Genomic DNA, 221,768 nt, shown 5'->3' on the forward strand with positions numbered 1-221,768 from the left:
CTGATCATTAAAATGCCAACACAGAAATACCAAAGAAAATAAAACCAAGGAGCACATTTTCCTTTTGGTTCCTTGGGGAAACTAATTTTTCTGAAGAGAAGCGGTATGTTCAGCAAATAGAGATCAATAATTTTATTACCCAGCACACAATTTCCTACACTTTTTTTTCATTTTGCTTACCCCAAACTATTCTGATCACAAGAGGAATCAAAGAAATCAAACAATAGCATTATAACGCTTAATAAACACTGTGCTGCAATCAGTGTGCTCTTGTGTGCACATACTGGTGAGCTTAACTGAACAGATGAGGAACACTCTGCAGTGTGCCATAAACATGCCACTATCAATGACACATGGATAATCTGTTTTCCTCAAGGGAAAGAGATGTGCAGTTTTTGAACAGAAGGTTTCAATCTGACTCTGGTTTGCCATCATTAAACTGAAAATAATGTAATATCCATCACTATTGTGTTTCTGCAATAACAATACTGGATAGTCACTGGATAGTGCCTCATGACACTCTGGCTCCCAGGTTTATCAGGAGCTTCCAGCCAAGTGTTGGGCAAGCCATGTTTTAGCAGCACTGTGTAAACACCAGGTAAATTCAAAGGTAAATGGAGTAAACACAGCTAAATATTTAATACCAACCTGAACAGCATGTTTTCCTAGAGTCATAACCCACCAGTGAATAATAATGACATTATTTCCTTTCCTCTGCTCTGGATGCAGCACACTAAACTCATGCACCCAACATGTGGCACCATCATTCTACATTCCCAATCCCAAACAATCTGCAATCTCACTTGAGGTGGGGCATTTGGGCGTTGCCCTAATTGAGTGCAATGATAATGCACAGGATGACTTTGTCATGTGTTATGTTCCTGTTAAATCTTACTGGAATCTCACCTGGCAATTGATCTAAAATCTCAAACTTTCTGTTGTTCTTGTGCAACTCATCTGTTAGCATGTCTGTACAACAGAGCATGAGTAATTTAAAGTAGGGACCATCCTTGAGATTGAAGGAAATACCCTGTAAACTTGGAGACATGCCATTGCAAAGCTCCAGAGTGTCTGAGATCCAACCCTCTTGATAAATTCACAGCAGAAGTTCTATTAGCACTTTTGCAGTTGCACTCAGGAGTCCATTTTTAGCACATCTAAAAATTAAAATATTTATGACATTAAATTAGCTGAAGGTTTAAAAAAACAAACTCGAAACCCAAAAAAGGAGCAGATTTAAAAAACACATCCAAACTGCCTGAACACTTGGGGTATCATTCAGGGTTTTTTTTGGTAAACAGTTACAAAACATAGTATGACACCACACAAAGTAAATTCCCTTTGTGTGGCATACACAAAGTAAATTTGCTACTGAAAATATTAGTTCTAAATCAATTTCACCCCCAGATAAAATCATATATACAAGGTGTAACCTAAAGGCCTCAAGTTCTCAGATTTCTCAACACAACTTGCTGTAGATGGGCTTTGAATGCTTTGATACCTTTTAGCCTAGGAGAGTAAAAGGTTGTTACCATCCCTGTGTGTGTGAATGTATGAAAACTCATGGTCAAAACAGCACTCACCTCTCAGCTCAAGACTGTCTCTGGTCTCAATAGAGATGGGAATAACACCAGGTGAAGAGAAGATAGAGCATCCTCATCTGTAGCTGTGAGGAGGAACCAGGCAGGAAACTAAAGCAGCTCTGACACAAAGCAGCTCTGACACACAAGCTAGGGGCATGATGCAGCGAGAGCATGTGGGTGCCTGTACCCCACGTGCAGCTTTCAGCACAGCTGTGTGAGGCATCAATGCACAGCTTGGGGCTATTCAGCTGTGGGCAGTGATGGAGGAACCACTGGGACATCATCCCCAAGGGCTGGGAGCTGTTGTTGTTAGGGCTTCCTGATAGTTATAGTAGAAAAACATCTTGTACAAATCAGTTTTGGGAAAAGTAAATCCACATGTGTAAATCAGGTGTGCAGCTGATGGAGACAGGAAGATCCCTCTTGCTTCAGCAGTGCCCTTGACCAGGAAACTCTCTAATCCTGAACTGCACAGAGCAGCCACAGCTAGGATCACTCCTTGTCACAATCACAATCTCCCTGTTTCTCCAGTCAAATTTCTTCATTTTCTCTTCTTTCCCACAACCATGACAGTGCTGCTCAAGTCACACATGTCCCTGTGTGTCCCTCAGTTACGTTTTTTTCCCTTATGTGAGGAGGCAGCTCCTGGGATAAAGGCTTTTGCAGCTTGAGGAGAGTTCTGGCTCCTTTGGCTGTGACAAAAGGGCCAACTGTGCTGTCCATAATGGGGAGAGCTCCATGCCGAGGCAGAACCCCCCCTACAGGGAGACTTGGAAGGACACTGTCTTACCATCTTCAGCTAGGCCAAGGAAGGTTTAGGCTGGCCACTAGGAAATGGTGACTGGAATGGGAATAGACTGCTCTGGGAGGTCCTGGAGCCACAACCCCTGGAAGCGTTTAAGACTGAACATGGCACTTGATTCTATGGTGTAGTTGACTTGGTGATGTTGGGTCACAGGTTGAATTCGATGATCTTAAAAGTCTTTTCCAGCTTAATTTATTCTGTGAGGTGGCACCTGGCCCAGACCTGAGCTGTGGGCTAGTGGGCCCACGGTGACCTAAGGGACACAGCACAGCATGGAATGCCCAGATGCAAGAGCAGAGTCTACGAGGTCCCCGGGAACGCCCCGCTTTTCCCGATCGCGGGACCGGGACTGGGCCCGGGCCCGGGATCGGGATCGGGATCGGGACCGGGATCGGGATCGGGACCGGGATCGGGACCGGGACCGGGACCGGGACCGGGATCGGGATCGAGACCGGGATCGAGACCGGGATCGAGACCGGGATCTCCCTCCCTCACGCCCCGCCCCTCAGCCCCTCAGCCCCTCCCACAGCGCGCAGGCGCGCACCGCTGGCGCCGCCCGGGCACGCGCGTTGCGCAGGCGCGGGGCCGCCCCGGGCCCGGCAGCGGGAGGTTGGAGCGTGTGAGGGGAGCGAGGCGGCGCAGGGCGGTTCTGCAGGGTTCTTTCCTCCTTCACCCCGGCCCTGGGGCTCTGTGCTCCCCGAGGGATCTCCCTTCGCTTCTCAGCGCTTTGGGCTCGGTGCTGTGGCTGCGTTTTTGGGGTGCAGCGCCTCAGAACGAGCTCCATGGGTCTGTGGCCCTGCTTATGGGCTGCCCAGCCTTCTCTGCCGGTGGAAAACTAGCAAGGCAAAAGCTGTATTCAGTGTTACTAGAGCCTTTTGTTGCTGAGACAGTACAAGGAGTGAGTGTCGTTATCTAAAGTAGCTATAAGCTCTGGTAAACTGAGGGCGTAGTTACAGACGTACCCAAAGTGAAAAAGTCAAGTAAGTACTGAAAAGCAAAATTGTCTTTTCCCCTTCTAACTCAAATTTTCTTAACTTGCTGGACAGAATTTCTTGTGTGGTGAACAGCATTACTGCTTGAAAATGCCAAGGATTCTTAGCCTAAGGTACAGGAAAAGGATTTTATGAGTGCAGGAGATCTGTGTGAACGTGCTGCCAAGTAACAGCATTAGCAAACCACTGGAAAAAGTATTTGTTATGGTCATTTGAAAATTGCATCAGACAGTAAAGACAAAGAATCGTAGGATTGTTTGGGTTTTTTAAAGCTATCTTTTAGGCTTGAAGTGATTTTGCTCCTTGAAAAGAGTTATTACATATTTGTGGCATACAGTATACATAAGAACTATGTATTTTTTTTTAGGCTCTTGATTGCAAGAAGAAATAATAGTATTAAACTTCCACTATATATAATGGATGCTGTGGACTTCCTGTTTAATTGATGGATTGCTAAAATACCCAATTAACTAGACTCTTTACTAAGGTCTGGGAGTTTTTAATAGAGTACCATATGTTCAGTTTTGAACAGCTGGGGGGGGAATGTTGATTTCTAAGATAAATGAGGACCCCCAATCCTTTGATATCAAGCCAGGAGGACCAGGGTTGCTGGGCTATTAAGGCTTTGGCATATTGAAGCTTTGGCAGTTTTCATCTGTGAAGAGGAAGCCCCTTGTGCCAGCCCTGTGTTGCCTAGTTCTGGTTTGCAGGATTTTATTCTTGAGAGGCTTCTGTTTCAAAACTCCTAATTGCAATTTGCAGGTGAGTGGAGGTGCAGCTGTCGATTTTCCAGCTGCCTTTTGGTCATTAGTAGGTGGTTCAAAACTGCTAAACAAGGTAAACATGGCCAAATCGATTTGATGTTGGTTCCTGCTGGGAGGTGTGACTTTACCATTTTAATTATGGTGCCTTTCTGAGTGAGCTTGGGATGCTTCCTGTTAATCAAAACTTCCACCTGTGTGAGTAATTACTTCTTTAAGAAGCATCCCCAGAAGGATCAAATGAGACTGGATTATTTTCAGAGACCTGGATACCCAATTGTATTGTTCTATAGAAAAGATTTATTGTTTATACTTGTGGGCAACAAAAATCTTCCTGGCTCTACAGAGCTTTAGGAGCGAGGGGAAAAAGAATATATAAAATGCATAGTAAAAAAACTTCATGGCAGTTAGTAGTGTCACACATCCTCTCAAAGAAAAGCTTTTCACAAAGCAAGATGCTACTTAGCACATGAAACAGTTGTGTAACTTATGCAGATGTCTTTTTTGAACATGCCAATTAGAAAATAAGCCTAAGAATTTCATAATAGAGGTTTTTACTCCTTTCTGCAGCCACATGGCTTGTTGTAATCATGTGACAATAACACCATAATTCATTCTGTCATTTAACAGAGACTGGTATTCATCTTGAGATGGAAGAGTCAGTGCTGGATAAATTGCCATCTTTGTGCAATACTCCAAAGGATGCTGGGGCAGCACCTGCACAGGGGACTAGTTCAGGAAAACAGGTATGAAAACTTACTACTTTTCCAATAATGTGATTCTTCATAGTAACAGAAAAGCTTGTTGAATCATCAAGAAGTCAGAAGTCACTGAAAAAGTGCTTGCTGGAAGGCTAGAGACAGGTACCTTATACCTCTAGCTACAAGGCTGGGCAGTAAGAAATGTCCTGGGTGTACTTTGCTCTGAAAATGCAGATGTTTGCTGTGAATACAAAGTGATGGAGCAACATAACCCAAATGCTATACTAATAATTTTTGCTTGTTTGTTTTAACCTGTTATCTTCAGTGTTCTCAAATCGTAGTTTTCTGGGTTGGTGTGCATACAGGATGACTTTCTGTGACTTCTGCCTGCAGTGGAACAAAGTACAGTGCTTTCAGTTTGTCTGTTCTCCATAGTGCTGAGCTCTGCTTTGGTTTATCCCAGCATTTGAAATGGTGATACTGTCACGCTTAGCATCCAGATCTATGCAGGACAGACCTGTTTTGAAAGTATTCTGTAACTAATCCCTCACTCCTGTATTTTAGGGCATTTCTGTAAACAAAAATGTTAGACACAGATTATAAAAAATAGTTATTTTATAGAAAAAAAAATCTTTTAGATGCTTGTGAAGGATCTCCAAAGCATGAACAGGTCAGAATTACACAAGTATTTCTAATATGCTCTAGAATACAGATGTTTTGTATAAGTTCTACTACAAAAATATAGGATGGCACAGCAGGAAAAATAACCCTTGCCTCCATTAAACTAGAGGGGAAATTGATAGAATAAAATTAGCCAAGTTGAAATATGCCATATTTCTTTTACACAAAGACTAGATGAGTAAGTTTGCCTCAATAGAATACAGGATTTTGTCCAAGACAATGTGGAACTACACCTTTCCATATCTTGCAGCTGTGTGTGCAAATATATGAGAAAGGAACAAGTTAACTATGTTCAAGTTTTTGAAGGCTATACAGAGAATTAGAAAGTCTGGCTTTACAATGATAGTTAAATATATTACATATTCTATGTAAACCATAATGATGGGTAAACAGTTGTTTGAGATTTGATGAAAATTTAAGATTATTCTGACCACCTGGATTTTTTGGGTTTATTTATTTTATTTTTTAGCAAATGAGTGCAGCTCTGAGGGAACGATTAAGGAAAACAAGACGTTCATTTAATGCCAGTTTTACAGTGGCAAAGCGGCTCAAAATAGACACTGAAGAGAAAGACACTGCTGGTGCTGACACAGGGTGCTTGCCAGAGACAAGTACAGACTGCTCCAGATTACAAGCTGGGTCTGAAAACCTGGAAGGAAATGGCACTGGACATACATGTTTCAAAAGTCCTTCACAGGAGAGTGATCCCTGTGGACCAGCAGAGAATTTGAATGTGCTACAGGATGATCTTAGTCAGCAGCAGTCCCTTGAAGAAAAAGCAAAGCTGGTGAAACAAGTGCAAGAGAAGGAAGAACTACTTCGTAGGCTCAAACTGGTGAAGATGTATCGATCCAAGGTGAGGCAACACTCACTGGTTTTTTAGTGTGGTGCTTGTGTATTGCCTCAGTTTAAGGCATTTTATAAGAATATCTGCAGGGTATCAAAACCTCCTTATGTCAGCAGATGATAACTCGCTTTTTCTTTGTCCCAATTTCAGAACAACCTGTCTGAGCTGCAGGCTTTGATAATGAAGTGGAGAAGTAGCACCCAGCTGATGCTGTATGAGCTGCAGTCAGCCTTTTCTGCAGATGGCAGGAAAGTGAGTCTCACTCAGCTCATCGATACTTTTGGGTTAGAAGACCAGTTACTGCACTACAGCAGAACAGAAGAGGATTTTGTAGATGCCTAATCTACAACTGCAGAGCTTTCTTTGCACAGACACAAAAGCAGAAAAGATTGAATACTTCCTGATTATGTCAGAAGTGTTGGTCACACAATGGACTTTATGCTTTGGGGTTAGGAGTTTTTCTCCAGAGATACTTGTAAAGCTGTATACATACATACAGTCGGCACTGTAAAAGGCATTACTTAATGGAAAGAAATCAAACTGGTGATGGTTTGGAGAATCTGGCTTAATGACTTGGTCAGTGCATTTTTATTTAATAAAAATAAAATTAAGTCATAGTTGAATGGGTAGAAAGCAGTCAATTTCTTTATTAGTCTCTGCATGGTTACTTGTATTGAAATAACTGAAATTGTCAATTCTGTTCATGTTCAGATGGGGAAGAGTTCAGTTTGTTTGTAGATACACCCATTTTACAAATGTGTTCCTGGTGCCAGTCAGCCAATGAAGGCTTATGACAGCATTTTGTGAGTTAAGTGAAGATAACTAATTTTGTTGATGTTAATATTCCAGAGCTAAGATGTTCTCACTAGCTGTAACTTCCACTGAGGGAAATGTTGCTTTCAGGTACTAGTCCAGACACTCTCTTCTAGGCTGCTGTCTCTCAAGCATTCTGCCACAGCCTGAGGTAATAGAAGGGAAGGCAAGAAAATTGAAACCAACTTTCTATTCTCCTACTACATCTGAGAGCCAAGGTGTTTTCTCTCTTCAAATAAATAAGAAAAACAAGGCCTTGTTTAATGGGATTGCTTCAAACACAGCCTCATAAAACTGAATAAACCTTGACCATTTCATTTATTCTTCAATAAATGCCTTTTTTAAAAGTTTTGTTGGTTTTTTTTAATTTGAAATTGCTTATTTCCTCATCATGGTCACTTCTGTTTTTTATCTTCCTTAAAACCACTGCTTCTCCAGTATAACAATACATAAATCTTAACTACTTTACAACTCTCCCTGCTAGGAATCTTGTTTTCTTTTTGGTTATACTGTACCTCTTTTGTTTACAGATGCTATATCCTGTTTCCTTAATAATGGAGTAATTTCTTAGACAGCTCAAGAGAAAGAAAACCAAAGATCATACAGAACTTTTTAACCATTGGTAAAGCTCATTAGACTTCAGCCTGTACCTACAGCTTTCTCTTAAGAATACTGATTGTTGCTGTCCAGAGAGAATACAGAACAACCTTTATTGCAAATCAAATTTTGAGTATTAAAGCACTATTTCCCTGCCTTTTTAAGCTTGAACAAAGATGATGGTGCCTAGTGAAGGGGCCAGTTATCTTCTCCAAGGTCCTTGGCACACTTGGAACAATGCTGCTTCTAGGGCAGTTCTGGCAGAAAGACAAAAGGTCTTGTAATAAGTGAGATTAATTGAAATCCTTACAAATCCCAGTTAGAGATGGTAAATCAAAAAAAGAGAGTTGCAGGATCACAACTGAAATAGCTTTTCCTTACAAAGGTAGAATTTTAAGCTAAGGTATCAAAGCTGTTCCTGTTCTCATAATGAAATGGGTTTAGATCTCATGTGAATTTATGAAAGAAAAATTGACACACTGTGGAGCAGGGAAATAAAAAGCAGGGACAATGCCTGAGTAGCTCGGGCTCCAGCAGTAGTTAACTTTATCACAGGTTCTTTATTAACTGCTGTGGAGGGAGCTGGCAGGAGAATACAAAGCCTCTCAATGTAAAGGGGTGGGAGATGCCAGCAGGAGGCCAGATGCTTCCAAACCTGGTATTCCTGTGATTCTGCCTGTGGCAGCAGCCACAGCTCATGCTGGTTGTGGGTGATTATACCTTGATAAGGCACAGCTGCCTTTAGTCAGGACCAAGCATCCCTACATCTCAGAAACCTACACCTGTGCCATCAAAAAGGTAAATTATTATTTCAAATCCACAGACATGAATTGTAGCAGATGCCAATTGATGGATTTATCTTTAAAAGGTTTTACAATTGCATATTGCAAACAATGGACATACATATATACACCTGTTCTTCTTTCAGTCTACAATTTCTTGTATCCTTTGTTTTCTATATGGTTAATATAATAGAACCAGTATAAATAAATCTCATCAACTGAAATATAATGGGGGTAAGAACAGATGTAAAAAATACAAATCAGACAACCATGCATTTTTCAAATGGAAGTTATTTTTCAAGGAATTACAGAAGAAACAATTTGTGGAAAGAAAAGTTCACAGAGAAGAATCAGCTGTCAAAACTCTTTTTCTTAGATAAGGCCATGGTATTATTCATCTGCCTAGACTCTGATTTTTAAACAACCTGGCGTGTTCTTGGTTTCCAAGTTCCAGTTTCTAACTGAAGAATTGTAAGCTGTTTTTCCTGTTCCCTTACAAGGTCCCGTAGATATTTCTGCTTCAGAATCTCTTGGTAACGCTGCCTTGTGTTCTCTTCAGAAATATCCCGTGTGTCTGCAGGAAACAAAGCATTAGTGTTAGCCTGTGCTCATAGGGGATATGTTGTCTATATTTATATGGGACCTGTCCTGGGGTTATTCCAAATTCTGTATAAAATAGGCAAGCATTTTATAAAATGCTCACAGTTGGGCTTAAGAACCTTTATAGCACTGAATAAAGCAAAATATTTTTATTTTAAAAAGGCACTGGGCATGCTTTCTTTAGCTTCTAGCAAGTACCCACTGTTTTGAAAATCTGTTACTGTTTTCCATTAGTGAAAAGATTTCTAGAAGTTTTCCTAAAAGTGAATACTATTCTTAGCTCCACATTACTTCCTCTGTTCTCTTGGAAGGGTGGAAAGAAGCCCATTGAACAGCTCTCAGAAAAAATGAAAGCATGTTGCCTAATGAAGTTATTAATGATTGTAATATTTTGGCTTGAACAGTTTCAGGAAATCAGTCAATTAGCTTTGGTTACAAGAGCCACAAGAGTCTCCAAGTAACTCTTCAGTGACTGTGTTAGGTTTTGGCAGGAAGGACTCTGCTCATTGTGCACAGACTGTGACAGACAGGCATTGCCTCTCAGCTGATGGTGGAGAACAGCACTGTCCAGCCTTGGAGTTAATTTCTGAACATCCTTTGCTTGTGCCTTAAAGTGCATCACTGGACTCACCAGCTGCCTTGAAGATGTGCATCCTTTCTGACACAGACACAAGCATTTCCTTCAGCTGCAGGCTGAGCTCATAGTTCGCTTGCTCTTTTAGACGGATGCACTTCTTCAGCTCTCTGACTTTTTTCTGATGGGTCTTCACATTCTTCTTGTGCAACTGTCCATTTTGAGATGAATGAAACAAATATATGAGGTCATACAAAAACTGTTCAGACAAAGTTATGATGAAAAGCTATAACTTTAAGCACTGTGCTGTAGCTCGATAAACTTTCATGTGTGTTGATTTGACTAGTAGCACATTGTAAGCTTTACTTTGTAAAGTGTCTTTCACACACAGTATCTCAGTTTATGGAGTTCTAATTTAAGGAGCAGCCAAGGAATAAAGAGGTATAGGTCAGGGAGAGAGATATATTAAAGATGAAACTTGAAAGGCAAAGGGAGAAAAGGAAGTCAATGGAATCCATGAGTTAAGGACATGCTCTTGGCTGCTGGGAGCTGCTGAAGCTGATGAATGAGCTGTAAAAGGACAAGATAAATACTAAAGCTTGAAGAGGAAGAGAAAGCTGATGCCAACTAGCACAACTTGGAGAAAATCCAGTGAAATCACTTAAAAACAATGACAGTCATAATTTGAATGGTGAAATACATGAGGTAGCCAGCAAATCAGATTGCTGTATCTTATTCTGAATACAGAGGGGATACTTTGCTGGTGGTCCTGCAGTGAAACATTAAACAGAGAAGACTGAAAGAATGCTTCATTAGAAATGGAAGAGTGACTTATAGGCAGTGCTGTGTAAGAAGTGATTAGCAGATCTTCATTCAGATGTTCAGGATAGGAAAGTATTTAATTCCAGTAACAGAGCAAGTAGATAGGCTTCATCTCTGCAACAATCCATGTATGATGACTGCTTCCAAACACCAGAGAACTGCTGCTGGAGACAGCACAGCTCAAGTTGAGGAAACTATTGAAAGCCAGATGTACATGATATATCTATACCTGCATCTGTATATCTATCTATATCTATATCTATATCTATATCTATATCTATATCTATATCTATATCTATATCTATATCTATATCTATATCTATATCTATATCTATATCTATATCTATATCTATATCTATCTCTGTGTGCTATTATGGATGTATTCCAACAGTCTTTGAGTTAGCATGCCTATAGCAATTGCATTTATTCATTCAAACATCTCTTGCTAATGAAGGCTAGGAGCTGCATTTAAAGTAAGGCTGTGTCTCTCGGATGTGGTGGTTCCCTTGGATTTACCTTATCCATGACTCCAAGGCTCTGCTCCATTCCTGCTATGTACTGAGCCATGTGGGTGTCATAGTTCTGCATGGTTAGGAACTGAAGAAATAAAACCAGAAAGAAATTACCTTATGCCTGTTCATTCTCAACAATTTCACTCTTCTGTAAAGAAAAACATACTATGTGAAACTCAAAAAACTGGAATTCTCCAGTGATAAAGCTTACTAGTGATCATACTTGTAAGGATACACTTGGATGCTGTGTGAGTACTAGACTGTGCAGCTGTTAAAAAGGATGTTATCTATTCTATATTTATAATGAAAACAAGGGCCAAACAAGTATGCTGAGGTTGTCAAAAACGCTAAACTATGCTTTTGCTTGTAATGTAATCTAAACTAACATAGCTGGAGGTATAAGATTGTCATTAGGTAGAGAGTAAAATTATTTTCTGTCTAGTGGCTTCCCAATAATTCTTCCTTCTTTTATTGTTCTATCTGCATAGTAATTGACATATCAGAGAATTTATTGATTTTTTTTCCTTGAGCACACTGTTACTAAAATACCTCTTTATCAAATGACAAATCACAAACCCCATAATGTTTTATGGATCTATAACAGGAATGTTTTATGGACCCATAACAGGCAGTAGACAGGTTCCTGTAGATGTAGATTCATCCTTCCAGAGTTCTGTCCCATCAAAGTGACAGGCAGAATTCTGTAGACTGCTCTAGTTAGAGGAGGAGAAACAGGCAAGACCCAGGAGGGGCTCCTTGTCTACAGGATTAAGCTTCTTTCACTCACTGCTTCATTAACAGCCCTCATTCCAAATGGTCTCAGGTCCTTGCCCACACACATCTAAGCCATCTTTCTTTCCATTCCTGTTGTTGGGATATCTTTTACCTTGTCTTTCCCACTAACCCCATATTTCTAATCAAAAAGTAACATAAGTCTATTCTCTCAGGGCATTTAAATTCTGGTTAAACTGGTAAATGCCTTTACTATGGGCAGTTTAACTCTCTCTGAAAGGTAAGAGTTGTGCTTATCAGTTTAATGAACTGAGCTAACAGCAACTCTGGTGATAAATTTGCCACAAGAATTTTTCAATTCACTCACATCACCTCTTTGGAAAGCTGTTCTGGTGACTGGTGTTAGTTATGAAAGTCCTGTGATTCAGAACAAGCATTTTGTGGAGCAGCAGTACAAATGAAGATTAAGCAAAACATATGTTTTGAATTTTCTTCTAATATTTGGATTGAATTGCAATATTCTTACCTGCTGTCCAACATTTTCCTTTTTCTCTGTGCTTTATAGCTGTCCCCACTGCTGTATCTCCAGTCTGCCCATCCTTCAACATGCCTTACTCCAAACTTTTATGCCACCCACATCATCACTATAAGACCATAAGATTTCCATACACTCTTCTATATTCCATACTGCAATACCCTCAGGCTTTCCCTATAACCTCTCTTCTTCCTCCTTTCTTCTCCCAGTGGCATCCTTGTCTGTGTCCCACAACCTTTTCCTCTTTTTCCTGGCCTGCCAGCTGGGCTTGTTCAAAGTTGTGTAGGTGCTGCCATGCTGGCAGCTGCCCCTTCCTGCCTGCTGGGCATGGAGAACAATTCCCTGTTCTGCTGCTGAGCCAGCAGATGGCAGGGAGAGGGTGGGACTCACTCAGGCTCCGTGTAGAGCAAAGTTACAGTATTTCTGTGCAATACCAGATGGGGGCACCTCAGACCTTCCACTTAAAAAGAACTCTGCTCGATTTAAAAGATCTGTTCATTGTGGCTGCAAAATCCTGATTCCTTATTCAATGCCAGTTTTGAAACATTAAGAGTTAAGGCTAATTTTGCCTTAATTTACATGGTAACATGCCAACGAATTTCATCACTTCTCAATCTCATGAGTAAGACTTCCCTTTGAAAGCTGAATTTTTTGCCCTATGAGGAATCACGTTTCCCTAGTAATAAGAGATTTATGAGGTATAAATATAAACGATCTTTCTTACAGGTATAGGCAGCATAATTTTCTGCAGTTAAAATACAAATCAGAAAAAGCAACTCACTAGCTGGCAATTTTTTGAAATAGGTAGTATTACAATATCCCGAGCCTTCTCTTTCAGATCTTGTATCTGCATTTTCATTTTCTTATGTTCCCATTCCAGCTGTATTATCCCTTTAGAGAAGTCTTTATATTCTACCATGGCAGTAATTTTTTTTTCTCCTTGAGCCTAAAAAAATAGATCAATCTTAATTAACACACTTTACAGATTACAGAATAATTGTTTGCAACAAGATGGGCAAGTTACCAAAGTCATAATTTTAGTCAATTAAACATGTTAAACTGCAGTCTCCTTCCAGACTTTACTCCAGATGGTTATCTTTTAAGGAAGTTTATTCTCTTTTATGCTCTGTGTCAGAGCCTTAGATCATAGAAATAGATGAAGAAAATGACAACTAATCTCTCTCTCTCTCCATCTATCTATCTATCTTATATAAGAATGGAAAGGCATTTTAGGTCTACAAAATACAGGCTTGCTCTGTTTAAGGTATTTTGCAGATGGTACTGAAGGCTTTTTATACAATTATTTATACAGCTAGAATGCCTAAAAAAAGAACATTTCATGAGATATGAAAAACTGTTTTAAGTATCAGCACCAATTTCACCTTACATAAAAAACAGTATTAATTTTTAAATTTAATGTGAGCCACTATTCAAATGCTTCTAAACATGACTGTAAGTTTGCCTCGAGGGAATTTTTGGACCCGTGCCCATGACATTAGCATTTTCTAGTTACAATGTATGTATAAGCGATGGTGTGTCTAAAGACTGTCACCATTTCATTGATCTGAATTGTATTGATCAAACATCAAGAAAGCAGTCTGCACTGCAATCTTTACATCATGAGAAGAGACATTAGAGAATTCTTAATAGCTTCTAGATTACAATTGAGCCTGCTGGTGTGTTGTAATGAATTGAAACTAAATGTCAAACTAGAGAAAAAGCTGAGCCTCTGAAGGACAACACATTTGTTTCGAAAGCTTAAATTTCCTCCAGATAATGTAAATTACCGCAACACTGCAATTCAGTTGTTCAACAACACTCCTCTCAAGGAGAACAGCATCACTGTAGTCTGGGATCCGAGTACTTTCCAATTCCACCTGTCCTTGCTTTAGCAAAAACTGGACAATCACATTCTGCTGAAGCTTCATCTTCTCCTCCTTCAGCCTAAGATGGCAGAAAACAAAAACAGCCCAGTTTATTGATTTCACAGGATTATATAAATCCTCCCATGATTCTCAATGTTTAGATTTATTACAGGTAGGTGATGTTTTCATGTAGGGCTTACTCTTTGACAAACTTTGTCTTCTGTTTGCTGCTAAAGTGACTACAAAATCTGAAATTTACAGTATATTTTATCCATGTAACTTATGGATTCAGTTTAACATACTCTAGCCGATGTTCTGAGGGAAAATGTTATTTCTCAAAAGAAATCTTAATATCAATTGAAAACAGAAGAGGCCTCCAGCCAGGGTCCATTTTCCTGTATATTTTACTTTGGAATTTATTCTTGAATGATAATGAATGTGAAAATTATGTTATATAGATAAAAAAATCAAATATTGCAAGTCCAAGCAGCAATGAAACCTGGATAAAAGAGTGCTGGAGAAGAGACACTAGTGATGGTGTATACTTTTGCTTGTAAGTTTTGGTTCTGTATTAGTGGAGTATTAAATGTCAGCTGAACATAGGAAAAGACACAAAATTACCTAGTGAGTTCTTGGAAAGTGTTCTCTAATTCTGATTTCATCTTCTCATTCTCTTCCACTCTTCTCCGGTGACAGGCCTTCATCTCTCCCAGTGCTAGGACCTTCCATTTCACCTAGGCAAGCAACATTGTGACATTCCCAACTTTTTCAACTTTGTCAGTGTGTCAGGGCAAGCCTCTTCAAGGACAGAAAAGACAGGTTCTTAAGAAGATATCTGTATACATAAATATGCAGCCAGTATTATGAGAATCTCAGTACATCATACAAGACATAAAAGTTATTTGTTCATATATGCATAGTTTATTCATGTGAAGGGAAATCAAATTTGCTTCTCTTTTGGTCAAATTTAATGTATATCTATCTCTGCATAATTCAGATCTATTCATTCATGCTTTTATAATGAACAAATACATCTCCAGAAACACCTTTTGTTAAGAATTGCTCTTTATATTCTGGAAAATTATTGGAATGCATTGGTGCAAATGTAGAATGCTTATGGGAGAGGATGACTTCAACAGATAATGGGAATCAAATACCTTATAGATTTTTGTTATGGATAGAGCAAAATAAAATGATATTTTTTATTTTTAATGAAACCATATAAAGTCACAAGTATTCTGATCAAATCCATTCATATTAATATGCTAATTTCTCCACTAAAGTACTACAGCTAGAACTAGAGAACAGGTTTCCCTGTTATTCTGAATTGAATGTAGCCAGAACAACTTTCAAAGGCCAATGGAGCATACGTACCCTGCACTGGTATTTCACCACTAACTTGACCCTACATGAGAACTCCACTAAAGCTTAAGACTCAAAAATATCAAGAAGTATACATGCAAAATAAAGAATTTTACATACCAGCTCCTCACTCTTAATTTTATTTCGTCTAGCTAAACAAAAACGTTTCCACATAGACAGGTTTAAGCCACTAGGCATGTGCTCAGGACTATCCAGTTCATCCATGGCTTTCATTAAAAGGGAAAGTGCATCTTGGTAATCCTCAGCTGATTCCTTCACATAGGGGTTAGCTGTGTCAAGAAGGGTTTCTTTCCTTGGGGTCCTAGTGCACACACACAGCACAGACAGGATTTACTTTGTATTTTCTCTTGCACAGAAGAAAGTCACAAAAAACTAAGAATGTTTCATACTCTCAATCTCTTGCAAAAAGCAAATAGATAAAACTATAAAAAATACCAATATTGTCTTAGAACCTGATGATTGTTTAGATTGCATTTAAAATGCAGATTTTGTGGAGTGGATAAGGAAATGTATATCCAAAACAGCAACTGTTTGTGTGATAGGAAATTATCTATTGTTAACTATGCAATAAAAAGCAGGCAATATAATCTGGACTATTGGAATAAATATTACTATTTAAACAATGGAGTCAGAGGAGATCTTACTCTGGTCGCTGTTTGTAAAGTTGCAAAAGTTCCTCAAGGAGATCGCCAGATGTATCAGCAAACTGCTTTATAAAATCAAGTTCCAGGCTCTGGGGGTGGGGAAGAAAGCTTTCTTGTTACCACAATATTATTTTTTTTAAAGTATCAACCTACCCATACCATAGAAATACAGGGTAAAATGCTTTTCCAAGTGCTCCCAAACATCACAGGAATCTGCACTATTTCATAAATTCTTCTACGCACACACTGTCCTTTATTTTGCCTCATTTTACTGATCAGTGAGTTTGCCAGAACTCTTTTTACAGAGAAGTACATTCTTCTCATTATGAAGATTAACATTATGAACATTAACTTTTGAACTTATACTTATGAACAACATTAACTTCTGAAACTCCTTGTTTTTCCAAGAGTCTCACCTGGTCTTCATGTAAAGCATCTTTATAGGGGCCCGTGGAAGCCTCAACACCATATTTTGCAGCCAGGATTTTTCTTGCACCCTTGACCTATAGTAAAGCCAAAAGATTTAAGGAATGAAACAGCCAGCAGAAGCAGTGATGAAGCTGACACCTTCTTATTTCTAGAGATAACCTTATGAGCTATTTTAAGTAACCATAAAATGCCTTCTTCAGGGGTCACTTGTAGATACTACTAGAAGATGAAGACCTGTGAAATTAAACTAACCTGCTGCTTAAGAATTTAACAAATTTGTGTAAGAAATTCTTACAAACCTTTTGAAACATTGAATGTAATGACATATGTTGATACCTTTTTTCTATGGGGATTTCTTTGTACTTTCATGTTATCTCAGGTAAGACCAGTCAAAAAATCTCAAATGTTGTTCAGTGGAGATTTCTTAACAATTTCCTCATTATCATGGCAGAGTTCTGCTATGTGTCAGGATACTAAAGTCATGTTTTATAGAGGCTGTTAAATGCTAATTCTCTGCTGGGGTGACAGTTTTGCTGTATCTGACTGTTTCCAGGGACCAAAATTGTACCAATGGGACAATTTAGAAAATGAAGAAAAAAAAGATTTAAAAAATTTGAAAATCATAAGCTGGTGTATACTTGGCCTCAGATGCCTTTAAAACTAATCCAGCCAATTCAGTGGTGGGGACTAGGTGCCTGTTTGGAATCCCTCCCTGCAGCTCACAGCGGGCTGCTGGCAGCTCCAAACACACAGTGCTCTGCAGGACATCTGGAGGACATGTGGAGGCAGCAGTGTATTATCTGTGGACTCATGAACAGCTCCATGAAGACAAAGTGGGCAAATGGGATAATATTGTCCCAAAAGGCAGAACCAACCTGCAGACTACAGTAAGAGACAGTAAGAGACTTGCACTGAAACCCAGACCTACTACTGTACTTTCAGCTTGATACCAGGTACTAAAGAAGATTATATGTAGCAAACAAATAGCAGCATCCCCTTCTGAATGTATGAAGTTTTACCAAAGAGCTCCAGATGAACTGAGCTGAGTACCTATTAAGAAAATCAGAGGTATTTATAATGTATGTCACCTGTACAAATAGAAAAAAAACCAAAACAAACCAATGACCCTGTAAATTTTCAGAAAGTCCTTTATGGCAAGATTTTGGTTTGGAAAGAAGAGACTTCACATGAAACTGTACTGTAAAGATTACATTACTCTTAACAACAGCATTCCAAATGATAACTTACTTTTTCTTTCTTCTTTTTTGTAAGGAAATTATGAAGTCCAGCTTCTCTGGTGTCCAACTCTTCATCCAACAGTAAAGTATAAATGAGATTGAGTATTTTGAGTTCTTCCTGTGAAAGGGTTGCAATAAAAAAAAAAAAGGTAACATTTCTGCTGCACAGAGGCAGACATGAAAAGTTAGTGCTTTTCTGCAATACCTGGTAGATGACCATGTCTGTTTTCAGTTTCTTTTCAGAGAGTTTGCGGACAATCTCATCAAATTTTTGTGTTGTTTCCTTGATGGAAGCTTCAATTTTATTCCATTCATTTCTCAGAAACTGAGGAAGGGAAGGACAAGAGCAGCAATATTACATTTGGAGGAACAAATAATTCTCTCTCTCTCTCTATATATATATATGTGAGATGATGGAGAATGCAGAATATGGAACTGCATAATTCAGTCAAAAGGCCACAGAAATTACTTAGTTTGGAAAGAGAGTTCTACCAGGCTACAAAGTTATTTTGTTCCAATCCCATTTTGAAGAATAAATATAATTGTATTATTTGTGTATGGAATCAGCAACTCTGGGAATGAACATGAAAAACATTTTAGAAATACTAGTAATTTTGTGAAGGAAAGTTATCTTCTTAGGATATCACAACTTTTACAAGTTTTTGCCCATAGTAATTAAGTGGAGACTGCCTAATTCTTTCTAAGGTAGGATTTATTTATTATGCCACATGATCTTTGATGGTCATTTATCTTAGTTTATCCTATTTATTAATATTCATTTTTAGAAGTTTCTTCTGAGAAAGATTGGAAGCTTTGGTCATGAGAACTGTGAACAAACCCATCTTTTCCTCATTTTAATTTACCTGTCTATATTCTTCTTTTCCTTCATTCAGTTCCTTGATATTTTTCTCATATTCTTCAAATATTTTCTTTTCTTCTTCAGTCCAAAGATCCTCAGGTCTAGATAAAAAAGAAGGTGGAGGAATATCCTGGAAATATTGAAGAAAAATATGTTTAAAAAGCAATATTAAGTCTACATCAGCACACTAACAAACTACAGCATGCACTAAATTTAACAAAAGGTATTTCTTAGGAAGGTACAAGCCTTAAGTCAAAATAACATATATATTCTGTTGCTCTAGTGTATATATACATAAAATTACTTCCACCAGTAATTTAAGTGTATATATATATATATATACATATATCATGCTAGACTCACTGGCTTACAGGAATTCACTACTGGATCTTGCAAAATACAAGAATCTGGTACTCAAATATTACTGGCAGTACAAGATACAGCACATTTTCTGTTTCAGAACCCCAAACCTAACTCCATGATAATGTAAACTTCTATGTGGAGTCCTAATTTTCCAAAACAGATCCCTTTCAGAGGAGTCCTTGGGTCTACCCTTTTTCTGTGACATTCCTTCACATCCTTTCATTCCTCTACTGCTGTACAATGTATATTTGGTGAGTTAAATGAAACACAGTGTTTTTCTGTAAGATTACAGCCATGGATGATTGACTCTTGACTCAGCAATATAGTTGTTATAATGGTAATATATTAGATAGATGTACATTAAATAGATGGTGTTCCTATAGTATTCCATTGTGATAGAACAGGTGTTAATAGGTAATTCTACATAGGCAGTAGAATCTTGTGGGGTTTTTTATGTATGCTCTTTTATGGAGTCTATCTGCTCATAATGAAGTTCTACAGTTTTCCAGCTTTCTTCTGTCACTGAGGTTGGAGATATTTGCTGGTTGAATTTCACATTGCCAGAAGAGCCCACAGGTTTCCTAAAGGACATGGCAGAAACACGTCTCACCATTTTCAAAATGTCTTCCCTCCTGATTTCCAGCACTCCACCCATCATGTCATCAAGTGCACGCAGTCTTTCATCGTCCTGGGAAGAACCACAAAAATACTTGAAGGTAAAAGGGAACTGTAGCAATTGCAAGTTTTGGGGATGATAACAGTGTTCACCTCTAGATTATTCAGTGTGTCACTAGCAGGTTGATGCTTTTTGGGCTGTGTGTGAAACATCCCAAAAGTTTCTGTTTTTTCTGGTAAAATACTCATATGCCAAATAACTTACTAAAACTGCCATTGTGGCAGTTTTGGAAACTCCTGGCCAACTCACAAGCTATGATGAAGGAAGATGTAATTGTGCATCTGTTTTGGGGCCAGAACCATCTCAGTTTTCTTCAGGTGCATTTTAAAGCCAGAGGAAAACACTACAGTCTTCTGGTTTGAACCATGGAGAACAGAGGCTGCTGAATCATCAAACACTTATCAAACACAAAGCTCTTTATTGAGGAGTAACATGAATTTAGACATGTATCTAGTTCCCAGCCATCTGATATGGTATTTTAAATTGTCCCTAAGGCACTTGTTTAAAAACTGAGAGTCTAACACTCTACCTTTTCTCCCCCCAGCTGACCTATGTAGTTCTGATTGTAAACAATAATAATAAGGAAAAGGCACATATCACCATTACCTACCATTTTAAATTTATTCTCCCATACTACATTACTGGAGTGTTTCAGTGCTGCATTAATTAAATAAGCCTAAACAGAAACAAGGGCCTGTAAAAGGGACAGTTCTTTAATTACCGTAGCAGCGAGGCGTCTTTCCCTTTCAAGCTTAGCCAGCCTTTCTGCTTGCTCTTTCTCCTCTTGAGTCATGTATTTCTCAGCTTTAATCTGAAGGCAGAAAATGAAGTTCGTATCAGGGTTCTTTTCTCCAAATATGATCACAAGGACTAAGAACCTTTGGAAAAATGCTGGTCCTGGTTTTGGCTGGGATGGAATTAATTTTCTTCCAAGTAGTTGGTGTACAGTGCATCCCACAGCCTGGGGATTGGTATGTTGTTGTTGAGCAATTGCTTTTCATTTGCATCAGTTGTTTTTCTTTGGTTTTATTTCTTTCTCTTTTTATGATTTTCCTCTTAATTATATTTATGATTATGTTTTAATTGCATTGATTACATTATTATTATCATTATTGTAATAATTTTTATAATTTTTCAGTTATGAAACTCTTATCTATGGAAGCAATTCCTGAAAGCCTGGGTTGAATGACAGGAACAAAGAATTTCTATCTAATTTATGGGCATTTTGAAAACTTTTAACAGCAATAAATTACGTTTGTATATATTTTTTCATTTCAGATTGACTTATTAAGGCTTTTCTCCCTAAAAATGAAAGGGAAGAAAATGAGCCAAAAAGATGATTGTATACAGACACATTGCTTGAAGGTTTTTCAGTACTGACACAATGTCTGGAAATGAGAAGAATTAGAGAGCTGGGTTTGAATGGGTGAAATACACAGATGCATTTTTCAGACACCTCTGAATCCTGAACGGTGAGCGCTCGCTCTGGCATCTCATCATCTGTAAGGACTGGCTCCCACAGTTCCACCTGAAGTTCAAGCTGTTCCAAGATTTCTTGGATCTTCAGGTTTCTTTCTTTCACTCGTATTATCTCCTGCTCCTTTTTTTGTACAACTAGGTCAAATTCCTCATTAAAAGCAGTTTTCACTTTGTAAATGATGTCCTGGAATATGGAAAAAGGAAACACCAGTACTGTTCATGTCACATCCATCCACGTTTATTTACTACTCCTCAAGCCATCAGAACCATCAATATGTGTATTTGTGTGTGTGACAAGGAGATAAACTGGTAAACCCTTTTTGTGAAAACTGTAGAGTTCAAGCTTTGTTAAATGGACTTAGGCAGATGAAATTTTTTTTTCCCCTAGAATTTTTTATTCATTTTCTTCCACACTACTTGGCATTTAAGAGTCTAAAAGAAACATGCTGCTGCCAAAGCTAGATAAAAAATTAGGCTTTTTTTGGCTCTTTTCTGCTGAAAGAAGGAGGAGCTTCAAAGAAGAAAACATGTGACCTGTAAATCACAGGTGCAGGGAGGCAGAGCAAATGCAGCCTGCAGTTTCAATAGGCTTTTATGTGATTCTCTGTCATATGTAAGTAAAATATTCCCATTAAACAAACTAACATTGGAAACTGACTTTTTAAGAACCCCTTAGTATATTCTTGTTTTAGCAAAAAGAATTGATCTCAACAAAGAAAGCTTTAAAGAGGGTAAAGCATATGTCTCTCTTCCTGTGTCAATTTACTAAAATGCACCATGAAAAGGATACAGATACCTTGAAACTGGATAACCAATTTCATGAAATCTTGTTTTTCCATACCCAAGCTGGCAAATCCACAGCACTATGTGCATTTATCAGCTTTTGTCTCAGTTACTCAGAGACTGGTGTGAATCTCCATTGTTTGGTGCCAGTATGTCCAAAATCTAACAGTGGCTGTTACTACCAACAGATATAAGAGTGTCATTGCAGTAAGACAGGTTTCAGAAGATATCACCTTCAATAATATCATCTGATTGAGTTTCTGCTCCTTGGTGTACAAGTCACATTGGTGGTATAGGATAGATGTGTTCCCACCATATTGAGAGCTCAGGCTTCCACTTAGGCAGTGAGGTGCACCATCAGCAGCCACTTCTTCTGCTGCCTTCTCTCCTTCTTCCTCTGATAAAGTCTCAGAGTCAACCTCAAGATTTTTCTTCTGAGCCTGCATATCAGAAACATGGCGACTGTGTTAAGTTTGCAAACAATCCAGTGGCACACAGTAAAAAAATTCTAGTGGTTATATTCTCCAATTAAACTCAATGATCAAAATAATACAAGTTGAAAGGATCATATGTGGAATACTGGGTCCATTTGCAGTTTTCCCAGTACAACACTGGCAATACTGAAGCAAGTCCAGTCAAAGGCCACTAATACCAGTAAAGATTTAAAACATTTTACATGTGAGGACAGACTGAGAAAACTGGAATTGTTTACCCTCAGGAAGGAGAAGACTTGGGGGGTTCTTTTTCCTGCAAGGGTTGTCAAACATGAGAAAAGGCAGCCCAGAGGGCTTATGGATTCTTTCACCATGGAGATATTCCAAGCCTCACTGGACACAGTCCTGAGTAAATGCTCCAGGAATGTTGGACTAAATAACTTCCAAAGGGCTCTTCTAACCTCAGCTATTCTGTGATTATTTAAGACTAATCATTTTTTTAAATAACATTTCACCTTTATTTATGTTTTTAAATTTTTTGGCCAACTTCTACAGCAAGAAAATGAAATGCAGGAATGTAACTAGATAAAGAAGTGATAAGATGCCAGCTCAGATCATAATCTGTACCTTAAGAGCAGCTGTTTCAGTCCTCTTTGACTGGAGAGCTTTTTCCAAAGTTTCCAGCTCTTCTTTACTACGTTCCTTCAGTGGATAATTACTCACTTGACAATCCATATGGAAGCACTACTCAAATTTAAAGTAAAAAAAGAAAGCAAAGTAAGACGTTCTTCCGAATGCTTCTGTCAGGTATTTTTCAATACCTGAATGCTAAACAGTTACAGACTTCTTAAAATCAGGAATAAAACTGAGGATCAATTAGTACAGACAATGTATTAAATACTGTTTTAAAAAATAATCTGTGGGTGTGGTCTCTTGATCGATCTTTATCCACAGAATTAAACCAGAACTAGTTTGTTTGGGTTTTTTTGTAAAATGACTTGGTCTTTCACTACCCTTGGGATAATCCAGTATCACCAGTTTGACTCATCTCCCTCTGTGCAAAATAGGCAAAATCAGGGTTAAATTTTGCCTTTACATTCTCTGCAGCAGAAGTCATATGGACTGACAAGAAAAAGAGCATTTACTTCTCCTTTTAGCAGTACTGTGTAAATATATCAAAGAATTAAAGTGTTCCCTATTTGCTTATTAGAACTATTTCCACTTTAGAAGGTAAAATCCACCTGACAAAAATTAACAAAATAAAAGATTTTCTTGAGCCTTGGGAAGAAATAAAGTTTTTCCCACGCCATAAACAAATCAGAAATGTGTTATTTTGTGTCTGTACCATAAGGAATAAATAAACTAGGGCAGAAAATGTCTTAGAAAGCAGAAGTTACCTTAACTGCACGTTCTTTTACACACATGACATCCCAGCATTCATATTTGATTAAATCCTGCAAGTAGCAGCAGGATAAAGTCTCCATCTCAATCTCCTTCCTTGCCTTTCACGACACAGAAGAAAAAAATAACAGGATGTGGTGCAAAATAACAAGATATGGACAATTTGCATTGAGTTACTGAAAGAACACTAACAAATGAAATAAGTTATCAATATTTTATCATCTTAGACTATCACTGCTATCTTCTCCAAAAACTATCTGCATAGTATTGAAGGCATCATTTTCTATGAGAAGAAAATAATTCTAGAACTTTAACAACATGCCCAAGGCTACAGAGTGAGATTTATAGTTTCTGGCATAAAGCATATTCCAATTTGCCTTGTCTGCATCAGCAGTTTCACCTGCTTCAAAAAGTGACTTTAAATACTTTCCTGTTTTCCTGCTTCTCAGCTGTGAACAGCAACTTTGAGATAGTCCTCTGTTATTTACTCATTTTTCTCTTTTCTACTGATAGTTCTAAAATACTCCCCCATTTTGCCATACCCTGGCCACATCTTCTTCAGCCTCTGCTTGTGCTCGTTCCTGATCTTCTAAATCCAGGTTGAACTCCCGGAGCTCGAGTTTCTCAATGTCTGGCACCTGCTCATTTTCATGCATCATTTTCTGAATCTGTTTTTTTTTTGTTTTTTTTTTTTTTTTTTTAATAAAATATAAGGAATAAAAATTAATTTCAATGTGAATGGAGGAAATGCTATTTTTAACACTAAAGAACCTGATATCAGAGAAAATACTTTTAATTACCTGCACTTTTACCTGCCTTAAGGGAAGAAACAGAAGAAAAAGGAGAGGACACTCTTCTATAATGGAAGGTTGTTAGACAGGCAGAAATTAGCTGAGGGGACAGATAGCTCAAGGTATAAGGGTGGTACAAAATCCTCATTTGGAGCAAAGGAAACTGAGAAGCAGGCAGTAGCTCCTGGAAGTTTCAGCATTGGTCCCTGAAGAAACACGTCTCTTTAATACCTGTCTGCTCAGAGTTTATGACAAAAATGTAACTGAGCACTAGAGCTCACAGCCATAAAGGAATTGTTCTTGTAAACAAAACTGGGAAGCTGAGCCATTACCCTTGTAAGAAACTCACAGTTTTACGCAGCTTTTTAATTCCCATTTGCAGCTCTTTCTTCTGGTTAGCAAACCTCTGAGTCTCTTCTCTCATAACCTGACATACAACAAATGCATTGTTGAAAGGCATAAAAAAGGCAAAGGAAAAAGAATACTGAAGTAATCTAAAGGAACATTATCTGTACAGAAAATAAAATGCCAGAGGGATTAATAACTGAAACAGACACAAACCTAATTCAATAGGATGATCCTTAGAATTGCACAAGAGAAAACAGATTTTACAGCCAGGTCACACTGTAAACTGGTTGTATGGCAATAGCACTCTAAAAAAAGAAAATACTAAAGAAAGATGTAATTACAGTGCAATTCTTAAATACACATTGAACTGCATAAAGTCTACTCCCAGAATTTTTTAATCCTTAGATTTTTCATTGTTAAAAATTTTCATTGTTTTCATTTTTCATTGAGCAACCTGCTTGGTTTCTGGAAATAATCTTCTTAACAACTTTTTGACATTTACTACAAAAAGGCTTTTAAGTTTCTAAAAGAACTGAATTTGTCAAGCTTTTTTTTTTCCCCCCCTTGCTTTTCTTTTCTTTTCTTTTCTTTCCTTTCCTTTCCTTTTTTTTTTTTTTTTTTTTTTTTTTTTTTTTTTTTTTTTGTACACTCCTTGTTTAGAAGTGGTCTTCTAGTCTTCAGGTCTTCACAGCTTCTTTTGTGCTAGGCACCTTCTCTGATGTGTTTATAACCTTGACCTAGAATTTCTAAGTCTAGATCACAATAGTTAAAGAAAGGGCCAAGTGTGAGAAAAGCTTTTGAAACTAGATCTCTTTACAGCAAATACTTTGGTACCCCAAGTGACTAAGTGACTTTAAAAACTCTGGCTTTGATTAATGCTTGTTCTGTGAAAGTACCTTCTGCATTTTCTGGCCCATCCATGTCATGTCATCAGCGTTTGTGACGTTTCCATCTTCTTCTGTCACCTGTGCATTAAAAGATTTCAGTGTTGCCTCCTGATGTTTATATTAAGGATATAAACATCTAGCTCAGGTACTTAGAGAGTGAGTGAAAGTAAGAAATGAAAAAACAATTGGACTCCCATTAGAAACATCATAAACTCCACCATCACCAAATTAGAGGGTGTTAAATTTTTGTTGCCTAACCAGTCCCCAAATCTAATCCTGCAAACCCTTGCTATTATGCAAAGACTTTTGACTCAAATAATTGACTGGACTAATCTCTGTAATCACTATTTTGATTGATTTCAATGGAAAAACATACAATTAGTAACACACAATATACAGCAGTAACATCACACTGGGAAGGACACTGGGAATTCACACTGGGAATTAGGACTCCTAATTTCCTCCACATGAGGAGAAACTGACTTTCACAGTTTTCTGTGACTGAGGAAACCAAGTGAAACTGTAGATGTGAATGTCATCTTCACATAAATATCCTATTTCTTTGTTAGTACTCTTCCCCAAATTACTATTTAAGCATATTCAGCCTATTCTCAGGGGTATTCTTCCACTTTAACAAAAGGATCAGTGTATTAAGGACAATTTTTATCATGCACAGTTTTGGGATAATGATAAAACTCTTTTTTCCCCCCATAAAAAAGTAAAAAAGCACATTAGATTTCTTTACTGGAATTGATTTTGATGTGGATTCTGGGTCAAACTTCCATTCTGCCATAGATTTTAAAACAGAGTTTTCATCTGAAGTAGACTTGTTCAGTATATCAAGTAGAGATTGCCAGTAAAGAGCAGCTTCCTCAACTTCAGTTTCCTTTATCTCCCTGGTAAACAGAGAGGGAATGGATGTATTTTTTGTATATTATGGAAAAAACAAAGTAATAAATATCCTTTACAACACAATTATTAAGTTATTTAAGAATGCCTATTCAATATTTTAGTACTGTTTGAGTTCTAGAATTGCACAATTAATTGCACTCTCCAAAGAAGTAAAAATTCTGAAAGATGGATTACCCACATTAGGAATATTGCTCTGACAGTGTCATCTTTAATCTATGCATCTACCTGAACATCTGTTTTCCTACAGAAAAATTGTACTTTCAAGTGTCTCTTACTCCTAATGTCTGCTAAGAGCTCTCTATAGCCACAGTAGAATTCCCAATAAAGCTGTGATGTCTCTTTATCATTGAGTTAAAATAATATCTCAGGAGATTACATCCTTTACATCCCCAGAGAGCCCTTTCCAGAGATGATTTCAGAATGATAAGAAGTACCAGGTAATAATTCTCAGAAGATATTCCTATGTGTTGTGCTTCAATTAGACCCAAAGTATAAGACTTCTCCTGAGCTAGGGAGGCCAGGCTGCCTCTAAGGATGAGAGGAAAGATTTTATTTCTCTCCAATTCTTCTCCTTACTTTAAGACTAAGAAAAAGGAAGTCTAGAATCACAAGTAGATGCACAAATTAATCTATCAGGATATAGGAAATGACACAATCAATATTAGTCTGCCACTTTATACATACTTCCACTTCAGACACACCAGTGCACAATCATTTTCACTGTTAACTAGGATGAAATTGCCATCCAGGGAGAATACCATGGATCTGATTCCCCCTCCTTGGTATGAGTGACAGTGCTTTTGAGCAAGTATATCCTAGAGAAGTCATAGAAGAAGTATCAGAAAATACATTTTTATAATGGAGTACATCTTTAAATTATTTTTATTACTTAAATTTTAAAAACATGTTAATTTTTTTTAATTTTTAGATAAAAGTCAATCCAAAATGGCAATACAAAGTACATAAAATACCAGGGATTTTAAGTATAAAAGGTTTGGCTACACATGGGACAAATTTGAAGCATATTGATTTTGCAGGAGGTAAGAACAGTAGCAAAATGATCTATGCTAAGATTTACTGAAGAAGGAAGTAAGAGATTTGTATGATTGTATACACATTCATTAAAGAAACAATTGTCTTGTATAATGCTATGTCAGTTAATTTTCAACATAAATTTTTCTCAAACACCTTCTATTCAAGTGAGGAAAAGTTTACAGTTAAAGAAAGTAATTTTCACACTTCTGTATCATAAATCAAACAAAGCCTGTGCCCAAATGTCCACCTACCAGAGTAGAAGTATTGTAGATAAACAAAACACCATCCTTGGCTGCTGCTGCCAGCCACTGGCTGTTGGGTGATAAACAGAGCAAACCTGATCCAAACTGTTTGCTAGGAATCTTCTTTAATGGTGAAAATACTGATCGATACTGCAATTTCTGCCAAACAAGCAAAATTTTAGTAGCAGTTTAGATGGTATCTATGCCATTTTGAGAAAATTAATGACAAGTCTGTGGGTTACCACATGCATTGCAGTTTAAACTGTTGTTGGATTACTGAACTGAGGAAGTAGTGCCATTGCTGTGCTGCTAATTTGCTTCTCATCTCTGCAAAAGGGGCTGGATTCAGTATGTTCAAGCCTGAATTTCTTGGCTCAGAATGGATGGGATATGTCAAGGAGGAATGCTGACCTTTATAATTCACCTTTTTAGCTGCCTTGACTCTTAACTCTGGGAGATCTGTGAGCTGCAGAGGGCTGCAGTTCCTCAGCAGGCAGTGACAGTGGCTTCCTGAAGCCCCCACTGCTTCCTTGTGAGGCTGGGCTGGGTTTGTATCTGGGAGTCCTGGGCTGAGGCTGGCTCAGTCCCTTCAGGAGCTGCATGTCCAGGTTACTCAGCAGACTTCACAAACCCACAGCTCCAGCACAGTGGCCACTTGTGAAGTGCCTGCAAGTTGTGTGAATTCTAAGAACCAATATAATAGAACAAAGACTTTACTTTTGCCAGGTTTCTAAGCAACTGGCAAAATACTGAAAGTTGATGGTTGGAGTAGGTATTTTGAGTGGAGAGAGGGCTTCTTTAAGTTAATATCCTGTTATTTTCATCTACAGCCTTTGTTTGCTGTTGTTTAACCACCACCCAAAACAATGCAACTTGAGAGAATTACCTCTTCAGAGAGGCGGTATTGACAGATGAAAGGTGCTCTGGTGCTGTAGCCATACACAGTGTTATCCTTCAGTCTGACTGCTGAGCTCAAAGGGCATTCCAGATCATACTGCTCCCTTTTCAGGCCACTACCTTTGAACATTCCTTGTTCATTCACATACTGATCAGTATCTAAAAGATTGACAAAAGAAAAAGGGAGGAAGAGGCATGACTACCACTAATACAGGTGTTTGTCTATCATGTAGTTATGAAAATTATCCTTATCAAGGAGTCAGCATGATGTGAGTTTTCAGGGAAGAAAATGGAAATTAAGATACTTAGATTTGACACCAGCTCAGTGAGTTGTGCTGATGCAGCACACTACAGTAAAGCAGAGCAATAGCTCTACTGGCTCTAAAGAAGTACTGGAAACAGTTTAACCACAGTGATGTGACTATTGGCATACACTTCTTTACTCTGCTGCTTGAGTATTATGTCAACAGTGCTAATTAGTTTGCATGCAGGTTCATGTCACCATTGCCTTCATCTAGAACTTGTTTTAGGAATCTCTGCCATGAGGAACGCAAAGCCTGGGTGGTATTGGTTAAAGCACTGCAGTTCACATCTTCAGAAGGGCATTTTATTATTTTTAGTTTCCTAATTTAAGCTTTAAAGGAACACTTGAAATTAAGACTGACAAGGCACCTGATATATAACTGAAATGAAGACAATTACTGTAGATCTTAATCAGCTTTGAAAATAAAGCCCCATTTTATATATCTAAAAATAGGCACAACAATAAGTCCAACATTAGTGAATATTTGAAGAAAATACTAATTTTGTTGAAAACTACAAAACTACTTTTTGAAAAGTTTGTAAAATTTAAAACCTTTTAAAAATTACTTGAATAAATACCTTGAAAATCTGACACTAGGCCCTAGAAAATGTTAGTATATATTTCAATTTTTACCTGTTCTGATTGCTGAAGACAGATAAAAAATTTTCAGTTTTGCTTGTTGGAGCTCTGCTTCATTAAGAAGTACCATCACTTCAACTAAGTCATTCTCAAAGTCAGAAATTACAGAAAGATGGAGCACTTCATCTTCCAGCACTGAAGCAAGCAAGGAACATCAATGGAAATTGTTACTGTGGCATGGTAACATGGTTTTTACTAAAATAACCTGTGACACAAAAGGAGATCTCCATTGGGAACACATCTCAGGAGTGCTGCAGGCACTCAGCTCCCTGGGTGCTGGGTGCTGGGAATCCTCAAGCATCAGAACATTATTATTACATTAAATAGTCAAATTTGAATTTACCTCCAGCTTGAATTATAGCACTTTTGAGGCTCTTTGCTGATAACTGCCAGATAAAGCACAGAAAAACCCTCTTCTAACAAACCCTTTAAACAATGAGAACATGATCAACCAAATTACAAAAGTTGTTTAAGGAGATATAATTCTGTTTGATAAAACAATTAAAATTATAAAATATTGTCCTTTATACTTAAAAATATAGTGAATATCAATACACACAGATATTATGTATAAGAACATCATTTTTGGAAAAATAAATTCACAAATTACAATTTTTTTCTGTGAGTTTAAATTAATCATGTTTATTCTTTAGTATAAAGCAGCAAAGCTGACAATTTTAGCAGTCCCCATGTTAAAGATGTCTGTGGTAGAAATTTGTAACAGAGATTTCACACAATGATCATAACCTACAGTTTTTAAGTCCAAATTCTCACAAAGTTCTTTAGTTCTTTGCCATCACTTTTACTTTAGTGCTGGAGCTGTGATCAGTTTGTCATCTAATCAATTCTTTTCCCTGTGACTTATACATACTCTGAAAGAAAGGTAATATTGGTACATTTATTAACTAAAATTACGAAGGGGAAAAAAAAACAACCAGACCCCCCAAAGCAAACAAAAAAAAGCCCCAAAAAGAACTCTGGCCCTTACAAAATAGGTGGGAAGAATATGTTTAGTCCTACAATAAAAAAAGTAGAATGAAGGTGAATTGCTTATCCTGGCTGACAAGTATATTTAAAAACAGAAAGTAAAGAAAAGAAAATGGAATTAATGTTGTCACATGTATTACCTATATATCCCAGAACTTGGAATAATTTTGATGGATGAGCATCTAGAATAAAGATGTGTCCTTCTGTAGCTCTTGCAATGAGGAACTGGCCAATCTGATCATAACTAGGTAAAATGCAAATCCAAGCAGAAATCATTTAAATACAGTCAGTAAAAGGAGTCAAATAGTTTCATCCCCATAACTTGCTGACTTCACTAAGTGCATAAACATAAAACTCAGCTTCTGGGTTTACAGGTATAAGGGCCAGATATAAAGCCCAAAGCTATGAGTGCAGTTTCTAATTGAGTAGCTGGTCAATCTAAAGCTGATCATACTCCACAGCTGTCTGCATTAACAACTTGGTTAAGTCAGAAATTCTTTAACATTCACTTTTTTAGATCTTGATACTATCTTGGAAAAAACCACAACTTTGCATTGATTTAATTTTGAACAAGTTGCTTTCTGCATCTATTTTTAAAGTTCTGTCTTAGGTAGCTGTGAAAAGGGATACATCTGAATCTCAAATAACAGGCAGATTTATATTAAAGTGTAACAGTACAAAATCCATTCTATATTTTGCAAAGTAGAGTAAAATACTCTCAGATTTTTCAATAATTGGGGGGGAAGGGGGAGGGGGAACCAACCAACAAAAAACCCCAACCAAACAAAAAAAGCCTTTTTGATCACTAGAACTAATTACAAGAGAACTGGTAATTTCCAGAACTTTAATGAATAATTAGCAATGGTAACAAAAATCTGCCATATAGAAAGAGATGACCAAAAGGCTTAAACTTAATTTCACAAAGCCTTAAATTTATATTCAGTGAGAAATAACCCTCTAAAGTCAGATACATGGAATTGTGCATAATTACTCCATATGGTGATTTTCAGAAAGGGTCTTATATATCAGTATCTTCTGTGTTCAGCCAAACCTTCTTAAAATACAGATTTATTACATTTCTTGCATATAAATCCTGCTACTACCTCTTGCAAGCAATTCAGAATATGCTGAAAAAACTTAGAACCTATTAAAATATTTTAATTTTTTATTTGTAGAATAAAAATGCCCAATTTTTTTTGTTCAACTAATATCATTACTCAAAAAATAAACTGACAATATCTTTACCCTACTACATACTTACTGCAAAGACACCACTGGAAGTTTGGAAAGAAAAGTTCTGTGAACAACTCGTGGAGCTTCAGCTTTGGTAACATCAAGGAAACAGATTTGACCTATTTGAGTACCTACAGCAACACTGTTGGAGGAGGGACAGCAAGCCATAGAAGTTGCCTAGTTGAGAAGTAGAAGATACTTAACAGTTCAACATTTTTATATGTTATGCTATTTGTTAGTATGCAATTTCCTTTGCTATTTAAAAGTCCCTAAAATTTGAAGAAGAAACCGCAAGTGGTTTATTTAAAAAGCATGTTTTTAACAAAGAAAGTATTTAGAGACATAAGGGAAACTTTATCTATGCTTTGTAGCTACACATCAGAAGTTAATTCTGTTTTTTCCAGAGGAAAAACAACCATTATATCCAATCTGCATATTTTAAGTGAAAGAAGTTTCATCTAAATAAAACAGTTGTGTGTACAGCTGTTAGAGAAAGGGATTTTTTTCTTTACTATGTCAGATTTCAGGGTTTGACTGCATCTTAAATCAGGACAAAGCATTAACAGTTTGAAATACTTTTATCAATTCGATTCTTAAAGCCTGTTTTTCATTATCAGTTAAAGCATTTAGCTTTCATACTTTTGAAACTTTTCTGTTACTCATTAAAAATAAAAAGGAATACCATAAAAAATAAGATAGCTTTTACAAAGATTTGCTTAAAAATGCATCATGAGGACATTTGGCTGAAATGCTTCCTCTGCTTTGTAGTCAAGATAAACACATGACAGGATTAGCTCAAGAAAACATTCTGAAAGATAATCTTTAAATCTCATCCATGGGTTGCTCAAAGACATTACTGAGTTGTCCTCAGCACTCATTGATCCATTTCTGTGGAATATTATGTTATCAACGGAAAAATACAGAAAATTTTAAGTATCAGTCATGATCCAAGCTCCTGGTTACATGTACCTCAATACCAAGGCTTAGCTTGCCAAGGAAAGTTCCATCTTCCAAGGACCAAACTTGTACTTCACCTGAAATTGTTACAGACTGTTGAACAGAGAAAAACAGAGTCAAAAGAGGATGAAAAAACCAAATAGTCTGGAAGTGATTAGTGATCTCCTATAGAATATAGATTCAACTAATTGCTGAGCATAGCAGATTAAGGGTTACTGTTTCACTTGGGATGGTTTAGCTTTTCATTAAATCCAGGTGCTGCAAGGTGCATCTGCTTAAGGAATACTTCCAAAAAATTTTGTGCATTCCTGCAGCTTCAAGCAGAACGAGACAGTTTAGGGCAAAATTTGTTAGCTTGATCAATATTTGCACTCCTGCCATTTTGCCAGCAAGAGAAAAAGTTGCTTATAATTTTATTTGCATAGGAAAGGCCTTGAGGAGAGGTCTCATTTTCTCACATGAAAAATGATGGAGATCAAAACAATACTTGAGTTCTTCCTAAAACCAGGTAATTTTGTAATTCCACAATTACAAGTAGTAAGGCTTATAAGAAGCAAGGCTAAGAGATCACTCAATCTTCACACTACTCATACAAAGTGAGGTAAAATTTATCTCTCCTGTTCTGAACAAAGAGATTCAGCCAACATAATAGACTACGACCTCAGGTTTTCTAGACTGGCTTCCTGAAGAATTCATGACCTATAAATAAACTGGTGACCAAAATACATGTCTTGCAGGAGTAAAAGATAATGAAAAGCAAGGAATTTCTAAGAATGGACAGGCATATGAGTAACACCTTCTTTATCCCAGGATGTTCCTGTGCAGAGGGCTGAAAATATCAGCAGCAATTGTTAGACAACATCAGTTCTCTGAACTGAATCCATCTTTTGCTCAGCTATCTTCCTGAACAATCTAAGTCACACATATCAGCAGCAGAACCAATACAACATAAATTATCCAACCTCCATTCCAAGGCAAGTTCTGACCCTTTCATAGACTATAGCTGAATGAATGCCACTTAATTACTTAATGAGAAGTGTCACAACTGTAGCATATATCAGAAGAATCCTGATTTCTGCAAGGCTTTTCATTTTGTGCCTTAGCAACATACTGGTTACCTGAAAAGAGCCACTATTCTAAATTAGAAATAATACAATTTCTTACCACACAGTAGTTGTGCCCTGGAGTAAGAAAATCAGCTGCCAGAAAACAACTGCTGGATGTGTCCAAGAGTTTGACAGCTTCTCCACTATGAACAGGTCTGTAACTATAGACTGTCCCCTGACAAATAAAGAGAAATAATCCATCACTGGGCTATGAAACTTTTCATTAGAAGCTTTCGAAGGCTTAAAAAAAAATCCCCCCCAATCTTTCTGAGCTTCACTCTTTAAACTTTTATATTTGACTCTAACCTGAGGTAAAAAGTGCCCAGTAAAATTCATCTGAGTTTAGTGGATTATATTAATGTACACTGGCTAAAGATGATGTTAGTTCCTTTTAGAGCACTCCAGGTAATATTTTTTTAGGAAGCTTTGTTTCTCGAACTTGCTTTAATAAAATCATTTAAACACATCCAATTTCATGTTACTCTAGAAATGCATAAATATTCTACACCAACACAAAATTTCATGTCTGTACACCCAAGCTCCACTTTTCTCCCTGTGCAGGGACACATCAGGCCTGGAATTCATGCCCAGTAGATCCATTACTTGGACACATGAGAGTCCCTGAACATGTACTCAGCTGTTGGGAAATCTCAACATTAGGTCAGGTTTATATTATGTTAGATTCATATTCCACCATCTGTAGGAGACAATTGTTCTGTGCTTCATTAAAAGTCTATCCAGTTTTCAGTAAAAACACAGAATGGACTATGTTCACCTCTGATACAATTTGTTGCCTTATGTGATTACATTAAACATTTTGTACTAATGGTATCAGCATATTCATATAGAATCCCAGGAATATCCCATTGCTGTTATCTCAAATGTTGTACCTGGTCAGTGACAAGCAGCAGACTGGTGTAATCAGGAGAAAATATGAGGCTGGATATGGGCTGTGAGATATCAGCACAGATTTTTACCTCATACTGCAGATCTTTGATGTGATAAAAGTTTAAAAAGCCCTCCTGTGCAGAAAAGTACAAATAGATGTGAAGTCTATGTCATTTATACTATCTGACAAACTAAACTGCAAGATCTTCTGAAAATCACTAGAGTAACAGTGTTTAACTGCATCCCATCATCAGTGGTGTCATTTGTCTTTAGTATGTTTAAATCAAAAGTATTCTAAACTGAAATAATAAATCTGTTGAATACGAAGGTGTTCTTTAATACAATTCTTAGTGACAGTCCATGTTTGGTAACAACAGACTCTCTCATTAGATAATACTTTAGATTTCATATTGCTGTTTTTGAGACAGTGTAAGAACTTGTCCCCCACTTAATCAGGAATGTACAATCGCATTGCCAGATTGGGTTAGATATTGAGTTAGATTTTACACAAAATAATTTGGCAATTCTATAGGCCATTTTCTCTCCTTTCCTATTTTTTGTCCATCCTTCTTTTCTGTTCTTCTACAATATTCTTAAATAAAACCAGGATTATCCTTTTTTATTGCTTGAGTACAAAAATGGAATCTTTTGACCCTCTGCTCCCCTGTGTAAAGCCTTAACAAAGTAATATAGTCAACACCAGAGAGCAACTTTATGGTCCTCCAGCCCCTCACTTTTCCCTAACTCCTGTCTTTGCAGTGAACTCTGCAAATATATTCCATTTGAATGTAGATTTCATACACTCAGAGCAAGTTAAAAGCATAAGGATGCCTTACACATCCAGCTGCGTACAGTCCCTCATTACAAAATGCCATGGCAAGTAAAACTGGCTTTTGCAGATCACTTGGTGTGCTACCTGAAAGTACAAAACCAACATAAAACATCAAATTTAATTTATTTCAACAATGTGATGCAACTCTAAATCTGGGATAATTTACCATTTATTTATGAGTAAAAGGATCATACAGTCATTTATATTGGAAGGGATCCTAAAAGTCCTCTAATCCAACCTCCTGGTCAGCACAGAGCTGACTTCAAACTCAGAACCAACTTCAAAATTGGATTATGTTCTTCAAAGTCATATCAGCTAAGATTTGGATATACCCCAAAATGGAAATTCAGTATCTTCTCAGGGCAACTTGTCCCAATGTCTGACTACCTTCACTGTGAAAGAATTTATTTCCTAATATATACCCAGAAAGCCTGTTGATGCAAACTGTGCCCTTTGGTTGTATCTTCTCTGTAACCTTTCATTGGATAGCTAAAGCAATAGTAAAAATCCCTCATTTCTTTTTCTCCAGGCTGAACAAACACAGTTTTATCACACCAAATTTGTATGTCATGTACTAAGACTGTAACAACCTCTGTGGAAATGTGCTGAACTTCATCCCTTCTAGCTTTTTTGTACTGTGGTGCCCAAAACAAAGTGTTTGAGACCAACCCCTAAATCCTAACTCAGATAAATTATGAGTGATTGCAGTTCTAAAGAAATGCTAAAACTAAGCAGTAGGGAACCTCTTCAAGCACCAGTTATTCCAATTTAAATTAGAACAAACAGAATTTTTTCCACTGCCACTGTTTCTCCTGAGGCTTTTAATTTGGCTGTCTCTGAGCACAAAAGCTATTAATCTTTTGTCATGTAAACACACATAAGATTGCCAACAATGTGTCTTACAGGGGCCAGTGTGAGATGAGTTTTTATAACCAGTGGCTTCCAGCTGTATTCATATATTATTACTCCCAGATATCAGCAGTGCTGCTCAAAAATCTATTAGCTTCATAAGAACATGGAAATACCTTTCTTTTTCTGCCCTTCTTTACGAATGTGGGACACCACATCTGCTACTTTCTGCATGAACTCTGCACAAAAGAAAACAATTTATAACATCAACCTTGTTTATAGGTGAATATTGCAATAGAAGTCAGTTGTATTCCAGTCTACTGAACAAAAGGCCAGGTTCAGCACCCTAAATGAGAAATGTGCATTCTTCCTCAATATCTACCATTTCTGCCATCTATGCAACTGAGCAGATACAGCTCTGTTATTCAGCTTACAGCTGTAAAAAGGAGATAACATAGACATGGTGCAAAGAGGGGAGATGCAGATTGATCTTCCTTCTAGTACTAAGTTATGGTATTCTTATTTCTGACAATGATTTTTTTTTTTTTTAGGTACACTTACTAGGAAGATTCAGCCACTCTGAAAACAATGCCTCAGTGAAATGTTGTGGCTGCTTATGATTCTGTTTGCAACCCTGTATCAGGAATTCAGCATGTGCTTAAAGCTGGCCATGCACTTAAGCATGCTGCTAAATAGATACAGATTGCAGTCTGTTCTAAATTAAGCAGAAATTTCAGTATTTTGTTATACAGTTTTAGGACAGGACTCAAAGACAAACACCCAGGCCAAGAAAAAGCCCAAATGGCCAATATTCTTGTTGCCTTCTACTCAACTAACAAAAACAATTCTGGTCACACCTCAGGTTTTTATTTCTTGATGATTTACAACTCCTGATTTGCTAAATTTAAGAGTCTGATAATTTTAAAAAGAGAAATAATGCTGGTTTGTCAGGTTGTTTTAAAAGCAGTCTTTCATTTTGGTGTTAACTGTCAAAACTGAAGTTGGGGTACTTGCTGCAGCTTAAAAAATCATGTACTACATGTAAACAGAAGAAAATAAGATTACCAGGAGATTATCTATTAGCACTAAATCAGTGCTTGTTAGGGAAACAGCTCTATCCTAGGGAGAAGTATATTCCACTCCTTCTAGACCTGACCAAAGTATAAACATCATGTGCACCACAGGACTGACACCTTCCATCCCATGAAAAAATGATGGGGTACAGATTGCCTAAGGAACAATTTTTGTTGGCTGTGTCTCAGCATCATCCATTTAGGAGTCCTCTGAATGGGCACAGAAGGGTAGTGGCATAAAGAAGGTTTGAAATGGGCTTGCCTTGACACGAAACTTTAGTCAGTCATAGCCTGCTAAAAAGACAGGTGGAAATATATATATAGGGCACACAAACCACGTTGGTGAGTTGCAATCAGAGGTTCTCCCATTCCAGAATAAATTAAAACCAGATTTTTTTGTTTGAAGCCAAAATATCTTCTGTTCACTCTCTGTGCTTCATACATTCTGCAGTAAAGCCTGGCAGTGTTTGCAGCCTTGTTTTCATTATAGAATAGTCTATGTAAGGGCTGGCACTAAGGAATGCTATTAAGCCACATTGCTTCAGTTTTGGTTTTGAAGACTCATAAGCCCTCAAAGGTCACTTCTAACTTTACCTAACACAGCAAATGAAGACTATCCAACATTTCATGCAAAACAAAATAAATTATTGGTAATTAACTAATAGTAAAAATAGTACTGCTATTAGTACTACTATTAGTAGCTGGTATAGTAATAGTTTAATGTTAATCAAGTAGGGCTCATTAATAAGATCCTGGAAATACAGTTAATTTAATCAATTTTGATGTATTTAGTTTTGTTTGTTTGTTTGTTTTTTCACAAAGAAAAACGAAAGTCAGTTATTGAGTGTTAAAATCTCAAAAGACATTCTCATATGTTTCTCAACTATTTCTTACCAGGTGGAGCTTTTTCTTGAAGAACAGAAACACTGTATTGCTCAGCATCAATTGCCAAAACAAATCCTTCTTTACAGCCCATGTATATTTCTGAGGCTGCAGTCCAGCAGTGGGCAGTGGGATGCACTGAAGTCTTAATACAATTTCTAGGCTTCAGCATGAAAATAAACAAGTTCAGTCAACAATTGACAAATATCTGTACAAGCTGTTACATACATTTCAAGCTAAGAAAAAAAAAATCATTACCTCATATAGCCTGACATCACATTTAACATCAGAATTATTTTATTCAGTCATCCCTTCACTGAAGCAAGTAACTTGACAAAGAACATTCTCCAAAAAAGTATATGTCTGGAGATAGTGGTGGAGAACTCACTTCTCCCTCTAGAAGCTTGTTTAAATGATTAATTATATTTTCAATTAAAAACTATATATTTTAAAATTTGCTAAATATTTTTAAATTAAATAAATCTGGATTTATTCACCAGCACTTGCATCTGTTGCAATTTTATATCTAGTTTGGAAATCCCTCCAGTATCTTCCCTATCCTCACAAAGACATTAACCCACCATAACAGGGGCATTTCCCAAAATTTTAATGATAGAATTATGATAAAATCCAGCACACTGAGCCCCTAGAGGGTTCTTTAAATGCCAGAAGGGCACTGGAAGCCCCAATTTAAATGGTTACTTATTATGAGCTCACCACAACAAATGCCTTTCAAACTGCTTTTTAGAATATTCTTTCATTTTATAGCCAAAACGTGAACATGTGGTTCTTGCATACCTGCCAGTATTAAAACACATTTTGTTTGAATAGCTTCTTATTGTATAATCCAAATTGCTCTGTAAAACAGCTCTGTCAATCTTTGTGTCATCTGCAAATATGTGCTAGAAATATCCCTGACCTGGACTCCCCATGTGCCTTGAATTTCATTTCGCTAAAATAACTCTCATAAATCTGTCCTCCATAAACCACAAAGAACAGAACTTCCCCAGCAAATATTATTAAAGACAGAGAGGGGCCTGTTCAGATACAACAGTAACAGAGGTCATAAAAATACCATGACACAAAGAACCAGATTAAAGAGAATTCAGGGAGGGGAAGAGGGGGACAAAATACAAGAAAACCTTGGGAGAACATTTGAAAGAGAGGATTCAAAGCACCATGAATGTGTGCAGAAGTGGTGAGAATTACTAAACAATATGATGGGTGAAAAAAAAGGTTCTATAATTCTGTAAAACACCTGCTGTCTCACTTAAAGGTTCTATAAAAAAAGGAAATATAGATGGACTTGTGATGAAAACATAGGACAGAGATTGATAAGTACCTAGATTTCATTATCAAAATATTCCAAGCCCTTGTAATATGGTTCTGGGTAAGTAACTTATATTCAATTTATGCTTACAAAGCATTTTTAGTTTCTCAGGGGAAAAATGTTACAGAAATAAGGTATATTAATATTTACTTTAGAATCAAATATGGCTGACAGTAACGAAATTATAGCAAATAGGGCTTTACATCACCCAGAGAAACATCTAATATAGGCATTTTCACTGATTTTATAAGGCTTGAACATCACAAATCTTTGGGAAGGTTGTAACTGAACTTCTGCAAAACAGAAGCTTTCTGGGTAAACACAATTTCTGCAATGTTCCTTTGTACCTGCTGCCATGACTGTCTTTACATAAAAAAATATGCTAATCCTAGTATGAGATTATGGAAATCCCAAACCAAGTTAATTCTTGGACTGTGCATAGGTACAGCGGTAAAAAAAAAATAAAATAAATAAATAAAAAAAAAAAAGAATGCTGTCTTTTTAAAAATTTCTCTCCCTTTTGAATAGCACCTCATCAGGGACAAAAAAAATCCATGATGGATCCTTGCTACAAAAAGTTTTATAAAAAGACAATGGAATAAAATTGGTGCTAGAGATGAAATGGATTCACATGGGCTTGATTGTCCCACTCTGCTCTGCACTAGTGCTGCCTCACCTTGAATATTGTGAGCAGTTTTGGTCACTGCAATATACTGTTAGAGAGTATCCCAAGAAGAGCTAGGAAGATAGTTAAGGGTCTAGAGGGGGAGTTGTATAAAGAGCAGCTAAAGTCACTTGGTCTTTTCAGCCTGGAGAAGAAGACATAGAGGGAAGACCTCACTGCAGTTACAGCTTCCTTGGGAGGGGAAGAGCAGGGGCAGGCACTGATCTCTGCTCTGTGACCAGTGACAGGACCAGAGAGAATGGCCTGTGTCAGGGAAGGTTTAAGTTGGATATTAGAAAAAGATTCTTCACCAGAGGCTGGTTGGGCACTGGAAGAGGCTCTCCAGGAAGTGTTCACAGCACCAGCCTGACAGAGTTCAAGAAATGTTTGGGCAATGCTGCCAGGCACAGAGTGTGACTCCTGGGGATGGTCCTGTGCAGGGCCAGGAGCTGGACTCAGTGATCTTTGTGGGGCCCTTCCAACCCAGCATATTCTGTGATTCTGTGGTAAAGCACATTTAGAAAACTCTGATCTAGAAAAATCTCATGCAAGGAAGAAAAGGATGGGAAGCTGTAGGATGTCTCCATTCCTTTCCCTCTGCTGCCCCGCTGTGGTTACACTTGGGTACATAACCAGTCTCAGTAGGCAGTTCTGGAGTATGGAACACTGACACACTTCCAAGAAGAAACAAGCAGACTGGTAGTGGGCTTGCTTTTCAGTGCTGGGGTGTTGGAAAGTAGTGCTTAACTTGACAGGACATAAGTATGTGATTTCCCTTCAGTGCCAGGGCTTAGAAGATCTCAAAGTGCTCAGTTTTTCTGCTTGGTTAGAGATGGAGTTTATGTGCACAGGCACGCATGGAGGAGAGAATTAGTGCTGTAAGGCACAGTAAATTCAAGTCCTAAAAAAAATTACTCACCTATCATATCCTGGAGCAAGGTGAAAACATGCCAGAAACAGATTCATTGCCTCCCAGTGTTAAACTATGAGTGTAGAACCTTGCAGTTTAGAACAGAGGAAACAACATACCACCACTACCACAACAAAAGGAACAAGAGCCTGTATTTCTGAAAAAGAATTTGATTTCTAAATAACTTGTTGTTCATTTGACTATTAGAACAGTTTACTCTTACTCCAGAAATATTTCTATGGACAAGGAGAACATAATCACATTGAAGGTGCTAAAAAGAAATCTAGGTTTTTCTGAAGTCAGCTGGGAATGCAAAGACTCCACAGAGATCTCTAGTACACAAATCCAGTATGGCTGAAAGCACAAATTTTTCCATGTGGAATAGTTCATAAGATGGTTCTGCAAGTTCAAGCATAAGAATCTACTACCACTGAACAGAATGTCATCCACTGAAGGACAAATTCTATTGAGTCTCATGGACCTAATACAGGAACTGCTTTTTCTCCAATACCTCTTGTAATTCACTTTACAGAATAAAGAACAAAGTGGGGTTTGTAAAGTTCATCATCTGCACATAACCTAAGAGGCAGTAAGGCAGAAAAAAATGCCAAGGTCCCAGATGAGCATATATTATCTTCACTTTCTATGTCCTAAGTGTTTTCAAGTATGAGCAGTTCACATGTGTTTATAATCAATAAAGGATATTTTTTATAATTCTTGATTGTCCTGAAAACCATAGGAAACCAATTACACAGTTAAAAACCTCTACCATTGTGAAAGCATGAGGCAACTAAAAGAAGATGAGGTCCGGAAAACATAATTTCCTGATTTTATTTTTTGATTCTACTTTGTACACTAATACAGAACTCCCATTGGTCTACTGAGAAGATATAGTATATACTACCAGTGTCATCTTATGCATGCTAGTTTTGGTATCTCACAAGCCACCTAATAGAAATTGATGGTCTTAATCTTAGAAGAGAATCCTAGATTTGCAAATTCTCACTTTTCACACTTCTAGTTGGTAGTCACGTGAAAGCAAATTTCAAACAAAATGAGAACACTTTTGAAGCCTCTAAAAAGAAGCACCTCAAGGGAGGATAAAAAGTAAATAATCAAATACTATTGAGACAAATGGCAAGGTCCAACACTTACAGTGGTATGGGAATGTATTTCAGAAGCAGGGGTTGCTGTCTGCAAAAAGCCTTCAATGTTTCCATAGCTTGAGATATTTTCAAAGTCAAAAAGAAAGCAATCCCAAAGGGAAGTAAGGATATGTGAGGGTTACTATCAGTTTAGCATGGGAATAAGTTTTCAAGTTTTCAGCAGGTCATTTTAGCTTGGGTACAGTTAAATGTTTATACTTCCTCTGGGATGCAGATTAAAACCTCCACTGCACAGATACATGCTAGGACCTATGTCAGACATCTCAACACTATATTGCACTATGCAGCCTTCTCAGTCTAATGGCAAAATGGATTTCAAAAATATTGTTGAGATAAAAAATCCATTTACTGGGTTGTACCTGTTTAATAAGTATTAGAATTATTAATTTATTAACAGTTATTTGTATAGAAAGTATAAAGACTTGGAATAATAAAAAGGAAAACATTCAGTAACTACCACAAAGGTTTCTGCTTCATCTCCTTCCAGTCCAGCAATGGCTGAAATTGGCAAATCAGGGCCATAGTATGGATCATCATTACGAGAAGGTGGGAAAAACAAATCCTCATGAGGACTCATGGCCCCCTGATCATCAGGGAGTTCCAGAGGGCTGTGAAAAGGCAAAAGACACAGTCTGAGGAGAACAAATCTGAATGGTAAATGCTAATACATAATGGGAAGCTATTTTCAAAACAGGCTTTATTTCTGCAAAAGTTATGCAGGAAAGGTGAGTATGCCTATGTATTTACATATGCATTCTGCAATGCCAGAAGTATTTCTTTCAGATCACAAATTAAGGCCTTGTTTATACTTTCATTAGTGTAACTGTGTAAGTGGTAATATGTTGATTACATTAATAGTTAATGAGATTAAACACAGCTGGGAATGGCAGTGTAGCTGCCACATCGAAGCATATGTTTTACATGTCAATGACTCCAACTTAAATGATACATGCTACTTTCATACCAAGTTCAAAAAACATTTTGGCTTAAATAAATTCTAGTTTTGCTGTGCTCAATGAATTGCATTGACGGAGCCATCCTCTCTGGACCTGTAAATTAGTCACAGGAGCTGAAAATCACATTGAAAACTGATACTGCTTTTGGTACAATATGTGATTACAGCAAGGTATTGTTTAACTAGGAAAAAATTGATCCAAATTTGATGGTTTCATAGCTACAGAAGCAATGCTCAATGTAGCCATTTACAGAAAAGCAGTCCAGGCATTATCTTTATTCAGCCACACAGCTTTTGATCAAGGCTGCCAAAGCAGCTGATTAGTATTAGCTTCATGGTGTGCATAATCTGGTCATGTGAGTACTAAGAAACGAAATAATAAATTTAATTTGCTTGATTGACTAGACAGATTTACAGTGGTTGTGATTTAGCAATTACTGACTGCAATTGCTAGGTGAACTAAGTGGGACTAAATCATTTGCAAAGAGATGTGTGTTGCTAGTCTTTGTCATTAAAATACACTTGTAGATGTCGCTGTCAGCCTGAGGGTTGTTCCACTCACTGTCCTGTCAGGTGAAACTCGTCCTTGCTCCTTTCAATTCGCCAGATGGTTACAGAGCTCTCAGCAACAAAACACAGCTGCTGCCAATTCATGGGGTTAAAACTCAGAGAGATTCCTGTTAGCCCTGGCTGAGACTCACTGCACAGGAGGATATTTTCTTGCCAGTTCCTTCATTAAAGAGAATAAAAGAAAATAAAATCCATTAAAACATTGAAGGCAGAGGTCTGGCTGTGATTAAGACTGATGTTCAAGATCCAGTTTGGAAAACAAGTACTTTGTCACTGACAAAAAATTTCTGCTGTCAAACAAGTAAGGTCCTCTTAAGAATGAAAAGGATGTGATTAATAGCCACACATAAAATTATTACTGCTAGAAAATGATTGCAAAACTGACATCTTAGAAACATTATCAGGCATTTCCCTTTGTGAAAAGACCAATGGTCACAAGAAATGGATGTTTTTTTTCATTAGCTCCATCGGTGACTACTAAAATGGGCCAAATTAACTCTTCAGCACCCCAGCCTTGCTTTTCCAATCTGTAACATAATGACTTTAATGCTTGCAGCTGGAATGTGTGATAATGAAGAAACAAACCACATTCAGCCTATGATTATCTAAGGATTAATTATCTAGGTAATACAGTAACTGTGTTGGGAGTGCAGACCTACAAGCTATGGCTGCATTAACCAACTTGGGCACAAGCCAGGGCAGAGTTTGTGTGGGGCTGTTACATGTAGCTAACAGAAGCCTGGGAATCTGTTCTCTGCTGACTTTTCTTTTGTCCAGTATAACCTATTTTATGTTCTCCTCACCTAATTTGCATATTTTTCAATATTCATATTAATATTTGATGGCATTTGCCCTTCTAGGTGCTATCCAAAAACTGATTAACATAATTTGAAGAAAATGGTTAAAACTGTTTCTTATTTTATTGGACAGTCTATCTAACTGTTAATCTAAATAACATTTATAAGTCTAGTATTTGTCATTATTGCTGAGAGGAGAAATCTAAAATGCATACACTGCTGTAAATGGATTCAGTATAATCCCTTAGTCTGGTTGTAATAAATTCACAGAAATCATCACGAAGCAAACAATGGTTAACATTTATAGCATATGCAAAAATTGGGAATTATTCACACATATGCAGTAGACCTCATTAAAATTTCAGGAAGCTATAAACTACAATTCTGACTTTTGAAGTTATCAGCATATCTTGCTTTCTAAAGATCTTTCAGGATGTTCTTGTCTCATACCGACCAGATAACACCAACAGGGTTTTATAGTAGATAATTTACTATTATCTGAAATGATGATGTATCTGAAAAGGAATCTGACATTGTTTCTCTTTTGAACAGAAAAGAATAAATATACTAGGGATACAAAATCTCAGATGAAAGGCAGCTTTTAGTTATCCACAAGCTCTTTATATTTTGAGACTGATATCTTTCAAAACATCTCATACCTCTGATTCCAAACTAGCTGCTTAAAGTACTGGGGCTATGCAATTGCCATAGTCATGACATCTAATGCTCAGCACTGAGATTTCAGACACCTATACACACATATATCTTCAATAAATGCACAAGATAATCCAATCACAAAAATGAAGGTCCTGATTTCACAGTAAATTCACATACCTCTGTTCAAATTATTACACATTGTAAGCTTAATACTCTAATGTAATCATATTTTGTTGCTAAATTCTTTGTGACTGAGGATGGTTTTTATGACAATTACCTGCTGATAGTTGTAACATGCTGATATTGGTTAAAATTGTTTGGCCTTGGAAATTACTACTACTTTAAAGCACTTAAACATTTCTAGGCATTATCTAGAGAAGCCTTTCAGGATGGTGCATTTTTGCTTAAGAGAACAATGAACACATTGGACCACATGTGTTACTTCTGCTGTAGGTGACAAGTGTGTCAGCTGTCAGGCCAGTGAGCCTTTGTTGGTTTCCAGTGTGATACTCACAGGCATCCTTCTTAAACTACTGTCAATGAGCAGAGTTCACAGCAACCATTATTATTCTTCAGAAGGGATAAAGAAGAGGAATCTGTAATAGTATCTACTCTCATTACTGAAATTCTGAAATTCTAAGAGTTTCTGCATCTTCATTTATAATTGTACAGGAAAAGATCATCAGTCAACTGAGACTATATAGACTATTCCTTAGATGTCCTTGCTTGCCTTTCTACTACTCCACCCTCCCCATTTATTTTGAAGTGCTCAGACTCCACTTGTCCCATAAGTCAATGGGAGCTTGCTGGCAATGGAAGCAAGAGCAGAATTGTATTTTACAGTACAATTGAAATATTAAATATTCTACCTTTCTGTATCTGCACTGCATTATATAATATTTCACATCAATGAGTAGAAAATTATGATCTAGCCCAGTGATCCAAGTTAGTGTAATCACTGATCAAAATTATAAGCCAGAACTAAGATCAAGCAAAAGTAATTAAGAGGACCACTGAACAGTCCAGGGGGACAAACCAGTGCAAATCAGCTTTAGAACCCTTTTCCTCTTTTCAGCAGGCAACTTTCTTCCACAAACAGCATGGTGCTCAACTTCCAACAGTGAACAGATAATTAACTGATGCTGGAGGCTCTGGAAGCACTCCAAAAAACAAAATTTGGAAGAAGGTAAAAGATAACTTTGCTACAGCTAACAGCCATTTTGACTGTCATGGTGCTTACTAATATTAGAAAATAAACAGCAATTTTGGTACAGAAAGTTTGCAGACAATGACCAGTCAGGGAAAAAAAAAGAGATGAAGGCAATCAAATGCTCCACATTTGTTAGCTTAATCTATGATAACACAGTAGTCACACAAAAATATTAATTAAATACAAATGGTATTAAGAGAATTTTTTTTTTTTTTTTTACTCTTACCATACTGAAAGAACAAACTCTGGGATTGAAGAGTAACTGGCCAGATATGGGCCTGTAAAACTAAATGCAAGTAAGGTATAGTCCAGCTGAACATCACCTGAAAAGTAAAAATAAAGAATATGGTCTTTGATTGTCCCAGCCTTTTATAGTACTACAGATACTTTTCTCACTTCCTTTATATCCATTTTAACTCTTTAAATATCCTCCAGGCCCTTGATTTCTTTGCTTCACTGCAGATTATTCTTTTGATTTGATCATTAAAATGTTCCCTATGTATCACTGCTTGGAATTTTTTCCATTTCCTTTCCAGCAATACCTTGAAATTGTAAAGCAATTTTCCCCATGTCCCATGAAATCCTTTGAAGTCGTAATTTTATTCATATACATGAAAAAGCAAGTATCATGATCCTTATTTAAATGGCAAGGGAACTGAAACATCAATAGGGTAAGCAACTAAACCAAGGAGAGAAATTACATGAAGTAGGCAAAAACATACAGCAGATCCTGGACTCCAAAGTTTAACTGCAAGAACCCTCATCCCTCACATCCTGGATTTCTCATCTGGCTTTCAGCAGACTGCTTGGGAGTTTACTGCAGTATGATTTTATTGCTTATTCTGACTACATTTTCCTAAAACTAATTCCATTTAACTCCTTTTCTTTTCCTTTTAAATTAGCTTCATTATGTATGGTTATTCCTCCCTAGCTTAAACCTAAATAGAAGTAGTGCAGTGGAAAATTCCTTCCACTGCTTTCCATTAATATCTTCATGAGAGAGGACATGTGACAGGGACAAACAGTCCCTGTTTTCTAAGTCTTATAAAAAAGCCCCACAACTTCAGAAACTGATGATTAAAGTATTGTTTTAATGAAATTATGATGATGAGGGTCACCACATCACTACCTTTTAATTCTGTCAGTTTACTCAGCTCTGGAAAAGTGTAGATGTGTATGAGGGGATTCAGCTTCCGGTCAGAAAAGGCCACCACTTGACTGTTGGCATTTGCTGCAAAGGCTCCCACCTGGCCAGCTGGACACTGCACTGCTCTTGTCTTCTTGGTTTTGATGTCCAGGAAGAGGATGTAATTACCACAAGGGTAGCAGATAGTTTGATTGTTGACAAAAGCCAAGTTCTTGTTTGAGAATCCCTGAACCCAACTGAAAATATAGCAACTGAATGTTAAAAAATTAGTCAGACACATTTCTCAAAATACTCTGCAAAAGGGAGTGTTGTAGCCTAAGTTACACTGGACTGATAATTGGGATTTGTTAGACTCATCCTCATACCAGTGCTGCAAAACAACAATTAAGGTCTGGTATCATGAGTCACTAATTCAGCATTACCAAAAACATACAGTAAATCTTAGCCTGATGGAGCACAAAGACTGGCATAAGAGCATGGAGAGATGCTTTTATTTCTTTCAGTTTTCATTGAAAATAAAGTCAGCCAAGTTCACAGGCTCTGGTTTCATACCCACATATCCCAGGAAATGCTGTAACTTTATTTAAAACGGGTACAATCTATACTTGGGACCCAATTGTGTTTGCTTAAGCTTTCTGCACTTTCATAGTTCATCTCATACACATAAAATAAAAAATATAAAGGTACAATTTCTGCTTATATGAAGCAAACCAGGAGGACTGTTCTGCTTTAAAGACTCCAGTACTTTAACATGGTAAAACTCTGGAATGTAAACAGGATGTGTTACACAAGGACTGAAATAAATTACTGGAGACTCTGTTTATGAACTCACATCATGTCAACAAATTTGTAACTGCTTGCAGATGTTTCTTTTTCAAAAAGAGTGTGGACAAACATCAGTGTCCTCTTACCAAAGGGATTTTCATTTATCACCAAATGAGGATATCAGTTTAGCCTGCTGGTACCATGGCAGGAAAGTTCCAGCATGAGAGATACCCACTGTGTGCAACACTGCTGTTAGCATCCTCTCTTTGAATTATCATTCAGAAACATCCCATCTCTGCTCTTTTGCCAATTCTCTGATTTTGACAGGGAGAGACCTTTGTTCTCTGCAATGACCAGAAGCATTTTTACACTCTTTTCACAAACATAAGTCAGTCATAAAATCAGCTCAGTTGCTGATCCTTTGTACTCTTGAGAAGACGGTACTAAAGCCTCAGCACTCTCATACTTAGGAACATCTTAAAATTACTGGTCTGGAGATAAATATTGTCCAGTAATAACTTCGCATTATCTTTTCTGAGGAGTTTCTGCTCTTGGTTTCTTTTGCTACATAGGAGTCAAGTGGAGCCAGAGCGCAGTGGGAGCACTGACAATGTGCTTGTGGAGATGAACTGAAAGCCATGGCAACAGAGGAGACCTTTCTGCTGATAATGTTTTTCTGGGCCTTCCTTCATACAAGAACAGGTTGTATGGGGTGCCATGGCACATGAGATCTCTCTGAACATGCTTACAGAACTAGCTCTGTGCTTTCCTACAACATTAGGTCTGAATCAGTGCAAACAAAGAATTTCCAACTTCTGTTTGCGGAGGTAAAATGAGATCTAGAAAACGTGTACGCAGGGATAAATGAACGGGGGTGACAGTGCAATTTACCACTTACACATCCAGTAAAGGCCTGAGAGGACAAGACTACAGGCTGCTATATATAAAAGAGATAGATAAGGATAGAGAGATAGAGAGATAGATAAACTTCACTGTGCGAGCGACCACGCACTGGAAAAGGTTTTGTCAGACAGGCTGTGGAGTCTCCCTCACTGGAGCTCTCCCAGAACTGTCTGGATGTAATCCCACGCACCATGCTCTGGGATGACCGTGCCTGAGCAGGGAGGTTGGACCAGAGCCCACTGATGTCCCCTGAACCCGCCCGATTCCGTGATCCTGTCATCCGTGCCCGTGCTTCTCTCCCTCTCCGGCCGCGCTGCCCTGACAGACCCCACAGCGCTGCCTCCCTTCCTCCCCTCTGACCGCCCTGTTCCCGGAGCCGCCGCGGGGTGAGCACAGCGCAGGACCCCGCGCACCACAGCCGGGCTCAGCAGCGTGTGGGGGCTGTGCTGGCCGCCCCCACCTCACTTCCAGCGCGGCCTCCGCACCGCGGGCGGCTCCCCCCGTGCCGGCTCCCCCCTCGCAGGGCTCCTCCGAGCCCGGCCCCGCCGCCATCGCCGCCGCCGCGGGACCCGCGCCCTGGCAACAGCAACGCCGCCGGCCATTGGCCGCGCTCCGAGCACGCAGCTGATTGGCCCGTGCCCCTGCGCCAGCCAATCAATGAGCACGGGCGGGTATTTAACAGCCCGTGAGAGGACGCGGCCTCCCTCACCTGAGGACTGAAGCGTGAGGGGGCTTGTGGGTGCTCTTATTGTTGATTTCTGTCACTGATATCTGTAGCACTTTAACCTGGGCAATCATTGCTGAGTCTAAGAAGCAGGTGCTGAATCAAGTGTAGGAGTGCATCAGCCGTGGGGGAGACACTGTGGGTTCTGTCTCTTGGTCACCCCGTGTCCCTGCACCTGGTCCGCTGCCATCTGCCCGTCTCTTTGCAGGACAGCTGTACCTATTTCCTAATTCTCTTGTGTCTCTCTGAAGTCACCATCCCTAAAGGTATTCAGAAGGGCACTGGATCTGGTGCTGGGTGATGTAGTTTAGGGGTTTAGTTGGACTTAATGATCTTGAATGTCTCTTCCAACCTTGATGATTCTGTAATTCTATAAGCTGCAAAAGTTCTTAGATTGTGTACAATAAAGCTCCTGAAGCTTCTGAGTGAGATGAGAAGTTTTCCTCAGTAAAGTAGAGAAAGTACATCTGCAACCTTTCCCTCTGTACTTGAAGCTTTTAGCTAGTAACACAGTAAGAACCTCCAAGTATTTAAAAAAGAGGAAGGATTGTTATTTACAGTGTGTTGTTTGTGCTGGCTTGCTGTTAGTTCCCTGTACAGTGGCAGTATGCAGTTTTGCAATTCTGCACTCATAGTACATGAGAGCAATGAATGCAGAGTGACATTTCTGTCCAGAGGCAGCAGGACAAGCCCATTCCTCACCTCTTGTCTCCACAGGCACTCTGTGTGCCAGGCAACACCAGCCAAGAATGAGGAAGTGGTTTTATTTTCTTTGGTGCTTCTGAGGGCCTATTGTAGCATGTGGGTCCTGTGATGCTGGTTTGAGTTCCTACATGCCTGTCTCCAGGCTGTGAGCTAGCAGACTGCCTGTGTGTTTTGTAACGGCTAGGAGAAATTTCAAACTAATTTTCTCTATTTTCATGACCCAATATTTTGCTGAATCTTTACTAAGGATAGGTACTTAGAGGAATAAGGACTATGTCCTCTAACACAGTTATTTTTTTGTTTTTTTTTTTTTTTATGGTAGGAGAAATTATTTTGTTGGCAAAGAGCGCCTTATGTACAGGTTCTGTTTGCCTAAGGGCATGGCAGACTTGTGCAACAAATTACCACTCCCTTTCTGTGCTGAACTGCTTAATATATACATAATCACAGTGAGTCAACAAAAATCACGTTCCTCCATTGCAATGGATAGTGGTGTCAACATCATGGTTATGTTACTAGTGACCATCTTGGTGTTTATCTGCAGGTGACATCACCACAGAAAATATTAGTCTGTGATCTGGTGTCTGAGGCCCAACTCCAGTGACAAAACAATGTAGGGCTTGCCTCCTGTGCAAGCACAGATCCACTGATGAGACTGAGAATGCTCTATCAGCTTTGGGGGTTTGGCAGAGGAGTATGCATTGCCAGGAGGGCTGGGATTTTCCCTCCCCTTGGCAAGAACTGTGCCAGCCCACTGGTCCTTACAAATGCACTGTTTCCTATTAATGTACAGTGCCAACCTGAAGATTGGTGTGTGGAGCCATAGGGTAAATCACTTTACCTCTCTGTCAGAGATCAAGTTGGACACTGTGTGAATGTGTGAAAATCTTTAAGAGGAAAGCACGTCCATTTCCATTTTATACTCCAAGGAAATCTGATACAAGGAAGTCCCTGGTGCCCTAATCTCAAGCAAAGAGGGAGCAAAGGGATAAAGAAGGCTTCAATCTTTACGTTGGTTCTTTCTTTTGCCCTTTGCATGCACAAATGCTCCCACAAATATCCTGTTTGCAAAACCAAGCAGGAATCCCTCTTAAACTGCATTAGAAAAAAAAAAAAGATTTAACTTTTGCTACGCCCGCTTGTCTGTTGGGTTACTCTGTCTTCTCGGGGTTTTTATCATGAAGCAGCTGCAGGAGGGAGAAACCCTTCTTGCTACTCTCGAGGTGGGGTTGGATGGGGTTTTGGAGGGTCTTAAGTGATGCAGGAGGAGGCACTGAGGGGAACCTGGTACCTCAGCAGCTGCTGGAGGCACTGCTTACAAGTACACCTGACCCGTGAGCTGGAGTTCGGCCGTGTGTGTCATATTTCCACGGGAATGCCAGTGGTGGTTGTGCAGTTATCTGTAAATGAAGGGAGGGAGAGCATGGAGACCAGCTGAACAGCCTGTCCCAGGTGGCTGGGCAGGGCGGCCAGCTCAGGGAAACACCACCGGGAGAGCTTTTGGGTCAGCACTGCTGCCCAGGAGCGGAGGGAGCTGGGAGGGAGCGGGGCAGGGCGAGAGGCGGGGCGCGCCCGTCCCCCGGCAGGCGGTGCCGGTGCCGCTGCGGAGGGGAACGCGGATCGGAGCCATCGCGGCCAGAAGGGATGTCGGGCGATCAGTCACGCAGCCTGGGCAAGGGTAAGCGGCGGGGGCCGGCCCCCTCCCCGGCTGTGACAACCCCTCTCCTCTCCTTTCCCTCTCATTTCCCTTTCCCTGTCTCCCGCAGGCAGCGCGGCGCCGGGCCCCGTGCCCGCGGGGCAGCTCCGGCTCTACAGCATGCGCTTCTGCCCCTACGCGCAGCGGACGCGCCTGGTTCTCCGCGCCAAAGGCATCAGGTGAGCTCCTCCCGCATCCAGAGCGCGGCCTGGCTTCCTTCCTTCCTTCCCTGAGCTAAACATCCCCGAGCGAGCTGATGGAGAACAGCCTCCGCTCCCTGGTTTGGCTCTAAAGCTTGGATGAGTAGGCTGTGTATGAAATCAGCTGCATAAAGGCCCAAAGTAAAACCCCCTTTTATAATTCTTACCTGTGGTAGCTTGCGCTGAGTAAATGTGAGTAGAGACAGAACATACACTGTTTGTTTTTGATGTGAGCGGCCGTGAGAATTCTGGAAGCTCCGAATATTCAGTGTTTCTGTTGTGTCGCTGCCCAGCAAAACACTCTATTCAGTGAATGACCTTTTCAAAACGGGAAACGTACTGTGTTCTGTAACATTGTCTTGTTCTCATGCTGTAGTAAGTCAGTGAAGTCCAGTGCCGGTGTTTGTTTCTTTTTCAAGATAGCCATGCCATTTCGGCATTGTTGAATGGGGTCTAATGTCTCCCTCAGGTACAAATTCAAATGAACCATCTTTTTTCTGCTTCTACCAAGTCCAAGGCATGTCAATGGTTTGTTAGCCAACACAGGGCTGGGAGTTTATGTTGGGAATGCTAACAAGTCTCTTGATAGTAAGGTGAAAGTTGAGTTAGTTATTTTTATTTTTACATGAGTAATTTTTTTTTTCTTTGGTGAGAGTAGATGCAATAAAACTTCTGGGTCAGTTTAATTCTGTTTTTATTTAATCAGTCTTTGAACTGATTTTTGAGCTGGGAGGTTTGCTGTAGCATAGTGATTTTTCAGGGGTTTTATGTCTACCTAGGTGTGATAGTTGCCTTCTGGTAACTTCTCAGTTATTTTGAAGGTTCAGCTGTGTTTAGCAGACCTTTGGGCTTTGTAGGAATTTTCTGAGGTCACACATATAAATCTGCATATAACTTCTGTTTTTTAAATATAGACATACCTCCCATGTATTTTTTTTTTAATCAATATGTATTTGCCTTTACCTTAAGCACTTGTTCCATATGGGGACATAGGTTGGGGAGATAAGTAGGAAGGATGCTCTGTTGATTTGCTCTTTGATATAAGGTCAGGTTAAGGTTCAGGTGAATTTCTTAGTTAGGGTGTAGCTCATTTGCAATCAACTGCTTCTTTCTTAGACTGTCCCTGAACTCAAATGTGATAAGTGTGCTGAGTTCTAATCTTTGTTTTTAGCCTCGTAGTTGGGTGCTTGTTAAACTAATAAAAGACTTGCATACAGTCTGCAAACAACTCATTGCACGTCAGTGCATGCTTTCTCCAGCAGAGAAAGTATTTCTGTGTCAAAGATTAGTTCTGCAAACAACTTCAAAGAAAGCAAGGGAGTACAGGGGCTTGAGGGTTGAGCCTCTTAAGTACTGAACTGTTGAGGTGACTGCATTTCACCATGGCATGGGTTGGACTGAAGCAGAACTGAGCCTGTCTGGGTCTTGTTACTTTTGCTCTTTTAGCCATGAAGTAATCAACATCAATCTGAAGAACAAACCTGACTGGTACTTTGAGAAGCAGCCCTCTGGGCTGGTTCCTGTTCTGGAGACCAGCAAGGGCCAGCTCATCTGGGAGTCTCCAATCACCTGTGAGTACTTGGATGAAGCATTTCCAGAGAAGAAACTGATGCCTTCAGACCCATATGAGCGAGCCTGGCAGAAGATGCTCTTGGAAGACTTCTCAAAGGTACAGTGTGATCAGAATGGGACTGTGTTTCTGACTTCACCATTACACCAAAAACTGCAGCTGATGTTTCATCCTTTAAGGCAGGTTTTGTGTCTGGGATGAGCATTTAAATAAGCAGAGGGGATATTAGGGGCCTTTTTCTGTGAGCACATACAATCCACTGTGTCTCTAAATTGCTCCCAGAATTATGTGCAAGGATGGATGCAGGAAGGCATCCAAGCAAGTGAAAATTTGTGTCACTGAGGTAGGATTTTGAGCATACTACAAGAGAACAAAAGTTAGCAGACTAAATCAGCTGATGGTATGAAACCTGGGAAGTACCAATTGCTCTATTTTATTTATTCTGATCCTTTCTGTAGGAAGCACTGTGTGAATACAGGGTGTGGGAAGTACCTGACTGAGAGAGACTAAAACCATGGACAAGAGATGGCATGTGGCTCAAAAAGTGGGACTTGTATAGGGAGGCTGGTTTTGGTTCATTTGAGATTGGAGCTGGTTGACTGGAATTAATCTCTCTGTCCTAGCATGTGATTTGAGGAGTCTAGGAAGTGAAAGAAGTCACTTGGATATGAGACAAGAGAGAAACAAAAGATGCAAAGGGATGTCGACAAGAAAGGGAATAAAAGGGAGAATATATTTGCAACAGGCCTTTTTAAACAGACTGAATGGAAAGAGGGAAGAAAGAAAAAGTGCAGATGGGAAACAGTCTTCTTTTCTCTATTCTCTTATTACAAGACTAAAATTCATTACTGTTTGTATTTATTATTCTTGTAGGCTTTTTCATGTCTTTTATGAAGTTTAGATTTTTATCTTTAATGTAACTTTTTAATGTCAGATATCTTAAGATTTAACTTGCATTTAATATCTTAACATCTAAGTTAACATTTTAAGTTTTGAGTGACTAACTTGTATTCTTATAATAGGTACATTAACAACTTTTTACTTTCCTTTGTATAGATAACATCCTTGCTTTTCAAGCATGTTTTGGCAGTTAAAGATGGACAGGACACTACTGCACTGAAAGCAGAGATTGCTGAAAAGTTTGGCAAACTTGAAGAGGTGAGGGTATTTCATGGTAACAAGCATATCGCCAGCCTTTATATGTTCCCTTTTTTCCTTTGATGCTGTGTTCTTTGGAGGTAGATCTCTCATTTGGTTGGGAGTTACAACAAAAAGCAGCATCTCAATTTATTACCCTCAGCCCAGGATGCACAGGGCACCTTTAGAATAAATTTCAAGTAGCAAATCTGAACTTTTATCTAGCTAAACTAAACTTTATCTAATGATAAAGACTCTGTAGACTTGTAGAGATTTTTGAATTCTAGCAGACTGCTGTTGTCTTGGATATCATGTTCTGCTTTAAGTGAAGGAGACCTTTCTGCATGTACTAAGAGCAAGGGCTGAGGAGTCTGAGCTGCTGAAGAGCATCTGAGCTGAAAGCAGTGCAGATACCTTGGTGATGACATAAAATCTTTTTCATTCTAGAACTTACCTTTGGGGGTGGGTGGAATGAGAATGTAATGTGTGCATTGTAGAAATCCAGTCCTGGACCATGTTCTGCTACTGGTGGTGTAATGCAACATCAGTGGAGCTCTAGGAAGTGTCAGGTGGCTTTGGGGCTGTATTAGGCACTTGATAGTCCATGTCACTAATAGTTCTTGGCTAGTCTGAACAGCTGTTGGAATTGTCTTTGTCATGATCCCATTCCTTTAGCAGCTGCAGCCAATGCTTGGGTGGATCAATGAGGAAGAGTTCCTCCAGTATTTCTGTTCTGGTGCAAAGCTGCCAGTAACCTTGTAGTACTTTCCTAGTTCTCCTAACAGTCTGGTGCAGTCTGCTTTCCCATCCCTTGGGCTGCCAAAACACAATTGTTTCCAGGGTAGTCTTGTCCATCTGATCAGACTGAGGCTGGAGGGGTGCAGATGAGTTCCTGGAGGAAGCTATGTATTTCACTTCCCTGAAATACAGATGCATTCAGCATTAAGGAAGGATTAACCTTCTTCCTGCTTGATACTGTGAAATAACTTGCTGTTCCTTCAGTGTCTCTATTTTACTGTTCCCTGAATGATTTTGCAGCTGATGGTCAGCTGTGAATGGAAGCCAGAACAGAGCCATGCAAACTTCCCTCAGTGTATTGCAAGAGAGATTCCAGAGGGGAAGTACTTTAGAACACTTCTGTGTTTCGATTTCTGCTGCCCAGCAGAGGGGACTGTGTTCCCATCTCTGCCCCTGAGCAGCTGCTGGGTGTGTTCTGCCAGACACCTGGGAGCTGAGCCAGCTCCACACCTCCTGAAGGGCTGCTTTAAAATTTCTACTGGATCATGGGAATTATGGACAGGGAATAAATGCCATATGAGTGCATAGGATGGTGTGTGTACAAAAAGACCAAGATTTGTAGGGTCTTCTGAGTTCTACCTTTAGAATACCAAAGGTCTTGAAAATAGAGCCACTAATGAATCTAGAGCCACTAATCTAATGAAAGAAGAGGACGAGGTCTGGAGGGTCCTTAAAGCCTGTTAAACTTGGATGAGCATGGCACTTAAAAATGCATCAGTTATAAATGTAACAGGAGACTTTCTGCATGCCTTGTGGCCCTGCTCTCTGTGCTGAGCTGTGAGGGGGATCTCTTTCTGGTGTAAGTTACACTTGCTTCCTGTTGCCTTTGCACCTGGAATCAAAGGCAGTTTGAGATGTAATGTTAGAAATGTTTCCCTGACACCACTTGGCCTCAACTGCCATGGGAAAAGAGTCCCTGCTAAAATGGTGCTTTGATTTATCAGAATGATGAATTTAGCTGGATTTATTGCTCAAAAAATGCATGTGTACTGCTGTGTTCAATTAATCTGTGCCATTTATGCTTTATGACAGCAAGAAATCACAAACATTCTGAGCTAAACTCCTCTTTGTGCACATGTTGCAGCTTGCAAGTGATTCATATTTTGTGACAGTTTTTAAACCTGTGGAGAAGAGCTGGGCTCCGTTTACGAAGTAGCAGCTGTAGTAATAAGCTTAACTATACTTTCTAGTGTTCTGACTCTGCTAGTACTGTGTGCACAAGAGAAGTATACTGTATCTCCTTTGTTTGCTCACTGATCCCTGGAGTGTGCCTGCCTTCTACTGTGCTCTGGGGTTTTTGTGTGCTGTTCTGCTGCACTTCTCCTTTGGGGGGCAGCTGACATCTCTCACCCTTCACAGGCTCTGTCCAAACGCAACACGGTGTTTTTTGGTGGGGACTCAGTCTCAATGATTGACTACCTGATCTGGCCGTGGTTTGAACGTCTGGAACCATTCCAGCTGAAAGAGTGAGTACTTTGCCTGGCTTCTGGTGTGTTCTGAAGTGCCCCAGCATCAATATTCCAGGTGTACACTGCAGCAGTGGGCCGCTCCTGGGGGCTGCTGAAGAAAGCTTGTATTGTGTTGCAGTTTGGGGGAAGCATCCTGCTCTAAACTGGACATTGTACTGGGACAGAGAAAGTAGTAAAATGGAACTGCTCAAGTTGTTTCCTTGATGCCCTCCAAATTTTCCATTTGCATTACTCAGTCTCTTCCTTTTTCCTGTAGCTCTTTGAATCACACCCCAAAGCTCCAGCGCTGGGTGGAGGCCATGAAGAAGGACCCTGCTGTCAAGGCTACGATAACTGACCCACAGATATACAAAAACTACCTCCAGCTGTATCTGAAGAACAGCCCTGAGGCATGTGATTATGGGCTCTGAGGTGCCTGTAGGAGTGTGAAGTGTTAGTGCTGCTTTTCAGTGTGGGAAGTCAGTGTAATTTGCAATTTCAGGGGCTCTTCTGTGGTTGCATTTCATAATGGGAAATAAATCTGTGCTGAAAAGGCTGAGAAACCTTCTGTGAACTCCACTCCTTCCTGTTGGGGGAAGGATGTGCTGGCTTCAAGCAGGAGAGGGAAAGTCATTGATGGCTGTGAATATGGCATAAAGGAACATGCCTCTAATCAAGAGGTGATGGTCTGTAATCTCTGGCTTCTTTGTAGGCATTGCAGTGGGCAGTCCCTGAAATGATGCTGTTGCCTGATATAAAAATTGTAATACTGGTGTCTTGAAAATGAATAAAATGCAATGTTGCCTTCAAATAGTTTTTCCTTCCTGTTTCTGGGCAGCTGTTAGTCACTGGACTGGTTATACAAAGAGAGAGGAGCAGTGTACTGTAAAGGCTAAAACAAGTAGTGTGGCTTGTGAAGTTGTGATTTCTAGTGCAGACTGGTTGTCTCTTCAGACAGCTCTACTGCCAAAATACTCACTTTGCCTCCCTGCCCACCTACCCCTGCTGCAGTCATGTTTGCAGGAACCATCAGTAAGGGCTTCCAGTTTTGGCTAGATATGCTAGGGGAGAGTGTATGGTTTTAATCCTCTGCCCTTCTGAAACACTGTGTGTTTATTCTAGATCCTAACCTAAAGACTGGAGTAAGGAGTAAAGCTAAGAGAAACAATATCCTGAGCAGAAGGACTTTTATTTTCTGTTCTCAGAATTTAAAGCATTGTTCTGCTTGTCCAGGTATAGGTAAAATTAGAGAATAGAAGTGAAAGGAGTTTAGTCAGAACATTATGCTGGTGATGCCTTGCTACTGGTGAAGGAAAGAGTATGTTGTGTTTCATCAGGTGAGAGGCAGGATCAGAGCTTTTTAGTTGAACATCTTTGAAGCTATTCTGTATGTTAATATAGCAGTGTGGGGACAGGATTATTTGAATCACAAGCAGCCACAGGAAAAAACTTCTTCCTCTCCTGGTTTTTCCTTTTCTCTTTTCCTGTCCCCATCTGTGAGTTATGTTGCTCAGTTCTGTATGTCTGTCAGACCACTAGCATCCCAACTAGCCATAATTCCAGAGAATAAGCACACAGAAAGAAGAAAGGCAAAGCAGCATGTCCAGGGGCTGGGCTGTGGTTCCTGTGGGGCTGAGGTGGTTGTCATGAGAGATCTAGAGTTGTACCTTTTTGCCTCCCATTGCAGTGAGGTGAGGTAGCAAAGCAGAATGTGGTGGTTCATGGATGTCATGGTAATTGAGACACTGGGAGTCTTGGGGCGTTTCTGGAGGAAAAGAAGACTGATCTTTTTCCTGTAACATGTTCTGCCCTGGCTCAGTAACTGAGGTGGTGCATGCTTGTGTAACTTCAAGTGGGAAAGGGATTTGATGAGGAAAAAATGAGCAGGAACTTGGTCTGTCAGCCTGTGACTATTGGAGGGGCTTGTTTATGCTCTTACAAACTTTAATTCAAACTGTGCAGCTTTTCCCCTCCTCTTTATCTTTGTGGCTTTTAAACACATCTGGCACTACTTAGAGAAATAATAATTATGCTGCTGTTCCTTCCAGAATAGTTTTTTAAAGCTTCCAGTTGGGATGTGATGCTACACGTGTTTTGTAGATTGTCAGAGGAAGCTGAGAGCTGTGGAGTGTTGTCAGGATGTGGGTCTAGGCCCTTTCATTAGATGAAAGCAGGCTTTGAGATTTATAAAGCCAATGTCTCTGAAGTAGTGTTGGTGGGATCTCAGTGGCAAACTTCCAAGAATTAACTGCAGAATATTTTGGTTTTATTAGCAGCTTTGTTTTGTGTAGGGCTTGTTAAATGCTGTTAGGATAGTGCTAGAAATGTGTTACAGTTTGCTCCAATGTTATTTGACTGTAATGGGAGATGTGACTTTGGGGAGATCCAGTAATAGGTTAAGAGCAGAGATCAGCATCCAAAAACTGAAATGGCTCCAGCCAGACCATGTTAACCCAGAGACTCTGTTATCTGCACAGAAAAAAATACTCTTCCCATCTTTATTTAGTGGTTCTAGTGTACCATTATAAATCTGCTACTTCAGCAAAAAAAATAAGTAAAATGAAATATTCTGCCTTATAATTTACTATTAAATATCTGTGTTCTAAATCCCAAAGCAGACAGCTGAGGTCTTGAACTCATTACAGCACAGCAAGAAATTCAGGCCTCAGGCAAAGTGTTTTTAATGTGGTAATGAATATGCAATACTGGCCCAGTCTTGAAAGGAAAAGACAAGTTATGTGGATTGGACTGGCTCTCCTTTCAGGATGGATGGGTGTAAAGGAGACATTTGCATTTTCAGTTTTGGTCAACAGAAGAGAAACATGGAAGTCAGTAAGGAAAGGATCAAGCAGATGAACAGCTCTCCCCTTTGGTCAGAGTTCTCCTTAAAACCTTCTGTAGATCAGATTGTACAGTAAGTGTGGTCTTTACTCACCTTCTGCTCCATGTTTTGCCCTTGAAAATTGTTAGTGTTCTTGCTTTAAAAAAAAGAGGGTTCCTTTTTGTTTGTTTTCTGTTATTATGCCACCAAATAAAACTGCTACTACCACAGGTTAAAAAAGATAAATTCAGTGTCAAGAAACAAGGACAGAGCCTGTCTTATGAAAATACTGAGTTTAGTAGCATGATGGATAATAGATATTTCAGGTTAGCAAGGCACTGGGCCTTATTCTGTCCCGCATTTGTAGGATGTCCCTAAATCTTCACTGATGTCCTTGAGATGCTTGGTACCCTCATACAAGATGTGGTCCAGTGTTTGTTCATTATAATTTTAGGATCCCTTGTATTGAAGCTAAGAGAAAGGTGGAAAGGAGCCAAGACAGGAGGAAGGAATGGGGATCCCAGGTTCTCAGATCTGGGAAGTTTTGCTGAGTTTTGGGTGAGTGGGAACCTGGGTGAGTGGGACTGCAGCTATAACAGAAGGCCCTTGCTTGGGGAAATAGTTGAGAAGTTTCTGTCTAGGGAGACATTAAAAGGGCCAGTGGTTCTCACGCTGAAAGTGGTAGTAACTGGAGATACTGGTTTGAAAAGTTTCAAAAATCAACCTGCAGCACTTGTGTCAACTCCACACAGATCCCTGTGGATTTGTTGCTTTTTCTAATCAATCAAAAAGGAAGAGAAAACTTTTTGCTGTGTTTCACTTAATCTCAGATTCTTGCCATGCTTCATTTAGCAGCTGTCTGTCCTGCTCACCAGCCAGGCCTGGCTGTGAGTATGTGTTGGGTATGTGGTGTTGGCACAGTGTTCCATGTCCTGGGACTGCTCTCCCCAGTTTTCCACTGTCGTGGCATCTGTAATGTTCCCCTGCATTAGCAGGGTTTGAGAACTGGCTGTTTCTTACCCTCTCTCCTGTCTTTATTAGTAGCCTGATTATTTCACCACCGTTCCTTGGACATGGATTTCACTTGGGAATGGCTTATGAAAATGCAGTCTCTCTAAAGTCATGAGTTCAGGGGCAATTTTACTAAATCACTCCATTTTCTGTAAGATGGAAACAGTTTTTTCTAGTGCAGGTCCAAAGCCAACAGGGATGGCACTTGCTGATTTATCTGAGTAAAGTAATGATGCCACGTGGCGTCATTAGTATTTTTCCCCTTCTAAAACACTTTGATTTACTAAAACAGGAGTTTCAAAACTTGGCAGTGAGATACAACTGTGCCTGGGGTAGAGTGTGACAGCTGTTTAGCAGTCTGCCATAACACTATCTAAGTCCAGGAAGGAGTGAGAAGGCAGCTGGTGTGAATGGGCTGATGTGTGGAGCCTGTGCTGTGCGTCTCTCAGCATCTTCTGGTGAGCAGGAAGCAGCTTGTGAGAACTGCAGCACGTGCTGCAGGTCTGTGTCTTAGAAACACCACCCTTGGCAAAGCTGATGGAAAAAGCCATCCCTCCAGAGGAAAGGGAGCCAGGAATAGGGGCACTGAACAGCCACAAGCTGGGTAGGGAACAGACAGTGTTTCCTGTAAGCTGCAAACCATTTGCATGAGTCACCTATGCAACTGCACAGCAAAAACATAGGAGGGCTGAGAAAAAAGGAGGAAAAAAGCTGTCAGCTTCAGACTGCCTGAAGAATCAGTGAGGACCAATGGAGACATTTTTAATTAATACTGTCCTTCCTGCAGCTCTCTGAAGCATTCCTGCAACCCTAAAGGATGCTTTTGTGCCTTTCCTCCTGTCACTCAAACCATTCTCAGAAAGGAGCTCTTAACAAGAATGTGCTTTGGGCCAATCCACAGGTTGGAGTGTTGATGTTTTTTCCCCTTATACATTCATCATAGAGCTCTTTACTGTGCCTGTTTAGGCTTGGAAGCAGAGTTTATCTCCTCTTGTAGTAATTAAGGCATGGTGATTAATCAGCTGTTCTTGGGAAGACAGCTCTGATATAACTTGTGTATTCAAGCCCACAGATTGGATGCCTCAATTCCTCTCCATATGCTTTATGTGACTGTTCTGTGCTGGTCTGTGTCTGCTCTGGATCAAACCTTTCACTTCCAAAGCTTTGCCAGGTGTGGCTGTGGGGCTATGGCAGACAGCTGCATGTGGACAAGCCTTGCTTTTCTCTGGTTTTGCATACAGGAGGTTTGTAATACTGATATGATGTGATAGCCCTGAAGGTGAACTGAACTGGCAGGAGTATCCTGCTGAGTGCAGAGCACCTCTGTTCTGTGGGAACCTGTGTGATAGAGGCAGGAGGGGCTGCTCTGGCTCATCTGTGCTTACAGCACAGGAACCACCCAGAGCTGCCCTGCCCTGCCCTGCCCTGCCTGGTGAGAGCAGGCAGGGATGAGATCTGGAACGTGTTCACAAGTTAATGCCGTCTCCCTGAGGACTTGGGAAATCCTCTGTGCTGCCTGATTCCCAGCAGAGGGCTAGAGAGCAAGGCTGAAGGTTGGGAGCTGTGGAATGGATTTGTCTAGATGCATCTGGGTAGGTGAAGTGGCTGATGAGTCAGGCTGTGCACTGTGGTTACTGATCCCAGACCTGCCCAGCTCTGTCCCCTGGGCTTGTATTGTACTGTGTTGGATGCTGAATGTTATATTGTCTGCAGAAAGGTGCCTAATTGGACTTCCAATGGCATTATAAGTCTCATAGCTCTCCTGCAAAGTAGGAAAATATGGACAGAAACTTAATCTTGTCTCCTTACATGACTAAATCTGAGTTGAAACTGCTAATGGCTGTGGGCCCACCAGTGGATTTGAAGATAGTTTGATGTGTAAAATAGACTCCTTTTCCTGCTGAGTGCCTAGGACACCTTTAAGAACTTCAGTGGATTTATTTATATTTTTGGGCACAATTTTTAACATAGTGCCACAGTACGACATTTTACAGGCACTCAAATATCTGAACAGGCTGTATTTAAATGTTTCACCTCAGCACTTTCTGTGCTTCCCCCTCAGAGCAGATCAATAAAGCTAATACCTTTTTTTCCTCCTTCCTCTAACATTCTGGGTGAGCTCTGGTTTTAGCTAGACAGATTTATAATTACTTGGAAACTCAGAGCCTTTATTTGCAGAGGTGCTGCCTTTGAACAATGACTGAGAAGCTTTGTTCTCTGCCTCTGCAGCCAGAGATTTTACTTCCAGCAATTGAGGAGTCTCAGATGACACTCTTAAATGTAACATAACTGGAAAATGAAGTTTATTTTGAAAAACACTGTAACATCAATTTATCCACAGCAGGGACTTGCTCAGATTTCTGTTTTGAGACCAGAGTAGTCCAATAGATATGATGGGAATAACTGTTTGCATCCATCTTCCCTTAAGGCTCTGCTGCAAAGCTGGGTGGATCATTTTGAGAGTAGCAGAAGCAATAACACAACTCTGCATTTTCTCACAGCTTATTTCTTCAGGTCAACGAAGTCATGAGTACCTACCACCTTTTACTGCTCTAGGAACATGTAAAATACCTCTTTTGTGCTTTTGAAGCATTGCAAAAGTCTTTGTCTCCTATTCCTTTGCCTGCTCGATTAAAGATTATCAGAGGTTTTTCTGAGCTGTATCCAATTGAATGAAAGTTGTTTGATGGATTCAGAAGCTGCTTGGAAGGAGATGAAAGCATAGGCCTCTCTCCCCCTGGCCCATATGTGTGAACACACCAACTGCATAGGAGACTGGCTAAAAATAACCTAGTGTATGTTGCCATAAGGAATTTACCATTTCAGAAAAAGACAGGAGTGCCTGGAATTTTACTTGGAAGGGATGCAACAGCTCACGTTTGGTTGAACCCAATGATCCAACACCTTGAGAGATCCTTTTCCCAAACAAATATAATCTGTTAAATATAAGTTAAAATCTGATCCTGTGCCAGTGGCACTTGGGGATAGATCTGTGTCAGATTTTAGCCCTGCAAGCAACAAACCATAATGCAGTTGAGCAGAGTGGATGGAACATGCTCAGTATGTGGGCAAATCCTGAGCATATTCCATTCTGAGACCAGTGTTACCAGTTTGATTTCTACTGGTGCCTTACCAAATGCATGTTAGCATGCTTGTGAGTCACCATATCATCTGAGATTGCTTTTTCTATTTTTTTTAAAAAGCACCTGCATTTCTGCTGGCTTGAAATAAAGGAGATTGTGTTTTCGCTTACAGCTATGAATGGTAAAAAGTCATTAGATGAATTTTTAAGCTAAAAACCAATCTCTAGAGGGTGGCTTTCTCTTTCTGCTCTCCTTACACTATGACAGATAATACTGCAATAATGGTCATGACATTATGGTCCAAAAATCTGCCAGTTGTCCTTCTGAAAGGATATTCTGGAGATGTTACCCTTTCTGTTCCACAGCAACGCTGAAGCAGTAAATTGAGGCAGAGAAAAAAAAGCGTTCTAGAAAATCAAGAGCTCAGTGAAGAAAATGTTGCTGAGCTCGTCAGATAGCTTTGAAGCAGGATGGGTTTATTTTTGTTTGGTTTGGATTTCGTTATAACAAAGTTATAACCCAAACCAAGACTGATGATGATCCTGGGCTACTGAATTCCCTTTCCAGCAGTGTGTGGTTGATCCTGGGAAATTGTAACTTCTGGCTAAGTAGATTTGGGCTGCTGCTCTTAAGCCAGCTGCTTCTCAGACCAGCTCTGTGCTGATTCAGCCCCAGTGAGCACTGGAAGGCAGAGTTATTAAAGGTGTGCAGGGCATTCTGTGGGGCTGGAAGACATTTTGCCAAGGAAACAGTGGTACTTTTATTATATGAATTAATAACTAGCTCTGGGTGTGCTTCCAGAACCAGAGCATATTAGAATATTAACAAGGAGGTGTCATTCCCTTAAACCAGGCAAAGGAGTTAAGCAGGGAACTAAGTGGTGGTGGGTGGTTGCTGAATTTGGCTGTGGATGCCCATAAAATAAGCAGGTAAAGAGGAATCCTCTTGCTGACATGGAAATCCAGGAGATTTCTTGTTCAGCCCATAAGGGCAAAATCTAACAGCATAATTTAGGGGCTTGCCATGAAAGGCTGTTTTTGAGCAGACATATTCAGAATAATTACTTTGATTTCCTGTGGATTCATATTCTCAAGAAGAATGACATCCCTGGCACTATTCTGGAATAGCTATCCCACTTTTTTTTCAAGTTGCAGTTTATTCTGGAATAATTTTACAGGGATTCAGGACTCCCATGGATTCTTGTTGCTGGGATCACACTGGAAACATCCCCACTCCTTCCTTCTGCTCTCGTAGAAACGTTTTGCAGGGAACTAGAAACATAAGAGACTTCATGCTCATTTAGATTTTGTACAAGACTTCCTTTATTATAAATAAAGCTGCATGAGAAGATCTATACAAATCCAAGTGTCCTGCTATAGAAGCAGCAGTTTAAGTACAGCACTGTCAATCAAGGATGACCTAGTCTGGAGAGTTCTGGTGTTACTGCCCATCCTGGCTGCATTGCCAAGATTCATCTCTGTACTAGTTTTGCTTCTGAGCTAACATATTACACACAGACGCCCCCCCAATTCTAAAAAAATAAAGGTAATAAATAAAGCTGTTTACCAGGTAGGGTCCTATGAGAGCCAACCCCTCACTGAGCAGCAGCAAAGCTGTTACAGGTGCCTAAAGTCTCATTTCTTCACCACAGAGAAAACACTGCAAAGATTTTGTATTAAAAATGGCTGGTGAACAAACAACAAATCCTGCTGCTTGAATACTGGATAAATTTTTAGATCATTTTACTAAACTACATCTTTATACCCCCTGTTGTACTTGTATACAGAGACACTTTGAGAGAGAAACTCTTTTCTGTGGCTGCTTAACAGTGAATACCCAACACCTCCCCTCAGAAGACATTCAGCTCCTGTACAGCAATAATAACCTTAGACCAAGACATTTTCTAAAGCCAAATGGCTCCTGAGGCTATGCTGTAGATCAGTGGCTGCTATCAACCCACCACTAATTCCATTCCTTTGACAGAGCCTGTACTAAAATATTTAAACCACAAGTTGAGGGCACAGGGAGTGGTTGGAAACCAGTGGAAGGCACTTGGAGTTCATCTGTTGAATTCACCTGTTTAGCAAATGGCAAGAACAGTATTGAGGACAGGCTGTTTTACCTTTCCTTAGGATGTCTCACAGAGATACAGGCATTGCCAAAGAGATGTTTGTGACTCAGGTGCCATGTGCAGTTTGGTTTTCAAAGAACGTTTTTCACTTTAAACCACAAAATCTCACTTCTACTCCCATCCTTTAAAGCTGCTTCCTATGATTACCCACCCAGATTTCAATCAAAGTAGAACTGCCCATGGGCAACACTAAAATGTGCTAGGACATTTTTACTGGCTGGCAGCTGATGGAACTGAATTGTTTTACAAACCTTATTTTGTGAAATGTGAGCATGGGCTTTTACTAATAGGCTAGTAATTGGTGGGCAAAGATTTGATCCAGGAGAGACAAGGAAGTCCAAGGAATGATGTGCTTCACATGGCCACTATACCATGGCAGAGGTGTGGTCCAAAGAAACACTGTGTACCAGCCTCTCCTCTGATGGGACATGTCTGTACCTTTGGTTTGCAAGGAAGATCTGCACTCTGAGGCTGACTAGAGCACAGTTTATAATCACAGATAACATTTCCCCCCAACAGGTATGAGTGGGTCCCCTCACAGCCTAAATGCACAGACCAAATCACTTTAAAGGTGCTCAGGGCAAAATGAGCATGTAGGAAAATTAAGCCAAGCAATTTGCTTTCACTGGAATCAAATCCATAAATTACTGGATTCAGCTCCACCTTCTGTTCAGCTAAACCCCATGGGAATACTTCAGGGTCAGTTGGGTGTAAGTGAGAACAGGCATACAAGTACAGAAAACAAAGAACAAAAGATTCAATCCACTTATCAGTTCAGGTTCCCTTTGAGTCTGAGCAGTGGTGCTTGCGGCTGTGTAAAGACGAGTTTGGGCACGTTTACAAGCCCGTTGCAACTGGTGTTGCAAAGCTTTGTTCTGACATTTTAATAGGGGAGTTACCTTATTCTGTTCAACAGCCTTTTCTTCTCATGCTCTCCCTGCTCAACCTTATATAAAAGTTATTTTTCAACTTTGAATGTCATTTCCTGAGAGACCTGGGTCACAAATTTGTTTCTGTTCTTTGGACAGTCTAAATTTAGACTCCTGACAGGAAATGGCAGAGAAATTCTAATTTCTCTCTGGCTGGGCTAGAAGTAACTTCAACCACAACTGCTCCAGCGTGACCTGCCTGCCAGCAGTCCATGTAAAGCTGGATCTGCTACAGGCACTTTGCAGTAAACCTGGGCAGGTAAAAATGGCAAATCACCTGGGTTTGCAAACAACTTGCACAGCTTCCCATGTAGCCTCCAGGCTCCAGTACTGACCCACCCTCCCTGTCCTTCTGCTTGTCTCTACCTGCTTGCCATGGCCCCCGAGATTGCTCCTGCTCTCTTTCCTGCTGGGGAAAGCCTTCTTGGCTGTACTGAGGAAAGCCAGGGGTTTACAGAACATTAGCGTTAGCAATTAGTCCTGCCCTGTTGCTCTCCTGGCAATCTCCCAGGCACTCATCACCAAGGATGCTGAAGCAAGCACTGATGATCCAAGACTTTTTCCTACGGCATTACCCACCAGCCTCTTCTCCCCCATTCCTACCTACCCCTTACTTTCTGTTCAGAGATCCTACTTAACTACCTGTGCTAGTAAAAGCCAAGGGAGTCAGCACTTTGAGCATAGCTGTCACTATCTGTGTTTTCTTATAAACTGGGCATGGAGACAGCAGTTACAGCTTTCTCTGCCTTTGTGTGTGAAATGTCCCTCACTGGTGGTGGGACAGAAAAGAGCAGACACCAATGAGGTGGTAAAAGTTATTACCAGAAAAATGGAAGAGAGGACATGTCTATGGAGAGTTTGCTTATCAACTGGATAAGGCTGGGTAACAAGCTTCATGCTGTGTGCTGTCCCCAGCAGTGATACAGGATAAAATCTTCTCTCTGATGTGATAGAGAGGATTGATAAAAAGGGACCTGTGGAGGGATGGTAAAAGCATCCCTGATGGGTCTTACCTCACAGAACAACCACCGTCTTGTAAACAGGATTAAGGGAAGCCCTAGTGTAAAACTTTGCAGGAAATCCTACTGTGAGAAAATGGTAGGAAAAGCCCTTAGCACTGGAGGCCAGGCTTCTGGGACCAGCATAAAGCAGTTATGCACTGGGGCCCTGGCTTGGACCCCACACTCAGGAGGGTGAGGATCTCCTGAGTCCTCTCCTTCAGCAAAGCCACCTTGCTGGGGCTGGGCAGCCCCCTGGCTTCCTGTGGGATTTCAGACATTTCCATTCCTGCAATGTTTGTTTTGGTTTTTTTTAGCACATGCCTCAAGGTTCTCCCCTGGCCTGAAAGCCTGCAGCAGCTCTCCTCCTTTGCACTCCCAGCTGAACAAATTACAGTCTACTAGTGCAGCTCCTCAGAGCAGCAGTCTTTAACAAGATTGACGACAATGTATAAAGTAGCTTTTGCCTGCATACGTGGAACAGAAGGGATGAAACGTGGATCATAAGGTAGCTGCAAGCAGCACTACCCAGGTCTACTACATGTGCATCTTTTTTATCCCTTCCTTCTCCCTGCTGGCCTTGGCCCAATTAAAATCATGTGCAGAGAGTCACTCTCATTTGGAGGGTGATTGTTCAGTCCTGCTACTGGACTTCTGAGATTGGCTTCATTACAGGATAATTTTGGAGAACTGCTTCTTTTATGAAAGCAAAACTTAGAGCAGTCATAGAATCAGAATAGTTTGGGCTGGGAGGCATGTCTAAAGATCATATAGTTCAAGCCCTGCTTTTCCCTTCTCTCTAGGCTGTTCTCATGCCTTAGTGCCCCAAGGTAAGGAAAATGAACAAACAACCCAAAATGTCAGAACCCAATAGTGATGTTTCTTTTATCCAAGGTAGAAAAGATTCCTGTTCATTGATCCATACAAAATGGACAGGAATATTCCATGTTACCATGGAAAACTCAAATGAAATGGTCTGAAGACACAGACCCTGCTCTGATATATCCTCCTACAGGAGAAAAAATGTGCAGAGGTGTTTTTGAAGGACAGGACAGGATAAGCCATTTAAGTTTGTCCTGCAAGTCCAATCAGTTTTTTTAAATTACAGTTCCCTTTCAAAGCTGTGCTTTATTTAAGGATCTCCATCCAGTCCAGATCTTGTGCATGACCCTCCTCCTCTCCACACCAGCACTTCCCATTGGTGAAAGAGCTCCTGCTGTCTGTAAGCAGATGGGCTCCTTTGATCCCAAGATCCTGTCTTTGATTCCCCCATTCTGTTCTTATCTCCCCCTTCTGAAGGAAATGAAGTATTTGGCCACCATCACATCCCCACCCCCATTTGCATTGCAGGCATCTGAATAAATTACTTATATTGCTCACCACTGCTGTAGCATGACTGAGGCACAATAGAAAAAATATATTCTTAGCTGCATAAAACCAAGCACAGCAGTGGAACACTTCAACACCACATCTTCCAGTTTCTCCCTATCTTCTTCCATAGCCTTGTCCTTTCAGCAGGAACCATGGCCCAGGACTGGTTCAGCTCCAGACAAGAAGCTTTATTGGCAAAGTCAGTTGTCTCCAGGAGGCTTCAGGAAGTTGTCCTCTGGACTTGTGCTTAGAGTTTGGCTTTGGTTAAAGGGGCTCCTTACGGATCCCATTGGTGTGTGCAAGGGGAATGTGCACTGTGTACTCACTTATCAGTGCAGACATGTTCCTGAGCATCTCGTGGAACGTGTCCACCATCTTCCTGTAGATGTCCCTGCGTAGCACAAAGGGACGGAAAAGGTTGAGAGGCTCAGCCCTCTGAAATATGATGGGGAAACCCAGCTCTGCTGGTACATTCCCATTGCCAATAAAGAAGTGATAAAGCTTCTTTTCATGCAAACATTTCTCTAGGAATTTCAGCATGTCCTGTAGGCGGGCCTCCAGCTTTTCTGGGGCCCAGTCCTGACTGGGACGTGCCTGCAGGAGATGCAGCAGCACTGTCTTCAGGTGGTAGTTGGTGAGCCCGCTGGGACCTGTGAGGCTGCATTGCTTCCCATGGAGGAAGGAGAGGATCTGAAGGCAGCTGACGTGGCAGGCATTGGCAGGCAGTGTTTTGGAGACCAGCTGGATGAACCTCCTCTCATACACGGCGAAGGTGAGAAACCAGTGGGTGCTGGAGGAGATGTCTGCTGCCAGGCTGCTCCGAGGGAAGTGGGAGATGAAGTAAACATCAGAGTTCTCATACTGCACCACAGGGGTGAGGTTGAAGGCAATCGATTTCCCTGATTTAAATTTTATCTTCAGGGCTCCTGGTGAGTCCAGGAGGCTGAAGGAAAGATCAAATTCATATTTGTGGGAGATTCTGTTCCAGGCCTTGGTGACGGCAATCTGGAACCACTTCATGACTTGGTCAGCATCCAGATATTGAGTATTTTTGAAGCACAGGAGGTCTTCCATCTCACTGCTGGTCCTGGTACTACTGACCTGGCTATGAAGGAGGCACAACATATCTTCCCCTAGTTTAGTCTTGTCACAGATGCAACCTGCTGTATCCTCATCTGCCCTGCACACCTTGATAGTGCCATAACCTTGTTCATCTGGGGGAAAAGAGTCACCAGAGCACCAGGTCTGGCAGCGAAAGCAGTAAGGCTCTGGGGGGGCAAAAGGCACTATCAGATCACAGACGAAGGGTTTACGCACTCTCCAGTTCTCATACATGCTCCCCACACCCATGCAATCTTCCACTTCCATGTCAGCATCCCGGTTACAAACACTCCTCAGGGCCTCCAGCAGGTCATCTGCAAAGCCTTCCACCATCTCCCGCATCCTGGCCATGTCTCCAGTGGTCCCCAGGATACGCTTCTCATAGAAGCTGGCCAGGACAGCCTTGTTGGGGAAGGCCACTCCTTTAAATGCTTTCCCCAGGACTGCCATGTCATCTTCTTCTCCTCCTATGTCCTGCCAATTCCCTTCCTGGAAATCCTGCCTCCAGAGCTCGATCAGCAGGAAGATGACCATGGAGAAGGCAGTCCACATATCCCATCGGACCTTTTCCTCTTTGCTCTCCTCCACTACCACTGCAGCCTTTTCCAGAGCCTTCTGTGTGGCTTCCTGGTCTGCGATTTCCCGCTCCAAGCGCAGCTGCTCCAGCCGCAGGCTCTCCTCCCGCTGCTTCATCTTCTGGATGATTTCTTCTGTGCTCTCGGGGACGGTGCCATTCTCCTTGGGGAAGAAGAGTGGGTGGTTGACAATAGCTGTAATCACCAGTAGGCACACCCTGAAGAGTCCCACGGGCATGGCAGTTCCTTCCCTGGAAGAGAAGGAAAGGTGAAATGAACCATGATGTGGAATATATCCCTCCAGTGCAAAAAGGTAAGAAACTCCCCACTGCAGTAAGAACACTGACATCCTTTCCAGCCCTGGAAAAAATGCTCAAATCTAGAAACCACTTAAGTGCGTGCCCATCTCTGCAAGTTAGCAACCAACTTCTCAAAGAGGCTTTATCAGCTGATGGTGAGGGTGAAAGCAGCTCTTACTAAATGAACTTCGAAAAACAGAACTCACAGAACTCTGAAGGCACTTCCTGCTGTCAACCCACTGTGATGCTCTTGGGCAGTATGGGAGGGCATGTCCTTCCTTTGCCTCTCCTTTAAAATTCCCTGGACAGAAAAGGAAAGAAAGAAGCAGGCAGAACCTCCCCAGGTGTATAAAAGCTGGACTGGAGATGAGCACTGCTATTCCTCAACATAAAGCTAATATTTCAGATGTGGCAGTGGCATAGGCAGTTCTGTCCTGGCTACCTTGTGTGTTAAGCATGTTTGGGAACCCACACAGCCTGCCTGGATCAGGGCAACTTTCACTGCCCTGCTGCTGAGGTGCACCTGGGTGGGAACAAGCCTGCAGAGTTTTGTGCTTCCAAGTAGGCATTACAGGCAAAGCTCTTCCTGCCTTTCAGCACCATCAGGATCAGGCTGTGGTAAATCCTCCTGGCCCCCAGGATGCCTCATGACTGCAGTTCCCAGAAAAAGGGCAGAGACTCTGCTAAAATGGAAAGGGTTTCCTTTAGCCCAGTGGTTCTAAAAGCATCAGGCTGTTTATTTTTGGTGCTTACCTACACTACTGACCTGTGGAACACATTAGTAAAGACCATGGCTTTGATCAAAGCCGTCTCCCCCAAGCAGCCCCTAAAGAGCTGTGTGTGCAGCCAGCTCACTCCTATTTGCAGTGACCTCAACAAGGCTGTGAGCCACATCCTAGCCATGTGCCAGCAGCAGTCCTGTGTGTCACCCCTTGCACAGACCCCAGCATGACTGAGACCACTATGGTGTTTTGGAGTGGCTTTGTGTGGTTACTGCTGCTCCAGCCCCACATTTAATAAAGCTTTCTCTGAGTCATGGGGCTCAGAATGAATTCCCAACTTTCTGGGACATGGTCCCATTGCCAGGGTCTCTGCCTGGTGGTGACAAGGCCTCCTAGAGGGCTGGACCAGATGGTGCTCAGGCTAAAGCCTGGGCTGCTTCCTCCCAGCTGGCATTTCTGTTTCTGGAGGGCTGGCATCACTATCAAGAGCCCAAATGCCCATTGGGGCAGTACAATCTGAACTTGTCACCCATTGCTGTGATGCTGGAAGCTCACCAATCCCTCTTTCTAGCAAAATCACCTCTCAGTCCTAGCACAGGGAGATCAGAAGGACAAGATGGACAAGCAGGGATATTTTTTCTTCCAGCTGGGAAATTTTAGCACAGCTGCTTTAATGCTTCAAAAGTACTTGAGAGAGAAGCTTCTGTTACAGAAATAAAGTCAACCAATAACATACTTCATCAATCAGACCAGAAATAGCAATCTCATTCCTAAGTAATTCTGCTGTGGGAATTAAGCTGTTTCACAGAGAGCCAAGAGTTGGTGAGGCACTCTCTGTGCTCCAGGGGCTCAGGGCTGCAATTCCAACGCCCTGGAATAGCTCCTTCCTGGCTTGAACCCAGCATGTTTTGGTGCCACAGCAATCCTGCTGTCCCAGCACCTGGGCAAGAAGGAAAGTATCTCTGGCAATCTCATTTATGCCTCCACAGGGCACACAATAAAGATAGATCCACCCCAGTGGACCTTGTTATCGTAACTGCTCAACAAACTGCTGGTTTTGATTGCAGGATCCTGGATTTCCTCAATGTGAGCATTTACTGTACATGGGAACTGTATCCTTCAGCACACAATTATCTTGGCTTATGAGAGGGCTGGGACTGGAATAACAAGGGAAGAGAACAGGATTGAGATGCATTGTCCAAGCAGCAAGAAAATTCACACGGTGCTCAAGATAATGCTCCATGCCCCTCCCTAAGTAACATTTACCAGCTACTCTTTTCTTAGATCCCAGGCACAGGCACAGATGAATGTTCTTATGCAGACATTGCTCTGGAAATAGCTTGTGGCCCTATCTTGTCCTTTTTTACATTTACATTAACTCTTTAATTCATCAGGCAATGAATTAAAGCTGAATTAATGCCCAAATCTGGGTGTTCCAGTTATTCTGTGAGCTCCACACCCGGGCACATTTTAAAAATAAACTGGGGTAGCCCTGCACTGCAAAGGGCTTTATCAGTTTGCTGGGGCAGGGCAGGAAATGCTGGCGAGTTCCTTTCCTTAGTGCTATGCTCTTACAGACCACGTGTGCCTTCCAAGCTTAAAAATAACATGGCCAGGGGCCAGGTGCCTCCTTCTTGCAGTCTTGACCAGGTTGACATCACTGCTCTGCTCTACCACTGTCCCTGCAGATGAAATGTTTTACTACATTACTTCTAAGGTGCATAAGGCTGAAATGTCAGCTTCTTTAGGATCCTCTTTCTCATGCCCAGTTGGTCATGGCACATTGCTGCCACAAGTTACTTGTCCCAAAGCTCTACTAGCAGCAGGGCTAGGCGAGATATCCCCAAGTCCATCACTGGCTGGCTCAGTTGAATTCACTCCAGGTCACACTGACATTCTAGGACACCCCAGCTCATTTTGCAGCAACCTCTTCCCTCAGCAAGCCTCTGGAAACTGGAAGTGACAAGATCTTCAGATCACAGTGATTTGCAAGAGGGATGTCTGTTTTCAGCCCAGTGCAAGTTCTGCTGCTCAAAACTGCCCTTTTGCTACTGCAATTACTCACTCCAGAAAATGAAGGCAAACATTAACCTCAGTTAAGGCTTAAGGTTAATGCTGCTCAGTGACCAAAGTCAGTGGAGCCTGCCCTTGGCAGCAGCAAGGGTGGTACAGGCAGAGCATTCTCACATGTCTCAGACACAGCTTTCCTGGCTAATATGAAAGACTCAATAATACAGGTGAAACCAGTAGCACTGCCTGCTACAGCACTCCAGCATTCCTCATTACAAAGACTGCTCTTTTCCCTTGCTTTTAACTTCAGCCCAAGCTATTTCAGCCTGATAAAAATATTTATGCCTGCTCAGGTTGAGACAGCTTTTGTGTGGGGAAGAGGGAGAGAGTCCAAACCTTTCCAAGCTTGAAACTAAGAAAGAGAAATGGCAGTTTTTCAATCTACTCATCAAATTTAGCAATGTTACAAATATGGAGGGGAAAAAAATAAAAGGTATTCATAAGTTTTTAAATAGCAAGTTCTCAAAGCAATCTGCAAACTTTTCCAAATTTATCACCCTGACAGTTTTTTCCCATTTAAAGTATAAACAACATCTGGACTCAGTAACAGGCTTACATCCTACCTACCTTCTGCAGACCCTCTTGTGGTAGTCCTGAGGCTCCAAAGACCCCCCCCCCACCCTCCAGAGGGTGCTGTGGTCACAGGAAGGTCACTCCTGCCAGCAGCCAAAGCAGCCCTTTTTCTGCTCCCTGAGCCAGGTGAGAATGCAGAGACACCTCTTTTCTCCCTTGGGCACAAAGCAGGGAAAGGTTCAGGAAGACCAAAGAAAGCTGCTTGGGAAATGAAGAAGGGCCAGGGTATGTGAAACTTCATTGTCTTGATGTGAAGCTGTCTCTGCTCACTGCCCAGCATGTGATGCTACTTGTTCAAACCTGCCTTTGGCACTAGAATCAGTTTCCTTCTGGGCTTTTCTGTGGCACTCAGTGCTGTAGTGACTAGGGGCTTCACCCAGTTTAAGGTTAATGACCACTCTGCACAAGCCTGGGAAGTGAGGGGGCAGACACCATCCCACCCTCCAGCTGGGAGTGAGGGCTCAGAGAGATAAAACCAGCTGATCACTCTGTTGCCTGATTACAAACCATCAGCTACATCCTGCAGCACTTGGTATGTTCAAAGGGTCCACCAAGAGCACCTGCAGCCCTCCACCCTCAGCTCCCAGGCAGGTTAGGCCTCATCCTTCCAAACCTGAGGCTGCCTCCCCAGCTGGGAGTATCCTGACCAGCTCCAGAGCAGGTTCTGGATGATGCAGGAACCCCAGGAGAGAAGGGGAAAGATAAGGCACTTCAGGTTGGTGCCATGAAGCCACAAGCAGAAGGAGGCCAGCTCCCATGCCAGCTGATCTGAAAGCCCTGTGCTGCACACTTTACTAATGCTTGGCTTGCCCAGAGTTCCAGCTAGCACAGCATGAGGAAAGGGAAGCAGCACAGGAAGAAACCTTCACAGAGCCAGGCAGCAGGACCTCCACCTTCAGCTTCTCCTTCTCTTCACCTGAGCACCACAGAGCTCATACAGGGCTTGTGAGGACCAGCCTGAAGCAGCTGCTGCCCTGTGGCAATGTGTGCTCCCCACTTCCCAAGCCCTGTCGCAGGGAATTTCCCTGAGGGGCAGCAAAATCCTCCATGCAGATGATGATGCTCAAAGTCATAACAATGTCCTGTCCCTTCCAGCTGAATGTGCTTAATTTCTGATGTCCCTAAGCCTTCCCCACACCCTTTTCCATAACAGCTGCAGAACCTTTTGCCTCCTGCTCAAACTGGCAAAGGAAAGAAAGAGATGGCAGCTTGCCTCTGCAGGCTGCTCGTGTGCTCTGAGCCTCCACCTTCTCCGAAGACAAGAGAAAGTATTTCCCTTTCATTAACAGTGCCTTTCTTTACTCAGGAGTTCCTATGAAGCTTTATTTTTTCAGCCCTTTTATTCCTCTATATTTTGAATCATGGTAAGCAAAACATGCTCTCTCTGGTGCTCAGCAATAAACCAGGCAGGAGTGAGCTGAAGCTTTGATTCTTAACTTGGAAAAACCCAAGTCAAGCTACTGAGTGCAGTTCAGTATTACACTGGAACACGCCAAGGCATCACTTACAACACACTCGATTGCTTCCTGCAATTTGGCTGACACAAAAGGCAATGAATAGGTGGCTGCTACATTGTGTTTTGCTTTGGTAGGCTGCAAGAAAAGAGCCATTTCAAATAGATGATAGAAAATACAGATGGTTGGGAGGCTTTTTTCATTGAAAGCTGCCAAATTTTTGAAACCAGAACTTTCATGGGAACAAATATGATTTCTGACTCTCTTACTGGGAAGGTCCTTGAGGTTTGGAAAGGATTCTCCTACTTATTTTGACTGCAGAGATTAACAGGTCAAACAAGGCACTAACCTGCAACTGGGACTTTCTTACTAGGAAGATGTGAACCTCAGTCTGAGGGGTTTCAGGCCCAGCCTAGCTGTACTTCCTCATGGTGGAGCTTCTGGGAGCTCTGTGACTCCTTCTCTTGTTGTACAGCAGTGAATAAATTTTGACCTTTGAGTGTTTAGTCTGCAAAAAACTTCTGCTGCATTTATGAAGATCTAGTAAAGAATAAAAATTTGCTGAAAGCCCTTAGTAAAGCACAGTATCTTTCTCCATTTTGAAGTATCGCTGTCACCTCTGCAGTGAGATGATCCAGTTGCCATTGAAAGAAATCATGGTTTCTCTTAGGGCTCTAATTTGTAAGAAACTTGCACAATGACAGAGAAATGGGAGTTACAGAGATGCATGTCAGTATTACTGTTACTGCCAAAAACCTGGACAGATGCAGTTTCTTAGACAACCCCACACCCATACAGCACAGTGCACCCAGGACAGGCTCCTGCTCTCCCATTTCTTGAGCACACATTCAGCTGCAGCACACACAGCCCAGAGAGGAAAATTAAGGGATAAAAATCCAATACAGAGCCTGAGCAGCAACAACTTCTGGCAGCCCCTATGAATTAAACTGTGTGCAGGACATCAGTGGGATGAGATGTCGACAGGGAGAGAACAGTGCCAGCCACAGCAGCTCTAACTCATGTTCTGACTTGTTTTTCAGCATTAAATTAGTGCTACAGACAAAGCAATGAATTTCAGCTGTCTGCACAATCACAGCTGGTTCAGCTCAGACAGGTGGGATTGGGTTCTGTCTTTATCTCTTTACCAAAGCCTCAAGTGGGGAAGGACCAAATGCACCAATACATGAGGTACAGGGGCCTGGATGTTGAGACTGGTATCACAACCACGTTTAAAACCAGAACAAGCCAACCGGCCTGCCCAGGACTACGGCAGAGCAACTGCCTTCCAAACCATGCCTGGAAGCCACACCTCAGATTAGCTGCTTGGCCACAGCACAGCAGCTGGACAAGGCCACTTGCCTGCCAGCCATTGTTGTGCTGTTTGAGTGAGAACATCATCCTTTCGCAATATCCGTGGACACGCTGTCCCAGGCTGTGCAGTGCCAACAGGGTCAGTCGCGCAGCCCCAGTCGGACATCCTGCCCAACAGCTCTGCTGCGGCCGGGCGGAAACAATATTTTCCTCCTGGGGGTCACCAGATCAGGTATTTCCAAGGAAATGCTGATGCTCATCCTGTGTACAGGACTAGATAGCCCTCCCTTCCCACAGGCAGGCGGATTTGGGGGGGATAAGCACGTGAAGGGCACTGACAATGCTCTGGAAGCAGATACTGCTGGGCAGCCCCAGGTCCAAACGAGGAATTTTATCAGCTTCTCTCCAAGCAGAGGAGTGCTTGACTGGCCCTAGGACAGACAGTCTCTCTCCTGTCTTCCAGTCATGTACTGCCTTTGCCATCAGGAAGCTTTTTCTCAGGCCTTGTTAACTCTCCCTTGCTGCTGTTTGAACTCCCTAACATTCCAGTGCCCACTGTGTGTTTTCTTCTTGCAGTAGCACTCAGGATGTTCAGAGGTACTCCCGTCCTGCCTCAGCTTTCACTGTACACGGGTACATTTACAAACTGTTGCCATAAAACCCCCAAAGCCTAGACAGTACAAAGTATTCTTTGTGGCTCAAAGGGAGCTATTTGCCTTCTAGGGCTCTTTTCCAAAACCCAAAGAGATGTGGCACGTGTTAGAATTTCAGTTTCATCAGCAAGTGGAGATTTATTGCGCCCATTTCTAAGTCATTGTTTCTCAGTGCACATAGGTATCATGCCACTAATCAAAATATGCTGTTAATCAAAACACTAATCAAAACATGATCCTCTTCCTGCCCCAGAGCCAGCAGCCACCATTAAATGCAGCTTTAACAACTGATGAATAATGCAGAGACACATCATGTCCCCAAAGCACTCACTGTCCCCAAAGCACTCACTGCTTACTCCGTGGACCCAAGAGAGGGTGCCCATGGAGCCAGCCAACAGCGTGAAAAGTGTTACTCAGCATCCTGCTCATTGCCAAGCAGGGCTTTTACAAATTGGAACATAGTGTTGGCTGCAGGAGAGGCAGAAGGGCAAAGGTAGGAAGTGGTGTATGTGACTCCCACCCACGTATTGAGCTGTTGTAGTAGGACCACAGCCAGAAACAGTTTGCCTTTTTAAGCCAAAAAAATTTTGTTTGGTTTTGTCTATTAATAGTGAGGAAAACAACTGGAGTAGACCAAACTTGTGTGGGTTTTGTTGGGTTTTTTTTGTTTGTTCAGATTTTTTTTGGTTTTTTAAGAGGAGAAAGAAAGAAAGGCAAAGGAAAAAAACCCTTAGCTTACCACCCTTATCAGGACCCTCCTCCTCCAACCCAATATGATGGGAGCCTGGGTAATAGTTGGTCATTCCCTTGCACAATCTTTCATCAGCACAGATGGACAAACACCCCTGCTGCTCCACCAAAAACCTGATAGTATCAACCACAAAGGATGGAGTGCTGTCACTGCTCAGATCCTCTCTAGCCTGGTGCTCATGCTGAGCCCTGCTCTGGCTGTCACCTCTTCAGCCACACACGTGAGGCAGCCATAGCTCATGGATCCCACCTGGCAGCCACCTCAGGGAGAGGTGGTGAATACAGAAAGAAATCAATTTCCAAGATGTGCCCTCCTTTTCCCCAGTTAATTCTCAGCAAGGTGGAAAAACCCCACACCAGTGTTGTTAAATCAGGCAGTGGTTACTCTTGTTCTCCTCATTCTGTGGTAAGCATATACATCCTTGTACATTCAACTTAATAGTACACTCATTGGAACAAATGGTTTGGTATTAAAATAATTGGTGGTAACATTATTAGAAAGTTGATTTCCCAGCAGGGATACAGCATTCCAGCACATCTCAGAAGAGCACATGTGGATATTGACAGGGCTCAGACATGACTCACAGAGTGATTATGTTTTACATGTACCATGTACATTTACTATCAAGTCCCATTTCAGTCATGAACTATGAGCACTTACAGACATAATACAAACAGCAGAAAACACAGTAGTTGCCACATATTTCCACACTGAGGTGCTGAACAAAAACACAGCAAAAAAAAATTATCATTGCAAGTTGGTAATTTGGCTGATCTGAGATCTTCTACTCCATCACAGTTTTGACTCTGTGACAAAGCCAACTCATAGGGCAGGAAATCTGCAGGCCCAGGTATCTGCTTAAACAGGACTCAAAACCACTGGATGGGATCGAAGGTTTGTGTGATATTGGACCATTGTTTTGTTAACTAGTCACTGCTGTTTGTATTCAAACAATAGGGAAAGAACTGTATTTAAAAGCTGGCTATTGTTGCCAAAATGTCACCACAGAAATCAAAAGCAATGCTTTATTCCATTGCCTGAAATCCCAGCTTTTTTTTTTTTTTTTTTTTTTTTTGTTTTGTTTTAACACAATATAGTTCTTTAAATAAAGTAAAAAACAAAACACAATCCAAGAGACTGTGAAAGCCCCTGCAGGGATGAGTAGAGGGTGTGGAAGGAAGAGAGAACAAAAGCACTTTTACTGCATTGCACCATTTCCTTGCCCCTCACCAGGATGATTCCCTGATCTAAGCAGAGACCCTGTGCATTGCACACAGCCTCTGAGGAAGAATCAAACCCTCTTACTTCATTACCTAGTGACTCTAGAAAAGATCAAGAGAAACAACACAAATGCTTTGGGAAGCAGAAATCCCAGTCTTGGCTCACTTGCCATAAACCTAAAAACTGCCAAGGCAGATGCATGAACACAAGCATGTTGGCTGCAGAGTACTTCTGGCTAATCCTGCTCTTCAAAATGAGTTTGAATAAATAAAAAGCAGCAGAAGAAGGCAAAGTCATACAAGAAAATGAACTTCCGTACAATATTTCCCTGAAGCTCATCCTTTCAGCACCCCTGGCCACCAACCCAGAGCCATTTTCACCCAAGGGAATGACTCAGAGGCAGCCTATTGCCACATGCACCCATACTGAATAATTTCCATGTGCTCTCTCCTTAGTCCCCTCTTCTTACCAAGGAAAGGAAAGATCTCTAAGCTCTTGTTTTGCTGAAGAATTTGTACACTGAATGCTGGGAAGAAAAACTAAAAAGACTCAAGGGAAAAGCAGCGATGTAACTTGCAGTGCTGCAGCAGAAGTATCAAACACACACACATACATATATTAAGGTTGTGAAGCCACGTGGTTTTCATTTGAGATGTGTGGGGTGAGCACATACGGTTGCTTTCTTTATACCCTGGGCACAACAAAGGAAGGCTTTGTTTGAAAGCCAAGGGACAGCCTCGGCTCACTTAAAGGCTGAGTTACAACGTAATGGGAACTGTGAGTCATGGCTGGGGGCCCTGCTCACAGGCACAAACCCCCTCTGCTGCAGCAGCCAAGGAGCTCAGCAAGGAGCAAAGCCTCCAGCTCCCCATGGACCCAAAGTGTCCAGGACTAGCAGCAAATACAAGGCTGAGCTGAGAACACGTGTTGTGGATGACTTAGCACATAAACCCAACCCTTTCAGTCACCATTTCTTCCTGTAACTCTGTCAGAGAGTGAGATCAGAACCCTGCACCTATTCCAAGAGCGTGGCGCAGCTATGAGTCAACAGGAAAGTGGGATAAACATCATCCAAGCACCTTCAGACCATCTTTTGACTTTGGCTGCAGAACCAGCTCACTAGGTGGGACCACACTAGAGCTCTGTCCTTAAGTCACCAACTGTGCCAGATAATTTCTGTCATTGTGTGTTACAGGAGGGGAGGGTCAACTGGTGGATTCCAGCTACTCAAAATAAAGACATCCCTTCCATTCTTGCCCCTACAATTCTGGAAGATAAGGGTAATTTTTAATTACCATGAATTAATTGTATTTGGGGATGAGTGGTGAGCAAATGGTTCCCATGCTGTCTGCAAGGAGGTAAAGGAGCTCCCTAAGTTGCAATCTGCAGTGCAGAGGTGTCTGTGCTGCTGAAACTTTAAGTATTTTCCCTCACATTTCCAACAGTCCCAAGGTATTTGGTTGTGAAATCCTTTAAAAGTGAAATTCTCCTCTGAAATCAGTGGCAGTACCTGAACATCCAGGATGAAATAGATTAGGACTGAAGCATTCTGGGTGCAGATACAGATGACCAAGCCCCTCTGAGAAGCATTACAGTGTCAGTATCAAGTGTGACATTTTAAGCTTGAGAACATCTCCTTAGTGTGCCTCTGGTATGTGTTAACACTTTACAAGAGCTTAAAAAATAGGAGGAAAAAGAGGTCTGAAAAAGCAATAGAGTTTTTCCCCTCTGCCTACATGCATTGCTTACACTGTGCTTGGATGATTCCTGGCAAGTCTCTGTTTACTTTGCACTGAAAAACTTCCAGCAAATCTCTGCCTCCCAAGGCAGTCTAGACAACTGCTTAGCTGCTTCTACCTGCAGGAAAGTCTCTTTATCAGTGCATGTGCTTTCTCCAAAACAAGCTGTTTGGATCCCCGCTGGGATCTTGGCACAGGCAGGTGGTATCTTGTCTTAGGGAGCTTCTTTACCTCCTTGCAGACAGCGGGAACCATTTGCTCCCACTCCTCATCAGGTGCTCACCACTCATCACCAAACCCTCTGCAGTTTGGAAGAGCTGAATGAGGCACTCTCAAACCCATTTACATTGGCTTTTCTGGGTTCTACCACATACTCTTCCTTTTCAACTGAAGGTACCCACCATCCCCAGAGGCAACCCAGGGAAAGATGAGTTGGTTACACAGGTGGCTCAGCTGCCACCTTATAACTCATGTCCCTTTTCCTGCTCAGGCACAAGAACCTTCTCTACGTGCTCTTCCCCTGGTTTCAAAAGTGAAGGAACAGTTCTCCTTTGCCAGGTAACCAGAATAACCCTTTGAGTTGGAGACTGTGCCTAACAGGGCTTAAATTCTGCAACAGCTGGCTGCAATGGTTCTCATGCTTGCCAAAACCATGCTTGGCTTTCCTGAGCCACATAACATGGCAGTGGGATGCATCAGATATTTTCTGTATAACTGGTGAAAAAGCATCTCTGCCTTGAGGCAAATATTGCTGATACAAATAACGTGCTAGATCAGCCAGAAAAACCTGCCTCTGGAGGAGGGATAATAATGAAAGATGGTGAATGGAAAGGAAAAAGAGAAAGAGCTTCATTTACACACAAGAGAATGGCAGTGGGCCAACTCTCACAGCTTTGATCGGGGCTGGCTGGAAGAGCATGCTAGGGAACTCTCTGAGCTGAGCTTTGCTAGAGCAGAGCAGCTGTTTGAACTCTGTGATGGGAAAAAGGGAACAGACACCACCCAGCACTGATCCAGAATAAATAAGTAAAAAAAATAAAATAAAATCACGTGGAGTGCATGAACTAACAGGTACTCAGAGGTGTAGCAGGACATCGTGGCAGCCAGCACTGCTGCTCTGGCAGCTCCCTCTGTCATCAGCTCCAGTTCTTGTCCTCTCACCACTGCTACCCACAGAGCTCCTGTCACACACCCACAGAGCAGCACTGCCAGACATCTTGGTTTCACCCAGTTCTCCTTTCAGTGTGTTTTCAGGGGTTTTCATACAAACATGAAAACTCTACACATCGCTGGCTTGTGAAAGCACAATTTCCCTCCGTCTCCCTCTGCTGTCACCCTTGATCATCTGGAATTTGTCCAGGCATCTGCTCTCCCTCTCACAGTTAGAAGGGGGGAATTCCAGTACTTTCCCAGTCGGGGTAAGGTATTTGTGGCAAGTTGTGCTCCGCAGCAGAAAATGCATCAGTAGCTGATGTCAGCAAAGCTTTGGACCTTTTGGTTCCCCTCTGCCATCACTCTCTGACTAGATCCCAACTGTACCAAGCAGTCAGGTAAGAACAATTTTATACTGAAAGTCTAAAAGAGAGAGGCTTTTAACACTGATCTTCCACACTGAAGCCATTTCCAAATTAAACCTTCAAAACATTGCTACTTTTGCTTTGTAAGAAGCTATCTGAAACACACTGCTAGGAACATTTCTAAAATATGAACCACACCAATTTCCTTTCAGCATTTCTGCTGCAAGGCTCAAGATCTCCCAGTGAGAGCCCATCAAGAAGCTTTTTAAAATCATATAAAATCTGGAAGGAAGAATGACCCCTGGAGCACTTACCTGCTACACAGCTTTGCAGGTGCTCATTAAACTTCACATTACTACTATCACCGTGATGCAGAGAAGGTTAAATTCAGTCACCCACCAGTGAAGCAAAGCCAGGAAGTCTGCAAAACACAAAGAGAATGAATGAGGAAGTGCAGAGAGAAGATGGGTACATAATGCAGTCATCTAAATCACAGATTGATTAAAAGAGAGATTAACTCACCCCCTTACCTAATAAAATGATCATAAAAGCTCAAGAGACCAGAAACAATCAGTTTGAAGTGATCAGTGGAGAGTTAAAACACTTCTTCTCCCATGGGAAAGTGTGTAGATCACACCATGGGTCTCTCAGCCTTGCAGATGTGTCAGCGAGCAAGGACCTCACTCCTCTGACTCCATCCTCATCCACCAGCACTCTCCTTTTAAAGTGGATTAGGGTCAAATGAGCAGCTGCATAAGTGCAAGGGCTGGGACAGTTCTGTCTGGGATTGGTTTGTCTAGAAAAAGCTGTAAGCAGCTTGTAAGGCAGAAATACTTGCTTGGGGAGTTGAGTTTACAGAGCAAATGGGAGAAACAGAAAACACAGAAGAGGCAGGAAGCAAGTGTAAGAGCACAGGAAGATGTGAAACACAGAACCGCAAAAGATAAACTACAATATTTTAGGATAGAGAAGTGAAGAAATTTTATATGCAACAGGAAACAAAGGCCCCCAACCAGAAGGAGAAAAACCCAACAAGCTAGTTGCAGGCAGACAACAGAGACTTTCCTCCTGCCCAGCTGCACACAAATGGGCTGGGGAGGAGGAATGCACCACCCTCACTTCCAGCTACCACCACTTCAGCCTGCCCATTGTCTTCATCCAAAGCCTGATGGAACGATCAGTGTGGGCTGAGCTGAGCTTTAAGCCCTTTTTAAGGGCTCAGCATTAGGTTGATGCATCCCTTCTCTCTTGAACTCCTTCAATTCACCTCCCTCCTCCCACCTAGCTGCTTTGATCAGACTGTGTGTACAGTTTCATTTCTCTGTTTCCATCTTCCACTGTGAGGCACAGTGCAGGTTCAGCACAGACTGCTGAACACAGGAGAAAGATGCCCCAAGCCCCAAAGGTCTGCACTGTAATATCCCAGGGGATATTTGTAAACCCTCAGGGCCTGCAGTGTCTGGTCTCATGGTGGCTCAGGGCCAGTGAGGTATAGCAGGTGTGTCTGCTTGGAGGAAAGGAGCTATTAAATGCTGGGCAGGAACTGCTGCTACGGGACATACAATTCACTTGTTAAGATAACTTTTACACCTCAAAAGGGAAAGTTTAAGTTAGGGTGTCCCTCAACTATGTTTATAGATGTTGGAGAGACCCTGAACTGAGCCTTATGGGTACTGGAAGGCTGCAATGATGTCTCTCCAGAACCTCCAGGCTGAAAAACTCTCTCAGCCTGTTTTCATAGAAGAGGTGCTACAGCCCTCTGAACATCTCACAAAGATGCCTCCTTTCTACCTGCTCCAAGAGTTCCATGTCCTTCCTGTGCTGATGGATGCAGCACTGTGGGTAGAGCCTGAACAGAGTGGAGTAGAGGGACAGAATCCCCTCCCCTCGATCTGCTGGCCGTGCTGCTTTGGATGCAGCCCAGGGCACGTTTGGCTTTCTGGGCTATGGGCACACATTGCTGCATTAGTCCAGTTTTTCATTCAGAGAGACCCCAAGTTACTCTCCACAGGGCTGCTCTCAATGAGTCCTCCCAGTCTGTCCTCATAGCTCAGGTTGTCCCACACCAGGTGCAGCATCTTGCACTTGGCCTTGTTGAACTTCACGAGAATCTTGTGAGCATACCTCTTCAGCTTGTCCAGATCTCCCTGGATGCCATCCCTTCCCTCTGTGTGCCAACAGCACCACTCAGCTGTGTGTCATCTGCAAAGCTGCTGAGGGTGCCCTCAATCTCACTATGCCACTGACACAGGTATTAGAGAGCACCAGTCCCTGAGAGACACCACTGACTCTCACCTGGACAGAGAGCCAACGACCACAACTCTCTGGATGCCTCCATCCAGCCAAACCCTTATCCACTGAACAGTCAATCCTTCCAATTAATTTCTCTCCAATTTGGAGATGAGGATATCATATGGAATCATGTCAAAGGTCTTACAGAGGTCTAGGTGAATTACATCAGTCTGTCTTCCCTTGCCAAACACTGCAGTCCCTCCAGCATAGAGAGCCACCAGATTGGTCAGGCATGATTTGCCCATGGTGAAGCAATGCTGGCTACCTTGAATCATCTCTTTGTCTTGCACAAGCCTTCTTAACACTGCTTCCATGAGGAAGTCTGGTCAACCCTGCACAATGTTTGTTTTGAGTCAGCCCTACAAGAGAGCCTCCTCTCCTTGACAGAAAGCTGTCCCTGCTCCAGCAATCTGGCCTTTAGGTCATGGCAGTAAAACCTGTTTGTTTTGCTGCTGGTCAAGGTTGGCTCAGCCAACTTTGCATGGCCCACGTGTGTGTATAAGTATAAACAAGCTAAAAAAAGAGTCCTGCTGCAGCTACACCCCAGGCCAGCTCTCCATCCCTCAAGCTGCTTGAAGGTTGGCCACCTGCCTCCCTGCCCGCTCCAAGGAGTGAGCAGGCAGAAGCTTTTGCTTACACAGCTGAGCCCACATTCCTGCAAAACCTGGAATTCATGGTTGGGCACATGACAATGCTGCCCAGTGCACACCCTGGCCATGCTCTCTCCCTCCAGCCTGGAAACCAGAGTCTCTACCTCTCTCCGCCACCCAACAATTACAAGTGCTGATGGAAAATATGCTGCCTGGCAGCAAACCTGCTTTTTCCCCAGTATAAATGGATTATAATAACACTTGGGAGAGAAAAAGCTAGCCCACCCAACAGTCCATTTTAAAGGGGATCTAAAGGAACAAGCCAGAAGCTTTTTTCAGCTTCCTTTTCCATTGCACCATTGCTATGGATTGTAATTGCAATTCTGCAGAGCAGAGTGAGCAGGTCAGGACAGCACGGGACAGCAGGGAGACTCATGCAGGCTCTTCACAGAGCTCATATACTGTGTTAATTCATTTACAGGCAAGCCCCAAGATACTGAAACCACAGACAACAGGTAAACAGTTGCAAAAGCCAGACTAAAACTGTCCTTTGGAAAACCATAGAGTTTTACTTAAAACACAAACTCAGAAATTAGTGAGATCAGCTTGTGAAATACCAGAGTTAGGTTTCTGTGGATCACATTCCTTTCCAGTGTTAGTCATTGCCATGCAAGAAGAATCTGAAGCATTAGCATCCTTCTGAGACATCATGCAGAGACACACAAGATCCCTTATTGCCATGGATAACACTACAAAAAAAAAAAACAAAAGGGGAGCAGGAAATGCAGCTTTTGGCTGCCCCAGTCATCAGATGACCCAAACAATCACTCAGGAAAAACCAAACTCCTGGTCAGTCCCTGACCAGGGTTATTTAGTCTGACTTGAGGGGGGGAAAAGTAGTGTTTAATAAAAAAAAAAAAAAAAAAAAAAAAAAAAAAAAAAAAAAAAAAAAAAAAAGTTATCTTAGTATACAATAATGCTTCAAGCAACAAAAAGAGGAAGACAGTTAGATGAGGGGCCACCACCTGAGCTCTTGATTAACAAGCTCAGTGCCTTTGGTGTGCTCCGGTCGCTTCTTCCTTGCAGATGCCACTGGTGTAAACACAGATCATTGAGTCCTGTACACACAAGTAATGCAAGCAGAAAATAGTGTCATCTACAGCTGGGAGCCAAGAAACTCTCAGGTTGGGTCCCAGTTCTCTGGATCTCTCAATTTGGGAAATCAATTCACTTCTCCATTCCTGTGGCAATCACACACTTAATAAATGTAGTTTCCATGTGAGAGCAGCATGAAGAATCTATTGTGCTGACAACAAAGTTGAAGAGAAGGCTTGAAGTTTTTATCCCTAATTTATATGCTCTATTGCTTGAGGACTGAGAGACCCCCTTTCAGTTATATTAAGGAAAATCTGATTTTAAAAGCAGATGCCTGTGAAGGTAGCCAGAATCACTTTAGTCAGAGCTGTAGAAAAGCATTACCATCATTACCAAACCAAACTAAAAAACCTCACACAACACGATATGCTGCACTATAGTGGCTGTCCTGTCCAAGTGCTGCTTTCGTGGCAGCTCAGGTCCTTGCCTGGCAGCTCATGGCAAACACTTGTGCCCTAAAGGAGACACACTGGGTATGGGCAAGGCCGACAGCACTCATTAAAAACATATTAATAGTAATGTTTGCTTAGAGACACTGTTCATCTTGCCTGACCACGTAAGAGATGCCAATAGCAACGTGTCCTATTTTCCTGAAGGATTTTAGCATGGCAGTTCCCAAGAGAACTTCAGTGGGATACTGCCAAACTGCAGATGCAAAGGCTCATGTTCTGCACATCAGTTTTACAGCCCACTGACTTCCAGTATCACTTCCAGTATACCTGCTGGCCACCCTCAGAAACATGCCTACACACATGAAGAGCAGCTCTACTGAAAGTATCCCTCCAGCTCCACTGAAAGCTTCACTCCTTCTCTCTGTGCTCTTTAGTGAGCTGTTGTGTATCTCAGAAGAAAGAACAAGTTTTAAACCCATGCTGCGTAACACTGCACACGCAGCGAGGCTCAGTGATGCGTTTTGCATGGACTGTTCATGGGCTGTCCGAGGCCAGCGCTGGCCCCGGGACACCACGGGCTGTGTCCCCAGCAAAGAGCGATGGCTGAGAGGTTTCAGTTCGCTCGGCTCGTTCCCGCCGAGTCCCCGAGGGGCTGCGGCCGCTCTCCCTCCTGGGCTGCAGGGACAGGGATGCCCAAAGCTCTGCAGGAACTCTGGTGGCCGCAGTGCCCCGTCCCAGGGGCCCGACCCTGCCTGTGTCCCGAGACGGAGAACGCGCACAGCACGGAGTTCCCCGTAAGGAGAAGCCGGGACAGCCCCACCAACGCGACCCGCCGCGAGCAGCCCGCCCCGCTCCGTCCCGCCGCGCATCCCCCGCGGCCCCGCACACACTCACCGGGCCGGGCCGGGCCGGGCCGGGTCGGCGGCCCCGCTCCAGGCGCTCCGCGCACACCGGCGCTGTCGGCGAGGGGCAGGAGCCCGCCCCGCCCGGGCTGCCGCTGCTCTTTGGTTTGCTGCTTCTCTCCTCCTTCAAACCACCCCCGCCAGCCCTAGCAGCCGAGCCGTGCCCCGGCGGGCGGCTGCGAGCCGTCTGATCTCCCCCTCGGCTCCCCCATTAGCTTCTCAGATGGTGTCGGACCGAGGGTACGGCGGGCGGAGAGGAAATGCGCTCATCTTGCTTCTCGGATGTATTCTGACCTCCTGGTGGTCGTGCCTGAAAGTCAGGAAAGCAGCTGAAACACGGAACCTCGTGTACTGTTCTTATCAAAGCAGAGGAGGAGAGCTCGGAAGCGCTGAGCCATTTTCGTGCTTCAAACTGGCACAAGTAAAAAGCTGTGGAGCTGCTAACATCTGTCCCCAAAAGTGGCCCAGAAGTGGCACTAGTTTCTCTAGAATCATCGTGTGTCCTGAGCTGGAAGGGACCCACAGAGTCAGCTCCTGGCCCTGCACAGGATAACCCCACCATGTGCCTGACAGTTTGTCAAAATGCTTTTTGAATTCTGACAGGCTTGGTTCTAGTAGGGATGAGAGAACTGAGGCACAGCAAGTGTTAGCGAATGATCGAGGCCACAGTAAAGCGTTTTTGAAAGTGTTTTTGAACACTACCCTCATTCTAGAGTTAAAGACCATCTTGTATTTTTCACAGAAATGTTTTCTCAACAACTGTCAGTTTCACAGGAAACTTAATAGTAACACCTATGTGATTCAGGAAACTATTGTATCCCTCCTCTTTCTAGAGCATTGCAACAACTGGTTTATATTACTACTGCTCTGGCATGTTGCATGTTCTCCACCACCAATGCTTTGATTTTTTTTTAAGCTCAGATGGTGGACATATGCAGAGGTGGGTGATCGGCCTGTGTTTTATGTTGCATGAAGACTTTGTGCTATCACAAAGGACCAGGCAAATGTGGTGGCACAGATTTATTCTGAAGCTGGCTAGCTCATGAGTGATAACTGGGACTGTTAAAAAATCCTGTTCTTTGTATTTCCTGAAGTGCTTATTGAATTCAGTAATGGTTTTAGTGTTGTTCAAAGGGTTTGCAATTGTGTATTCAGGCATTATTTCATCAGTGTCCAAATCAAGTTTATTCAATTTTATTAGCAACCTGGGTATTATTAGTACATTCCTTCCTCATATGCCCTAATCTATGGAAGTATCTCTAACAAGAGCAGTACTGGAATCTCCCATCTTGTCTGCTGCAGGACCCAGCCTGTCTGGTGCATTGTGTATTTCCCCTGGGAACTTTACAGCAGAAGGAGGAGAGAAAGCAGCTCCTTTGCCTGGATCATAGCTATTCATCACCTAAGCCAGAGGAAAATGTCTATTAAATATCACCCACACAAAGCCCAGTAAGGTAGTAATTACTGATTCTGGATGTGTACTTACACGGATATACAAATTGGACAATACAAATCACTACAGGTTTCAGTGGCTCTAATATATATGTATGTGCAAAATTTCTTTGGGATACAGGGAAAAGAACTGAACATTTTTCACAGGAAGGCTCACATCTCAACAGATTATATTACATATCCACCATCCTAGATTCAGGATCTACTTTCTGTGCTACCTAAGATGGTATAAAATTATTACAACAGCACGATACACATAAATGTAAAACTCAAACCAAGACACATTAATTTGATTTGTGTTAGGGGCTTTTGATGCAGTACAGCAGTCTGAAAGAGGGAAAGCTAGAAGCAACTGACAACTCTGAGACATGATTCATTGTTTGAGTATTGCTGCACTGCAGAAGCCTTGAGATCATTATCTTGCTAAGGGTAGTAATTTATTTGATAATGAGCCAAGCTCCGCTAACCTTACTCACATGCTGGGCAGGACCTGAAGCTGCAAGCAGTGGAGTAACAGTACCACAGTTATTCACACACTGGGACTTAACCTGTGTCTCTGTGACGTGGCTACTGCTGCAGCAGAAATTAGATATAATAACACTATTTCTAAAATGGACTCTAAGATCCCAGCAGCAGCTGCAGGACAAGAGCAGGATTTGGGCTAAGAGTCAAATTTAGGTACTTTCTCAGCTGCTTTCAGATATGTTAGATGATTGAGAATTTATTCTTTCCACTAGTATTTCTAATTAATTACAAAACCATCAATAATTCTTTAAACTATTAGAAACAGTAAATTAAAAAAAAAAAAAAAAACAACAACTATACTGGAGACAATTTCCAGCCTGGAGTACACAGAGGGATTACATTAATGCTTCACACAGAGAAAGCAGGAGTGATAATCTTGTACTTGTCAGGCCTTGCTGGGGCCCACCCTTGTGTAAGCCTGAAGGAGACTGCAGCAGGAAAGTGCTTGAGTAGGCACAGCAGCAGCAGATCAAGGGAAGAAGGGAGTGGGGACTCCCACCCATGGACATTTCACATCTCCTGGATGTCATGCAAGGACATGTGCAGGGAGATGGGATCACCTCCTCACAGCTCACCATACAGTGTCCTCAACTATCCCCTACACCTGGCATTATAAACATCTTAAATCTCTGTGATTTCTCTACCCTTCTGTGGGTATTAAGATTTTCTCTAGTAGCTTCTTCCTTCCAAAGGAGTCAGGTGAAATAGTGAAAGATACCTGACAAATTTTTCATCTAGGGAAAGACTTGGTGGCTGAGAATTAAAAGGCTGAAGAATAAAATGTGAGTGGAAAAGGAATATGATATTAGATTAGATTAGATTAAGGCTGTTGGAAAGCTAATGAGCACACAATGATTCTATACATATTTGAAACTCATTTTTACATAGACCCAAATGCTCCAGATTGGGAAGGCAGCCATGGGTCAGAACTGGTAAGCAGGTAATGGAAATCATTGATTGAAGAAACCTAAGGTCTCTGCAGGGCCAAGTGTGTTTATTTTACCTTGTAGGCTTTCCTTCATGGCCTCTCCAGTGATTAATGATGCTGGGCAACCAGGACAGGAGGTGTTACTTCTATCAACCATTCCTTCACACATATAGGAAGAAAAGTGCCCCCATCTCAGTCTCTAAAGCTGAAGGCCAGACTCGTAGCATAAACCATAACACTGGTGATGGTAAGAGCCCACAGTGGGCAGTGATGGTGATTTGCAGAGCATTGCTTTCATCCTACAGTCTTGGAGAATTCCTGTGTTTAGTTTGGAGGAGGGTAGAAGAGAGATATTTTCTAATGAGCATGGCATGTCATAGTAATCCCAGTTGCAGAACTGGGAGGAAAAACTGGGATGGAAAATGTTCTGCAGTTTCAAACCATACTGGGGAATAGCAAGTTCAGCTTAGTTTCAGGATTATTGAATTAATTTTAGTTACTTTCCATAATTCTCATGTATTTTTTTTTAATGTAGAGCATGTAATTGTACATTATACACAGAACACTTGTCAGCTTGAGCTTCTCAGAGCTGACCAAGTCCTTTATTTGGGTGTTTCTATTAATTGAAACATTGCTATGATTTAACTTTTTATGAAAATGGTAATGTTTCCTCTCTTGAGATCGTTAGCTCTCTAGTGCCAAACATGATCAAAGGTTACTGTTATTTGAGATCTGTTGCATCATCTTTATGAACAAAGTAGAAAGTCTCAATCCAATTTAAACTGAACAACCGTTCTTGTTATAAAACTATTACTAAGTTTGAAAATAACAGGTGGAAAGGACCTTAAAAAAGAATATAGTAAAAATATCAGTTAGATAATTAAGTAATTGAGAACTATACAGCATTTCCTTGTCACTGGAGAAAAAGGAGCATTTTCAGAAAGCTCTTGTTCCTTTTAGTTTGCAAGACTAAAGACTCTGAGAAGGCAATCTGGTTTGCAGGGTATGTCCCAGGATGTCAGCCCACCGACAGTGCCTGCAGCATCTCTGTTCTCTGGGGCTCTGCTGGATTTCCATATGCTGGGGAAGCTACAAGACTTGCAGCTACATTAAGTGATATTCATGTAACATATTTGGAATGTATGTCAAACAATAATTTAATATTAGCAAATCGGTAGATAAATTTTGCTTTCCTTCGTGGTAATTTTCCATTGATGTTATCTGAGTAAACGGAGCAAAACGGAATTGAAATGCAGAGCCCCGTGCAGGAGCAGGTGCTCACCCCGCCACCCTGCCCCGTGCTCCGGGATGTTTGTGCCCCGGGTCCGGGCACGGCCGTGGAGCGGTGCTGCCGCCTCCCGACAGCAGCGGGACTGAGGAATCGCTTCAACCCCCGCGCTTTCCTTCATCCTGTGCTGGAGTCAGTGAGTCAGGGGTCTCTGAATTCTTCAGAGAGAAGTCAGAGTGCAGGCATTGAATTAAAGCCTTGGGATGGATTGAAGTACATTAAGCCACTTATACATAAAGTAGACATTTAAGTAGGAGTAACTCAGTAATTTTAGGGTGAGTTCTAATGCTTTTAATAAGTGAAAGGCTTCAAATGCCAGAGTAGCAGACTGAGTTCTAGAGAAGGTTGAAACATACTGATATCTTCAATAGAGGCTCTAGGCCCACAGTTGTAGACAGGACTTAGACATAATAGAGTTATAGTAAGAATATTGCTTACATTTCTCACATAGAACAAGATAGATTGTATGCGTAGTTCTATACATAACCTGGTGTGCTAAGAAACTAGGATTCTAACAGGTTAAGGAGTGGTGGTCCAAGTTTGCATCTTAGCTTGTTGGAAATATCCTATATAAGAGTATGTATTGGGGAGAGTTGTTGCTTTTTAGCCATTCAGCTTTTAGCCATTCTGGCTTGTAGCCATTTGCTTACTGCTAGCTGCTTTGCCATTGCTTTTTGCTATTGCCTTTGAGACTGATGTGCTTTGTAATAAGATATGCTTTGTAATAAATAACCTTTTTAACTATTAGTTGCTTTGCTTATTTAAGATACCTGCCGAAGTAGGAGCCTAAGAGCTCTGGAGTTTGGTGCCTTAAAGCCCTGGAGGTCCAAAGAACCTACAATCCTGTCCTCACCGAGCCCACAAGGTTCCTTTTGCACTTCCCAGAAGACACGTACTGTCGTGGTCTCTGCCTCAAATGGCTTACATACTCCTGGGTCATCTTATGATGAGATTTTACTTTGTTATTTATATCTCTGCAGCAGCCCATAAATCCTTACATTCAGGAAGTAATGGCTTATCATTTTCATGCCACTACAGTTTAAAACATGCCTTAAATTAACTGCACAAGGGTTGTGACCTCAAATAAATCAGTGAGCAAACATTTCTTCTCTACTAACCCTTTCTGCATGTACGCCAACACACCCTGCTGATGCAAAACTCTCTTTTATGCAGCTGGTGAGACAGGTGATTCTGCTTATTTTCCATAATGTGTCTCTTGAACAAAGACATTCAGGGAAATAAATAACAATTTTTTCAATGAACTGAAACGTTCTAGGTCTGGCTTTTCCTCGCTATTAATGGAGATTTATTTGTTTGTATTTAAGGTATTTATTTTTTCTTCTGTGGCTGTTGGAGTTTTTTGCTCTTAGAAGGGTTTTTGCAGAGCTGGGGACATATGCTTATCTTAAAAAGGAGAGTTAAAAAGTGATCCCACTCAAAGAGCTCCACCTTGTCAAGAGGTTCTCTCTATGACATGAGTGCATCATTTATAGCCATGACAGTCACAGCAATTGCAGGAGGGCAGATGTGGCTATTTATACTTCACTGATGAATCTTAAGCACAGGGAATTTTAAGTGGCTGGTCCTGAGCTAAAGTGAATTCTTGCTAAGGTCAGAAACCCAGGTGTCCTCTTGAGTGTCAGTGCAGTGCAGCTCCTTGTTTATGAAGCTGTTGAGGCATTCTCTTGTTGTTAATATAATTTGTTGCAGAATTGTCTTCACATAGATTTGTGTCCTGGTTGCACTTACATGCTATGAGTTGTGATGTTTCAAGGCTTTTAAAAAAGGGACTTTTGCATGAGTTCTCATGGACTCCTAACACTCACCCCACTGTATCTGCACTGCAGTTAGAGATGCAGCTACCACGAGGGTGAACTTGCAGAATTTGGATGAATTCAGCTCAAATGAAAGTTGGCATGAAGACCAGTCTATACAGTCACACTTACACAGTTTCACAGATCATGAGGGATTTAAAAATAAGAGAAGAATCATAAAATACTTTGGGTTGGGAGGGACATTTAAAGGCCTTCTAGTCCAAGCCCATGCAGTGAACAGGGACATTTTCAACCAGACCAGGAAGCTCATGGGAATATCTTCATAATCAGGTATAATTTTAGACATGTTTATGCTGTTACCTTCAAGCACAAACATGAACCTGAAGCCCAAAGGCGACTATCTCCCTTCCTGCTTTGTTTTTAAAACTCCTGTTTTGTTTTTAAAGACATAAGAAACAGAATAAAAAATATCAAAGTTATATATTTGAGATGTAAATTGGAGGCTTTTTATTCTGTTCATCATATAATATTATTTTTTAAAATTCTGAGCATGTTCCCTTCCTCCAGCAGTATTTTGCTCACAAAATTAAAATCATATAATTTGATATTTCATTACATGTGCAGTTGTTTTATATTAAAGGTCTAGAAGTTTGGTCCTCTTGAGAACTCAAATCCTAGAATCAGGGAATTTATCATAATCATCTTCCTTGTAATTTTATTATGTAAGAAACATCAGTACATAAGAAAATGAGGAGAAAGAGGAGTACAAAACTTAGAAAAGGAACTTAATTGATTTTTTTTATTAGAAGTGTGCATTGAAATGATTGAATGTTTCAGTGTATAGGATATTTTGTAAATTAAGTCACACATAAAAAGAATACATTATAAAATATGTATTATCCTCCAGTTCTAATGGTAAAATCAGACCATTTGAAATCATCCATTTGAAACTGCCTATTTTGCCACGTAATCAGTAAAACGAAATACTACAATTCAGGCTTCATTAAATCAGCAAGAGAAAAAGTTTTCCATTATCATAATTTGTTTCAAGTGGTACTTTAAGGTCCTAACCAATATCCATGCTGCTAGGGAGTGTGTACATGGTACAGTATATTCCCTGCACTAAAAGCTATCAGATGGAACAACTTGTGGGCTTAGAGAGATAAACCCCACCATTTCAGGGGTTAGCTGGGAGTGGAGAGAACAGCAGTGGCTGATCCTTGAGCACAGCTCTCTGTCCTGCCTCCCCTTTTCCTGCACCATGGGTTGTGCCAAACCATCCACAGGCACAGACAGGCTGCTGGGAACAGTTGGGTACAATGATATGGCAGAAGTCAGGCTCCAAATGCTATTTGGCATGCAGTGCCAGGACAAGGGGAAATGGCCTTAAGCTGAAGGAGGATAGATTTAGATCAGATGTTAGGGAGAAATTCACTGTGAGGGTGATGAGGCACTGGCACAGGTTGTCCAGAGAAGTTGTGGATGTCCCATCCGTGGAAGTGTTCTAGCCCAGGTTGGATGGAGCTCTGAGCAAGCTGGGAAGGTGTTCCTTCCCATGGCAATGGGGTTGGAATGAGATGATCTTTAAAGTCCCTTCCTACCTAATGTATTCTGTTGTTCTATGATTTGTGCCCCCAAAATCGCTGTTTATTGCCTTCCACAGGACCCTGCCTTGAGTAGACTCAGTACAGACAAGGAGCTACTGGAAGGGTCCAGCAGAGGCCATGGAGATGGTCATGGGTCTGGAGCATCTCGTGTATGAGAGACTGCAGGAGCTGGGCCTGTTCAGTCTGAGGGGACAGAGGAGACTCAGAGGGATCTCATCAATGCATGTGAATGTCTCAAAGGCAGGTGCCAAGGGCATGGTGCCAGGCTCTTTTCAGTGGTGCCCAGCGACAGGATGAGGAGCAACGGTGATAAACTAAACCACAAAAGGTTTCACTTTAACATGAGAAGAAATTCTTCACAGAGAGTGGCAAAGCACTGGAAGAGGCCGCCCAGGGATATCATGAGGTTTCCCTCTGTGGAAACTTTCAAAGCCCACCTGGAGACATTCCCGCGTCACCCGCTGCAGGTGACCCTGCCCTGGCAGGGCGGTTGCACTGGATGCTCCCCAGAGGTCCGTCCAGCCCTACCGATTCTGTGGGGGAGCTGCTCAGCTCAGGGAGCCTTTGGGTCACAGAGGAACACTCACCGGTGTCCGTGGTTAGCATCCCCACAGTTTTTGGAGGACAGCTTACCCTTCGGCAGCGGGGTGACCGGGGCCATGCATGAACGCGGCGGCCTCCGGGCCCGGGCGCAGCGCGGCCCCGCCCGCAGCCGCCGCCGTTGCTACGATACCACAGCGGCGTTGGCTGCGAGCTGCGGCCTCGGCAGCGCCGCGGGCCCGGGCCGCCGCTCCCCGGCACCGGCACCGGCACCGGCACCGACACCGGCACCGACCCTCTGCACCCAGCCCGCCACCTCCAGCCGACGGCAGCATGGCTGAGGTAACCTCTAACTGTCCTTCCCGTCCCTTCCTGTCCCCTGGACAGGACGAAGGCTGCACATCAGGATAAACCCAACCACATCACCTGTGTGTCACCTGTAGCCATATGCCATGTTTATGTGTCACCTGTGTGAGCAGAGCTCAGTCACGGCCTGGGTTGGAAGTAGGAGCAATCAGGCTACTTGCACCCAGGCAGTAGTAATTCTTAAGATCGTGGGTGTGATTCCTGCCCTGCCTCCTCCCTTATTATTGCTTGCCTTGTAACTATTTACAATCACAAACGCAAACAAGATCTAGACCGAAGCACCTGAAGGGACCCTACAAGAGATCAGGAGAGGGACTTTCCATGAGAGATGTAGTGGGGACAGGACAGAGCAGATCCAAACTACGAGTAGGTTTACATCAGCTATTAGGAGAAAATTCTTACTGTGACGGTGTGAGGCAGTGGCACAGGTTGCCCAGAGAAGTTGTGGATGTCCCATCCCTGGAAGTGTTCAAGGCCAGGTTGGATGGAGCTCTGAGCAACCTCGGATAGTGGAAGGAACTTGGAATGAGATTATGAAATGAGAAGAAAGCCGTGAGTCCCAGAGCAGGTTTGAAGGAGGAACATACTAAGTTTCAGTTCACAGTTCAGATTGTTCTTTGATGCTGGCTGGAGCATGGGCTGCAGCATTAAAAGTTCCCTTGAGGTTTTCCTGCTGACAGGAGAGCTGCTTCCCTATCCTTGTGAAACTGCCTGAGAGGTGCATTTGCAAGGATTTGGTATCAGAACTGAGCTAGATGAAAAATGTCTTCTGTGTAAGGTTTAACAGTAGCATTTCCCACAGAGGAAGGACTGAATTGTATGGCATTACTGGAGCTTTGAGATGTGCTTGTCTGCAAGTCTCTGGCACTATTTGGATAGAAATCATAAATGAATCAGACTTTAGAGGGTAGAGAACTAGGAAGAATTAGGGCTTAAATACTGGGTTTCCTCAGTAGTTGATGCATTATTCAAACACTATCACGATGGTATTTTGTAGACTTATCTTTAAAGCAGTTGTGGGACTCAATTACAAGAACACTGGCTGGTAAAGCACAAGTTATTTCAGTAAAATTGGGGGAGTTGTGTTTGAAAAATAGCTTACAACATGCATATTATTTGCTAGTAAAAGAACTGTTATTACAGAAAATTTTGTCGTGATTTCTTAGTAGCTGTTATACACTCAGTATATTACTTTTTTGTATTCTGGGGTCAGAAGTGAGATGTTGAATTCTTCTTGTTTGTTGACTATTTCACTCAGGAAAAGTCTGACAAACCATATCTAGAAGAAAGTGCCTTTGAAGCACTGGAAGAAGACTCCCAAGAATTCATCAGTATACTGAGCAGAGATGAAGCTCTGGAAAAATTCCGTGTTGAATATGAGAAGCTCCTTGCTATTATGAAGAAGTCTCGTGAAAATGAAAGGCATCTCATGGAGAAATGCAGGAAGCTGAGTGCTGAGCTTGTGGAGAAGTCATCTAAAGTAGCTGTGCTCACAAAACTCACTAGTGATGATGGGGAAACTATATCATCACTGAAGTCGGTAAAGTTTTGAATAGAATGAAGTATGATCTGAAATTGTTAATGAAAAACATGGTAATAAGAAAGTACACTTGATTTTATGTAGAGAACTAGCTGGAGGACTAAACATAGAGCTGGCATCTCTAGTTGTTTAACCTCTGCTTTGCTTTGTTTGCTCAGCCTGGTATATTTACAGGTTTCAGTCAAATTTTGGGTTTATTTGCACTAAACCAAGTCCGTCAGCTTTCAAGTAGTAACTAATAGTTCTTGTTTAAGCTTTTCAACTGTAAAATGGCACATTTTCAACTTAATGTTCAGTTTTTGATTCATTAACACTTTTGAAGGGCTGCTTGGATATTAACTATTGCCAGAACACAAAAAAATCTACTTTTTGTTGAAGTATGGAATTTAGGCCAGGGAAGTGACAACTTATATAAATAACTGTTTCACAGTGCTTTTGAAAAGGAATCCTATATAGCATTTCAGCATGATTTCACCAATTTACTCTGATGTGTTGTTTGTTATTATTGATTTAAACTCTGTCAAATCAAAGTGCTTGGCTCACTAAAAACAGTTGATGTTTTTAGGCTTACAGTGAGTTTTCACTGTCAGAAACCTAAAGCTGCCAAGTGATTATAAGACTGCATGAGGAACTTCTTCATTCTGGTGGTTTAAAAACTTCACTATGTGATACCTAGATAGGCTTTAATTTAGCACTTAGCTGGGGAAACCTCCATGCCTTGCAATAAAGTGTTTTGTTCCAGTAAAAAAAAGTCCGTGTAGCAATCCAGAGTGATTTTTCAGCACTACAGAAATAGAAGTTCTTTGAAATGAAGTTTCTGGTCCTTAGAATTATGAAGAAAATATATTCGAGTAAATAAAAATAGCAGCACTGTCATCTTATGGCTGTGGTTGCAAACCCATGATGCTGCCCAAAGCCTCTGCAAGGAGGAGGAAAAGCTTAAAAAATCTTGTTGATTTTCACTGCTGCTAATCAAAGCCTGGTAGATGAACCTCAGGAGCCACAATGATCCTTATAATTTCCTTTTTGCTATTACATGGCAATACATTGTGAACAGTAGAAGAAGTGATCCTTCAAGATGTTCCCAAACTGAGGAATCACTCTAACATCATAAAACTGAGGAGTGGAAATATTGGGAAAATAAGAGCATTTCCAATTTCAGCATCTAATTTGAAGCTCAAGCAGTGTATGACTGAACCATACCACCTACTATTGAACCCATTAAGTGATTTTCTAGTGAAAAAGCTGCTTGACAATATGATCCTGCTAGAAATGATGTGCAATGCACAACATGGGACATTTCATTTCTAGTGGTGTGCTGTGAGCCAAGTATGCTGCTCATACTTTTTCAGTTTGGCTGTGAGAATTAGTCCTTCTCTTAGAGGTTCAGGAATTACTTGGATATTGTTTAAAATGTTCATGTCTCGATTAAGGTTTTGCTTGGTAAACCCTTCATATTCCATATTATTCTTCTTTCTGAAGGAAAGTTCTATTAGAGCTGTAGTATTTCACTACAATTTTGTTAACATTCAAAAAATGTCTTTCCTGTATGTCCAAGCTAAGTGTTGAAGGAAGTGCAAGTGCTAAACTAGCCAAGATGATATTCTTCAGTGCTAAATTAAACAAACGCTCTGTCTCACAATTTAATTATTTATAAATCATAAAAGAATCCTGATGGGCTGTTCCTTTAAAAATGGTATAGTTGCTCCAAATGAAGGCCCTACATCTTGGTGACTTGATGGGTCATTTGGGTAAGAAATAAAATTGCAGAAGAAAAATTTTTCTCCATATGAAGCCTGTTTGTAATCAGTATGGTTTTTCTGGGCCAGGGTTAAACACACACATCAGTGGCTGGTAGAACATGGGTCAGTAATAATCAATAGCTGTTAAAGGATCTGCTTTGTAGCTTTAATAAACTGGACATAACATAACAATCCTGTTTGCAGTCATATCAAAGGAGCAAAGGCTAATCTTGAAGAGAATACAATTCTATTTTTAATGACTAGGGACTCTGATCCATGAGTCTGCACTGGAAGAATGCTAGAACAGGAATTTATAGGAGCTTGTACTGCCCTGCTTGAAATTACCAAATTTTCAATTTCCAGGCGTTTCAATCCAATATAATGGGAAATTGTTTCATTAATTCTCAGTTTCTGAGCAATGAAACTGATTTGATCTTTTGGGGTATTTAATGAAAGTAAAGTAAAGCAGTCACACTTCATAAGTTCTGCTTCACAAGTTCCAGAGTTCAGTACTATTCCAAAGATCTTTGAATGATTCTAACAGCAAATATCCAGTGTACTTCATTTAATCATGCAACAGATTGCCATGCATTACCTGCATATGTTGTACTGCAATTACCTTGTGTTGCTGACACACTGCTGTCTTTCACACTGAATAACAATGTGAATATTTCTTTTGTGAAGATTTCCATTGTCAAAATTCTGCTCCTTTTTACTTCTGGAAATAATGGATCTATTGATCTGCTCTTACAGTAGAAGACACATCCAAGAAGCAGCTACAATGAAGCTCAGTTTTGCTGATGCTGAAGTCTGTAGAAAATTCTTATTTTAGATTTTGCTTATTAGTGTGGCCGTCATCTGTGTCTTCTTACTTTATTGATAAAAATTGGAATTATTGATACAAATTCAGTACAATAGTTTTTACACACCAAAGATGAAGTTCAAAAAACACAGCTTAGGCTGACATGAAATCAGTGCTTATCTGAATGGCCTCATTGACTTCAAGAGATCACTTTTGGAAATACTCATCAGAAAAAAAATACTCTCTGGAGCCACTAAAATCTTTCAGAGACTGTATTGATATTATTCCCCAGTTCTATTCCCCAAAACTCCAATCATAATGATTTAATTCACCAATTTTAATCACAGTGTAATCAGCCAGCAGGAAGCTCTGATTTAAGTAATCAGCTTTAATCTTATTTTCAATTTGCATTTTTCTAGAGAAAGGGTAGTTGCCTCATACTGTTTGACAAATCTGAAACATGTTTATTTACAATTATATTTTATGCTTTTCTGCTAGTCAACATGATACACTGTGTCTTCAGCTCAACATGCATTTATTTAAATTTCAGAATTGAGTACTTTTGTGTAAGATATTAATGAATGAAAAATTTATAATTTACTAGATAATGCTTTATGTATGATCATTGCTGCATTGAATGGAAATTAGAACTCAAAATGTATGATATAAAAATTGATTTAATATATAAAACTGTTTAAAATGCTTGATACATAAGTGAAACAACACATTTTTCAAACTAAATTTTGAACCAAGTAATTTATTAAATAATAAAAATACTTTTTGTAGGTAGTGAATTTAATTGACCATAATTTTCAGAATTCCTAAGCAAGGAAAGCCCATTGTTAACTCTTTATTAGTATGTGTGGAAGACATATGTGGAAGACAAAAAATGAAGAGCAGAAATTCCTGATCGTTATGTTCCAGATGGTTTCTCAAATTTGGATATGCTGAGCTTGTTGAATAAATAAAAGGGAAATGTATTCCCTCTGCATTTTGAAGAGGCTACAGATGTTATACTTTGTGTTATCTTTCAGTAAAATCCGGTAGCATGTTACTTCTGCTAGTTCTATAGTTTGAATTTTTAATTTAGGCAATAAACAGCTAAATATTACATATATTTGATTTTTAAAGGTTCCATAAGTATCTTAACAATATATGTAACATAGGTGTCATAATTTAGAGTTTAATGTTAGATAGGGTTGGTTTTTTCAGAAACAGAGATGTCAATTACAATAAAGAATTTCTTTAAACAGTTTGGTATAAATTAAATTATTTTATTTTCTTTATTGTGGATTGGTTTCTAAAGTATTTTTTCTGCCTCAATTTCACATGATGCAAGTAGGGGTTGAAAGGGATATTATGGCCTGATATAATGATGCTTCTATTTGATTTTCCTTGGGGAGACCCTAGAGTTAATGCAGAACTGCACAGCCACACTTGGGGTCTAAATTTGTACAAGTCCATGAAGTCCAGAACTCTGCTAAGAGCCATCTGAGAAAAGAGCATCATGCTGTGATTTGAAGCTCAGGGACTTCTACTGTAAAAGTAGTATCCTCATTATTTACTGAGATTTCAAGAACTTTCCTTCCTGTCCAGTCACTTGCTGAATTTATGCGTATTTTTTTTAGCAGAGGATTCCAGAAATGGTAGATTAATTTGAACCTGGCAAGGAATAAGACTTTTTTTTTTTTTTTTTGATTCATAGGATCTGACTCATGGGAGAGAGATGCAGAGGAAGTTAAAAAATAAAGTGAATCTTCCTCCCTTATCCTGTTTATGGGTATCAAACCCTAGGCTTGTGAGAGGCACACAAATCTGTCATTTAATTAACTCCATGTGCTAAAATTTGGCATAAGAATTTTGCCTTGTCTAAATAAGTAGTTAAAATCAAATTACACTAAATCTTCACAGGTGAAAATGAACAGAGGCAGAAGAGTTGAGTAACATCGTTTTTTCATCCAAATCAAATTGGATGCTCATTGTCCTAACAGCTAATAGGAATTTTACAGACATGAGCTATTTAAGTAGGTGATACCTTTGTGGGCACTGAATTGTCAGTAAATTTTTACTGATATTGGTGGTGCTCATGTGATCAAAGCCTCACAGAGTGAGATTTGATAATGTTCAGATCTGTATGTTAAAGAAAATATATGAGAGCTTTTCTGCTGTAAATTGACCTAGCCTGAATGGCTCAAAATGTTTGCTATGCCCTCAGCCAAAATAAAAGATACTAAATGAAGGGGACTGTGCCTAATCATGAAAAGGCACAAAAATCTATTTTCTCAACTAAGCAAAATGCAAGGCAATTAATTTCTAATTTGTGGTTATTTTTAAACACAATTTAATTTATGGAATTATTTTCTGTTTCATTCCTAGGAGCTTGAAAAGGCCTGGAAAATGGTGGATAAAGCCTATGAAAGGGAACAGAAAACTAAGGAGACGATTAATTCACTGAAAAAGGAAATTTCACGCCTAAATAATTTAATGAAGGAAAGAGCTGGACAGGAGTACAAGTAAGTTTTCCTTAGGGAAAGGGAAGGCCTGATCTGATTTTCTGTCATTCTGTACTTTGTTTAGCCATGTAGACACAGTGGAAACAGAGATCTTATCTGCCTTTTACTTTTCTCATGAATACACATTTATTTGTATGTGTGTTTATGCAGTGAGCAGGAGAAGAATCAGGCTCTGGCTGAGTTCATTCAGTATTGGATTAAGCTGAGAGATCAAATAAAATGAATACTATGCACTTTCTTAGTATATGTCATATTGTTTTATCTGAAAAACTCTTCAGCATACTTTGAGAATAGGATCCTGTCAACATTTTTACATTTCACAGCAGCAAGGCCAAGTAGATAAATCAAGAAGGCAGGACACTTGATTTCTCTTCTGTTCCTAGCTTTGTTACAAGGCTTTAACATTGTCTGTGTTCTTGTTTGTATATTTACACACTTTCATGATTATGTTTTGGTTTTTTTTAACCAAACACCCATAGGACCTAGTCTGAGATGAAGCCTTTAAGTCACTGCATTGTGCACATAATAATCATCATCTGGAGTTGCTCATCTGCTCTCCAGGATCTACTGTTTGTAGTATCAGGTCCACAGAGACTGCTTATGCTGTAACATTAAGTTAAACTCAAGATTAAGTACATTGACCCTATGGCCTGTGCACTTTCTACTGAAATTGCTGGTGGTTGACCCTCATGATTATGGCTTGAAATTTTCACACTGTTTAAGGTATTTATTTATAATATACATGTAGGATATGTATGGGACATGCTTGTCTCTGCACTCTCTGTGTGTCCAGGCTGCAAAAATAGATCTTCAGTATGCTCAGACACTTCCCCCTCCGAGGAATGTGCCAGTACATAAACCACCTGGGTCAATGAGGAATCCACTCCTTCACCTTTTGTCTCTGAAATGTTCTGGACCTATTTAACAGCTTTCCTTGGATCTAAAAGCTTGGTCATTCAACCTTCCCCTTGTATAATTCTCCTTAAAGTCTCCTCTCTCTGCTTTTTGCATTTTCCTGCAAGAGCCAGGAGCTGTTACTTTGCCAACACCTCATTCCTGTTTCCAGCTCTGCCCAGGCTGCTGAGACCTGCCAGCTTACAATTTCTTCTTGAAGTTCCCTCTATATTACCCTCCAGTTCTGTGCTTAAATTCCCTGTCCAGTGACAAGGCCATGAGACTAAGTAACTCCTTTGTAGATTTCAGTCTTGAAAACCCTATAATCTTTTAGAACAATTAGGCTGCTTTTGAAGGCTAAGCTTCAACCCACAGCTTGGACTTCCTTTCATATTGTAAATGTGTCAAAACAAGAGTCAGTTTTTGTTTTTACATTATGTGACTGTAAGACACAACCTAAATAGGTGTGCAGTCAAGTGAAGTGCAGAGAGACTGGTTACAGCGGTGTAACATTTTTGGTCCCTGACTAATTTTGCAGTGGGCATAGAAAAGGGATTTTTTTTGTCTCTGTTACCTTTCTGGAAAACAGGTTTATTCAGACCCATGAGGATGTGATACAACAAGAAAGAGTTTTGGCTTGGTTGATGGTGACTTGTCACAGTAGATAAAGCCTATAATTCAGTTGATCATCAGTCTTAATACAGGGGAGTTTAAAATGAAAAAAAAATTTAAACTCCTCTTTCTGATGAAAGTCTTTCTCTGGCATAGGAGGAAGAACAGAAAGGGCCTGTGACACTGCTTGACTATTATTTCCTTGCTTCCAGTGTTGGGGATTTGCTAAGATTTCAAGAAGAGGTAACAGAGGAGCGAGACCAACTGTTGTCAGAAGTTGTGAAGTTACGTCAAAGTCTCACTGAAATCACAGAGCAGCAGCAGGAAACAGAAAAGGCAAAAAATGAGGCAGAGCAATCCGTTTTGGAGGTCTGTACTGATCATCTGATGGTGATTTTAGGCTTTGTCTTGAGCCTTTCTCCACACTTGCAATTCATCTCCAGTGACTGATATGCTACTACTTGTTCTTTTGCATCTTAAATATTTTCAGGAGTGCTCTGCTATGAGTGACTTTTATATTTTTCTGTAGTTCTAGGCTATGTACTTTGCAAAGTGTACTGTCTTGTACCAGCTGCTTCCAGAGCTTCCCAATACCCCAATGAAGCCAAGATTACTTTTTGTGGATTGTAATCATCTTTAATGCTGAAGAAACGGGATGTTTTCTTTATTGTAAATCCTTATGCCTTGAAAGAGACACTTAGAACATAGACTTGGAATGGAGATTCTTGATCCTTTGATGTTGGCAGTGGTTGCCATATTATGAGATACCTTCATTTTTAAGAATGTATCAAAATCTAACTTTAGAAATAATGACGTTATTTTCTTTCCTCTTCTTTGTGGCAAGCTTCTCCAGATTATTATTTTTTTCATGGTTAGGAACCTCCTACTTTCTTCATTACATTGATTCTGTATTACTGTTTTCAACTTAAATTTTTCACCCCATAATTGTATTTGGAGAGCAGTCATACTCCATCCCAGCTTTACATTAAGTTAGGCTTTCTGTTTTTCTGACCATCTGAGTAGACAGTTGTTCTTTGTGATCAATATGTATGGCTTTCTTGATATGTATAGAGTAGCTAGAGGTAGAAAAGACTGAGGATCAGTGGAATAGCCACTGAATGGAAAATAGTACATCAAATATATAAGCTTAATAATGAGAAATGAAAGAATTAAAGCAGAATATAAAGAGGGGCTGGAGTAAGACACCAGAAGAAAGGAAGAGTAGAAAATCACACTTAAACGAAGAACAGAGAAGAGATAGAAGAAGCATTTAGCTTTCAGTTTTTTATAAATCATAAATAGGAAAGTAATGATCAGTCTAGGTTTCATGCACAGAAATTGTTTCTATTTCTAAAGCAGATGACTGGGAATGTACTAAAACAGAATATAAAACCTTTGTTTTTCTGACGGCATTGTGGGCATGAGAGAAAAGAGTCAAAACTTGTTGAATCTTGGCAGCCTTAATCTTCTGATACTCACTTCATCAACCCTTAAATTTACAGAATTGTTGCAGCATTTGTAATCACCTTCCATTCTCCCAGTATGAAATTATTCTCCACGTCAGACTGCTTAAATGACAATGTCTCTTTGAAGATCCTGTTGAAGACCCTGTCAGTTCTGGCAGCTTTTCATCTATTGCTCAGAGGGGGAAGAATCCTTAAGCAAAGAACATCTTTCAATTGCTGGTCCCTGGCTGAACAGAATATTTCCATATGGATCAGCCCCCTGTGTCTCCTCTCTGCTGATTCTGCTCCATCAAATTTTTGTGGAGGGAGAGAGCAGGAGTCACAAGACAGTCTATTAAATATGGGAAAAATTTCCTCTTTCAGAGTTCCCACATAGGAGCTTTGAGAGTGGAAAGATTGAGACCAGTTGTGAAAATGAACACTGGTCTGACGTCTCTCTCTTTCCTTTAATATCAGTGTAGTAAGTGTTTCTGCTAGTCAGAGTGAATAAAAAAAAAGAAAAATCCTAGCAATACAACATCAAGCCCAAATTAATTTTAATGCTGCATTCAAAAAGTACCACTTTGCAAGTAACTTATAACAGTAAAGACATTTGTGCCACTCCATCTCCAGAGGAATGCTTTTATGTTTGAAATGTATCAGACCCCTCTGTCTGGGTGAACTGACTGGTGTTTTACAAATTTTGTCATCAACAAATAGGGCCCTCATGCAGAATTTTTTGTTTAACTATTACAAAATATAATTACTTCTGAGAAGACCTGGCATATAGTGGTGGTGTCAGTAATACAGAAGCTGTTGTTTATAAAATCAAGCATAGTCAGAGAGGTGAGAGGACTTGTTTTCCTGAGTAAAAGGCAGCAGAATTTAAAATTGTTTTCTTCTCTATAATTATAGCTTCAGCAAGACATCCAGCTGCGTCAAAATGAGGAGTTACGAGAGGCACGGAAGAAGGAAAAAATGGAGACTGAGCTGAAAAATCTTCTAGCTGAAATAGATAGCAGGGAAGCTGAGGTCCAGAAGTTGCAGCAACAAATAGAGAATGGCAAAGAGGAACAACTGACAATAGAAAATAATCTTAGAGAGCAGAAGGTAGGGTACATGGCACACTGTATTCATCAGGTCTCAGATTTGAGTAAAATGTGTAATTAAGAAGAAAATGGATTTTCCTGAGAGGGAGGGAGTTATTAAGTTACTAATTTTTAATAAACATTTATTTTATATATATATGTTAATTTACTAATAAATAAGTATGTAAAGCTTGCTGACATATTTCAGATAGATTTCTCACAGAAATCAGTAGTGGATCACAATGATACTGTTCATCTTGAAAAATCACAACAAATGAGACAGTCTGTGAAGAGCATGGATGATCTATAGGAGCAGGTTGGACTTCTGACTATATTGCCAGTTTTGATATTGATTGTGTCTTAGTGGCATTGGTAAAATAATTTTACCTCCATCTCCTTCTTTCTTCTTTTTCACAATAATTTTTATCTGCCTCTCAAGCCTGTGAAAGGGCAAGGAACTGTCTTCATAAATCTTTTTGATTGATTTTCCTCATTCTGTTTCTAAAAACTTTATCTGGACATGGCCTAACATAGTGTTCTGCAAGTGTGTGAATTTTCATGTTTTCAGTCCATTTCCCCTGACTTTGAGAAACTCTCAGAGAAGCAATTTCAGTAAATGGCAGGGGAGATCTCATCACAGTAAACCAGTACTACCTCAAGGGAAACTTCCTTGTGAGTTGTGTGTATCTTGTAAATTTATGACTTTTATGGCTTTTTCTTTCCTTCTGGTCCCTGAATTTGAGAAGGTAGAAGTCTGTGCCAATTTTTAGTCAGCACAAAGTCTTAATAAACTACTCAACATAAAGAGATAGAGAGAAGACTTGATTATTTCTCTGAATATTGCTGATTTGATGCGGCTTTTGAGGGCAGCTCCATCATCTGCCATGGCAATCACATTGTATATGCAATTCCTAGTTCTGTTCCATTCCTTTTTATATTCTCTTTCAGCCTTTCAAAGTGTAGATTTTAGGGACATTTAATTATCCAAACAGCCTTGGAAACCAAGAGTTCACATAAAGTGCTGTGTGTGGGCTAATTAACCAGACTTCTGCATTGTCTTCCTTGCCTGTGCTGGCTTCAAAGCGTTTGTGAAGGCCCTGAATGGTCTTTTGCTAGAAGTCTGTCCAAAACACAGAAACACAGGTTATCCAGCTCTGCAAGGATCAGGGTAGAGATCTTCAAAAGAAGGTGACACAGCTATTGCAATTTGAGGTTCCTGTCTCAATTAAATTGTAGTTGTTTGTGATGCCTGCTATTCTTTTATTCTTATTTTATTAGAAATTTCTAATGAGATAACCTTTCTCGCATGACATTGAAAATGGTTTGGCACAGCTGCTATAAGCCTTATCCCACCCCTGTCCAACACTGAATAAAGGATTGCTTGAAGCAGTGTTATCCTGACATTTGCAGTATAAAAAAAGAGTATTCCTTGTTTTTACACTAGATTCTACTTCTCTTCCTTTAATGTTTTATAAGGACGCAAAATATATTGACTTCATCAAGAGTGAGAAATATGATGGTTGTTCTTTCCTCATTTATATCCGTAATATCTGCAAAGAAATTTCCAACAAGCAGAAGATAAATCTGGTAGCTCCAGTATTGAAATATATGTTCTGTACAGAAACCACAAAACCACTATTCCAGATGTTTAACTGAAGACAAATTAAAGAGCAAAGTGCTTTGTCCTGTTCTCAGCAAACCATGTACCCAGAGAAACGTTATCAGCACATTAATGTAGGATGCTTGCTCATGAAACAGCCCTCTGCTGATTGAAGTGATCTGAATCTCATACTCATTTTCAGTAATTGTATGTAGCAAGCTGTATTATGTGATGGTTGCCAAATGCCTAACAAGAAGTAAAATATATATCTACCACCTGCAATAAAGGCCTGCTAAGCTTTCAGAAAAAAAAAAAAAAAAAGACACTAGATGTGTTGTTCATTATTCATTACAAATTATGATTTCTCCATATCATTATGACCATGTATCATATTTAGTAATATTAGTAATTTCATCAACAGTGAAGACTGGTTTTTGAGCAGACAACAATCTGCAGCAGCTTTTATCTCCTGGGTAGCAAGATGGTTCTGTCTTCAGGTGTATCTAGATATTGTAATGAGATTTAGAAGAATCAATAGGATTGTTTTTTAATCCAACAGATCTTGAATGAAAAAGCTGGTAAGGAACTTGAGCAATTGAAGATGAAATATCAAAAGCTTTCACACGAGAGTGAGCAGCAGAATGCAATGATTGGTGATTGGATGAAGGACATCGGTCAGAAGACGGCACAACTGAAAGTAAGTTCCAGAAGGTGCATCTTACCAGCTGTATCATTCCAATGACACCTTACCACTTGGGACAGGGATGACTTCAGTTCTTGTTCTGAAAGTTCCCATAGGTAGTTTGGAGGAAATGTAAGTGGTTTCAACACTAAAATTTCTCCTCCCCAGTATTGGTTGAGAAAGTAAAATATAAGTAGCCAAGAAGGTGCTTACTTTCAGATCTAAATGGTTTTGTTGCCTGACTTCACATTACTTAACAGTCATTTTATACAACTCAGAAGAAGATGAGTTTTAGTGGAGGAAGAATTTTTTAGGTACTTTGAGAGCACTTGACAAAGGGTAATATACAGATGTTGGATGCTGTTATGCTATTAACCATATATTGCATTTTGTGTCACCATTGGGGTTAAACCACTAAATATTAGAAAATTCAGGTATAAATAATTATCTTTGTGAGTTTTATTGAATATAACTGATTCACCTAAATAAAATCTTGTTTGCCAACAGAGGCTGTTAGTCTGATAGAAACTAACCCTTGACAGATTAAAAACTCAGTTTGCAACTAATATGAAATAGATGATTCTGATTTGGATCCTTAATGGAGGATGGTAGGAGCTTTCTTTCTGTTGTATTTTATTAGGCAAACTGAAGACTGTTTTTCTCACTTATTTGAAAAACAAATTAATGTCTTTTTCAGGTTATCCAGTTTTATAATTACCAATACCATCATTCTTTAAAACTTTACAGACATGATTTACATCTGGGCCTTTAGAGTGTCTGAGGATTTTGATTCTATTATCTTGTCCTGATTTCAGGAAAAGTTGATGGAACTTTTAGAGTCATGCACATGGACTTCTGGGAACAAAAAAATAGAAGATACTGCTCAGTTAGTAGTTAAGCCAGCTGCTGAAGTTTAAGAGTCCTAGTCATGATTTAGGGTGCAGTTTTGTAATGATTGTGCCTGCAACAGCATTATGCAGTGTGCTCTGTCATGGGCAACTTGAATTGTCAAAGTACTCTTAAACCTCTTGAAGGTTATTGTAGTAAGAACTGAGGAGATTCCCATTCTCCCAGAGGATGCTTCATAGCAGGATTCCCTTTCTCACAGAATCAGTATCTGTATATATCTATATCATCACTGTAGTCAGTGATGGCTGTAAAACCTAGCAGTGGCACTGAATTATACAAAGTTATACTTCTTAAAAAGAAAAAGACATTGCTGTTGTGATTATTGATTATTGTTGTGATTATGTTTCCCAGTAACCAGTTATGCATTATTTTGATTAATTATATTTTTCCTCTATTGTATAGCAAATGAGACAGACTCTGTATTTTGCCTTTCCTTTAAAGCCATAGGCTATAAAAAGAGATGGGGATAATACATACCTGCTATTTAGGGACATGCAATCAGACCACACTACAGATACCTTTCTCCTCACAGTCACTAGTGACTATTCATTTATTCATATTTCATTTTTAAATGAAAATTGAGCTGCCTGTTTTTAATCTGCTGGACTAATTGTGTAGTGCTGTGTGAGGTTTGCAGCTGGAGGTTCTTTATTGATCATCTTCAGCCCTGAAGTGTGAGATTTGATTACCATTTTCCTTTCCCAAGCTGGCTTTGTTTAAATTAGTCTAAATACTGTCCAATTAGGTAATTATCTTTCTGCAGCTGACCCACAGCACCTACATGTTTTCTTCCTGAGTTTCATGGAGTAAATGTACACCAAATAAAAAAGTATTTTCTTCTTTCTTTCTATGGATGCTTTCTTTCCCCTTTCCTTGTTGCTGTTCTGTAGGAGGTACAGGATGAAGCAGCTCAGATGCGCGTTGAAATTTCAAAGCTGAGCAAAATGAGAGACGTTCTCCAGAATAAGCTGCGTACTGCAGAGGAACAAAAAGTTGATGCAGAACATGAAAAAAACATGCTAAAAAATCAAATAATCAGACTGGAAAAAGGTAGGTGCCTAAGAGATAAGTGGATCTGTTTTCTGAGTTCTTCTAAGTTATTCTAGGTACCCAAATAAGTATTAACATCAGCTGATATGTAGGGTTGTAAAACCTGTTCACAGCTAATTGAACAGTTATGTAATGTCAAGGCTTTAAAAAAAGCCCAGTGAATGGTTTCTGCATTTTTAACATCTGTACAGTTTGAACCCAGAATTCATTGTCTTTCCTCTTTTTCTCTAGAGTTGGAGACAGCCAAAAAGCAGGCAGAGACTGACAAGAGAACCGCAGATGGGCTTGTGAGGGAAAGGGATATGCTAAACCAGGTGAGTTTGCCTTGGTCTTATTGATAAGCCTCGCAGCTTGAGAATGAAATGCCTCTAGCTTAAACATTCATAGCAACACAGAAATGTAGAATACATCATGTTAAGTTAAATCCTTCAGATTTATTTAAGCATATGCACAAGCTACTAATTTTCTGTACACTGAAATAATGGTAGTATCCATAAACACACAGAAGATTTCGAAGTTTTAGCTAGTAAACCATCAGGGAGTTCAAACTGCAAACCCATTATTTGGTGTCCGAAGAGTTTGTTACATCTGTGCTTTTACACTCTGTATCTTATGAAACTTAGTACTAATCCAGGCAAACTGAGTGCTTGCTAATAAAAAAACAGCCAGAGTGTTGATACACTGTGTAGCAGCTTGAGTAGTAATCCTTGCTTTTAGATCTGTTTCTTATACTGATCGTTTCCCATCAGCCCAAGGTTCTTGTAGTGCAGTATAGCATCTCATGTTTATGGGCAGTCCTGGAGTGTTATCTACTAAATTCAGTGCTAAAAGATGATATCTGATGTGCTTTATTTGGTGTAGATTCACTATCTTGTGTCTTGAATCTAGCAGAGGCTGATTTGACAGGTAACAAATATTTGTTTTGTATAGGGAAAGAAATTTTAAAGTGGGACCAGAAGGCTGATTTTGTAAAGATGATATGTTGATGTTTTCTGTTGAATCTTTATGCAAAATTTTAAAGTAAGCTTAAGCTTTCAGTCTTGAACTTTCTACTTAAGACATGAGAAAGTAGTCTATTTAGCTTTATTATTAAAGTTACTGGCTATTGGCATGTTTTACAATCAAAATGCCTTAAAGCTGGTAAGGATTTTCCAGTCATTAGTTATATTCACTTGTAAACAATCCTGTCAATTTTATTCTTTGTAATGCAGACACTACTGTTTTGACTTGAAATCAGAAAAAGCTCTGTTTAGCAGCTATGCTAGAGATTTTGTTTTTTAAATCAGATTTAAGGTTCAAGTATTTCACCTGAACAAATTAGACAAGAAATAATAACATTGAAAAGTCTGTAATCCACTTCAACAATAGCATACTTTTGTCATAGTGGTGACAGTGTTGCATTTTCAGCTCAAGACTCATTATTTTTTGTTTCCTTTAGAGCTTGATCAAAGCTACAAATGCTACTCAGAAGCAGATAGATTTGGTGAAGCTCCATGAACAGTCAAAACAAAACTTGGAAGCAGAAATCCAAAGTTATAAGATAGAAGCTCAGAAACAAAGGAAGATTATTTACCAATTGGAGAAGGAGAGAGAGAGTTTCATCAATGAAACAAGTGAGCTCAAGGAGAAGGTAGGAACAGCACTTTGTGCAAGGGATTATTTCCTGTCTTACTCCCAGAACTATGAAGATGATACATTAATTTTCTAACATGCCAGTGGGAGAAAGCTTGGATTGGTGGTCTTCATACAATGTACAGGTATTTCTTATTGTCAGTATGTGTTGCCTGCTACTGCTTCAGCTCTCTCTAGGGAAACCTTATCAATGGGAGAGAAACTTATTAATTCTGTGAGAGACTTGGAGTCCAGCCATGTATTCCTCTTACTCAGCAATCAGTTGGGAAATGAAGCTAGGGCTGGACTTCAAATCAAGGCCTCTTGACTTCTTATACATGAGTCCCACAGTTGAAACTCTCATATGCAGTTGGAAGCTGCACCTTGATTGTCCTGTCTTATCTGCAAAGGACCTTATCTTGCATACAACCAGTGTCCTAAAATTGAGAGCAGAGAGAGCTAACACTGCTCAGCATCTTTGTAAGGTACTTAACATTTTGATGGCTTGCTCCATTATGTGAAAACATCTCAACATGTTCAAGATAGACTGCAAAACAAGTTTTCCAGGAGCAGCTGCAGAGAAATACTGCATAAAATTTATGCTGCCTGCTGCCCATTACTATGTCTAACTTTATTCCTGATGGAGTAAAATCAGGAACATGTTTTTAACATGTTCCATTAATTGCTGAGTATCACATTGGAGAGCACTCCAAGGAGATCATTGATTTACTGAGATTAACATTCAAGCAGTTTCAACTCAAAAGTTATTCACTATCTTTTCACAGTAAAATTATCCTTCCAACTTCATGTAACCAGGGGCTTTTAAATCATTTTGGAATGGTATATGCTCCATTGCCTGGAATACCTCTTGTCATTTCCTTGTAAATAATATTCCACAAAAGTGAGATTTGTCTTTGTTGCAAAGTCATATTTTGCTTCTTTCCTTCATAGTACATTTCTAACAGTGTAGATATGAGTTAAGAACATTGTAAACTAGGGCCAGAGAGTAATTCATAACACTCAAAACTACAAGGCTTTTTCTTTTAATTCTGTTTGGGGTTGCCCATATTATTTTGAGGGTGAGAATGACTAGTGTTTGCTTACTTTTTGTTTTTTCCCCTGCCACTTCGGGTGTAAATTTTCTATCACTTCTTATAAGGCAGAAGCTCAGTAAATGGCTCATGACACGTGAACTGTTTGTATAATCATGCCTGCATTGTGGCTGCAAGTTTCCAAAGGACTGACAGGCTTCCTTGGCTCACCAAAGGGGCAGTTCCTGACTCTGCTCACCAGTGAAGAGCAGCAAGAGCAGTTTCAAGCACAGGAGTATGTGAGACATCAGTCTTGTCCTTCAAGTCCAAATGCAGGGTAGGAGGACATAGGATCAGGATTATTATGTAAATAGGTAATATTTAGGTTTACTGTTTGACCTGTTCAGACTTGAGAAGCTGTGTCAAAACTACAGGAGTCATTTCATGGCTGATGGGGAGTGAGCTACTGACAGCAGTAAGGCTATGGCCAGCCAGTGCTCCTCATCACCCTTTGTCACCAACCTGGTTTTGCAGGAGTTGCACCCCACCTTTGGAGTTGCATAAGAGCTGGAAAAGAGCCAAACCCATCTGAGGCCAGAGATGCAGCCGTACTGGCTCTGAAAGCTGTCTGGCTGTTTATAGCAGCACATACTCTACAGAGCTGCAGAATTCATCTTTCAAAATCATCATTTACTATTAACTGATGAACAGAGTCAGCAAAGTTATATACACAACAGTAAAATATTTTTGGGGTGAGAATTCATGCATGACTTCCTCTTCTAACTGTTGCCTTAGCTGACTGCTTATTTTCAACTCACTGCCACTTGTTGAAAAGTCTTCTAGATTAGCCAGCACAAGTGAGAAAAAACATCTGTTCTTTGCTCTTTGTTATGTAGCCTGTATTACTGAGTACAACTTTTAGCAGACTTTTTCCTTTTTGAACTGAAATTCTTAAATTATGAAATGTTGATTTCTCTGTGTAAGGTTTTGGCTACTGAAAAGGAGGCAGTGAAGTATACCTTTCAGTCCCATCTGAACTGTTCCCTGGCTGTGTTTTCTGAAGGGTCACAAACCAGTCTTTAATATGTTGGCTTTTTTCAAATAAAGCCTTTTAAAATGTTAACTTTACAGTTAACAACCTATCCAGGAAAATGAAAAGAAACATTTATTTTTTAAAATTCATATAATCTTTTGGAAAACCCAGTGTTCAATAGGCATATCATTTAAGGCCATGGCAGCACTTCCTGGAGTGGTTAAAAATGGATAAGCAAATATTGACAGCACCTGGCATATTGAATAGGTTCATAGAACTAAACAGGTATCCAGTAGTAGATGATAGTGAAGTGTACAGATAAAAAAGCTATGAGGCTACAGGAAAAACTATGAATACCAAATCCTTTATGCTTAGCTTTGGGCCCTCATTGCCAAATCTGAGAGGTGTAGGGTGCCTGTTGATAAATTAGGAATTGAGGACGCTCAGCCTCCCATGGGGCTGTGTTGTGAAACACTGCATGTATCTTTTCTGTATTTACAAGAGAGAATTATTTGGGTTTAATCATTCCTGAAAAAGCAAAGTCAGCATCTAGCACAACTCAGAAAACTTTGTCCACAATCTTACTGCACTTATATTGTATCAGAACCAAGTAAAACACTTAAAAATGCAGTGACCTACTTTCAAATCTTGCTCCAGCCTATCATCACCATAGTGCAGATAGAAAACATGCCTTATTGATTTCTTCTCCATGTTATTACTATTGGCAAAGTGTTTAAATAGCAAAGGAAAAGGCAGGAGTGGGTTATAAACTGGGACTGTGTTTTTGTATTGCATTGTAATCAGTTCCTGGGATCACCTGAAGTCAGCTACTATGTGCTGGAATTGTATTCCTGCTTCTGTAATAAAATTTTTGATACTTAGCTCTCCACTATCTTCAAAGTTGGTTGGAGATACCTGGTAGAATATTTAGTTATTTAAGCTCCTGCCCCATACTTAGACCTCTCCAAAGCTTTACTGCTGAGGAAGGGAAAACACTGTAAACTGCAAACTTTGCAGTTATTGTCTATTTGATGTAAACATTTGTTTTCTTCTTCTGCTTTGACATACAAGCATGAATTTTAGCCCAAACCTCTTCTTTCAAAAGTGGAGTCAGGAGAAAGGGATATGAGCTGCATTTGGAAATGGACTTCTCTTCTGGATTTTGTCTGTATGATTCCTCAGCTTTTTTTAATGCCTAATTTTTTTTCTAGCTTTAAGGATGGCATTGTTTTCTCCTCCTGGGTAGTGAACCTGGTAAACTGTGTTCTTAATGTGTGTACTCCTTAGTATTATTTTATTTCTTCTTTTTTTGTAATGCTGAATTCTATATGAATTCTGCTTCATTGAGCTCCTCAGTTTTCAGTTTTGTGTAGCAGGAGAAAGATTCTTGTGTTTTTAAAAAAATAATTTAGAATCTCATAATAATGATTAGCAACTATTTGTATTTTTGCCACTCTAACATAGCAATTATTATGTATTGTTATGGTAGTAACTGCTTAATAAAGCTGTCTATAAAATTTTGCATTTTTGTTTAGTGATACTACCTGTGATCATCTTTCTATGGTCTACAATACTCCATTCTCCTTAGGTAATCTTAACTTAATTATTTCTAATCTTTCATAGAAGCAACTAATGGTGATTACCTACTTATTTAGAGCAAGCATAAGTTACATTAACTGGCTTTCATATTAATAATATATGAACAGTTTGGGATCCTCAACTGTTTGTGGTCATGTGTTCATTAAAAATTGGGTTGTTACTATTTTAATTCATCTTATAATAGAGCTGGCATCCAAAAAAGCATCCAAAATCTAGGTTTGCTTCATAAATAAGTGAAATCTATTCTTGATGGAAACTGTTTATGTTGATTATATATCACTCTCTGGTGATATTTTCTTTCAGTAGCTTGTTGTTAAATTAAATATGTGCACCTCTATAAGTTTTGGTCTTGAGTAAAACCTAGGTATCAGATTAAAATAGAATTTTGTCCCAGATAAGCAAGTCAGAAAAGGTGAAACTTGTATTTGGACTGGAGTAATTTTCAGCTGTAATTAAAACTGCTTATCACAGTGATTTGAACTTGTCATTTTAGAAGAAAATCACAAACTTTGTCCCATCCTTCTAATCTTGTGATGATGATTTAATCATATTCATTTCTTTCCTTTCCTTTTGCTCCAGGTCCTCCATCACATGAAAGATCTTGAAATGCATCAGTTGCAGATCTGTGACTATGAGAAGGAAATAGAAATGCAAGTGGCTAAATTAAAACAGCAACAAAAGCTTTGTGAAACTCTGAGAACAGAGAGGACTGTGTACAGTAAAAATCTGATTGAAGCTAAGGTAGAAGGATACATTTTTTTCTTTTGTTTCTCTCTCTGCTCTTGGGTTTTTTTTTGTGATTTAATTTTAATTTGTTAAAGGGAAACTCAGTGGATCAATGGCAGAAGTGGTTTCTTCATTCCTGCAGGTTCTGGGGAAATGAATGTTTTAGGTCCCTGAAGTTTTCTCTACACCATTTGTATTTAGACTGGAAATAGGAGTCCACAATCATCATGTGGAAATATCCCTGTTTCAAGCCATGCATAAAATCATGGTACACTGGAGCCACAGAATTATAAAGCCATCCTGCCTCCAGTCTGTTTTATCCCTTTAGGAGCTGTATGCATGTATGTGAAATAGGGTATAAGGGGGATAAGATTGCCTCCTTAGCCCTGAATGAGTATTCACATTACTGTGAATAATGATTTAGGAAGCAGAGGGAACACTTTCCCAGCTAAAGTGAAATTTTCTGACAAGAACCAAATGCTTCCACCATGCTTGTTTCTTTCAGAGAGTGTCATTTTCCTCAGGAGATGATTCTTTCCATTCATATCTCCTCCTTGGGGATCTCACTAACAATACAAGAAGAAGAGAGCAGACCACTTAAGAATATATTCTGTTATTCTGATGCAAAGAGTATTGCATAGTATTGTGAAATGCTATACAAATCCTACTGTAATTGGCAGACATTGGAATCCTGGATAGCTGTCATTTTAAGCCTTGAGTTATTTTCAAATAAGTATTTATGACGTAAACATATATAGTAAATTACAAATTTATATTTAGGTTTGAGTAAGTAGGTGTTTTTTTTTTGAGAAGCACATAGGAATGAACTGTCAACATTCCTAAGCAGCTGTGTGTTGAATTTTATGAGGAATGCACCATTTTGCCATTTATGTGGAATACATTTCTTGACCTTAGTCAGCCTCTCATCAGTAGATGCAGTGTTAGGATTCTGGCTGCTCCCAGACAATCTCTCAGGAGAAATAAGGTTGAAAAATCACAATGCTGATTTTTTTCCTAGTTATTTTTATTTTAAAACACACAAAATAAATTTAGTTATTTATATAGAATAAACATCTATGTGCTGAGTTAGAAAATGGAGCAGCCTTTTGGTCTTTGGGTTTTGAATGTTGTATGGTGGTAACACTATGCTGTTCACAGTTCCAGTTGTTAGAGGCCAATGTTTAGACTTTAATAGCTTACTTGTCATGCTACAAAATTCTTTTAGCAAGTCTTGTATGAGAAAGTAGCTGACCCCAAAAGATCTTTTGGCCAAGGTAGTGTTATGTTTAGCAATGAGAAAAATAGGTACTCAATGTTCAGGTCAGCCAGTCAGGAAAGAAAAAAATAAAAGAGGGTTGTTTTAAACATTTTGGCAAATTCTTTCTCATTTTTTGAAGTAAAATTTGCACAAGCTTGTTTAGATAAATCTGGATGCAAGTATTTTTGGATTGCTTAATGTGAAATTATCACATGCCCACCTTGCCAGTTGTCTCCAGAGTACCATAATATTAAAATCATTAAAATGAAAAAGGCATCCTGGCAGGCTGTTATTATGATATAAATAGATGTAATGAATGATATATATATATAAATATATATAAATTATATAAATACCCAGTACTTTCATTCTGGGGGTTTCTTTTGGTGTCAGAAGTTCATTTGTTTAAACAAGTTGATTAGGAGGCCAGTTTGTGAAATTGTGTGAGCCATTGTGCTGAGCTGAAACGCTAATTTTGTACAGACTGGCATCTTTGTGCTGTGAGTAGAAGTATTCCTATTGACCTGACCTCCCTTCATTGCTACCAGCCTTTTTGCTCTATGTTTGAACTTAAAGTATATGTTAAATATTTTCACAGAGCCTTCTCAAACACTGAGCCCTCTTTTGCACTTTGCACCTCTGTGCAAGCTAGCATATATTGGTATCTTACTAAAGGCTATGTTTGCTTGCACAAAACCAGCTTCTCTCCAAAGATTTGTGCCCAGCTATGTATGACCTTACTGGAAAAGCATGTTATTAGAAGCATAAAAACAGATGGATGTGATCAGAATCTTAATGATTTGGATTGACTGCTAGTTCTTATAGTGTGTCCAGCACTTTAAATTAAGTGTCTTATTAAACTCATGATTGATGGTCATTATTTTTGTCAGGGTATCTTTTAAAGATTTTTTTTATTGCAATGTCATGCTGGCATAAACAAAAAAATGTTATTTAATAAAATTGTTTTATTCTGTTGGATTAAAAAATGATGTCTTACAGTAGGCACAACAGATCTACTTTCATGTACCATGGCTACATTTTCCAACATCTAAATAGCCTGAACTCCCCAGCACAAACAAGCTCTTGATTTAACCCTCTCTGTGATCACACCTCCTATTCCATTAGGATGAGGTAGCAGAAATGAATATGAAACTGAAAAGTGCCACACGTCAGCTGGATCAGTTGAAAGAGGAGCTCAAAGAAAAGGATTTAGCCCTTGAGAAAGTACATGTGGAATGCCAGCAGTCAGAGGATGAGAAAGAGTCATTGAAAGTAAGACCTTTGACACAGATACTTTCTTGCAAATGGTGGATTCCATTATTTCAGAGTCTGCATTGTGTTCTGACCTGTGGTAGTTGTTTTGCTGTATTTTAATTAACTATTCTGTAATTGAAGCACAAGATCTCTGTACCCTTTAGAGATACTTGGTGCAGAAATCTGTGTATCTGACAGATTTAATCTCTGCCTTTAATTATAATAAAAGAGTCCTGAATTGTCTGTTGGAAGCTTTAAATCTCTTGGCAACTGAACATTTTTTACTGAAAAGTACCATTTTGCTTGCAGAAATGTTGATTTTGTGGATAAACTGATTCTAGCAAACTTTTTAATGTAGGCCCTTATAACTGAACTTTTAAAGAACTTTCTTTCTTTCTACTATTTTTAAGTACAAACCCCATTATATTGCACAATGTTATATTTCTATGTAACTATCAAGCATTAGCCTTTTGGGAGTTAGGCAGTGCCTTATAGTAGGTCCCTGTGGACAGAAAGTTATTTTAATATTGTGGTATAAAGAAGCAAGAATCTGTCTTAAATCAAAGGGAAACTGAGCTTGAAGCTGGGGTTCTTCTCAGTGCTGGCTGCAGCCCATCCTTAGATAAGCTATTAGATTTGTGGTGGTATTTCAACCCAATTTGCTGTACTCTGAAAAGATTTATGGAGTTGTGCTCATGGGAGTTTATTTTTAATCTTCACTAAGCACTAGGAAAAAAAAATGCAAACAATACCCCCAAAACCCAAAAGTTCCCTGTCACTTTTCACAGTGTTTTCTTTTGTGAGTTTATTGCTTTGCTTCACTGACTCCTAGAATTTTCAGCCTCTCTCAGCACATTACAGTTATGAGAAGATGTCAATAGGGCTTTGTAAAAGGGTGATGAATTTGTATTCTTGTACCTGATCTGTCTCAGAGATGTTCTTTCAGTGATGGAGAAATCAAACAGCATCTCCTTCCCTGTGTGCAGCTTTCTGCCTTAACTAGTGCCCAATTCTGTCTCATCACCTCAGAACTGTCTGCCATTTATTTGACAAATATATGATTGCTGCATGGTTTACCACTCAATTATTCACCAGCAAGTTTGTCCATACACTGACAGGACATTTCTGACTTGCTTCAGGGCATTGTAGTCTTCTACCTGAGTGTCACTGCTGAGTACTAAACCAGAAGAGAGGTCAGAGGGAGCTGATTGTCACAGGCACAAAAGAACCCAATTATTTGTGTTGCAAGCCAGCATCAATTTATCCTGTTTGCTCTGATGTGAAGGATGTAAGAAAACTATTCCTGGGAAGTAAGTTTAAAGAATGTGCTACATCACAGAGGACTGGGATTCATAGGAATGAGGTTATACAGATGTGCTCAGGCATCAACCTCAGATGGCATAAAGGCCTTAAAATATGTAATCATGGTAAATCCAGTACAATGCCATCTTTTGACATCAGTTGGCCTTCACGCAGGGCTGCAGGTTAAAGTTGTTTGATAGAGGATCTGAATATTGGAAAAAAATCTATCTATGGTCCTCGAGATTGGAGCTGCTGGCAAATCAAGCTGCTTTGTATAATTTTGTAGAAGTTTGTGCATATTTTTTGTTAGCATTTTCTGGAAATCCAAATATAAAATCTGACTTGTTATTTCAGCGTTCTGTGTTCAGTCCCAGTTACAACTTCCATAAAACTCCTGTTTTCCTCCTACCTCTAGTATAGTATACCAATAAAAGTATCACTTGCACTAATATTTCAGAATCCAAACAAGAATTTAGCTTTAGTTTGGTTTGAGATATTGGTATAGGTCCCATACATGTTATTTTTTTTGCTGATTGTTCTTCAGTTCTTACAAATTCTCTGAACCAACTTCAAGTGAGCTGTGCTGATTTACAGCAATTTCAGACATGACCATTTTTCTGCTTGCACAGTGGCTGTTTTTTATTAATTTCCTTTTCTCTTACCTGATGTATCCAGACCCTCGTACTGTGGTTCTGAGCATGTTTATCTAACTGAAAATCCTTGTATGGCCTTAAGTATTTCTGTTCCTCACTATACAAGGCAGTTCAGATTTATTTTAACTGAATGAGTTCCAGTGAGATTTGTATATATGAGTGTTTGCTGACCACATCTAATGCCACTTCTTGTTTACAATTCATATTTTTCTGACATAGGGAGACCATAGAATTGTGATCTATTAAAAAAATATTTTCCAGCAATGCTGAACACATGAGCAGTTTTACAGTCGTGGGCAGCTTTTGTAGAAAGTTGATTGCATTTCAGAATGAGGTGACTTGCATTTTTATTCAGCTGATGAATTCTGATGAATATCTGACACTGACTAAGAGAGCTGTGTCTTGCACATATAGGAAAATGAAAATTTTATTAAAGAAAATAAGAATGGAACAAGCTATTTTATTATGATGATGGAAAACTGTTTCTGTCTTAAATCAATGTTTTTTCAGGTGCAGCCTTCATCACAGCCTCATTCTTTCAGCACTGGATGATGCTTGTTCCCAAAAGGCAGCATGAACATCATTTTTTATAAGGGTCAGAGTTGTGGCAAAGTCTTTGAGCTAAGGCTTGAATGTTTTCATATCTATGAAAATCAACTGTGGTCAGCTAGTTCCACCTTGCCTCTAATAGCCTAGCAGTGAAAAAACTTCTAATAATCCAGGAAGACCCTATTATTTTTGATCTACATCCATGCCTTGAATTATAGATTTTGTGACTGACAGTGAGATAGAATGACTGGGCACATTCCAGTGTTAGTTTGGGCTGGTGCTGTGCAGTTGCTGTAGCAGTGCATCGCTCCTCCTTACTTAGGGACAGTCCCTCTTTTCACGGTCTTCCTCATTCACATATCCACTAAACAAAGTGCTGTGGCTCTTAAATCTTGCTGTTCCCTTTCTGGTTGCTACCAATTTTATTCCAGTCTGAAACCTTTCTTGAGCTGATGCTGCTTTGCATTATACAGCAGAGATTGTTGCCCTTTTCAGCAAGGTGAACTGTTCTTTCTTACATCCCAGACTGACTCTGAATAACAACTCCATTGAGAAGCTTTCTAAATATGTGCTGTATAATTAAAAAAAAATTAAACGAGGCATGCCTGAATTACAACTTGAACCGTTGTCATAAGTAAAAATACTTTCAAATTTCTATTTCGTATAAAACAATTGCATTAAAGTAGTATTTACAGTATTTTTTAATGGGTCTTCATGCCTGCTTTTCTTGGTGATTAGTTCTCAGTAACTAACAAAATGTGTACCTCTCAGGAAGGTGAAAGCATGTATGAAATACTTTTAACTAACTCTTAATTGTACGTTTCTGTTACTAATTAACAGTTGTTCACCTATATTCTTTATCTCCATCAGGCTGAACTGCTTAAGATGACTATACAGGCTCAGGAAACCAAAGCCTATATTGCAAATCAGGAGGCAAAAGGAAAAGAACTCTTAAAAATCATTGCTGAAGCTGATGCAGAGAGACTGAAGCAGAAGAAGGAATTTGACAATGTAGGAATCCTAACCTGAGTTAGTTCAAATACCCTGCATTCTGTTCCCTCATTTTCTCAGTGTATTTTTAGATGAAGATTCTCAGCTACTGTGAATGTGGGAGTACTAAAGCTTTATAATGCCATTAAAACCAAAAAGTTAAGACACTGAAGTAACTGAAATCTGCAGTTTGTACTATTCAGGTGATCAAACCCTTTTAGGGGAAATTATTAAGTTCTTGCCATATTTGTTTAATTAATAACAGTGAAACCTCCTAATGTACATGATTTTGAGTGATACAAGCATGGTCATGGTACTCCAGGGTAGTGTGAAGGAAGTGTAGCTGAGTTTGTGGCTTTGCCCTGTGCCCACAGGTGCTCTGTGAGCGACATGCCCTGGGGACCCAGCTCATTCATCGCAATGACGAGGTGGCACTGCTCTATGAGAAGATCAAAATCCAGCAGGCCATCTTGAACAGGGGCGAGAACGAGTACCGGCAGAGGATGGAGGACATGCGCATTCTCAAGCTGGAGATCAAAAAACTTCGCTGTGAGAAGGGAATACTTGGCAAGAGTGTGGCTAATGTGGAGGAGCTCAGGTAGGAAACCCAGTGGAACACATTTCTATAGTGACTGCAGCCATGATTTTGTTTTTTTTTTGTTTGAGACAAAAAATATGGTTTATACTTAGTAAAGACTTGTACCAACAAGCATTTACCTTGGAGGAGGAGTTTGGTTTGACCTCAAACACAGACTGGATTAAATTCATTAAACAACTCACCAGCAATTGGGAAAATTGAAATACAGTAATGAGGAAAGAAGAGATCTTGGCCAAAGTTGCAATAGTTTCCATATTTCCCCTTGTATTGTAAGTTACTGCTTACAGAATAAACCTGACAGAAGCAGAAAAGGTGTTCATAGTCTAGTGAGCTACTTAGTGGTACAGTGGTACAAAGCCTAGATTAGTGGAACTCCTTTTGGTTAAGCAATCTACAGAGTATGGGAGACACTTGACATATTTACAACAAAAACCTGTTTTCAGAGCTCTCACCTTTCAGATTTATATGCAGATCTTACGATCTCTGAGAAAGGTTTAGTTAAATTTTCATTGAAGGTTTTGTTTCTTTAAAACAGCAATTTAGAAGCCCAAACCTGATTTATCTCCTCCTTCTTCAGCTTAATGCTTCCTTTCTTGTTTACCCCTCCTGTATTTGAGGTGTATTCTTTCCTGATGGGAAGCTGTGGTCATTTTCTAAGAATCAGTCTTGGTTTGTAAAGAGGAGCAGTTATGTTTTTAGCAGATAACCACTGTATGAATTCAGTGTAGTTACCACAGTTTTGAGTGAGATCTTTAGATTATCAGTATATTTGCATGGCTTTCAGCAGAACAAATTAACTTCAGTCCATGGTCAGTCCCATTGACTCCAGTGGACTTATGCCAGTTTGATTTGGTGAAACAGAAAGGAGAACTGGGCACACAACATTAGCAATTGCAGTTTTCATCGACTGACTGCAGATAGGGATAGGATTTGAACTTGCTGCCCAAATGCATTCAGCTGAAAGTCTGTTACTGTATTGAAACTCAGTGATGGTATTGAAGTGTAGTGTGCTGCATGCCATGATGGGTGGATCAATTCTTGCTAACTGCAGCAGCAATCTCATACTTTAATGAAGTCCAAAACCATCATGAAAACTGCCTGTCGAAAAGACTCCATTTATCACTTGTGCTGCTAATGAGCTTTCCCGATTTGCCAATTGGAAATGTGAGGGGTTTTTTTTCCCTCTTCCATAACCCTGTCCAACCTCACAGTTAAAAAAAGGCCTTTTTCTCTCTAGTGAGCTAAATGCAATTCTGAGCTTAGAAGGAAAAATTCAGTGATGGAGGAAGCATACCTCAATCTTCCATGTCCTTTTGACCTTGGAGAATTTAGAGGATCCCATCTCTAAAGTGATAAGGGTCAGATCATTACAAAATGTGCCTTTTTTCTTGCCCTTCAACCCCCTATCCCCACCATAAAAGCCTAGTTGTCAAATAATCTTGGTAGTGCTCAATCAATTTGAAATTTAGCAGCAAGTCACCTCTGAAATTCCTTGAGGAGATGTAATAAAAGAAATCAAAGTTCAGTTCTCTTAGGAATGGTGTCCGTCATACTTAGGTCCTAGAGTGTGTTTTATCAAATGGATTATGTGAGCCATGTAGATTTAAGCCTTTCAAACACAAAATGTCAGATTCAACACAGGGGTAACTGGATATGACCCATAACTAATTTTTAGATTGATGAACTAACTGTCCTTCTGGCCTTAATGTACATGGGAAGATGTGAAGAGTGAGATCCAGTAGTCAGTGGAGTAGGTTCCCCAGGAGTCTCTTTTCTGAGCCATTCTTAATGAAGCAAGTAAAGAGGTCCAAGTGTGTTATTTTATGGTTCCACCTGTTTAGTGGTATCAGTGTTGATATGTTTTGCCACCACAGTATTGCTGTAGTGGCAAAGTGACTCTTTGTACTTTCCATGTAGTGTTTCCTGTGCACCATAGTGCATGGGAGAATGATTTGTTAATGTCCACATTAGTCCCTTGGTCACATTGAAGTATTTTTGGTGTGTTTTTTCTTTTTATTTTATGCTGGTCTTCAGATGGGAGTTTAATCACATGCAGAAGGAATTGTTAAGGGAACAGACACGGTGCAAAATTTTGGAAGAAGAACTGCAGAAGCCTTTGCAAGTTCACAGATGGAGAAAATTAGAGGTGATGCATGAGGATTTTATGTTTCCAAAGCCCCTATTATCAAATCAGTGGTCCAGCAAAAGCCTATTTCATTTACTGTTATGAAAATGATGTGGAGGGACTGGGCAGACTGAAATTTCCATAGTACCAATGGAATCCTTGCCTGCTGAATGCTTATCTTGCACAATGCAATCAGTGTTATTTTTGTGTCACTTCCTCAATGAAAAATTGCAGGGGGATTTGTAAAGAGACACTGAAGTGCTAAAGGCAATAAAAATGCATTAGGTTGATTTAGAAAGGCATAATTCCTTAACATGGAGGGTGAGAAGTAAGATGGTAGGGGAAAGATACAATCCTACCATCACCAAGCAGGGAGATGTATATGGGAATGTATATGGAGAGAAAGCCAGGAATTGAAAGGCTCATAGAACAGGTAGACTGGAGAATGGACAGATATGAAGTTAGAAGGTAAATTATATCTGAGAAAAAATAGAATGAGGCCTCTACATAGACAGTGGTGGACTCCCAAAGATAGTCATTCCAGGTAATGTGAGTTCAACTGCTTTACATAAAAAGCAAATCTAAGTTTTCACATGATTTGAACCTGCCAAGTGAAGGGGAAAAATAAAAAATCCATCAAGCATAGACCAAATATATGAACATCAGTTGGCATCACTGGATATTTTTGATGTAAGTCAGTGCCATCTGAGATTCCTCTGTTGCATGGATCTCTGATCTTATGCCAGCCTGGGTTGCCTAATACTGAGTGATTATGTGTTCTGTCCCTGCAGAAGCAGAGCTGAATATATCAACTGTGCTTGCTAGCATGATAGTGAATTTCTGATCTTTCCATGCTGAGCTTAAAGTTGGATGGTGTGATTAGCTTTTCTCATGGAAGGGAGATGTAATGCAGGTTGCTGAACTAGGTACAAACTCTGGCAGCACCTTGTAACAAAGAAAAATCAGGCCAGTCAAAACATCCAGTGATGGGGAGATGAATGTATGAAGATACTGATAATGGGAAATCATGCCTTTCTATTCTAGGTAACTGGTTTGTATTTGGAACACAGAAAGGCCAGCAGATAGCAAGATACATATGAAATAATCCTGATGGGGTTTTGGTTCAATTCCTAATGAACAACCACTCTCATATCACTACAGTTGTCACAAATTGGCACCATGCTTGGGCAGCAAGGAGCCCATAAAAAAAACCAAGGACTGAGTGGATCATGGGGACTGGTCTACTTTTTAGCCTGGTTTCTCAGGAAATGATGTTGTGTTGTGAGCTCTGCATGTGTATCTCTGTTAGTGTCCTAGTTATGCTTGAATTGATTAGTCAATTTAGATAAAATCAGACAAAAGATTCAGAGCAATGAGATACTGAGTTCCTTATAAGCTCAAGCAAATATAAGAGAGCAGGACTTTATTGGAGCCTTTACTGCAGTGTGAGTTTAATCCTTATGAGGCATCACATGAGAGAGGAAAAACCAGATGGGAGAGACGTGTTATGAGTCCCTGAATGAGGAAAAGTTTCAGTCATTGAAAGAACTGGTAAAGCAAGCTTTGCTGGCTCCTCCTCACAGAAATATTTCTTTGCTCCTTAGAGCTTTCTCCAGATTCAATCTGTGCCAAAAGAATGAAAAGGAAAGGATGGAGACACAGGCATCTACTAGCTCCTGGTCTTACAGGCTGTGTAGGTAGAGGGCAACAGTACAGTGCAAACACTCTGTCACCATTTTAAGCATTTAATTCCATTGAAGAATGGGATTTCACATTAGAACCCTTTAGAACCCCATAATAGTTCATCAGTGTACCCCCCAATTTTTTTTCTCTTAAGTTCTCCTTCTGTTTCAGGACTAAATTGTAATTAGTCTTTCTTTTGTTCAGTACAAAAATCTTCACCTTAGAAACAAAGTTGGCACTATTTGAGGTTCTTGAACAGCAGGAAATACTTGCACTACTCTTAATTTTTTAGAGAACAGTTCCTGTTAGTTGATGCTAAAATTGATATATTAAGTTCCAGGATTGCTGGTATACATGCAACAGAAAAAAAAAAACCCAGCTGAATGCATCCTCCCCTAGCCCCCCTTTTGTACTTGTTACTTTTGAACACTGAGAAATTATGGTTTTCATTTGGAAAAAAGAAACAATAGCTTGTTATCATGTCTAATTTTTGAGACTCCTTTGCTCTTTCCTAGGCCAGTGACCCCACTACCTATGAGCTGATTCTGAAAATACAGAGACTGCAGAAGCGACTTATCAACAAGACAAATGAAGTGATAGAGAAAGAATTTCTTCTTCAGGTACTGCAGCATCATTATTTTTTTACATCTCATTAATATATTTAACTTACTCTGCGTTCTCTGTCTACTGGCATGTGCTTCCTAAATGTTATTTAGATGCATGACTTTGGATTTCTTTTGCATGCCCTTTAGATAGCTTTAGATGGCAGCACTGACTCACTGAAAGAGAACAAACAGCATCAGATTAGTTGATTTTTATATTCTGGTTGCTGATACCTGGTCAGCTCTGGAAAATACAACTAAAGGTTGACTTTAGTTTATTCATGTCAGATTAGTCTTCAAGTGAGTCTTAGATTTTTTGAAAGGTTTTTCTTTATCATTTTAAATAAGTATGTTATGACCAGAACATGAAAGAAAATTCCTCATTGATTCTATTTGTGCTTACCTTGGCTTTTGGCAGGAGGAATCCTAAAGAGTTTGTGTGATTTAGATATGCTGCTGTCTGGGGCATGTTTGATTTCAAGGTTTTTGTGCTGAACTTTGCCAAAAAATAATTTTTGTGATAGCTTATCTTTTTTTTTTTTTTTTTAACTGTATCTGATGTCCCTTAACCTCAGTGATAACAGTAAGATTTACGTTGTAGGATGAAGAAAGACTGTATTCCTATAGTGCAAATGTTGCTATCAAATATAACAGAGAAGGACTCCAAAGAGTCTGTCTTTAACCAGAGGATTTAATCTGGTCTCTCTGGTGTCTGTAGGGATAGTACAGATTACCAGCTCTACGTGTGATTTTAACATCTTAAAAACCCTAATAGTCTTGATGCCTGTGTTGGGTATCACTCACTGGAGAGTAAAATGTGACCTGAATCTCCCTCTGTCTTGAGAAGAAGCTCAGCAGATCTTATCAAAACAGGGTTTGTTTCTATTTATTGTTTCATAGGAAAACACTGATCTGAAATTTCATTTGAATGTAATGTATGGTGTATTATTCCTCTTCTTGGAAAAATGTGATCTTTGTTGCATAGCACTGAAAAGCTGTCAGTGAAATAGTTATCTTAAAATGTAGCAAAAATAGCTTCAAATTTGCTGTGCTTTACCCATGCACAAAACAAATTCTGTTAGATTTTTTTTTTACACAGTTTCTATCACATATCTGGCCTTTTCCTTAGTATGCTACCATTCTGCTATTATCTTTATTTTCAACTGAAGAACTAAGATATAGAGGTATTAACTTGCCTGCCCAAGAAAATCTTTGAAATGGAGGATATTTGAGCTTGCATTACTGTATACTAGCCATTGATATAACCTTTCTATCCCTGCAATAGTCCTTCTATGGCAACTCTATGATGTTTTTATTATTTTTCTAGATTTAAGACAGGGTTTGGCTTTATAAAATCTAATTGTTATAGTTAGAATTACTAATGAGTTCCTTTGTTCCTTTTGAATTCAGGCACCAATTTCCTGTGTAGCAATACTGAAATGAAGGTTTCCCTCAGAGAAATAATAGTGAAGGCCAAAAATACTATGCTCCACATTGTGTTCAGGGATTTAACATCAGTGTTTCTGAGCTCTTTTCTGGTTTTCCACAATGTTTTGAGTCCTCCACAATGACTGGAATAGGACTCATTTGTATTAGGGTGTGGATATGAGCTCATTCCCTTGAAGGGCTCTGTGTGCTGCTGGATAGTTCACTGGCACAATGATCACAAATTAAGTGTACTAGCAGAGCTGCTACTGCTGAGTGTCTGGATAACCAGGTACAAGGCATGCTATAATTCTTGGGACTGGTTGTCCTTGGTATGAGGATAGTATATCTTTTGTTAAATCATACCCTGATACTCACCCAAACAAGCACCTAATAACTTACTAAACTGATGTTACCAGATTCCAAACTGCTGTGGTGAAGGAGCCAGCCTAAAGAACATTTTCAGCAGAAGGAAATAAGCAGAACAGTAACATCAGCTTTCTGGAGAGAGCTGAGTTTCACACACCAGGAGGGTGGCTTCACTAGACCACCTTCTGGGCAGTTTGAAAGATTTGAAGTGTATTTGAAACGAAGTATTTGAAAGGTAGTGTAGGATTTTATCCTGAATCAACTTCAGAATTATAAGAAATAGCAGTAATTTAGCTCACAGTTCAGGAAATTTTAATTTTGTTCCCTCAATGTAATTTGTATGTTGAGAGAGTTCTTCTCTCTTTTGTTTTTTTTCTTTTTTTAAATCCTGGACATGCTTAAAGGCATTCAGCATCTTTTCATTATGGGTCTCTTCTGGAAGTCAGCTCAGCTCAGTTCAATCACTGCTCATTTGCAGGAGTGGGGGAATTACTGATGACTGGCCTGTGCCTGCTTGGCAGAATGTTCCTTATATTCAGAATGGGAGCCTGCAGTCTGAGGGATACAAACTTATTAGGTCAGAGAATGACTGCTATCCCTGTGTTATGTTTGCTTGCATAAGTCACACTTCCTTACCCCCAGTCATCTTCATTCACATCTTGCCCTGTAACAAGAGCACAGCTTTAAAATTATCTTAATCTCTTGTTTGCCATACATAATCTTTTTTCATGTGTGTGTGGCTTTTTTTTTGCATGTGTGTGTGGCTAGAAAATAAGATATTTGTTTAAGGTGAAGCTTGTATCTGTGTCTAATGTGCATATTATGTAGCATAAATTCCTTCACATCAAAGTGTAGAGTAATAATAAAAAACTTTGTGTGTTGAATACAGAGTACTGAAAACACTTTGGAGTTTAGAAATAACCCATGTGAGGAAATGGTTGAGCCCAATGTCAGCAACCTCCAGTTTGATTTGCAGGGTATTCACCCTGCTGCATACTCATGCAGAGCTGTAATGTTTTTATAAGGGAAAATAATTCCATTTGTATTGTATGCACTATAGCTCTGTCTTCTTTTTTTTTTTTTACTTTTTGGTAAATGGTGTTTTAAAAAAAGTGCAGGGAACAAGGTTTCAGCTGGGTATATAAATGGAAATTTTTGCTGGGTAAGGATCACAGTATATAGATTTGTGTAGAAAAGCATCTGCTTACTTTACCTGCTTTCCTGATGTGCATTTGATCATATCCCTTTTATTAGCTTTTACATTGTTTTTAACCTGTCATTTCTTTAAAACTGAGGCAGATGTAGAAACAAGCTACAATCCATGCTGTGTTATTAAAAGAATGATTTACTATGTTTCAGACAGAAAATTTAGATTGCTGACAAAATGGGAAAAACGCAGCTTGACTCTAAAATCTCATGCAAAAATCTCTCTTAACCAGTCAACAGGGCACATTTTTTGGCTCAGACATGTGCTGAGAGATAATGAATATGCAGTATGCTGAATTTTGGGTTTTCTAGAACAGCTTTTCAGGGTTGAACATTTTAATAAAGGTGTTAAAAGATTTCCTATGTTAGAGAAATTACTAAATTCTTTTATTGTTTCTGATTTATGTGTGCCCTGTTGCTGCAGCATCTTGGGTTATAAGGTATCAGCTCTCATATACCAAATAAATGAGGTCATTCTGAGATGTTGTTTGAAGAGTAGCTGCAAAGCAGGTGGTCATACTTTCTCTTTTAATTCAGGCATTCTCAGAGTTGTGAGCTACTCTGCTGATGAAAAATGCTGTCTTAAAAATCAGATCCAAACCCAAGGTCTTGAATACGTATGGTCAATAAAAATCCAATGGCACTTTTTCCAAATATAGGAAATGTTACTTCAGGGATAGCCAGTTTTCCTGTCTGAGTCATTACCTTCCTTCTGAATTTGTGCAGTCTAGATAGAGCATTTTTTTTTGGTTCTTTTCTAAACTGTTGAGTAATATTGCAGGGCTTTGTGGAGAAATATGCTGTGTGATATCCAGGAGATCTCACTGATGGATGAAGGTCTTTGTGAACATGTGTGGAATGAATGACATGTGTTGTAAAGACATAAGGAATAATTATTAATAAACAGGAGTACTCTGCAAATCCTCTGCAAAAATACTGTTGCTCACTTTGCATGTGGGGCAAATCCCTCAAGTGACTGAAGCTCTGCTTTGCTGTGTACTGAGCAATGATGTGGTAAACTCGCAGTGGAAAGTATTACCTTGTTAGGATTATGATTAGTGTGGTTTTAGGAATTAATCCCATTAAAAGTGAATTATGCACTGCTTTATTTGTTTCAAATTTAGTTCTTTCTCTTCAGAGTGAACTCCTCTAATTTGATTTTATGTCTGACTGAGCAGAATTTTATTCAGCTGCATGTCTTGGAATGGATAACAGCATGAAGATTCACATTATATGTCAGTTACCTCTTTTGTCAGTCATCTCAGAATATTGTTCATAAATGTAAGAGAAAGTGCAACCTAGATTATTTGTTCAGGGAGGCAAAAGCAAATGTCTCATTTAAACCTTGCATGTGGTAGTGAAAGCATTATTTTTCTGTACATGTGTATTTTTAATCACTATTGTTTCAAGCTGTCAGCAGTCAAAGCCCAGGACTGGGCAGTCAGGATGTGATGCTGCTGTTCTGGCTGTGTCTTGAGCTCATAGTTCAAAGAGTGCAAGGGCAAAAGGCATGATTAGCTCATGTATCTGACTCAGAGATTACAGCCACAGAGCACCCACATGTCCTTGCATTGAGCCAAGTTTTGAGCTAAGTTTCAATCCCTCCAGAGGACTGGCTGTCCCAGTGACAGAGAGTAGGAGGAATTGAAGGGGTGCTGCTGCCTCCAGCCCAGTTCCATTTCAGATGTTGTGAGATACAGGGAGGGGAGAGCAAGAGACCTTCTCTGTGACCTTGGGCAGGCTACTTAGCTTTTGCATGCCTTACATTAGGTAAAAAGGGAATAAAATAATTTCCATTCTTGTACTGATGTGTGAATGAATATATTAGAGACATGACTCAAATCCGTAGCAAAACACTCAAAATAGGCAGATGTTTTATTTTATTTGTGCTAACTTGGTAGTAGAGCTGTTCTATCCAGTTTGAGGTGCTTGTTGCTATAGTGTCTGAACATATACATAACCATCTTTATTTCTCAGAGCTGGTACTATAGTTTTATAAAGAAATTTGCTTTAGAACAGTGTGTTACCATGTGGGTTTATGCAGGTTGGCAGCTATTGAAATAAAAGTTTTCTCCCATGAGATGAAGGAGCTTGAGGATTTGCTTCCCTGTATTTGTTATGCATTTATTATATAAAATACATATATTTTCTTTTTTTTTTTAATTTCTTTTTTTAAAATCTTGTGGGGTCTTTTCCAGCCCGGTTTATGGGAGCCTAGTCCTTCTGAACATAATTTCTTTCTTTAGCCTGGGAGTTTCATGAGGCGTGCTTCTGCTAAGTTCTTCACTCCTCTCACAGTGCTCAAGGAGCTTCCACATAAGAGAAATGTGTGCTCAAATGCTGAGTAAGAGCATTCCACATCAGATAGCCTGCTAGGAAAAATAAGAGCTCTCCTATCCCCTATCTTAATTTTGGTATTCTTAAGGCCCAGATGAGTTTTATCTTAGATGTTATCCTTACATCTTCAAAATGGCTGAGATTTATTTTACCCTCTCAAATTTGGCATTATTTTTTCTTAGTGCCCCTTGTATATTCTACTTGGATTTTAGAGTATAACCTACTTGCATGTCACAGGTAGGGTACAGAGTCCGAGCTAGGGATTTTTTGGTGGAATTGTCTATTTTCTTAAAAAATAACTGCAGTTCACTTCAGGAAACTAATGACTGTAGAATTCCTAAAAGTCTCTTTTGACCTGCCCATTATTGTTTCTCTGTCATCTTGTCTTTAGAGAGATTTCAGCAGAGGTAGCTTGGGAGAGTGCTTTGTATGCACTGAAACTTATAGGTGAACTGCAAAATCCACTGCCAAAATGCAATCCTTTCTTTACTGCTCCTTTATCATTTATATATGAAGTCAGCCTTTTGAAGGGATTTTCCATCCAGAAATGAAAAGGGAAAATTTCTTTTTAGCTTTTTATAGTGTAGTAGGACTTGGTGCTTTTCTATCTCTGTTTCCTGGAGGATTTGACTTCCTCTGGAAGCACTGGATTAATACCCTATCTTGGAGCTCAAGCTAGCAGTTCTCTCAGCCCTCAATTAAAGGGGTGAGTATATTGAGCTCTAGGCCTTTTCTACGCTTGAAAGCCCCATTTCTACCAGCAAAAAAGTCTTTTCTGATTTAGCTTATACCAGCTCTTGAATGGCAGAAGACTTTCCTTTAAAATTGCATCTTATTGCATAGGCAGTAGCTGGCATAAACATATCAGCACAAAGGAATTGCACCACTAACTGAACTGAAATTGGCCAGAGTTGTCAAAAACCACAAGAAAGAGCTCTCCAGGTATGTAAACAATAAGCAGAAACAGAAAATATTGGCCCACTGTTAGATAGGAGAAGTGAAATATCAACAATGCTTTAAAAGAGTGAAGTTCAGCAAGTACAAGTAAGTGTGAGGTCTTACAGCTGGGAAAATCAGTCCAGGAGGATTGAATCCTGTGCAGAGCAGGCTGGGATCTACCTGGCTGGGGAGCAGCTCTCTGGAAAGGGACCTGGGCGTCCTGGTGGAAAACAAGCTCAGTATGAATGATCATTTTGCTGCTGCAGCAAAAAAGGCAACAGGGTCTGGGTTATGTCAACAAGGGCATCACTAGCAGAGGTTATTCCACTCTATTCAGCACTTGTCAGGCCACACATGGAATTCTGTGTTCAGTTTTGGTCCCTGCTGTATAAAAAAGATGGACAGGCTGGAGTGGGTCCAGAAGAGGGCCACAAAGATGATCAAAGGACTGGGAAGCTTGCCATAGGAGGAAAGTCTGAAACTACTGTATTTGTTTGGCTTTGAGGAAACAAGGCTGAGGGGAGACCTTATAACCATGTTTCAGTATTTAAAGGGTGGTTAAAAAGAAGATGGAGATTTTCTCTTTACAAGGAATCACATGGCAAAGATGGAGGTAATAGGTACAGAATTCCTGTGGAATTCTGATTGGACATGAGAGGAAAGTTGTTAACAACAAGAACAGTTGGAAAGCATGGCAATAATCTCCCCAGGGAAGGGCTGCATTTTCATGTACTGGACCTTTAAAGATCCATCTGGACAAGGTACTGGGCCATCTTGTGTAAATGGTGCTTTTGCTGAGGAAGGCTGGACCAGATGATCCTTGAGGTCACCTTACAACTTTCTGTTCTATGATTCAGAGATTTAAAAGGTGTCAATTTAAGATCTAATCCAAAGTTCCTTGCATGAGTGGTTCCATAAAAGGAAAACAAATTTAATTTAATGTTTTCTCTCATAGTTGTATATTGGTCACCAATATAAGCAAATGGGAATGATGAATCTTGATGTGTACTTCCAACATGGTATTCTATGATTCTGACTGGGAAAGCTGAGCTGCCAAAACTTCTAGCCACTGATCAAGTGGTTCCTGATGGAAGAGGGGGTGGGGGGGGAGGAAGGCAGGAAAATGCTCTCCTATCCTTATAAAAAACTTAAGTGTTGCTATGTACCTTAAGGAAACAAAAAAGAGAAAAACTCCTGGTGGAGCGTGAGGTTTGGGGTTATGACTGCAGTTCTAAGTTGGTGACTGGAATTTCAAGGGATTTGCATTGAAATACAGAAATGGGAAATACTTTAAGGACTCAGGCCTAACATTTACTTTCTGGCTTCAGCTGGATATGAATCATAAAGAAAAAGTTTACTTCCCCAGTGTCGTGCAGAATTAGGCTGATGTGTCAAAGGCACACTGTAAGGATAGCCTTTTTTTAGAGTCCAAAGACAAGCTCTGTTCTGTTTTCAGATGAAAAAATAATGTGTGACCATGAACTCTGGCTGCAATCCAGTTCTAACTTGTGATGGATAAAAAATAACTCATTACCAGCTCAATATTTTGATGCATAACAGTCTACTGAATTATTGCTATCAAAAGAATTTCGGTCCAAAGCCTTGAAACTTATTTGAACTGGAATCTCCAGTTCAGTGGAGGTACCTAATGCATCAAGTTATCCTTTAGGACTACTCTTAGATTCTTTCCTTCTTGTGAAATTTTTAAATTTTCTTTTCGTTGTGTTTGAAAGGTTTGTTGCTTAACTAGGACTTTGAGTGAGGATTTTAGCTTTGGAGATGTTTTTTATTTGATATTGGTTTTAAATTGAAGGATTAATGTATTTCAGTGATTCTGTGCATGGCATGATGATTTTCCCATTAATTTAGAATATCTCTAGTGTCTTTTGTTCTGACACTGATAATTTTTCCCAATTAATTTAATTATTTAATTTTTAAAAAATTGATTGTGTAGCTAGAAGGGTGAGTAGGGCAGAACCACTCACACTAAGCTATTTGTAGGGTAATTGTGTTAAATCCTGGTGCAATTTACCAGGGCTTGTATGAAATCCCATGATGATGTAGTAAGGAATCTTATCTCAAAAACATGAAAGGTATGAGTCACCTGTGTGAAGGTCTCTTGAGGGTCTACATATCTACCTGAAAGTTTTGTGTAAGCTTTAATAATTCAGTAGATATCTGAGGAATGTTCAGTTCTTGCCCTAGCTCTCCTCAGAAAGGAGTTGATTTCTATTTCTGCATATTTCCAATACACTTCTTGGCGCATTAGTTTATTTTAGACCTTCTAATCTCAGTCCATCTAGAATTAGAAGATGTTCTATGCTATAGAAATTTACTGCATGATAAACTGCTCTTAAAAACACACTGACATTTAGATTCTTTCCCTCCTCCCACATATATTGCAATTCAAGTGGAAGAGAATAAAGTCTTCCCAGAAAAATAGCCTTTTTTTTTGGTATGTTTGTTTAAACAGGGTTTTGAAAAAATGGAGAGGAAGTATGCTGAGCACTTTAATGTCACCAGGTGAAGATAATTGGCTGCTCTTTAGGGTGAGAAAATAATTTTCCAATAAAAATAGTGCAAATATTTCTGGTAGTGAGAAATGGGAAGCAAAGCAGATTACCTAGTGATCAAACAAAATACTTTTGAACAGTTTTCATAATGGAAGAGATAATTTTGACTGACTCTTTGTGAAACTACCCTGCCCTCATAAACAAAACATATTTCCCATGATAAATGGTTTTGGACAGAAGCAAGGTGCAAGTTTATTTGAGAAAATAACTTCTGGGGATCTGCACCATTTTTAGCTCATCTAAGGATGTTTTGGTCAGAAATATTCAGATGTCATTTACAAAGCTGAGGAAGTTGTAGGCAGAAGAAAAATCCCTTAGGGTTTATAAGTGGCAAATATACATGAATGCTGAATCTATTTTACAGGTTTTTTAAAAGAATTGATATATTTAGTTGAGTTTGAGCTGGAAAAAGAACTCTAGTGGGTCATCAGATCCCATCTCTCCTCATCATGCAAGATTGTTTTAATTACACAAGTACTATCCTTCATAGATGAGTACCAAGCATCGTTTTGTGTCTTGCATTCTAATACATGTACTCCCAGTCCTTGAAGTTTAGCATGCCTGAAGGGGTTGTTGTCTTCAGGTACACTATGGCTTATTGTGAGTTTTCTCCCACATTTGTAACCTCCTGCTGTAGTACAGGCTTGCTATTTCTGAAAAGCAAGGAGCAGGTGGTCATGGGGGACTGAGTTTCATTCCTGTGTGTCTTCAAGGAGCTGTAGTGAACTTTGTGAACTTTAGTGAACTTCAGTGAACATTGGTAATTCATGTAACAATTCTTTGTGTTCAGAACTCTTGTAGAAGGAGAAGAGGTTCACTGCTCTGGCTGGAAGCAGTTTTTCAGCATGTACAATTAAGATTTAATATTATTCAGATACTGAAACAAGGATGCCATATAAGAACCTAAGACACAGGACTGTCATCTGTAATCTGCATCAGCAAAACAGAGACAGTAATCAACAAAGTATTTTATTCAAATACATTATGTTTGGTTTGAACCCAGAATCCTGAGCATAGATATCTTGTCTCATTAGATTGAAAATATTTTGTAAAATGACCCAATCCTAAAGTTCATAGTCAGAATTGCCCTTAACTTCCACATTAGTTTGCTAGAATAAAGCTTGGATTAAAAGTTTAGGATTTGTTCCAGTAAATAACAAATAACTGAAAACAGTCTTGTTTACTCCTTATTCCTGTGTTCAGCATGTATCTGAGAAGGAAATAAATCTGCTGTGCACCCCAGGGTAAAGTATATTAATCAACCAGTTATCTTGTTAAGGGAAAATAAATGACTCGCTGTGCTGACTGAATACGTTGCAGCACACAGACTTTGCAGTGCTGGAGCAATCCAATACTGACTGTCAGCCATCCAGAATCTGCTGGAGAAGCTGAAATACTGGAGGAGTGCAGCAGCAGTGCAGCAATAAATTCAGAACCCATATTCTATAGGGTGGCCTAGAGCTAGAGGTATATCTTTAGTATTCACCTTTTGGCAGGTGTTCTTGTGTTAAGATGAGGGGTGTCTTGCTCTTCCCTCAGCAGCAAGATGTGGACAATCTACAGCATCCCAGTCAGTGATGGGTTATCATCTTGTATGACAGTTGCAACAACAGAAAAACCCCACAAAAAAAAAAAGTCATTCCACAGGGACAGACTGGATTTGTTATATTTCACTTCTCTTATTTTCATTCTTACTGTGAATAGTGCTGTTGTTGAGGGAACACATGGAGAAAGATGCTGCAGCTGTTAAAGGAAGGCAGGCAGAGTCACTGTGGCTGGTTGGGTTTTTTTAGAAGGCTGGTTTAAAATGGGACATAGGAGGACACAAGCTAGTGTAGAAAGAACCCCATTTCTCCACTCCTCTCTTGAGACATGCAGAGATGTCCTGGTGAGTGCACAGGAGCCATGAACCTCAGCAGGGAGAGCCTCTGCCAGGTGGGGTGCAGCAGTCAGCCAATTGCTGCACCTCTTGGAGGCTCAGAGCTCAAGGCTTCCCATGCCTGTCTAAGTAGATGCAGCTGTAATCTTAAACAGGGGATGGGACACTTGAGCACAGCAACTGTCTTTACATGGACATTAGGATTCACTGTCATTTCCCTTCCTTTAGTCCTGTGTCTGTTTCTTTGAATTTTAAGGAGCAGGCAAGGGGAACTGAAACAGAACTCCTTGAAGAATAGCAGAGGCTCAGCTGCAATTACAGTGAGTCTGAAGGAAGCCATGCATTAAAACATTCATGATTTCAGAATTGCTGTGTGTGTTTCTCAGATGTACTGTTATTTCTTAATAGGCTCCAAAGTGTAACAGGAGACTAGTCTTTCTTCCCTGAGGTACTTGACGTATGCAGGGGAACTCTGCTGTCCTGTCAAAAAGATGTATGTAGGCTTTCCTGCCTTGTTGGACAGGTATTGTAGATTTAAGTGGTGGCTTGACTTTGAGATAGCTGTTCAGAGGTAGCAGTTCCAGAACACCAAAGGACTTGAAGCAAAGTGCTCTCATCTTTCAGGGAAATCTAAAGATCTAAGTCAAGCAGGTGACTAAAGAGATGTAGGTGCCTAACTTAAAAATAGATGTTTCTAGAAGGAGCTCTGCAATCTCTCTGACCCTTCAAGGTCATCTGTCAGATCAGTCTGAGGTGAGAACAGAAGCTGGGTCTACTGGGAGTCCTCATCCCAAGCTGTCACCTGCAGGAACAGCTAATCATTATCAACAGAGCTGTGATAATTCTTCTTTGGTTAATCTAAAATTTAAAAAATCTAAATGGCTATTGAAAAACTAAAATACATGCTGTTACACTGACATTAAAATACAGAGATTGTAAGTCAAATAGTCTAGATCTGAAGAGGAGACTTAAGTTTTTTTTTCTTTGAACTCTGTATAAAGTAATTATTGTACAGTAAAAGGTTCCCCATAATTTTCTTTGTGGACTTATTCACAGAAACCTTGTTGATAAGATTTTTATCAGCCTCTGATCTCCTCCAGGTCACTTTAAGACAAGCTGCTACTAGAATGAGAAACAAAGGTTTGTTTAGAGCTCTCTTCAACCCAACTGTCAAGCTGCAGGCACTGTGAAAATAGTTGGAATATTTACATCAATCCATGCCAGGGGTAATTCTCACCTTCAAGGAACAGCTCCCTTTCATGTGTGTATGTGTGTGTGTTTCTGCTCACACATATAGAACAGGAGATAATTAATTGATAATCTTCTGCTATATAAAGTAGAAACATTATAATTAAATGAGCTACTCTGAGTAATGATTTTATAAACTCTTGTGTAATATCAATAGCAAAAAGGGTACTGCAGCTGTTATTTCAGCAAGACACATCCATGATATTTTCTCTGGATGGAATGTTAACCTTGTGTCTCAGAGTTTAGAAGCTGAAAGGAGAACAGTATATGTAAGTTATTTGTTTGTTCATTGGAAAAAAGTTGTTTTCCTACACTCTTATCAGGGAAGATCTGATAGTAATAGTTCCTAGCAATAATAATAAAAATAAGTTGCAGTTGCACTCCAGGTGGAAATGTTCATACTTTGTTGTTCCTGGAAGAAGGTGATACTGCAGCATTCAGCTCTTGCTGTTGAAAAAAACAGTCAAGGGTGAAGACCTTACAAGGTGCTCCAAGGTGTTTTTTCCTCTCATTAACTGTTTTGAAAATGCCAGTCAATTTGGTGCAGCTTGCTCTGTGCCAAAGGAAACAGATTTGCTCTTGAAAAGCATTATTATCGACTGGAGAAATAAGTTACAAGACAAGTTTGAGTGGTGCAAATTTCACCAAAGATGAGATTATCCCATTATTTCCCTCAAGCTGGTGATTTTCACAGGAAAACCCAAAATACCTAATGCAGCGTGTTAGTGTTGCCTCACTGTGAAAAGCCCTCAGTGTCCTCTTTCAAACATAATTAATTTATCCAATAAAAAACCTCACATTGGATAGTTAATGAAGTGTCTAGGTGATAATGAAAACAGGAGCTCTTCTAGGGAACTGCATCCTTGCAAGGGTGTTTGCTGATGAATGTGGAATAGACAGGAAAGAGCAGGAGCTTTTGGAAAGTGTTTATTGAGAAAGTTTATACTGCACATTTCTCATAGTGCTGGAGGCAACTTTCTTCTGTTATTATAAAATTTGTGAAGGTCACCATATGCTAATTTCTTTTCTTTACCTCATAAAACTTTTAAAGATAGATGTCCTGAACCAACAACTACTGCTAGATATACACAGTAACAAATAAATGTAGGGCTTATACAGCTAAAATGACTATGACTAGATATGTAGTCTGTATATGTATTTAATCCAGATTTCTGTGTCCTGTTTAACACTTATGAAGAGGAATCACCACCCCTAAGGATGCTCTGCTGCTGCATGGCATCATAAACAAAATGCCTCTGGAGTTCAGCACAGCACTGACATTTAGGTTATAGTGCCAATAAACAAGAAACTCCCTGTGGCACGTTGACTGACTTGTTATCCCCAGCAAAGCCATGAGGAACTGTAGAGTGCTTGCACAGTTACTGTATTGCTTTCTCCACCTTACTAATTAAAATAAAGATTTCTGTTTAGGTCAAATGTTTTAGGGACTGCTGCCATACACTACATTGCACATTTTTGCACTACATCTTTGTCTTGTTTTTTCTTTAGTTCAGTTGCTGGAGACAGGAACTGACGTAAGTTAAATTTACTCTGATGCAATGATGCAAAGTCTTTTTTTTTTGTAATTCATTTGATAGAAAGCTTTTGGTGCATAATAGGATTTTTGTGGGTCTGCTGGAGAAGACTATTGGGATGCTGCTATGGCAGGTAAATTTGTTGAATTATCTGTTTGGAAAGAAGCTGATAAAAATGAGGAAGCTGGGACTGCAGGACCTATTTCTGCTGTGAATATATCTTCATTAACTGTATGGTCATCCATCCTCTCTGGTTCAGAAAACAACCCTGGGCTAACTAACAAAATATGCCATTTCCTGGTGTCATGGTGAGGGGGAAGGTTAACACAAAATGGGGTCACATCTTTAGAGCTCTATTCCAGCCTAGGACTGGTGAATGCTTCCCACTCCCTGTCAATGGCTGTGAATGCCTTTCTGTCACTTTGGGAGTGTATGTGATGTACTGATGGTCTTTCTCACATGGAAAAACAAATGGGGCTGTGCTGGTCAGCAGCAATAGCTTCTTTTGAAGTAGGATCTTGCTGGGAAAAGTGATTCTTCTTGCTGAAGATAGAGCCAACTTGTGACCACCTAATCCTGGACATTCAACTGAAATTTGCCAAATGCTATCCAGTCTTCTGCAGAAGAAAATAATTTTTTCTCAGTTTGCTGTAGAGCAAGCAGTCCAGGAGAACTACAGAATATGGCTGGGACAGCCCCTGGTTAAATTTAGGGGAAAGCACCACTTACTTGCCCACCCTCCCTCTCCAAATTAGTGGGTAAGAGACTTAGGGATGAAGAAAATTGCTGTCATAGCTGAGCCTAAGACAGACCTGTGAGCTCCTTGGAGATCCCCTGGGAAACAAATCTAAGACAGGAAGGGCTGTTCTAAAAATAGTGTGCAATTTTATTTGCAGAATTTTTACAGCAGGTATCCCCAGAGGTGCTGAAATTCTCTTTGGAATGCCTGAAATTTAACTGTAATCCTCAGCTTGAGTGTCCCAATGTGCCCTATATACACAAAATAAATGTGCCATCATCTCTCCACCATCATCTTGGCTTACTTTGTGTCATAAACCACTGGAGCTCGTTATATGTTGTGGGCTCAGTCCTACAGTCAAACATCAAAATTCCACGGGAATTTCATGGTGGAAGGATCCCATAAAAAGCTTTGTTACTGTCCTAGACCTGATCTGAACACAGGTGCATTACTCTTATCAGTGAAGGCTTAACAGTGTGAATTTACAGAGATATCATGGATCTTCCTTCACCTCAAGAAGAAGAGTTATGCTTTGCAGTGTGTTTGTGACTCTAAGTTCCTTGGTCTCAAAACCTCAGACCTGTGGTAAGATGTGTGTTGGGATGTCAGCCTGGTGTGAGGATGGAGGGAAATGTGAGGGGAGTTTGGGACGAGCCAAAGAAACCCAGTCATAATGGATTCACTTAATCTATTACAGAAAACAGTTTTTCTTTATGAATTTGTGGTGATAAGGGTTTCTTTGGTAATTTCTTATTTGTTGTATGTAGAGATGGAAGCACCTGCATGTGCACCTTGTGACTCACATAGAGTTACTCTTGTGGTTGCTATTTTCAAATTAATTGAAATTAATTTATTTCTTTTTAATTTCTGTGTCAGATCCTGGGGTAAAATTTCAGAAATTGTAGACATTTCTGTGAAATTTTGTAGAAATTTTTGTGAAACCTGTGGATACAAGCTTCTGCTGAGGAGGAAAGAAGTATCCAGGGTTTTCTTTCAATGTTTTGCTGACATATGGTGCTTCTAACCCAGTGACAAATTAATTGACCTGATGTAAAAGAGATGGACAGTGCTTAGCAAAGAAGGACAGGATAGGCATTATAAGACATCTGGTTCTGCCTCTGTTGGGTTATGGATACAATATACATTGGACACCTAACGAGTCTCTGCTGCATAAAATAGATTCTCCTTACAATAGAATTGCATGCTTTGTCTCTAAATGAGGTTTTTATACACATCATTGCACAGTGTTTGAAGAGCTTGGTTGGCTCTTGTAGAGGGTAGGGAGAGAAAAAAATGGAAAACAATTGCACTTAAGACCTTCAGTCTATTGATTTCGCCATATTTATCCAAATTACCATTACACTATTAAAAAATACAAATATATGACACATTCAGGGTTGAAATGTTAATATTGACTGGCCAGGTTTTGATGAGGTGGATTTTTTCTTTTGCTGTTCTTTTCACCTTTCAGTAAGATCTTCTTTCCTTAGAAGGAAAAGCTGGTAGTGAAAATACCACTATGAAGTGGCATAATAACTCTCTACTCAGATTGAATTATCAATTTAGTATTTGCTGCTATGAAAACCTCAGCCTGAGTCTCAGGAGGTTTTGATTTTTCCAGAGAAGAACTGTGAACAGTTTCATTTATAAGGAACTCTTCCACAGTGATCTGCATAGTTTAAGGACAATGCTTGCAAAAGTAAGGCATGATTTGAAGTGATTCCATTTTGGGTCCCGACTTGTGACTGTTGTAGTGCATAGTTTTCAGAAAATTATGAGGTCTAAAAACTCCAGACTCCTTATGCTCTTGAAGACTGGACACATAAAATTTTACATCTTCAAAATAGCAAATCACTTCTGCAAACCCTGGCTCAGCCACTGGGAAAGACCAGATGTAACAATTCTAGATGATTTAATGGCACCATTTCCCAGATCAACATACAAATTCTATGGTAAAAGTTGTAGAGAGAGCTTATAAAAAAGACAGTTAAAGGGGCTTTGTCAAATCCAGTGTAAATAATCACCTATCCTACCTTCTTCTTGGCATTTTGTCTTCCTCAGTTACATCTTTTGTCTGATAGTGTCCTTTTTAATTCCAGTTTTCAATGTACCAGAAAAGGATATGTTCTTACTAAATAATATTATCTAATGATCAGAGTTTTTCAGGGTAGATAGTAAAACCATTGTAATGTGCAAAACTATGAAGGTGGCTTTTTTCAGAGCTTTATTCCTTGGACTAAAGTACACTCTCAAGAAAACCCAGTATAGAAAGCTGTAAGTGGGTCCATGGTGTGGCTTCTTTTCAGGCATGGCAATATCCAACTCCCACAAGTATTACTGTTTCAACATAAAGGATGACATATGACAAAGAAAAATTACTTGTAATTGTGCTAGTCATAATTGTTGCTGTTTATAATTTCTTTCCTTCTCCCAGAGCCCCAGCAGTTAAACTGAAAGGTTATATTTATATAAATCTGTGTGTGTGTGTGTGTGTGTACATGTGCTTTGTAGGATTTTCTTTGGAAGAAGTTACTCTTTTGTACAGACCTTTGCTGACATTTCTATTGCTAGCTCACATCCTGTTGGGTGAAGCTCTGATCCTTAATATAAGGCAATGTGACTCATAAGAAGAAAGATTGCAATAAGCAAGTTTCTAGTGTTTCTAGTGTTTAATTTCCCAGCCATACTCTTTCAGTAACTGCTGAGGTAGAGAGTGCTTGCTGGTGATGGTGTTCAAGAGCATTTCATTGTGGTTTGAAGTAGCTGCATGTTTATCTTAATGAGCTCTCCCATTGCTATCACAACAACTTTAAATACCTTATGGCTAGTGAGGGAAGCCTGACACACAGGCAGATTTGTTTCTCCAAACACCTTCCTGACTGAGTAGCAATTTTCAGTGAGGTTGATTTCCGCTCAGGCTGTGCTGCTGCCATAGCAGTTCAGTAAGAGCTGTGTTGCCCCTGTCTGTTCCCCAGGAGAAGGAGAAGCTGTACGTGGAGCTGCGGCGCATGCTGGCCCGGCAGCCTGGCCCCGAAGCCACGGAGCAGCTGCAGCAGTACCGCAACATCCTGCGGGACAAGACCAAGCAGATCAAAGTAAGGGGCGCCCGGGTCCCTGGGAGGGGCTGCAGGGAGATCTGCAGTCAGCAGTGTGCCTGCCCCAGTGTATTAGACCAGGAAAGCCAGGCTATCACAGCATCTTCTCAAGGGACAGCACAGAGCAGCAAACAAACTTCTCTTTGCGCACTGTGCTACTTTATTTCATTAAAATAGAGAAAAAGTCTTATTTCAATATGAATTAGTTGCACAATGCTGCAAATAGGTTTTTTGCACGGGCATTCTGGGGTACTGCCAGCTTTTAATTTACCTTATTCTCCTTCCCTTTATTTTAAACTGTTAATATCTTTAAGAAGCAAATCAAAACCATTTTGCTTTCTTTTTAACAAACTAGTGGGTATATACTGAGAATCCAGTCTTATGCTATTGTTATTTCTCTTGCCATGTGTACATGTATATTTAGATTTGCAGATTTTGTGGAGATGACAGAAGGAACCTGTTCTAACCCCATCAGTCAGAGGGAGGAGTTCCTGCTTGCAAAAGAATCTTTTAGAAAAATCTAAAAGCGTAATATTAAAAAACTAGTCTTTGATAGAATTCCACGATATTCTATGAATAAGCTGATCTTCTCTTATTCTTGCCTGCATGAGAGATCAGTCTCCCCAGGAGTTCATCTACTTCTGCAGCTCCTCTCTCTGTTGAAGTCATCATCCCCTGTTCACTGCATCATAATCAGGTCTATACTAACCACGAGGAAAAAATGCAGGAGCAGATGGGCCCTTAGGAAACAAAGAGGCTGTTATGCAAATCTTAGCTTTCCATGGAGAAGAAAAACAATGTAGAAAATGTAAAATAGAAGCCAAAGTTTAGCTAAACTGAACGTGATTTGAAGTTCTCCATACGGTCCTTATTTGTCCTTAATGCAGTCAATTGCTACTTTGTCTTTCAGGCACAGTGTGCTGTGGCACGATGGTGTGCATGTCATTTTGGGGTGCCAGGTCAAGCTATTACCCTTTTGAAAGAAAGAATGTGCACTATACATGTGCCTCCTTTTTAAAAATTTTACTGATTCACATGAAAGTGGCTTTGTATTCATATTTACAGTGCCTGCTACTACTTTGACTGTGTGGATTACTCCACTTAACAGTGTATCCCTGTGAATAAACTCCATTATTATCAAGTAATTCCCTGATTTATTAAGACCTTAGTTTTGGATTTTTGCCCAGCTTTATGTCCCAGAAATTAGGAGCTAATGTATCTATTAATGCCATTCCCATAAATCTTGGAGCATATTTTACATGTTGTATTACGGTTAAATGGCATAACCTTTATTTTGTAAGACACTTTTAGGTGAGCAGAGGTGAGACCAAATGAAACATCAAGATGGAAAAAGAATTGTGGTAGAAAAGGATCATGTCTTACATCATCAAATATAAAAGGAGAAAGTGCTTGTAAAAGTACTCACTTTTGTGTAAGTGAAGCATCATCTCCCATTTCTGCTGTTTGTGTTTTGTTTCTTAGGTTTTGTCCTCAGAACTGAGTGTGTGTGAAACACAGAGCAAAGAATACAAACATGAAATTGAAAGACTTAACAATGAGCTTCTGGAAGTGAAAAAGAAATATCTGGCTCAGAAACGAAAGGAGCAGCAGAGGAAGTATGAGAAAACGACAGTTTTGTCTACACAACTTTCTGCACAAACTAGATTTTTGTTTTAGACCCTTTTGATCTGAATGTGGCCAAATTTGACTGAGGTGATACAGTTTTCTTGCCTAATTTTCCTGAATGCTAATTTTCCTCCATGTTACTTCAGTCTGGTCTGGATTTACCATGATCTATGGCCAGGACAAGAACATCCATCAGAGATGTTGCTGAACACGTTCTGCAGTCCAGTTAAATTATTCATACCAATGAGATGGTGCCCAGAGAACACAGATTAGTGTCTTGTCTCTGACATCAAAGCATGGAATTATAGAACAGTTTGGATTGGAAGGGACATTTAAAAGCCATCTAGTCCAACCCCCCAGTGATGAGCAGGGACATCTCCAACCAGATGAGGTGCTCAGAGCCCCAACCTGACCCTTAATGTTTCTGTGATGGGGCATCTCCCACCTCTCTGGGCAACTTGGGCTAGTCTTTCACCACCCTCATAACAGAAAATTCCCTTCTTATATCTAGTCTAAATCTACCCTCTTTTAGATAAAAACCCTTATCCCTGGTTCTATTGCAACAGGATTTCTGGGCTGTGAGTGCACATGGCTGGCTCATGTCCAGCCTCTCACCCACAGCACCCCCAGGTCCTTCTGGGCAGGGCTGCTCTCCATCTGTTCATCCCTCAGCCTGGATTGATGCCAGGGGTTGCCCTGACTCAGGTGCAGCACCCAGCACTTGGTCTTGTGGAACCTCAAGAGGTTCCCAAGGGCCCATTTCTTGAACTTATACAGGTCCCTCTGGATGGCATCCCATCCCTCAGGTGAGTCAACTGCCCACTCAGTTTGCTGTCATTCAAAAACTTGCTGAGGGTGCTGAGAGTGGGCTTGACTTAACGAGAAACTTCTAGATTTCTGCAGTCAGATGATGTGATCTCTTACCAAGATTTTCTGTGTGCACAGGAAGCCTTTTGTCTTTCCACTCATTTCCATCCTCAGCCTATGCCTTCCTCACACACTAAAGACAACAGTTCTTTACTGCTGCTGAACATAATTCAAAGTTGCCTTTATAATTTCTTCCTTAATCCCTTTTCAGATAGCAAACTACTTGATGACTAAATTAGCAAAATAATCAGTGATAAACAGCGACTTTTGTCCATCTGCAAATTGCATAATGTTACCTTAATGTTTGGAATTAGCAACAATTGTGCAATGCTAATGGCCTTTCTGGAGCTTTAGGATCAATATGTGAGGCTACCATAATGCCTGATAATCTGTTTCCAGCAGTTAAATGTCTCCTCTGCAGTAGATTTGATGTTTCTATTTCAGACTCTGGCATCATGTCTTTCTGTTCATAAAATGAACCCACATTTGTTGTTATATCTCACCTAGAAGTAATTCCTGTCACAGGCTCCACTTGTTAAGGTACATAATTACTTTAAAATGAAACAAAAATACTATGTGAGTTGATGGTGGCTGAACTGGGGCATGTTATACAGTGAAAGGAAATTCATACTGGAAGTCATTTAGTGCTGGATACACTGTTTATAGGTTCAAGATAAATACCTGCCACTGGGACAGCAGTCAGGTTGTTCTTTTGGGCAGGCATGTCTGTAGTCTGATGAGCATTGGTGCCTTTGTGACATCTGTGTTTTAGAAGCACATTCAGTTACTGTTAGTGGTGCTCCTGCAGGCTGGCATCACTTGTGGCCCCACCACAGCTTCAGAAGGCAGCAGCACTGTGCTGCCAGCCCTGGCTTGCTCCTCTCCTGTCTTGTGGCAGCTGATGGGTGGTGCTGGGCTTTGCCCTCCTCTCCCCTCATTGCTTTGTACCCCAGTCAAGCCTGTTGGACTGCATCCTGTTTTGAAGAACACAGAGGCACAACTGGGCAGATAACTGCAACTTCTAGGCTGTGCTTTGTGTTGGCAAGGGAAAACCTTGTGCAGCCCTGCCTCTCCAGCCTGCCAGTTGTGCAAGACACATCTCTGGCTTTCTACAGTAGAAAGAACCTGTTGTGCAGTCATATTCTTCCCCAAGGAGTCCTCCTCCCTGCCATTCCACAGCACTTCTGCCTCAGGCAGGGCTGGACACACAGGGCTGCCTGCTGTGTGGATGCTGGCCAAAGAGCCAGGGCCTTTTGATTCACAGAATCTCAGATTTCTCCAACTCCCAGCTGACAGAAAACCACTGACTTGATTCTCTACCTTGCTGGCTAATGTTAACATCATGTCTGAAATAAATGTAGCTGGCTCTGCTAATAAAAAAAAGGATCCTACAGGACGATAGCATTAACAACATTATTGACTACCCTGGTATGAAAGAGACTTAATACTCTCAGGTAATGTTACACAAAGTTATCATCTAAAGCTTTTATTGATTTGCACAAGATAGCTTTGAGTTGTGATTTAACATCTTGGTTCTGAATAAATGCCGCTCTGCATGTGATGCTGAAGGAATATAGTGACAGCGGGAATTTAACTTTGTTTTGTGTTAAAAATGAAAATTCGATGTTTAAGGTTTTGATTGTGAATTTGAAATCTTCCTTTTCAGCTCTCTGATTCTGAATGTTGCTTTTCCCAGTTGTGTTAGCCATTCTTTTTCTATCTCTTCCTTTTTTTAACTTCAGCTTCTTGAACCCTTCCTTCATCACTATTTTCCTAGTTGCTCCTAGCACCAGGATCCCATTTTGATCTTGATAAGCATTTGTGAGAAAATATGAAGCTTAAATCCACACCAGAGACCTAATCCAGCAGTCCTGTATATGTAAATACCTGCACTGGGGGATGTCAATAGTAACTGGGAGCTTTTGCATGTGGCTGGTTGCACATTAATTCTGCATAATATATTATAGTATTCAGTTGCATAGAATTTTCCATACTGATAAGCACATCTGTTTGTTGTCTCCATGGGAGCATGAGGAAAAAATGAGCATGGATTCTGGATCATTTTCTCTCCCTAGACTTGGAAACCCAATAGTGAGATGGGATAAGCCATCTAAAATACAGAATGTTAGTTTTTAGTGCTGTCAGCTGGTATATCTATTAGACCTACATTGATACAATTAAAAGCAGTTATAAATGGTTTGCATTGTTAAGTTCATCTGTGCTGTCTTTTGACTATTCTCCTACCTCTGTATGGATCAAATTTGGAAAAGGATGCTTAACTAGAAATCTGACACAGTTTCTCTGAACTTCTTCCTATCCTTGCAGTTGTTTAGGGGCAAATAGAGAAGTAATAATTCCAGAAGTGTTTTCTTTCCCCTTACTGGGGACTGAGCAAAGATACTCATGTGACAAGGCTAGATTTTGTATAAGTGTTGTTTCACTCACGTTTGTGTCTCAATCTCAGTGACTGTGAAAGGAAATAATAGTACTGACCTTCTTTATAAAGCTTTGAGACTTCTGCTGTTATTATAAACTAGAACTTCATAAAGCTCCATTTGATTAACCTTAAGTATCTCAGGACCTCTCTCTGAAGCATCCAGGTATAGCACAGTGAGCTTGGAATATTGCCCTTCAGCTTTGTAGTGCTCTGCTTACCTCCCCAACTTTGTGAGAGTGGAACCAGCTAACCCTCATTCCCTCCTCTTAAGGCCATCAAATTCAAGACCTGCTGGATTCTCAGATGGAGCAGCTCCCTGGGGCTGTCAGTGCACCTACAGCACACTGCTAGTTTTCTGCAAATGTCACAGACAGGGCAATTATCACTGGAACTTTGTTAACATGTGAAGACAGATAGCACCAAATAGTCATTAAAATTCAACAAAGGAAAGAAAACCTCCCCATTGTGCCTTTGATGAATGTAGCTGTTTGTTTGAAAACAGGCATATTCCAGCTAGAGCAGGATGGTGATTAGAAATCTGAAGTCACGGAGCTCATGTACATACTTGCTCTAATGAGGTGCTCTGACCATTCTGGGGAGTAGCACAAAGAAAGCTCATTTATTTCTAATTTTTAATAATTCCAAACCCTATCAGTAGTTTTGTAATTAGATCCAAACAGACACCTAGTCTTGGAGGTTTAGCCTAATCAGGCTTTAATCAACACTTTTTAAATGATCTCTTGATATGTGGTTGCATCAAAGAAACTCTGGAGGACACAGATTTCCTTAGTTTGTAAACATCTCTGGGCTGCAGAATGAAATATGAATTTTCTGTTCCTTTGTTTCTATTTAAAGGGAGAAGGAGCGATCCAGCATTGATATGAGGATGAAATTGCCACCCCTCAAGATTGATGTACCTCACTTCAACATAGGGGACCTTCCTTTAAGCAAACCCATTCCCAAAATTGCAGTCTAGGAATGTACTCATCTAGTTACATTCCTGTTCCCAGTTTCTTGTTTGAGAAACTAATTTTGAAAGAGATTCAGAATCTACTGAAATCACTGTATCACCTTTAGGAAAAATTTGTATATTGTATATAATAAAATACATTTTTACACTGGAATTACATTTTATATTGCATTTATATTTTGTACATTTAATACTGGAATTAACATAGCTCTTTTTACAAACTGTGCACCAAGTCTGCTCATTTGATGCCAGCAGACTCCTGCATGGATGTAATGGATAGTAGAGATATTTCTTCTTCAATATCGTGTCTCTATTTAGCACTGTAACACCACAAAATGCCTTAATATGTAGTTATTTCTCTTTTATCTACCTCACTTATCTTCTGACTCAAAGCACCTGAAAGAAATGAGAATACAGAAAAGAAGAAAAATTAATAGGCTGATGTTTCAAGCCCTGCTGAGCAAGTGCAAAATTAACAAGTCTTCACTTAGATGTACACATGTAGCAGTTCTCTGTGTGGGTAGTGTATAATAGGGTTTATGCAGTGTTTGCTACAGTTGTTAGGAAGATCAAGGAAGTTTGTGGCCACAATGTACATTATTAAGAGCACGATTGTGTTTACTCTGGTAGATACAAAGTGACATAATTATGTCTGTTCAATTGGGGGGACTGTGCGTGCTCAATGGGACATGCTGTTCTCCCACACAAATCCTTCCAAGCGATTAAAACTTGCACTCAAAACACAGCAAACTTTACACTTTAATTTCTAGACACTCGGGCATTTTTGTAACTTTCAGAAATTGTTTTTGTAATACAGCAGGAGCCCTCCAACCTTTCTAGCCAAAAGAGATTTAATTACCATTCATTAACAAGTGAAATAACAAAGTCACGGCATGAGGTGCTGAAGTATAGAAAACTTTCAAGCTGTAAAATAAAATGTTTTGAAACTGATTTGAACGTGGAAGTTTTTTTCCCTGCCTGGGGGATAAAAATACTTGTCCAAAGAGATATGCTGATAAATATTTCACATCTAGAAAAAAAAAAAAAAAGCCCAAAAAATCTCTTTGCAAAGATTTTGTCTTTTTCTTTGGTAGAATACATAATTAAATATTAAAGCTACTGTGGGAAAATTTAATGAAAGTGTTTAATTCAAAGGAATCAAGTTAAATACGACAGGGATCTACTTTGCTTTTACACTGGGGACCAGAACACTTAGTCATCAGATCCATTGTATTTTTCTTTTGTCCCCAAAATAGCTATTATTGCTTCTTTCATTGTCAAGTACATTATGCTAAAGTTATCATTTTAGGGCAGTCATGCTGTCAGAATAGTGTCTTTTGTGTATCTGACATGTCCTTATAGATAGAATAATTGACAATAACTGACATGGGCACTTGAGTCTGATGGAATCCCAAGTAGGATTTACTGAAGCTTTTAGAAGTTGGTATTTGCTAAGGTCCTGACTACCCAGCCTGGAGCTGGATTCTGCTGTGCTTACACTGGCAAGTAATTTGTATTGAAAGAAATCATCAAAGACACATTTATTAATTCACATGAACTAGAGGCACAGTTAGACTCCTAGCACACGGTCACTGTAGAGAAGCTGCTGATGTATTACACTCTAAAATGTACAGTATGCCCCCTAACTCATCCAGAGAGAATCCTAATCTGTCTACATCTCCCACAAAATCATTTAGGTTGGGAAACACCTCCAAGATCATCCAGTCCCACCTTTGGCTGAACACCAGCATGTCAACTAAGCCAGGGCACTAAGTGCAGTGTCCAGTGGTTTCTTGAACAACTCTTGAGCAGATGATGGCTCCACCACCTCCCTGGGCATCCTGCTTCAATGCTTAACCACCCTTTCAGTGAAGAAATTCTTCCTGATGTCCAACCTGAGCCTCCCATGGGCACAGCTTGAGGCCATGTCCTCTTGTCCTGTCACTTGTTATCTGGGAGAAGAGTCTGAGCCCCAGCTTCTCTCAGGTACAACCCCTTCAAGGGAGTTGTAGAATGATAAGGTCACTCCTGAGCCTTCTTTTCAGCAGGCTGAGCCCCTCCAGCTCCTTCAGCAACTCATGGTAGGACTGTCTAGACCCTTTCCCAGCTCCATTACCCTTCTCTGAACACACTTCAGCCACTCAATGTCTTTCTGGGTGAGGGACCCAGAACTGGACACAGCACCTGAGGTGTGTCCTCACCAGTGTGGCCTCTCTGTGTCTCTGTTTGTTATCAGGGTTTAGGAGACAAATTGTCTCAGTGGTCAGAGGAAAGGAGGGGAAGCAGGGCAGATGGAATTTGCTCCCTACTTTCATGTACTGTTATGAGTACAGTAGTAAAATGGATACTTTTTTATTTAGTTGTACTTAATAGTAGCTTCTATTGCATGAGTAAGAAGCTTTTCTGTAAATTATTCTTGACTTAAGTTTTTCCAGTCTTTTAAATGGTTGGGATAGCATTTGCACTAAGGACTTGTAAAGGTAAATTCTCTCACATTGAAAAGGTAGCTAGTGTTCTAGATTTTAAAAAAATTAAATATATAAGGGACTGCAAAATAATGTGATTTTCTCATACAACATGTTCCTCCAGCCTAAAGAGCTGGGAATTGAATACAGTAAATTTCACCTACAAAGTGAAAAAAGAAGCTTTTTACTTGTTCATCTACAATTTCAGGCATCAAGATGTGAATGTGTTGGCTACTATATTCAGTTTTATTGCATTATTTACTTACTACCACAGGAACTAATTTCACAGGTTAATTCAGAAAAGAAGAGAAAAAAAAGACAAGAAAATATAGCCATCAAATTATTGCCAGTAACTCTCAGCATAATCAGGAATGGAATAACTGCAGCCAGCTTAATTTATAGTGCTAGAGAGTGAAAACCATTTCTGAGTTCATATAATAGAACGGATTAAAGCACACCAAATCCCTTCCCCCCTGGTCTATAAAAGTCAGGGAGCTTGAAAAATGGCTCTGGATGTCTGTGAAGCCAGCTGATGCTGAGGTGCTTTTAGTGCTGAAGGGTTTGGCTTGCGCAGCAGGGAGAGGCAGAGCGCTAATGAGAATATCGTTTGTTCACTCGCTGCTGCATTGTGAGCAGCAGCTCTGAAGTGCTTCTCCAACTTTTGTTGCAGAAAAATGTTAATTGAATTCCAGTCTGTGCAAGATGCAGCAAGTGTATCTTTAACTTCTTGTTCCTGTAAAGGTATGTGAAAAGATGGAGGTAAAGGGCTATGATCCATGGCACTTAAGTTAGAGGAAATCTTTCTTCACTTTAATTGCTTTGGATTGGAGCTTGCACAGTAAATCTATCCTGGGGCCTTATTTTAGTGAGCAAAGGATGTAATATTGCTCACTTTCAGAGCTCTTGCAGTATATAGATAATATTTTAAGTAATTTCCTATCAAACTTAAGCTCTGTCTGATCTTGTTTGGCAGGTCTGTGTTCAGTGTATTTCATGAGCAGGACACAAAAAAGACACCATACACTGAACTATCAAGTTCAAATGTGGGACCATGACCTTCTGCAATCACCTGTCAGCTGTGAAAGAGAGCACAAGAATCCAGTCCTTAATTTACCCTTGTTTTGTGAATCTGGAGCAGCAGGAACACATACTGCACACCCAGTAACACTGCTGCTGTAAATCTGGAACCCTTTGACACAGCTCAGACCCTGTTGTGCTGAGATCTACAAACCCCAGGGCAGGCTGGGGAGGCAGAGAGAAGGGCTGAGAACTTGGCACACTGAGAGTTTTACCCATGGCACAGAGCATGGGCTTTGCTGGGAAGGGAGCAGCAGGTGCTGGGCTCTGGGGCACTGATGGGTCTTGAGGGCCCTGCTCAGCTCCTCCTGGGCACATTTTACAAGCTCAGCCCTGCAGCTGAGCTCCTTCTGCTTTCCTGTCCTTTGGGGAGCCACTGGTGCCTGCTGTGCCCTGACAGGAGCAACTTCGGGGCTGACTCCTGTGTGCTGTCCAACACCAAGCTGCCCACAGGATGAGGAGGGATGGATTGCACTGCCAGAAAAGGGATCTGTGGGTCTAGAAAGCTCAGCTGAACAAGGTGAAAGGTTTTCTCCCAGAGCCTTCAAACAAGGAACTGCTCCAGAGGTGTCCAGCTGCAGGTGGGCTGTCAATTATGGTGTGAGTCCACAGAGCCAGGTCTCAGGCTGCTGGTTGGTATTTGTGTTTAGTGTGACACTCTTGTGTCCTTAAAAAGTTGCAAGACAGAGCAGAGACAGATCCCCTTGCCTTATTCTCTGTTGCCCATGTGAGGTTAACAGAGGGAAGAGGTAGCAGGGGAATCAAAAAGAGAAGTTGGGCAGCAAAAGCGTCTCTGAAACGTTAATGACTCTTCCTGAAAATTGGCCCATCCCAACTATCTTTACCCAAATTAGAGTCTCTAAATCATGTATATTTGTATTTAGGCACTTTAGCAATTGAGTATTATTTTCCTAGCTGGTGGTTCAGCTGTTGTGCCATCTCCTCTAGCAGAGTGTATTTTTAGTGTGTTTAGTGCATTTCTAAAAGCAGACACTTGATTGTGATGTTCTTTCTCTTCCCCATTTGGGTGCTTTGTGAGCAGCCCCACATAGATCAGTAACTTGTGCTGCTCAGCATACAGAAAGATTCAGGATCTCATCCCCTGGGCTTGTTTGAGAGCTCTGCTTTCCAAAGGAGAGCTGAAACTGTGCCTGTAGCATCTGTGGGTGAGAGGGAGCAGGGCAGACCTGTAGGGCATGCTGCAAGTGGCTGAGGACAAAGCAGCTGCTGCCCCTCCAAGCCTTTTACCCTTCAGCTTGCTTTCTCCTGAAGTGGAGCAGCTGTGAAGGTTTACTGAAACCTTTAGTCCCTCTGCAGACCTCAGTAGGTTTATAAACCTATAAAACTCACCATAGTGTATAGAATCACTTAGATAAATTGGAATTTTTACTATTCTTGGTGGTGGTGGTGTTTTGATTTTTCTTTTTTGTTTTTGTTTTGTGGGGTTTTTGTTGTTGGTGTTTTGTTTGGTTTTTTGTTTGTTTTTCTTTGGTTTTGGACTTGGTTTCTTTTGTGGTGGGGTCTTCAGTTTACCCAAGACCCAGAAAGCAAAAAAAAAAAAAAGTGCAAAAGTTGTTTTGAAGGATGTTATATTTGCAAGATGGATCTCAACAGATCAGAGTTTCCTCCCAAGGTGGCCAAGTGCCTCCCTTTCTGGTGGTGGGCACTTTAACATTCCCAGGTGTGAAGTGGATATAAAAACTACGATTTCAGCCAGTCTAAACTGATTTAAACTTCACAGTGCTTCACAGCAAGAGCCATTTCTCAGGGCTTTTCTTGGCAGAAGACTAAGCAGTAATTTAAAGCCATTTTAATCTGAAATGAGAATCTCTACATGGGGTTTGAATGCACTTCAAGTGAAGTATGTATTTGCAACTTTTGTTGATCCCTCTTAATTTTCCAAGTGTCCCTGTAGAAACAAAGAATGTTTGTGTAGTGGCAAAATGCAGTGATAGCTCAGACTTATTGAGAACCACAGGATGATAAAAGCAAAAGTACTAAGTGAGTGGTATATTTGGCAACAGCCCTGGGATGTAGCTGCTTAACCATTCTTTCCTACAAAAAATATAAAGGCACTGATCAACGTGACCTCCTGTCTCCCCTCCCCATGAACACCCTGAAATTCAATCTATAGAGTGTTTCTGGAGGAAAGATGCATGTTTTTTTGAAAAAAATAAATAAAAAATTTTAGAGTGCTGTGCCCAGCTTCTGCCAAAAGCACAGTTTTCCAGGATTGCTTTGACATTCATGTGATCCTGCCCAAAGCTATTCTGTGGCAGCTGAGCTGCAGGAACTGACCACAGGTACTTAGCTGTCCCCAATTGCAGAGTAAAATGTGTTTACTTAAACCATCTTTGGCACTTCAAATGAAAAGGTGCCCAAAGTAGCAGTGTGAGTGAGCTGGTTTTACTTTGCAGTCAGGGCAGGCTATGAGCAAACACGTGAGGGGTGCTACCCAAAGAGTGGTAACTCACAAATTTGGTAAAATCCTTGGAAAGGTTTGGTTTTGCTCTGTAACAGCTGTGCCTCTCTGCAGCCCCCTTTGATGAAAAATGATCCTTGTGATGTGGCTGAATGACAGGACAAACTCTGGGAAATAAATATTCTTTCTTCTGAGCCCCCAACTGAGCTACCTCCTCCTGTGCAATTTCTGTGCTATTGTTCAGAGATATTCCCTCTTGGCCAGTTAGGAAAACTCATCACTGGAATTTTATTTTAACTGAGTGTACACAAGTCTTCAGAAATTGCCAAGTCCCTTGCTGATTCAGGTGCTGTAGAGGAAAAAGACAAGCAGACCTGAAATGTCTTGGACCAGGCTTCTCTAACAGCTCTGCATTGATTTATTTGCTCAGTGGTGAGCTATTTGCTAACTCCTGATGCTTGCAGCTCTCCTGACTTTGCAGCAGCTTTGCTAGTCAGCTTCTCTTGCCAAAGTTACCTTCAGAATTCCTTAGAGCAACTCTGTTGTGGCTTGGTTTTAGAGTGGATTCTGTTGTCCTTGTTGCAGAAAAGTTATTTCAATTGGTATGCAGCACAGAAGAGGAGTGCTGTGCATTAACTGGAAGAAGTGAGCAATTAAGTGAACTTTGGTTACAGAACTAAACAGATTTCTGCCTGGGTACATGAGTGAGGGTTTAGAGTATTCCATCTGCATCTAAACAGATGCAATTTCTTTTGATTTTAAAATGGTGTGGGCTTGGTGAATCCTCATTCTATTTTGTTTGTTTTCTGAATTTCACAATTGATATTAATGTTGATGGCACTCAAACCATTCCTAGGCCAGGGAGACCCTGACAAATTAGAGAGATGGGCAATCACCAACTGTGTGATTTTTAACAAGGGCAAGTGCCAGATTCTGCACCTGGGATGGGGCTGTGTGTGTAGATTGGGGAACGAAAATTTGGGGAGCAGCACTGTGGAAAGGGACCTGAGGATCCTGGTTGGTGGCAAGTTGAAGATGAGCCAGCAGTGCCCTGGCAGCCAGGAGGGCTGAGTGTGTCCTGGGGGCATCAGGCACAGCATCACAGGCAGGCAAGGGAGGGACTGTCCTGCTCTGCTCTGCTCTGGAAGTGCTGGGGGCAGGTGTGGGTGACACAATATAGAAAAGACATTAAACTGTTAGAGAACACCTGAAGGAGAGCCACAAGGATGGGGAAGGGCCTTGAGGGGAAGCTGTGTGAGGAGGGGCTGAGGTCACTTGTGCTGCTCAGCCTGGAGAGACAGAGTTAAACTTCCTGGGAGGGGAAGGGCAGGGCAGGCACTGATCTCTGCTCTGTGGTGACAGTGACAGGACCCAGACAATGGCCTGAAGCTGTTTAGAAAAAGGTTCTTCATCCAGAGGGAGTTTGGGCACTGGAAGAGGCTCCCCAGGGAGGTGGTCACAGCACCAGCCTGACAGGGTTTGAGAAGTGTTTGGCCAATGCTCTCAAGGCACAGGGTGTGACTCTTGAGGTGTCCTGTGCAGAGCCAGGAGCTGGAGTCAGTGATCCCAATGGGACCCTTGCAACTCAGTGAATTCTATGATTCTGTGAATAGCTGTCCAGTGGTCAGTAACTCAGGATAAGTACCTGATACTTTGGGATGGATACACTAAGGGTCATCCTCAGCAATGGAGTGTTTCTGCTTTACAAGACTGGGTGCTGTTTCTGGTGGGCTTTGCTGTTGGTAGACCCAGTGGTTTATCCTGCTGTGGGGAGGTGTGAAGGGAGAAATAATGTCCAAAAACTGCTTTGATACTGGTCTGGTGTTGGAATATCCTCTCCCCTCTACTTCTGCAGCTCCCACCCAGCTCTGATGGTGTGGATATGTGTCTTCACAAGACACCAACAGGCGCCATGTGCCCAGCTCTGGTGGGGTATGCAAGGGCTGGATGGAGCAAGGGATGAGCTCTGTCCTCCCTCCCCAGATTCCTTTCCCTGCAGCTCCCAGCAGCAGAGCTGGGATGGGGATGCTCCTGCCCAGGGCTGTGTGCTCTGCTCCTGCACAGGAACAGATGCCTGCAGCTTCCAGAGCTGTCACTCATGCACCCTTCATAAGCACTAAAATTCAAATCAGCTGATATCAAGGGAAATTACATGCCAACATTGCTTGTCTGATCAAGAGCTTCACCTTGTGCTCTTGAGGGATGTGTCTTGTAATTTACTTCAGGCTGAGGGATAACTGGTTTTTTTTCTTTCCTATCTTCTTTAGTGCAAGCTGGCAGCCAACTCCAGAGCCCTCTGCCCCCCACTGCCTCTCCCCTGCCTGCTCCCCTCACTGGCAGCCTGCAGATTTCTGCTGGGCTTTGATCAGGTTTTGCAGCTGGGACCTTCCTTTCTTCACTTTCTTTTATTCCATGTGCTGCCAGTTCTGGTTTCCCCAGCACCATCCTGTGTCCCTGGGCTGCACCTGCTTTGCCCCTGGCTGCCTCTAGTCCCTGAGCTGATGCATCCAAACAGCCCAGGGTCTGCCTGGGGGAAGAGTGATGGTGTTCACTGCTGCACCCCAGGAATGGCCTCTGCCTTTATCCAGCCATCTGCCCTGCCTGGGCTGGAGATGAATTTTAGAGAAGAAGCAAAGCATGGTGCAGTGACCTTCTTTGGTGCTCTGTGAGCACCATGGGCAAGACAGATCACTGAGATATTTTCTTCTTTTAATTTTTTTTTTTTTTTTTTTCTGGATGGGAACTTGAGACTTTTTTTTTGTTATATATTCAGCTAAATTCACCTGAGCACAGCACAAAGGAGCATTGGGGTCTGTGATACAATCCTGCCTCCTGATACCAGATAAAACAGCTTTCTCCTGCTCTGGTGACACTGTAACCTGCCCAATTCCTTCCAACCACCTGTGCCCCCAGCCTGGTGCATGCAAGGACAAATTCCCCAGGTGAACTGGGCAGGGCTGCTGTGCCACTTTGCAGAGTGCCCCTCTCCTGCCCTCTTCCTCAGTTCAGCAGGACTGGCCAGATGTGCTGGGAAGCCAGTGGAGTTTAGTTAAGCCTACCACGAAGTGGGGTGTGGGGAAAGTCTTCCCCTAGGGTTGGGATAGTGCAGGGCAGCCTTGGGAAACCACCTTGGGCAGATGACTGATGGGAAGCCAGCAATCAGCAATCCTAGGGGGGAAAAAACTCCTTTGGTGGCTTTTATTTGAGTCTAGGAAAACCTGTGAGACTGGGATTGCTGCACAATGAGGAAATGCCAACATTTAAAGCACAGTCCATCCAGTGAGGTGCTGCAGGCAGGAACAGACAAGCAGCAGCAGATCCTCAGGGTGATGAGAGGCTGAAGGGTTGTCTCCAACTTGACTGTGTGGTATCTTCATACCCCTTCTCTCTGAGCACCTCCAAGGAAGATACAGGCAACAAGGCTTTCACACCACAGCTGACATCCTCCTTGGTTTTGTGTTGGACTCATGCTGAGGGAGAAGGGAATTTGGAATAAAAGTGTTGTGTTAATTGCTGCTGGAAGAAAGGCTCTAGCCTAGCATCAGACGTGGTGAGGTCTGTATTGCACCTTTCTCTGGCACATTCCAGATGAAGATTACACAGAGAGAGGCCAGAACCAACCACATCAAAACAACACTAGTCAGACAAAGCACCACATCTCAAACAGGCAGCTGGAAGCACAAGGTGTTTCTTCCCCATGGCAGAGTCCCTCACAGAAGTGTTTCAGGTGTGCAGGACCAATCATCCCAATTATCTCCCATCTTCTGGCCCAGCAGTGATGAGGACAGGCCCCCCAGCCCTGATGCACACACAGGGCAGTGCAGGGAGGCTGGGAGATGCTTTGCAGGTCCCCCCTACCAAGCATCCTGGCTCCAGGCATTTTTGCTCTTTCATTTGTCATGAGAAGAACCCAGTTTCAACACTGAGCCATGGGCAATCCCTTGCTGGATTAGAATATTACAAGCACGGCTACCAACAAGTTTTTCAAGTCCCTGCTTTCCTTCTGGAATCAGCCCAGCAAAAGCCACATCTAGGTGAGATGCTTTATCCCTTTTTTGAATTTTTTTCATCTAATACCCTTGTCAAATACTTGCAGGCATCTGCAGCTCAAATCATCCTGTGCTTTTCTTGTGATTGCTTTGCCTGGTATCATGGTGAGCATTCATATCAAGTGAATGCATGATAGATGATTAGATTTATGCTTTATGTTGTGATCTGGGGATATAAATGTATTTAAGTGACTTATTCAGCTTAAAAACCAGCACTGTTTGCTGCTCTCTCATCAGCATTACAGACAGAGAAAGATAAAATAGCAGAGGTAATTGTGGCAATGGAATGTCACTGACAAACAATATGAGCACAAACCCCATTTTTGGAGACAGATTGAGTACAACTCCCCTGTAATTTCTCTAGAATTATTTTTAGAGTGGGACAGACTGAAAGCCCCTTGGGGAGAAGGGCATCATGGAAGGTGAGAAGGACTGGGGCCATAAGAAAACATCAGGACTTTGACAAGTTTATTGCTTATTTAAAGAAAAAGAAGAAAGGGAGAAAAAAGAGAAGAAACCAAAAAGTAAAAGACCTGGCAATCCTAGAAACATGAGCCATTTTCCAGGGAAGCTGCTCCCAGAACTAGAGCAGAGTTGAGTGGGTGCAGAGGGGATTACTGGGTCACAGGACTGTAACCACAGCTCAGGGTTCTGCATCAATCACTGTGGTGCATTCATGGCCCTCTTATGCCATTCCCCTCCTTTAAACCTAATTTGCTGTGCAGATCAGTTGCCAAAGCCCCTTTGGCACCACCTTCCTGGGCTTCCCTGCTTTTCCTGCAGAGTTTAGGGGTGGCAGAAGCTGTTCCTCCTCTGCAAGGGTTTGTTTCCAGCCTGGTGTCTGGGCTGTCTGTCTTCACTGCCTTTAGGGACTCTGCTGCTCCTTCCCTGGAGCTGGGGGAGGTTAGTTCCCCAATCCACTTCCTTGGATGGTGAGCACCATGTGGGAGAAGTTTCTAGGGTTTGGTGGGGAGGTTTTCCAAAGGCCCAGTGTGTTTCCAGGTGCTGAGAGGTGGAGGGAATGCATGGAGCCAGGCTGTGCAGAAGCAACAATCCCCCGTCCAAATAGTGTCAGTTGGGGAAATTAAAGAATGAGAAGGAAAGGTGCAGTGAGTCTTTCTGGCACAGAGACTGAGCATGAGGGAGCAAACATTTCTGCATTGTGATGTGTGGTAGCTTTTGACAACTGGATGACATTTTGGCTTGCTTGGCGAGCAGGGGATAGAGAGAGACTAATGAGGAACTGGAATAATTTGGGATGCAAAGCTAGAGACTCCTGGGAGACACAAGAGGAACATATGCATAATCTTAACATCTTCCTTTGTCCCAGGTCGCCCAGTCTCCTTTCTGGGAACTTCACAAACTCTTCCTCTGAATGCTGCACCAACAGCCTCCTCTCCCCTCCCCTCTTCCTGCTTCTGTAGAGCAGCAGCTTTGGGTTTGTGAGGGGCTCTGCTCCTCTGCTTCCTGGCTGCTTGTCCAGCTCTGCTGAGAGGAGGCAGGATGGTGCCTGTGGTACAGCCCAGTGCCTGATCTGCAGCCAGCCATGAGTGAGAGCTGTGTGCAGCCAGGGCCAGCTCTGCCTTGCTCTGTGGAGTGCCCTTGGCTGCTCCTGCTCCCTCCTGGAGCCACTCATGGTGGTGCTGGAAGGGTTCTGCCTGTGAAGGATGCTCTGGTCACCATTCCACCAGGTCCTGAGCAGCTCAGCTGGAACCACGAGGGCTGAACTCTGCTTGCAGAGGTTATTGCCATTGCTGGGTGGGCAGGTGGGGCAGTTTGACTGCTCCTGGCTTACCCCTGAGCTTATGTAAAGCTTTGCTTGCTACAGCCACCCTTGGTGGGGAGATCTGTGTGCCTGTATCTGTCTTGGGCTGATGCCTGCAAGCACAGAGCCTGCAGCCCTGCCCAGGCATTGCCAGAGCCTTCCCATCCCTGCCTAACCCAGTCTGTTTTCTTATCAGAGCTTTTATGGGGCTTTAATGAAGGTTTGGTGCAAGATGCCACTGCCTGACAAATTGGTGAAGAGTGTTTCCAGTACAAAACTGGGTTCCTTATTTACAGTGCAATGATTACAGTGAGTGTAATGATACAGTGAGAGTGTAATGATTGTATTCCACATGGGAAAATTAAGTTGGGATCTTTGTTGGGGGAGAAGGAGAAGGGGAATGAGGTGCACAGCAGGTTTAGTGCAGTGGGGAGCATTGGAGCATCTTTCTTTTGTGCTGGGGCTGCAAAGCCTTATGCCATGTGTGAGGTACTTGCCAAATGTTCAGCTAAGAGTGGCAAGGACCTCAAAGTCTCAAAGATTTAAAATGATGCTCAGGAGAGCATGTTCTATGGATAGTGAACAAAGGATCATGGGCAATGGCTGAGCCACCAGGACAGTTTCCTGGGCTCTGAAGTGCCCAGATGAGCTCTAAAGACTCTGCTTTTAGAGTTGGATGACAAGAGCACCATTGCCCTCCTCTGTGAGGGCACCAGGTGCTGGTGAGGGCTCTGGCTGACAGGATTTCTGTGCACACCACCTCCATCCCACATGTCCTTTGCTGAGCTGTTCTTACTCTGTGCCAGGACCCTCTCTGCCCTGTAAAGGAGCTGTGATGGGGCTTTAAACACTGGAGCATCCTCCTGGATCTGCTCTGTCATTCTGGGGCAGATTCACTGCTTTGGAGGCCTCTGCAGGTAGGATTGAGTTTGATTTCTTGCACCACTTGTCTATTACTGTTACACAAATGCTGTGATCCTCTCTCCATCTTTCATTGAAAGTGGCACTACATAAAGCCAGATATTATGGTATGGGAAATAACAGAGGAGCTGATTATTGAAGTGCACAGCATCATTTTTTTATCATTAGAGAAAGGACATTAGTGAGTCCTAAACTCTTTCACATGAGGGCTGCTTTGCCAGGGCAGGTTCTTCCCAGTTCTGGAGTGTGTATTTCCCTGATTCTTGCCTGGGGATCAGTGATGACAACAGGACACCTCAAGGCACCCAGGACCACATTAATCAGGGTGAGAAATGACTGTTCCATGTTGCTGCTGACAGGATTTCTCCTCCCTGACTGCTGGGGCAGGGACACAACACACATTTACTCTGAAAGTCACTTTTCTTAATTTAACTGAAAGTGTGTCAAGAATGCAAGGAAAACAGCCCAGCTATGCCAACATGCTGCTCCTCAGCACTGCTGTGTGTTTGGGATGGGAAAGCTCTGATTTACAGAGCTGAAGATATATTTTCCCATCTTCTTGCTAATTTTTATTTTATTTTGTTGCCTTTTTGCAATTATTCCCTCTGGGGTTATTATTTTTCTGTAATATCTAAATCATTTTTAAAGGCAAAGTCATCACTGTTTGGGAACTATGAGTAAGTTTTATTTTTATTCCTTTTTTTTAATACAGCAGTCATAAGCAATTTTAAAGCTCTGCTTTGCTATATAAAATGATCTTCCCTTATGGTTTGATGCTGATGCTGCAGTCTGATTTATTGAGGAGGACTGTAGCAAATGACATAAATACTTAGAAGATAATTGTGTTGGTGATGGACCTATGCACAGCACATATTTAAAAGACAGGATGCCTCACATTGTCTGCTGCCAGGATTCCCTGGAGTATCCAGCACAGGGATAACTGCACCAGCCTGCAGGGGTGGAGATCTTCCAGCCTGGTTTGGGTGCTTGACACAAGCTCAGCCTGGCAGCAGTTATACAGGAGATGCCAAAAAGTATTTGGATGATGTCTGCAGAGACAGATCCCAATGGGCTGTGTGGGTGGCTGTGAGGGTGGCTCAGGCCCAGATGTGGAGGGTTCTGTGAAAGAGAGGGAAGGGCACAGCTGTGGGAGTGTGCAGAGGCTGCAGGAGCCAGGGCTGCAGGACCAGCTCTGCACTGGGGTACAGGGGGGCCCTGGGCTTGGTCCCCACCTCCTCCTCCTCTTCTGCCTTCTGCTGCTCCCATGCAGACACCACCCCAGAGAATGTTTTGGTGGGCTGAGCTGCTGCAGCATCATTGACATCTGATTTCTGGGGAGATAAATGTGGCTGGCAGTTCTCATCTGTGCTAAAAGTAAGCACAGATTTTTAGCCAATACTGTAATTGTTGTACCTGCATGCAGTGTAAGTTGTTGTGGAAGCCCTGCTGTCAGTGGCTGCATTCACCCCTCTGCTCTCACTGTAAGGGTAGGGAGGCTGGTTCTATTTCTTCCTTTTGGAGCAGGACTCACACCCTTGTTTTCTGGTTCTAATATAGACCAAAACATATTGTGTGGAAGCTGCAGGTGTTAGGGGAAGAGAGAAAATGAGATGGTGAGAGGTGGGGGAGGAGAGGGCAGGGTGTAAGAGAGCAAGGAGGAGCAGCAGGGAAAGAGATGTGATGAAGAGGTATTAAAGCAGCAGGAAGGTGGCTTTGTGCCTTTGTAGTGTGACTGGAGAGGCTGAAGTGTGACTGCAGTGTGACCACAGAGCACTGCTGCAGGGGCTGGCTGTCACTGGCCCTGCCAGGCAGGGCTGGGGCTGCCTGTGCACCAGCTCCTAAGGATTTCCTTGTGTCAGGTGCTCTGGCCAGGGGTGGGCTTGGAGGTCCATCCCTATCTGAGTCGTTTTTTGAGAGGTTTCTGGAAGCCTCTCTCAAGTTGAAAGTTATTGCATTACTCTTCTTTTTTTCCTGCTGGTGGATGAAATGCAGACTGGTAGGGGATGTGATGGTGACATGTTTGGAGTTTGCATTAAACCTCTTTGGTCTGGAAATTAAAAGTGCAGGTTCCTCCCTCCTTCTGAGCCCAATAGCTTGGAGTGGGGCAAAATGCACTGAGGTAAATTAGAAGAGTTTGAGTGATTGCACTGAGCTTAGCATCTCCAGTCTCAGATCCCTGCTGCTCCAGCATCCCCAGAGAGCCCCAGTGCAGGAAGGAGCTGACCTCTCCCAAGAACTGCAGTCCTGCAGCTCTGCTGGCTCTCCCCTCTCATAGCCAGAGGAACATCCAGGCACTGCACTGAATATCCTTGGAGCTTTGTCTGCCTCAGTCCTGTCTCCTTCAGCTTCTCTGGTGTGATGAATTCAGCAGAGTTAACCTCCTCTGCCTCTGCCCCCACCCTGTGCATCCCTTGCATGGAATATCTGTGCAAGGAACTGCACATGCTGCTGACATAACCCTGGGGAAAAATCTGTTTCATAGCTAAATGCCACATTAAAAAAAAATGATTATGAGTGTTTTGAGCGCTTCTCCATAGGAAACAGTGAATTTACATAGGGCAGTAATGGACACTTACTGCCTTTGTAAAGGATTTTTGTTGTAATTTTTCAGACTCCTGCACTATGATGAGGGCAGGACTATTAGAATAGAAAGATGAATTCTTGGCTGTCTCCCTGTGAGGTACTTCAGGTTCAGTACAAACTGTCTAAGTAATGGGATACCTCACACAGCTGCTTCATTTTCCTGACTCCCAATGAGTTGAGACAGCAAATACCTCATCGACCATGGAGGCTGTGGCAGTCTCATGCAACAGATCTAAGGATGATTAATCCTGAGAAATAGCTTGGCCATTTATCTAGCTCAGGTTCCAGTGGCTGTATTGGGCTGTCTGGGCTGTGCAAAGTGTAGAGCAAAGGAACTGCAGGCAGGGCAGGATGCTGCTGCTGGTGTCAGCTCCTCTCTGCAGACTTGCACTGGTGAGAACTGCAGAGCAGAAGGATGCTGGCCAAAGAGCAGGGAATGAGGGTGCTGTAGGGTAAGGGGTGGACATCCTGCCCAGTGTCCGGCCTGAGTCAGAAAATGTCCAGGAGCTGGGGCAAATGGTGGGGAGCAGCCTTGTGCCACCCATGGGGGAGCCCTTATCCATCCATCCATCCATCCATCCATCCATCCATCCATCCATCCATCCATCCATCCATCAGTGCCAAGGTGTGTCACCACACCACTGTTCTGCTCTTCCAAATGCCTCATTCAGCTCAAGTGGATTATTTAGCCCCTATCAGACTGAAGTAAAACCTGTAGTGCTCTGTCCTTTCTCATGTCCTGCCCTTGCATGTCCACTTGGAAACATGATTTGGGTAGAGGGGATGGATAGTGCTTTCTAAACAAAGCACCCTGAGCCCAGGAAGAGCCTGAGCTTTATCCTGAGGCTGCTGTGTGCAGGTTTGGGTGAACTGGTCACTGCAGCAGTGGCAGGATCCTGCTTGGCCCAGCATGGCAAAAAGGTTGCAACACAGGAGATGCTCAGTGCCTTGCTGTGGCTGCTGTGGAGATGGCACATCCTGAAGAGTGTCTCGTGGAAGGCTGCAGGAGCACCCTGAAACCCAGGGCTGCAGCAGGAGTGAGAGACACTCAGGCATGACTTGTGCTGTCCCCAGATGCTCCAGGCTTTTCCCCACTGGTTACACCGTGCTGAAGCAGAGGTGACTGATGCCAGATCTGCCTTTCTCCACACCCAGGGCAGGTGCTGGTCCCTGTGCTCCTGCAGGGTCAGTGCCTGTGGGGCTGGTTTTGGTGTTAAAGCTGACAGGGAGTGCTGCAGTCAGGAATGGCTGAGGAAGGGATGTGTGCTGGCAAGGAAAACACTGGGAAAGAACAGCTCCAGTGCCCAGCTGCTGTTCCCTGGGTCCCAGGCTGCTCCCTGCTGCCTTGTAGTGCCAGTGCCAGGAGGTGCTCTCAGCTCCTTGCACTGAGCTCAGCCCCAGAGCTCAGAGGATGCTCCCTTCTGTGCCCTGCTGGGAGCAGAGCTCACTTCCAGAGGGTCCTGCCTGCTCCTGCCTTTATTCTCTTACTATTCTCTTTATTCTCCCCTCTCTTGGAGGGGAGCTGCTGACAGATTCACACTGAGCTGCTAGAGCAAATGACTTCACCAGGACCTTGCCCTTTACTTTGATTTCCTCCACCTGAAAAGTCTGGGTAGAGGTTACTGAGGCTCCTGTTTTGATCTATTGTGCCAATTTTTCTGCTGATAATTGCTGTTTGTGTGATATCAGTACAGAGAGAAAGCAGAACCACTCCTCTGCTTCCTTCTGCAACCAACTGAAAGCAGCCAAATGCCTCCCTCTAACTAGAGATTAGTTTATTCTGGGTACTTGTGGGAGGCTTGCAAGCTTCTGAAGAGCCCCACAGAAGTTTGTGTGCTCTTAGAGATGGGGAAAGCTTAAAGGGGAACCAGAGTCAGGGAAAACAAGGCATGAAACAGAATATCCTCAGAGGTGGGAATATTGTGGAGAGGAGGTTGTGCCACCGGCTATGAGCTGGAGTATGGAGAAGGACAAAGCTACTTTCTCCACAAACTGACACTGTTGCTCCATCACTGCCTGAGTTGGAAGATCCCACAGAAATTATTTGTGTTGACAGAAACTAATTGTTCTCTTTTTCTCACCAGTCCACCTAATCACCTCCACTGATGTTTCTGCAGCCTTTCCCCTTCCCTTTTAAAATTAAGGCTATTGTATTATCCTGTTGGGGAGCTGCCACTAAAGGAAGCAATGTTGGAGGCATATAAACTTTTCTCAGTCACTTAAAAATACAGACAGTCTTTATGAATGAAAAAGAAAATTCAAAGAAACTGAATGCTATCACAGCTGGTTGGGAGTTTTCTAACTAAATTCATTTTGGCAGAATGCATCAGCTTGTTGAAACTGAAACTCCTCAAGTGCTTATTTTAACAAAACTTGCAAGAGCAAGGTGCTCTTAGCTCCGTGAGAAAATTTCTGGCTAGAAATGGGGGAAAGGAGCAAGAGCAGCTAATGCCTTGGTGCTGGAGTGTTTGCTGCTGATGGGGGGAGTCCTGGCCAGACGAGGCTTTGTGACACTGGGTGCCTTGAGGAACTGGGGGTGGTGGGAAGGGAATGTCCCCCTCAGCTGCCATCGAGCCTCAGAGCTGCCTCATGACTTTGTCTCTTCCCTACAGTCTGCAGCACTGCTCTGTGATGTGATGCTGCAGTGGGATGCACAAGCTCCTGGAGTCCCCATGGATCTTGTGGGAGCAGCAATCTGTGGGTCACATGAAGCTGTCTCACAATATGCCAGATCTATGAAAGAAAGATTTTTTGTTTTAATTTTTTTTTTTTTTGGCCAAACTACTTTCCCTCATGAAAGAAGAATGAAAAGGAGGCAGGGGGCAGCTACAGAGAGAATGCACCAGAAAGGCTGTTCTTTCATTCGGGTTAAAAGCAGAATTCTGTGCATTTCAGGCTATAAGCCCTGGTAAGTGCAGCTTTAGGCAGTCTGGGGCTCTGTGACAAGCACTAATTTTGAGAGATTGTTCCTTGCTGACGGACAATTATACACCAATCAGAGCAGGAATCTGAGCATGGCTAATGTAAATGGCCTGGCATTTTGCTGTTTGGGAAGTAATGCTTTTTGATTTGTTAATGTTATATGGCTTTTACCCAGTACAATGAAAGTTCAAATGTTCTCCACAGGTTTCATTATTTCTCAGATTTACTCAGTAAAGGCAGGAATGAAATACATAAGCACCAAGGTTGTTTACAGTTGCAGAAAACTGCCATTTTACTGCAGGTAAGCACTTCTGTGAATGCCACCTGTAGTACCTGGAAGAAGGTAGGCTCTTGTCTGGGGCTTGTTCCTGATGGTCTTGAATAGTTAAATCCTTGTGCTAGAGTCCCACAAACCAGCAGGACCTGCTGATGGCTCAGAGCCCAAGGGACCTGCATCTCAAACATGGTGTCCTTGGGGCTGTGAATGTGTCATCATCAGATGGAAGCAGTAGGGTAGGTGGTAGGAAGAGAAAATATTATGTCTGAGACACAACATTATTTTTCCTGCTAATGTACTATAGCAATGAGGGGTTCTGGACAAAGGTCATACTGAGCTGTTTTGTGTCTGTCTGTCAGAGTTGAGAGCAGTTTTGACATTCAGATGTTGCACTTCTCTCTCAGCAGCACTGCCCAAAGGTCAATGCCATCTGCCACAAGTGCAAAACCTCACACAGCTTATGATGCCATGGCTCAGTGCTGTGAATTCCACTGGAAAGATCTCATTGATATTTGGGAGGTATTTAACTTGGAAATCTGCCTGGAAATTTGCCCCTCTTCTCACCCTCTCTCTGGGATTTTGTGTCTGGATCAAAAATCTGAAAGTTTGGTTTGAGTGTTCCAGGGTCTGCTCGAGGAAATGATGACACTCAGAGGTGTCTCACTCACACCTCTGATGCCAAGTGCAGGAGAAATGCTGAAGGTGCCTGGGGGTGGCTGATGCTGCACAATGCAATGTGCTGCCTTGTTCCTGGTGATGCTGTGTCCCAGTGAGGGATGAACTGGGATCCAGCATCACCATGCATGGTTGAGTAGGCTGGTCAATAAATCCTTGGCTGGTATGAAGCATCTGACTTCATTTCCTTGTGCCAAAGAATCCACTCATGAGCATCCAAAATCATCTGAGAGCACTTGTTAGTAGCACCTAGATACTACAGTAATTGCTGAGCTATAAATACCAAAGGCAGACATAATATTAAACAGGCTGTGTCATCAATTAGTTAATGACAGAAGCATAGAAACATTAGATAAAAATAACCTGTAATAGCACAATACTTTCTTTTCGCCCCCCTCCTACTCTCCCTCATCCAGAAATGAGCAGCTCTGGGACACCTCATTTTTTACTATTAATAATTTAGGAGCTGTAACACTCTGCAATGAGCAGTGTCTGATCTGCAAAATATTCACCTTTTCAGATTGCTTTACTCTTCCAATCATTTGCAAGAAGTAAAAATGGTAAAAACAATGGGATGTGATGCATGGGATTGTTTCAGGTCATGTGGTGGAACCTGTGGTACAGCTACTGAATAGAATTTGTTCAGCTCATTGGCATTTTTGTGATGGCAACAGCTGCCCATTGTTTCTCAGTGTGACACAACAAAGAGCACACACGGACACAAGGCATGGAGGGGACCCCAAAAACTCCTGGGCTTGGATTTGCAGTTGTCAGTGAGTCCTCACCAATGCACCTCAGACTGAAAAAACCTGAACTTACCCTGATGGGGACAATGTGGTGTCAGAGTCATTGTGTGTCATTGCACAGCAGAGCCTGATCCTGCCTGGTACACAAGTGGGTAAATGCTGCCATGGATGGGGAATTCTGCTCCCTGCAGAGCACTGGCAGTAGCTCCTGTGCTCCTCCTTGTTCTCCCCTGGGCAGAGGACAGGGCTGTGCTCCCCACATCAGCCTTGAGCAGCCTTCTGGCATTTTCTTGGCCCACAGAAATGCAGAGGGATTGAGAGGACTGACCTGCCCATCCCTAAGGAGCAAAGTCCCTTTCCCTCTGGATGTGTCTGCTGCAGGTGAGCACAAGCTTTGTGAGGCAGGGATACCTGCAGCCACATGCTGCCCTGGTAAGGGCAGAGAGATTTCCTTCACTGCTTTTTTCAAAAGTGCTGAGCATAAAATGTTGTGGAGGATGGAAAGGTGGGGTGCAGACAGACTGGCACACAGTGTGAGCATGAAGACCCTGTCCTTAAAGTCTGTCAACCCAAGAGAACCCCTTAGCAAATTTCCAGGAGATAAAACAGAAACACAGAGAGCTCTCCTGAGTCCCTGTCCCAGCTATTCATCTGTCCCTTTTCATCTTTTTCCTTTTGGCAAGGAGATGTTCTGGATGTGTGAGGCTGTTCTGAGACATGGAGTCTGGGAACCTTTTTTTTCCCTTCTAAGTTTGTCTCTATGATTTAATAATTACTCAAGATCCTTCCTATAAAGCAGCAGGACAAGTGATCCATGGCTTTGTGTGGATTTTTAGGTGGGTGCAGGGCTGGCTGGAAGGCTGTGGAGTCACTCCCTGCCTCTGGAAGGCTCAGTGCTGCTGCATGTCTGGGTCATTCATGGCTGAGCTTGTCCTTGAGCTTCACATGGAGCCCTGGGCTCAGCCTGGCCCAGGAAGGGAATGCAGGTGGCTTTTGGGGCTGAATTTTGGCAATGTTTTATCTGGGATGATGTGTAGCACAAGCCAAAGTGGTTCTTGCTACTCTCTGCTCTGTCCCAGCTATTTTTGTTCTGTTTGCTTGACAGGGCTTGCAGTGACACTTTTAAGATTTGGGCCACGTGGATTAAGCCCTGAAGCAGACTTTGTGAGACACTGGGGATGAGGATTCTCAGAGGAAAACTTTCTGCTAATCTTTCCAGTTCCTTTTGCAGTCAGAGAGCAGCCATCTCCTCTGCAGGGTGATTCAGAGGGGCTAAATTAAGCTCTTTCTGTGAATCAGCCTCTGGGGCAGCTCCCTCTGCAGTTTCCATCTCCTCACAGCCCAGGCAGTGCAGCCAGGCCATGCCAGGCTCTGAGCATCCTGTGCAGGAGGAGCAGGGCTCAGGGAGCTCCAGCCCCAGGGAGTGCCGTGTGGGAGAGCCACATGCTGGGCTTTGGAGAATCTGCACTCCCCAGAAGATCTGGGGAACCTCCTGACAATCCTGCCTCGTGTCCAGTTCAGGGATTCTCAGTTTAGGAAGGACATTGAATGCTTGAGTGCATCCAGAGGAGGCAACGAGGCTGGTGAGGGGCTTGGAAACCCTGTGAGGAATGGCTGAGGGAGCTGGGGGTGCTCAGCTGGAGAAAAGGAGACTCAGGGGTGACCTGATCACTCTCTGCAGTTCCCTGAAATGTGGCTGTGGTCAGGTGGGGTTGGTCTCTTTCCCCAGGCAACACCTGACAGGGGACACAGTCTCAAGCTGCACCAGGGGAGATACAGGTTGGATATCAGGAAGGAGTTTTTCATGGAAAGAATAATAAAGTATTGGAATGGTCTGCCCAGGGAGGTGGTGGAGTCACCATCCCTGGATGTGTTTAAAAAAAGACTGGATGTGGTACTGGGTGCCATGGTCTAGTTGAGGTGTTAGGGCATGGGTTGGACTTGGTGATCTTGGAGGTCTCTTCCAACCCAGTGATTCTGTGATTCTGTGATTCTGAGATTCACATCAGGGAGTCAAGTCAGGAGACCTCTGCACAGCCAGCTGCTTTGTGTGCATAGCCCTGAGCTGAGTGACTCAAGAGCCAGAGATGGCAAAAAGGAGAAATGCTGAACCTGAGCTTGAGCAGAGAAGAGAAACAGCCATGATGCAGCTTTTGTCTCCACTGAATTTTCCTGCTGTGTTTTAACAATGTCAAATCCAGTTTGTTTCTATTAAAAAAAAAAAAAAAAAAAAAAAAAAAAAAAAATCATTGTAAGTGTTGAAATTCAAACATTTTGACTTTCAAAACTTTTTCAGGTTCATTTCCTGTCTTTTTCACCACCCCATTTTCTCTCTTGCAGTTGTGGAGATTAGGATAGGGTTTAATGGGGATATCTTGAAATACCTGTGTGTTTGGAATTGGAAAGAAAATCAGTTTATTTTTGTTTGCTTGCTTCTTCGGGAACTTCTTTAGGAAAAAAACCCAAACAGCCAACTCAAAACAACTTTCAAATATTGCACACTAAATGCTCTGTTTCTTCTTTCCCTCTGGCTAGAACACCTACCTGGGTGCAAGAAGCAATGCCCTTGTCTCATTGTGGGCAGCTGGAAAAGCTTTTACAGAGAGGCTCTGGCTACTTTGTGCTGCTGGAATATCCAGGCTTGCAGCAAATCAAAGCAGGATGGGGGAAGCAATGGAAAGGTGTGAGAGAAGAGCAGTGGTGGGCACAGACAGGGAGGTGGAGGGATGCAGCTGCCCTGGAGGGAAGCTGGCAGGGGACTGAGGGTGTGAGGTCCTGCCAGGACAGGATGCTCAGAGCAGTGGGAGCTGCAGCCTGTTCCCAGGAGAGACTCACTCCTCTCACTGCTCCCTCTTCCCACTTCTGGCTTTTGTGAAACTCCAGAAACTGTGAGTGGGGGTGATTTAGCATGTCACTGCTGAACATGGGAGGCTTTGTGGTAATTAGCTCACTGCTAATTAGGAATATCTTTGGGTATTTCTTTGCAGGAAAGCACTGATCCATTTATAACAAGTCATCACTTGTGAAGCAATTATCTGAAATAAGTTTTCCCCTTTCTAGATAAAGAATTACCTTCCCTTTTTTCTTTAATTTTTTATATCAAAATATGTTGAATATGCCTGTCAAGAATGATAGGTCTTTGTAATTTAAATGTTCCAAACATATCTTGTGAAATGTCTCAATAAGTAATATTATTAGTTAAAAAAACCCTCCAAAACGCCAAAACCCTGTGTGAGCAGGAGGAACTGGGCTGTGCTGGGCTCACAGGGTGTCTCATGTGCTTCCAGCTCTGCACTCAAAACTGCTCACTGTGACTTGAAGGGAGGAAGCTAAATGCCATCTTCTTTTCTAAACCTTTGTAACAGTGATGATGGCAAGTTTGGCTGAATAAATTAAAAGATGTAAGAGCTGAAAGGGGAGGAAATGTTATTTGTGTTTATTTTGAAAAATACGTACCACTTTTCACAATATTTTCATGTCTCATTAAGTTCTCTTAAATTTCCTTCCTAGAAACTGTATGATGTGCTACTCACTACTCAAACTCAAAATGGGATTTTTATCATTGGTGCTATACGTTTCAAACATGTTTGTCAGTAAATTCCTCTTATTTCCCCTTTCCTACCCACCCCTGGACTTAAATAGCTCATAAACAACAATGAAATAAACAAAAATTGTTTTGTTATTCAAATGAGACTTCTTTTTTCCACTGCAAATTCCTTTCTCTCCACAAACTGTGTTTTTAACAATAACAACTGCCTAAAGCTCTCTGATTTTTCTTCATAGTCAATCATTCTCATCCAAAACAAAATAGAGAGCCTATTAAGCTAGAGCCTCTTTTGCATACACCTACAATAATTATTTAGTTATGCATATCAAAATGAATAAGCTGTTGCACGACATAATTGGTTAATTTTGAGTATGCAGGAGCTCATCTGCTGCTGTGATACAGGAAGCTCTTGCTTGCAGGCTGGGCAGACAGTGATTAGAAATGGACAGAAACTTCACAAATGCAGGACAGGTGCCTGTGAGGCTGGGGAGGCTTTGCCATCTGTCCACAGATCACTTTTGGTACTTTCCCACTTGCTAACCATGTGCCTGTTGCTGAGACCCTGAGATGTACTCAGCCAAGGGCTGGCACTCATGATGTACACAGTTTGCCTGTGTGTGTGCATATAACAAACATCTAGAAACCTTCATGTACATTAAAATCATCAACTAAGCCTTACTGGGACATAGGGAAATATTACCTGTTGGAGTCAGTGAGTCAGGGGATTCTCTGAATCCTTCAGGAAGGAATCAGAGTTCAGGCATTGAATTAAAGCCTTTGGATGGATTGAAGTATATTAAGCCACTCACACATAAAGTATAAGTTTAAGTATAAGTTTAAGTTTTAAGATAAGTAAATAAGTCAGTGAGTATGAGCTTTAATGCTTTTAGTAAGTAAAAAGTTTACATACCAAAGTAAAAGTGTGAGTTCTAGTGAAGGTTGAAAAAATATTAATATTTTCAGTGAAGGCTCCAGGACCTTAGTTGTAGACAGTGCTTAGACATAATAGAGCTATAGTAAGAATATTGCTTACATGTTTTAGATAGAACAGGATAGGTCATATGAGTAGTTGTATATGTAACCTGCCATGCTAAGAAACTAGAATTCTAATAAGTTAAGAAGTGGTGGTCTGAGTTTGCATCTTAGCTTGTTGGAAAGACTCTATATAAGAGTTAGTATTGGGGAGAGTTAGTGCCTTTTGTGCTTTTCTGCTATTGCTTTTTTTACTTTTGTTCACTGTCAACCTGAGAAGAAGAGTTGCTGCAGCAACACTGGCTCTACCAGGACCTCGGGAACAGCTTCTGCTTCTATTTGGGACTCTAAAACTCAGACCCTAAAACTTAGTATGAACTTTAATGTCTGTGACTGTGCCTTTTAAGACTGATGTGCTTCTGCAGTAAATAACCTTTTAGCAACTATTACTAAAACTATTGCTGCTTTGCTCATTTTAGAAAATAACCCAACAAAGTTGGTGCCTAGAGCACCAGAGGGTCGTAACCTCCCAATTACCAACATCAATTGACAGATCACTGAAGAGACAGGGAAAGTTCAAGTGATTTGACCAACACTGACTTGCTCTTGCACCAGACTTGGTGCAACCAGAGCAGACACAAGCATTGGCTGCTCTGCCTGCTGTCCTCTGCAGTGCTGCTCTGAGGGATGGGGTGTAGCACAGAGCTTGTGTTCCCAAAGGGAAAACCCTACTGATGCTGTGCTCTGTAACCTGCTTGGGCCCATGGTTGTCATCAGAAGCTGGGCTGTGGCAGCAGGTGGAATGAGAGGGGTTCTCAGGTGGTGATTGCTGGTGGTGGAGGTGGGGAATGCACAGCCTCGATGGGGATGTAGTCATGGGAAGGCTTTGTGCCACAGGCACAGGAGAGAAAATGGGTTTCACAGCAGCCAGTAACCCCAGCAGGGCATGAGTCACTATTTCCCCAAAGTTCTGAGAGTTTAAGGTGCCCTCTGGATGAGGAAATGCTTTCCCTTTCCTTCACTGTGTGGCTGACAGATGCTCCTCACCCCAGAGTCTGCCCTTTGGGGGATGTGGCTGCCCCAGCCCTGATGGGAGAGCTCCTCTCTGATCTGCCACGGGGAAAATCCACCAGTCTGAGCAAATGCAGCCACAAAATGGGCTTGAAGCTCCTCAGGATGAATTTCTATGAATTGAACTAGAGAAAATTGTAAAGAATCTTCCTTTGGGACTATGGCACAGGCAGGAGAGCTGGCAGGTGGAAACAACCACGGGATGGGAACCTTTTGAATCAGTGTGTCTGCCTGCATCTTTCTCCTCTGTATCTCCTGTAACCACTCTAATTGATTTCTTGGCAGTGGAAATCCTTTTGCACTCAAGTTCTTAACAAGCCAAAGGAGAGCACAGAATGAGGTTAGTGCTCTTAATTGGCCAAACTCTCCTCGGGGTTGCTCCACGCAGCAATAATTCAGATCTGGCCATAAAAGCAACACTATTCCCGAGGTGTGGGGTGGGAGAGCCCGACCCCAAACAGAGCTGAGGCAGCTGAGGAAAAGGCAACAGTGCTAAAACAGGCAGTGAAACTGGTGCCTGCAGCTGGCTGTGTTTGACAAGAGAATAGAGCTCCCTGGGACAGAGCTGTGGGGTGCTGGGAGCTGCTGGCTGGTCCAGGTGTGCTGGGGCCAATCTTCCGGCCAGATTTTGGCTGCTGATGGACAGAGGAACAGGTGACTCCTTTGTACCTGTGTGGGAGGCTTGGATTGAACAGATGCTGAGCAGGGAGAGATGAGGTAGGTGGTTCACTTTTCCATGCATTTAAACTCCTTTCTCTGCCCCCTGTACTGTTGGGGTTTGTTTGTTTGTTTGTTTCAGAAGAAGAGGGCTGTCCTTTGCTCTGTGGCAGATGGCTTCAGCTGCACACAAACCTTTTATGTGTCCATTGCCAAGGCCTTGCAGAACTGTGTGATGTGGGGACAGGCAAACACATTCCAACAAAACACTGATTTCACCAGTACAGTGATATCATTTCTGCCTTTATATCCCCAGCCCCAATTCATGTTGTGAACTGGAACACATGGAAATCCTTTCCCCTGGACCCAAAGAGCATATTTTAGTTAGAAAGAATATGATGGCATTGCTGAAAGGATAGAGAAAGGGAAATCTTCCCCTGACTTGCCATATGCTTTGTCTCAGCTGTGGGAAACAGGAGGCAGTTCTTTTAGTTTGGGTTAATCAGTAGGAAGAAAGCCATGCTCTGGTGGGCAGTGGTGTGAAGGAGGAGCCTGTTAAATGAGAGAGGAGGATTTTTGATGACAACTCAGAAGGCAATGGCCAGGTCTTGTGATCTTTTGTGTGCTGGTGATTAAAGCCACAGGCAGCAGCAGGGCAGGTAGTGAGGAGGGGCAGGTAGTGAGCAAAGTTTCAGTCAGATATTGAATCAGGTGCTCCTGAATGTGCCCTGCAGAATTTGGGAAGCAAGAACTGGGAGAGGGAGCAGAAATTCCCCGTGTGCATGCTGACCTCAGAGCAAAAGCATCTCTGCACAGTGCTTTGAGATTTCTGCATTGATGTTCAGCACAGGCCTGGACCTTGTTATCACTCTCTTTGAGCTATTCTATATAAAGTACCTTGATCTATTTAAGAGATAGGTATTAGCATGATGTGGGCGTTTTTTTATGTCCTCTAATCTTCTAATTCTGAACTGGAAGATTTGAAGTAATGTGAGAAGTGGTGCTGCAGGAATTACTCTCATCCTCTATGAATTTACAGAAGTGAGTATATCTGGATAGCTGAACCCTGTGGGTTTGTCCAAGGGGGACTTTTAGGTTATCTGAGGTTTTCCCTTGTTGTAACCCCATGGATAATCAAGTAAAAGTTAATGAAGTGAAACTTTTCTTGTCATTTTGGTTGTTGTGCTTACCTGTAAGGTTTGGCCTTTTTTGGTTTTTTTTTTTTTTTTCCTTTGGTGAGGCTGGGGTGGGGTGTTTAAGAATCCAAAATTCTGTTGTAAAGGAGTGGGACAGAAGACAGGCTCTGTCCTGGGAAAGCAGAGCTGGCTGTGAGGCATGAGAGATCACAAACAAATGATCCTTAGGCTTTGCTCCTGGGAGTTAGATGTGTTTGCCATGGAGATATAGTTGTTTTCTCTCTACCTCCGCTGGATCTCCCACTGCTTCTTTTCCAGGAGTTTTCCTTATGTTCCCTTGAAAGGGCTGGCTGGTCTCCCTAATTGTCACAGAAGGGAAATGGCACAGCCCATGACTGCTGAAAGAAAAGGTCTCAGCTTGGGCAGTGGAACTGCATGGCCTGGGAAATGGAACTCTTCAGCTTTATTCCTGCCAGCTGGCATCTCTTCCACTGCTCCTTTTCCCTTCAGTGCCACAAATCCACAAAGCACACCAGCCTGCCCATTGTCCCAGAGCCTCCAGAGCTTGGCATGAGCTGTAACCATGGCCTGGTGAGGCTGCAGGGCTGAAACCACCTGGACACTGAAGGGCTTTGCTGCAGCCCTGAGCCCCAATGCCAGATTCTTGTCCACTTCTTGGTGGCCCTCTAGATTGATCCCAGCATTCAAGGAAGGGGTGGTGGGGGGACAAACGAGCCCAGTGTTAATTCCAGAACTGTAGAGAATAGGGCTGGAAGGGACCATGGGGACCATCTAACCTCCTTGCGCATTATGTTTGATCTGAAACCTAGTCATGCTTGCATAGAAACAAGCTTGATGAGAATTTCATTGTCTGAAAGTAGGCAGAGACCCAGATCTACTTTGCTGAAAAAGACAAACTATTTTAAAAGATGTTTTTTGGAAATCTAGGCAATCTTCTCAGTGCTATGCAATGTCTCAGTGTAAATTCAAAAATCAATTACTTTCTTTTACACTAAACAATGATTAAGCTGTTCAAATCACTTGGCAAACAAGTATCCACAGAATGAAAACTTCTGGAAAGGACCATAGTGATTGCTTGGATACTTGTTTTTGATTAAATTAGAACACACATATATTTTCCCCTCCTCCTTTCCTCTAGTACTGAGATGGGTTATCCAGGAAGCTCTGAACTTGTGTTTTACATTCTTGTGCCTACCTCTGGACCCATCAAATATAAATATTCGAAAGTTTGACTTCAACTGCTCCCAGTGGTTTCTAGATCCCCAGATGAAATGCTAAACTGCCTAAAAGAGTCTGAAGATGAAACAAACTCACCAGGAGGAAAGCAGACCAGAATATTGCATATTTTGGTAATTGATAAAAGCACCACCTTTTCAGACCCCTCATAAAAGAAAGAATCTGTGTATTAAAGCCCCAGATTATCTGACCAGATTCTGTAGCCATAAAAATCAAAGGCAAGCTGTCAGTTCTCCTTCTGCTTTCCTCTTCTCTCCAGGTGGCAAACTTCTCTTCAAAAAGGCTTTTTTTTTTTTTTTTCCCCTATGGGAACCTAGAAGGAAATCCTGGGAAACAGATAGAGGTTAATATTCTCGATTTGCAACAGAAAAAGCAGGGGCAGAAATCAAAGTACTTAGCTCATGTAAGGCTGAGTAATCTGCAGGCAGCAAGGTGATGGTTTGTCAAGACATTGGGAAAGGAGCTCTTAATTCCTCACTGTTTGGCTTGTGTCTCTTTTCCTTGTGCAAGAACCCTGCATCCCTGCATAAATCACCTCCATCCTCTTTGTAGTGGATGGTTTTTGTGAGTGCCAGGGTTATATTAATTTTTAACATGCAGTATGTTCTCACCCACAGGCTGAATCCATGCTAAGAGGCAGGGTCTGCTTTATTATATAGGGTATTTTGAAAGCCCTGCTGCTGCACATGATCCCCCTACAGAAGTGTTTGGGAGGAGTTTCTGTTGTTTCTGTGGTTTTGCTGGTGTGTGGCTGCATGGGATGTCCTGCAGTGGGTCAGACAAAGCTCTGCATCCACAGGGGATGGATGGCATCCCTGTGGGACTGCCAGGTACCTACACTCCACACACAGCATTCCTCACAGCTCCTGTTTGTGAGAAATTTCAGGATACCTCTGTGCCTTCTCCACTCTGGGGCTGGCTAGAGGGCTGCCTGTCCTTCTGTGCAGCTCAGAGCATCCTTTCTAGCTGAACACAGCTGTGGAAGGGGACTGGGACACTGTGGGACACACAGACCTGTGCCACAGCTCAGCACAGCTGTGCCTGGTACCTGCAAAAGGCAAACATTGTCTGCTTGTGTGTCATGTCTTTTTTCCCTTCTGGATTTTAACTTTCTGCTGCTACTTAGCTTTGTGAAATAATGAATGACAAAAAATATGTTCTTAGAAATTCATGCCTGAGGCTGAGGCTTTTTCTAAGTAGTTTTGGCTCTTCAGAGGAAAGCTACTACTAAGCAAAAATTACCATAATTAACTATAGTAAACTGCCTGCCATTTGATGTCTGAGACTTAAAAGCTTCTGTTGGGATCCAGACGGTTTCTAAAAACAAGGCCTCAGTGGCCTAATTAAAAAAGAAAGGGGGGAGAGAGAAAGAGAGAGAGAGAGGAGTAGGAAAGACTGGTGATAAATCTAAATAAACCACAATGAGCTGACAAGAGGAAAGGTAAGTTCAGCCTGACTTCTTGGTCCAAATATATAGCCTGGGAAGTCTTGCCCCATCACGCTTTTCCTCTGAAGCAAATGTCCCCTGTTGCTCTGGATCCACTGCAGTGCAAAGGAATTTTGGAGCAGTGTTTCTCAGAGCATTAAAATAGAGACATCTCCTTTAAGACTTCTAGTCTTGGGAAAACACATCAGATTTTGAGTAAGTTCACCCAGAGGCAGCAGCAGCCCCTGTGATGAATGTGGGCAGCACAAATATTTGTATAGCAATTAACTGCACAGAGCAGTGGTAATAACACAAATATGTTTTTAGTGATAGTGCTTAGAGCAGCTTAAACTGGGGCTGTAAATTCATTGATTTCCTGGGGAATGGGTATTCACACCAGCAGAAGTCTCCCTCTGAGCTGGTAAATTGTTAAGCTGCTGCTGCCTCTGCGGGGTCAAGCAGGTGTCACAGAATCACAGAATATGAGAGAAGGTGCAGTGCTGGTCACACAGGGACACCTGCAGAGGTCAGGCAGGTGCACTAGGGAAGGCTCTTCCCTTGTTCTTCTGCACGCTCAGACTGCTTCTCTGCCCAACAAAATGGGAGGAATGAGCCTGCTTTTTATCATCTTGTGCTGGAAGAAGCCTGAAAAAGGAGTAAATGTGGTCGTGTTCTTGGACAGTGACCTCTGGAAGTGACAGTGCTGGGCTCCTGTTACTTTCTAGGTGCTTTCCAAGGGCTCTGACCGATGCAATCAGGTGATCTTGTGGTGCTGGAGGGTGTTTTCCTGTACATACAGAAGCTCATGGGTCACATCCTGACTCACAGCACCACAGGGCAAATGCCAGCCCCATCCTGGTGCTGTCTGTGCCTGGTGGGAAGGATCCCTTGAGACCACGAATTGCAATGCCACTACAGAGACATTTGCACTGTCCTGAGGCTGTGGCCAGATTTCCAGCATGGTGCCACTGGACAAGCTTTGCTGCTGGGGTATTTGGTGCTGAGATCTGGCAGTGCTGTGCAGCTGGAGTGTGGATGCATGTCTGGCTGTTTTGCAGGCCAAGTGAATCACAGTGGGAATTGCTGCCAAAACCAAGGGTGTTCCATGACTGAGTACTTGTGGTACCTGCTCACACTGCAGGTATGAGGAAGGGCACACATGTCATTGGATACTGCTGGGAACCAGGGAAAAAGCAGCCTTGAAGCCTTGGGTTTCTCAGGCTGCTCAAGGACAAGAAACTATGACAATGATTAAACACCTGCTGAAGATGTGAGAGATATGATGTTTTGCAGAAAGCATGTTTTGAAAGAGGTGTTGCCTTCTTGGACTAATGAGCCTTTTCTATTTTGTATTGCACAAACTACCCTATATATATATATAACTGTAGTGTTTCTTTAAATAAAGCTCTTTTTGCTTCTCCATTACACGAAGAACTATGCTACATTATCTTTTTTGCCATTCTCCTGTAGCCAAAATGCAGCACACATGTACAGGGCCTGGCCTGGGCTGAGGGTGGTGATCTCTCATGGATGAATGGATGGAGCTCTTAGGGATCAGCACTACCCAAAGGGGCAGTCAGGACACTGCTGCCCTTCTCAGCTTCTGCACCTTGCACTGCAGGGTTTGCTGGGACTCTGTCACACCACACTTGTGACACAGGTGAGATGTGTCTTCCAGGCTGAGCTCTGCCTTCAGCTCCTCTCACAGCCTCCTTCAGTGCTGCTGCAAGCAGAGGCTCCAGGAGACACTTGGGGCATTTAGAACCTCACAACTTCTGGCTGAAACAACATAAGGAGCAAAGAGAACTGCTTGAAGGAGTTTGCACTTCTGAAAGAATGATTAAACTTTGCCCTTGAGGAGGAAGGGCACTGAGTTGCAGCTGCCTACTCACTTGGATGAAGGTTAGTTATTTCTCTAAGCCTTCTAATGAAAGGGATTGAGCTCACCTTCCTCAAAGCCCTGATGCAAAGATGCTTTTCCTAACTGTCTCTTTTGGCATTTTGGGTGGTGGGAGAAGCAATTTATTTTCCTTCTGATGTTGACTCATCCCCAGCTGTATCTCTCTGATGTACAAGCGAGCCTTTGAGTTTGGCTCCATGAATCCTGCTGTTCTGAGTCCACAAATAAGGCTGTAACCATGGCAATTCTGTGCTGCTCAGACAAACCATCAGTGTGAAAGACTCTTGGCCTAACGTCCCTGAAGGGAAAAGGAAAACTTTCCTTGCTCTGAGAGCTCAAATCAGAAGAAGGAAGGAGCCAAGAAGGGCTCCTGGCCACTGTTTAGTTGTGTCTGCACACAAAAGCCATACAACACCATGCTGTCACAGCAAACAGTGATCTATTCACTGCTATGCTGTGCTTCTGGTGATCTCAGAGGCTTCCAGAACCAGACATCAGGATGCTTCCATTTATCTGTGTGCTGAAAGTCCTGGGTCATGGAAGGGCTTCTGTAAGGCTGCAGTGTGCAGTGTGCAGTGATTCCACTCAGTAGAACAGGATCACCTTGGCAGTCCTTCCCCATGCTGTTACCATTACAGATGTCATAGCTGCATCCTGCCAAACTTCCTCAAGGCAAACACCAAGCACAAATGAGAAAAAGCTACTCTTTTGGCCAGTAGAGCCAAGATATCCAGCAACTAGAATAAACTAGGCCAGTAAAATATGATTTCTTATACCCTGTGGACTTTAGGAGAGAAATTACCTATTTGTCTAATAGAAGTGTAAAATGAGATGTTCCATGCTTAATGGAGGGTGTAGTTCAGTAGTGCAGCTGAGCTGATCCAATGCCTTCCTGATCCTGAATTTTTTCACTTTCCATTTGTATATCTTTAGTGGTTGAGCTATTGTCAGCTTTGATTTTGGTTTTGCTAGTCAGCTCCTGCTGAGACAATTTAACTCACTAAACAAACTTGGACAAAAGTTTTCCCCCAGGACAGAATAAAGGCAGCACATATCTTCAGATTAGTGAGCTGAACTGGCTCTGTGGAGGGTCTGACACAAGGACATGGGAGGACAAGGACACATGGACAATAATCAGGTTGGGGAAGAAAGGAGGAGGGGTAGGAAGATTAGGACTGACTTTTTTGATAGTGAAAAAAACTTTTTAAATAGTCTTATATGCAGCTGAAACATGCCGTTAGCTGTGCTACCTGGCATTGTGGGAGAGTAATCCTGTGCACAGATTTTCATCCACAGTGGTTGGGTCACACAGACTGTGTTAGATGCAAAAGCCCAGCATGAGGACAGTGCAGTTTATTTCTGGGAAAGGGATAGGCTTGGAGTCAGGAATGTTTTTTTTTCCCAGAAAGCCCCTACAAGACTGTTTACATGATTCTGCCTTGAGCCCAATTATTCAGCAGAAGCCCCATACGGAGCTGCAGTGGATCCTAGCAGAAGCAGAGGCACTGCTGGGTAGACCTATTTTACCTCCCTAAACAGCATTAGACGTGGCAAAGAAAGCAGCTGTCTAAGCTCCAGTTGTTACAAGCTGTTTTCCCACCTCCTACCCACCCTTTGAGATGATAATGTCTGCAAAACACAGCAGTGTATGTACAGTATTTATGTGCTATAAATTATAGCACTTACTGTGAAGTGCACTGTGGAGATGGAGTTCCTTTTTCTTGTTCTCTGTCTATTTGGGACATGTATTGCCTTTCTTGGTGGGAAAGCAGGGCAGCAGCCTACACCTGCAGCAGCAGTTTCTGCCAGGAATTCAGACACAGGTCTAGGTCCAGCTGCAAGGGGCTTGGTAGCTGGAGAAAGTATTTTGGGGTAGTGGTGACAACTGCAGGAGGTTTGTGATGGTCCTGGATCCTGGAGATCAGGGAGGTGTAGGGGCAGAAGAGATTCATTGTACTTGGTAATTGGGTGATTTGGGTGTTATCCCCTAATGATCTCATTGTTGGAGGGAATTGGATGTGGTTCAAGCAAGGCCATGGTTCTTGCTTTCTCCTAACACTTGCTGGGGACTGAGTAATTTTTTGTGCTTTAAGTCTGCAGCAGTCTCTGTCTGCCCAGCATGTAAGGGGCAGTGTCACGAGCCCTGACAGAGGTCTGTGTTGGTCCTGCAGGTGATACCCTCTGTGGGCCTGTCTGTCAGACCCAAACAGTGCACCCAGAGAGGAAATGTGGTCAGCACAGGCTCCATGCACAGGCAGTGCTGGGAAAGGGCTTCAGCACCTCCAGATGAGCATCTGCCCCTGAACAGCCTCATGTGGCTGCTCAGCAGAGAGTGCCAGGAGTCCCTGCACGTGCAGTGCTTACCCTGTGCCTCACTGCTGTGTCCTTGCCCTGGAAGGAGATCTGACTTGTGCTTCATGCCAGAAAATGCCCAATTCAGCACTAACTCAACATAAACTGCGGGTTATTGATGTCAACTGGCTGAAATTTCACCAAATTTGAGACTTCAGGAGCCAGGTGCTGGGCTGCCTTCTCCCAGCACTCTGCCAAAGCACCTGCTTCTGAGCACCATTCCTCCCCTTCCTGAGCATCTCTTGCCAAAGGCCATGCTGTCTGCAGCTCCTGCAGCAGCTCCCTGGGGCACACACTGTGTGTGGATACATCCTGACTTCTCCTCTTCCTCCTCTTCTAGATTTCTGCAAGCCCCTTCTCTCATCTTTTCTCACACTGCTCCTCCTTTCAGCAGCTGAAACAGCAGAGTGAGAGGTTTTTGAACTCTGGCTGAACTGATGAGATCTTTTCATAATACTCCACATTTCCGCAATTAGTTGTGAGAGTTTTTTAATCTAATTTTATTTATTTTTAACAGGCACTGCTCCTAGATCTCCTAGATTTATTGAGCTGATTGCAATTGCACAGCTTCATTATTCTGTTCCAAAAGGTCTGCTGGCAAGTTTATTAAGCAATAAGGGATGAAAGGCAGCATGTTTCTAGGTGGTTATAAGTTGGTGTGTTGTGTAGTGTTGATAAGGCACAAGGTCAAAGGCTCATAACTTTAATCACATGGGGAAAACACCCTGGAGAGACAGGATCTTATTGGTATGGAAGTGAGTAATGAAAAAGGAGCTGCTATCAAAACTACCCTTTCCTCTCTGCCTGGAGAAGCTGATGCTCAGGAGAGATCATTTGTAGAATGGCTCTGATGTCACATCTCTGGATATCTTCCCTCTCAGGTTATGGGCTAGGTGTGAACTTGAAATGGAAATCCCCCAAGCCAGCTCTTTTCTTTATCTTCCAGCTGGAGAGAGCTCCAGTTGTGTTGATGAAATTCATGCTGAGGGGCTTCCTCTCCCTGCAGAAACCCTGGAGCTTTCTGTGTGTGCAGGGGACTAGTCAGACCTTGTGGAATCTGGCCCTGCCAGTGTGGCTGTGGCTCCACCCTGTGCTGCTGCTCTTGTGCCTGCCAAGATCCCACTGGTGTCCTGCATGCCTGGAAAGAGGCATCATCATCCTTGGGCCTGGCTGTAGCTGCAGCTGTGCATGGGGACTCTGCTTTCCCTGAGCAAGCAGGTCATGGAATTCTGTCTCTCATTCTTTATCCTCACTGATGTGCTGATGCGAAAGCAAACTTTCAGATTTTTGCTCATGTGTCTGCTTTGTCACTGGTCATCACTGTGATGTTTGGCAAGTCATGTCACTGGTACCAGTTTCCCATCCTTACACACACCCTGTGTATCTGGGGTAGTAATACATCATAACATAACCCAGTAATTCCAGGGTGAATAACAAATTTTGGAGGATTAGAGATGTGTCCTTTAGAAATGCAAGTGATAATATTGTCTCCCTGTAGAGGCTGTTAGGAATTGTAACATGACATCTGAGGGAAAACTACCATTATAGCAACACACAGAAGCCAGATGGGCAAGTGATCCACACAGCTTATGTCAAGAAAACAGGAAGCATCTGTCTCTGTGGGTAATGGAAGAAATAATTCATGGATCCATGTACAGGCTGGGAGATTGATAGCTGTAATTTAGCAGTGGCTGTTCAGCACTTCTATCAGCAATGACAAAGTGGCTTGCAGTGTTACCTGTTTCTAATCAATCTCTTGATCACAGTATGGAAGGGAGCTGGGCTACCCTCTGGAGAGAGAGATCTTTTGAAACCAAGCAACAGTGAAATACAACCATATGGGATACCATATGGGAGGACAACATCTGCAGAGGGCTTCATCTTTTCTTTTTCATATTTTTCCACTTCTCATCTTATTGAATTGTAAAGGGTCATTATATTAATATGTAAATCAGCTTCACAGCCATAGCTGAAGAGCCTGCTACTGTGAATCAAACTCCTGTGGCAGGGAAACCTGAGTAACAGAGTCCAGTGGTGATGTCACAGAAGCAGAGAATTTCTGATTTAATTCCCCAGTGTGCAAAGTCTGGCCCTGTTGCAGTGGATGGAGATTGGTGGGGAGCATTATGTGGTTCAATGTTGTGGGACCACCAAGGTTGGTGTGAATTTCTGGCATTACAGGGTGCTGTAAAGTCAAAGTGCTCATCCTCATTTTGTAGCTCTCCATCAACTGACTGGAATAGTCTGAACCTTTTGTAGGTGGAGTGATGTGACAAGGGTTAGAGTGCTCAAAAGTTTGTCTGTTACCCCAGCCCTACATCCCAAAAATTTGAGTGATCACCTCTGGCTGCTGGTGATGCCAGGTCTATCCAACACCCTGCAGTGCACCAAGCCACCTGCAGTGTGCTGCTTGCTCAGAAAACACAGCTCTCAGGAGTTTTCTCCACCTGGGCTGTGGGAGGAAGCAGGATATGGCAGAGCTGGGCATCAGAAATAAGGAGCTGCAGGTCTGTTCTTGATCCTGGTTCCCTGTGGCAGAGACCTCAGGGGGTTTCCAGTGATTCAATGAAAAGAGGAAGAGCAGGAAGATGAGAGGGCATCTCCAGGAGGAAAGAGCCAATGTCATGGACACCAGTCTCTGGTCCCCAGCTGAGGATATTTTATGCATAGGTATTCACTGGTATAAATGCAAGGTAGTCCTGAAGGCTGACTGGTTCAGACACAACTTAAAAGCCTTGCTGAGGAGTAGCAGCAGTGGAAGCAAGCATGGAGCCTCAGTCTCCAAAATCCAGCACCTTAGAGCTGGGTTTGCATCTGGAGAAAATATTTAAATTGTGTTCTCTGGTGGCTGAGAGGGAGCTGGGCCTGTCCATCTATGAGCTCTGCTTCCTGCTGTGGCAAGTGAGTTATATCTGACAGGTGTCCTCAGGTTATATCCTTTTTTTTGTGTGTGTAAGTCAGCAAATGGAGGACCTTGCCTTTCACCTGACATGGCCCCAGTTTTAAAATCTGGTGTTGAAGAGAGACTTATTTTAAGGACAGAAAATTGTGGTTTACTGTTTTATAAGCCTGATTCTGTTTATAGCCCTTTTCTTGTTCTGTTCAACTTAGTGAAACAGATTTTCATCCGGAGTAAATAATGTAACTGTTCCCTCCAGTGGAACTGTGATGATTCACACCAGCTTGAATTTGGTTCCACTAACCTTAACTCCTCAATGCAATCAACTCTAACATAATTGCACTCTCATACCCATGTTTCACATCTTTGAGATTACTGCTGCAATTTTATATAACCTGGGATAAGTTCAAACCTGATAAAACTTCTTTAAGCTTTTGCTGGGGATGGAGACGATTGGGATTTGATAAATCTCGATTTCCATAGATTCAAACTTCCTGGGTGTTTAGGGTTTTTGGCAGCACAGTGGGTACCTGCTGGCTCTGCCTCAGGAGCCCTGGTGGCATTGGTGGCTCAGTGGGGCTGCTCCAGTGAGGAGCTCATGGGCAGGGCTGTGGTGCTGCTCTCTGGCTGAGCTGCACTGGACACAGCCAGGTGAAGGCAGTTTGGAAACAGCCCAGCACCTGCATCTTCCTTTTGGTGTCATGCTTTGGTCTGTGGTTAAACTGCAAGGATTTCTGGGCAGGGGTTGTGCAGAACCATGGACATTCACCCTGTGCTGAGCAGAGTAAGGCAGCTGGAGCTGGCTGGGGTGATGGAAACCACAGTGTTTCCTGGGTGTGTGTTGGACTGCATTGATCAGCTCCTTTTCACTGAAAGCCCTGAGTCACTAGACAAGAAGGGATATGAAAGAAGGAGGGATGACATTATGGCAGTGGATATTTCCTTGCCCTGTCATGTCGCTATTAGACTAGGAATGGTGAATGATACAGCAACACACAACTTCCTTCAGAGGCAGAAAAGTGGTTTATTAAAAGAGCAACTGTGCTTTTATGGACTAGATCGTGGAACACAGGATAGAAAAGCTCATTGTCCCAGGAAAGGCAACACCTCCTGAAAACCTGCTTTTACCAAAATATCACATAGCTCACACACTGCTCTGTGATCAACACCAGGGGCCAATCTCTGTCATTAATTCCTTTGCTTCTGTTTTCTTTGAGCAGCTTGGGAAAATGCAAGCTGCATCTTTCCCTGAATCTTCAGTATCCACATTATCATCTGGTTCCTTCATCCACCTTAAGGTCCAGCTGTTCCTCACACAGCCCTTTAACTGAATGCTCTCTCTTGCCACATTCTTCTCTTGATGGCTTTGTTGTACAGTGAGGATGTACAGTTAATCTTTCTGTGGCTGCTGCAGTGACTCTGGCCAAGAACCCATGCCATGGCCCTCTCACCTCCAGGAAGGATTAGAGTGAGCAAGAAAGAGGCAATGAGCCACAGCAAATTGGGTTTGTGATGCACTACAGAGCTCTTCTCTACACATCCTCCCTTCACTGAGGAAGGCAAAGTGGTTTGGTGATGAATTTCATGGAAAGGGACACCTGAGAGCAACAGCTATTTGAGAAGAGAGGTGTGCTTTATGGAGAGATTATGTTTTTGTTTAAGCTTGCTTGGATGTCAAGATGACAGCTGTGCAGGGATTGTGTGGACAAATGAAGTGAGAGCTAATGCTCAGCAAGAGCAATGCAAGCTTCCCAGGGGGTATGGGTTTGCAGAACTACATGAAATCAGATTTCAGAGATCAGCCATGCTGAAATGGTATTGACTGAAGATAAAATGCAAGTACTTACCTGCTTGTTTTCTGCAGTGCTTTATTGCTCACTTTTGTTTGTTTTTGCACTAAGTAAAGGGATCTTTCTATTCTCTCTCAGTCAGGTCTACCCTTTGCAGGTCTACAGAGGTCATCACTCTTTCCTTATACAGGAAAGGTGGAATTACACACGAGAAGGCAAAGCTTCATTTTCTGAGTGTGCCAACAAACAATGGTTTGGCCATATCTGCTGTGGACTGATGTGACTCTCTTCATCTCTTGAAGGATTTTTTTCCCACATTTTCCATTATAGGGTGAGAGAAGAAACGAGGCCAAAGAAATTATGTGACCAAGTATTGCCTGCTGTTCTGTCCCTGGCAGTGTAGGGGAATCATCTGGTTCCTCAACCACTTTCCTGACCATGCACAGATGCTGCAAAGGGAGCTTTTTCTGTAGGGGCAGACTCTTCTGTGCCATGGAGGTTCTGAAGGTTTAAATTGATTTAAATGAAAATCCCAAGGTCATGAATTTTCCAGAGGACCCCAGGGTGATCCTCTGAGGAGCCTTTCCTGTGTCATGAATGACCACAGGCATGTGGAGACTGTGGCTGTTAGCCAAGGACCACTGAGCTGGACCAGAAGCTTAGGATGTGAGATCTGCTGGTACCATTCCCATCTGGGAGAAGGCAAAGTCATGGCTTGGAGTGGTATCAGCAAAATCCTGCCATTGGTGGCAAAGCTGGGGGGAGGCTTGAGGTCTTTTCACCCTCTTCCCTGTGCTACTTGGATTTCCTTTCCCTGGGACCAGAAAAGAGCTTATGAGGACTGCAGCACAGGGCAGAGTCTTGCTTTGTGTGGAGAAGGAGGGGGGAAATCTCTATGGCAGCCTGGACCATGGGACTTCTCACATCAGGGCAGCTTCACAGCAAGAGCTACAGGGTGCTATGGGTATCCTATTAGGCTGCTAATCCTTGACATGCTCACCTGGGAAGTGCAAGATCCAGCCTGTTTCTGGATACCCTTTAAATCCCCCAGAGCTGAGAAGAAGAGGGTCATGACTCCATTTGCCTTGAAGTAGAAGGAAAACTCCTGCTGACCCCAGTAATTACAGATCAGGTACTTCTTTGTTCTGTCCCTGCAATCAGGCCTTCCATCTGTTCTACCTCAGAAAATCCTATCCCCATTCTTGGCAGCTGGGGTCATGCAGGACTCATTAAAGAAAGTAAATATAGGATGTGGGCATGCCTGGCAGTGACAGCTTCCTTGTGGTGCCAGCAGGCCCTCTGCCAGGTAATGCTGAACTCCCAGTGAGAGCCTCCCAGAGCACCTTTGGGATGTGTGCAGAAGAGTTCTGTGGTGAGATGAAATATTTAAAACCACTTTGGGTTGAAGCGAGGTGGGAGAGCAGCAGCCTCTTTAATCTGTGCACAGCTTTAAGACTGCATGTGAATCATTGATGAGGAGGGAAGAGTGTTTCTAAAGCTCTGGCAGGTCATTAAACCTGCTGATGGACTCATTAAACAGGGAGCTGCATGGAAAGCTCTGGACAAAAGTACTGGAGTATTTCACATCTATTGTCCTGTGGAATGCCAGCACTTTTTACCTGTGACTTTCAGGGTATTTTATTAATAAAGGCAAATGTCTTAGGTCAGTGGATCATGTTACATAACAGAAAATGTGCAAAAAGCGTTTTGATCTGTGAGGCAAAAAAATAAGAACACACAATAGCTGGGATTCAGGACTCGTGGTGTTTCTAAACATCTGATTGCATTGCATAGGGGGATTGGGTAAATCAACACTGCCAAATCTTTTATCTGGGACTTAACTGGGCTGGGAAAGGTGGGGGAGTGTTGCAGTGTTAGTGTTCCCATGGCTTCAGTGGAAGAGAAGCAGAAAATGACACTTAGCCAAGTGTTGTCCTCAAATCCACGTGTGTTCACAGTTTCTGCTGGCCTCAGTGCCCACACCATGGTGCTGTTTGACCTCTACTGTACCTGCTGATCTGTGCCTCAGGCTTTCACTGACCCACCTGCAAAGACTTTCATGCTGCTCAATGGGTTGGATAATTTTCTGGCCATGGCAATGACAAATGCAGTGTCACTTCATCTCTTCAAATGGTCATCATGAATTTTGTTCTCTTTGGAGAGAATTTTGCTTTTCAGCAAAACTGTGGTGAAGTGTTTGCCATAGATCTGAGTAAACCAGGACTTGCTTACAGGCCCTGCACTTCATTTCTGATTGTTAAGTACACAGACCTAGATACTTGTATGTATTGCCCTCTTGGCTTTGGCTGGGTTTTGCAGGATTTGAACAACACCCCTGATTGCTGTACATTTACATAGCTGTGTTCCAAAGCTCTGTGCAAATGTCATGCAGAGGAGATGATATCTGCCTTCCTCAGGGGAATGGACATTGTCCCTCACCTGGCAGGCAATCAGCAAGTGACCTTTTCTGCAGAAAGCTGCAGCTGTCTGCCCTCGCTTCTGTGGCCCTCAGGAGACAGTGGGAACAGCTGCAGGGGGAAAGAACCTTCAAATTTGCAGTGGGGAGGAGGAGCAAGAGGTTAGAAATGTGGAGGATGCTCTGGGTGGAGAGCTCTGAGTGCCTCTTCCCTGTCTCTTGGTCTGGAGGAGAACGAGAGGAGCTGGAGGCAGCTCAGGGGAAGGACTTGTCTGTTGTGGCAGAGCTGATTTCTCACTCAGAGGAGGCCTTGAAGCTCAGGTAAGTCCATGGATTGCTTGAAGCCATGGGTGGTGGCAGGGTGGTGAAAGAGCTCCATTCCCCTTGCTGGGTGTGGTAGCTGCATCTTGGTGTTTATAGCTTCTTCTTGAAGTTATGTTGGGACGTCTTACTTCTAAATGTAATTGCTTCTGGCAGTGTGGAGAGCTGATGCTACTTAATATTGCTTAGGAATTCAGAAGAGGAAGTGGCAAATAATTAAATATGAAGTTCTGCTGCTGCTGCACATAAAGTTATCAAAGATGCTCTAGTTTTGTCCTCAACTAAACAGTAATTGAGTTGTTCCTTTTGCTTTTTCTTTTTTGTCCTTTGCTTGAAACAAATAAGCTCTCCCTTAAATGAGCTATTTCCAAAAATCTGTAAGCAATGTGCTCATTGGAGGTGGGAAGAGGGGTATGTGTGAAGGTTTGGGAATGCACAATTGGGTATAAGGAGTGCAATGGGAAAGAACAAATGAATTCTGTCACTGTAAGTGAAGATTAAGCAGTGAAGAGAGTGCAGCTTCAGCTGGCAGTCATTGCATGAACAGCTTGGATATTTCAATAATCAGTTTAAAGTTGAGTTTATCAGGCTCTTCAAGGTGTGTGGTTGTAGCTCAAAGCTATTGAAAGTCAAGAGAGATTATGATGGTGTGGAGTAAAAATGCATTAATGAGATCTCCTCTATCCGTGTGAGGAGGAGACAGAGCTGGTGTTGTCAGGAGCAGTTTTCTGTAGCTCATGATCCTCAACTCCTGGTCTCAACTAGGAGCAGAGAATGTTGTTTATCTATTGAAAGCTCAGACACTCCCTGAAGCTGAACCACCTCTGGACTCTCCTAGTAGCCTGTGGCTCTCCAGTCCCAGAAAACATCCATTTTCTTTCCCCTGGAGTTGAACCAAGTGGCCTGCAGTGGACAGACAGAGACAAGAGCTCATCCTTGCCCAGGTGTGCTCTGGCTGGTAAATGTCCCTTCCTCTTGAGTGACTGGGGCTGCAGGGGATAGCCCATGTGGCTGTCCTGGCCATCAGACAGAAATCTGCACAAGCCTCTTGTTTCAGAGGGGCTGGACTACAGAGTAGTGTGTTTTGCAGTATTTCTGCTTGAGCAAGTCCATAGGCAATGACCTTGAGAAGAGCTGTGTCCCTTGGGAATCTCTCCTGGGGATACCCAGAGGCTGTGCTGTCTCTGGCACTCCTCTGCCTGTAATTGCAGGTGGCAACTCGTCAGATGCTGCGCTGAGAAATTAATCTTTATTTCCTGCTTAATCAAAAAATCTTATTGGAATGGTTTGTTCCATTCTGCAGCTCTGTGGAGTGTGATCCCTCTCTGATTTCCAGCCCTCAGACTGGAGGGGATTGTGTCTCTTCTGATTTCTGCAGTGTGTAGCCAGTCTTCAGCTGGATTTTTGGCATCTAGCAAAGGGCAGCCTGGACCTTGACTACAGTCAGCTGTCCCACAAGCAATTACTGCAGCTGCTCTCCATTTCAGCCCAAGGGGAGGTTGAGGCTTGACCTAGAGGGAGGAGTGGTGCTTTGAGATCCAAGTCTCTGCCATGGCTGGATGCAATGGTGTCAGTAGGGGATGTGCTTGCCTGGGAGTGTTTTGGTGTTTGTGCTTGACTTTGTACCAGAGGTTGGCCAGATCCTTCTGCTAGGCAGGTAAAGGGGCATTTGAATAACACCTCTTACTGAGAGGGGAGTGGACAGCCAGCCAATCTTCCATCCCATTGTCTCATGAAAGAAGAAAATTGTCTGTGTTATATTTCCCCTCTGGAACGACTTTGGTGCACTTGGTATTATTCCATAATCATCTGAGTCTTTTTGTCTTACTGCTTTCAGCAGATCAATGTAGCAGTTTTTTTCAAATCCAGTGGGACAGCAGAACATAGAAACAGGTGGAAGGGAAGTTCAAGGGGGGAAATATCCCAAAAGAAGCTACCACTTCTTCCTGAATTTAAAGGACTGGAAGAAAATGCATTTGTAAAGGATGAAATTCCTCAATACAGTTTACATGGCTAGAGGATAAGGAAAGCTGCATGTGCACGTGCTGAATTTGTGCTGGGGAATGGCCTACAAAAAGCTGCTGAGGACAGCAACATAAAATTAAGAAAAAGGGAAACTGTAAGGTGAAAAGAATAGAAATTGACCTGATGAGAGAGATTAAAAAAGCTGTGGGTGATTTCCGTAAGGGAATGGACAAACTCTCCATTTCTGGGGCTTTTTAAAAGTAAACTGGACAAAACAGGAAGAAATATGCTCTAGGAACTAATCTTATGTCAGTTTGATGGATTAATGACCTAATTGTTTCTTTGGTTTCCTTCCATCTCTCATGCCTACTGTTCCGTGAGCAGCAGCTTCATTAGGAACAAACTAGGTGAAAGGAATATGCTACTGGAAATACTCATTTACTTTCAATGATTTGGTCATTTTCCAGACCTCTTGGTCATGATAAAGCTTTGGTGCTTTAGGAGATAGAATGAGTGTGGGGCTCAGAGGCTGCCAAACTAAAACTTGCTTTTTGCTTTTCCTATAAGGCCTTGAGTTGTTTCTGTCTCTTGGACAGGACGTTTTTCTGAGACCTGTTCTTCCAAAGCTGTGCAGTTCATTCCCTGCTACACCTGTAGGCTGCTCTGTGCCACCTTGCCCTCTCTGCAGGCTCCTTGGGGCTTCTCCAGAGCACAAATAGGCAGACAGATGGTTTTTGCACCACATTTCATGTGTCTGGCCTATCTGGTGAGGCAAACCAGATGGCAAGTTTTGAAAACATCCTTTTCCCTTCTCCATGTGTTTTCCACCTTTCAGGTTTCCTGTGCTGCCCAACTTCCCAAATGTCCCACACAGAAATTGGATATATGACCAGGGAAAGAGGGAGGGCATGATGGCTGTACTTTGGTATTGTTGTACTTTGGTATTGTTGGCTCCTGGAAATTACATTCTGTGCATTGAAGGAGCTTCAGGATGGTCAAGATACTCGAGAGACCAGAACCTGCTGGTCCATTGAGAGAACACCAAGGTGGTTTGGGGTAAGCACAGCAAGGCACACTGCTGTGACTTCTACCTATTGCATTTCATCCCAGTAACAATGAAGGTGGTTTTTTTCTTCCCATTTTCCTTGACTGTTTACTCTTTCCTTTGTCTTTTTCTGTACCATTTAGGGTATGTGGACTATGGCTATATCTACTGTGCTGCTACACTCAGGATTTCAAGTACTGAGAAAACTGTCTTGCTTCCTTGTCATCTCTTTCCCTTTGTGCATCTGCTGGTAAAACAACCTGGCAATAGATGAAACTTTAAATACATTAGGCATTCATTTACATTTGAAGAGGGAAATAAAATATGCATGACTCACCATAATTCAGATTCACAGACTGTTTCCAGATTACATTTCTGCAATCAAAATTTGACTTTTTAAAACAGTTTTAATGACTGTAGGTGGTGGTATATTTTTCCTTTTTTAAGGTTTAAATGGTGGAGCTCTCAGGATGTTCAATGAACACTTCCTCATTTGATAGAAGTGATCTCTGAATTTCATGATTTCTTTTCAGAGTCTTCAGGTCTGGTAAACTGTAAGCATCATCAGTACCTCTAAGCTTGGGTGGGGTTGCAGAGACTGAGCCTTGGTTGGAATTGGTCCCAGTATTTTTTGTGCTCCTGAACTCAGCTCAGTCATAGCCTCTCTTATCTCATTTTCAATGGCTTATTTTCCCAAACTGTTTACAGGTGTCTATTCCCTTGGAATGCAGAGTGCAGTTACTGATTTTTAAATTGACCAAAACAACCTTGGCAAATACCACTTGAAGCTGCAGCTCCTATAACCCCCTTATGTTTTATCTTTAATTATTTTGGTGTTTACATTATTTGGTGCTGTCTTCTGAAAACACTTGAAGGGGAATGGCCACTGTGCTGTTTCCTTTGGCCACTTGCACTTAATGATTGCCCTTGGAATAGCAGTTCTGCTACTGAACTGACCTGTGTACCATTCTGGCTAGTTCTGTGTGCCCTGTGGACAGAGAATGAAAATGCTAATGCATGATTTGTGTGTCAAGCCAGCACAGCTCCCTTGCCTGGCTGAGCTGTGCAGTGCACCAGTGCAATAGAGACTGCATCTCTCCAGGGTAGTGCTTCTCACCCTGACCCCTCTGCTTTGCTGAGATGGTTCCAGCTGCTCCTCCTGGGAGGGGAAGCATCCTGTGTGCTGCTTCTGTGATGCTTGAGAAGAGGGAGGAGAAACTCCCTGTGCTCAGCTGCTGACCCCAAACCAGGATGCATCATTATCCATGGGTGTGCCTGAGCTGAGTGTACCTGCTGAACTGGGAACCCAGGGAGGTGACAATTTAGGCAATTTAGGAGAAATCATTTCCTCAGTAACGTGAATATGACAGTTGTGAAGTTCATATTTTCTTTTAAAAGCTTATACCATGTTTTTGGGTTTCCCTTCTAGATTCTGCTAAGGCCTGGCTGAGCAGGGGTAGGGAAGAGGACATGTGAAGAGGCTGAATCAGAAGTGTGAGCCTAAGAGAGGTGGCACAGTTTGACTTGGAAGTCAGACTGTTTTTCTTTTCCTGGCTTTTGTGTTCTGGTGCTCTCAGCAGCCACCAAAGGCTGATCTTCTGTGCTGGAGCTGCACTGTATTCTGAGCTTGTCCACTGCTTTGGGACCTGTGTGTGGTGCTGCCTCTTGGAAGTGCTCCTGGGACATGGCCAGCTATGGGCTGAGCCTTCAGGCTGTGTAAGTTTGTGCTACAGGGTCAAGAGTACATGAGATACAAGCAAATGGTGTCAGCACCTTATGGATAATGACTATTTGTTAATATTCCCTAGTCTCTGGATGACATTTGGTAAACACAACAGCTGGACTGCCCTATAAAGAGATTCAAATAACTTCTTGGAATGGAGACATTAACTTGTTCTGTGAAGATTTTGCATTACTTGTGTGCTGTTTTCCACAGATCCTGATCTCTTGGAGTTTTATTTCTGTTGTTGATTCATGTGAGGCTTAGCAAAGCCACGTGCAACCCAGCAGGTAATTGTCAACTTTATCATGCTGGCAAGGTGTGGCAGCAGGATAAAAGTCAAGAATAATCTTCTCTATTGATTTAATGTAACCTCTATTCAGCAGAGAGCACAGCTGAATGCAGACATACAGCTCTTCTTGGCTGTGTGGTCCTTCTATCCCCTAACATGGGTGATAGTGAATAGGAATATAAATCCTCACTGCCAGGGTGCCTCCATTTCTCAACCTGTGTCATCTTCTTAAAAGTTCCTTTGTGTCTCAGTTAGAGATCCCAGCTGTGGGAGTTTAGTTCACCTGTAAATGAAGATATTGCAGGAGAGGGAATAGCTACAAAATGTCTTTTTTTTTTTTTTTTTTTTTTTTTGTGTTCTGCGATGTTTTCTGCTGTGCTCACTCACCAGCCAGGGTTAAGTGGTAGACTTGCTCCCAAGTGAGCTGAAATGGGACACAAAACTACACAGAACTTTTTAATCAAAGAGATGATCTTGGTATCAGTGTTGGGATATGTTTTGAAGCTCCTTTGTTTTTTTTCCTAATGCCCTTATGATGTCTGTCCCTGGAAAAGCACTGTGGAGTTTGGAAGTGGCACGGTGCTTTTCATGATCTTAAGTGTGCCTATTAAAACAAAAAAAAAAGGCCATATTGAAAATCCATTTTCTCCTTGCAGGTCTTGAACAGTTTTGTAAGATATAATAAGATGAGCAATCTGGTTCTGGCAGTGAAAAGAACAGATGCCAAGCTATAATTTCCCTTACCAGAAAATGCTGTGGAGTCACTTTGTGTTGTAGAGAGAAGAATCTGTGTTATTAATAGAGGACAGTTAAAACTTGGAGTCCTGAGAACACTTCATCTGGTCTGTGCCATATGGAGGATGGTGGGCAGGGAGACATCCTGGCCAGCCAGAAGGGTTTGCAACCTCTTGGAGTGTAAGAAGTTGTCTGTACCTTGACTTAGCAGCAGAAGAAACTGCTGGGTAGCACATCTGATAACCAAGGAGTTGTGTTTCTGACTGCAGGAACTGTTTCTATATTTTTCTGAAGGCTGGCCTCCATGGAAAATGGCAGAGCAAAGCTGGAATTACCCAATTGCACTGAACTGGTAACTGTGGGGCCCTTTTCACACTTTCAGATGAACAGATTCAAGGAATTGGCAAAAAAAAAAAAAAAATAGTTTTCAGAATGCTGAAATTTGCTTTTGTGAAAATGTACTTTTCCTTATCTCCAGAAATATTCTGGGTGCTTCATTATTCCCATCTCCTTGCCAAGGTCAGATCCCAACAAGCTTCTGGAACAATACATCTGCCCACTTCTTTTGTGGATGCAGATGTGTAGCACTGACGGTAGGTGCTGAGTCACAGGGGTAAATTCACACCTGAATTTCCTATATTTTAATATCCCTGGCCTATCAAGCCCTAACTTGTTTAAGCAGTTTGTAACTTGCTCCCTATTCTGTCCACATCTCTTCTTATTATGATTATATTAAATGTTGGGTCACAACTAACCTGTTTTTCTGCACAGAGATAACATTGCACTCTCAGTATCATCAGATTTGTTCATCTCCATTAACTGATGGGCATATGCTTTTCTTTCCTCTCTTCTTTTAATGTATTTATACAGCCTCCTTTGTTGCCTTTATGTCCTCATTAGTTGTAATTCTACTTGTGCCTTAACCTTTCTGATTTATCCCTGCTTGCTTATGCTAGTCCTTTATACTTTGAGTTGCTTGTCCTTGTTCCCACTTTCTATACAGTTGCTTTTTGATTGTTCAGCCTTTAAAGTGCTCCTAATGTAACCATATTGGTTTCAAGCTATGTTCAGTAGCTTTGCTCTGTACCAGGATAGGCTGCTATTGTGCTTTTTGTGCAGTCCCTTTCAGCACTACCACCTCCTCTGCATTCCTCCCTACCTTAGATTATCCTCCCAAGAGACCATCCCTCACAGTTTTGAAGGTGTTCAAGTCTGATTTTTTTTTAAAGTCTACTGTCCTCATTCTCCTGAACTCTTCTCCTTTCTCTGCTGTCTTATGATCACTTTCATCTGCATTGCTTCCCATCTTTCAGTCCTTAACAGTTTCTCCTTAGTGGAATCAAATCTAAATCCCCACTACTTACTGTAGTTTAGCTCAGCTTTTAAAACAAAGACCCAACACAAAGAGCCCAGACTCTCTGATTCATATTGTGCTGCTTTCAGTAACCAATATTCTCCAGAGAAGGTGATACTTCTAGTATTACCCAGAAGAGACTCATCCACTTGTTTCTCTCTGGATAATTCTATTCCCACTTTTTCTGGAACAGGACCTGACATTTCTCCTGTTCTTGAGCTTCAGGCAGGCATTGCTGCCAGAAGTGCAGCACCCCTTCACTTTTTCTATTGTTATTCCCCCAAATATGTGCATTTATAGCTTCCTTTTTTTTCTGTGTTCTTGCTTCTTATAACATCATTTGAAGCAGGGAAAAATTCCAATGTTAGACACCAGATAAGTAAAATCAGAATAGGGACTTTTATAATCTCAACCAGAAATTGATTTTTCCTTCACAGTGGGCTTTGAGCTACTGTGAAACATCTCTGCTCATTATTGGGATCCAATACAAGAGCTGATAATTAAAGCTGGTGTATTAAAGCTTTGCTTTCAATGCTGTCTGCCCCTCTGCTTAATAGGCTGTATCAGAGAATGTATTTACTGTGTCATTTGAGACTTCTCCTCTGATACTCACAAATGATAGGATGAGAAGACACAGCCTTATGTTGCACAGATGAAGTTTAGATTGGATATTAGGGAAAGTTTCTTCACAGAAAAGTTGTGGAGCACTGGAAAAGGTTGCCCAGGAAGGTGGCTCTCCAGTTTTGAGGGATTTGGAAGACATGAAGATATGGTGCTTAGGGATCTGGTTTGGTGGTGGCCTTGACAGTGTTAGTTTTACAGCTGGATTTCATCTTGAAGATCTTTCCAACCTAAATGATTCTGTGCTTCTACTTGTTTCTTCAGGGCAGAGATACCTGGCCAGCTAACTCTGGGAATCAAGAGACCACATTAATTCTCATTTGTCTGCCCCTCACAGGATCTCCTCTCATGGCTTTCTGTTAAAATAGTCATTCCCTGTCCCAGAGAAGGTGTATTTGCAAGCTTGGCTGGTCTCAGGTGACATGGATGCCACTGATTTAATAGCAGGAACAGGTAAATGTGCATGTAAAAGGGGATAAGCATCTTCAGTAGAGCTGATGCATAGCTAAATGAGGAAACAGTTCAGATGCAGAACAAGAGCTTTTATTGGACTTACTATCCTCTGCAGTATTTGATACATCCATAAGTACTATCTGCCATCACTGCACCTGTTAGTTTGATCTCATTACTTGTGACACCCACTTTTTTTTTTTCTATTCTTTTCCTTTTTTTTTTTTTTTTTTTTTTCTTCCCCCCCCTGAATTCTTAGGCTGGAAGTATTAACTAATTATATCATATGCTGCTTCAGTCTTGCTGACTTAGGATGGCTTTCAAGAAGTTGTTTGCCTAAGGTGAGAAAGAGAAATTATTCTATTATAAGAAGCTTAAGAGATCATTTGCCTTTCATGTGAGCTGATTGATTCAGCAGATCACAGATGGGCAAATGATTTGACAACCAGCTGAGCTAGGAGTGGTAGGTCCAAGTTTCTACTCTGCTCTAGAGTTAATCCATTGCCAAAATCAAAGGTGTTCAGAAGCCTAACTCTGAAGAGGGGTTAGAGATTCAAGTTTGATTTGGGTATCACAGTCTCTGAACTTTCCTCTTTTCCTCTTTCCTCTTATTTGAAGACATATGTAAATACCTTTCTCTTGTGTCTGGAACCTGCAAACTTTAAAGGTTCTTTAGTAATAAATGGCTGGGACACAGTTTGTCTAGAGAAGAAAACTCATGTGAGGTACAGGTTATCAACTCTTGGAATAAATTAGCCTCCAAATTCATGTGACTGCCTTCTTTCAGACATAAAGTGGTTTTATGTTAGAGCAATGAGTGGCAGGGCTTTAAAACTTCCAGGACAATGACATCCATTTGGGAATGTAAGGAACTCTAATTCGTGTGTGCTGCCCCATGCCACTTGCTAATCTACCTCATCTTTTCTGAGCATTCTCATGATGAAATGACCACAGTTAGGTCTCCTAGGCAATTACATGATCATAATCCTCACAAACACTGGTTTCTTCTACAAACACCCGTGGCAGCAAATGCAAAACCTGTTCTCCACAATGGTGACTACTGTCAATATTTCCCATCTCTGGCAGCATTCCTTCCTGAAGTCCCATGCTCTCCAGCTGTGCTATTCAGCCCTCTGTGCCAGGTTTCCAAGAATTCTTTGCATCCTGCCATATCTGTTTGTCTTTTCTGCATAGATATATTTTGAGGCTCAGGCCCTGTCTCACAGGGACATTCCAGTGGTGTTGCATACCACCTGCAGAGTGAGTTGTGTAGATGTTGAGCTCAAGAGCAAGGCCTGTATATTGGACTGTTCCCAGGGAAAAATTAACAAGGAATTGATCTTTATATTGCCTTTTGCACCTCAGTAATTTTTCACCTACTCGTGAACAGACAGATCAACACTGAGCTCTGAAGGAAACAATTTATTGCATTAACAGATAATTTTGGGGAACCCTGTATCATGACATGAAATTTCTGTGTGCAACAGGATAGCCATTTGTCTTTAACCTCTAGACCTAACAGCACAAGGACAAAACCAGAAAAACCTTCCTGTTAGAGCACAGGGATCAGAGAAGGCCTGCGTAATTACTAGCCATTAAATAAAGTATGCCCCTAAGTCTTCAAATGCCAAGGCACATGTGTAATTAGCTGATAAACTGCAAATGAATAATTAGCCAGCAGCAAAATCCAAAGGAGCAAAGGGATGCTGTTCACCTTCCCTTTCTTCTTGCAGGGAAGAGCACTATGCACATTGCTCACTTTAATGAAAAGTTGGTCATTGGGTTAAATGGCACGAGGACTATGAGAATTGGGACACTGCACTTCACAGGATGTCTGGCCCCAGGATTTGCTGTCTTATGAACCACTGGTGGTATTTCTATAGTTTGGAGATGAATGGTGGTCATACCCTCTGTTATTTCATGTGGGTTGTGTTTGTACAGTCTGAGGGATGTGGAACAGAAGCTGCTGCTGAAGTACCTGGCAGTCATTCCACCTATGGAAATTATCAGCCTTGGGATGTTTGTAGGACTGGATTTTTGGGTTCAGATCTGTAGGAGTGAGGCTAGATTTCCAACTGCCTGGTGCTGGTACAATGCTGATGATGCAAGGATTGCTCCCAATATCCTGACTTACACCCCTTATGATGATGGCAAGGAATGGACCTTTATTTAGGTCACTATGCTGAGCTACAGCACATCAGCTGAGCTGCAGTGACTGTTTTTGATTGCTGGGTTAAGAAACAAGCGAACAAAAAAAGAAGCAATCCATTTTAATCTCCTTTCTTTATAGTCTAAAGTGTGCTACATGATGTCACCCATTTTGTGATAAGTTTCCATGGACATTTACAGTACTACAGAAATGTCATCAATCAGATGCCTGTATGAACTTCTATTTTCATAATTACTAAATCTTTAAAAATAGTTTCCCCTCGACACATCAATATTTCCATATTTGACAAAAATTGGAGTGAAACAAATAGAATCAGACTTAAGGGCTGAAATCAGATTTCTTTCAACTAACTCCCCAAACTGGGACTTTTCATATCAAAGGGTGTATTGAAAGGTGGATTGATTGTTCTGAGTGCCTGAAAACCTCATGTTTAGTAATGTCAATCTGGGTCTAACAATCTGAAGCAGACTCATTGCACAGTGTTCAAGAAATGGGCTGTTGAATGCAATTACTTGTTTTCTTGCAGTATGTTGCTCAGCCTTTAGATGCCTCCTGCTGCTGAAATCAGTTTGGAAAGGGCACTCCATGGTTATCCAGAAAAAGGGAATGGAAGTTTTGCTGAAGCCTCTTGCTTGTTGCCTTTAATGGGTGACTTTATATGTGCCGTTCTTTTTGAGAAAACACCTAATTCCATACACCATGGCAGATAATAAGGGAGGGTAGTGATGCTTCTAGCTCACAAATCAGTTGATGCATTTCTTTCCAAAGCTGCTTTTTAGAACTCTGAAGCTTATGATTATGTCTAAATACAACATTTCCAGCAAAATATATATGTATTTCTGAAGTTTGAACACATAGAAATTAATTCGTGATCACAGAACAGCAAAGATGTTTTTAAACATTAGATTAATACAAGAAGAAATAGAATTGGCATGCTGGAAGTGACTATAGAAATACTTTTAAAAGTACATACATAAAAATTACTTCATATGCATAAGCTTTTCCTCTCAAATAATCCCACAGCATTTTGCAGATGGATGTGCTAACTATAGCCAGCGAAAAACCAAAAATTAAAATGCAACCTGAGAAGTGCTAGGATTCAGAAAAATTTGCAGATTTTGAGAAAAATGAAGGCTTGCTTGCTCCAAAAATTGTTTTTAAATGCTGAATTTAATTTTCCACTCTCTGGTTTGTATAAAACTGTTCCCACCAAAGATGCAATTTTTTTTTCTTACAAAATTGTTTTGAGAATATTTTGCATTTTGCATTATTTTTTCCTTTCCCCTCCCCCAAAATATACTCAATATGAGCTGATGTAAAGCTGATAGTGTTGAGTGCAGCAGTGACTCCACCACATAACTTGAACTTTTGGAGTCAAGGGTATGAAATAACAAATCAAATGTGGTTCAGAGGGTTAAAATCTATTTGGGAGAAGAAGGCTTATACCCTGCTTTTTTCAATTAGTGCACTGCTGTTTTGATTTTCAGGATTAATGATCTTGCCTTTTGGCTCTCAATCAAAGAACTATGTCTCCAGTGCAATTCATTTCTCCTACTGAATAGCTGCTTTGGAAGGCATTAAATAACCTCCAGAACCTCCAGTGCTGCTAGGAGCAGCTCTGATGGAAGCTGTGGACAGTTTCTGGTTGCATTTGATTAGGTAGTTTCTTCATCCCACTGCACTTCTGGAAAATTCAAGAGCTCTCTGTGTTGAGAACTTTCTGGATATATTTGTGTTGGAATGACCAGTGGAAGCTGGTGGAAGGAGATGTGTGAAATAGGCAGAAATCATCATTGCAGAGTGTTTGACCACAGCCTGTGAGGTTGTGAAGAAAACTAGTTTTAAGATGCCAGCCTTCACCAAAAGTATAAAATTGGAAATCTTACAGGAGGAACAGTTCTTTAAAGAACTCTGACCTAACTTTTCACTCCAAAAGATTGAGGCAGATGTGTTTCTAAACAATTTGAAAGACATGATTTATATTACCCTGAAGAAAAACTAAGATCTATTGGGATTGGTTTACTCTAAGTGGTCATTCCTGAGGGTTTGGAAATAGATTAGACAAGGTCATTTGCTAACTGTATCTTCTGTAATTCTTCATGGCCTGACCTCTGGGAGCCACAGACAGGGTAGAAAAGCTCTGCACCAAGAGCTGCTAGACAGAACCCAGCCAGAGAGAGGAGCTTGCTCATCTTGCATTGCAGTGAATCTCTCTGCAGACATTGGCATTGCAGGAAAAACTCTGGGAAAGGGTAAAAAAAACAAAACAAAACAAAAAAAAAGCCAGGCTTCCATGGAGCTCCTTGCAGTGCTTTCAATGCAAACTGTCTCAGGCTATTTCATGGGTGCTCATCAGCACAGAGGAAGCTTCTGGAGAAAGATTTCTGCTGAAATTGCTGTCTTTGTTAGACTCTTGGCTGTAAAAGTTTTGTAAGAATGTCCTTGGAAGGCCTTTCTGGAGACAAAGGATTTTAAAAGTCCAAGAAATTGTAGATATTAGTAAATGAAAAAAATTACCAAATACTTTAGGTAGCTCATGTGATTGGACCCTATAAATACACATTCTATCAATCCCCTGTCATGGCAACAGTCCATCACACATTTCCTTGTGGATTACTGAGGCTGTTCTGGAGCTTGGTGGGAACCCATCTGGCATTTGGATCCCTTCTTAGAGACTGCAGTGACTTGTTTGTGTTCACAGACTTCTGACTGTTACTAATGGCCAGACAGCAGGGAGCTAAGAGCAGAATGGTGAGGAGGGTGCAGAGGAAAGGTCTTTCACCCCATGTTCCCAAGGTTGTGTTAATTAAGGCATAAAGGGCAAACAGGGTTTTTTCCTCTTATGCACATTGCAAACAGCTGCTTGTGTGTGTCAGAAACATTTCATTCCCTTTGTGGCCTTCTCTGTGTATTGATTTACTCAATTAGTGGTGCATGGCATGTTTTTCTTTTTAACAACACGGTGTGGGACTTTTGACATTCAAAGGATTGGACAATGCACAGGAAACACAAAAGCTGTTGGAAATAGTCTTTGGTACAGAGATCCCTGGGTCTCTTTTCACCCAATACTTACAGCTTACTACAAAGCACAAAGCACTCCACTTTTCCTGTCTTTGCAAGGTATTTATGGCAATAGAGACATACTTTGTTACCTGTAATTGTTGAGACCCTTATAATCCCACTGTCTGCAAGTAAAGAAGTGAATTATATAAAGAAAGAAACCAAACTCAAACAACTTTAGTTGTTTTGTTTCTAAAGTGTTGACATCAAATACCAGACATCAAATGGAGTGAAACAAAGTCCCTAATGTCTTGTTTTTTTGAAAAGATATAATGATCTTTCCATCTTTGACAGACAGTTTATTTTTGGTCACATCCAAAGCTCTGTTTCCTTTGCTCCTGGTAATGGGAAGATGTGCCCCTGCAATGTGTCTGTATGGAACAAGGCTGGAGTTTGAACTGAGTGTTTTAAGGAGGATAATCAAACATTTGTGCTGCTGTGTTCTTCCCACTCTGCCAGATGTGAGCCAGAGACAGTGCTTGATCAGAGCACAGAGGTGAGGTCTGGCCTCCTTGGTGACTTACTGATGGCACAGAATTATTGACTCTCCAGTACTATCACTGGGTTCCTCTTTTTGTCTTGCAATGTTGAACTGCAATTAGACAGTTCTTCAGATTCCAGAGGAGCTTTCTGGGCTCCTCTATTTCATTTTCACTGCTCAGAGCTTGAAGTTTTATAGAATTAATATGGCTTCTAACTAAAATGGGAAAAACATTTAAAGAAGCTATAAAAATGTTGGTAACCCATTTTCCCTCTTTACTGTGTTTTCCTGCTGTAGAGGTTGGGAACTCATGTTTGTGGAGGAATGGAACCTGGGTATTTCTACTCAGGACTGGAGGGGTCTTTAGTCTGTCAGACTAAAGCAAACCTGAAAGGAGCCCTTGGCAATATATGAGGGTTGGGATATTGCTGGCTGTAGGAAACTGTGCTGACACTTGTCAGCTTGGCATAATTCAATAAGGTTGTTCATGTGAAGTTTAAAATTCTGTGGAACTCACTAAGCAAATTTTGCCTCAAGGTTAAAGTGCCAAATTCCAGTAGAATTTAAATTTATCTTCATTAGCATCTTAGAAAATCCCATCATCAGTGACCTGCTGGGTAGCTTCCTTTTATTGTGTGTTGTTTTACCTGCCCTTTTGCTTTAATTTTTTGAAATGAACTGGGCTGATGCTCAACAGGAATTAAATTTTTCATTTCTTGGGAGAGACATTGAGATCAGTAATTTAAACATTTTTTCTGAAAGAGAAAAGAGGTGGGGGGGGAAATTCCATTTTAAAATTTCATGAAACCAAAAAGACATGTGTTAAGGGTTTTAGCTGGCCAACTAGAGTCCTGTAAGTCTCATAAGATGCTTACTTATTTCAGGTTGGTCCATATGTGGATTGCTAGCTCCTGATTTTAGGAAACACTGACTGTTTAGTCATTATCTGAGACTGTAAATGTTGTTTAGGTGAAAAAATAGCTGGTGCAAATAAACACTTTCCTGATATAATTGCAATCATCCAGTGAATGTAGGAAAGCCTTTTTTTCAGTCAGTCTGCTCCAAAAGTCCCTTTCCTTTGACATACATACTCACTTGAAGAACCTCCCATGCATGGGTAGACAGTCAGTCTAGTCTGAGAGTCAAGATTTCTTTATCTTCCACTAAAAGGGAAGTTTCATTTTTCCCTCCTTCTGCCCAAATGGAAGAAGGCTACTAAACCAGTCCCCTGGAAAGTGGTGTGAGCACTCACAAATCAGAACAAGGTGGCAGTGAGACAGAGGATCTCAAATATAGCCCTATTTGGACCTTGGAAAGTAGAAAATTAATTTATTTCTAAGGCACCATATAACCAATGTTACATGTTCACACTCAAAATACTCTGTCTCATCCATTTTTTCCTGTACCCTTGCTTTTTGTCACAGTGTGCTGAATAGTGTGGTCCCCAGAAGAACGTGGGACAGACATCTATTGTCATATGAGCTGTGAAGGATCCTAGAGATTAAATTATACAGTTAGAGCTGTTGCTGACAGCTCATTGATTTCTGACAGCTTTGCTCAGGAGAGGAATAAATGCACTGAGATGTATTGAACTCTTCATGCCTACCTCAGAAAGGGGTTCCTCTTATGGCAGCAGACAGACAGTGCTGGTGTGCAGTGTCTGAGAGGGATGCTGGCCCAGCTGCCCATCTGGCAGGAGCAAAGCTGCCTGGCTGGGTTTCCCTTGCTCTGCTCAAGGGATTTTCCTTGTGAGGTTGAGTGCCAGCAGCTATCAGTCTGAACCAGGCAGAAATCCTCTACCTGCCCTGCTGGGGTGCTCATGGAAGGACCTGGTCTGTGTGCAGCTAAGGTGGCCTAGGGCAGCTTACAAGGGGCTGAGCATCCTAAACATATCCTAACCAGCTGTAACTTCTTGGGAGGCTCTGGGTCTGTCTGATGTATGACATGAGCATACAGCACACTCATCTGAGGGCATCTCTAGTCTGATGGAAATTCCAAACATGGCAATTTCATACAGAAACCTGTGAACCTCTTCACCAGAGCAAGATCTGCTCCAAAAACAAAGCTGTCCTCTCTTTAACTGGCAGATCTGATATAACACAATGACCCTGGTGCTCTTGGGAAGTTTCACTCAATCTTCTGCTAAAGGCGACTATTCATTCACTCTGCAGCATAATTGCTCTATTTCAAGGCCAGAGCCACCTTCCCTTGGGGCAGGTTTCACCTTTGCTCAGCTGAGCATGTGTAGGAGTGATCCACAGGAGCACATGGAAAGCAATTTAAAGCAGCAAATTCCCTGCTGCTTTCGGAAGCTGTTAAATCAGGCAGCTCTGGAGTGAAGAGAGGGTACAATGCAAGAAATTCTCCCATTCTGAATAGTCTTTTCTGTTGTGAGCTGACATGGCTATTTTCTTCCAATGCTAAATTGTTCCAGTATAAATTTTTCAACAAGGATTTTCTTTTTTCTTAACAGCAGTGGAAGAAAAAAAAAAAACCACCCCAACAAGATAAAGGTGGGAATTTTGATGAATATGCTATGTATTTGTAGTCTGGCATTTCCTCTAACTCAATAGATCTATAACAAAAAAAAAAAGTTTGGATGCAGACGAGTAATATTTTTACCACTTGTTTGGCACTGATTGATGGAAAGACTGTGTCTGACTGTTCTGTATTGAATGACAGAAATAGGTCATGAGACTGAGTGAAGTTCATAAATGATAAAGACTACTGGTCCAGACTCTGCCTGTCTCCTACACAGCAGGAGTTTTAATTCAGGCAGTAAACATCTCCCTCTGCTTTGCCTTAGCAGTGGCTGTGCTGATGTGTGACCCACAGAAAGAGGCAGCTCCTGCTGGAGAAATGAAGGTCTTTGTTCTGGTATCTCCTGTAATGCCCAGTGGAAGTTGTCCTCAGACACTGCTGTGGTGCCCTCTTTCCATCACTTCCAAGGGATTGAAAATTTCTTAGCTGAAGGCTTCAGCATCTGTCAGATTGGGATGGTTTGGTTGGGATTCTGTTTGCCCTTAATCCTTTATGATGTCAAGTTAACCAGCCCTGGCTAAAACACCTTCAGTTACAACACTTGGCTTCCTCAGCCTTGTTTTTCTACTTGTCACACACAGTGAAGCCGCAAAGCTGATTTTGTTCATGACCTGGTGGGTTTGATTGGTTTGATTTTTTTGAGGACCTTGAAATATTTTCACCAACTTGAGTTATCTCCTTCTGATGTGCATAACTGTTTCTGTTGTGTTTAGGAGAAATACCCCAAATAGGCTGAGAACAGCCATTCATGGAGGACCAGTTTGGACTGGTTTTTATTGTTAATTTGTGATTACTGGAAAGACACAATCTGCAAGTGAATACACCCTGTGATACTCCTAGAAGTCTGTAGAAATAATCTGCTGGATTTCTTGTTTGACCTATTTTACATAAAATTCCTGGGCAGTGTAACAGATATTAAACCAATAAAGATATGTGCAAATAGAATACCATAAATTTCTCCCAGCTCTAATGAAAAAGAGAATACTCTTTCAGATTTTTAATTTTACCTTTTGCTAGCTGATAGCACTTATTACAGAGGTCTCTCTGCTCTAAAATTGGACAGAAAGATTTCAACTGAGTAATGCTTTAAGTTTCTGCTTGTAAACAGCTCATTAACCATTTCTTTTAGCCAAATGATTATGAAAGTGTTATCCCAGAACTTACAGTGGAGTCTTCCCTGACTTGTCCCCATTTTTAATTCACCATCACACTATTTCTTTCCTTTTAGGTAGAGCCTGAGTGACTCCAGTCATACACACCTTCGTTTCTGATGGGTGTAAGAGTCCCTTGCTTTGCTCTGAGCAATTCTGCCAGTGAAGTATGGAGCACATGCTGAGTGAGGGGTGATTGTACCTTGGAGGCAGGTAACTTTGGGATGGATGTGTGGGTGAACCAAGCCCACCTGCAGAGAGCTATTTTGCTACAGTTCCTGGTTCAGCAGCAAGATATCTCCTACCTCCTTTGGCAGAGAGCTGCTGTGTGATTTATCAGCCAGGTGGTACCATCAGCTTCCCATCCCTGCAAGGATTACAGCAGATCTGGCTGCCATGTCTCCACCTGCTCCCACCTTCATTTCATCCCTCTAGTCTGTACACAGGGCTGCAGGCTGTGTTGTGTGGGGGGAATCACTGTGGAATACATTTTGTACATGCCAACTGCATTCCATCCTATAATTTCTGTACTAACTTCTGCTGGAATGTGAATAATGTAACTTCCCAGTTTTCTCTAATTTTGCCCACAGTCATCATCCCATGCAGGGATAATTGTACTAATTGCCCTTTTTAATATAAAGAAAACATTAGTTGAGTACTAAGGATTGTTACAATAAATTTCCTGGAACATTAAGTAATTTGTTTCTCAGAGAGTTGTTTCTCTCTGTACTCCTGGTTTCAATCACTATATACTCAAGTCCATCAGCATCTTGCAATATAGCAGAGGGATTAGCTTGAAAACTCCTAACTACCTGTCAGTGGAAAGACAGGGACAATATTTAATTTAAGCCCTTCAGTAGCTTATCATTCATCATGGTTTTGATTGTAGATGCCACACTACAACTCTGATATTTTTTCAATGCTGGAGGGAGTGCTATGAACCAGGCCCTTGTGACCTGTTTACAGGAAGCCAATGTTAGAATAAGGAAAAAATTGATCTCCCAAGTCCTTGACTGGGTTTATACTGGGACCCCCATTTGTGTCAGCAAACAGCTCTGGTTCCTGTTTTCTGTCTTATGCATACAAAAGAGAGATTCTCTAAGAAGTGAAGTGCCCAAACCCTTGAGAGATCAATGGCAGAGCTGGCACCAGCTGTAAGCCACAGAGAGCTTTTGATGCAAGATGTTGCCTTGCTGTTTTGAAACATGCTCAATTAAAACTGTCTGAGTTTTGTGCACCTTTCTTTTTTGTCTCAATTATGTGCAGCTTTCCTCTGTTACCTGCTACATGAATTGCCAATCTGGCCTCTCCCAGAAGCTGCTCTCTTCGGAGAATGAAGCTTTTAAAACAAAACAACCCACCATCACCACAGCATCTACAACAGACCCAACACCCCAAAACCCAAAACCCCAAATGTAAATTCATGTCAGCAATGCCCTTGGAAGCAGTACTGCAATGATAGCTGCCCACTTCTCTTCCAGGCTCACAAACAGGTTTTTTTGAGAAGCCCAAGTGTGTTTTTGTGTCTTCTTTCCTCTCTGTAACCAAACCTCAGGCTGAAGTTGCACCTTTGAGATCACTATCTCAGAAGTTGTCTTAACTGTCAAGAACTTGCTTGAGGAACATCAAAATATGTGAAGGCTGCTTTCCAGCATGGCTGTTGACTCTTTGTCTTCCATCCATAAGACTGGGGCCAGGGAGGGGAAGGGCTGAATTTTCTGATATCCAACAGAAAAAACATTTCCCAGGAAGAGACATTAATTTGGGGGTATATTTTCTATCTAAATACTGAAACTCTTTTGAGGAAGTTCATGTCTCTGAAGCCTCCCCTGGTTCATGAAACTGGTTTAAAAATGACCAGCTAATTAAAAAAAAAATAGGATGGGTGAAAGGGGCAGGCAGTCCTGAAGGGATTTCCAAATTGTTATGAGCATGTCAGAGGGCATATAGATCTGTGAATTAAAACCATTAAACTGTAATGCCTGGAGTAAGATTTTCTGCAGAGATTGCTTTCAGAAATAGGAAATTTTCTTCTCCAGATTTATACTTATTAGGCTGTGCACTGAGAATGGAGATACTGAGGTTCACCATAGCTACCTTTGCTTGATGTTTGGGTTACTGCAATGCATTCTCTGCAGAGGTGTTAGAATAAATTAAGCTGAATTCCTCAGGGGTTGTGCTTGCTGGGATGACATGAGAGTCAACCCTGGCTGTAGTCCCAGGAGATGCACGTGGGAGCAGACTTGTCTGTATGATTTTACTGGTTTACTTTGAATTAAGCACTCAAACTTGGTTCATTTTACTAAAAGCAGAATATGTTGCAGCACTGCCATAAATTGTGAGTTATAAAACAGGTGAGTTCTTGATACTGGTTGATTGAGAGGTTCCCTCTCTGCCAGAGAAGTTCTAGCTGGACTCTTGGATTGACCTTCTACCCTTGTATCAATGTACCAGACAGCAAGGAGTTTGCTTTTGAAATCAGTATTGCTTGAAATGGTGGAAAGCTGGGAGATGAAATGTTCTCAGTGGAAATGTTACATTACTCATGTGATTACTTCCCTTAAAGACAGGGCTTTGTCATGGTCATAGTTCTTTAATTCAACTGAGGCACTGTGTACATGGCAAGAGCACTGGCTTTGGTGGTATTTATAGACTGCTCCCAATGTCTGATGGATGCAATGAAAGTAAGGGCCAGCATCTTCCAAAATTTGGCCCTGATAGTCTTTTAAGAGGTGCTTGTGATTCAGCACCAGATGTCATTATGAGAATATAATGAATCTCTATATGTTTACTTCACAAGTTGACATCCAAGATGGAACAGGATGTGCACGTAATCAACTCATGGGTTTTGAACAGTTGTTGAAAAAAAAGTCCAGGTTTGGTTCTTGGGGCTCTTGCATAGGGGAAAAAAGGGACTTCTCACTTGTCTTATTCTGAGAACAGTTTCTCCAAATTTTCAGTGTTTTTCCATTCCATGCTCACTCAACTGGGAAATGAGATAAGCTTGTTAGCTAGTCATCATTTTCAAATATATTTTTCTCCTATCTGTGTTATTTTAATGAGGAGACCTTCAATTGTTTCATCATTGCTTTGTAGGGATACAACTGTTAATCAGGTGTTAACCAGGGGAACTAGCTCATTGCTTTCCTCACATATCTTTATCTTGCAGCATAAGCAGCCAGATTTTTGTTCTCTGATTGCTCCAAAGTTCCTATTGTAGACTTTCCGCTCATCCAATTTTTTTCTGGTTTTACCTATGTGACTGCTTTTATTTTTTTATTAAATGTTGTGTTTAATGAGAGTTGTTTTATTAGCAGCACTGAGAATTGAGCTGCTTTACCCTAGGGTTAGGGACAGAATTCATCCAAAATAAAAAAATATAAAAAAAAAATCATCCAAGCAGAAGAAAAGCAACATGTTCACACTCAAAGAGCAGACAGTTGGCTAACTGGTTTTGCTTGGCACATGGAGTTCTTCTGCCTGCCACCAGTCTGTACTCTGCCTAGAAATAACATTCTCACTCATGTTGCACCCTGATTTGGCTCTGTGGCTCTGTTTGGTAAAGAAACTGCTGGAATATCTGACACCACTCTTGAGCCTGGGATATAACACTCCTGTGTGAATTGGCTCTTAGTCCCAGCTCTTGCTGGGCCTGGTCTTTGCTGCCAGACTACATGCTTGTATTGCAACTTGCCACTAACATCTGGTAATAAATATAGAACTTTCTGCTTATTGCCCTTCATATCTAATTATATTCTGAACTGTTTTTCTTCAGTGCATCTCATAATGTCATGCTATAAAAGATGAGGGAGACAAGTTTTAACAATTCCCTGCTTAAAAATAAAAGGTTCACTCATGATGATGAACAATCCTGTTATGTTGCTCCTATTACACTTCCTGCTGTGTACCCAATGGATAATAAGGACCACTGCTCGATGGCCAAAGATGAAATTTTTGTGATCACACTGTAGAGATTTGAAAGTTTTCAGCTTCCCATAAAGAATGATGTGGTTTTAGTGTGCTAAGCACATGTAGCCTCTGATGCTTTCAGAGCAAAGGATTTAATGGTGTATCTCAGCAGCTGAGTGTGCCCAGCTGGAGAAGCAGGAGACACTGCAGCAGTGGGTTTTGCTGGAGTTGGGCACAACACATGGAGGGCAATGGTGCTTCAGATAGAGTGGAAACTTGGGGTGGAAAAGCTACCAAGCATCCTGCAGACTGGCAAGGAATGAGGTGAGTCTACACCTGTAACCACTACAGCATGGATGGATCTGCCAGGAAGGTCAGCTGCAGTAAAATGCCTTCAAAGAAATCAATGTGACCTTGACAAGCACATGGCCTGGTCAGACAATATTGATTCACTAATGACATGCTGTTGCATAATCCTCTCCTATTTGGGTCAGATGGTTTCTAGTCATGATTGATTTCAATGTTTGCAAGGAAGCACATAAGAAACAAAGAACATAAATTATTCTGTGAAAGTTGGTTCTTGAAAGTAAAAATGTTTTGGACAGCCGATGAGAATTCTGTAGCAGGCTGACAGACTTGTGTATCCTTTTATCATATTTTGAATCTTAATGCTAACTTCTCATAGAGTTAGAGAAATGTCTGGGTTAGAAAGGACCTTAAAGACTTCTCCAGGCTGAACAGTTGCAGCTCTGTCTTCACAAGGGAGGTGCTCCAGCCCTCTGATCATTTTTTTGGTCCTTCTCTGGACCTGCTCCAACATGTCTGTGCTGAGTGCTCAGAGCTGGACACAGTACTCCATGAGGGGTCTCAGAGACAGCAGTAAGGGAGCAGAAACACCTTCTTGTGCTCCTCAAGGATGATGAAAGATGCACTCTTCCTTCCCAGCATGCATCCACAAAGAGTCCAGTTCATTGTCATAGACTTCTGGAATTAAATATCCAATTTATTTGTATGGCAAAGTACCAGAGAACACAGAAAACCTCAAGGTCTTTGCTAAAATTTGGTATCCATGCAAAAATTGAATGTGCCCAAAGAGCTTCAGAATGACGAGAACATCTTCTTTAGGGGAGATTCTTTCTGGCAAGGAGCTGAGGAAAGAGTAGAAAATGTAAGAGCTGAAGACTCTAAACCTCAAAGCTTCTTTTTTGTCTACTTCAGCAATCTCTAACAAGTTTCTCCCTGGATTATTTCAAACATTGTGTGGGGCTTGACCTGACTTAGCAGTTCTACTCCTGCTTTATTGCCTTGTACAGTTTGAGGAACATCAACTCGATCCATTTTCTAGGGTGTATTTTTCATTCTATAACTACCTGTCAATTTGTTAGTTTTGGATTGTGTTTTCAAGGAAACTCCTAATTCAGGCTTGTGCAGCCATTCATCAGGCAAAGGACATGGATGAAAAATCTATACAGAAAATAGTTTAATGTCTTCTAGCTGGCTCCTTCCTTTCAGGCACTGCATGAAGGCTCTGGTTCTCCTTCAGGTATGGTTTGCACCACTGACTTGCTCAGGTTTGTCTCAGGATATACTGAGAAGTTTGGGAAGCTGGAAAGCAACTAGCAAGGGAATATAAAATGGAAATACCTTTATAATTTAGTGTCTTGAGTTTAATCAGAAGTTCAAAAGTCATCCCATGCATTCAGTGAAGAATCAGTCTTTATCTGTAAAAACTGAAGAGCCATTGATTTCTCAGTTCAAGTCCCAGCCAGGGCATTCTTTAACTCTATGAAACTCCTCAAATCAAATAGGAATAGAAATGTTACATCTTGGCTTAAAAAATTCATTCAAAATGTTTTTTCTATTTGTAAAATATTTAAACATTTGCCTGCAGTCTCAAGAATACAAGCAAAATTGTGCTACTACATGAAAATCTTATGAACTAGCACAGAAATGGAAGTCTAGATGCAACTGCAGTTTAGTAGATGACTTGTGTACATAACTGTAAATTATTCTGCAGAAGAATTACTTATTGAGAAATGCTTTATTTTATGGCAATTCCATAATGGGCACGTAGAAAAGAAATATATATTTCTAAACACACATATACATAACATTATCATATGAAATATTCTACAGCAGATATTTGAACCCGCCAAAAGCAGGTTTCACTGAACCTCTGTGCCTTTCCATCCTCCTGAGTGTATCTTCATGCTTCCTTCTATCTCTGCTCCTTTGACCAGGACTGTAGTTTGCTACAGACTGAGCCTTTGCAATGCATAAAACTGAGTTTCTCTGTGCTCTCAGCCAGTGAAAACCGTTTGTGTTCAGGAAATTGTTCTCTAAGCACTGCCTGCCTGAGCCCCTTTGCAAAAGTTTGTTTTTTACTTGACTGGATTTTCCCAGCTTCTTGCTTGTTTACTACCTAAATATGAACACAAGGGAGCACCAGAGGGGTTTTTTAATGTTTTGTTTTGTTTGCTTTTTTTTGGTTGCAAAAATAGAAATCAGTGAGTGGGTTAGTTCAGGTATGATCTGGATGGAATCTCTGGCTGAAGCTAAAGATTATTCTTCATTTTTCTTCGTGGCCAGTCCTCTTCAGAGGACCAGGGCTGTGTTAGTTCCCCACCAATGGCTGCATCACCCCCTGAGGGACATCTGCAGCTGCCACCACCTCCCTTGTTGGCCCCAGGTGGTTTAGAGGCTCACCAGGGGTGTTGTGAGGCTGCTGTGCTGCTGTGCTGGTGCCTGTGCACAGCTGCAGGGGCACAGCTCCCAGGAAGGTGTGGAGAGCAGAGGCTGCTGTGGAGCTCTGCAGGGCACAGAGCTGGCTGCATTAACATACTGATGTTGTTCTGCAGCCCAAAGAAGCAAAACTATGGTGTGTTAAAGCTGCTTATCTATTGCTCATGACTACTGCACTGCTGCTGTGTAATCAGCCAGAAAACTATCTTAGGAAGCCCTATTTTGCTTCTTTTGATGTCAAGAAGAAAAATCCCATTTACAGCAGCGATATAGAAACAGGAAGGAGCAGATGCTGGAAAAAAATTCATTTGAAAATTATCTTGAAGAGGGAGAGAATGTGTAGAAGGGACTATAGAACAAATTCACAACATTTGATTAGGTATGTGACACAGAAAGATCAGAAAATGAAGAAGCCTTTTAAAAGCAGTTGTTACAGGGCTGTAAACACTGAGACTAATTTCTGGGGGCTGGTGGTGACACTAAGCAGAAATTTGAAATGTAATGAATCTTTGTCCTCTAGCAGGTGCTGCTGGGAACCTGGTGACTCTGCAGTGATTCTTGTGCATGTGAAGGTACCACAGGGCTTTCCCCACAAGTGCAGGATTCCTGTGTTAAGTGGCAGCACAGTGCACAGCTCCTGGGGGCAAGCGTGCAGCTGTTTGATATTTGTCTCATTGCAAAATTAAAGGCTTGTGTTGGGTGCTGTGGTTTGGCTGGGATGGTGCAGGGCTGGGAACCCACTTGCCCCTCTCCTGCAGTGCAATCTCCCTTGCAGCCTGCAGGCTGCCCCACCCAGCCAGCTCCCAGCTTTACTGCTCAGCACATGCCACATGAGCTGGGATATCCCTCTGTCCAGCTGGGGTCAGCTGTCTTGGTTGTGCCCCCTCCCAGCTTTCTGTGAGCCCCCAGCCTTCTCTCTGGCCAGGCAGCAAAGAATCTGAAAAGTCCTGGACTGAGCATAAGTGCTGCTCAGCAACAGCTAAAACATCAGTGTGTTACATTATTCTCATCCTCAATCCAAAACACAGCACCATGCCAGCTAATAGGAAGAAAATTAACTCTATCCCAGCTGAAAAAAGGATAAGCAGTGCCATAGGCAATGATAAGTGCAGAATAAAGTGACTACTCTCAGCCAGTTTAGAGCACCTTGCACAGCATGCTGGGTTCACAGTTACCCTCTGGCCTGCAGCTAGCTTGAGAAAGGCATTAACTTTGCAGATCTCTTTCTACTGTGTGAGTGATGTGCCCTTTCCTCGTCTGCCTGCTCCTGGGAACAAGGGGCAGCCCAACTGCATTTCTTTCCCTGTCTATATTGACTTACTGTTAACATTTCTCAAAGCTTTTTAAATGCAGGTAAAAAACTCCTGGCCCCTTTGGGAATACATCTGATTTTTCAGGTTTTATCTTTATCATTGATCCTTTTCCAGTTACTTCAGCCAAAGGTGAGGAAGTGATGTGTGAATGATGGAACATCCCTTTTTTGTAACTAGGCTGTATGTAAGGGTCAGCTGTTAAGCTGAGATTCTTACAGAAGCCCCAGAAATAGGTACTTTCTGCTTTTGTGCAGCCAAGACAATTACACCAGGGAGAACTCTTGACAATGCACTGAATTCTCATTTCTGCTCTTACACTTTTTTCTATTCCCCTCTTGCTCCCCAGAGGGTAAGCTGGACAAAGACTACATTAGGGATGTATCCTGTGAGGTCAAACCCATTGCAGACTTTTAGTGTGGCCTCCATAGGAAGAATTGCTCAACTCCAGTTGCAAGAAAGTGTCAATAAATGATTCCTGTACAGAGTCTACTTTTAAAAGCATTTGAAATTGGTTCTGAGCTGACTTGAAGTAGAGCATAGGAGAGGAGAATAACTGACCTGTAGTTTCATCTGATAGGGGTCTTCAGGTCATCATGACATAGAAAGTGGTCCCATATTTAAGTGGAGAACACTAAGAGAACAGAGAAAGCATCCTATCCTTAGTTGTCAGTGATGCTCTAGCATTGCTTGTAGTTATCCTGTTTCTCTATTAGCTGTAAATTGGTCTGATAAAAGGTCCAGTATTTTGGTGGACCAATGGGAGAAAATGCATCTTTCATGGTGCAGGCCAAAGAGGAAGTGAAAGTTTTCCCAGAAGTTTGCAGCAAATATTTCCAGGATGTTATAATGCAAACTGGCATAATGCACTTCCTAATTCAGGGGAAGGAGGCACAAATAAATGTGATGGAATATTGTGGTTAGAAGATTGGTGGTCAGTTCCAGGTTTGTTTTCCTGGTGCCCCATGGACAATGTTTTGCATGAAACCATGATTTCAAACCTAGGAAACACAATTGCCAGACTTCTGAGCACTAGAGAGAGAGGAGATGTATGCAGCTGATCTGCCATCCTGCTGAGGCCAGCCTTAGTTAGCAAATTTATTCCTTGGGGAAAGGATGTAAAAAAGCTGTTTTTCTGGATGTTCATCTTCTCTCCCATACACAAGAGATGGGGGTGAAGCCTTCAAGGACTC

At 41.4% G+C, this 221,768-nt stretch overlaps 5 protein-coding genes across 10 annotated transcripts; 3 read left to right on the forward strand and 2 right to left on the reverse strand.

Annotated features, from left to right (window-relative positions):
* The first annotated feature begins 2,944 nt into the window (after positions 1–2,944).
* SFR1 (SWI5 dependent homologous recombination repair protein 1) lies at positions 2,945–7,529 on the forward strand. The gene is made up of 4 exons (XM_056494815.1): positions 2,945–3,368; positions 4,772–4,887; positions 5,993–6,379; positions 6,521–7,529. The coding sequence occupies exons 2-4, from the start codon at positions 4,792–4,794 to the stop codon at positions 6,710–6,712; spliced, it is 675 nt and encodes a 224-aa protein (XP_056350790.1). The 5' UTR covers positions 2,945–3,368; positions 4,772–4,791; the 3' UTR covers positions 6,713–7,529.
* Positions 7,530–8,442: 913 nt separating this feature from the next.
* On the reverse strand, positions 8,443–48,665 carry CFAP43 (cilia and flagella associated protein 43). The gene is made up of 38 exons (XM_056494658.1): positions 48,142–48,665; positions 47,239–47,335; positions 44,341–44,508; positions 43,281–43,431; positions 38,766–38,916; positions 36,975–37,037; positions 35,954–36,033; positions 35,120–35,251; positions 34,288–34,404; positions 33,136–33,216; positions 32,195–32,343; positions 31,074–31,177; positions 29,941–30,081; positions 28,993–29,162; positions 28,116–28,265; positions 27,514–27,644; positions 26,663–26,813; positions 25,927–25,995; positions 25,032–25,109; positions 24,434–24,559; positions 23,888–23,992; positions 23,118–23,234; positions 22,290–22,496; positions 21,251–21,457; positions 20,516–20,605; positions 19,729–19,806; positions 18,760–18,885; positions 18,102–18,221; positions 17,907–18,014; positions 16,646–16,732; positions 16,230–16,318; positions 15,685–15,886; positions 14,824–14,936; positions 14,125–14,281; positions 13,119–13,283; positions 11,075–11,155; positions 9,794–9,947; positions 8,443–9,136 (listed from the first exon to the last, which is right to left on the reverse strand). The coding sequence occupies exons 1-38, from the start codon at positions 48,437–48,439 to the stop codon at positions 8,979–8,981; spliced, it is 4,971 nt and encodes a 1,656-aa protein (XP_056350633.1). The 5' UTR covers positions 48,440–48,665; the 3' UTR covers positions 8,443–8,978.
* Positions 48,666–52,790: 4,125 nt separating this feature from the next.
* LOC130254739 (glutathione S-transferase omega-1-like) lies at positions 52,791–58,916 on the forward strand. The gene is made up of 6 exons (XM_056494659.1): positions 52,791–52,934; positions 53,023–53,131; positions 54,599–54,821; positions 55,779–55,880; positions 58,017–58,123; positions 58,383–58,916. The coding sequence occupies exons 1-6, from the start codon at positions 52,901–52,903 to the stop codon at positions 58,534–58,536; spliced, it is 729 nt and encodes a 242-aa protein (XP_056350634.1). The 5' UTR covers positions 52,791–52,900; the 3' UTR covers positions 58,537–58,916.
* Positions 58,917–66,318: 7,402 nt separating this feature from the next.
* Positions 66,319–98,080, reverse strand: ITPRIP (inositol 1,4,5-trisphosphate receptor interacting protein). Of its 5 annotated transcripts, XR_008840830.1 has the most exons (4): positions 89,759–90,270; positions 84,750–84,856; positions 66,805–72,376; positions 66,319–66,765 (listed from the first exon to the last, which is right to left on the reverse strand). XR_008840830.1 is itself a non-coding variant. In XM_056494918.1 (3 exons), the coding sequence occupies exon 3, from the start codon at positions 72,361–72,363 to the stop codon at positions 70,714–70,716; it is 1,650 nt and encodes a 549-aa protein (XP_056350893.1). In that variant the 5' UTR covers positions 72,364–72,376; positions 84,750–84,856; positions 97,975–98,080; the 3' UTR covers positions 66,319–70,713. The 5 variants fall into 5 exon arrangements, 4 of the variants coding, with proteins under 4 accessions (XP_056350893.1, XP_056350895.1, XP_056350892.1 ...); XM_056494918.1 differs by lacking the exon at positions 89,759–90,270 and adding an exon at positions 97,975–98,080 and having other exon boundaries at positions 66,319–72,376; XM_056494920.1 differs by lacking the exon at positions 89,759–90,270 and adding an exon at positions 97,929–98,076 and having other exon boundaries at positions 66,319–72,376.
* On the forward strand, positions 98,074–213,310 carry CFAP58 (cilia and flagella associated protein 58). Of its 2 annotated transcripts, XM_056494915.1 has the most exons (18): positions 98,074–98,223; positions 99,506–99,787; positions 104,708–104,844; positions 106,563–106,719; positions 108,711–108,905; positions 111,043–111,180; positions 112,965–113,124; positions 113,356–113,438; positions 114,563–114,754; positions 118,978–119,139; positions 121,508–121,654; positions 125,011–125,151; positions 125,505–125,728; positions 127,763–127,874; positions 130,052–130,156; positions 147,364–147,483; positions 148,966–149,099; positions 153,269–153,541. In XM_056494915.1, exons 1-18 carry the CDS (start codon positions 98,215–98,217, stop codon positions 153,387–153,389), a joined length of 2,619 nt encoding a protein of 872 aa, XP_056350890.1. In that variant the 5' UTR covers positions 98,074–98,214; the 3' UTR covers positions 153,390–153,541. The 2 variants fall into 2 exon arrangements, with proteins under 2 accessions (XP_056350890.1, XP_056350891.1); XM_056494916.1 differs by lacking the exons at positions 147,364–147,483; positions 148,966–149,099; positions 153,269–153,541 and adding an exon at positions 212,692–213,310 and having other exon boundaries at positions 98,076–98,223.
* Positions 213,311–221,768: the final 8,458 nt, after the last annotated feature.

Source organism: Oenanthe melanoleuca, chromosome 6, assembly GCF_029582105.1.
Source record: "Oenanthe melanoleuca isolate GR-GAL-2019-014 chromosome 6, OMel1.0, whole genome shotgun sequence".
In the NCBI taxonomy this organism is placed as follows: domain Eukaryota; kingdom Metazoa; phylum Chordata; class Aves; order Passeriformes; family Muscicapidae; genus Oenanthe; species Oenanthe melanoleuca.

Coding starts and splice junctions, on each gene's coding strand:
- SFR1 (XM_056494815.1), top strand. CDS start 4,792: ATGGAAGAGTCAGTGCTGGATAAATTGCCATCTTTGTGCAATACTCCA. Junction 4,888..5,992: donor GGACTAGTTCAGGAAAACAG/GTATGAAAACTT, acceptor TTTATTTTTTAG/CAAATGAGTGCAGCTCTGAG. Junction 6,380..6,520: donor TGAAGATGTATCGATCCAAG/GTGAGGCAACAC, acceptor TCCCAATTTCAG/AACAACCTGTCTGAGCTGCA.
- CFAP43 (XM_056494658.1), bottom strand. CDS start 48,439: ATGTGTCTGACTAATTTTTTAACATTCAGTTGCTATATTTTCAGTTGG. Junction 44,509..47,238: donor GAGTTTGTTCTTTCAGTATG/GTAAGAGTAAAA, acceptor TCTTTAATGAAG/GAACTGGCAAGAAAATATCC. Junction 15,887..16,229: donor CTTTACAAACAGCGACCAGA/GTAAGATCTCCT, acceptor TGTGTGCACTAG/GACCCCAAGGAAAGAAACCC.
- LOC130254739 (XM_056494659.1), top strand. CDS start 52,901: ATGTCGGGCGATCAGTCACGCAGCCTGGGCAAGG. Junction 54,822..55,778: donor TCTTGGAAGACTTCTCAAAG/GTACAGTGTGAT, acceptor TCCTTTGTATAG/ATAACATCCTTGCTTTTCAA. Junction 55,881..58,016: donor AGTTTGGCAAACTTGAAGAG/GTGAGGGTATTT, acceptor CACCCTTCACAG/GCTCTGTCCAAACGCAACAC.
- ITPRIP (XM_056494918.1), bottom strand. CDS start 72,363: ATGCCCGTGGGACTCTTCAGGGTGTGCCTACTGGTGATTACAGCTATT.
- CFAP58 (XM_056494915.1), top strand. Junction 114,755..118,977: donor CAAGTGAGCTCAAGGAGAAG/GTAGGAACAGCA, acceptor CTTTTGCTCCAG/GTCCTCCATCACATGAAAGA. Junction 119,140..121,507: donor AAAATCTGATTGAAGCTAAG/GTAGAAGGATAC, acceptor CTATTCCATTAG/GATGAGGTAGCAGAAATGAA.